This window comes from Ammospiza nelsoni, chromosome 6, assembly GCF_027579445.1.
Source record: "Ammospiza nelsoni isolate bAmmNel1 chromosome 6, bAmmNel1.pri, whole genome shotgun sequence".
In the NCBI taxonomy this organism is placed as follows: Eukaryota; Metazoa; Chordata; class Aves; order Passeriformes; family Passerellidae; genus Ammospiza; species Ammospiza nelsoni.
In genome coordinates, this window is record NC_080638.1 from 47,314,957 (window position 1) to 47,603,314 (window position 288,358).

At 42.2% G+C, this 288,358-nt stretch overlaps 1 protein-coding gene and 1 long non-coding RNA gene across 5 annotated transcripts; one reads left to right on the forward strand and one right to left on the reverse strand.

Annotated features, from left to right (window-relative positions):
* Positions 1-28,871: 28,871 nt before the first annotated feature.
* On the reverse strand, positions 28,872-233,406 carry FOXN3 (forkhead box N3). 4 transcript variants are annotated; one of them, XM_059475184.1, is made up of 9 exons: positions 233,307-233,406; positions 209,585-209,714; positions 195,503-195,627; positions 157,855-158,411; positions 129,626-129,759; positions 101,852-101,916; positions 55,150-55,215; positions 45,761-45,869; positions 28,872-36,274 (listed from the first exon to the last, which is right to left on the reverse strand). In XM_059475184.1, exons 4-9 carry the CDS (start codon positions 158,395-158,397, stop codon positions 35,725-35,727), a joined length of 1,467 nt encoding a protein of 488 aa, XP_059331167.1. In that variant the 5' UTR covers positions 158,398-158,411; positions 195,503-195,627; positions 209,585-209,714; positions 233,307-233,406; the 3' UTR covers positions 28,872-35,724. The 4 variants fall into 4 exon arrangements, with proteins under 4 accessions (XP_059331167.1, XP_059331168.1, XP_059331166.1 ...); XM_059475185.1 differs by lacking the exons at positions 195,503-195,627; positions 209,585-209,714; positions 233,307-233,406 and adding an exon at positions 161,019-161,218 and having other exon boundaries at positions 55,153-55,215; XM_059475183.1 differs by lacking the exons at positions 195,503-195,627; positions 209,585-209,714; positions 233,307-233,406 and adding an exon at positions 161,019-161,218.
* Positions 233,407-260,982: 27,576 nt separating this feature from the next.
* LOC132074134 (uncharacterized) lies at positions 260,983-265,000 on the forward strand. The gene is made up of 3 exons (XR_009418589.1): positions 260,983-261,063; positions 262,278-262,382; positions 264,779-265,000. It is a non-coding gene; the product is annotated as an uncharacterized LOC132074134 (long non-coding RNA).
* Positions 265,001-288,358: the final 23,358 nt, after the last annotated feature.

Sequence of the window (288,358 nt, forward strand, 5' to 3'; positions counted from 1 at the left end):
AGTTCACTCTGCAAATCTGTTTTCTTAGGAAAGAAGGAATTTCCTGACCAAGACTGCTTCCTGCAAAAAGGGACTGCAACAGTCTCTTAGCTTCTCATCACAATAAAAATAAGTATCTTTTGCATTACCCTACATTTAATTTTTTCTGTATTCACTTCCATTATTGGTTTATCTTTCCATCAGGGGGTATGCTAGGAGGAAGGCTGAACAGAGACTTCTGTTGTGTGTTTGAAATAATACTGTAGCAAATAAAAACACCAAAGCAAGCTTTTTTTTTTTTTTAATAGACAAGCTGATAGGAAATGAGTTTCCTATGGGACAGAGCTGGGAAGAGTGGAGTTCATATAAGATTTTCCACACCATTTCATAGCTATCCAGTTAAGAGCAGGCATCAAGCTACAGCAAGGGTCACCAGGTAATTTTCCTTGACACACAGTGCATGCTTCTCATTCCATTAAACCACGTCAAGGTAATGCAGTGAATATTACACTGACTTGCCAAACTGCATTAACCACAGTGCTTTCTCTCTAAGACTTTAAGGTGATGCCTCTTGGCATAGCTGCATGAGGCTTTTGGGAAATATGACCAAGTATTTGCATCTTTGCAAAAGTTTGAATCCTTCAGCCTTCTTGAAGCAGGAAATACGAACAATATTTATAGACACCCTAATATTAATATAAAATACCATATTAGATATTCAAAAGGGAAAAGAACAGGTTATTAATTGAAATTCAGCATCTTGCCAACAAAAAGTAGGATTGAGGTTTCCTAAAAATGAAAAAACCATCAAAGTTTTGAGTATGATCTCAGACAGTCCTGGGTGTATAATCAATGCAGAGATCTGTCTCATCTATACTTTAATTTTACACAGTAAGGAGTAGAAACAACTCACTCTGACATTCCTATGTAAACAACATTGGGCATTTTTGGAAGACCAGAAAAGTGTGACAGTCTCTTTCAGAGCCCCAAGAACAAAGGCCCACTTCAGTTTATGTGGAATTTCAATGTAGCCAGTATATTTTGTGGCAAGCCATGTCCTAGCTACAGATTCTTCAGTTATTTTCACTATTTGGAGCAGGGGAATTATCACATCTTCCATTCCTTTGTTTGATTTCAACTGAATCCCTGGAAAGCTGTGTGTCACACTTCTCTACCTACATTTTATGTTGACATCCTCCTGTGAAAAAAGACAGGTGTAATGGGTAGATTTTGCTGGCTTGAACAAGACTTCTTTTTATATGTAATAAAAGTTTTTCTTGATTCCTATCTGCACTGCTTTTATGTGGCTAATTTAGAGCCCTGGGCCTATTCTAGTCAAAATCTAGGAGCTCTATATCCCAGTAACAGACTCTGTACCAATACCACCATTTTGTCCTACTAAAACATCTCAGTTTCAGGTGGGAAAAGAATTCAAGTGTTCACTGGGGCCAGTCACTGAAACTTCAAGCAGTCTCCTGCTCCTGCTTGCTCACTGTCAATAGCAGCATCTATTGCATTTCCACAAGTATCAAAACTGAACTGTCTTCTACACCAACTCATTTCAGACAAGCTGTGACAGTGATCACCATCATCTCCAAGTCAAGCTGCATCTGAAACTCAGCCTGACTCTTAACATTTCTGCAGCCTGTGACCAGGAACCCCAGTCCTATATTCATGAGCCACTGGAACAATCAAGCAGGACCAAGCAGTAAAATCACAGCCCAACTTCAGTGAAATCTGCAGAAGGAACTATTTTTTTCTTTCTGTTCTTAGAAATGAAACACATGGTACCAGCACTTTGTTAATTACAGTGAAGAGCTTGTGAACTTCAGCAGTTTTCCAGCTGGAATTTTGTCCCACAAAAATCACAGTACTGAGTATCTGGTAATGATAGTAAAAAAGAAAGGCTCCAACAAGAAATTAATTTCTATGGAAAGATCTGGGCTTTTAGTTAAACAAAAAAGAAAGGCATCTGCAAGTAACTAGTCCAGATTCTAAAGCAGATAGATTTAATTTTCAAAATACGGGTGGAGAGTTGCTTCTAAAATTGACACCTGCACATGCCAGTACAATTTTATTTTTGTTCATGTAATTTTTAAAACTTGTTCTTATTATACCATTTTCCTGCTTTATATTACACTGGTACTACTGAACCTTGAAATATAATTCTTTGGGGACCCTTAGCAGTGATATGCTGAGTTTTTAAATATATCACATTATTACTGTTATTTATACAAATGACACAAAGATCTCTTCATTAATATCACGATTACTCCATTCTCTGGAAGAAAAGAATACCTGACAGAAGTCATCATCACAGCTCCTGGCAGTTTCTTGGTTGTGACTTATTAAGGACTATTCTGTCAAAAAGTCAAGTTTCTTTTCTTTGAAAGAAAGCCCAAAGAAATAATTTAAAATTACAGAATTAAAGTGGCTTGGAGGAGCTAACAAGCATAGTACAGTAAATAAAATCAGTCTGGTTTTAATATAGTAAATGCCACTGGCTGAAAGTCATATTTTGGAATACATTTATTATAGGAAACTACTTAGATAATGAAAGTAAATCTAAAAATCTAATATAATTTTCATCAGTTATGCAGTTTGTTTGCTTTTTACATTTCATTTTGCTTGGATAATGAAAACAGTCTGCTTTTTTTCCCTGGCAGTATCATGTTTCTGATTGTCAGACATTTGCCAAGGCTGCAGTGATTGGGTTTTGGACACCTCAGGGGAAATGGTGACATCCTGTTTTCAGCAAAGGGCTGAGCAGGGGAATTCTTGAGAACACAAGTGTGTAGTTTGGTCAGATCAGAGCCTGCCCACGAGTGACAGGCAGCAAACAGCACTTACCAGGCTGTGCTGCAGAGGTCTGGGTCACACAGCGAATCTTCAAAAGTCAGTGCAAGTCCCACCACAAAGTACTCCCATAAACCATTCCCCTTCCACACTCAACAGCCAGGAGCCAGCACTGGGGTTTGGTTTGGTTCCAGGAGCACCTGGGCTTTTCTCAGGTTCCAGACTCACCCTGGACACAGGGGGCTGAGCTGCCACTTTGGGTCCCAGTGAGGGATGTTCAGTTGGTTCATCTCAGGGACAGGGTCTGCCTTGTTTAACACCATAAGTGAAGTCACATCTGGAGAATGACAAAGGAATCCACAGCTGTAAGAAGTTTTTTCCAAAGTGTTTTAAGACCTAGCTCCAAACAGCAGGATGTGGGCCATTGTCAAAATTGAGAGGTCTGCATGCCTGTGATAATTTGGGCAGTAGTTCTTGGAGAACAGTTAAGTGCCTGCCTCTCATTTTCACAGTTTCTGTTAAACGGAGTAAAGTCCAATCCGAAGAAATCAGTGAAACAGAGCTACAGATATTATCTCACTAATGGGCTGATGCTGGATGCAACATCCCTGAGTCTCAGGAAGGTCTGGATTTGATTCTCTGGGTTCAGTACAGTCTCATTTTTGAACTGTAAGCCCCTGATATCTTCTAGTGAGATAAAAATCCAACTTAGTAGAACTCATTTTCAGGTCCTACAGTTGTTGAGGTCAGGGACATGAGAGATTGCACCTAAGATGATCTTTGAGTTTATGATTCTTTCCCTTGAAATTACTTAAGAGTGTAGCAGGGGGATTTTATTATGGCTTAATATTAAACATCCTCATTTAGCTAATGCTATTAGAAGAACCTGATTTCTTGCAAATTCTTATACACTAGGGGGTGCAAACATCCTTTTAATGAGTCCAGAAACAAACGGTCTCATCAATTCCAGCAAAGAAAGTGTCTGGTCCTGTACTAAAGCTTGTGTGGAAAATACCTAATGTTTTAAATCACATTTGGCTCATACAAATGAATAAATAAAAGCAGTGCTTTCAGCAACAGCTTTTTAATGTTTTCTGGGTTTATATATGGAACAGGGAAGATGCTAACGTAGGAGTTACATAAGAGGAGGATTCAGCTCCAGCCTGCTTTGCATGCCATTGCCGGCAGCTCGCTCATGTCCTGTGGTGACTCAGACACTGCCGTAAGCTTCACACAGGGACACTCTCAACTTTTTACCCCACATTTTCATATCATTATGTGACAAGTTAGTTTTCTGACTCAGGCACTGGCTGAAGTCTGTCTTTTAAAGCACTTATTCTTCTGTTGTTACACCAAGATCTGTCTCTTGCAAGTCATGGTGTGAGGCGCAGTGGGCTGAGCAAGGCAATGTTGTTTCACCTGCCTGGAACAAAGTCCTGATTTTCTCAGCTTGTGACAACAGAGCATTTAAGCTTCTACTTAACAGGAAACAGTGGTAGTTCTGATGAATGTGATAGGATTGCTGACAGGCATAAGTGTTAATCATATGTTTATATACCAGTAAAAGCAATGGAGCTGTGTGGAGTACCAGTACAGATTTCCAGCTCCAGCATCAGTCAGTCTTCAGTCCCTCTGCTTATGCATCATTACTTACTCATGCATCTTTACTTTCACACAGGGAACAGAGCATCTGAGGAGGTATCAGCCTCTCATAATAATGCATTCTCCTTTTAGGTCACAGAAATAATTCTGCAGCTACAAAGCAGTGCTTACGAATGCAGGAGCCTCTTGTGCAACATTTCTGCCTTTGTATTTATTCATTTGCCCATTCCTTATCTCAGTAAGGCATGATCAGAGCCCCCAAAGTCCCTTCTCCTAAATGATGTACAGAAATTACTAAAATCTGAACTCATAAATTAAACTTGGAAAAAAATCCCATGGTTTTATGCATATCTATTTTGCCTAGATTCTGTTTTTTCAAATGTATAGAGGGTTTGCAGATGTCTTTGCATCTCAGGTTCAAATGCCATCTTGTGATTGATGGAACCATATCTAAATACCTCAGATTCTGCCCTACCACTTGGTACCATTCACACCATCAGCTTTTATTTCTGCAGAGTGTTTCATATTACCTTATTTTTCCTGTGTTGCCTTCATCACTGCATCAAAACAAAACGAGAGGATTTAAGCGGGTCAATGCATTATGGTTAAATATTTTTTTCTGAGGGAGAGCAGACCATTCCAAACACCATTAAGACAGAATCCTGATTGAATGTGATGCAGCCAGATTAAATGCATGTTAATAGAGAAGTACAATTATTGTTGACTTCCTAATGCAAACAAGAACTTCAGACACTGATTTCTATCAGCCCATTAGAGCTGGCTGAATTTTACACACTGTTTTAACAGTTGCTTAGCAATGGCAAATAAGCTGTTCTGTCTCTTATCACTAGCGGTATAGTTAGAACAATACCTATTATTGAACTGAATAGGTATGAAATTAGTTTATACTGTTCCTCTTTTTGAGATGGCACTTGGCAGCAAAGTGAATTGTTTAGGCTGCAGGCAGAAGCAGCAATTTTTTTCCTGGAGCTGAAATGGAGATAAAATGAAACTGAGGCTTTGTGATGGCTGTTTATCTGAAGGCATCATCCAAAAAACTCTGCTTTTGTATGTTTGTGTGCACAGGAAGGTTTTCCTTCAGATATCTTTTTTGAGTGAATTTCCAAGGTTGTGACAACACTAATGAATAGAGCCTATTGAAAAAGCAAATATAGCAATACCACACTGCACTATCATTTCCTCCCTCATTCCTCCATGGGCGTCTCTGATGAAGTTCCTCAGCTCTGGTCTGGGGAAACATACTGGAGTTAAAGCTACCAAAGCCAAGATTCAGAATGATCAAGTGCTTTAGGCACTTGTCATTTACTGTTGCAACTTGTGTCTTTTAAGTGTGCACCTTCCACAGTGGAGTCCCTGCAGCTGCAGAATCCCAACATCTGCTGCAACATTCACACCTTGCATGCAGAGTTCATGGTCACCACAACAGGGAAGGCTTAGCACAGCAGTATGGTTCAGTTCTGGTGCTGCAAGGTCTTAATTATATCTTTCTAGTTAGGATTTATACTCCCAGCTCCTGCCTCCCACAGGAATACCCCAATAACATGGCTGCAGTCTACTTTGAGGTAGATGCTTTACAAGACAATCTCTTAGATAAGGGCTGTGCCTCCAAGCAAAAATTTCCAATTTTAGGCCAGCTTGTCATCCTCCAGGTCTGATGAAATGAAGTATGAATTATTTTAAGTGCTTTGGGTAATTTCAACAGGAAAATTGAAGAATGCTTCTACTTTGCAATAGACTAGTTTTGTAGGTGGTGCTTGGGGCAGCAAAAGGTTTGGGGTTGAATATCTCTATCTGAGGAAATAATTTAACTTTTGGATTCCTTGACAGAGAGAACCACTAAGCTACTGCAGAGATAACATGCCACTGCTTACTCTTTCTCCAGCTGCATTTCATAGAAAGCAGCAGCAGCTCGTGTTGAACCCACATAGCTGGTCCCTACAGAGGTTCTCAGGTCACTTACCAGGTTTAATCAGGACAGGCTAACAAAATAATCCCTGTTTCTAAAACCTGAGTGTAACACAGAGTAAACCTCGTGTTTGTGATCTTCTGTACCCAGGTTCTGAAGCTTCTCAGCACTGAAGCACTTCTGTGCACCAGCAGAGGTAGGAATTTGGTACCTTGGAGATGCTGTGCATAGGGTGGAGCAACACACGCAGGGCTGCTGGCACTCCACTGGCAGCACTGTAAGGGCATAAGAGGCAAGGTGATTGTTGGATGAAATGTACACAGGATGACAAGGCATGTACCAGCTGAATTTAAAGAGCGGCTGAATACAGGTTTTGAATCACAGAATGGTTGAAGTTTGGAGCAGCCTCTTGATATCATCTAGTCCAACCCCTCTGCTTAAGCAAGGTCACCTGGAACCAGTTGCCCAGGACCATGTCCAGCTGGGTTTCAAAGATCTCCATGGAGTCTCATGACCTCTCTGTGCAACCTTTACCACTGTTTGAACATCCTTACAATTAAAAAAAAAAAAAAAAAAAATCCTGTGTTCAGTTTGAATTTGATGTGGGTTAACTTGTGTCCATGGTCTCCTGTTCTGTCACTGAGCACTACTGAGAAGAGTCTGACTCCCTTGTCTTCATTCCTTCCCATCAGGTGTTTATATGCACTGGTAAGATCACAGAATCACAGAAAGGGATCACAGTGGGTCATCTGGTCCAGCCTCCCTGCTCAAGCAGGGTTACCCTAAAGCACATTGCACAGGATTTTTTCCAAATGGATTCCCCCTGAGCTTCTCTTTTAACAGTTCTAGCTGTCCCAGCCTTCCTTTATAGGGAAGGTGCTCCAATCCCTGAATCACCTTCATGGCCTTTGGCTGGGCTTATGGTAAGTCCATGGCTGCTGTGTACACAGGAGCCCAGAACTGGGCACAGTTCTGAACACATTGTGCAGGTAAATCTACTTCATCTCCAGATCTGAACTTTCACACTCACTTGCTTTTTCAGTCCTCAGTCCCTTGGTACAGCTTCCAGCAAGTGTGCAAAGTGCAGCTTTTGCACACCTTTCCATCAGAAGTAGGTGTGAAGCTAACAGGCTCATTATGCCAAAAAGCATTCACAATCTGATTCCTGCAATGTAAATCAATCTTGTGTTCTGCCAAAGGAGATTTGTTACCAGTCTCACTACCTTCTGAAAGGTGCCAAATGCTCCCTATTTTATTAATCCATGTAAATTTCCTGTGTAGTTCATGGGGAAAAACCCATATTAATTTCTTGCTGGAGCTACTGGGTTCTTATAATGCTTACAGTATTAATCAGTCATTTACATTGATTCAAATTAGCCCAGATAATATTTTTACAAATAATTTGATTACTATAAGCAGACACAGTGAGAGCAGGTTAGCCTGAGATTAAGGCTGGAGTCAGGGATGAAAGGTTTGATCACTCATTCTTATCTGAATTCCTGTCCTGCAGGAGTGAATCAAGGTCAGTGCCTGGACACATTCCAGAGTTAGTGGAACCTACAGAAGAGATACGTGTACCATTTTTACTATTTCATCTGCAAAGGCCCTGTAGAGATATAGTAGATATAGCATTTATTTAAAAGAAAGAAAAAAAGGGGGAATTGTGGGCACACAGTTTGTGGTGATTGGGATGGGGCTGGGCTGAGCCTCATCCCCAGTGGGCACAGCTGTGAGCAGCAGGGGAGCAGCACTGACAGCAATGAGCCATGGAGGGCCCAGGGGCACTGACCAACCACAAAGGGAACAGAGGCACACAGGTGCCGTGCATCAGCATGAGGGGATAAAAGGTTGGGCTGAAGCTCCAGAAGGGTGGATGCTTGCAGCCTTCTGAAGTGATGGGGTGTTACTCTGTATGGGCAGATGCTTGAAGCCTTCTGATGAGGTATGGTGTCACTCTGGATGGGTTGAAGCCTTCTGAAATTGTATGGTGATACTCTGTGTATTGTAGCTGTCTCAACTGTGACAGCAAAATTTCCTATTGAAGGTGTAAAGGACTCCTCAGGGAGAACCTTAGGCAGGCTGAAAAATGGCTTGGTCTGCCAAGTCACCAAGCAGCCAGAGACCAGAGGGAGCAGTCTAAGGGTGGAGTCATGTCCTCAGCTCTCCTGGTGTGGAGGGGAATTTGAAAGCAGGACTGCCTGTTTGGGGTGTGTGGGGGAGGCCCCAGGGACCTGGAATGCCAGTGAGGTTGCCAATCAGTGTGAAAGCTGAGCTGGCCAGAAATGAGCTGTGGACTTGGTGCAGGATGAGAAAGGAGGGAGCACCTGCCAGTCAGGCCTTCTTGAAACAAGGGCGTCACAAGCATTTCCACTCCAGCTTGATGCACAAACCCTCAGCTCACCCCTACACAGGTTCAGTGGTACTCACATGATTTCCCAACTTCCAGGGTGTAGGCTTGTACAACCTGGAGTTGGGAAAATGCTGAGAACAGAAATGATCTGTTCAGGAGAACAGTCACTGAAGTATTTTTTTTTAATGCTATAGAATTGTAGGCAAACAAGCTTGCTACTGATTTAAATGTGATTGTGACGAACTTTTTAAATGACTTGTTTGTTTGGGGTTTTTTTGCTGTGTTTCTCTGTTTTAAAGTAATGCCACTGCAGGAATCCCAGTGTACCACAGAATTTGCTATGGTGCATTGCAGAGACCAGTTGGGGCTTGACAAGGTTTGATCATGGTTATAAATATAATTTTAAAAAAAAGCCAGTGTAGTGCCAGCAGTCTGATATTCACAAGAAACTCTATCAGAGCAAATCACTGGAACAAGATAAAAAGACATTTCATATTTGGGTTCAGGTGTGCACAAGGCTGTAAATTATATTTCTCTGGTTCTAACATCATGACTGCAGCATAAAGAGACACTTGGGCAGACATTGTCCTTGCCACACAGTAGTTACAGGCTACACTTTGGAAATACTGACATACAGAACTGGTATGTGAAGCTGTTTGTGACTGCCTGAAAACAGCTCTCAGGCCAGGTAGAGTTTGGCTGGTGTGGAAGTGCTGCAGAGGGATCCCAGTTTTCTCTCATGAGGAAGCATGTGTATGCCATAAAATGAAGTGTGGACTTCACAGTAAAGAGTGATGGGGCAGATGTTATTTGTGATGGATTCAATAAAGACATGATATTTTGGGATGTTTGAGCATGACTGTAACTAAACACTGGGGCTCTGACCCATCACATAATCTTGCATGTGAATAGTACCAGGTCTCCCACCTAAGGCTACAAATAAATCTGTCCCTAAATGCCAACAGATGATTCAAGTCTACCTCTCTCCTTCTACTGTGAAAAATCTTCACCAGAACTGTAATCTCACTAATACTCACTCTTGAGGTTTGCAAACTAGATTATGGCTTTAAAGCACCAGGCTTCCTGCTATCTCTCTCAAATCCTACACCATCTCTGTTGTTGTTTCACATCCCTGAAGAGATTAACAGCATTTCCAAGGCTTCAAATATGGATATTTCTTTCCAGAACTGTCTAGCATGAACAATGCTGCTTTCATTTAAACAATTCTACCCACATCACTCTGTCTTTAAAGCCATGACCATTGTTGTCATACCACAACTATCTAATGGCAGGAGCTGGAGGTCTGGCCCTAATAGCTGCCACCCAACTGAAAATTTCAGTGAGGTCCCATTACTTACAGCAGCCAAGTTTCTGGCACACAGAAATTCTCAGATCCAGAGTAGAATCCTATTCATGTATGCTCAATATAGGAAATAGAATTTAAAACCAAACCAAAAAAACCCTGCATGCAATCCTTCCCAAGCTGAAGTCAATTTTGCACTCCATTTTCCTGGACTGGGGTTTCAGCCTGAGGATTACGCTGCCTATTCTCACCTCTAAAATTTTCTGCTAATGTTTCACATTTTATAATAGCTTTTTATTATTTTTTTAAATATTACCTTGTTTTTCATGAGCCTTAAACAAAAATTTCTGAAGGAGGAGGGGTTTGCATCACTCACCAGCACAGAGTGAACAGAAATCTCATGTAACTTTCAACAGAGAATGAACTGCAAGGGTTTGCAATATTTTTGCCATGGTGTAGCTGTAGCCTGCAATTTGGTTCCATCTCCTGTGTTATGGTACCATTGGCTGCTGGAATTTGAGGTTAAAAAAAAACCAAACACAAAAAAAAAAAAAACCAGGAGAAAAAGCTGTCTATATGCAAACTACTGTCATTCTGCTAACAAATCTTTTTCTCCTTTACTGTGTTACGTATACTTTGCTCAGCTGTTAATTAAAACAGCAGCAAGCATGAGCTTCCAGTAAGTTTTATGGGGGTTTTTTAAAAAGATGAGGTTGTCTCTTTGCATCTATTCTGCTGTTACTATGCACTGTTAGCAGGAGGGGTTTTTCTTACCTCATTGCAAGACAAATATTGCATACAACTTTGGAGCTTAAGTTCTTATCAGAAAGCAAAACTAAACATCAAAATTTCTTAACAACTAAGCATATGATTACAAGCTATAATACTGTTTCCCATACTCTGATATCCAAGCTTGGCCTTATCCAACTTCCCCATCAATCACTGCACACTACTCTTTGGTATCATGTCATCATATTTCCATAATCATTAATCATGTTACCCAATAAATCCCTGGGCAATTATTTAAGCTGCTCTCTTAACAGCTGTCCACTTCGCATATTGCCACCTCGGCTGCTCATTTACCAGCATGCCTTTGATCTGGGAACTGTTCAATCAGATCAATAACATGCAAGGAAAATGCAAATGGATTGACACAAGAGAAATTCTTTCATGTGGAATATTCACATTTGAAACAAACCTTTCTACTCTGCAGCTGAAGCCTTGCTTTATAGTGATAAAGTTCTTTATAACGATTTAACAAATTACAGCTAGGTAATGGCAAAGCATATTGCATTTAGCAGCAGAGCAAGTGGTAGGTGTGAGCAGTAGCTGGGAGCTCCCAGTCACACATGCACTGGCAAGCCCTCCTCCTTCCCAGTAACCCAGGAGATGAGATGCCAGACTATTCCCTGTGGGAGACAGATGAGGTGAGAGACAAAGGCCATTTGCACGTTCAGGTCTGTGGGAGACTGCCTTGTTTATCCCTGTGCCTTTCTGTGGTCTCAGACCTGCATTCCCCATCCCTGGTGGGTTCTGGTCCCCCCTGCACGCTCTTTCCCATCAAGCTCTACTGCTTTCTCTCCCACCCTTTCCAGCTCTCCTGTGCATTATTATGATGGGGCTACTGGCTGTGGGGGATCACCGTGTTGGTCAGGCTTTGACTGTAAGTTTTCTCATGTGCGAGAAGACCTCTTTGGCTTCAGGCAGATGTACAGCTCCCATCTGTTTGTCAAGAAGATTCATGAGGAACAGGCAAGATTACTGAGTACAGTTTACTATCTGCAATGACTAAATGCCAAATGCAGATATAAATTGTAGTGCACTTGGAAAGCTGATTAATTAAAAAACCCTAACACCACTGACAAATGCTCAAGTTTCAAATGTTTCTTTATCAGCATTATCTGACTCTTCCTAGACTGAGAGCAGATTATTATCAAGTAATTTTCAGTCTTCTCTAGTGAAGCTTTCTTAAGCATTTTATTATTTTGAAACAAATCTTTTTCTGCAGCCCTGTTTTCAAATGGTACCCACTCTTAGTCTCAACTTAGCATAGTGGTGTATAAATTTCCCCTCTAAAGAAGACAAAAAATAGAGGAAGAAGAAGTGATATACATCTTCAGGAATTATTATATTCCATGCTTTGTTTGTTGTAGTGGGGGCTGGTGATAAATGATGCCACGTGGCTGTGTCATTCATCATTTTACAACAAACCTGCACTGCTCCCACTTGTGCTGCAGTCCCACCTCCAGGCCCCCAGTGGGGCAGCCCTGTGTGCTGAATGCTGTACACATCTATTGAGTGACAGGCCATTCTTCAAAGACCTTATGAGCTAGAGACAAGAGATTCCTACTGACCAGAGGTCCCCCTTCTTCTAACAGAGGAGCAGCAGATTTTGTTTGCGTGACACTTGTAGCCACAGATAGGCTGGAGGAGCAGAAGGAGGACAATCTCAATAATGCCCGAGGCAGAGGATGAATAAAGAAGTGTTGATGTCTCTATGTTCATGAGACACAGGAAGGATACAGTGGAGACCACTGGAAGAATCTGGAAATAGGCAAAAGCAGTTTTCCTGTGGTACATGTGGAAAACAGATTTTGGTGGCATGGCAGTACAGCTTTGCTGGCCTTCATTCAGGAAAACTTTTTTGCCTCCTGTCTCTCTTTATCACTTTATCAATAATTTATTCTCCAAGTTCCTGCTGGTATATATGTGTAGAGAGATACAGGAGGGAATTTACAATGTATGAGCAGGTTGGAGTAGAACTCATTCTTTTAAAATAAATTGTTACTAGGTTATGCCAACAACTGTTACAAAAATATATATCTGCAAAACATTTGCATTGACCAGTTTGCATAAAGATGTAATATTGATTCTTAATTTCAACACTTTATTTGGAAAGGTGGGTCAAATCTGATGCAATTTGGTACTTTCCTCCTGACAAGGTACATCAGGACCTACTCTTGAAAGAATGGAAGAATTTGGAAGGCTGTCTAAAGTGTTTTGTTTAATTTATACATCCAGTGAAAATCCAGGCCACCTGCCATTCCCAGCAATGTGAACACTGTCATTCAGTTAAAAATGGGTACTACAATCTGCAAACAGAATCTTATGGAATGGTGACAGAGACAAATAGGTGAGCTGAAAATTGAGTCATGTAACTGGACAGTCCTTTGGGGGTTTTGTTTCAGATTTTTTGTTACTCACAACTTGAAGTACAGCTCTGTGCTGAGAAAACCATTCTTATTGCAAGCTTTTGCTCTTAAGACATGTACAAGAAATCTGTAGGCATAAGAAGGTGCACAGACTACAAAAGCAGGTCATGTTATGAGCCAGCATAATAAATGGAATAGTTCCTTTGGCAGCTTCCAGGAAGCTTCTATAACTTTGTGTGAGCAATGAGATTTTTCTACTGCTAAGACACTCTCCACTGCCTGTTTGTGACCAGTGCTGGGTACAGCCAAGTTATGAGATCCAATAACAAATGATGATGCAGAATGTTGGAGTAAGAAGCTGGCTGTCAACAACAACTGGGAAATCATTTAGGTATTTAAACATGTCTGGTGCCACTTTAGAATCCCTTAGGATTTCACAAGATAATGATCAATATGGCTCAGGTGATCTGTATCTTTTGGAAAGGATGCAAAGGAAGGAAGGAAAGGTCTCAGCTCATTTAAGTACAGCAGCACTCAATAGCTGCTACTATAAACCCAAACCCCGCTGCTGACCTCTCATACAAAAGAAAGAAGAGTGTTCCTGAGTGCTCAGAAGCAGCAAAAGCAAACAGGAGTGGTGGAAATTATATCTAGAAGAAATATTTAAGTTGAAAAAATGAAGACTGGGAGTAGGAGGAAATAAGAGAGCTGGCTTGGGGGAGGAAGGAGTAGCATGAGGCAGATGTTCCCTTTCTGGTATGTGAAAAAGTACCACTACAAAATCTGCTCCAGAGAGGAACACAGCCTGGCACTGACAGGGAGCTGCTTGTGCTGTTGCTGCTGATAGCAGAGGTTAGCAAATCAAGGGGGCTGAGGTGGGCACGGTATAAGGAAATGAAGCAGTGGTGGGGCATGAGATATGGCTGGAGAAAAGAGAAATAAGAGGTTTAAGTCCATCCCATTTTGTACAGATTGCAGTGGGAGCATGGTGTTTCCTGATGGTATAAGCCAGTACTGAACAACCTGGGCTGATGGACACGAGCCCACACACCTGAGGAAGAACCCCAGGCTGACCTTCCAGCTGTGTTTGTTCCTTACATAAAAGTCCTATTCCTTGTATCCATTCTCTTCATTACTTTCCAGGCAGGTGACAGCAAAATGAAGGTGGATGACACTTTTTGAAATAGTTTTTAAATGGAATCCTCTCCTTTAATTGTGATGGTTTTAAGGATTGGGATTTATGTTGAATTTAGACAGAGATGTTCCAATACCATACTATACGACCTCAGTGATTAGTGCAAGTGGCTTAAAGACTCACTAAGAAGGAAGGCAACCAAACATGCTAATAACAGCAAGCATCAAACACCACAAAATATTATCTGAACAAGAGTAAACACTGTTTGCATTCCCCTGGTTTTTTGAGACAGAAGAGTTTTTCCTCATGCCACCAACTCCTCCTATGGGAAACAAGGGCAAAATATTTCAGAAGCCCTGTCTAAATCCATGTAGTAAAGGATGTAGACAGTAATACTATAATCTATTGAGTCAAATGTGGGTCATAACAGGGAAGTTTAATCATCTTCCTCACAAATGATATACATAAATAGGCAAATAAAAGGGATATTGGAGAGGTCACACAAGCTAAGAACTGTGGTCACACTGCTAAGAACAGCAAAAACAAGCTGGTTTCTTTAGCTTAACTAGCCAAGCAAATATATGGGGCTCTACTTCTGTGCTTTTGCTTCATATTCTGCAACCAATTCTTATGCAATTAGAAACCCTCTTCTCCAAAGGACATCTCTTTTGGAAGAGTTTCCCTTCCTCCCCACTGCAGTTTCTGCCTACCCAGGGACCAGGCCTCCCCACATTTACCTGCTATGACCAGGCTTTGTCACACAGGAGTCTGCCAGCCTCGTCCCTTTGGACAGTCCCATCCCACCTTCCTGCAGTTCTGCAGGGAAAGAGCTAGGTATCCTGATGCTATCCCACCCCTTTATCCCCTAATAACCCAAACTGTCCTGCTTATTGACACTCTCTTCCGTGGAATAAAAGTAAATTCATTGAGGATTTTCTAAGAGGATTAGGGAAACTGGGAAATTAAAAATTCAAGAAAGTCTGGGGAAAGCACCTGAGCTGGAGCAGTGCAGAGAGGTGCTGGTGGCACAGGGACAGTGAGGACACCTGCCTTAGAGGATTCCCATCTTCAGCCAGAGTAGAGTGCAGTCTCCCCATGGTTAGAGAAAGAGACCAAGGATGCCTTTTGCACACACTGCAGTCAGAGCAGGAAATTAACAATTCTATGCTGTGTGGCAACTTTTTTTCTCTCTGCAGACCTGCACTCTTGGTGCTCTTGCTGCAGAAATCTGCTCTGTGCCAGAAGAAAAGGGACCTGTTCTTGTACAACCTCCTGGTTCTGTGGTGTTGTACAGGGGAGGAATCCTTTCCCTTCTAATTAATTTCTCAGATCCCAGTGAGGACTACACTCCAGCAGAAAAATCTGAAATCTCTCATTATGGAAAGAGAGGAAAGACTTTCTCCACACATGGGCTTATCATGCCATTTACTCACTTACTCCAACAACTTTAAAAAATCCCTTGTGCAAAATTAAGAAGAGGGAACCAGACAAGTAAAAAGACTTTTGGAATTTTATTTTCCCACTGTACAGTCAGAGAAATAAAAGGGCTCAAATAAAAGAGTTTCAGATTTTGTGAAAAGCCACCATGAGCCTGTAGTCTGATAAACAACAATAACCTTTTTCTTGACACTAATTCCTTTATTATATTTTTAGAAGAATTTAAAAGCCACTTATTTTTGAAAACTGTGATTTCAGGAAAAAGTATAATTTTCACATTTCCTCTGATGTGTTATATGCCCTGCTGTGTTATGACATTTCAAGTTTCATCAAGTCACATTCATTTACATTCTCACATGTTTTCTCAGTGGAACCTGCCCTTTGGGTCTCTTTTCATTTATTACTTGATCACTTTAATGTATTTGTTTTACTGAATACTTGGGCCATATTAACTGATCCTTCCATACCCCATGCTTGCAATTCATTAGCAATCATTTCTCTTCTCTGCACGAAGAAAGGAAAAAAGGAATGAGAGTGAGAGAAAATGAAAGACAAAAGACATGGAAAGAAAGCAAACAGCAGTTTAGTACACAGCCTGGGATGCAGCCTGATCTGTTGCTTGGGCTTTGGTTATGAGGAACCTTTATCTGGTGTGACCAACATAAATTAGCAACACAATAAAATAGATCCCATACAACAAATGTAGCTAATTGGTTGAAAGCTGCTCATTATTTCAACCTCTTCAACTTTGGTAAATGTGTTCACAGCACTAAATCTGTGTTACAGATTTGTTTTGGTACTAAGTAAAGTGGACTGTTGGATCCTCTCATGTAGAAAACCAGCTAATTGTTCGGCCTTGTGCAATGATGATGTGAGGGAGAGCTGGGCATCAACTCCCCATTTGTGGGCTTGTTTCTTGCAGAAATATTTTGGTTGCCTGTGCCTCAGCTTGAAATGGAGCCTAAATTCCTAAATTAGAGCCCTCTAGATTCAGTTCATTCAGAGTGGCCAGCATAACTGAAGTACAATATTACCACTCTTTGCCTCCTGGCATAGATAATTTGAGATAATTCTCAAATAATGAGACATTAAGTGAGAAAATCAGCCTATTTTGTCCACCCTTTCCCTGTATTTATTAATTTAATGACTGGATGAACCATGGTGTTTCTCCCCACTCGTGCTCCCCTCTGCTTGCAAGTGGCACACAAATACAAAATGAGAGATTATATTTGGAAAACTTTGCAACTTCTCAGTAAATTTCCATTCCCCCCTCAATATTGGGATACTTGATGGCACCATGAACATCAGGTAAAACGGTCCTGTGCAGGCAGCTGCTAGTCCCCCAGTCCAGAAACCAGCAGCAAGAGTTTCAATGGCTGTGCAAGGTGTGAGTCTTTCTCAGGCAAACTTGGTGAGAGCTGAAAGCCTCAGGTAGAAGGAAACACCCTGCACTTAAAAAAATCCTGTTGCCTGCAGCTCTCCACCAGTGAGGAGTCACATGCAGATCCAGTTTGATCACCATGGTAATCCATCCACTCTGCTGTTAACACACTCCCTTGACCTACCCCAGACTCAGATCTTTCTGCAGCTCCAACTTGGAGTTTGCAGCCACAGCATGATAGATACAGGCAAGTGGAACGTGCAGCAACTGAGCAGGTTGTAGCCTGTATTCCCCCACCTATATCCATGTGGATGCACACCTACCCCCAGCAGTGAAGACATTGCATAGAGCCTGGCTGTTGACTAATCTAAAGCCACCATAGCTCCATCTCCTGTCTTAAAAACAGCTCTGCTAGAAGAGAACAAGAGTGGGGGGAGGAATTGCCCAAGACAGACATTTCTGGAATTTTGGTTTCTTTGTAATTAAGCTGTTTGGAGCAATCAGGGCAGGCACTACTTTAATGACAGATGGGTTTCATTTTAAACTTCTTCTCCACCCTTTGGTAACTCTGGGGGAGCTGCCATGAAGGTCGAACACTGGAAAACTCTACGGACAGAGGAGAGACTCCCAAATGTGACCTAAGCCACAGAGAGCCCAGCTCATCCATTGTGATGTCCTCATGTCCCTGAATGAGTAGGGGGTTGATACCAAAGCTTGCTGTAGAGGGTTGAATGGAGCAGCTTCATGTGCCAAAGCTTTGGGAAGAGAGGGGCAAGGAAGACTTTCCCAGCCTGTATATCATGGATGGCAAATGACCTGGTGCCAGCAGGAGAATGATCAGCCCAGCCCAGGGAAAGCAGCACAGATGTGAGAGCCTGCCTGTCATGCACTGCACACTGGTGACAGAGTGGAATGTAATCTGTGTGTTTCTGTTCAGGGATTACAGACAACAACTGGCTCCAAGGGGACGTGCTGCCCTGAAATGCGGAACAGAGAAGGATGCTTATGTAAAATGGCCTGGCAGCAGTGCACAGGAGGGACAGGCACACTCATTTTCTACTGTGTGCAGCAATGAAAGGGATTACTGCTGACGGGGGAGGCAGGCAGGAACAGTGGGAGAGAAATTAGGAGTCCAGATGTCTACTCTGTATATAGAGTTCCCAAGGGTTTCAGAAATAAAATAGAAATAAGCCATACCATAAATTCAGATACGTGTGCAAGGAATCCACATTTACTCAAGCCTGGGGTTATGTGACCTTAAGCAAAACTAATCAGCTGGACTGAATCTCCTCTGTCTTCTCCAGCATGTGTGGACCTGAGAGAATGGATTTTGCAGAGCTAAAAGTCAGTCCCTCCCTTCCACTGGGATGCAGCTGTCTAAATGTCTCAGTGCCTCCTAAGAGATCTGAGAATATGGGTGGGAGAACTGTAAGGGAACAGGGGCTGATGTGATGCACTCATTCATGGCTTTGGCAGCTACATTTTGTATTAACCCTGCTCAGAAAACAGCGGCTATGGAGTAATTCAACCCATTCTGGAACCTAGGTGCAAAACCAAGCAAGCTTAGATTGGTCACAATATAGTCAATCAGAATTTAAATAGTATTGTAAATAGTATTCAGGCTTAATGAGGGCTGAGACAAGGAATGCCAAAATGCCAGAGGCTGCCTTACCTTTCCCCTCAGAGGACTGTGATTCCTGACACTAGCAGACTGAAAGAAATAAATAGTTTAGAAACCCTGATGCCTTCCAAACACCAGGTGCAGCATTATCAGTGCAGCACCATCTTACCTAGACTACAATTGACCTTTTAGCTTTTCTTTTTTTCTTTCTTTTCTCATAGGAGGCACCAGTCCTTGCTGTCATGATAAAAATAGAAAAGTGCCATCTGTGTGTGCCTAAAGGTTTATGAAATGAGAGAAGAAGAAACTAAACCAAGTGGCTCTCCTTGCTATCACTTCCCAGCTCCCCTGTTGAACAACTTTCTGCATCCTTAAAGATGCTGTCCAACTGATGCTGAGCAGCAAGGTGAGAGCCTGTCACAAGGAAATATGCACAGGAAGATTTGCTGAATTTTCCTGTTTTACTTACTGCCAGTTGACAGCTGGACAGAAAGTCATCCCTAGCCAGTCAGGAATGTTACTTTTTAAGTGATGTGCACTGCATGGTACGTGGAGACTGAGATCAATGGAGGACAGTAGACAGTTAAATTGACAGTACACTAATAATTGTTGACATTAACTAATCAGATAAGAATTTTAAAGTTCACACTGTGAACACTGATATTTTCTGTGTGAAGACAGTTTGAACTGATATTTTTTCTATTAATAAGTGTTTGAAAGGGTGGTAGAAGAAATTATTACTGTAGTAATCAGAGCTCTCTGTGTGAAATCGCTTCATAGTCTTTGAGATTCATAAAACAGGAGATAATCTTTATTCAAAATACTATGAGCCTTTACCTATCTAATGAAAACATAAAAGTTATCATTGCTTTAAATAATCTTTTAATTTATTCTCCAATATGCTGTTTTCATTATACTCTCTGGAAAACAGGCAGGGCCCAGTGCCCAGCCCCTAAGGAAATTTTGGGAGTTAGCTAGAGAGGGCTGCCTGCCCCCCTCCACTGATGGGCAATAACTCTGCCCTGTGGCTGAGCCTCCCTGCAGCAGGCAGAGCTGTGCCAGGGCAGAGCTACCCATAGACTGTGCCAGGGCAACAGGAGCACAGGATGCCAGCCCTGTTATTGCCAATAAAATGCCACTGGTTTGTATGCCTGCCCCCCAGAGGCACCCTGCAGCAGCACTGGAGTAGGTGCAGTTACATTTGTTTAAGCATGTTTCATTTCTCAACTAATGCCAATCAAACCCACTGTGATTTTATGGCATCTTTGGACTGCAGCACACACCAGATCAGACACTTCCCTGGGGGCTCAGTGCATCACTAGCATGCATGGAAGAGCCCTGCTGGTCCTTACAAATATGAACACGTTGATTGGTAAAGATGAGAATGTTCTTACCATCCCAGGATCATTTAGTTTGGAAAAGACCTTTAAGATCACTGGGGCAGCTGTTAACCTAACACTATCAGGCCTTCAGCACATATCCCTTGTGCCATCAGTGCCCATAATTCAGCCTCAGGTAGCTGCACTTCATGGTTTCTAGCTAATGCTTGGATTGGGAAGAACATTCTTCCCTCTTCCCATGGTATAGCTGAGACTAATAGTGTAACTTATGTTGATGTTCAACATGTGAAATCCAGCTAACCTTCCCTTTGGCTAAGAATTATATTTGTGATATAATACATCTACAATATTATGCAAGGAGTCTGGAAATGATCACTTGACACTCAATCCATATCAAAATGTATCTTCAGTCAAAAACCCCCAAGTGTTAACACCTTCTGAGGTTGTTAACTTCTCCTTCCCAGCAGCCTGCTTAGAGGGGTGCACACATTCACCCCTGCTTCAGACCAAATCCTTTGGTTTACTCCTTGTGTTCCCCACTCCCACTTACCTTATGATCAATAGAATTCAGGTTTAGGGACTATTATCAGAGCCATGATTGCAACCTATAGCATTATAATCTATAGGGCTGCTGAGAGCATTAAAACATCCAGGATAAATTAATTCAGTGTAAGTAAAAGCTTTGAAGCTAGGAGCATCACCAGGGTTTTGAAGCTTAAGGCCTATTTAGATTACTTGATTAAAGTAGGTCCAAAGCTTCACCAATCAATATATTTTGCTTAGGAGCAGTGTTCATACAGAAGCATATTTAATGGGATCTGCAATACCCCACCCAAAGATGCTTCATTAGAGCAAAATGAGAAAATGTGCATGGGTGGAGAGAGGCAAAATCCTTGCCCTATGTCTGTGAGTGCCTGTGAAGATTATTTGCAGCTGTGGTACAGAATAGCCTGTATAAAGAAAAGGGGAGAAGAGAATTGACAATAAAATTACAGGCTTGGAAAAGAAGTAACTGAACCTTCCATTAGTTTAAAATGTAGAGAATGATCAAATGTAAATAAACATACCTGCAGCCATGCATTATTAAAAGGACATCCCTGCTCTTTGGCCACTTTAAGTTGTCCTGCAATCTCCAGTGGCACCAGAACCATCAGTCTGGTTATCTGGATGGCATAATTTCTGACAAGATGACCAGCATTGTATCTGTGGGCCAATATTGACAAAATGACAATTATTTACACTAAAATTAGGAAAACTTAAGCCTGACCAGTAGGTCATAGTTGACAAAAGCCAAAAATGCAATCAGGTCTGGTTTTTTTTTTTTCTCACCTGAGAATATGAACATGCAACAGTTCTCTCCTCCTGCTTCACCTCCCAGGTTAGTTACACACCTCCACTGGGTGCCAAACCACAGCTTCCAGACCAGCCCCAGGGAGGGAGCGGGAACAGGCTGGTGCTCGTATCCCAATGGAAAACATAATCTATTTAGATTTCTAATTGGACTTGATTGGACATTTAAGCAACTTTTTTGCAGTAGAAATGTAAGTGAATTAGTTAAATTTTCCAGCCTACTGAACAGATCAGACAAGCAAATCATGTGCCACCTTCACAGCACAGCGTGCCCTATCTGCAATGCCCGAGTCCTGTAGCTCCCTAAGGAGCCCCAGCTCTGTTCCATGAAGCCAAGCTGCTTCCCAAGAGTCAGGGAGCTCTCCAGCCAGGGCCCAGCCCCACAGCAAGGTGAGTAAGGCAAACCTGCAGACAGTAGCCAGATTATACTCAGAATTCAGATTGTATCAGGCAACACCCTGTTTATAAGGCAGCTCCAAAATCTTGCTGGGAAGTCAGTCAGTAGATCAGAGCCAAGTTCAGTGAGGTAACCAGGGCTGGATACCCGGTGGTAAGGCAGCTCTGTGGTCAAGCTGGGAAGTCAGTCTGCTGCTCAGGGTCTGGATCAACAGGATCCTTGGCACAGGCACAGCTCTGCCTGAGCTAGAGCCAGATCCTTCTGTAGCATCACTCAGATGCAGACTGACAGCCCAGGGCTCTGCTGAAATGGGGCTCCTGAGTCCACAGGCAGGCGTAGGTGGAGACCCCAGATGAAGCTGGTCAGGCCCATGAAGGTGCCCTGACATTAATCTGATTGTGCAAGACAAACATTTGCATTTTTATTTCAGCAAGAACCTCAGTTTGGAGCTGGTGTTCATCCATGTCATGGAAATAAATATGTGCCAGAAAAGCTACAAAGAGAATGAAATGAGTGTGCCAGGAGACTTTTATGTTTAAAAAGGATTTTGCCCTGAAGTAGCCACCCCTGCACAGCTGGGATGTGCTGATGTGTCCCTGGGTAGCTCATTTGGCACCAACCACCTTGGGGACCTGCAGCAGGGGTCCCACCAAGCAGTCTCTTGCCCTCCCCACAGCCTGAGTGGCATTACCTCTGGCAGGCTGAAGGTTTTCCTCATCATCTACCCACACTCCCCTGCCCACGCTCCTCTGACGTGAAACTAACTTCTACATCCAGACTCCAGGTTACAGAGTTCCAGTGCAAGAGAAAACACAAGCCTTAATTGCAAGAGGTGACTAAAACTTGCCAGATGAGCTGTGTATTTTTTAAAGAAGTTATTTTTTTGCAATAAATCCACACAGTATTTGCTTTTGTGACAGCCAGAGAGCAAGACAAAAATTTGCACTTTGAAAGTTCAAATTGAAAGACAGAGGGGCAGTGAGATGTCTTGGATAATTTAGGGATTGGGAATGGGTCTTTTTCAAGAGTTCTTATATCAGCAGCAGACTGAGGAGATATAACACAGCAATCTGGTAAGATTCAGTGGCAAGGAGATGCAAAAAAACCACTCTGACCCAGATAAAAAAGTTGTCAGTGCAAGACCCTTTCAGCTTATTATCCTGTCCCTTGGCAGCTGCTTTGCATCCGTGCTCATGCTGCAGCTCCAGCTCTGTTTAACTCCCTGTGCAGGTGTGGACTGAGCTTTGCCCCAGAATTCTGGTGCTTGCTTGCAAGAAGAATTTCTGTCTTGGTGACAAACCCCTTCCCTTTGGCAGCCTGAGTTGTGCTGAGGCTTTTTCTCCCTCCTAGCCCCAAGCTCAACATTAGGAGTGGGCTAAGTCTTCTCTGGCAAACCCTGGCCGCGCCCCAGCGAGCAAAACTTCTGCAGGGCTAATCCTTCTGGCAACACATCCTTTCCTGTGGCAGCCACTTTCAGCAGCCACTTCTTATTTTGTCTCAAAATCTGTATATTAAAGTAACGTCTTCTGTCTAAAATGAAATATGTTTGTCTTTTTATTTTTATACACATCAGACAGTTCTCTTCATAGCGAGCTCTCGTGTATTTTAGTGGCATTCACAGTCTGCATGAATAAACAACTGGAGGCACTTGAAGGGATACAAGCTCTGTCTGCCTCTGTCTGCCAAATAGTCTTTTCTTGCGTCCCTGAACCCTGAACAAGAAATTATTATAATTCTACCTTGCAAACACAGCCAGGCACAAGTTATTACTTAGTTGTTTCAAGATGAAATGTTTTTTAAAAAAGAAATTTAAAAATCTCACAGCTTTTGAAACTATTAATCCTCTTTTTGTGGCCACTGGTACTTAGCCCTCACACAGGCCAGCCAAAGAGGCTGCAGCACCTGGCTGCCCATGCCCCCTGGCCGTGCCCAGCCCTGAGACTCAGCAGTGACCTGTCCCACAGAGCGGGGTCCCCACGCTCCCTGTGGCCATGGCAGCAGCCCTGTCAGGGGAGATGATATTGCCAGTGCAATGGAGTGACTGATTTGCTTCCAGTAAGACACATTGTCACAGACTATTAATTTTACTGCAGCCTCATTGGAAGGGAGTGGTAAAGCAGCAGGGCAAGCAAACAGCTCCTGTCAGTGTGGGAGCACTAAATGCCCAAACAATTAGGCTTCTAGTTCACCACATCTCAGTGGCCCCCTATCCTCACATTTGTTTACTCTCCAGTTTACTAAAGCAAAGGCAATGCCTGTGTAAGGTGAGAGCTGTTCCAGAGGTCAGATGCTGCTGGGTTAAGTCACAGAGTCTGTTTGCAAATAGCTGTTTTTAAAACAGAGATAATAAAAATGGTGAAAGGCCAGTAGTGCCCAGATTTTGTGTTGTGGGCAGCCAGTCTGCCAGCACCTAGGATTGCCCAAAACAAAGTAAAGCAGGATAGCGAGGAAGAAGAAAGGAGGATGGAGATATGACTTCTCAGCAGGAGAGGTGTATCCTAATATGGTACCTGGGAACTGCTTGATAGTTCCATTCAAGCCCTCCATCCATCCCACAGAGGTAAAGGCCTTTACACTTAGATTCAGCAAAGCCATCCAGGCAGTTTTTTAGTGTCATTTCAGCTTGGTACCTGGGTGCAGAAGTCACACAGGGCAGCTGGGCACACAGTGAGGAGCAGACACAGAGCTGGGACACCAGGAGCTGTGGCACAGAACAGACAGCCACAATGTTCTGGAGTGGGCAAAACACTTTAAAAGGTGCTGAGAGAGAAGTCCCTTGTAAAGGAAAAGGTGTTAACAGAGAGAAAGCCACATTGACTTCCTATATCAGGATACTGAGCCCTTGCTTCTTACAGGGATTCTCCCCAGCCCTTTCCCTATGTAGAACTTCTTTATGCCTCAGGTAGCACCAGAAGTCTCCCCTGCTGTCATCTCTTCCTTCTCAGCAGAGAGAAGCTTTCCTTTCCTTGCAGGCGCTTTGCTTTCCTTTGCCTTTATTCCCCTGTCCCCCTACCCTGCTTGCAAAGCCCCAAATGGCTGACTGAATGCTGTTTGCAGCCTTGCAGGCAATATTCCCCAAACCCATTTGTTCTGGCATGGTGGATCCCCCATTAGGTGTCAGTGCAGCGTGGCTCCTGACTGCTGTGCTAGGAGCAGACAGCAGCACTGGCCACAAGGAGCAGGAGCTGTGGCTCTCCTCCTGATGGATGATCTGCTTCTCACAGTGGTGTGACAGGCAAAGCCAGCTGCATTTGATTGCACCCCAGGTAGTGTGGCTTCTGTGACTGACATGGTGAATGAACCAGGTTGGAATAAGCAAGTGTATTAATTAGTATGCTGATAGCTGAATAAAGCTATTTTTAAAATCACTGAACAGCACTGCACTTTACTATGATTGCAGAGATTATGTAAAAAGATGATTAAAACAGGTCCCTGCATCACAGACTGATCCATGTTTTAGAGATGAAAAACCAAAGCTGCAAAGGAATGAGAGGAGACTGTACTATTTTAAAAGGTTCTCTGCCTGCCCTAATTAAGGGCAAAGGAGCCATGTTATCAATATTTTCATTGTCGTTCTAACTCATCCTACTTTTCCTATCATATTTTGCCAATAAGCCATTTATTTTTTAGGACTGAGTTTGTACGTATGGAAATGTCAGCTCAGGAGGGATCTGCTGCATCATCCCACAATACATGGCCATTTTGCAGGGTGTCCCTGATGCACAGCTTTTGCCTCCTGTGGTGCACCTACCAGGAGTGTTTTCCTCCTATTTGCTGATGTACTACCACTCATTAAAAAAGCAGGAAAAGTAAAATCTGGGCACTACCTTTGTGTATTGTCTAACAGGTGGAAAACAGACAGACAAGGAGAAGTTGTATCTCAGCAGCAGGAAGATGCTGGATTTCAGGAGCAAGCTACCAAAAAATATGTTGTTGTTTTCAATGACAGTTATTTGGGAAAAGCCTCTAGAAACTGATTGTCATTAAAGACCTGGAGAGAACATTGCTTATGATGATAAGCAGAGATTTAAAAATTTTGTTTACAGTCTCCTGCACTGTAATGCTCAGATTGCTGTATATACACAATCATTATTTTATTCCTTACACCACAATGAATAGCAGCTCTGCTGATCAATTATAAAGTGGCAACCAATCCTAATGCAAATAGAAATATAAACAAACCCTGTGGATTTATAGCCAATAAAAATTATGTCAAACAGTATATGATGAAAAGCAGAGTGTATGCTTATTATTGTCTGACAGATGTTTGCTGTAGAGTGTTTTCCACGAAGTTTCTCACCATTGTTAATCATCTGTACTTTATGATGAAGTTTAAAAACCCCTTTAATTATCTTACATGGATTGAATGTGTCCACTCAAAGTATTGCCCTGTGTTGAAGATTTATTCCTTTTTAATATTTCTTTAAGAAGCAGACATCACAGAATCAATTGTTACTTCATTCCCTGGCATAAAACAAGATCTGGAGCACCCAGAACAAAGCCTGTTGTTGTTATTTACATTCCCTTCTTTCTTTCTAGGCAGCTTCCCGAGCCGGGTGCACGATGCCAACAGAAGGGTCCAGTGCCACAGGACAGGCAGTCTGTAGTACTCGATGCTGTTGTGTGAGGACAGGAATTTAGCATGGAGGGCACACTGGCGTGGGCATTTTGTGTGTAACCATTTTGTGTGACACACCCATCGAGTACCTGCCCTGGCAGGCAAGGCGGCTGAGCCCGGGGGCGGTGTTTTCTTTCCTGAGCTCCGAGTTCCGTGCCCATTCGTGCCCGGGGCCCAGCGCTGCCTCGGCCGGGGGTGTCTGCCCGGGCCCGGCCTGACATCCACAGCCCCGCCGCCATGGGCCGGGCCCGGCCTGCGCTGCCCGGGCTCTTTGGACCTCTGCAGCCAAAAGGTGCAGTGTAAAAGTTCATATGGCTCACGTCTAAAACACAGCCCCTTCTGTTTCTGTGTGGTGAGGATGCCCTGCCATGCCATTCTGCCTAGGACTGCTTGAAGGGAGGGCATGTAAAGGGCTGGGAAGACAGAGGCGGCTGGGAGCCCATACCAAGGGTGGGCACCTTAGCCATGGCGGTTCTTCTGCCCACACAGCCCCGAGGGCTCTCCCAGAGCACTGCCATGGCACCTGCCCCTCTGCATTCCTCTGGGCCTGTTCAGCAGGCTGAACACCACAATGGCTCAGGTGCTGAGGGACCTGCAGTGGCCAGGGGAGATGAGCTTTCAGCATCAGCCATGGGGCAGCTGGCCAGGAGCGGTCACAGCTGGTTTTAGCCCAGCAAAAAGGGAAGACCAAGCCCCTGGGTGCCACTGCTGCAGGCAGTCAGAGGGGCGGGGAGTGCTCCTCCTCGGATGTATTCTACAAAGGAACCAGCACACACAGACTGCTGGACACCCACTTGGGGACAGAAGGGATCTGTGCGCTCCTGAGGAACCCACACCAGGGCAGGAATTCCCGGAGTGGCGGCAGGCAGTGCATGCTGGAGCAGGGACAGCCCTGGAGAAAGAGCAGCAGGAAGGCCTGCTACATAAATCACCTTGCCTGCCCATGCTGCCCAAGGGCTCGCCAGAGGCATTCTGACAAATCGAGCACAACACATGGTGCAAATAAGGGTGTTGAGTCTGGAGAGGAGGTAGGACAGGTGTTTATACAGTGTTTGATTGTTGAAATTGCAGCTGCACAGGAAGTTGTAGCACAGCTGGCATTCAGCACATCTCATAGCAGGCATGCTGAGCTAAATGGCTTAGGACCCTTTTGCAATGCTCTGTGCTGAACCAAGTCCACGACCAGGCTCTTGGCAAGCTTGCTGGCTTGTACATAAAGGCTAAAACGTGTTCTGTGGAGGCTGCAGGTCTCCTTGCTCCTCTACACACATCACTACGGATCCATCCACTGGCTGCTACGTGATCCCTGCCTCACTGGCTGCAGATGGGAGGGGGAATCCATTAGAGGAAATGGTTCAGAGCACAGCTAAGAGGTTTTGCCTTCTCATCAGTCAACTCTCATCTTGTCTCCCTCCTTGGCAAAGTTTTTTCTCTCCTTGTTCAGTTGCAACAGCAGTGGGCACCGAGGATTGGTTGCCACAAACTTTTCCAGGCAATGCATGGAAGTAGCAATTGCCTGGACAGATATTGAGCTTGGGCACTTTTATGCTCTTTTCAGTGTATCTCAGACATTTGCTTCTTCTGCTCCACTTTCTCCCAGGATGTCCACACCCATCTTGTCCCTCAGAAGCCTGGTGCAGTAGTCTCCCATACCAGCCACTCTGGATGGCATCAAGACAAGAGAGGGGGACACTCGTAGGTCAGCTGAGTTCCAGCCCCAGCAGCCATACATTCTCGTTACATGGCTGAGAAACCACCCTCTCTGCCTCAGCAGCGCTTCAAACCAGCTGTGAAAAAGTTTGATGGAAGAACTGAGGGGCTTTCTTTCCTCTCAGTCCTTTTCAAAGTTTAGAAATCGATATTTAGGACTGTTAACAGAAGACTTTCAAAAACACAGTGTCTGAGGAATGCTATGACTTATAAGATTGTACTATTCAGTTTAATTTTAATTGGAGAAAGCTATGAGACCATTACAATTTTTTAATACTCCTTATTATTAATTCTCTGAAGAGAATCCTTTTGCACTGTTTTCTTCAACTCTAGACTTAGGTGGAAGGATTAATGCACAGACTACAAAGGTATGTTTGTCAGAGGTTATATATATGCCATTAGACATTTTATTACTGGATCTCTTCTGATTGTTGCTAACTAAAGAAAAAAAAACCAAACAAAAAACCCACAAAACCAAAAACCAAAACAAAAATCAATTCCCAATGAAATCAGCTTTGTTTCTGGGCTGCAAAACTGATGAAAGAGGAGAACCAGATCCTAACTTAATTTCAGTTTAGTATGTCCAGCCATGTACAGGAAATTAACATGAGCTGATATCTACAGCAGTAAAGATCCAGGTAACATCCCACAAGGGCCAGAACTACTTAATAATGAAAGAATTAATTTGTTAAAAAAACCCCAAACAAAACAACCGCTGTTGTTCTGTGTTAATATGTGAGCATATTCTAAAACTAATATTCACACAAATGCAATTGTTCAATTGATGCAACTCAGTAATTTTTATTGCAACTGGAAGACAATACATCACAGAAACTTTATGGTAGGTTTTGGGAAAGTGTTATTTACAATAATAATTGATGAAATAGTTTGTCTTTGGCAATATGATTACACATCAAGAAAATGTAAAATGCAAGTATGCCTCTAAATCAACAATTTCATATTTCCTAAAGATCAGCTGATTGCACTTGCCTTCGGACTGCTCATTTAGGTAAACACAAATACAACTTAACATCACTGTTCATTCCCCGTCACAGTTTATATTTTAATATTGATGAAATTGGCAGTTTCAGACGCCAAGTACAGGAAAAAAAAAATTGGCTTATCACTGTACTAAATTAACTTATTGGCCAGTTAAGGTCCTGTGACCCTTAAGCATTGATACTAAATCTCTTGGTCTTTTGATTGCTTTATCACTTTTTCTGTAAAACAAAATACTTCAGAAATTACAGATCAGAGTATAAAAAAATGTACAAGTTCATAATGCTTTTCATACACACACAAATCATTCCCCCCAACATTTTACATCATGGCAGTTTTAAGTAGTGAGTGTGAATGATGCAGGCATGGAACTGGTTATCAGATAACAGGTATGACTTTCAATTGCTGTCCCACACACATACTCAGGAAATGTACAATGCTCTAGTAACTTAAAAATGTACTCAAGTTCAATGTCATCCAAACAAAAAAAGGTCTTGGGATTTCAGGCCAGAGTAAACAAATGAAAGAGATTCCCATTTTAGATTGTCAGCCATTCCAGAGTCCAGCATGTAGTTTTAGTATTCAGTGAAATCCCTTCTAGCACTAAAGGCCAGCACAAGTTGTCATTTATCCCTTAAACCCTCGGATGATGAGCTCCTGTAACTGCTGGCCTGATCCAAAGCCTCACGAAATCCACTGAAAATAAGAAAGTGAAACAAAAAACTCCCTCCCACTGATTGTGAAAGGATGTTGCATCAGGCTGATATTCCCCTCTTTGCAAAAGGAAATGTGATACAGTAGAAAAACCATTATATAGTTTCAGATAAATATATCTTGTTTTCAATGCTAAAACAAAACCCAAACTTCCCAAACCAGGAAAGGCTACTTATTAGAACAACTCAAAAGTGACCTTTAAATCATTTCTGGTTTAAATGTATACCAGCAAAATACAGCACCATAGACACATTAGGTTGAGACTGTTTTTTGGTCAGTGAAGCTAGTACTTGTTTGCTGAACTGTGGAAGAATTATAAGGTCATGTACATGATCAAAGATAAAGCAACCCAGCTGACAAGTCTCTGCCTAATTCAAGAATAACCAGTACTAAAAATAAAAATGCAAAAATAAAAATCCCTAATAAACCACCATCAATTAATACTTTCTAAAGAAAAGGGGATTAACAGATGAATTTACAAATGTATGCAGATTTATACAGAACACTGAATGTTGTGTGTAAATCCTTATAAACTTCATCTCAAAACAGAAACACACAAAATGTATAGTTTGACTTACACATCCCATTTCAAAGGAAAAGAGACATCATTACAACTTGGTAACTGTGCTAATTGCAATATAAATCAAACAGAAATTCAGAGTTTGGCAGGTAACTAAGAGGGTTATCACTTAGGTTATATAGCAAAGTGTTGATGTATATTACATAGAGTAGTATAAATAATAAAAAAGTATTATTTAAATTAGATCACAGTGCTGCATTATGTGCATAACAGTGTTTGATATATTACTGGAGGGCTGTGAAGAACACTACTAAAACTTAACTGGTCAGACGATCAACACTGATACTCTGTTACAATCAGGAGGATGTATGGTTCAAATGCTCTTTTGGTGGCAAAGTTAAGAAAATGTTTCAAAGTATTTCCTAAAAAATATGCCAATGAGCTATTCAGGCAGTAGCGATGTGCCTGAAGGAGCTGGGTTTGCATTCTCCAGGAAGTGAAGTAAATTGCATTGGAAATGCATTTTCTCAGTAGTTTTATTCTGATCCTGGAGCACAGGAGAGTAATATTTCAAAAAATGCCTAGGGCCGGATTAAAGCAAAAATTGTAGTAACAATAACAGTGAAATGGTAAAGGCTTCCAGGACCACTTGGGTGTCTACAGCTCCACTCACTGCAAAGGAGACCAGACACCTTTGAGTTCTAGAAGACCTCAGATTGTGCACTCTCAGACCCACAGTGTGATTCTTGGTGTGTCCTGTGCAGGGCCGAGAAGGAAGGATGGGTCCCTTCCAACTCAAAGATGTAGATTCTATGATCTACATCTTTAGATGGATTGGGATGGGAGCCAAAATCTCAGTGAAAATAAATTACCACTACTAAGAAACCAGGACAAAGTGTTGTTTTGGTAATTTTATCTGTGGTGCCATTTGGTGTACAATTTAGAATTTCATTGTCTGGTAAAGTATGTCGATGTATCTCTACCTCACTCCAGTGAAGAATGCAGCCTCCAGCTTTTTTCTGTATCTTTTCCACAAGTAGACAGTAATTCAGCTCAACACTGGGAGCCAATGCATCTCCTTTGGGATTCCCTTCTCCCATTAAGGTAGGAGAGGAACCATAAGATGAACCTCAATTGCTGGAGAGAAGAGTCTCAGGACAGTTCTCCAGTCCTACAGGGCTCACCTCACTCCCACATTTGGCTCTTCAGCTGTAAAGCCCTGTGATCTCTGTAGAACTACTGCCAATTTTGCCAGGAGAAGATCAGAAGCAGACTGCTTTCAGAAACAGCTATGGGGTGATACATTTAAGCTGTTCAAGACCTGTGCTTGCATTTTTAAATGCAAGCAGAATCTGCACCAAAATGCAGTAGGACATCCAACTGCTTGCAGAATGCAAGCACGATCAGCAGATTTCACCTCCCTGGAGATGCTGGTGAAATCTGCTTATGGCATTAGCTCTGGCCTGCAAGAGCTTCTTGCTGCAGAAGGCATATTCCAAAGGAACTCGCCATGAAGTCCAGCAACCCTTACAATTCATGCCCATGTGAAACTCACCACTGAGCACCTGCTGACCTCGCCCCCACCTGTCTTGGAGAAACGCTAATTTGGCAATACTCAGAGTGAGAAGAAGGGGAAGTTAGAGATTTGACAACTTCTCACCCCAAAATGGCTTAGAAGGAAAGCAAACAAGCAAAACCACACCACCTCCTATCTGGCAAGTGAGAGAGTTTGTAATACAGTGCAATTACCAGTCCGTTTTGACATCATTCAGTTGAAGTAAAGACAATTCGATTAAAAGCTGACATCGTATTTTTTGGAAAACAAATCAATTTCAGTTCTTACACAAAAAAAGAGAACTTCTCTGATGGAGTAGAACCAGTTCTGACAAAGTTGCCATTGTCAGCCAGGCACAAATATGGTTTAAAAGGTGACTCCTAAATACTTTATACAATCCAAATTATGTACTTCTCATCAACAGTCAGAATAAGCATCAATAAGGACAAGTTGTTTTTAAACACCAGAAATAATCCATTGATGGCAGCCCAAACATAACTGTGTAAAATCCTACCAAAGAATACCTTCCAGGCAGATCAGACTAGGAGAAACAAATTTTATATGAAAATAGATGCTTGCCAACATTTTAGGTTTACCAGGAAATATATAGAGATCTTGTTGAAGTCTTAGATAGGTGTTATACATATGTATCTATATATATCTGTATAAAGTTAACCTGCCTAATTAGATATTTATGCAAAATGACTGTTTTCTAAGATGAGTAATACTAGTGGTAATTATATATTTAGCCACCAAGAGTCCACATTAATGAATGGTACTTGTTTTTCAGCAGATACTGATCTCATTTGCACTGACACACTGCAATCAGAGAAGTTGCTCTGGAATTAGTGTTGTGGACAGAATCTGGCCACTGGCACACAAGCATGTAGCTTTCCCTGGAGGACAGAGATGGCTGAGCCATGGTTTGTATTTTCTGCCACTAGATTTTTCAGTGCTGTTTTTGGTAAATATTAAGCCACTCCCAAGCTGATACAACTATGCATCAATGAGCAAAGGTGGTGGCAAAGTGATACTGTAGTATCTCCTATTTCAAGTGACTCTCCCAAAAGTCTGTAAAAGATGAACACCAAGCTCTCTTGTACAGGGTTGTGTGCTTCACCACCTGCAGACTTTGGCTGTAGAGAGCATGGACCTGGGAAGAAGCAGATTATCCCAGTCTGATCAGACAAGGGAAATGTTATGGCTCATTCATCTCTGTGCTACCTGGACAAGGGACTGGTCGTTCCTGTTTTCCCCAACGTTATCTAAAGGGCTGCAGGCAGCCAACAGAAGTTAGTCTCTATGTACTCCTGACTTAACTAATGCTGGAATCAATGCTGCATGCATTGGCCCCTGCAAACTGAGAGGAACAAGGCTGTTTCTTGCACTATCCATGGCTCTCTCCTTCCTTATCTCCTAAGCTGGCAGTTGTGCTGGGCTCTGGCAGCTATCAAGCTGCACCTGGATCCCAGGACATGCTGGCTGAGATGGGAGGAGAGGCACACTTTTGCTGTGCTGCCCGGTTCTTTACAAAATGCTTGTGGGGTACAGAACCAGGTCCAGACCAGCCTGTCCTTCAGTCCTTCCACCTCCTAACTGAGCACACACCACAGGCATCTCCAAATACAACTTTTAGCTCACTGCACTGAATAGGAAGTCAAACCCTTCTCTAACTCACTCTTCATAAACTAGATTCATCTTGGTTAAACTGCTGCCTGAAACAGCTGTTAGTGATAAATCTAAACCTATACTCTTTAAGAAACCAACCATTTTGTTCTCTTAAGTGGTTGGTTTCTGGGATTTCCTTTTTGCCTCTAGGATATTCTAAGTGTAGAATTTTTCATGCCAAATGCAAGAATCCAGGTGAGAGAGACTGTTTAGTTTATTTCACAGCTTCTCTGTGCTGTAGTGATTTTCAGTCTCATAGCCATCCTTACCAGAGTAGCACTGTACCTGAATCACACTCTCTGTAACACTGGTTTTTATTCAGACACCTCCATAAGGCTCTTAACTAACTTCATTTTTTCATGGCAAATTAGCAAAGCTATTTTCTTGTCTACTTTTTCCTGAATCAAATCAGAGAGTTTTCCTCAATTAACCTCCCATTATTTTCTTGATTCTGTCATACACACTCACTACTAAATTTGCCCTCAGATTATTGCGTCATGTTACACATGTACAGACGAAGAAAAGACACACTTTTACTTTTTTCTTTTTTTTTTCTTTTTTTTAACAGAAGTAGGGAGAGGGGGCTGAATGTGCAGACAAGGCAGTATAATTCAACCATCCAAGCCCTACCAGAGCATGAAGATTTTATTTTTTAATATTGCAGAGTAAGTTCCCCAACAGTCAGTGTTTGTCCCTGAAGAAGGTTAAACCTTAAACACCTGCTTCAAAAAAACCCCAACGACAACAAAAAAGAACCAAAACAAAAACAAAACAAAACAAAAAAATAAAACCCCCAAAAAACAAACTCTAAGCCTAAGGGCTTAAAAATTAGAGGCATAGCCTTTTTCTCTATTTTCTATATTTATATGAAAATAATTCATGCTTCATGCTAAATACATTATTTACCTTACAAGAACTTTGTCATCTTTGAATAAAAAAAATTGTTTGCTTTTTGTTTTCCCCCTTTCCCTAAAGAATCCATGCAATGTGGATCAAATTTCTTCTGCTGGCTATGCTGGTTGAATCTGGAAATTTGTTGTCATTTTTGCACAGATGAATCCTGACTGATGGTCACTGCACACTCACTTCTGAGGGCAGTGTAGGAGCTCTTTTGTTGAATTTCTGAATTTTACTGTTCACCAATATGCTTTCCTTCTAGTTTTAAATACAGAATACTACTAATGGCAGGTTTTGTAGCTTTGTTTCCCCTGTTAGATCAAGGATGTGATCCACAGAAAAAGATTCTGATGTACATTGTAGCTACTGTAATTTCTTAGACTTGATTACTTTCCACTCAGGCAGTTTAGAAGACATAGTTTGTTTTTCCCTATTACTATTATTTTTTGCACGCAGTGCCAATCTTCAGGCTTATGGCTTTTTGAACATTCTTTCAATTTAATATAGAAGACAGAATTCAATGGTTAACGATGCTACTAACAGTCACACCCCTCCCATTTCATTATTTCACTGAAACCCATTGCATACATAATTTAAATTTCCTCTAACTTAGAGTTATCAGTCTTCACACTATGAGCCACACAGGATACGTGACACACTAGAAGTGCATTGCTGCTTGCACAGTTGCCACCAGTGGCTGTCCGAAGACTTGTGTGGCACTTCTCCAAGTGCCACTAAACAGTTCTTGCTTGAGAAGTACGTGCCTCCTCTTTCCCACAAATCTCTTTATTCACATTCACTTCTAACCCAATTGTAAGGCCATTAAAAAAATTCTTAAGGGCCAGGCCTGAATGAATACTAAATTATGCACAGCTCTTCTACTCTAAGAGGGATTTCCAAGTGCCCAATTTTACTCCCATCACATTAATGTTGATATCACTGCGTATTCAACCATGCATTTTTGACAAGCTGGAGAAAGCAAAAAATGGTGATTTTGGCTTTCTTTTTTTGTTAACTTTTTGTCTTCAGGTAATGAAAAGCTTTTGTAAATTAGCTGAGTGTCAGTATGAGTTCTATGGCTTCAATCTCCTTTAAAAATAAAAATCTTAAGGGTCAAAAAAAAAAAACCAAACAAAAAACCAAATAAACAAAACAAAAAGAAATAGAAGAAAAACAAAAAAGGAAAAAATTGCTGATATTGCCACAAATCATTAGAATTCACCTGACGTGCTGAAACAAAACTTTGTAAGTTCAAACAAATCATTGATTTGTTCTAATTTTTTGTGGTTTCCTTTTGCTCTTTCTGCCCCTTTGCCGTCCGATTGGTGATGTTGTTCAAACAGGATCGAATTCCTGCTAAATGCAGGAGTGATCCTGCTGCTTCTTTCATCTCCTCATCGTCACTCTCAGGGGGCTTTTCTGTACGTCTCTTTTTAAGAGGCAGTGTGTCACTTGGTACTTTTTTCGCCTTCATTAAATGTTGCCTTTTCTTGTGCTGGGATGCATATCCACTGTCAGCTAAAGAATCCTTGGTCTCCTTCCGACTTTGCTTTTTGTCCTCCTCTTCTGTTTCGCTATGGCTCTCGTGGCTCTGGAAGCTCACCTCACTTCCTTCACTGCTGTCTTGGCTACCTTTAGTTGCAAATTCATACTGGTCATCAGCAGAGGAAGAGGAAACGGAGTCACTGGCAGGTGACGTGCTCCTGTGGTTGGAAGATTTGGCACTGCTGTAGTTGTGATCCTCCTTTGGGTCACCGCTAACAACTGGAGAGCCGCAGGACTGTTCGCTTTCCGTCCGCATCCGGCAGTTTGTTATTCCATTCCTGTAAAAACAAATCCAAGCACTCTTAGAAGCCACAGAGATGTGATCCTGCTTCAAAGCAAAAGATGATAAAGCCGACTGACAGGTAAATTGAAATTACAATCTGAAATGATGACTATCAAAGTAATGTCCATGCAAGCTCGTTTCAAAGCCTTGTGGATTGGACTTAACATACAAAATAACCCAAAGATGCAAAATAGCACAAGAAGCAGGAACAAGTAGGGGATGGTTACAAATAAATGATGTGTAAACAGTATTGATTTAAATATCAATTAATAGTTTACATTTTCAAAAATTAAAAAGAAAACTCCCCAATATTATTTTATCTACTGGGTAAATAAACTGATAAATTGCATAAATAGCCCCTCATCTTTTGCATATAAAGTGATACTACCAAAAATGTGGGGAAGAGACACTAGCTTTCTGGGGCAATTCCTTGCCTGCTCTGAAAGACACTTTCCAGCTCTAATTCCAACTTGTATTCCATGGTTCACCTCGGAAGTAGCACAACTTCTATTTAGGACTCTTTGCAAGAGAATGAACAACTATGTCCAGTCACAGTTCTGATTCTGATCAGTTAATAAATAACCTTAAAAGCAATACAATCTTAAGCCAAGATTCCTAGCTGCCAAGGAAATATTAGAACGTGTTCAAAAACAAGCAGTATAAAAAATAAATCTGGATTTGCTCTAGAAGCTGTCATTTTCTCCTTTGGTTTTATGGCACCCTGTGCAGTGGGAACTACTGCAGCATGATATGTTTAAAAATGAACTGGTTTTTTTTTTCTGTAGTGAAAAGTATTAGAGCATTGCCACTGACTTTAAAAAACAGAATACAGTACTTACAATACTATTAAAGAAGGCACTGACTCTATGCCATGCTTAACTCCTGCTGAAAAGGAGGAGAGCAGGATGCTCCTCATTGAGTAAAGCCATCATCACTGCCACCTGCCAGTTTACCAGCCTTGAACCTCTCTGTCAGTTAAAAAAAATCCAGCCAAAAAGCAAGGCTGTTTAAACCCTCACATGATAAACTGATTTAAACTTGCCATCTTTGTGTTACCATTGGAGTGCTTTTGCACACTTGGGGCAGTGTTGGATTAAAACCCTTTCTTAAATGCACACACTGAACATAGATGTATCTTAAGAGGAATGGCACAGTGGCAAGTCCAGAGTATTACTGCTCTTCTACTTTTAAAAATGGGAAAGTACTTTAGGTTTCAGGCCATGGACCTCATGTATGGTTTCCTTACACAAGAAACAGCAGAGAATAACCCATTTCTGAAAGGTAAGGTTGAAAGGTGGGTAAAAGAAGAGTGGTATGTAATTCCACAGTTCCTGTTCATCTAAATGGCTTTGTCTGCAAGAGCTCACTGAGATAAGAAAGCCCCTTGCATTTATGAACCAGTGACAGGACAATGCTAGGAGGCAGCAAATTCATCAGTCATTCCAAATGGTATTTACAGTGCTTTCAAAGAAATGTATAGAATAGAAGGTACACTTATTAGCAAAGAAAGCCTCTTGCCAACTTCTTTTGCTCAACAAAATTACTTTTGCCTAGCTTTCTGAGTAGATGCATGATCCATAAATTCCATACAGAACCCAGAAGGAATACACAAAGCTCCTTCAATTATTAATAACTAAGTGCAATGTCATTCATGATTGTGCAGCAAGCCAGCTGCATTTACTCTGTGATGGCTTGCAACTGCAGGGGTTGTCATTAGAGGATGCCAAATGCTTAGAATAAGAAATCATCCATACTAAGCTAGTTATAAGGTGAATTTATAACCAACTCCTTAAGATCAGCCATTACAAGGAAGCATGTGATGCATTTTAAGTGACAGATTCTTCATTTTTAGGGTAAATTTACATTTAAAGATGTTAAAAATTATCATAAATTAGCATAAAATTAAACTTACTTGATTTTACAAGGCAGCTAAAAGTCAGAGCAATATGGCTTACTAAAAATCACACACTACTAATTTTCCATTAAAAAATAACAACCAATTCTTGCTCCAAGGAAACAAATACAGGACAGAATAGGTGGGAACTCAAATGAAATTCCTACTGACTGCAAGTGAACAAGGCTTCTAATGGATGTGATTTAAACCAAGACACCCATTTAGATCTACTCTTGTGGGTTTGTACCAAGAGATTGTCAATTAAAGGAAAGCCACTGCTCCATGGAGCAGCACAGCAACCACGTGCCAGAGACATCTCTGATTACCCTGCTCTGGAGTCTCTAGTGTTGCCTTTACATAAAGGGGCTGTAATTTGGATTCAAAAGCTATGCCCATGGGACTTACTCCAAATCCCAACTCCTCCAAATCAGCAGAAAAACAGAATGAAATGCCCGGGGAGTACAGAGGGATGTCCCAGGGGAGGGGGTACTGTGAGGCTGGCATCCCACAGGGAGCGCTGGTAAAGAAAAATACAAGTTTACAAGGAGGTGCAAAAAAAGAATTGCTTTAAAAAAAATGGGAGAAAAGAACAATAACACTTCAGAAGAAAGTGGAACTGGTCAAGAAATGAATAGCATTTGGATCTCAGAAAAATCTTTGGGTTTCACTTACATTTTGAAAGATTTCCAACCAGTTCTGCTTGAGGAAATACAAAAGGAAGAGAAAGCAGGTGAAGGAGAGGATTAGCAAAGGACATTTGCAGAAAAGTAAAAAGTTATACAGGAAGAGTGTTTAGGATATTCACAACAGCAAAAGTCATGTACCCTGAAAGTAAATCTCATCTGTATCTTAATATGCAATAGCTCAAACATTAGATAAATTACTTATAACTGATATTAGTAAGAGCTGAATGAACAGATATCTAAACAATTAATACACCAGATATGCTTCTGAGACATTCTTAAGCTCTACACTGCTCTTAGACAATCATATATTCACTATGAAATGAATTTGTGATTTATATAGTTCAATCTAGATCATCAGACAGAACTCCCTTGGGTTTCAGGACACAGATTTTGGCTAGCTCCATCTATTTTTGCTCACAGTTCGGGTTGTAACTCTCACTTTGTTTCCCCCCTTTTTTGTTCAGAACTTCATTTCAAAATTTCCAGAAACTGACATATTTTCATGTTTTAAAGTAGTGGCTTGCTCTTTCAGGAAAGTTGCTGGGACAGTCTCCAGAGCTTTTCATCCTACTCACATGGACTATCTTATTTGCTTGAGGGATCTCAGCTTAAAGCAATGTGCACACATTCTTTTTAGAACATTTCCATTTGTTTGTAGCACAATGACACAATCCTCAAGCAGTGCAGATGTAAGTCTGGACTTCTGAAAATCTGACTTCATTCCCATTGTTAATGGATATGAATTCTACTACCAATGTCACCAGAAGCCAGACAGGACTCATGGCAGCTGGGTCTCAAGTTAGAGGAAATTATGTCCTTTGCACAGTGCTAGTGCCTCTGCCTTTCAGAGAGGTCTTCCTCAGGAGGAGACAAAAGTGAGTCTGTCATTTCACCAAGTATAGGCATATCTTCCTTAAATTTCTCTGCTAGCTTGAAAGAAAGATAGCTAATCACATTCTGTTTGCAAAGTGGCAAAGGTTTTGCTGAAAAAAAACTTACTGCATTTCACACTGGAGACAGGTATATTCCTTTGATGAACAAAGAAAACCTATGTGGAGTTTAAATATCACCTTAATCTACCTCTGAGCCTTCTGGATGACAGATACTGTATACCCACAGATGACAGTTTTTGGATGTAACTGGAAGCACACAGTCAGAAGACACAATGAAAACAGTAAAGGTAAGCTGGGTTTGTAGATTTTCACACATTCCCGGTTCGCAAAAAAAAAAGAAAAAGGAAAATCACTTTTTTATTTCAAAGGGAAATTCAGAACAGTCAGATCTTTTGGCTACAGCTAGTTGAACTGCTTCTTAAAACCACTACAAACCAGCAGACAGAAGGATGAGCAAGTGTATGAAAAGTAAGTGGTGCTCACTTGCTCTACAATGAGAATTCTGTCAGGGGTTACTGAGTTAAAAGTCAACAGTGAGCTGCTCACAATAGTGACAGAAGCTCTTACAAAGGTACTTAGAGAAAAATTGTATGCAAAGGACCACAGTAAATACACTTCATGAACTGCCAGCAGTATCAGCAGCAGATCTGAAATTAAACCAAATGGAGCGCCGTGCATTTTGCAAAGAAAGAAGAATCACGTCAGTCAGCATTGCTGTCCTTTAGTTACTAAAGGATTCCTTTGGCTCCCAAGGATAACTCATCCTGCCTCTTACAGGTGGGGAGGGGAATGCAGTGCATCTGGGATGATCTGGGGTTTGTTAAGCTGATCGCACCAGTGGTAAGCACTAAGAAGATACAATTAAGAATTTATGAAAGGAAATATCTACCAATTCCTTTATCTAAGCAAAAATAGTAATTCACAGATAATGTAAGTGAATGATAATAATTCTATTTATGCTTTGGCATCTACTCTGCACATGCAATGTTTGTTTTATTTAATCACTGCTTGAATGGCTGCTTCAAGGGAGGAAAATAGAAGCAAAAATAAAGACAGCATGAGAAATAAAGTCACAATAATAAAAGCTATGCCCAAGGAATAATCTAGTAATTGCCCTATAATTTTGAAGTGCAAATAATCCTAAATAACCATTTTCCATCTTCAGATAAGGTTAAGCACAAAACTCGTTCTTGTCCTGCCCTAGTGATCAGGAGCTGCATAAGGAACTGTGGCATTAATAGCAGAAGAACAGGCATTTTAAAATCTACTCATGATGAAGTAGGTAAGGTTGCCAAAATTTTGGGGTGCCAAAACGCAACACTAGCAGACCTTACCTACTTTTTGTTGTCTTTCTGCTTGGTTTGGTTTTTTGGTTTTTGTTTTATTGTTGTTGTTTTTGTTTTCTTCTTTAAATTCCTCAAAATCAAGAAAGACCTGTAGCTCTGCCAGTGCAGGTGCACTTGTTTTGCCTATGAATAAGAAAAATTTTATCTTGGAAACTTGAATAGAAATATTTTTTTTACTGAAGGAAGTTCTTTGGGAAACCTGTTTGCAATTTCCAGGTAACTGTGAAATTCCTTGAGAATGTCTGTGTTTAATCCCAGCCAGCAACTGTGTCACATGCAGCTGCTTGCTCTTCCCTGTTCCAGGTGGGACTGGGAGAAGAACTGGAAAAAGGTAAACATGAGTTGAGACACAAACACTTTGAAATAAAGTAAATAACAACAAAACCAGTAACAGCAATGATGATGAAGGTGATAAAAAGAGAGAGATAACAAAAAGGGGAATAAAACACAAGAAAGATAAGGGATGCACAACACAATGGTTTCCAACTCAACCCATCCCTCAGGAGTGATCAGCTCCTCCCTGCCAACTCTCCCAGTTTATGCTCTATGGTATGGAATACCCCTTTGGCCAGTTCAGGTCACCTGCCCTGCCCCTGCTCCCTTCTTGTGCACCTGCTCACTGGCAGAGCATGGGAAACTGAAAAGTCCTTGACTTGGGACAAGTTCTGCTCAGTAACTAAACCATTAGCATATTATCAACATTGTTCTCCTGCTAAAGCCAACACACAGCTCTGCACTGCCTACTAGGAAGAAAATTAACTGCATGCAAGCCAAAACCAGGACAGAGAAGAATTTGGTGAAGAAGAATTGGATAAAATGGGGAAAACCCCATGTAATTTCCTATTAATTTTTATTTTTAACCTGCAGTAATTTAAAACCCAAGGTATTAAACTGGCCACTTTGACAGACACCATCCCTACCAAAGCAACACAGAAGTCCACCTAGAAAAACATTTAAAAGGTATTTTCCAATGGATGATGATAGGAAGAGCAAGAGCTCACTTTCCCAACCAACTCCTTGCTGTATGTAAGGAACTACTGGCTTTGCCTGCTTTCAGTGAATACCTCTGTCAGTCAGTGTCTTCTACATATCCAGACTGTCACTGCATTTGCTTTTAGATTCTCTGAGGGAACTATATAGGGATATGGTCTGCCAAAAATATCCGCAAAATACGATGGATCTCATGCTAGAGCCATGCTACACGCTGTGCAGCTCTGAAGCGTTATTTTCCCTGCTGTTTTTGGGTGGGTCTTACGCTTGTCAGCCACAACATGGAAAATATAGATGGTAAACAAGCTAAAAGTGGTGTGAATAAAGTAAATAAAAAGCTACTGTCAAAACACATCCAATTATGCTCTGCTGTGGAGATTTAACACCAGAGGATGATTTTCAAAGTAAAAATAGTGTGGGATGCCTTTCCATTTGTAGATGAGTTTGGAATGAAAGGCCTATTTGTGCAATTTAAGCCAAATGCACTACAAAATAATGATGATTGCAACTGTAATTCTTTATTTGTGGAAAGTCATCTTTGTTAAATAAACCTCAGGAGGGTTTTTTAACCCAAAGGACTTAATTCAATTGTACCTTATTTTATATATAAAATATAAAGTAATTATATGTAATTACAAGGGAAGAGCAACACGTTGATATCTTCTACAGGAACAAAATATGCCAATGCATTCAGTCACGCTGTCAAAGATGAACAGCACAGTAAACTTTTCTATTCATGGCAGTTAACACATCAGAAATCACAGACTTCAGCTTCTCAGTCCACGGCTATAGTTTTGGCTTCCTTTCTGAGCAACAGATTAGTCAAAACACCCACATAACTGCAGATTTAACCCAAGACCAAACGTTTTCTTACTCTGTTTTGGCACTAATGGCACTGCACAACAGGACAACATACAGCAAGCTATTTGTACCAGCTTGGGGGACAACTAAACCAAAGACCATTAAGATATTGAGGAAATAAAACACAAAATGAAATAAACAGCTCAGACAGCAAGGAAGTGCCAAGAGAAGACCAGCATCTTACAGAGGAACCTGTGATTCCTACATATGGTAACTAAAGAAAAACAGTTATGAGGTTTAATTTATTATGCAACTGTCTGCATAATAAAGAAAATGCTAATGGTCCCCCATGAGAATGATGAAAACTACCTTCTTCAGGTGGCTTCAGGCCTTTCATTTGTAGCACCAAAGGAACACTTCTCAAAAGAAGACATTTGATTTTAAAAATCTTAGAAAGAAGTTGTCTGACTTCTCAATACACAGGCAGAGGCACACAATTTCAGCAGAAAAATTAACAGGAGACTGCACCACCTACCAAGGCTGCCCAGACCTCCCTCCTGGTAAAAGCTAGTGGGGAAAATCAACCTTCCTGCACCTGAACATGTCTGAAAACATCCCCTGCCAGCCTGACTAGACCATTGTCCTCTGTGCAGGAATGACAGCTCAATCTGAGCAGTCCACCTACTCTTAAATTGCAAAAGAAGGCTGTATGGATGCTTTGGTAAATTTCCCCTGCTGCACATTCTAAGCAGAAGTTATTCTCAGGAGACACCATGAAAGCTGAACATGACAGCTCCTATTTAGTCTGATGTATCTGAGGAGAGGGGCTGGCACCAAGAAACAGTGTACTTTTCACAGAACTGCTAACAGAGGTGTCCAGTTTTGAGAGGACCAGATGATGTTCCAAGAGGCATTGTGAATCCAGATTGATGTTCTTCCCACAGAAATCCTGAACAGTATTATCCCTGAGGGAAACAAGACAAAACTGCCTGCTGAACTCGCTCTGTTGAAGAGTCCCCTAACTTCTCAAAGGCTTTCAAAGCCTCTTGTCTGTGTCTCCCTCTGCCTTCCAAGAATTAAAAGAGGGGATATTGCAGGAGATTTTAAATATGAGCAGACATTATGCACACCAGGAATATATTCATAGCAAGCTATTTCTAATACTGCCTAAGGCTGGAGAAGAGAACAAAAAGAATTAGAAATGTCTGCATTAACTAATGATAAATGCTTTTCTGTGACACAGAGCAAAAAGAACATAAGCAAGGGAAGGTAAAATCCCTAATTTCCCATCTCTACATTAACAGGTAGGTGGTAGAGATCCCATTCTCTACTGCTGGGAAAAAAACCATGAGAAACAGTCCTTTGAAAATGTATAAAATGTAACTAGATACAGCTTTACAGCACAGCAATTTGAGGATGCCTACAGAGAAGTTTTCAAGTGGCCTGGAAGTAAAACAGTTCTATCTCCTCCATGAGTCAATCCTGATTATGAAACAGAGTCTAAGCAGGAAATACAGATAAACTCCAGAGAGAATACTGAGACCACTATGTCCTCCATTTAGCTTGAAAACCTCATAAAAATTATATATAATTAATGATCCTGTAGTCCTATGGCTCTGCAATCCCCACTGGAGCAGAATACAAGTCCTGGGTGAAGCCAGTGGCAAAGCTGATGAAGAGAGCTGACCCCTGCTGCTAGCAAGGCCAAGCTGTGGTAAAGAGAGATGGAGAGGAACTCTGCAGAATTCTGGAGAACGACCCTTGAGGTTGCATCCCTTCAGTGCAGCAAATGGGAAAAACAGCTGAAGAACTGGCCCATCAAAAATTATGGATTTTATTCCAATTAGTGTCTTCTCCTCTATGCATTTTAAGCATCAAGACCACATGAACGTCATAGGCTCTCTCTCTGTCTTTCTCTCCATTTACTGGATGGAAATACTGCACCCAAGGGACTAGACCCTGATTCTGAAAAGGGATAAAAAATAAAAACCCCCATGTATATAGTGATAGAATTAGGCCTACCTAGATACTTTATTTCAATGCCTTGCAGCCCTTTCCTGAGAAAAGAGAGTGTAATTGCAACAGCACCGTGACGTGAGGTCAGCACTAATTATGAAACCCCACCCAGAATACCCTGAGCTGAAATAGCTTTTGCAGATACTGAGAGTTCTGGAAGAGGAGGGCACTGGCAGTGCACTTGACCAAATTAATCTCTGTTGTGACTGACTGAAAATGGAGCTACACCCGGGGCAAATTGTTCTTCCACCAATAAACCAGCACTGCTTTAAGCAAAACAAACCACTGAACCACAGTTCCTACTGCCATCACTAGATGTCTCTTACTGCCCTGCTTCCTGATAGTTGAGTATCTTAAACAACATTTTACCCTTGAATGTTTCAGTATAACCTTGAAATAAAACCATAGTGAAAGAAACTGCCTCACAAAGATCTAAGCTAGTAACAAAATGACAGCTATATGTTCAAATAGCTTTCAGGATTTGCTTTAATGTTATTGATACTCTTCTCTCTGGTATTTAATCCAGGAAAAAGTCTTTAAGAAAAGGGAGAGAGGGGAGGAGAAAACATTTGCACTTACTAAAACAGGCCACTACAGGAGGTTCTCACCACAAACTGCCTGCAATTTGCTAGTGAAAATACAAGTGTTTTTCACCAACCACCATGCAACAGACAGATATGCCATGACTATCCTGCTAAGGATGATATCCCAAGAATTTTAGGTGGCAGAATTTTATTTCATTTAGAACCTCAGAAGCATTGGCAAGCAGCAAAATACCCAGAGCTTACCTATACTTTTACACTTTTTAAAAATGCTGATTTATTTCATGCAGACCTCACAATGATGCACTCTTACCTCACTGTGACAGCCATGCTCCCTATAGGGTTGATTGGCAATGGCCTGGCTCCAGGAAATATTCCTCTACTCAGTACTCGAGCTCCATTTTGTATCACTCCCGAAGGAACTAAAAACAAAACAAAACATACAATGTTTTTTCTTCTAAAGGAAAAGTTAGAAAAGTACAGGAGCAAAATGTGGAACTCAGGCTTTTCAATGTACTGGAAAACCATTAGAGAGCTCGTGCAGTACACTGCTTACCTTGGACATCTCAGCCTCGAGTCTTCTGAGCCATTCTATTTCCAATGCTATTTTCATGGCAAACAATGATAACATGGCTTGCCAAAGCCACTGCCTGACCTAGTTGCTGCAGATCATTCCTTGTATAAATGAATCACTTTTCTTTTGCAATTGCTGTTCTACTGCGAATGAATGTGCTAAGAGTCAAAACCAGCTATGAGCACAGATGTAACTATTTTGTCTACAAAAAGAAACAATGACCCCTTACAGATAAATTGAACACAAGTATTTCACTGCAAGATCACAGTTGACAGCTTTTTATCATCCCAGTTTACTTTCTGAGCAGCAATATCTTGGGCCCCCATCCCTGCAAAACAAAATATAAACTACAAATATGTATTTAGCAGGAAGAGAAAGAGAAGAGGCTTAGAGGCCATTATGTCCATAGCAGTGATTAGGCCCTGCCCCTGGCCATGGGTGACCCTGCCATGCAGCCTGGCAGCAGTCCCGTGCCCCCTGCACATGGCCGGGGCACAGCCCGGCCTCCCTCACCCAACACGGGCTGGTGCCACTGACACAAACTCCCAGGAACTGACCACTACAGACAAGACATTTCACTGGGCTCTTCAACTTGGCTCTACATCAAAAACTGCAGCTCTGGCCAACACGATTTTAGGTTACACCCGAGTACTTGCTCTCTACCCAGACACGTTTCTTTACACTGCTCAGCCCAGGGCAGACAGCTGAACAAGGAGCAGAGAAGCACCAGTCGGGCACCACCACTGCAAGAATGTCCTTAGCAAGTTCCAGGGTTTTCCCCCTCCACTGCGAGATGCAAGACTCCCAAGCAGAGTTCTTACTCTAGGCCCTCACCAGGGCCCTACCTGCATGTACTGGCATTTGCTGGCACTGCTGTTACGTCCCTTCAGGCTGGGACAGTCACCTCACCTCAGCCCCCACCCGAACTCGCTTCTTTAACACCCACAGCTGACACACATTCTATTTACTAGAAGTCATCACTCACACCATAACTTCCCCCCATGGGGAATGTCCAAAAAGGGAATGATGATCATTACTCTTTTTATATTATTTTAAAATATATGGATATTATATAAATACTTGTAAGATAAATGTAAACTGTATTACTTTATATACACCCACAGAATTTATTTTTAAACAAATTACATGGAGACTAGAGAAATTATTCAGAATCAAGACATACACTTCACATGCCCAACTTCAAATACTCACACCCCAAAATACTAGTGTATTCTGAGGCACAGGAGCATATGCTCAGAAGTATGCTAGTTCTAAGCTGCTGAGGTACACTTCAACTTCCCATAAACATCAAGCCGGATCGACACCTCCCCTCCTGCTGTCCTGGTGCTCACCTTGTTTCACTCCAGACCACACAGATTAGTTCTGGGAAAATAATCTTCTTTCTCCTGCTTGTGAGAGCACACCACTCTCCCGATCAAATCCTGTCACTGTGTAACACCCACTCTTGCTTTTGAGCACCTTTGAAGAACAGGTCAGTTATATTTAGGTACTTAAGTACAACCTCAAATGGCTAAAATTACAGAACTTAGTTTATAACAACTTGGGTCAGCTTTCAATGACCAGAATAATTTTAAATAGCATTTTGCTATTTATACCTCCCTACTCTGTATACTTTTCCCTTCACTGCTAGTTTACGAGGAATCCATCTAACCTCTTTCACAGAGGGGACAATGTAAGGCTTTCTCTGCTCCAGTGTTCTGAGTTTTAGATACTGTAGAGCAATATTATCATGTTAAAACTCAAAAGGCTGAATTTCTTATTATATTTGTTCCAACAGCGTAACCTTGCGATGGTCAAAACACCACTATCATGAAAGAAAAGCAGTCTGCTCAAAGACATGGCCAGCCTAAAACATGAAGGTAACAGGTGAATTCAAAGCCACAGATAAATGTGCTGAACACTGAAAGATCAATAAAAAGACATAATTTCAAATGGACATAATTATTCCAACAAACTTTTAAGAAGGACAGATTTTATACTGCACCACATGGTATGGTTTCTCTATGTTTACAAAGTCCCATCAAAAGAAAGGAACCAGAAGTTTTGACTGAGAAAGATCGGGGAATTTTCTCTTCACTATGATATAAACCATAGTTTTATACTGAAATGAAACATTTATGCATATGCCCAGAATGTCAGTTAGCTATGGATACTGTCTAAATATACACTGTAAAACTTCAAAGTAAACATACTGAAAGAGCTACTACAAAAAGAGAGCAACGGGCTCCTTGATGCCCAAACTCTTCTTTGCCCAGATTACCTAATTATCCTGGTTGCTGGTAGAGTTAACTGATGCTTATTCTATGATTTTTCTTCTCCTCTATCCTTTATTGACATCTCCCATTGCTTCTTTAGAACATCCTGTTTGCTTCCTCACAATTTTCAAAAATTATCTTCCTGACTTCCCTTCTTTTATCTCCTCTGAGTTTCCTTTTCCCCCTGCACTCCTATGTATGTATCTATACCTATATCTATATCAAATATACTGCCAAGTCTCACAACTTTAGATTTTTATACCTTGACACTCTCACTGGAATCCATCTTTCATTTTCCTTGACCCTTTGCAGGTTTCCAAGTCATGGAGAGCGATCCAGGAGACAGTCTCTTCAAAAGCTTCATATTTAAAACATTCTCTCATCAACACACACACACACACAGACACACTCTCTTCTCTCTCTCTCCCCATATTCCCTTCAAGAAGTAACAAATGAACAAATGTTTGTAAAAAAAAACAAAACACAGAAGTTTGCTGTCTTATGAAAATATCTCCTAAGAGACAACTTGGTCTCTTGTCCTCCTATGAAATTCTCTTCAATCATGGCCAGTCTGTGCCTCATGCCACCACTCACTGAAAGGCTCCAATAAGACTGTTCAGTCCAGAAGACGTCTTAACCATGACTCTGTGATTCTAACTTTTCTCTGAAGTACATCACAGCTCTGGATAATGAAATCATCACTCACAATTCAATAACTATTTCAGCTTGCAACAGCAGTGTTATTGCTACTGATTTTTGGGTTTGTTTCTTCAGACTCTCTGAATTATGATTCAGCACAACCACTACATCACTCAGACAAACAGAAATGTTGTATGCAAGGGATCACTGGAGAAGGACACCGGACTATGTAGTGTATCCTTTCAGGAAATATATGGAACCATAAACAAAAAACCCCACAACATCTTAACTTTCTGGTTAATCAGCTTCTGTAGCACTCTAAACCTAAAATGAAAAGCAGGATTAAAATATTTAACTAGTAAAAGGTATTAATTTCTAGCTATCCACATGACCAATGTGCCACCATAAGACTGATCTTTCTTGCTCATTCATCTCTACTTACAACACTTAAAGCATCAAAACTGATCCTTGCAGAAAATAACATTAATTACTTAATTTTAAAAAGATTATGGATAAACTGCTATTACACTGTCTCTGGTACCCACAGAGTCTTCCAGCCTTCGTGCAGGCTGTATGACAGCTACTTATATTCAAGGAATTATTCCTACATCTTGGTGCTTTTGAAGGGTAGTGGATTATTTACTGAAATTATGTGGTACTTTTATTCCAAAGATACATTTACGTCTTACAAGCTTTAATTACGTTTCAAACACATACTTTGAGGTGAGATATTTATATTTTAGAGATTGAAGATTCAAGGTGTGGAGGTAAGATAATTTACTCCAAGCCATATCATCAATCAGTGTCAATCTGGATGAACACCTTACAGTCCTGACCCCTCTCTTGTAATGCTTCTTTAACCAACAGCACAGGCAGGTTCCAGGTTTCCAATTCCTAGGCAGAAGTGTGAAATGTAATTTACACCTTTTCTCAGCAAGTGCCCAAAGCCGTTTATGTCTGAGAAACTCAGCTCAAGAAAACAATGCAACAAGACCTGTGCATCTCTTTGATGAAGGTTTCCTTTTTCACAAAATGTTCCCAGTGAAACACAAAGAGTCTGAAATGACAAAATCATTATTCACCTTTCAACTTTCATCACTGCTATGTTTTCAAGGGTCTACTCACCTCTCAGGGAACTTAAACCCAGGAAACACTTTCACTGGAGTAGAGTCAAAGTGTGTACTGAGAATCTGCCCCTCATCTGCTGCATAAATGGGGAAATTATTTTGGATCTTATGCTGCTCTGCTGGAATTCTACAACCTGAGTAGACTCAGCCAGCTGAGTCTCCACTGGCTAACTCTGGAGTGAAGCAATGCATCCAATGTCAAAAATCAAGACTACACCTCTGAAATTCTCCAAGGGGAAAAAAAAATCTCCCTTTTGTAGAGAACTTTCATGCTACAGTTTAACAGACAATAAAGTGACTGACATGTGGGAGAACATACCATAATCTGAATCCATCAAGGCACTATGTTCACAGTGTTAAAGGGATCCAGCAGAAGCCCTTCAAAAATCCAGTGTTGTTTTGTAGCCTGTACTCAGGGTCTGTAGGTGGAAAGTAAGTAGAGGGCTACATGATCACTCCACAGCCAGTGCAGGACTACTTTAATCCAGAGCATGCTCTTGTGTGCACATTAGCCGAGTAGATTAGTCCAACTATGGACTTCTTTTATCACATCTCTCAACAGACTGCATCCCTGATCTCTAATTTGCAGGGGTGTGCAGGTGAAGCAAGCCCAGTTCTGGCTGAGATAACCACCTCATCTGAGATCTTCACAGCAGTGTCAGAAAAACCATGTCAGACTGAGTCCTTCCCTGAAGATCTGATTGTCAAACAAACAATGCAGCAATTTGGTTCAAATTGAAATGCAAAAGGAGGAGGAAGTAATGGATAGTCCCCAGACACACTGACACCCCAAAAGCTCACTAGAAAAGGAAACTAACTTCTTGGGTAAATGTTGGCACGTGGAAGTTAAATGACGCATAGGCAAGGACTGAGACTTGTCAATCAAGACAATGAACTGGTAAAAAAACCTGTTCTTTGTGTGATCTAGGAAACAAACATACACTTCATCAAACTGTCTAGCTCAAGGTAGCCAACACTTAGCAAGGAAGAATGAATAGTATTTACTGAGAAATGAATTTTAAAGAAGTGGAATGTGCGAGTGTATCCTGTAGGGACAGACTGGTTCTTTGCCTCTTCTGTCATCATACAGCACATGCATTGATCTCAGGGCACTCTGCCCTCACCCAGCTTCTGTAGCATAGAAGAAATCACTATAGACAAGAGGTACTGAGTTTTGGCTAATATCTGTCAGCTTCAGCTCTTTTCTGACAAGCTTTCTTTCAGTACAGTGTTTAGTAGAATTCTTTAGATCAGGCTACAAGAACTGAAAGTAGGAAATTGCTGATGATCTATAGTGGATGGGACATCAGAAGTTGCCAAAAGCAAATGTTTTCTGCCAGATGTGTAACTTTATTCAGCTATCTTATCCCAGGCACAAATTTGATGACATCTGCCCAACTTGTATTTTACAGCTCAAGGACCATTTCATAGCTTTTAAATTCCGTACTCTGTAGTCCTTACAAACTGTGAATCTAGGATGCATCCAACAAGACATTTATTCTAAACAAAAATTGAGATTTTTGTTTTGGGAGACAAATGTATCCTGATAATCCTATCACACTCGTACTTTTTCTAAAAATATTATGAGGAGTATGGAGGAAGAAGTAGAAAGTACTTGATAAAAGTAAGCTTTCTTTCCAAATTTATTTCATCCCTTTAATGGCTTAATAATAAACACCAAAGTAAAACAAACCAAAACAAAATCCCAACCAAAATCTAGCAACAGAAAGTTTGAACATTATGAAAATGTATTTTCCTAGTTTTTGCTTTAATACAAAATTGTCAGTAAAAATAGTTTTACGAAACATTTTACTCTCAATGATTTATCATTTTCTGGTACTCAAAGTTAGGCTGGAAGCTCTCTCAGTTATACTAAGTGACTTGTCCATAAGCAGTAGAAATAGAACATTACATCTATCAAGTTTCAAGTACAATAAAAATGTCCAAACAAAACAGCACATTCTATTTTATCCTATTTGGAGAATTTCTGACTGTCATTAAGGCAATTTTTTTGGTCTTCATTCCTGTATATGTATCTTGCTCATATACAATCCACTTGCATTACTTTAAAAAGCAAATTTCATTGGGGTACAATGTTAGAAGTGTAGAGGTGAAGTAGATCTCTTTAAGGAATTACTTGTCCCCCCACCAAACTTACAATATATGTATCTAGTCTGGGTTTTATGTTTTGAGAGGAAGATTAATAAAGACTTCCAAATCAGAGAGACACTGGTTTAAACCATAGAAAACCTATTTTTAAAATATCTTCACCACAGCACTTCAGTCTCCTATAAGGAACCACTCACAAAACCAGTGTTGCTAAGTTTTCTGAAGGCTACCAGTTTCTAGTCAACCCAACCGAGCAGTGATGAGAGTACTGAAACCAGAAGGTGGATGTCAGAGCTGGGAAGATTCTCAGTTTCCTGGTTTCCACCCAAATCCTTTCTGTGAGCACTGTTTAATAGCTGTTTGCAGCATTAAACTTTAGGTTTAGCAATGTACTTGCATTTGTGTGCAATTCACAAATTATATAGCAACAGGCAAAGGACTATGCATGAACTCGGAGCTATGTGTAACAGCACTGAGAAGCTTCTTGGATTAAATCACTATTTCCAATCCCTCTGACCACAGCACTGTTCACTAGCAGCTGCAGCCATACACTAACACTGCCCCTTTCTTTACTCATCCCTCCAGAAAAGCAAGTGGCTCAAAGTTCAAAATGACCTCACCAATTAAGAAGGTGTTGCTACCTACATGCTTCCAGTGACTTGAATCTCCAGAATTCCAACACACTGCAAAAGCACCAAAACCTATCTCCCCTTTACATCATGGCAAAACATCATGGTTTGGCAAGACTCAATGACATGCCCAGGATGCCACACTCTTAGAATCACAGCTAGCAATATTCACTTTCAAGATGTTGGCGTGCTGAAAATCTTTTGTACAAAAAAGCAACTGTACAAAACTAACTCAGGCACCTCACTGATTTAGTACCCATGAGTTCTAAAGTTCACTGGTTTAGTACCCATGAGTTCTAAATGGAGCTCTACCATTTGTTCACCATCCTGTTTTCTTCTGTCCTCTCTCCAAATTAGATTCACAAGAGGGAAACAGGCCCATAAATTTGATGCAACTTGCCCAAGATGGCCCAGACAATACTCAGTGCCTTGCAGGTCAAGATACAGTTTTCAGTGCAAGTCAAATATTTTGGAATTAATATTCATAAACTAATAAAAATCCCAAGTATTTGTAACTTGTGGTAGCTGCTTCTAAAGGAAGCAGGTGTTTTAATTGCTGTTTCTTTTCAAACACAAACCTACAAAACCTGATGAAACACGACTTCAATAAACTGAAGCAAAAAGTATTAAATCTATGTTCCTACATGCCCTCTCTTAGCATATCACAGTATCTTTCATGCTTTAACTCCTGGTGCCAGCTGGATTGCAGGTTTCAGTAGAAACTTGCACACAGTTGGCTACTTTGAACTTCTGCCTTTATTTGGTCTGTGAATATACTGCAAGCTGTTAATAATTGAGAAACTGATTTCTGACATTAACACTCTAACTATAATTGCATATCCTAACCTTTAGTAGCAATGTGAACAATCAGTTTTATAAGTCTATGCAGTAACACCTGCACAAACACAAAATAATCCTAATAACAGTATTTTACTCTTTTACTATGCCTTATGTTTTTCTAAATGAAAACTAAGGGATGGTGGAATTGGAGTAAATAGTAACCAATGTTTGTCAGATATCATTTCAAGATTTCATATAAAAGCAGATGCTGATTTTAGAATTCATTTGTGATTGTTAGCAGTGTTTCACACATAGGTGTGGAATTTTAAATGGTCATTTAAAACCATAAAGCTAATTAATCAGTTACAAAGTGTAACCTCCTCTTCCCAACAAAATCTTTCCTTTTTCCTTCCTACACACAGCAGGTATTGCTTGCCCTTTTACCATGCACAGTTCCTGAAAGCTGCTTAGGAGAGGAGGACAAGGACAACTCTTCTCTTTCCAGAGCAGTTTCTTGGTACACCCTGCTCTCCTGAGAGCAGGTTCTCAAGAAGCATTCCTCTGGCAGGGTCACAAAGCAGTCTGACAATAGCTTTCCTCAGCTGCATGGGAAATGCTTTGATGGTAATTGACTCTCTTCCCCGGGCAGAGTATCAAAGTGCAAATCAAGGCTTCCCCGGGAATCTGGAGTTGGTTGCCCAGGCTAGAACAATAGCAGTGATGCTAGACAGTCTTGGTAATGGTTTCTATTTTAACTTCTGCCTTTATTTTTTAGAGCTGCCTGTCACTTGGCATTACTACCATGCTTGCTGGCTAGTGATACGTTTGTTTTCTTGTATTCTCTGTTTTTGTGCAGCTGTATTTCACTATGGATTCCTGTAATACCTTCACTGCAAGCTCTGTGGGGCAGGATGGCTCCTGCAGCATTTGCACAGCCCAGTCCAGTGGGGGTCCAGGCTCTGTTAATGCACAGCATTAAAACCTCAGGTCTGGTCACAGAACAGGGAGGGGAGTATTGGCAGGAAGTGAGACCTCTCTTTGCTCCTTGTCACCTGCTTACTGCCTTGCATCAATCAGAGAAAAAAACCCAAAACAGGCAGGATGTGTGCAAGGAAGGAGCTGAAACAGTGCCCAAGTGAATGGAAAGTATCCAGATGGCTGTGGTAACTTACACGATAGGAGTCAAATCAAAACAAAATGAAAACAGAACCATATGCCATGTATCCTGCACTCTCTTGCTCTTTCTCTCTCTCCCTGCCTTTCTCCTGGCTGTTGCCCCAGGTCTTTCTATCACTATGGATAATAGTATGTTACTCATTTAAGTGTATGTCATGAATAACAATAACCTCTCTTTTACATAAGAGAGCACGTATTAATATTATTCATGTAACAAATGTAATATGAACCACAAAATTATACTCATGTAAGGGTCAAGGAAGTGCAATGGTCTACAAGGGAAGTTATATTTCTTTATTACATCCTTTTTATCTGGTATGCTGTATACTTATAAAAGAGAATATTAATTTTATACGTCTATGTTGCTATATGCTATAGAAATATCTACTCACAACCTGCTTGTATCTCAGGGGGAGTATTCAAAAGCATCATGGCAGTGGCAGCATCAATGTCAGGATCTGGAAAAATCAACCAATAAATACATTATTTACAACTGGGCTAATCTTCTTACCCCCATTGCTAAACTACAGGTTTGACCATGTCTCTGAGTGAAAAGGTAGGAGAGTTCAGCACTCAGAGGGCTCATTGGCTACACATTAAATTTATCCCCAAACTTGCATGTGATCCCCTTGTTACTATTAAACAGAGTGGTGATCTATGTCACTGAGCCATACTTATGCTTGTGTGTGCATGATATCTTTGCTGTTAGCCTCACCAATTCCCTGTTTAATTCTGTGAAGAGTATTTAGATTTCATTACAAAGGATCTGAGAAAGCAGGAGCAACATCACAATTTGGAAGCCACAGAGAGGGATGAGCTGACAGCTGAGTGGAAAAGCACAAGGAATACCTGAGCAAGTACAAAAGATGACACTTGGTCATTTCTATTTGTCAAGAAAGATTTCAGCAAAGTTTGAGAAAGTGTTGGAAGACAAACTGCTGCAATTAAGAAAAAAAAAAAGAAACTAGCATTTCATCGAAGCATCAATTTATTTGCATTCCTGTCCACTGTCACTTTAATATAAGCAAAAATAATCAGCTGGCTGCTGTTATTCTTAAATTGGTTTCTGAATCCATCATGAAAAGTCAGCTGACAGATGGTAAGTTATAGAGACAGAACAAAATATGATCCTTTTATAACTATATTCACTTGCTTCACACACAACAGCTCGGCTGCTATGGAAATGCAGGTATCTATGACAACAGTAAACAACCCCACAACGGCCACTGAATAAGCTGAAAAGAACATCTGCCCCAGCAAAGCGTCCCAGCTGCCCTGGGGCACAACTTGCTAATCGTGCAGTGATGCCGTGTGACAGAGAAAGCCGCCTATGCCATGTCCAAATAAATGAAGTGTGCAATTGAAGCAGACATAAAAACGCACACCCTAGCTGACTGCTGCCTCTGTGCTGCTAAACTGAATGACTAATGAGTATGCATTTGTTGGTTGGGGTTGGGGTTTTTTTCAGCTTGTCAGTATTTATACCAAATTACATAAAAAAAAAATAATTTACTACTAATAGCTTCATGGCACTTTCTTTCTGCTATTATGATAGAAAATTACTTACCACTGTTAAAAATATCTGTATTTTTGATCTTTATATATTTCAAATCTATTCCCAGTAATGTGATGTGGTATAAAGCCCTGTAATATATTAACAATACAAATGACGTAGACAGGATTTCAAAATCTGCTTAAGCCAAACAGAAATTCACTTGACTGCAGAATTTAAAAAAGGGACTTTTTATTTGTTTAAGTATGTACTACTTTTCTGTGAATAGCTGCAAGCACTCTTCTAAAGGTGACTGCTCTATTATTTAATTGCTAAAACACTAAACAAGGAAACAGTGTAGTGGGTGTCAAACTGAAGCTGAAGCAGCAGCAGCAGCAGGCTTAGATAAAAGGTGCCTGTGTCTTCTGGACAGGTCAACATTTTCCAAAGAAAAAGCAGCATTATCAACTTATGTTCAAGTCTGAAGACACCTCAAAAGCAGAATTCCTGCTGCAATTATCTATGCTGAAAGTGCCATTTCCCAACAGCATCATTCCCAAATATATGCCATGTTGCAAGACTGGATCCACACACCACACAGCAAGTGTGTGCTTTCCAATTAAAGAGGAATAATCCATCTAATGTTAAAAAGCAAGACAAAAGAAGCCTGAGAAAGACAAACCAAATTCACCAGAATTCTTCTCTCTTTTTCATACCATAAAATTAAGAGATTCTTAAAAGTTGAATTTAGCATATCATAATTCCTACAGCCAACTTCAGCATTTATTTATTGGCTGTTCCTAAATTTTGCTTTGTTTTAGTTCAGTGGATGACACTGTAACATAATGTGAATTTTGCTGCTCAAAGAATAAAAGGACACTACCAGGAAAAGCACATTTCCTGATGACTTTGGGTTTTGTTTGTGTAATAAACTCTGTGATCTGAGATAAAATTGATGCAACCAGTTTCTGTTGAAAGGTGCATTCTCAGCCTTTGGACCACTAACAGCACCACAGTGTTTCTGCAATGACGTGAGACATGAACATGAGCTGCTCACAACAGGGACTGCATCTGCAGCAGCTGTCTCCCACAGCACAGCCATGTCTCAAAGCCCATCCACACCTGCTATCAGCTGTCTCCCAAAGCTTAGCCACATCTCAAGCCCATCCACGCCTGCTATGTTTCTGTTTCTGCTGGTATACTCTTGAAGAAACTAGACAGAAGAAACTAATCCATAATGCCTTGGCAGAGGTAAGAGAGCTCAGAGGCATGCATGAATGGTGGTGTCAGTAGCATCCAGGAAAATGTGCTTTTGGTTTTCCTACTGCAAGGAAGAAAGAAAAAGGAGGGACTGGTGCACAAGTGAGACAAGGGCCAAGGGACAGCTGTCTGAGCCTGCAAAAAGAGGCAGATTGAAAAACTGGCACATTCTTTTGCAGCATTTTTGTCCACAATCTGGAGGCGTTCTCATGAGCAGTGTGTCAAGAAGAGCCAAGAAGTAGCCATGAGGAGCAGCATCAAAGGCATGGGATTGAAAGGCACCTTTGCTGAGACTGGCACTTCTGGCTTTGCTGCTGGTCCCCACCAGTGCCCCCATGCTGATGGCCCCTTCCCCATTGAAGTCTCTTCCACGTGGATGCTCCCATTTGTAGCTGTAAGGCCTGACCTTGCTTACTGCTGCATCCCCACCAGCTGGTGACTGGATCCTGTCCCTTCTACCTGGCCTGTGGTCGTGCAGCTGTGGATTTCAGAACTGAGATCTCTGCCCTGCCTGAAGTCTGTGATCAACACAAAGGCTCCTGAAGTTATTAACAGTGGGTGGTTAGTGAAACATGATTGCAGGAACATCTTTCCCTAGGAAACCAGGTTAAAAATAACTACATATAAAGTTTTGGAATATAAAAAATTAAGTATTTAAATTAATGTATTCTGGCTTCTTTTTTTGCTAATTCAAGTAAAAATGGTGAACTGACTGCATACATGAACTGTTAATTTTTGGTCAGTGGAAAGCAGATGTCCAGTCTTCCCTATGAAAGAGGGAAGTAAGGAGCAATGAAGAAAAGGAAGGATTGCGGGTGTTGTACAAAGAAGTAAGAGTGTGTCAAAGTCTCAAACAGGCAACACTGGAGAGTGTTAAGAAAATAATGACAAAAATTGCCAGCAGCCACAGTTCTCCCTAACAAACAACTGCAGTCCAGCTGTACATTTGGTACTTCATGCTGCAGTCTGAAGTTTCAGTGCTTGGTCCCTCACACACCAAGGATCCATCACAAGGTACCAGAAAGGACCTGGAAGAAGCCTTAAGCACTTAGAAGATCTTGTAAGGCATGAAAGGCATCAAGGAGCTGGATTTCTACTACAGCTGCAGTACCTCCCCTTGCACTGCTCTGGCCAGCATTGCTCTTAAACAACACTTGTTTTCACAAAGATGATACCGGGGGTGGTATGAACCTCATGGCAGTTCTGTTTGCTGCAGTTTAGATTCTTGTCAGCAGAGTCTTCAACAGTGAACACCAAATCTCTAAACAGCACCTAGTTCTTTCAGTGAAAAAATAACCTACAGTATCACTCTGGAATTACATCTTCTATGATATTGTCAAGATGTACTTGGAGCCAAACTTTGCTTTGCATTTTACCTGTATAAATCAGAATCTGTCTTGCACAGACATGTGAAGTGGCAAAATGGTAGGCATGAAATATTTAGCATGAGATTACATACAAGCAATGCAGAGGATAGCCCTCAGGTAGAAGACTCTTTATTCTAGAATTCACAAAAAATAATTAAAATCAGTCATGTAGCTGAGAAAGCCAGATGTGACAGCTGTTCTTTTTTATGTTGTGATCTCTGATCAGAGTTCATTTTATATAGAGAGAAAGTGATTTACAGTAATTCGTATCATTTTGATACTATTTTAAACTTTGATCAAACCCTTCAAATCCATCCCCTTCCAATTAAATAAAAATTAGGGTAACATAGTGCCTTTCTGGCTGTGCAAAGGGAAATTTATCTTTACAGCCATACCATAAGGTTTTAAAGAAAATAGCAGCTAAAGCAGTTCAAAGCAACCATGGCCTGAATTTTCCAGCACAGATGCCTAGAGAGAGGCACTTAAGATGCATATTTAGGTATTAAGAAAATGTTACAGCCAACTGACGTAAAAAATGTAGTTAGTAAATAAACTGCACCATCTGCACACTACAACCATTGCTGTGGTACCTCATCAGGAAGGAATTTATAAGATCTTCTTTTAATTTAAAGTTACTACATCTAAAATAGAACTATTTTTGTGAAGTACTTCACTTTACCATTCAGTATGCTAGTTTTTGGCCCATTCTACTTCTGCCTCAGCATCCTCCACTACTTTTTCCCATTTATATGTTCCCAGTGTAGATGGAATGCCTAACACCTAGTGTCAATGTATTCAAAAGGCAGAAGTTCAGATTATTCCTTGTCTACAAATCAGTCTTTTAACCCCTTTCCTGCCTCACTTTCTAGCACAGCCCATTCCTACACTTTTTTTTGTTATTTGATTCTTTGATATTTTCAATTTTCATCAGTAGTAAAATGGTGCAAAAGCAACACTGTCTTCCATCTTTACCTTCAGGCTTATTAAACTGCAAGGGAGCAAAGAGCAGCTTGCCCCTCTTTAACTTCTCTATTAACAGATGTGCCTTTTCCCTTTCCATACCATGATGGTTAACCTTGGTATAAGTCAGGTCAAAACCATACAGAATAATGAACAGAATGAAGGCTTTTTTCCCCCATTTGCTTTTTTTTCCTTTCTATTTTTAATTTATTTTGCCTAATGACGGAATAAGAATATAGCTGTTAAAATAAAGTTGCAATGTGCAAGACAGAAAGAAATACCTGAAGAGAATTGTAAGTACTGTAACTCTGTCAAACTCCTTCATGTGGGAAGCCACTGAGTCCACTTCTGAAATATTTAAATAAGGTTGAGAAGTTCTCTTAAAATAAACAGAATACTTGTGGAAGAGTACAGTAAACCAGTAGGATTCAGAACCAAGATCTTGGGAAGAAACAAGAAGTTATATTCGTATCTCAACAACAGTGCACGAAAGACCAAGCATGAGAATTCTGGAAGCTATACAATAGAGGTCAGGAGGAAGCAACTTCATTAGTAATGCCAAGTCACAGTGGAGCATCTCACACTCCTTAAATAGATCTAGTATGAGACACAGAAGAAGAAAGGCACAGGTCTAAATGAACTAATAATTTTTCCTATTTAGGTTCATTTCTGGCACTGCCAAGTAAGCTATGGCACAAGTATCATAAGAGGTCTAATTTTAAAAAATACAGAACATTTTTCCCAGAAACCTTCTTCCTGCTTTTATATTTTGTTACATTTGTATTGTCATGAAGCAACACATACAATTTCCATTCTCTAACAATACCATTTTATCAGCTGAAAACCTGTAAACTAAACATACAGTTGCAATGTATTCTTGTTAAGAATGCTAGCTTTAATAAAAAGAATGATAGAAGAAAGAGTTACAGTAGGTCCTATGCATGCACTAACTCAAAGAGGTTCATTTATCATTCAGAAAGCTGTGGGAAAACAAAGCATCCTAACTTTTCATCTCAGGAGTAAAGGCTGAGATCATTTAACTGTTAAAAGACAGACTCAGAATACTGATAGTCATTTTACCAGTGCAAAATAAAAAATATTTTAAGAGACACCTGACTAAAGAGAGATGAGACAACATCTTACACATAAAGATGATGCATTATAGCATATATAGCTTAAATGCAGGTTGGAGATTTTTGCTTTGGTTTTGTTCCTTAATTTTTTTTTCATTTTGATGCACATTACTGGCAAGGCTAACTTTCAGGGCAGAGGGACGTGGAGAAAAAAAATCTACCAATCACAAAGGCAACAGTAAAGTTTTTTGACTCCATCCAGCCTGTGTGGCTTGGAGTATTGAACAGAGAACATCAGCTAGAGAAAACACTGGCCAGTCAGCTAGCACAGAAGAGAGAAACAATTTGCTGTTCCATCATGTACTTACCTGATTTTTGATCAGGAATTTCAACCATCTTCTTGACTGATTGCTGCAGCCTCAGCTTCTACAGTGGAAGACGTGATTATGAGGGCTGTAACTCCTTGCAGCCTTACAGGTTGCAAACATTTTTTTTTGACTGAAGAATACACATACACATAAACACACGTGCTCTTTGTACCCAGTTATGCAGATGTGTGTTATCTCTGGGACATCGAGGTCACCATTGCTCAAGCTTTCATCATGTCCCTGCTGCTAACAATAGGCTTCTCTTTCAGCAAAGTGGGAGGATGGCCAGCAGAGGAAGTCCTCTATAAAACTGTGACCAGGAAGCAGTCCTCTATAAAACTCTGACCATTTAAGACCAAATAAACCATACCCTATATTGTCCCATACCAGTGTTTTTCTAAGCACTCATTTCCCTCTCACTGCTATTTCAAAATATATTTGTGTGCACCAGGCCTTGAGAACCAAGTAGCTCTTTCAGTCCAGCAAGCACAGGACGTGCCAGCTGGAAAAGACCCAATGCATTTCCCTTAGCCTGAGTGACCCTTGAGGAAATGTCTTCAGTTCCCCTGCCTCCCTCAACCACTACAGTTTCCTGAAGTTCTGCAGGAAAAGGTGGCTTCTGGGTACTTCCACCACAAAATGAGTCTTCGGGAGGGCTTCACTCAAATGCCCCAGCTCTTGGAATGACCACGCCATAATCCACACCAAGAACAAAGAGAGCAAAGGCCTGGGGAGGGGAACATAAATTCCCTACTGGTTTCAGGATCCAGACAGCAAAGGGGCAAATATCAGATAAACATGAAAACAAAACTGAGAGAGGTATTTCAAGGATTTGAAGAAAAAAAAGTTGCTGCTAATGATGAGAAAAAGGTCAGGCATGTGACACTGCCAATGAGAGTGGTGTATATAGCATAAGAGCCAAATGCAGTCTAAAACCAACATAAGAGCAGAAAGGATGAACAAAAAATCCAGCAGCTAAAATAGCTGTGTGCTAATAACACAGGCAGACTGCCATAATGGAAGAGGAACTCAAAGCACTAGTGCTATTACAGGAAAATTCACAAACAGGGTGGAACAGAATTATTAGTGAAACAGGTGTCAAAAGGTCTGTGCTTTTCAAAGAAAATACAGATTTTATATGGTAGGATACTGTTATGCAATAAAGAAAGAGCAGACTTCGGAAATAGAATAAAAAAGAAAATGTTTGGCAATGCTGTGGACAGATGGTCAAAGAAGATTTCTAAGAAAGAGACTCTGGGTCTGCTCTTGACTTCTTACACTAGATATAGATCTGGATAGAGCTCTGCATCATTAAAGAAATGGGAATTACGTCAACAAGGGAGACTAACTTCACAGTGCAGATTGGAGAACAAATGCTATTAATCATGGTAAGACCAGTTATTCCTGGATGTGACAGCTGACAAGTTTCTTTATCCATGTTGCTGAATGATCAAGAATAGATTCTATTCTGCTCTTTATGTTAAATAATGAGGATGACTTTGGAACAGGGGACCATGAAGCAATTCAGTTTAGATTAATTGGGAAGGATAACAGGAAGCCTAATTTTGTTTAAGATCTATTATTTTGAAAGAGCAAGTTCTGATGAACTAAATGCTTCCTGTGGAAAACAGAAAACAGACTGGACTGAGGAACTCTATACCTCAGCCTGGGGAAAGCAGCAGTTTCTGCAAGTCACTCCACCAAGACCTAGAGGAAACCTAGAAAAAAAGCAGGGAAGAGGCACTCTTTGAAAATGAAACCACAAAACCCTAAAAAAAACCAGCTAGACCACCAAACCAACATGGAAACTGACTTTATGACAAAAAGCAGAGAGCTTGGCTTGCTCAGCTAAGCAAAACGAAGGCAGAGGAACTAAGACTATCAATATGAGGTAATCAGGGGATGCAGGGGTAAAAAGCAAGGTAGAAGGACTACTAAGTTGAAAGATAATTTCAGTAAAGCAGCACTGGCTGAAGACAAGACTGGCAATCAGAACACTTCTAGTAAACTCTTCTAACAGGAGCTGAAACAAAGCAAGAAGTCTGCATGTGAAGTTTCAGAAGTATTTACAGTGTGCTGCTGCTCACAATGTGACCCAAGGGAAGGGACCCTTTGGAAGCTGCCTTCCAAACTGCCTCTCTAGGGCAGGTAAGCTCTCTGCAAAGCTATGACAGAGAGGGGAAGAGCACAAAACACAGTCATGAAGAAACTATGGCAGTGAAAGCCTATTTGCACAAAGGCTTAACTACATAAACCTGCAGAAGCACCAGGATGGTGTCTGACAAGTACATGGAGATGCTGAGGACTTCTCCAGCTCTGTGGATGATGACTGAGCACAGGGAGGATGCTCAGCATGGCTGGAACAAGGTGCTCTTCTGCTTCTCTGAAGGAAATCAATGGAGGAAGACAGTAACACTGCCATCATCTGAAAAAAACTCGTTCCACTCTTACTGCAATACTCCTCTTAAACCTCTTTCATTTTCAAATAAAGGAAATGACAGAAGAGCAGGAATCTACTATTTAGGGCCTTTTCACTTTTTTTGCCAGAGGGCTTCTCAAGCAGCCTGAGGAATGAGGCTCAAGCCAATGGTAAGGCAGTGCAAAAAATACCAATGCCATTTTTGAAGGATTGTTATCATTAAGTATGAAAACAAAAATAGGCTTTGAAGATCTTGGAAGTCTCACTGCAGATGTCTTCAAGATAACCCATGGAGTAGCAGAATTACTTTCAAATTACAACAGTCAATATTGTGAAACCACACTGGCCAGTTCTGGTGAAGACTTCTGGTTAAAGCAACATGGTGAACACAGGCTGAACACTGAAGAGACCTTACAGTGAAACTAGTCAGCCTTAGGCTGGGGCTTCAACTTAGCTTAAACAGCACACATAAGAACAGGAATTATTTAAAAGAACTGCAACACCATTTGTTTAGATTAAACACTGCTTCCTAATTATCAAAGTTTTTTTGTTTCTTACTTCCATACTTCACAAAAGAGATTTTGTGGAAGATATGCTGTAAACCTGAAAAAACTTCTCAAAACTTCCTTTGTTTTCATTTCCTTGAATTCAGTTGAATTCCACTAAGCATTTTGCTAATTTGGCACCATCTACACTATATACTAGCAAACATGTAAATTCAATATTGACATCATTGGCATTTTTGCTTACATATTTCAAAAGCAGAGGAAATATGAAATGTTATGAACTAAAATGTGGCAAGAGAGTAATTCATTTGAGAGTCTAAAGAGCAAGCACTAAGACAAGATTTTGCTGCTAAGTCACGTTTACAGGCCCCCTTTGATGCTTCTAACTTGCCCAACTGCTATCATGCAGCTCCTTTCTAGCTAAAATGGTTGAAACAACTTTTTACTATTATCTATTATATTTTGATTAATTTAATTAAAATTAATTTAATTAAAATGAAGGAGGATTCCACTTCTGCCAACCTCTGATTTGCTATGAATGATCCTGTTCGAACGCCCTGAATTCTGAATGGCCACTAGCTGACAGGTGAAGTTACCAAAAGAGTAAGAAATGGGCAGCACACAATCAGAACTCTTTTGCAGACTCTTTCAGCTCATCAGCTGAAAGGTGTAAAGTGTATTTACTCCACAAAACAGAGTGGGTAGGCTAAGAAGCTCTCATCCCCTTCTTTTTATGCTGAACAAGCACTGATCACACATACAGGGCATGCCTAAAATAAGCTGTGGGATGTGGAAGAGGTTTTATGGCAATTTCTGTGAGCCAGAGAGAGAAGTTTGACAAGAGGATCCATATCTACCCCTGAAAGAATTCTCTACCAATGTTGTTGACAGAGAAACCAGAAAAGAAAGAAGGATAAATAAGAGAAACCTGCAACTGCCTATTCCAATAAGCACTTTGTCTCTTGTGACCAATGAGCAAAGTGTAAACTTATGAGTTTTGTAAGAATGTATAAAAGTGTGCATGCTATAATAAAAATGGTTTTGAAGCCTGCTGAAAATGGAGTGTGTTGTTTTGTATTGTCTTGGTCTCAACTACGGCACTTGGGCACCAAAAAATTTAAAAAATAAATGAAATGAAGCTTTATCCAGAAAACAGTGAGAGCTGGCTCCGTAATCCAGGAAAACACTTATATGTACACATGTGAGAGGATGAGCAGCATCCATGGAAGAGGATCCGGGTGCCAGCATCCTGCAGGGCTCAGCCCCAGGCTAAAACAGCTGGGCAACTCAGCTGTAGTTCAGGACAGTTTCACAAAGGACTAGTGCTTTCATTAACAACAATCATAAGCATGTTCTGCACAATTCTCATGGGCATACAGTGAGGCTGCAGAAGAAAATCCCTTCCAAATGGTGCTAGATCTCATCTCTTTGCAGCCCACCAAAGGCAGCTCCTGACCCCAGGCAGCCGTGGTTCTGGTGGGAAGGAACATCCTTGCTCCCGCCAAGTGGGTGGCAAGACAAAAGCTGCCATGAAGAAACATGGACCTTTATTAAGTATTTAGTCATCTTGTCAACTTTGTGCTTACAACCAAACAGAGAAAAAGCCCCACATTTCCTTTTGTACTCCAAAATTTCAACAAACTCTAGAGAGAGCTGTTTTACTGATTTTAAGCAGCAGTTTCTGCAAACTTTTTCAGTGCAACACCTCTGGCCTTTCAGAGGTTCTACTTCATATACACATAGCACACAGTTTGTACTACCTCTGCTAGTGCAAAATCAATTTACTACCATGATCTGTGCATCAGATCTGAGTGTCTGTTGAGAGCAAAACACGGGCTGTCTGGGCAAATGCATCTTAATAATGTTGGTTAACTGGATCAATTACAACAAACCAACCCAGAGAGAACATGTTTGCCTTGCTCCTTTCCCATCTCTGCACACTCATCTTTAATGAGTGCCTGCCCTCTCCTGGGCATGCCAATGGATCCAGTACCCCACCACCCTCTGTACAGAGGCTCTCCCAATGCACACATCTCCTCCCTGGCATGGCCACAAGGTGAGCAGTTGTTAAGCTTCCCAGTGTGCCTGTTGAAGAGTTCCTTCCCTAGTCCTTATCTCCCTGCTTCTCTCCTTCCCGTCTCCAGCATAGTGCAGGGAAATCTTGAAGGGTAATGGTTGCAAACCTCCAAAAAAGCAAATGCAAAAAGAAAAAACCTTTGATTTATTTTTCATTTTAGTGCCATCCTTTATAGCAAACAGCTGCCCTGCACATAATGAGGAACAGAATTGAAAACATCATAGCGATTCTCTTCCCCTTAAAAATACCTGATGCCCTGATTTCAAGACAATTATTCATAACTCTGGAATAATAACTCATCCAGTATAACAAACATGGCATATTCTATAGAATTGTAAGGCTTTTGTTATAAAAGCCACAAATATAATTTCTTTGGGAATATATCACAGAAGATGTTTCTTTTTTATGCAAAATTGTCAGTGAAATATTAGCAGAGTTACAGATCTGATAGTTACAGGACTCCTTAGAGTAAAAAAACAAGTGGTACATTGTACAACTATAATACAGTTATGGAAAATAGTGAAAAGCCTTAAAATGGCTGGGGAGAAGTCATTAGTCACTTGTTTCAAAGAAGACTAAGAGTGGTAATTATGTCTGATTAAAAATCAATGTTGCTAGACCTGATACTGGTTCGAAAAGACCTGGAATTCACGAACCCACAAACTCCTTAGTGCTGTGTGCACTTAGCTACATCTTTCTTTACCAGAGATCCTTTTAGTTTCAAGACAAAGTATCTGGGAACACATTTGAGGTTGGTTTTCATGTCACTACTGGGTATTCTAACAGAAGTGTGAGGATGTATTTGAATGTAACAAAGAGCTTATTTATAAAGTTGGTTTTAGAAGTGGGAAAACTATTTTCTACTTATGTCAGCTAGCAACATCAAATATGATCTGGCCCTCAATCAGGATAATGCAGCACAGCTTGCTTAGGCTTTTTACTGATGGGACTGTTTGAGATTTCTAGAAAGGATGCTGATGAGTATTAACTATGATGTCTGTCATTTTGTATCTCTGGGTAATAATCCTACAGCTCTATCATTATGATAGCAGATTGTGTCTCAAGAATTTAAACACAGAAATTCTCTTTTTTCCCCCCCAACTTTTATATTAAGTAGTTTGACAAGGGTATATGTGTACATCAAAAAAAAAGAGAATGCATGCAAGTACAAGGTACTGGAGGAAAACCACAAAAGGCAGAAAAGTGAATTTTGCAAAATCTGTGATAACACTCTGGCTGAGCATGTCTACATTAACTCCTTCCTGGTCCTTAAAGCCAAGCCTACATGGCAAATACTGGAGGGACATAGCTTTTAAGGGGCACAACTGGAAGAAATCTCTCAGAAAGCTCTGACTATTTGGACAACTCTTTCAATTTTCCAGGATGGCAACTTAACAGATATATTCATAAGAGCCTCTATAAAGACAGCAGAAAATTTTCTTTTAAATCAGCTGGGGACGTCCTGTCAGAGCGACAAATCTGTTTTTCATTTTAAAGCCATGTAAATGTATATATTCCAGTCAGAGCAGCAGACACAGTCTAAATTCACTGTTACAGAGGGATGGAGCAGATACTTCTTGCTGTTGTAGCAACATGACACCCAGCAGCTCTGAAAAAAATGAAAAGCCCCCAGAGCAGAGGCAGAAGGAATGGCCCGACACAGAAAGGACATTTCTTAGCTCTGTCTCAACTTATCCACCACCACATCTTGACACCTGCTCACAGAAATCTGGATTTGCTATAATAGTCCAAAGCCCATGGCTGGAAAGAGCTGCAGGACTGCTTCCCATGATGGCTGATGCACAAATCTGACATCAGCACAGAGCCACCAGCTAACCAAATGCAGAGGGAGCTCCTCCCTGACTCCACAGAGATATTTGGTAGTCTCTCACCTTGCTCATTTCTATCTGTTCTTCTCAAGCCAACCCTTCCCTGTGCTTTCCCAATGTGGCTAGGGAAGGGCAGCTGATTACCATCACCTCTGAATTTCACAAGCTGGCAAAGCAGGGTTCCTTTAAGATACCCCAAGCACACCCACAGCTATTGCCACAAGTGGCTCGCCATTATTCTACCCCACAGAATGCAATCAAAAACACATTTCTGGTCAAAATCTTTCATAACATTTAAAAATCAGCCTCTCCAATTTTCTTTCTGTTTTCCTGTTCCTCTTGGGCACATATCAGTTCCTTCAGCAGGTTTTTTCCCTTTTCCCACAGGGATAAGATGTGGTGCCCCTCGCTATGGTACCAGAGCTCCTCACACCGGACACACACATCTACATGCCTTGTCCAAGACTTGCCATGGCTGGGGGCTGAGTTTCAGCAGGGCTGGAAACACAACCCTTCTGGGGCAGACAGCCATAGCTGAACACTGAAACACAATGCCTTAATAAGTAGGTCAGCCTGTTTCTATAAAAGCAATGGGTTTAACGCCAACCGTGCCTGCCAGTGCGAGTAGGAAGAGACTGCAGTTTCCCCCATGTCTCATATTCAGCCCCTCTGAAGCCATGGCACTTCTCTGCTGTTACCCTCCTGGCAGCAGGGCTGGGCTCTTGGGGTGCCTGCAGCCCCACTGTACCTTGGCCCACAGCAGCTCCACCTCTGCAGGGGTGCTCTCAGGACTGCTGGAACATTGCACCAGAAAACAAATTCCAAGAAAGCAAACACTATCACTAGGCAATTGAAATGCAGTTGGTAGCAACAAACAAACCCTCTGCAATGAGGATCTGGGGCTCTGTTCTTGCCAACAGGTTCAACAGGTTTTGCATATTAAGTCATCCTTAGATTTATTAGCGCCTAAAAGGGAAATGCCACAAAGATCTTGTCACCTGAGGTTTCACATCTTACCCCCCCCCCTTTCCTGCATCCCACCACCCTCCTCCCCTTTCTCTCCCCTTGGCTAGAATGTATTTTCACCCCCTTTTAATTAGTGAAGAACATATTCCCCTCCTGTCCAAGTGAAACTGTCAAGCTCCGGAACGCACCGTGTGGGAAGGGGAGGTGGGGGGCAGCAGCCTGCCACAGGGCAGTGGGAGCCCTTCTCCCTCTGCAGGAGTTTCAGCTGCACACTAAAGCAAATCCCAGAGTGATGGGGTGCCCTTGAGGAGCACACCTGGGCTGTCTGCACTCCACAGGCCACTGGCAATCCTCTGTGAGTGATCCCACCCCAAACACCTGGGGCTGAACCTCACCTGCATGGCTTGTTCACCTTACCACAGCCAACATGGGAAAGCTCTCCTGAACAGCAGGATCACTGCTTGCAAAGGACACCACTTCATTTCAATCAAGGCTATGATACACTCTTGTCACTTTCTTTAAATATAGCAGCAGTCAATGGCATTTACTGAAGACAGCACAAAAAAAGTTCATTCAAATGTTTCTTCTCTTGGTGAAGCTGCTCACTAGGATGCCTCTGCAAATGGAACCCTATGAATCAGCCCAACATGGCACTGAGTGGATTGCAAGACCACAACACAATGCCCAAATACCATCTGCTCCTCCCATGAGTTTTGTCTTGGAAAGTCTTTAGCTTTTGTAAACAACTGCTGGTCCATTTTATTTTGAGATGCTGCACAATGTAGCAGAACACACTTACAAGCTGACTATAATCAAAAGCTTTATAGTCTGCTAAACTAGTTTTAAATAATACATAAATACCAAAAAAGACACACTGTACTTTTCATCTATTTTCAAACTCATTTTTCTCTGCTAGTTGCATTTTCTGTTTATAGAAGAGTGGCTTTAAACCACAGAATAATTAGTATTATTTTCTGTTCCCATTTAGCTCTAATCCAGAAACATACACTATATTTAATTATTGTTTTGGTAGAGTCCACCTATGCAGACAGGCTGTGCTTACATGAATCAACTGCTATCTCTGGATTCAGAGCACTGAAGAGGTTAAAAATACATAAGGGCACTTATGTCAGCCCCTCCTTCCTCTCCCCTGCATGTCATCACACTGAAAGGGTTTAAAAGTAAAACATTCCTTCCACATCATATAATCCTGGCATCTGCTGTGTAGCAAATCAAGCTCACTCATTTTTGCTGTTATTCCCAAAAGTAACTATACAGATTCAGGTCTAGAACTCCATTTTCCACTTCCTGAAGTTTCCTTAGGCACATTAGAAAATGCAGTAAACACAGTTAGTAAATACAAAACAATCATCTCTGTCTAAGAGCAATTCTGATTGCATTACTTAAGAAATATAATTTCCTGAGGCTTTTTACTACCTTATTTTAAGATACACATGATATAGTATCAATCTACCAACTTCCTTCTGCTGCCCCTGTCTTCAGAAGCCCACAGCTCACCCATGACATTTTGTAGCTCAAAAATGAAGCCATTACAAAGATTAAAGCACAGAAGGAATCCAGTTTAGAGAGTGAGCAGGTCGCTGTGGTCATGTTTATTATTTAATAACAGTGGGAATAATTCATATCACAGCAACAATTCTCTACCACTCCATTTATCAATTTCAAAGTAAGACACATCAGACCTCCAAGCAGCAATGGGAAGGCTCAATCCATCTGGACACTCTGTTAAACCCTGTATCCCTACTGAAGGATGAACCCTATAGTAAGATATATGGGAACAATTATTCTTCACCAGTATCTAGGTCTATCAAAGACCAATGGGATTAGATGTAAACCTGTGCCAGAAAAAAACCTGGGAGCAGTACAGCTTCAAATTCACATCCTATTTCCAAGCAGACACTGTGGTTACAGGTAATGTGTTTCATCCTCTCTTCCCAATGGATGAAGCTTAATTCTTCTCCTTTGAACAGGCTGCCTGGCTGGTGTACTCACTCTGCAAGCTTTTTAAGGTAAAGACTGCTTCTTACTACATGTGCCTTGGCTGACAACAACTGCTATAGCTGGCCTGCAGTCTACAATTTCTCAGATGTTTTAAAATGTGATTTAATATGAAACCTTATGTCCCCACTTACATCTGCCTTGGATAGATCTTCTTTGCAACACAGGACAGTGCCTCGGTCATCAAGCTAACACAATCATTAATTTCCTTCTTTAACATGCTTTCCTTCACACCCTTGCTGTTTGTTAATGTGATTTTCAATACTTATTGAAGGTGCACTGAAACAGAAACAGAAAGGAAGAGATAACACTAGAATTGAAATTTTTATCACAAGTATTCTTACACATCTCCCTGCTGAGGCATTTTACTTTCAGCTTGCTTCTTCCTATGTGCCTTTATCCTGCAGCCCAAATCACTGATGAACTTTTTAACTGAGTTTCCAAATGCTTACCACTGGGCCAAGGTTTTTGTCTTTTTGTCTGGCTAATATTTTTACATCTATTATTTGCCTTGTGGCCACTACAAGTAAACAGCACATAAGTGATTTGGGTTCATTCAATAAACTCCAAACTATGAGCCTGACTATTTTGTTTGCTTTAAGGCAAGAGGAGGAAGGAAACAAGAGCTTTGTAAGTGAAGTTGCCCAATATTCTTCTCTCAATTATGGCTGTAAAAAGATATAGAAATGCAAAGTACTCTTCACAGACAGCATAACTTCATGCTGATGCCACTTGTCTCAAGTCACTTTAATTTGATTCTGCCTCTAGAATTTGTATAACTTTGATATCTACCATGGTTTTTCCATATTGACACAGATTGTTTTCAACTCAGCAGGACAATCCAACAAAAGGAAGTTCCATTTACTTTAGAGTATTTTCTTAAAAGGAGAGATGGAAGCTCTCAAGAACGAACCCTGAGGCTGTAAACAGCTCTGTGGGTACCCAATGCCATCTTCTCATTTGTATCATGTGATCAACTCCCAATGCTGACATTGATCAATACTTTGAGGACTTTTCCACTAAGGTGGAAAAGCTACTTTAAATGGTCTAATAAGCCCCCACAAAATAATTATTTAATAACTGCTTGCCAAGGATGTACTAATGCATAATAACTTTGCAGCATAGCTGCAGCAGGCAATCTGGCTTATGGTAGTTCAGCTCCAGTCTGAAATAGGTAATGCTTTCAAGCTAATTTTGCTGCTCCACGCCTTCATGACAGCAATTTGAAGACTTCGTACCCAGTGCAAAAAAACCAAACAAAACTAACACAAAAAATTCCCAACAAAACCAGAAAAACAAACCTGACCCAAACCAACCAACCAACCAACCAACACAATCCAAAAGAACCCACTGGAATGAACATGTTCTTTAATAAAATAAATGCATTTTGAAACTTTCAAAAGTCATTCAGCTTCCTTCCAGGCTGGCTCTGGCAACTAAATAAGTGCAACAGAAATGCACATTATGCCAAGAGGCCAAAGTAACATCACAGCTAGGAATTCCTTTTCTTTAGAAGTCCACCCAACTGCATGAATAAGATTTGTAATTCCTAAAATGGGCTTTAAACCCCAAACATTTCCTGCATCTTCACTCAAGGGGAACTGTCTCTTAGAAAATCCTGCAAGGAGCAGAGTCCAAGATCAAGGGATTATTGTTGTCGGGGTGAGAATGGAGGAACAAAAGAAACAGAGTGGAGACATGGAGGGTATGAGAAAAAACCAAAACAATGCTGTCTCAGAGGGCCAAGAAATTCTGAGCAACTGGTCAGTCAAATACAAAAATGTTCAACTGACACGAGATTCACAGACATCAAGGGAGGATAGAAATTTGCTTCTCTGTAAACTGAAGGTAGAGAGCCAACCAAAAACCCATGAACAGCCCTCCAAAGAGCTGACCCAACTCCAGTTTCTGGTGTTCACCACAGACCTGTAGAAACACCTCTCCCCCCGCACTTCCCACACGAAGGTTGTTGCGTTACACAAGCACCACAAATAACTAAAAATTACATGAAATTTTACAAAATTACATGGTATGCTTCTGCTTCTATTGCCAGCCCCAAAGTGTTTAGCACACTGTTAAGCTATCAAGTTTTGTACTCTGTGCCAGTCACTCCCCAAGGTGTTTATGTGAAGCACTCAGGCAAACTGAACAGAACATCTGTATTCTATTTGCTAATGAGCAATCATCATTTCTACAATTCTCCAGCCAGGGATTTTGCTGTTTGGAATACTAATGCCATTTGAAAAAAAAATAAAAAGAAAAAAATATGTTCTGCTCATTAGTACTAGAGTTACTAAAATATTTCTGCACTACTTAACAATGCAACCAGGCTTCTAGTTCCATTGCTTTCCCATATTTTTACAGAATTAGAACTTTTAGAAATAAAAACTTTGATGATATATACCTAATGTATTTTCTGAATTAGTGTCATTTACTATGTATCTCTTGCTTTAGTTACATTTTATCCACACAAAGATTTTTAGTAAACTATTATAAAGGCTTTTCAAATACACCTTATTGAAGATTCTGTTCATGGTTTGATTTATATATTGTGGTAACCCCCAGAGCAGATGAAATGAGGTAAAAAAGTTATAAAAATATGGGCCATGGTCTACAAACTTCATGGTATAACATTCCTAGGTGCACAGAGAGTAAGAGAAAGCAGACAGAAGGAGCTATCAGTTTCCCTTCTAACCAATGGATGTGTGAATCATGCGCCAACCAAGATTATCCTCTGATGGAAAGGCCATATCACAAAAACTGCAACATGCAAGGGAGTGCTCCTGGCTGCCACCCCTCACTGCAGAACTTGGGCATTCAGATGTGAACCTCCCTCACCAGGCTGTGCATCAGAAATGCTGCTGAAGTCACTGGTGCTGAAGAGCAGCAGATGAGTTCAGAAAGGAATATTGAAGTGGATAAGCTCAATTAAAGTGGCTTATGTAGAAATTGTCTTTATACTTGCTCATGGAGTACTGAAATGTAACTTACAAAGCATGAGAATGATAAATACAGGATTTGATTGATCCAGCTAAGAAAGTCCAGTGTGGTACTTGTGCTCTGACATGGGAACAGGTGAGGAGAAAGCAACCCTGATAAGCAGAAGAAACACACTACTCCAGGAATGTATGTTTTTCCACAAGAGAGCAGAGATGCATTTCAATATGCCATGATACCCTTTCAGGCTAAAAATAAACACCCTCATCCTATAATGCCCAATCCCGTCAGGTAGGGCCAGTACAGAGAGAAAGGCAAAGGCAGCCCAGCTCCCCAGCAGGGAAAGGCGATTCCCAGGGCAGGCACGGCCATGGAGCAATGGAGCAACGGAGCCGTGCCTGGCTGGGCAGGCCTCTCATTACCATGGCAACCAGCAGCCTCCCCAGCACAGAGGACAGCAGCCCTCACCCCGGCAGGACAGCAAGCACAGTGCCACACTTTAAAGTCACCTTCCTCAAAGACAAAACAAAATGACACAGAAGAGAGTGAGACACTCTGACTCTCGCAGACGCTGGATGAAATAATCTGCTCATCACAAACCTCTTCTCTACCCCGCACATTCAGCTTCAGACTGTGCTTTAAATCACTCCCAGGGACGTGTTCTATTTGACTGAAATACCCATCTGGCCCCGTTTTGCTCAGCCAGACAGGAGGCAGCCCTGTTTTTTTTCAGCATTTATCTCTCCTTTTAAGCAGTTGTGAACCAACTTGGAATTGCACATCCCTCCTCCTCACTGAATTTCCAGCTGGTAGCAAAGCAGACCCATCCTCTGTGGAGGACCTAGTCACCAAAGCAGGAAGGCAGTCCCAAAGCCCCCCACATCAAGGCAAGTATGAGGCAAAACAAAACCTAAGCTATAGATAATATGCAGGAGCAATCAATGTTTCCTGTGCCAGGCTAAGGTAACTTGCACCTGCTCCCTTATGCCCTCAAGTGCAGGCTGTTCTTCCCAAGAGGAGGAAAAATGTGCTTCCAGAACTATTTCAATTTGGTTAAACCATTCTACATCTGTTTAAGAAAGTAACACAAACATATTTTAATACACAGATTACCACAAACCATAATTCACTTTTGCATCCCCAGAACTAATTATATACATGTCACCAGAGTATCATACATATCCCTCTTTCCATCTAGAGAACACACTGCAGTCTAACACATGATACACTGAACAATACTCTCCATGCAACAGTTTAGGGAAAAAACCCCACCTGGTCCTTCAAGTGATGTGTGTTCTCTTATGAACGTAGGTAGAAGCAGCACTGAGCTCTAGCAGTTATTATTTAACAATACATCCAGTGTGGAAAAATAAACCACATACCTTACATAAATATTGATAAAAACCTTTCTTCTTACTGTGTTAGTTGTAGCCTACATCCACACCAACAGCAAACACAAAGGAACATGGTGTACTTGCAGAGAAACAGCCAGCAAGACTTTATTATGAAAGTAAAGCATGAACCATGTTTAAAAGCAAACAAAGTAAAGCCCAGACCCAGGTTAAACACAAAGTTACAGTTCACCTCAATGTACAGAATTTGTGATCTCACAGTTCCAGCAAAGCTGCAAAACTATCTATAAACAGAGAGAAGCTTCTTTTAATGGGAAATACCAGAGCAAGCTCAAAAAAGAACGTGCAAAACCTCACACACTATTGAAGGAAACTGTTAAACTGACCATACATAAATGCCTGAGCGAAAGAAAATAGGGAAACACCAGACTGAAAGACTATAAAAGGAAACAGTTCACACAAATAGAGTGCCCTTCATTCACACATCACAATTCCCCTTCTTCCTGTAAATAAAATCAGATGCCCAGAGGCAAAATCAGTTGTTTTCATCACGCAATGCCTATGCAATTTTCCTAGAATATACTAGCAAACAAATACGCCAATTCTGTTTCAAAATACGTTAGAATCACACATATTGATGTGTTTGCTCAACTTCAAGAATGGAAAAACAAAACTGGCATTGGAAATTGAATGGCTGATAAGAACAAAAGCCCCAACAAATATGAAAATGTACAGACGGGCCTGTACCTCCTCTTGAATTTCCAAACATCCTCTCCCCTCTCAGGCTGACAGCATGATGTATTGGGCCATGTACCAGAGGCATACTTCAAATAGAACAGGCTGCAATACTGAACCAACATCAAGAAAACATATCTTAAAATTAAATTTTAAATGAACCACTTTTCTGAAAAATTAAAAATGAAAGAACGCCAATAAAATCTGATGGAATTCAATAGAACACAAATAAGTTGGATAAAATTTTCAGTTTCTCTTTTATGTCAAAGAGACAGATCTAGAGGTTGTTCTCACAGTAAGTCAACTAAAGAAGAAGTGTTATGTTTTGAGCATAAAGAAGACAGTACATTCCAATTTTATGTATGGGAATACAGTCACCTGCCCTTGACATACTTGTGACCAGCAGTACAGTGAGTTTAATCTTTCTTTCTTTTCACACATTAATGAAGTAATGGCCACTCTTACAAGGACTAAACTAGGTTAAGCAATGCATTTTTTAATTAGGAAAGAAAATTCATATGTGCTCATCCCAAAAGGAGAGGTGTACAAAGCATCAAGCAGCAGGACTGCAGGAAACATCTGATTACCAAACGTGTGCAGATAACATAAAATGGAGACATTTGTTTATTGACAGTTGCAAAATAGGCTGAGCATTTTATTTACTGTTATCTCATTTTCAGTATTACACAGATCATTTGAAAGAGGGCAACAGGGATATAAGTCACCAAGCATGAAGCATGTCCATGTGCATATGTTTATGCTAACAGCCACGGGGAACTTCAGCTCTTTACCTTCTGCTTTTTCCCTGTGTGGGGCTACAACAGCAGAACAGCTTCAGTGCATGCCAAGCACACAGCTCAGTCTCTCCTCCCAACCTCTTCAGGCAGTTGCTGAACCAGGATAATTGCTCCTGGTCATGGCTGTTCTCGCTTTGGCAGCAGCACTGCCTGCTCTAGGCAGAGCTTCTGGCTCTCTGGCTTCTTCCCTCCCCGCCCCCCCAAGGTGAGGGTTCAGCCCTTCTACACAGTAAAACCTTGACTACTGCTAAGGGAACTGGCAGAAAACACGTCTGCCAGCACCACACAGAGCCATGCACTCCATGCTCTACAGTCAATCTTACTGCTTTGGGATGACACACAGGTAGGACACACATCTACTGTTATGGACAGAAAGGCTGGGAATAACAAGCTCCCAAAATGTCCAGCTCTCCTACACTGTTTGCATCCCTTTTAAGATGGAGCATTCAGCCAAGCTGCTCTGTTTAAATTCAAACTAGGGAAAGACCAACCAACCCAATTTTAAACTATCAGAAGTATGATAAGACACACTGATAAAATCAGAAGGCCAGGCCAAGCTGGGTGCTCTGCAAGTGGCAAGTGGCAGAGGTTGCCTCTTACCCCCTCCTGCACGACAGCACACCATGACTGCACAGACCCAAAGACAGACAGACACCCTCAGTCCTTCTAAGCCAGCCTATCGCCAAGCAGCTCTGCACTAGGTGAGTTAAGTGTACTGTGTTAGACAATATTGTTTCCAAAGAGCTGCTCACTGAAACCATTCTCACTACACAATTAGCAACCATAGGAGTATGAAAAATCAGATTCAGGTCTCTTGCCCAGTTCCAGACCTCCCGTACTAAGTCCAGGACAATCTCATAACATACCACAGTACTCCATACAGCTGTGTCTAAATGGCATAACACTGATTGCCTGTGACAGCAGGCATTTTCACCAAGAGATTTCTGAAAGCACTACAGTATTTCTTTGTGTGAAGTAGCTGAGAAATAATACTCTCAAGCCCCCATCCCAACCTTCTTTTCCTTTGTGTATTGACAAGCAAAATGGACCCAAAACCATGCACTCTTTATTCTTTTACTGATGGAAATTGCATTAGAGAGAAGCCCAGCACAAAGGAAGTTTTGGCAAGGAATGTGTCTTTTACGTTATGTTCCATAAAACACTTAAAGATCCCTGACTGGTATTTACAAAATGGGAAATCATCATGTACCCATACAGGGTAGCTGCTGCAATGTTAACTTGATCTGCACTTCAGACTGGAAATACAAAAAAAAACCCATTTAAAAACATATTAATAAACAAAGCCTTGAAAAAACTATCCAAGCCCTATCTCTTTACACCTGTATTTTAAACCAATTATGGCAAAGAAATGCCAACTTAAAATGTACTTCTCAACAATATAAGCAATGGATTGCAAACGTATATGGTGTTTTTGGTCCTAAATAATCCCCACCACAACTAAAGGCATAGGCAACCCTTGAAACCTCCTTTTCTGACACTTTAAGTCCAATTTATTCCCTGTGTTTCCTGTTACATTGCCACAAGCAGCATTGATTTTCTGCCCTCCTTGGTGACTGCTGGAACTTCAAGTTCAGAAAGGCTTCTGGATTCAAACTTGTGCTCCATTTTCAGCAACAGTAACAGTGGTCTGGAGCAACACAGCAAAGAGCCAACAAACCACACAAATAAAGCCAAGGTGTGCAGGACTGTGTTAGAGGAGTTTTGCCTTCTGCATATACATAGCACTTTGCTCTCAAATGCTGTAAATAGTGGCAGTTCTTCACCAAAAGGCAGTCTTACCTGCACAGTCAAGAAGCTGTTCAGCAGTAACAACATTAAAATATTTTCCAGTTTTAATAAGGATAAATAAGACATTAATATACTTGCCAATTCCAACTTCCTCAGTTATAGCTGGCATATTGCTGATGGGCTCCCAAGGTCACCAGAATCCTGCCCCACCGCCAGCCAGACATATCCATGTCACAGGGACACACCCATGTCACCTCTGGATGAAGCCAAAAGGCCAAGCCAGAACACAGCCAGGGCTGGGCATGATCCTGGCAGGCACAGTCTCACACTCCCAAGAAACCATATCACAGCAACTACCAAGGCTTGGTAAGGAACAGTGCAACAGTTACCACATGCCAATTCATATCTGATGATGTTTGCAAAGTAAGTTACTCTATTTAGTAAATGCAGCTGTGCCAGCAAAATGCTTTTTGGTATCTGCAAGGAGAATTTACCTGTAAAACCACATTAATAAAAACCAAGGCAAAATTTGCCCAAGCCTAGTGCTCAGGAGGTACAGCTACAGTTCTGCATTTCTTGCAGAATAAAACCCAGCAAAACCCATAAAGCAAAATAAAAAAGCTCTGAATTATTTCCAAATAAGTACTTTTAAATATAGTAATTGCAGCAATGCTTTTAAAAGTGACTCATATTTCAAAACACTGGTGCTTCACATACTAAATCATTTCAATTGCACTTGCAAGAATTAGAAGCCTTAAAATCTGGAAGGTCTTTAAAGAACTTAGTTTTCGATACAGTACAGAAACTTAGGTTTCTTTCTTTTGGCAAACTGAATCATAATTTACTCTCCCTATCTTCAGTAAATCATTCTTGTTCCTGAACACCATAAAGGATTAAAACCAGCCCAACATTTTGGAAGAGTTTTTAGGTTACAGACAAAATAAACATTTTAAAATATAGAAAGGATTTACTGAATTAACTGAAGTAGTGACTCATCACCCACTGCATCTCTCTAAATTTATTTCACAAGTTCTATTACGTCAAGCTCTGTCAGTTCTGGAGGGAAGGGAAATGCTTGATTTAAAGATCCAACTAAACAAAAACCACAGGGGGCTGTTCTGCTCCTGTACACGTGTTGCCCCCTGTAACTTGACTGGCAGTCAGACACACCTGCAACAGCGACAGAACTGCATACAAAGAAAATATTTCAGTTGATTAGTAATCCAAAGGTCCCTTAGATAACCTGACTGTATTGCTGCCACCTCTTCTGAGTTTCACACTATTTATTTTCAGCTGTAAATTGGACAACTGTCAGAGTGCTGCATACAGATCCATAGGTCTCTGGGGAGAAAAAGTTAGACCCATAAGAATCTCACTTCTTTAATGTCTTCCAAACTCACAGTAACACCTGAACTTTTTATAATTGATTATGTTATATTCAGTAAATTATGTTTATGTAATGAAACACTCATCCTTACTGTGGGCAGAGGAAAGCCACCAGGAAAAACCAAAGCTGCCAGCTGAAGCCCTGCATACACTGTGCTGCCCAAGATTTGTCTTGTGCAAAAGCCCAGCAGAAATTCAGGCAATGCATGAGTTGCTTGCCTATTGCATCTCTTGAACATGAAACTGTTACAGCAAGATAATTTCATTTTCAATTGCTTGCCTCCTCCCCCATTTATCACTCAGTACACCTCTCTGCGTTAATTGCTTTTTAAACATGGCTCACACTTAAAATTCAGACAGCCTATACCATTTACTTCCCAATATAACTTGATGTTCAGAGTAAAACACATAATTATTGTATTAAAAGTTGTACAAATACAATTAAATACTGGAAACTTTTCCCCTCCTGCAATTCATACCACAACATTCATGCCCTAATTAAGCTTAAAGCCCCCAGGTAATGCCAGTATTATGAAACAAGCTCGTTTTTGCCTGTTGAAACTACAGCTACATGAAGGACATGTGTCAGCACTACCACAGCAAACCCTCGGTCCTTATGAGAAAGTTTTCTTAATATTTCTTTCACTGAGAACACACACAGTCTTAAATGCCTTGGTGAAAGCTCCTGTAACTGCACAGACATCCAGGGGCAGAACAGCTAGATCCTCATGTGACACAGAGCACCATCACTGCTGGATTGCCATGGATCAGCCCACAGGTGCTCACTGCTCTGTGGGTACCAGACATGCAGGCTGGTATCGGACTCAGCCCACGGCTAACATACAAGAGGCTTCAGTACCAGATTCACACACTGTGTACATGAAGTGTTCATTCTGCTCTATCCGCTGATGTATCCATCCTGAAGGCCCATTACATAAGAAAGAAAACAATTAAAACTTGAATTTAGACAAGGCAACACCTGTGCACTGTTCTCTGTACCCAACAGACACAGTGCAGAACTTGTGCATGCAGTTTTTCTTTGTGTGAAATCAGGACTTCTCAAAAAAATAATAAGCAAACCAACACTATTCAAAGGGTTGCTGGGGGAGGAAATACAATGTTTTCCACCTAAAAAGAACTAATCAAAATTTCTCCCAAACTGCTTTTACCAACATCCAGCAACGTTTGCTGAGCACACTGCCTCACACCACTGGCTCAAGTAAGAGCAACATATTTGTTTTTGTTCCACTAATTGCCACAGGAGAAAAAACTGCAGGAATTACGATCAGACCTGGAGTATCATTATCTTGAAATTGTTTACTTTCTCAGGAAATTTTATACTTACCTCTGAATAACAAAAAACTCAGGTCTTCACTGCAAAGTTTGGGGTTAATTTTTCCTGGAAAAAACAGATTTTTCAGGAAGAAATGAGGTGGTAAGATGTTCTGGTTTTAGTTCAACAAGATGATACTGACTTTCTTTACTTTTTAATTGAATGTCCATGCAGTGCTTTGGATAACTGCTGACCTGACAGCAGGTAAGCTACTAACTCTTCCTTCTCTACCAACACTTGCAGCCATTGTCCTTTGAGGTCAGGGACATCCATGCCTTGGAAAGCATAACTAGAAAATGCCCATTCTTCTTCTGATTCAGACAGCAGTTGCTATGGAAATTGAGGCAATGCTGAAGTTCAAATATTTTGAGTGTGAGCTTACTTCTCACTTCAGAGCAACAAGTTCAAAGTTGAATGTGCTGTCACAGAACATGGAGGATTCAAATACACAGCTGACAGCTGGTCCCAAAATTAAGTAGCTGGCACCTTTTTGCAGAACTTGCTAGATACTGATGTATTCCTTCATGAGCCATAGCAGAGGTTCTGAGCAAATTTAATCATAATTTACCAAGAAACATATCTTTTTATAAGGCTGGTACAATGACTAGAGCCTTCCCCTACATGATTTAATTGGAAGTGCCAGAAGAGATAGGGAAAAAGGGGAAAGCATAGCTAGGAAATCATGACCAAAACAGCTGGAGTGGCTCAAGAATTTACTTGTGGTCTTTCTCCTGAGCAAACCAGTCAGTGTCACATGGTGTAGGCATACTTCACCCCTCCAAAATACAATCCAGGCATGCCAAAAAGTACTGCCAAAAATATACATACATCATCAATGCAGCAGGGAAGAGAAACCCAGGCATGCCACAGATGCTGCAATTAAAATGAAAAGAGTTGCAAAGCTACTCTTCATTTCACCCCAGAAGTAAATTGTTTAAGTGTAATTAATGATGAGTTTATAGTGTAATTAATGATGAGTTTATTAAATAGGCATCAGGCTTTTACATCATAATTCTCCTAAAATCCTTGGCTGTTACATAATACTTAAGAATGAGTTTACATGGGATACTTTGATCCTGAAACACCAATGTTGATTTATCCATCAGGGGCCCAGTAGGATAGCCTACCACTCTCTTTTAAAGTCAAAGTGATTTTACTTACTTTTCAAGATTAGCTCAGTGCATTTGCACTTTTGTGTGTTAGGCCAGTTTTAAAGACTCACTTTCCTGAGTTCCTGGAAAGCACTGCATTTATCACAGCAACAAAGCCACAGGAAAGGTCTTTTTTGTTTTTTTTTATGCTTGTCTATTTTCCTCCTCTTTGTAAAAGTACAGTACTTTCTGGCATTCTTTTCACAGCCACTTTTCACAGACCAACACTCCAACAAAGGCAATCCATTCCATCACATTTATTGAGTCCTTATTGTGAGGAGAGGCAACAGATTTGGCAGTGAAATGCTGAAGTTACTATTCTCTGTTAATAAAATGTGCTGCAATACAGTGCAATGCATATCGTTAATCCCAGCTCCTCTGCAGAACACAGCTAAAACAAGCAGTGGTTCTCAGTGGTGACAGTCATGCCTTCTAGTGTACTATCAACATCTATCAGACATCTCAGCTTCAGTACCAGCAGGGAACAACCTCCACCCACCTTGGATGCAGACCTGAAAATCCCAAACCCACAGTGGAGCACAGAATCACAGGTTTCATAGCCCTCTCCAGTAACTCCAGAGAACACATGCAAAATATCACCCTGTCAGCTTTGAGAGATCCATTATGCTCTGCTACCCATCAATGCAGAGAATGATGAAGTCTTGACTCCTGGTGCCAAAGACTTCAGATAAAGAAGCAAACCATTCATTTCCAGCCACGACTGCACTCAGCAAAGCAAGTGAGGGAACCAACAGTAAAGTATACTTGGCTGCTGAAGTTTATTGTGAATTGGTTGGAAGTTAGATTTCTTTCTACTATGATGCCAAAAAAATCCATTATGTGGAAGCACCAACAGATATTTATTTATCTGAGGTCAGCATGGCTTCATGAAGAAGCAAGAAATACTTAGTTTGGATGACAAATCATTCCACAAACATTATAAATCCTTTGAGCAGTAAATATTTCAGGTTTCAAGAGCCAATTAGAAAGGGCAGCATTTATCTTTTTGTCTGTTTCTAGCCTTAACAACTTTTGCTCTCTGCCCTGTAGATTAATCATTGAAGTGAAAGATATAGAGGTTTATAAGTAGGAAAAAACCTCTATGCATAATAAGAGAGGGCTCAGACTGGACAAAAATTATCTCTACCTGTTCTGGTTCTGATGACTATACCTACCTTAATCCAAAATCTAATTATTTGGATTAGATTAGGACAGTGGATCAGTGGATTTTCCTGAAATGCCCAGGCAAACCACACGCAATTTCATATTTGGGGCACAGGGTTGCATTTCATTTCCAAATCCCTTTTAATTCCACACAGGCATTTGTAACTTCTTCTTCCCATGACAGGAAATGTTGTCCTTTTGCAAAAGTTTAAGAACCTAAATCCTTGCCTCTAAACCTAGTGGAAGACTCTTCTTTGGCTCTTGCTGTTATTCACTTGCTGCACCTGAGGTCATTGCAATTACTACAAAGCTAAGAAATTCTACCATTTTTCAAGTGAGAAACATTTTACAGAGGGATTTGTTGCATTTGTTTGGTTGGTTTTTTGAGAGTTTTTTTGATGTGGCATGTGCCTATGTTCCATAACAAGGCAGAGCAACCAATAAAGTATCAGTAGTAGTTATTTCTTCCAGGGCAGGAGATCATTCCACCAAAGATGCAGAAAAAGGGATAATACACAGAAGCAAGAATGAATCCAAATCAGTCATGAATGTACAGTAAGACAGCAAAGAAAACAACTGACAAAATAACAAAAAACATGCCTGCCATGTAAATAATTTCTGATTACTAGATGGGAACCTTGTTTCTACACCTACAATAAACAGACTGTAATATTTAAGGTCAATTAATCCAAATTGGTGCATGAATCAGTTTGTTTAAGCAGTCTTCATGAGAAAAAATCATTAAGATATAAATAAAGAAATATATAAAATGTCTTAATTCCTACAGAAAATGTTCTTTTGAAACTGATGACTCCTTTCTGTATTCTTGAACCATATTCCTCAATATCACACTGTTTATCTCTATTGATTCATGAACATGGCTTTGCTCTTTCTCTGACATAATGATATCACAATGTATTATTATGAACAAAATAAAAGCAATTCTCCCAAAATAACAACACACATAAGATGCCATTGCTTAAAGAAGGCATATAATTTGGACTTTTTGCTTCAGTGCAGTTCTTACAGGCTGCACTGAGCAGGCATGTACTGCTCACAATTTACTTGCAAAACATCCCCTTAGGAAAAGATCCTCCAAAAGACTTCCTAAATGCTACTTTGTACACTATGTGTTTTAATTAACGTACAGAATAGAAATTACCATTTAGATAAGATAATGCTCCCCAGCCACCCCACCTTTGCATTCTGAAACTCTGCCAGGTTTCTCAGCCCCTCATCCACTCATTATTTATTTCTAGCAATCCTCAGGCCTGGTTAGCATTAATTCAGCTGCAGTTGGAGAGTTTCTCCAAGGCAGTCTCTTCAATTCCAAAGTGCATGAACTACTTAATTTGAGTGCTCTGTGATTCAAGTACTTTAAATAGAGAAAAGACTGCAGGAAATTACAGACCTCATACTTGCTTACGTGACTGCTCCAGCAGCTGTACAGACAGGGATCTGCACACGTATGGGCAGCCCCAGCTGCCAGTACAGACACCCGAGGGACGACACCTGAGATATTCCTCGTGTCCTGGCAGAAATTTCAGAGTTCACATGCCAAAGTTTGGGAACCCACAGCAGAAGGTGTCACTGGGGTTTGAAATATGAAATAGCCCAGCTCTTACACAGTAGCCATGGCTGCAGTAAACACTCATACAGATTATTGGAGATAAAAAGATACACTCTCTACCCATGGAAGTGCTAATGAGATTTACAACCACTTCTCACAGATAACCTGTGATTCCCCTGTTATTCTCCTTGGCCATGATAGGCATCTTCTCATTTGGACAAGTGCAGAAGGTCCCTCAGCCCCTCTAACACCTGCCTATTTCTGGCCTTTTGTAAAGCAATCCTGCAGTAAGTGTCCAGCAGAGAAAACCTATGGCAAGTTTCCTATCCATCTGAGAGACCATGCAATTCTTCATTCATTGAAGACTCCATGTCCAAATTGTACAAGCAGATAATTAGCAATTAACAATTTTGGGGCATATTTCTAGACTATGATGGGAATCTTTCTCAAGGTGAATTTTAAAAAGGTATGCAGGAACCAAGGAGGGCTCTGCAATCCTGTGGCTCCTGCCACACCTGACAGGCATAAAAGCTCACCCTGAAGAAGTTGCTCAAACTCTCCATTTAAGCCAGGGGTACTGGTGCTCACCCAAACCCACCAGAAGGGAAGCTTTGTGATTTAATTAGACATTAGACACTGCTTGAAAGTATTTTGAGAGTGAGAGGTGCTGTATGTGGCTCTGAGTTATTATCACAATCCAAGTAATTTATCATTCTTGAAAACATTTCAGAGTTTTTGAAAATTAGAGAAAATAATCAAATATAATCAAAAGTAATAATCAAAAATAATCAAATTTACACTGGGTATCATAGGGCTAAAGTTGTTCATTCTGGCTGTCATGTGCCATATCAATTGCAGAAAAGCCCTGCCTGAATAAACTTAGATATGTATTTCTATTATAGTAACAAGCTTATGAAGTCCTAAAAAATGGAAATGGTTTTCTTTGATAACTGACCCAGAGCTTCAATTTTAGTGAATGAAATACTGAGTAGTAACACTTGCACGGGCAAGGGCAAAGGCAAAGGAAACAACACCCAACTAAACAACTAAGAATTCTTTTTTGTTAAATGAATACCTCAGTACAATTTGAGTAGCTTTAAACTTTCAGAATGGGCGCTCAAGAGCTCAATTTTTATTATTTTTGAGCCCCTCAGATAATCCAATATATCATTCCATCTCATACAGAACTGACAAGCAGGATGCAGAAGTGCAATAGAATTGGGTCCAGAATTCCATCCATATACAAGTAACAAACCTAAATGGAAGCCATGAGGGTGGCAGAACCAAAAAACCCCAGGTCAACTCCACCCATCAAAAGGCGATACACTTAAAAGCTAGAAAATGCTGCATTTCAGCAGATTGAAGTAGTCCTCCAAATCACCATTTCCACAGTTAATGCACTGAAAAAGCAGGAGACTAATGGAAAAAAACCCCCACAGGTTAAGCAATTATATAATAAGAGGATCTGTATCCTAAAGTACACATAACAGGAGAGCTGAATTAAAATTGTATGGAAAGATTTAAGCTTATTTTTTTCCAGCCTATATTTGACTCGTAGGAGACAAATCACTACCAATAGCCAATTAACGCAGCTGACAGTCAGCTTTGTCAGGAGAATGCATTATGGCAGAACAGCAGCCTGGCAGGGTTCAGCAAGTAGAGAAGAATTATGACTTGTGAAACCACCATCACAAAGCAGTTGCAGTGAAAGCTGGGATGAATCTTTGTGTTGGTATAACAAGAACAGCATGTCAAAATCTTCACAAACTTCAGCATTTGCACTGGATTCGTGAGCATTAACTAAATCTTGAGTCATTTAAGAAACTCAGCACTTGCTGTAAAACTGTTCCCAGCCAGTCAGTTCAGGGAATCCAAGCACAGAAGAAAAAGTACATCCATATGCTCAGAAAGGTGTCTCAGATGCATTTGTAAAGACATCCATGGTTTACTCCAACTAGCAATCAGCCTACTTTCTCCTTTCACAGGTCTCCAATGCTGCTTTTTAAATTGCCTCTTTTCAAAACAGTAGCTGCTGACAGCAACTGTGGGATCACACTGACAGACAGTTTCATTTTAGAGAGGCCACCTTGCTCTGCCTCTCAAAGGGGCCTCCTGGCACTGGCCAGCTGAGGATCACCACTTCCCCAAGGACTGACTTCCCTAGGCAGACAGTCTCTGGCCAAAGGCAACTGCTGCCTTCCAGCCAGCAACGGCAGCAGGAAACTCATGTTTGTTATTTTGCATGTGGTCTGCATACCTGAGGGTACTTATGATACAGGCTTTATATTGGCTTCTGAATGACCATATGTCATGCCTGCAGGGAAGAACTACAGGCTTCAGCTTGCAGGCTTCCTATGTAAAGTCAACAGCATTTCCCTTCCTGATTTCTTGTTAATAAATACTGAAGAAAGAATCTAAATGAAGAATCCATATGAGCTGAGGTTGAAAGAGATGCAGATACCTGTAATACAACAATGCCTCAGGTCTGTAGGGCGCTGCACTTGAGCACATCAGGTAGCCCCTAAAAGCAGTGTAGATGGCTGTTTAACCAGCACACACACAGAAGTGGAGGCTCACAATGCCAACTATAGCAGCCACAGCGAGTGATTCAAGCCCTTCACAGCCTTCATTAACAATAGTCCAGCCTTCATCAAGTTACTTGTAAAGCAATAAATGTATAATAAATACATGTGGAAAGCATGGTGGAGGAATTACACATGTACAGACATAGGTGCTCACATGAGTTCAGAGTACAAAATGAAACCAGAGCTAGTTGCTTCACACAAGAGTTTTCCAAGGCAGCAGGCAGGCAGCACTGCTGAAGCTCCACTCTCCTCTCAGGACCCTTGACCATGGGCTGCAATGCTTGGGTGTGGCCTGAACTGCAAGACATGGGCTGCTCAAAAAAAGCAGTTTTAAGATTCTTTGTGTATTGTCTTGTGTCTATAAAGCTGTCTCTCCTCCTGTCAGGCTTACAGAGTACACTCCCATAGGATATAATGTGGAAAAGAATTTCAGCTTATAAACAGGGTTACCAGCTGAATAAAACATCTAGAGGAACGGTAAACTCTTTTTATGTAACTGTGAAGATCTGTTTCTAAGTTATACCTTTTTTCTTGTAATTATTTTTACCTAATTTTCAGTGGTTAAGATTATTATTCCAAAGTACTGCCTACATATTTTTTTTATTTAGATAAACTACAAAAAAACCAACCCCCCAAAACCCCCAGAAAACAAAAGCCTGAGAAAAAAAAATGACAGATGCCTTTAGTAGACTAGTAGTTCACTAGCATCATCTTAAGCTATTTTACTCAATCTGTAGATTGCTGAACAGCTGTTCAGTGGTTCTGTGTACTAGCAAGTCTCTTTCTGGACCTCTATATTTCATTTTCCTCCTCTGCTAAATAAAATGATTTCTTGGTCCAGTTAATCACAGGAAAGTAAAATATCAGCGAAAAAATCAGGAATGTTTGTTTTATAATCTTTCCTGGTCATCCTCTAAGAGTGAAAACTAAGAGCTACCTGGAGGAGTTTAGTATGTGTCACTCTTCAAGAAAAACATCTCCATGTAGACAGAGGGGCATCTCTAAAGATAGCAGTCAAATCATGGAATGTTTACAAAATAAATCATGATGCCATGGACCTATATGCACTTGCAAGTCTGGCAAAAGAGTAACTGCTGATCCTAGGAACAAAATTTCAGAAGGATTAATTTCAGAAATCTTCCAGTAAATTTGGATCCTATCCTTCAGAAGTAATTGGAGCCCTGCTAGCCCCATCGTGACTGACCCGAAAAGCCAGGGAGTCGTGACCTTGCAGTACTGTGTGTTCACTCAGCTCTGCCCCATCCAGTTCTGCCCTGTCTCATTTCTGCCTCCAAGCATTAAGCTGCTCAACAGATGGTATGGGGAAATTAAAGGGTTTGCTGGGTATTTTGAGAATCAATTTGAGTAGAAGTGTGTTTCTGTATGAAACTGTCGGCTGAGCACTCGTGTTGTACACAGGTTGCCTTGTCAGTGATTCATACTGTCCAAAGTACTAAAGTGTCAGTGCTGTATTCTGCACCAGTTGTATCAAAGCCTTTACTCAGACAACAACTCACATGTTTAAAGCCTCATCTTTTTACAAATAATACAGCAGCTTCACTTGCACAGGAAGAGTAGAAAGAGCTGTATTTGTGCAAGACATTGTAAACCATTTAAAGCGGCAGCTAAATTACAGACACAGTAAAAAGAACTATCTTGGAAGGCCAAAAAGCAAACCCAAATAGCCAGAACACTTCACAGACTGACCACAACCCAATAAAACCAATAAATATATTAAATTCTTCAGTTTCTTAGTCAATCATGCATCTTGGCCAGCATTTGCTAATTTCTGTTTTTAAGCCACTAACTCATTTCTACAAGAAGTGTGAAAATGCACATCTATCTTGTGGTTTTCAGTGACTAAGGCAAGTTGTGCCATTATTAAAAAAAAACCCAAAACAAAATAACTCTTAACAAATTTGCAAGACTCAAATCCAGAAGTATATCTTGACTTCCCTATAGAGACTGAATGTAGCAAATAAGGTGTCTGCTACCTGAGACACAGATAGAAACCTGTCTTTGGTAATGAAACCAGTTTTTATGGGCAGAATGTAAACACAAGTTCATGGTCATGGGTCATGTAAGATTAAACAATTTTCTTCAAAAACAAACGATTTTATAATAAACCTTGTTTATTTAATTCCAAACTGTCTCAAGCATTAGCAATGCCAACTGCAGTAATCAAAAGCTTAACTGTTTGAAGGGGAGGGGGAAGAAAAATCATGAGGGGAACAACTTTGTTTTTGCTCCACAGGACTGAAAGGAAGAACTGACAGAAACACAAATAACAAGGAGAATAAAATGTTTATAGAGCTCACAAACCTTAAGCTTGAGATACTTGAAGCACCCTTATGGCTGATGAGGCCTAGGCTGAAAGTCACTCCCCACTGACATGTCAGTGCTCCCCAAAGTGCAATCCTTGCCTGCTAGGAAACTCAAAGGGATTTGATGTATTTGAGAGGAATCTTTGATAGGCACCTTTACACACACAGAAATAGGTGCACCAATCATTTTACCTCTGTGTGTGTGAATTGATTATGGTATGAATAATACCAACCCAAACCTACAGTTAAGTCATTGTTATAATTGTAGTGAACCCTACTGAATAACTTTGTTCATGCTGAAGTACTCAGTCAATCATTAAATGGTGCCAAACCCCTTTGCATCTTTATCTTTGCATCTGTATCTTTTGCACCCTTACCCCCTTTTGCATTCCTGGCTTCCATGTAAATCATTCTAAGTTGCTTCTAATTTGAGCCTCCTTTGTTTGCTTTAACCTGTGTAGAAGGTAATGGAGTGAATGTTCCCATCCAGCTCTGTAAAGCTGTATTTTCACAAATTCATGTTAAACACTACTTTTCCCAATACCTTTGGTGATGTTTCTTTAAGCAGCCAAACCACTCATTTACGACAATCAGAACGGGGCAGATGCACCAAATCTTTAGCACAAAAAGGGAATATTTTCTACATAACTGTGTATTTCTTTGTACATGTTCAATACATTAGATAACTACCTATACTGACGTTCAAATGCATTTAAATATACACAGAGGCACAGAAGTATTTGTACAAACCAAGCTGATCAAGTGGGTCTGGCCTTAGCTACTTTTTCATCTCCAAGAAAAATCATGCATTGTTCTTGTTTCAAGAAACAAGAGAAACAAGTTACTTAATGTATTAATATCAGAAACTGAGTGTTGAAACTCAATTTCTGGTACCCAAAGCAGACTTCCTATTTTATTGTAATGAAAAACAATGCATGAATTCATACAAAATAAATAAACTGTGTTTGAAAGATGCAAAGCATGGATGTTGAAATATTAAAATAAGAGATTTGCAGGAACTGTTGTTAGTATCTTGATTCAAAACATGAGTGTATGTAAAAATCAGGACCGGAATTACCCATCACTATATGTGCAATTTTAATTTCAATTTCACCTTATCCTTCTTGTGCACTAGAGAGCAAAATGACGGGCTAGACACAGAAATAAATATTATCAGAAACAAACAGAATTTATTATTTTTATTCTATCCAATCCCAAGCACTATGACATTCTGACCTGAAAAAAAAGGAAACTAAGAGAAATAACCTGTAGATGAAGCCAAATATCCTATAATCTTATATCCAGGTTGACAAAAATTGTCCTAAAACAATTTAAAGAAAAGTTACATTTTGTATGCTAACTTGTGGTCAGTATTAAATGTATTCAATAGAGGATAAAATCTTTTACAGTCTAGAAGTCTTACAGACTCTTACACTTTTAAGAAAACGAGTTTATCCCATTCTGCTGATTGGAGACGACTGTTTTGTAAAAGTTTGTCTGTCAAGATCCAGGTGCAACTTTGTTTTTTTTTATAAAGGATGCGAGGAGGAAGTGCTGTATACAGTGGGTTCAGGTTCACAGGCTACTATCTTGGCAGGTGTACTTCTAATATTCGAAACCTGTAATGTAAAGCACTACTTACCCCAAAAGATGCCCTGGCTTTGGTTTTCTGAACACTCTGTAATTCTCCTGAAAAAGAAAAAAAATCCTGCCTCCTTTCTTCTTGCAGCCCCAATTCATTCACTAGTCTGTTATCAATTTCAGGAAAATCAAATTATGAATTCACAGTTGTAAGAACAAACTGTGCCATCCCAGAGCTCTTCATACTCTCAAGTGTGCAGCTCAAGCATTTCTAGCAGCAAGATTTATTCCAATATCTGAAACCAATGGATTTTTTCACATTTAGCTTAACTAAGGCATAGCAGTGAAATATGCAAGCCACTGACCAGCCAATCAATTTAAGATAGCTTCTACTTTTCTCAACATTTCAAACAAAATTAAGCTCTCCTAGTAATATTCCATTTCTGTTAATTTGCCATTTTTTGGATGTTTAAGAAATGCCTTCTATATAATCAAGAACTTATCAGCAGAAAAGAGATCTGCTCTGACAAGAAGAAATTTCTAGCATGTTAGAGGGGAAAAATTATTGCCAATGTTAACCATGAGCATCATTAACACAGAATACAAGGAAACTCACAAGACACAAACTTTTCTAAGACTTGATCACCATCACTGCCTGTCCCATAATTTTCCTCTTTTTACTAGTTAGTAAGCTTTGGCTTCCCCAGAGATCCAAAAAAGGGGACCGCCCACCACACAAGCAGGTCATAGCAAGAGAGCATCTTAAAAATTCCTAGTCTTTCTTTTATAATCTTCTTACAGGTCTGGCTCAAAAAATCTGGAATAGTCAAGGAACAGCCTGACTTGACAACAGCATTCCCTTGCTCATTGCAATGTGCACATCACCAAAACTGCTCATAGCAACACAACTGCAATAACATTCTTATTTTAGTAATCTCCATGTAAAGCACAGGCATATGCCTCTCTTCTAGCTGTGCTCTCAGACTCTAGAATTATGAAAGCCAAGATTGCTTCTAATATCAGCCACCTTCACATTTTAGGAATGCCAAACATTCACAAGCTCTCAGCATGCAGCATATGCTCCAGCTCATCAGCCCAGAGATTTTGATGGCAATAGTCACAATAATTTCACAGTTACAGAAAATAAATCTTTCCATAACTCTACCATTTTCCAAGATACGATACAAATTTCACCACTAATTTTTAACTGTGACTTTTTCAGAGAACACCTCCTGTAATCTGGGATCTAACTGGTAGTGTGCTGTACTCCTGTTGCAGGCCACTGAAATTTACTGCTCTATCCTAGGCAGAAGTAGCCTAGCCCCAAACTTCACCCAGAGGAAAGGTTTGACACCAAATGCTGCCAGACTTGTCTCCATATCTGCAGTGATCACAGCCAGTCCACTTCCCAGCCACACCACAGCACCTTAGGAGATGCTCTCACTGTGCCAGCAGGTACCAGTAATCCTGGATGCAAGCAATCACAACAGGCAAGCAGCCCTCACTCTTTGAGCAGACTGCAACTCCTGGCATGGAAAGGGGGGAAAACATTGGAGATGTTTGCCAGTCCTAGAAAAGGAAAAAGCAACTGAACAGGAACTTGTAGTTTCTTTTGCTCTATCTGATCTCCATCTTCCTTTACCCAACTGAAATCCAAGAGCACCAGGGTCAGTTTTCAGATTTTCAGATTTTTAAGTCAGTCCTGTATGTGTGTCTGTGGGAGGAACATTAGAACATGCCTCTAGACAAAACCACCTGTGCTGATGCCAAAAGAAGGGTCAGCCACAGAAAATACCTTTCCTAAAAAAGCTGAGATCAGCTACTCCCAGTTTAAAGGAAGTAGATTCCAGTGTTCAGAAAGTCATAATCACATCACCTGCAGGACCAACCTGAAAATTAACTAAGAACAGACATGAAGCCATTTAACAGCATCCTTGGAAAAACAGTACCTGTAGGTTACCTCATCACTGACCTGCCAGGGCAAGGACCATTCAGCTCCTTACCTCCTTCATGCTCAGAGGGTAACTCCTGTATCTTTTCCTTCCTACACTACAGCAGTTACTGAGGCAGCCAGGCCAAGCAGTTATTTCTCTCTCTGGTGTGTTCTGCAAAGTGCTGTTTTACTGCCACCACTCACACAGCAGCTGACTGAAGGCAGAACAGGTGAGCAGACCTGTGGCCACAACCTCCGCCCAAGCCTAATACTGTGGTAGAACTTGCCTTGCAGCACTCATCTACACTCCCCAGTTGTCAAGGGAAGTAAACAGAGTCAGTAAACTTCATCTTGAGTCGCTCATTTGTAATAATTTCAAAAGTCACTACACAGGTCTGTTACAAAACAAGCAAAGTTATCTGTAAAGATAGTAAAGACACCCATGCAGATACGAAACATAAGTCACTGAGTTTAAAAACATCAGGAGTTCAACTTATCTTTGTATACTCTGCAAGGTGATCTACCATTACAAAGACCTGGCTGATGGAGTTCAGTTTTCTTCCTTCTCAGCTTCAGAGGCCAAAGGTAGCTCACACCTTTTGGTCACAGGGAATATGAACAGCCAGAGGTCCCATTTCCATACTAATGGCTCTAAAACCAATGTTAGCAGGACCACACTTCAGGCACTTAATAAATAACAGCTTTTGCCATATTTTACACACTCAACTAGAAAAATAGGAATAAAAAGATTACACAAACTGCACAGCTACATACACACCCTACACACAGAATGCAGAGCTCAAAACATCACCCCAAAGTCACCATTTCTGTAGGAATCACTGCAAAATTCAGTCACTCATTGGGATTTTTTTAATTGACTGTACAGTGCTAAGGCCATTGCAAAATCCTCTCACAAACAGGAGCCCTTACCAGCACCCTCAGGACCCTAGAAGCCCCTCTAGGAGTTTACCCACTTTCCCAAACAAAGGAGAGCTCTGCTGTTCAAATTACTCCCTTAGGGACACACTGCACAACCCCTCTGACTTAATTTTACTTCTTCAATAATACCACTGCAAACACACTGAATGCTAATAATAAATAAATTATTCAAATATTCAGTCTCTACGGAAGCACCATGTGAATCATCTTCCTGAAAAGAAACTCCTGAAGAGATTGTCAGCTATCCTTCATGTGTGTGGGGGAAAAAGAAAAAAAAAAAACCAAAATGGGAAAAAAAAAGAGGAAAAAGCAAGAAAAAGAAAGCTGATTCAAATAATTATGCTATGTGAATGAAAAGTGACTTATTTTAACAAGGACAGATAGCAGCTTTGCTGTTAATTCAGTATGTTGACCTAAACCAACTCACCAGCAAAGCATGACTGTCACCATTTTTTTAAAGACAGTGGAATGGCAGCTCAGAGGAGCAAAAGCTGAAGAGAAAGCATGATGAAGTCAAAAGGTTTAAAGCTCTGCTGATGAAAGTAACTACATTGGAACTAGACTCTGAACCCCCCTCAGGTCTCTCAGAAAACAGTAATTTTCCAAGTATATCTCTCAGAGTACAGAGTTCAACTGGGGGGAAAGAAAAATAAACCAAAATTCACTTCCCTGCAAAAGCTAATGGACAGCTCTGTTGATTTTTACAGTTATGTTCCTCCTGTTTAAAGTTCTTCCATTTGTGAAGCATCAGAATATGATGCAGATCCAATATTTTGCAGACTGACAGGTCTGGGCAGTGAAAAGCACCATTATTATACTCATCTCACAGAGCACAAAATCAAGAAATTATAAGCCCAAAGCAAGAAAATGTATTTAGATTCTTGGGAACAGGAGATGCCTAAATATCCATTAAGAAATAAAGGTTTAGTTGGATTTGGGCCTTAGAGTTTTGCACAACAGCGTGTTATAGATCACAGCACCTAAATCTACCAATTCTAAGGCTGGATTATTTTGTATTGCTTTTGGCCTTTTTCTTATGGTCACCATGACATTTAAGTATTATATAATATTATCTGTAATATATACAGTACCTTTCCACGTTCTTTTTGTTTGCACCTCTAGGTAGTAGAAGAAATGAGAGCATTTCTCTCCAAGGTTAGTTCTCTTTTGAGGTGTGACACGCAGCTCTGAAGGTTAAAAGCACATCAGACTTGCTGAAGTTTCTTGTCTTTCAGCTCTCCCCTGTTCCTCCTTCTCCTCAGCCCCATTAGCACAGAAGGTACAGGCACCCTGTGCTCCAGGATGGGCAGTACCTCTCCCCTGCATGCCCAGGATTGCACCTGCTCTGCTTGCCCAGTGGAAAGAGCAGATGAACCGAATTTCCACCAGGAGAAAGAAGCCCACTGTGCTGGCAGGAGGTCCTGGGTATTTGTTGGTGGTGTTGACAAAACATTCAAATTTCCCCCATTATTAGACAGAAAATACATGTGGCTGCATGCACACAGGCATCTTCTCTTGGTGATTTTGTTGTCAAGCTCCCTTTTGAAAGGCTTTACTCTTGAAAGTAAAAAACCACCTCCTTCCAGCTTTTCTAGAGTAGGCTGAGTAGTTGGTGTGGGCAGTACTTGTCCAAAGGAACCAGGCCCTGGTATTGTTACATTCTTGTCCTAATGCCACTATTAACATAAAAACATAGGCTGGATGTCTTCATTTATAACAGTGAAAGTTTCTAATTTAGTGTTTTCAAGGGAAATAAGCAACAAATGCTTCCTTTTTGCCTCCTCCCTGCTGGTTTATTTCCACCTCAGCAACTGCTTCTACTAATAGCTAATGCTTGGAAAGGTGAAGTCCCAAATCTCCTCTCATATTTCTTAAAAATACTTAATGGGAAAGAGATTAAATGGCTTATTTGGATATTTCAAGGATTCTCAAGCTTATTAGAGAAGAAAAAGATCTCTGTACAATTGTATGCACATGTTTAAAACAAACTGGTTCCTCATCTTTTTATGAAGGACATGTCATTTCTGGTCTGTTCATATAAAATAAACTTTCTTATTAGGAATGCAATTTTCTGGTTTGAATAACTCACCATTCTCAACTAAGAATAAAGCAATCCATGGGCTTTGGTACCTTCCTTAAAGTCTCACATTATGGCCAGGTGTCAGGTGTCAGCACAATAAAACATAGAAGCCACCAAGCTGGACTGAGGGCAGTAAGGGTCAATGGAGTAGCAGTGCCCAGAGTTTCCATTTCTACTCTGCAACAAACTATGGAGTCTCCATCTCACACTGGTTTTGGTGACACCTGACCCTGTGAAGACAGTGTCTTCCAATTCTTTCCCATCAAAGCTTCTCACAGGTAGTGCCAGCCACAGCCATGGCAGCAGGACCAAGGCAGATAGGAGAAGAGGGCAAGTCATCCCCAGGTAAACATCTTATCCCTTGCTCTGCTCTGGAGCACGAGGATGCCTGTTCTCTGCAGCTGCTGGTACAGAAAGAACGAGCAGACCATGAGATCTGGGGAGATCTGAGCCTCCTTTCTCGGGCTCCCTCAGCCAAGATGGACTAGAGGCCACATGCAGCTCCTCACTGCTCCCCTTCTGCATTCTCAAGGGGATGGATTTTTCCAATCTTTCTTTCCATCCTTATTAAAAGAGAATTATGGCTTCCAAGGAAAGCCATGCTGTCTGAATTCAGTTCACTGACTACTGCAATCCGGTTTGCAGGTGTGAATCCAGGTCAGCAGGATCTTTGAGGAAAAGTTCATATCTGTGATGTAACATCCACAGGCAGCAGATTTAAATTGTGCTGACTGTTAGAAGTGGAAGTGAGGACCTTGCTCCACCAGAACACAGACAACTTGGCAAGGATTGTGGCTCTACTTACAGTAGGTCAGGCACAACTGGAAGGTGGACCATCAAGTCTTAGTGAGGAGGCCCATCTCCATTTTTTTTTCAACAGCAATAGGGACTGGATGACCCAGGTTTACTTTCCCTCCCCAGACAATAAAGACAAATCAACACAGAACAGATTTGATACAAAAAGGCACTGCAATATGCTGCATTTAATTTATTAAAGTGTGAGGGCAAGTAAGATTAAAAAAGAGTAGTAACTTTGTTGTTTCGGGTTTCTCTCCCTTGAAAGATAAGTTACATCTTTAAGAAAATAAACCAAACCCCTCCACAGTCCAGTTACATCTTACAGGTGGCACACAGCCACTGGAATTTATATGACTGCTGCTAAAAGGTAATTTGAAGATGTATTTTTAGTTCATTCAAGAAGAATATCAGATATATTAACAGCAAAAAAGTTTTATTATTACCACTGATCTATGAACAACTGCATGCTGAAGTCTGTAACGCAAGCTTAACACCCAAGATCAGAGCAGAAGCAACAAAACTGCCCTTTTCAGGACACCATATATTAGTTTTAAAGTCTTGAAGTTAATGTGACTATGGCCCCACATATCTTCCACAGTATAAGTTCCTTAAGAGTTTAGAATATGTCTAGGTATTTCCCACCACAAGGACTCTTTCCTCACATATATTTTATTACATAAAAATGAATGTGTTATGACAGATCAGAACAAAAAAAGACAGTGGGAACAAAGGCTCTCCATACAGCAGATTAAAAAAAAAAATCTGTGATTTGAAACAAACACACTATATGTACAGTAACAAGTTACAAACAAAACAACACAATAAAAAAATCAGCAAGAGCAAAGACCTGTTTTATATGGGAATCCCAAAAGCTAGAATACAGCAATTGCCATGGACACACAGGTAAGTTTTGAGAGAAGGCATTAGAGTCTGGGAGGACTGAAGGTCCTACCTAAATTAAGCTCTGCATGGGACCTTTCTCAAGAAGACCAAGTAGCACAAGGATTTGGGAGCACCCATCACCCACCAGAAGGAGTTCAAGACTACAAAAAAGTACCTAGGCAGGTGACTGACTCAATACAGAGTAACTGGTTAGAGTTAATGCCAAGAACAACAGAACCATGATCCTCACAAAAAAAAAAAAAAAAAAAAAAAAAAAAATCCCAAAACCAACCAACAAAAAAAACCCCCAAAAACAAACAAACAAACAAACAAACCCGCCCCAAAAACCTAAGGCAGCCATCTCGTATCTAATAAAAACACACGTAAAAAGAGAACAGCGTAAATATATTTCAAAATTCTTAAAAAAATACAAAGCCAGAAAGTAACAGATAATTACTCCTGCTCATGTCAAAAATACTAAGGACAGAGAATAGCTAAAATGAATTTTAGCTTCCCTTTCTCTTCCTTTGCTATTTTGAGGTACACAGGTAACTGTTTTCTCAGCTACTTTCTCAGAAGAAATATGTTAAACTCTTTACAATGGTTAAGATTATTTTGCCAAATAGTTCAGACATAAAATGAATGGAAACCAGGAGCATCTACAAGTCTTCTTGGCTAAAGAAAGCACTACTTACATTGTGGAATATTTTCTCTTCATTCCTCAGACCAGAAAAAGAACATTTTTCTTAAGAATTCAGAAGAAATGAGGTGTGACAAGTGCACATGAATATCACATTTACTATAATTACAGAAGTATTCTGTATTATTGTCTATAACACAGTGAACATTCTTTTCAAACACAGTAGAACAATTATCAAGTAAAAATAGTTTAAAATCCCTTTGTTACCTCAATTTTTGCCAATCCAAAGGCAGGACTATAACTTGAAACCAATACTGAGTCAATTTTTCACTCTCCTTACTGCATTAAGCTGAATATAAGCACTGGAAAAATACTTCAGATGGTCATGTAACATAGGTACTGACTGATGCCTAAAGTTTCAGCTTTCGTATTTTCCAGATTTTGTATTGCATTTGTATATAACTCTGAATTTCATATAAAGTGTTAGCAAGTTCTCACAGTTCAGTTAGACAAAACAATCCTTTTCCAGCCCAAGAACCAAGGATACCATTGCAGGTCCAAAAAGTATAAACAATGGTAAATTGAGGAGAGCAGTCTGGGAAGATGGGACTTCATAACCTGAAGCTGTAGTTAGACAATTAACCCCAATATTAAAGGGACCAAAACTTATCAAACTGTGAAAACTTGAGATGCATCATCCATCTTGGCCAGGCTCTTGTACTGCCCAAGGTGTATCCTTTGAAGGCCTTTCAACAAATGTCTACTTTATTCCTTTAACATGGTCTAGCCTCTGTTCCAGAGAGCCTCTCAAGGCATCATGACAAATACCTACACTCATTTCACATCTCCCTGCAGTGCCACCTTTTCTTGCATGGATCTTCTGGAAAAAGGTGCTCAGAGAAGCAGCAAAGAGGTGGATGCACTATTTCTGTGCAACCTGCTAAAGCCCACATAGTGAAGAGCCTATTGCAGGGAAAAATCCAAAAACAGAAAAAAGACAGAAAGGAAGGCTTCATTGATTTATCTTCTTGCTTTAAAATTATAACCAGGAAGTGTTAAAAGATTACTTTAATGAAGTTTTCCTTCACACTCTCTCATCCTTCCAACCTCAGTTGTATCATGCATATTATAGTGCAACTTGGCTGGATTTTCCACTTGAAATGGCAGCACAGAAAGCCAACTTAGTTAAAGGTCTGTTAGGCTTTGCCAGTTGCTTGAAAAGACAGTCATCTCTTTTCTCTATTTCTTTAGAAGTTTTGGGCTTTTAGATTTTCCACCTCAATATGGAAGGCAGAAGAGGGCAGAGGAGAAAAGGATAGAGAACAGTGTATTCTTTGTTGTGAGAAGGCTTTAAGCAACAACTGAGATGGGGAGGACTACAAAAACAGCTGTTATTAATTCCTGGCATCTTGCATCTTAAGAAAAAGTATAACATTTCTGCCGTACAGACTCGACAGAGCAAGTTTACATTTTATCAACTCAGATTACGAAGACTACGTATATGCAGATACCCATTTAAAAATGGAATTGTTGAAAAAGTGAAACAAATCAAGCTATTTCACAATAGTTCTTTTTCCTTACAAAAAAAAAAAAAAAATCTAGTTCTTCTCATTAGGAAGGACTGTAAAGGTAGCAGAGCCATCTGATCTGATTTTGACTAAAGCCAAAAGCAGCTAAACTCTACAATTTATACCATCTCCTAGTGGTAAGAAATAATCTGAATGTTTTAATGTATTTAAAATTCACTTGAACAAATCTCAGCACAGATAGTAAATAGAGTTATGAAAATTCTTAGATGTGTGCAAGGAATTAACTTGAAAAATATTCTCAGGTAAACCTCAGATGCTGGATTCCTTTGGTCTGTAAAAGGTTATACTGCCTGACAATGAATTATTTGCTTGTGTGTCTCATTGTGAGTAAAGCTCCATCATAGGTGATTTGGATAAATGCTCCTGAGAACATTATATAGCATTTTCTGTCAGAAGAAAGACCAGAAAAGTCTTGGCACCAGGAGAATGAAAAGGAAACTGAGACAACTCATGGACAAATCCTTGCAAAGACCATAAAATCATCTTCAGTGGTGTAAGTTACTTTGCACCATAGACAAACACTCGAAGTCTGGAGATACAGCCTTCTGTGTTCCTAAGACAACTCTTTTAAGAGTGATGTACTCAATCACAGAAATATAAGCAGACACAGCAGTGAAAAACTATTTTAAGAAGTCTGGTAAAGTAGATTGAAAATTTTCAGCTATCAAAACTGCAGTCATATAGCTTCTGTATATATTGTCCATACAATGGAAATTGTATTTAACACTGCTCTGTGAATATAAGCACTGTTAACCATAGTAGCTTTCTTGAGACAAACACTCTGACACTGTTTTCCCCATCACATCATGGCTACCTACCTTCTGGTACCTTTTGCTATCAGCACAATTAAGGAGTAAAAAAAAGGATCTCTCTCAAAGAACAACCTTGTTTCATCCACAGAGCTAAAGTGATGTTCCTGGAACATTTCCTTCTGGGCACTCTTTATCCACACAAAGGGAAAAAACAAAAAAGCCACCCTTCACCATATATTACAGCAAGCAATTTAATGATCTGAGGAAAGAAAAAAAGCAGCAACTTTCACAGACTACACTCACTGTACGTGGTAAACCGTCATTTTCAAGGCACCAGATGCGCAATAAAGGAGAAAGGGTAAAGGAAACAAAAAAACATTTGGTTATTTCTTGCCAGGTAAGTATCAAAAAAGCTGTGCAATTTGCAGAAGTTATTTCTCAGGTAGAACAGTTACTCCAAGATGCCGTATCTATCACCTACCTTGTAGAAGGGCTCCGTTTCTCTTGAAAAAGGTGCTTCCTGGCCAAATGGGTGGACCTGATGTGCTAAAGGGAATAAGAAACAAGTGTAAAGAAAATCACATTTGCATTAGAAGTTGCAATTATAAGTTACTATTTGCATGAATTCTGTTTTGCTCTTAAAGCTAACTTAACATCATGACACTTTTGCCTTCAAGAGAGGATCTAATATTTAATGTTAAAAATAGGTTAATTTGATTCAAGATCGACATTTTCTTTGTGAGGAAAAATCTCCTCAGCAGAGCACACACCCACAACCTCTTGGAGGAAAAGACAAAAAAGCAATTTTGAATAAATAATAGAAAACCTCAAATCAATGTCAAAATTATTTACTGAATTCTCGGTACAGAAAAATACATGCCCTTCTCCAGAGATACCTGCTAACAATTCAAATGTTTCACTCAGCTGTGGCACTCTGCTGCCCCGGCTGTTTGTCTGCGCAGGACGGAGCCCAGGCAGGCACAGCCCCTCACAGCAGCAGGAACAGCTGGACACATTGTCCCCAGCACCAGTGACACATCTCAGCCCTTGCCCTGTGCTGGGTGACCACGGTGGCTCCTGTGAGACCCTGCCAGGGCAGTGGCCACAGAGGCCACCGGGTGCCTGGCAGTGTCACTGCCTGCCTGAACCAAGGCCCTGCCCTGAACTCACACAGGGCCAGCCCCTCTTCTGCTTCTGAGACAACTCATGGACAAATCCTTGCAGAGACCATAAAATCATCCTCAGTGGTCTAAGTTACTTTGCACCATAGACAAACACTCACAGTCTGGGGATACAGCCTTCTGTGCTCCTAAGACAACTCTTTTAAGAGTGATGTACTCAATGGCTGACATATAAGCAGACAAAGCAGTGAAAAATTCCTTTAAGAAGTCTGGTAAAGTAGACTGAAAAATTTCAGCTATCACAACTGCAGTCATATAGCTTCTGTATATATTGTCCATACAATGGAAATTGTATTTAACACTGCTCTGTGAATATAAGTACAACTATTCTGCAGAGTCTTGTGCTAAAATATAAAAAATTCACTGTGTTAAAATAAGGGCTGTTTATATATCCAAACCAATTATACATGAGTAATAAAAACCTTCAATACTCCTTAACAAAAGGGGGAATGGAGAGAGAGAAAGAAAAGAAAATGACCAAAAAGAAGTTAAGTAGGTCTACATTTTAAGTGCTGGAGAGCACGGGGCACACACTTGTCTGAACACACGCTCACTTCATAGTGCTTAAGCAACCAATTGTTTGCATTCCTTGTAGTAAGTGCCCGCTCTTCAGGGTAGCTCCTCAACTCATAGGAAGGTCAAGAGCTGTTGAGGGCATTCACACTCCTGCAGGATTCACTCCCATCACATATGTTACGGTGTATCAGACTCCTGCATAATCTCTGGAACAGGACCCATCAGGCTACAAAATAGAAAGCCATAGCATTGTCTTGATACTGTAAAGATTTACCAATCAGAAATCACAGTATGGCAACTATATGCCTTTCAAAAGTCCAAGAGAAAAAAAAAAAACGAGTGAAATTCTGAAATGACACTGCAAAAGAAATTCACTTCCAGGCTGTTGTAAGTGGGTTGGACGAGGGTTAGAGAAAGGAGTGGGAAAAGTGTATGTATTTGAATAGACAAAATGTCTCCACTAGAGAAACAAAGCCATAGTGATTTTTTTTTTATCCAATTTGAAAAAAGGCCCAGGGTTCTCATAAAAATCTCCATCTGATTGAGCACAAACCCACATGAGCTAAGAAAATTAACTGAGTCTTCCCAGGGAAGGAAGCTAAAGAGTTAAAGCACGTACATAATGTACTGCAGCAACTGTCAAGCCTTTTGAAACAACAAACTTTTGTGTTTGCATGGCTTTGTAGAAGTTTACCTATGTCTGAACTGCATTGGGTAAATTTTTTTTTTTATTCCCAAACTTTTGTATGTGAAGTCTCAGAGGGTATTAATAATTAAAACATATTTCAAGTTGACAAATGATAGAGCTGAACTATCACTTTAAAGTGTTCAAAAGCTGCTTCCTCTCCGTTCCATATTAAGAAACCATTTGAAGAAGTTCACTCTTCTAAAGACTCAATCAATAAAAACCCAAATAACTTGGTCCATCTCAGGCTTTTTTTCAAACAAGTTGTTTCTTCATTGTAGCCTGTAAGCTACAAGAGAAGAATGGCCATTTCTCCTATAGAAGTAACAGCATATTCTGCATTTAGGCAAAATAAAAATGCAAAATCTGGGTCTCTGATTTTCTTTCTTAATCAATACCTGATATAAAATTTATATTTATTCCATTAGCACTATTGGTGGAAGGGGTTTTCCCTTCCACCACTAAACACACTGACAAAAGTAATATCTCTTGGAAGAAAAGCAGTAAGTAGTCTGAAGTCTTATCTCACTATGAAGAAACTTGGGGTCTAATACATTTTTGTTTTGGACATGTTTGGACTGGCCTAACTCTGAGAAGCAGATGAGCATAGGGCACTTTCAGAAGTGGGTGGAAGATGGACCTTGATTAACTATAGTAAGCTGAGATTTCAAGCAAACATCTTGAAAGAACAATTCAGACAACATGTGAAACATGAACAGTTACCTGCCAAGGACCACAGGTTTGATTTTCAGAAAATATTATTGTTTGAAGCCAACAGGATATCCAGGCTGCAACAGTATTTGCAGTAAATGCATAAAACAGGATCCAGGGGCACAAGTCCAGAGGCATCCAGTGCACAATCCACCTCCCTCCACAGCACCCTCACTGGCACTGTGGCATCTGTGCACCACCACAGGGAGCAAATGAAGTATTCACTTCAGTATTCAGCCTGCTGAACCTGTATCTGAGAGAACTGATGGAGGATGGTGTTCAACCCCTGAAGAATTGGGAGCCACCTCTGATCAAAGTCCCCATTCCCATGGATGTGCCAGCAATTTTTAATGGCAAATGGGGCTTGATTTCCACTCAAGGCAAGCAAAGAACTGTTCTTTCTCTGAAGACACAATCAGCAGGAAACTTTGTTGTGCCACTGGGCCCCAGGCACGGGAAGCTTCTTGACTTCAGGGAATTTTTCTGAGGAAAGGCTTTCCATAGGAAAATGTTGCTTTGCTGAAATCTAAAACATCCTACAGGAATGTGTTGATTTGAATACTGTTTCTGCTGGAAACCAGGCCAATATGAAGACTGTCCAGCCAGTAAGGGTTCATGGCAGGTGGCCAGCCCAACCCAGAGCTCCCAGGGCATACAGAAGCAATAATGTGTGTGAGCACCCAGATTAGTTATTTCTATCAAAATGTATGGTGGACTTTGATTAAAATCTTCAAAAGGTGTATAGGCTTCAAGAAACTTTAAAAAAGGAAACATAAATCCATTGTCTTATGGAATTCACATTAGAGCAAGGAGACTACAGTCTAAAAGCCAAGCACTAAAAAAAGCAAGAGTAAGAATTCTCTTGCACAGTTGCAGTATTTCCCAACTATGCCAAAAGCTCTCACAGGCCTCTTTGTCTGAGAGGCTTGATTAATAGATTTAAAGAACCCAAACAACTAAAAATTCAAACCAAATTCAATTGTGTGGCACGACACACCACAATTAAGGGATTATGAAAACACAGAAACCAGGCAATAAATACAGGCCAATGACTGTGTTACCAAATACATCTACTGAGTGATGGTAAAGCAGGAAGACACAGAAAGAGGGGAAAGCAAACATACAGGCCAACACCAGCCCCTGAACACACATTCCAAAGGCCTTTGAAGCTGATATTTATTAGCCCAATGAAGGACAGCTCATTGGAGACAAAGGGAGAGTGCTCCACACACACACCTTAGCCCACCATGGCCAAGGGGAGGTGGAATTAGCTAATTCCTAGCTTTCAGGAAAGCCTGGACTACAGGGCAGGACAGCTCAGTAGAGGACAGAAATATAAACAGTGTCAGCTGTAAGCTAACAAGCTGTGGCACACAAAATACCCAACACAGCTGCAGTAAGCAAACAGCTGCTAGACCACGAACAGGCAGCAAGGAAACAGAGGAGGTCCTCTCCAGCCCTCACCAGTTGCAAAAATGATGGGAACAAGAAAAGATGATTGAATTGCCTCTACAGCTCAACCCAATACAGTGCAACTACCCCTCTTTGCCCTGAGGGCAATACCAGCTCTGAGGACAGCTATATAATTGAAAAGTTCTGGGAACAGAAACTGCCACTATCAGCTGAAGGGAAAGAAGGCACTGCTGTACCCATGCTGTAAGTATTCCATTACCAACCATCCACAGTGCAAAATGCTTCTCTTCCAAGTCTGACCAACACCTCTGACGAAGAGTGAACTGAAGGAAATGTCAAGAACACCAAACCTAGAAGCAATAAATCATTTTGTCAAAGAGCAGCCAATGAAGCATCTTGCAGGCTTAGAAACTCACCTCCAAAAGTTTCTGAGAAGCAACTAAATCAGTTAGTCAGTGTCTTATGTTCAAGTTGCTGATAACAATAGTTGTAGATGCCTTATCTGGATGGAGCCCATTAAACCCTGTATCAGGAGGCAGCAGGGAATGATGCTCTTGACAAGCCCAACCAGCTCCCAATGCCAGCAGGGTGCAGACTGTGACACTTAGGTATATAAATGGTTGCCCAACTAAGCTGGAATGGCTTTTACCATTACTTGAGAATTAATTTAGGATGCTGCTGTGACTGAGGAAAAAAGGTTAAGTATGTTTTTGTGGGAATACAGCATTCCTTGATGCTGGAAGATGAACAGTATTTCCTTATGGCAATCACCCTGTGTAAGGCATGGGAAATGTTCCCAGCTACAGTGGTGAGCAGCCTCCTTGGCTCCTGTGCTGAACAAACATGGTCTGCAGAGCGGTGTTGAATGGCACAGGAGGAGGTCACTTGGTCCAAACCACACTGCCATGAGCTTGTAGAGTGAACACAAGACAGACACCAGCTCCTTCTGATTGATGACTCTTCTAACACCTGCCAGCTCTTCACTGCTTGCACTGGAGACCTCACATCCTTTCACTGTTGTACCAGCTTCCTTTTCTACAGTCAACTTTAATGCCATTGCTGCATGGGGGCAAACAACACTACTGCACTGTCCATCCAGGTACATAACCATAGTTGTTTCAGTGAATTGATCACTGCCATTTTACCTGTTGAGCAATACAGAAGTGTTCCTATACTGCTGGACCTGTAATACTTGTGTTTTGCTAATGAGGAAAAGAAAAAGTCTAATCCTTGCCAGCAGTTTGCTGGCAATTAATACCACAACTAGCCATCACCCAGCAACAAAACAAGCTTCCTCTCCAAGCAAAGCAAAAAACCCTCTACTAACCTGGGCCAATACATAAAAAAACCCTCAAAGGCTGGTGATAAGGCATTTCCTCACTTCAATGAAAACTGATTAATGCTTTAGAGATTTTAAATATATAAACCCATTACTCCATCTTCTCAAATTTTCCATAACTGACAAAACATTACTGTTAAAAAGATTTATGAATTCACAATACAGATTTTTAATTTATGACTGCTAATCTAATATTCTGGCAATGTTTCTCTTTTCTCTGCAATTCCCTCTTTTACTGTCTCTCAGTATCTCTCACTTACTGCAACATGTGAGATCGAGACTTTAAGCTCCTAGCTGGAGTCTTTCCTGGTTTCTCTAGGGTGTCTAACACATTTTCAAGTGAACAATAACATTTTGATCCCTTGTGAACTCTAAATGAGTTTTCTATATGACACAACTGCCAGAGGGATTTTCTAAATCTAAATTTCATTAAAAACTAAAGAAAAGTTGCTCATGAAAGCTACTCATGAACAAAATGCCTGAAAATAAAATTTAATGCTTTTTGAAGGATGAAGGGAAAAGTGGGTCAAATTCTTTATGTTCTCCAAATAGCCAAAGCCATTGTCCTGCCATGGTCTTCATGTCTTCATTTAAGTAATTAAGCAAGAACAAGGCAGGGGAAGTAGGGGGTGGGGCAGATTAAAAAAAAGTTAAAAGAAAACTCAAATTTCCAGAATCAGGGATAAAAATGGTAATTCCTAATTTCAAGAAAAACATGGTCATGTGTCCTTTGAAGCCCACCAACAACTCTGCTAAGGTGCTCAAAAGGCCCCTGTCACTGCTGGTGTGATACATGACGCCTTCTCCCCTCTGTGAGACTTTCTAGCCTTTGGCCAGAATGTTGGTCTCTGCTGAGAGACAAATAATATATATTTATGGACAACAACACAGGATTTGTTTAAATAAATGAAACTATCATAATTTCTACAGAGTACTTGTTTCAAGAGAGATGGCTATTTGAGGTACACCAGCCTCAGAGTGCAAAACGAAAATATTTCATTAATCTGTGTTTAAATATTTTAAGACGCACTTGTGAACACGAGATAATTCTAGGCTGAATACTAAAACAGGAGAAAGTCCAGATATATTTGAAAATTCATGGTGAGGCAACTGTCCCATGTTACTTTTAATTAAAAAAGATTTGTCTCCATTGGGAATTGGGAGAGGCTGCCTATGAGCCTCCAGTTCTAATTCTGCCTCTACCACTGAAATCACACAGTGACTCCAGGCAAGTAATTTCATCCTTTCTGACTGAGTTTTATTTTTCTTCTTTTGTACTAAAAACAGGCTTACTGACACAAGACTATATATCTCTGGAAGGAATAAAGAATTGTTAACAACACAATAGGTGAGGGAATAGTCTTCTGAAGTGCATGTAGTTAAGGAAGGACCAACACAGCTCACTTCTAGAGCACAGCTGTTATTTGTTCCCACTTATTTCCCTTATTTCGAAGTAAGAAAAAATACAAGGTTACTTCACTTGCTGAAGTGCTGTTTTTCTCACAACTGCTATTAAATGGTTCCTAGACTACCACTGGATGAATAACTGGTAGTTGTCATGCAGGGCAAACTTTGGAGTTACCTAAACTCTCTCCTGAGCTACAGAGCATGTCTGTGCCAGCTCAAGCAGGAAGCACAAGTCAGTGCCCTGAAGCCCAGATGAATAGAATATTCCTTTTTCAGACAGCCACTGGCCTCTGAGACTACAGAGGACTGTGGCCTCTTCTGGGCTACACCAGCATCAAACACTGACCTGGCCAACAGGGAGAAGAGTTTGATTCTCCTCTATTCTACAAAATCAGAAATAGAGCACTTCAGTTTTCTGCTTCCATTTGCTGCAAAACAAGTGGGAAAGAAGAGCTTCATTTCTGCTTTGGTTTCACTTCCTTAAAATTGCACTGAAAAAAATTCCTGAATCTCAGGTTCTGGAAAACAAATGAGTCCTAGACACTGTCTATACCTAAGGCCTACCTTCACTTTAAACTTAATGTATAAGAGTCTGGTTGGACAGTTAATGCTATAGTACAGGCTCTAGACTCCACACTGACCACCTGAACAACTGAACTGCAGTGAAACTGCAAAGCTACTAAGCAGGCACAATACTGTGATGTTCTCCTAAAAGAAGGACTCTCCCAAATCAAAACTGATAATTTTTTTTACAGCCCAGGGTCACACAATTGACTTCTGTTACTCCAGTCCTGAATTTTCCATTTATTATCTTGCAGAATTTCCAACAGCTTTGCTGATAGACCTGCCTGGATTTCAGAAATATTTCCTACATGAGGCTCCCAGTCACATCCCTAACCATGGCTTAACCATGGCCTGTCAGTTAACTGGACTGGAGAGTGACAAGAGGCACACCTCTGCTGGATGGCGTGTCACCCACTCCCGAGAACTTGTCCACTTTAATGACACCAACGTACCTTGAACATGCATGAAGTTATAAACGTGCAGAAGGGCAAATCTGCTGTCCAATGAAACAGAAATAGATGGGAAACAGGAGGTGAGGCTTTAAAGTGGTGTGTGGGGTGTGTGAGGGTGTGTGTGTGCTCTGCCAACTGCTTCATGTTGCTTGCTGAAATTCTTATCTGGAATGGTGATTCCCCATTTCACCAATTGAAGAACTAAGGGGAACCTAAAACTAAGCACGACCCACAGGCTGCTGCCAGTATGAACTCCCCCTCCACCACTTGCTCAAAGCCAAGGCGCTTACCAGCTGAAATTTTCCACACTTGGTCTTTCTCATTAATCTTCAATGAATGTGGTTCAGATGATTCAGAACTAATCTGGCTTCTGGAATTAGAGCAGCAGAGAACAAGCGAATGTTTAACCTCTCCCCTGGAACATTTAACCTCTCCCAGATGCTAAGGGTACTTTTCCTTGGGAAGCTTAATGTGCTTATAGGATCTGCAACACTGCTGCAGAGGAGGTTGCACAGATTTGTACTCACTGGGCCATACACAAAAGTGTTTGATGCACATGTCAGAAATTTATGTAAAAGAAAATACAATGATGATGATGATGATAAAACAAGAGCATCAAAACAGAAGTACTCCCATATTTGAAAAGCCCCAATTACATATTTCATCATCTCAATTCTAACTCTTCATGCATATCTACTACATGAGTCTAGCATTCATGGTAACCCCCAGAAGACCTGAGCTGAGGACCATACTGCACAGTATGCAAGGTGCTCCAAAGACAAATGACAGATAGTTTGTGGATGCTATCATCAACACAAAAGTTTAATGCATAAATAATGTGTTATCCTTAGAGATATATTTTTAGAAATAAACTGCTATGGCATAAAAAATTTAGTATCCAAGTATGTCAGTTTTCACTCATTCACACTCCCAAGATTATTCCTTTTGAAGAACTGAGAGCTGTATTTTAGGGATGGGGAGAGACATCCCAAAACATACACAAAAAATCCTACAGCATCCAACAACGGACTGTTTCACCTCAGGGTCTGGGTCTACAGACTCAACAAAATATAGCATTTTTTGTACTCAGCAGCATTGTAGAGACACCACCTGTATCAATTCTCCCACCCACAGAGCTATAGAGAAATAATTTCCATTCAGAGAAAGGAAAACATACACACAGAGATAAAAAGGTACCTCCAAAAACACCCAGTAAACAGTGGGAGAGCAGGACCAGCCCCCAGACATTCCCCTCAGGTCTGGGCCCCTCCTGACACCCCTCAACTCACACTGCTGTTGCCAGGGCTCCAAATCACTGACTGACATCAGCTGCACCGAACAGCAGCTCAGCTTTTCTCCTAAAGCTATCCCAAATGTTTCCAGCTGGCTGCAGAGGAAATTAAAAGCCAAAGTCTAATATGCCCTCCACTTTACAATAAATTTAAAGCAAATGGCACAAGCTTGACCAAATTCTATCCTATCAGCTCAGTCCAGTCAGGAGAAGGTGAAATTTTCCCACTTATTCTTGATAACTCTTCAACTCAACAAGGCCTCAAATTCAAGGGGCAGAACAGATGAGATCTCACGGATATCTACACTACAGAAGTCCCTTCCCTCTCTATAGCCTCTGCCAAAATGAAGAACCCCACTGAACTATGGCTGGGGAGTGTGTGTGATTTGGACTTCCCTGGTCTCTGAAACAAGAGCACTCCTAGCTAATTTTACAGGAGCAATAACCACAGTGCCCAACTTCCAGTATCTTCGACTTAAAATTTTCAAAGCAGAGGCATGAAATAAAGCATTTCATACATTCTGCACACCTAACTGGAGACAAATACTCAGAGGACTTAATTTTGACTCATTTTAGCCACTTTCATTTAACAGAAAAATAAACCTCCCACTGGTAATGGGAAATAAAATTCAATGTGCATCTTTATCCCTAATCCTTACCTCTACCAACAGCTATTCAGCCTGCTGAGAATACCAACACTGTACTTAATAATATTCTAATAATTCTCTCCAGTTACAATATTATCTACATGAATGAAGGAACTCAGTGAGGAAAAGAAAAGCTGACCTGCACAGCATTTATAGTGAGATGTCTCCCTTCTACCTTTAGGCCAGTGATTTCTCATATGACTGATGAAGCTGTATTGCTAAAAAGGAGACTACTTTTCCCAAAATTGTCTTAAAACACTGTCATTTCAACAAATCTCAGCTTCCCCAGTGGAATCCATGATGTGGTCTGTTTCTCTCTCCTGCTTTTTCTCAGCTGTTTGTACAGAAGTTGAATGGACTCGGTAAGACAAGCTTTAACGTGGCTCTTCACTTAGGGATTTGCAGTAGAAACAGAGGTGTAGGAATAAAGGATATGTGAAGAAGGTGAAGTTTTACAATTGCTTGTGCAATGAGATACTTGTTTCTACATTTCTGTTTTATCTGCTGCGACTCCATGTGGTGAAGGTTGAAAAAAAATCATTACAAATGTGAAAAAAAGTCACCGAAAGTCACAAATATCAGAGTTTCTTTTTTCTGCATAGTGTATCTTTACGGCAGTTTGTTAGCAACTTTGTGCCAAAACACAAAATCACAGAGGGAGAGTCTAGACCATACACTCTTTCCTGACAAAGCCCAGGAAAGTTACAGAAAAAATACATACCCAAATATTTCAATTCAGCAATCCTCAGTGCCCTCCCTGAACAGCTCTGGTTTAGCAGCCAGTGGAGGAGACCATGAGTCCTCAACAAACCAAGAGGTTCTGGGAGGTCCATCAGCTGGTGGGCAACCCCAAAACCAGAAGTATTTCACTAATGAAGAGCACAATCTTTGGAGGCACCAAAAGGAGCTGCTAAGATGGGCTTGGTTACCTATCAGACACTGTGCAATTCTCCTTTCAGTTGAACTGGTAACTGCCATGCAGTTGCAAAATACCCTTATTAACTAGAAAAAATATGTTCAAGAATGTATATGCACTCTCTCTCTGTGTAATTAATCTCTGGAGTAAAGCTGTCCCTTGGATTATTTCAAGTATAGAAAATCGGTGAGCTAGATTACAGGAAACAATTACTTATGGTACACTGGTGTTAAGAAAGAGACAGTGACACCCTGACATCCCCAGACAGCATTTGAGCCCTCTAAAGCTGCAGATCACAGAAAGTATCAAACTATGCTTTTCAAACATCAGATGATGCAAGCTTGCTCATTCTAGTGAAATGATGCTGATCACTCATAAAATGAATGGGACATAATCTTTTAAACATTCAAGAGGCAATAATTTATAAAGTATCTGTTTACTACAACCAATTAAGCGGAAATATTTTCTTCATGTGTCAATTGTAAATTCTGACAAATCAGGGAAGGAGAAACGGAACAAATTAGTTTGCCAAACCACTCCTGTTAATTCTCATGTTGGTGGTTTCATTGATAGTTAAGTCTTTTTTATAATGTCACGCACAGAACATCACTCAATTTTCCAGCCAACACACAAAGGGTTGATAGTAAATACTCATGACCTGGAAAGCAGCAAGCTCAGCCATCTGCAGGGCTGAACCACCCAGAGAGCTGCCTGTGCTGGAAGTGGCCAACACACCTGCAATTCTCAGGTCAACTGGAACATGCTCAAGCAACAGCTCCTGTTTAGAAATCCCTGCACCTAAATTTCAGGTCACAGACAAACATGACTTGAAGCAAAGCAGCCTTGGATACCTTAAGCAGAAATTGCTGTCATCTCATTCCATTCTTAACTCTTTTGAAACCATTTTTCTGTCCTATTCCTAAGAGGACCTGCCACTCTGTTGTCATTATCAATCCCTGTTCATAAACCATTTCTTCCTCCACATTAGCTCCTCTGCTGAATCTTTTTTTGGGTTTTATTATTGTCTTCATTCTATTTCAGAAATTTTACAGCTCATTTGTACAGCTCTTAGCATCTCAGCATGGGATAACGTCACAACTAAATCTTATTAAAGCTTTCACACAATTCCTATGGACAGGACAAGGACCTGTGTTTCTTCATTAACTTGTGTGGAAACTCAGCTGATAGATTTGTCTCTCAAGTCTCCCCCTTTTTTCTTGGAGGGACTCTAGCTAGACTTTTGAAGACTAGAAAGCAGCAAGTGAGATTCACTAGGTTATGTGAGAGAAGTAAAATGGAATAAGAATGAAATGGACAGAAAATTTAGCATTTAACAAGGGCTCTTGATGGGAACTAAGATAATGGGTTATAAACAAGTCCAAAGACGACAAGTCAGCTCAAAGAAAGATATGCAGAATGCACTATTTTAATGGCTTTGTCTAGAGATAAAGGGCCCCTTCTTTTGAAGGAAAAGTTATTCTCTATGTGTTCCCTATTATTCAGGCTACAGTAGCCTGAGTGGGAAGATGATGCTTGCTAACCTCTCAGTGCCACACTGGAAAACAGCTTTAAGCACTGAACTTAGAGGTCTTTTCAAACCTTAATGATTCTATTACTTGCCTATGAAAGTAGTTTTAACAAAGGTTTATGTGAAATACAGAAGGGCAATCAAGAACATGGCAGAACTCACTACACCTTCATGATGAGAAATTTCCCTGTACTTGCAGGCACAGTGAACTGAAAGCAAAGGTCTCAAACCTGCCTGCATAGGTATTTCACACTAAGTTCCACTCAAAAAGTAAAGAAAGAAAAAAGCTAGTAATGCATAACAGCCAAGTGATGCCTACACAACTGTTGACTCTAAGCTACCCCAAGACAAAAGCTTCTTGGGAATGGCAGAAGTGTCATTATTTCACACAGTCTTGCATGAACAGACTGCATCAAAACATTTCCTCTTCAGTTCACAACATCTGAAATTCTTTTTGGTAATTCCCCCTTTTGTAATTCTCCTTCTGAGGGAGAGGAGGAGGGAAGACCTCTCTTTCTGCTGTCTCCAAGCAAGCTCCAGTCTTCAGTCCCAGACCATTCTGGTGTTATACATGAGTGTGTGTTGTGGTGTTGTGGTCTCTTCATCAGGGCAGCAAGGCTTAGTGCCTGCTTCCCTCTCCAAGGAAGAGAACGATGTTCACCACTATGACACTGACCGGAGACGGTGCTTCTAATTGAAGTAGGAACTGCCTGATCTGCATCTTTGAGTAGCCAACAAACAAAAACTGGCACTGAAATTCATCTGTAGGATGGGTTGTGAAAGGGTGACTTTAGTGCCAGTTTCATAGTAACCACCAGGGAAAAAAGTTTCCCCAAAGGAAAAGAGGGAGTTCAATCTGCCTCCTTTTCTTGGCTTCCTTTTTAAAGAATACAAATAAGCTTCCTGAAAAACAACAGGCCTTTTGATGAGGTAATAGTTTTCCTCCATGTTTTTGTTTGTTTGTTGAGAACACTTGGATTTCACAGGAAGAAGTAACAAACACAACCGGGGATCAACTTCGTTAAAGAACTTTAAAAATCAACAGGACACACATCTCTTGCCTCAGCCACTAAACTGGATTGTCTCACTGGCTCGAGCAAAACTGCTGAATTATTTCCCTAACAAAAGAAAGGCGCTTTTAGGTCCTATAATCTCATTTCAAATCCTTTTACCGACTCCCTTCTCTTTCTGGCCTTGAAATTGCAATCCTCTTTCAGGACTAATCTCGGGACTAATTGGTGCCAGCACTCCAGTTTCTCTTGCCATTTTGTCCCCTCCCTACCGCATTGTTCAGGTGCCCAAAAGGACAGCAGGCCAGGGTTCAGCGCCCTTGTAATGAGTCTGTTCCTACAGACTAACTGTTAATAATTAGCAGGAAGCGTTTTGTCTTTAAATTGCACAGCATGAGCAGCACAATTTCAGTGAGCCAGAGAATTGCTTCATTGCTTCACTGTGGCTGATGAAGCTCCCCAAGTTTGTGGGTGATGTGCAGGCTGGAGGGCAGCGTGCAGGAGGCCAAGCCTCCCAGCTGGGCACACAGGGTGGCACAGGCAGCGCCAGCCCCTTCAGAGCTACCCGTGGCAGGAAGGAGGGAAACGAGGAGCAAACTGCACACATCACCCAAAGCAGCTGCCAAGGATAGCATCAGCGTGATGGGACTGAGTTGGTGTGGTGAAAGGACAGTCTGAGTTTAAGAAATATTCCAGAACACAATTCCCTGAAGAACAACAAGTAAAGAGGAGATTTAAGAAAGTCTGCTACTCTTCAGCTCATGACTGTATTTGCAGGTAGTGCCAAAAAGGAACAATTACTTCTCTTACCAAGGGAATAGCAGTGTTGACTGTTTTCCATTTTCTGAAATTTTCTCAGACTTGCAGCAGACTTGGAAGCAAAATTAGTTTTTCTGTATTTGGAAACTTCAATCTAGAAAGTGCATTAAAACAAAACCATAAAAAAGCTGTTTCCAATGGACATTCATTTCCAGCAAACCTAAGGCTAACCCTGAGTTTTGATTCAGGCAAAATTTCTTTGCTTTTTACATCACCAAAAGTACACATTAAGTTTTGACATTTTGATATTGTATAGTGCATTCTACTGTCCTGAAGCTGAAGGTCAACACAAGAAACTCCACCTGAGATACACACTGTTTCCATTGTGCCCCCAGCAGTGCTCTGCAGTTTAACCACCACTGGGACTAAATCCACACTCCTGTTCACTGCTGTCTTCAGACATCTATGAGGACGTATGTCATGAAGAACAGATTAGCATCAAAACAGGATAATGATACAACCTGCTTCACTCTCCTGAAAGATGAACACTTCTTGTGGAGCATCAGTGAGAGACAAGCTGTCAGATGCTGAGACTCCTGCAGAAGTCAACACACAAGACACTCGAGTCTCACTAGATTTAGGGAATCTACCATTACTGCAAAGTGACAGCAACAAATACACGTGTATAAAGGAGTGCTCGGCCAGCATCTCACTACCACTGGAGAAGAACGCAGTCTGTCACTGCAAGAACCTTCTGGAATGGTGTGGGTATGTAACTTTTACACAGTAAGAACACAGCATTTATCTCTGGTCATAGAAATTGATAGCAAGTACGGACACAGACCTAAACTTAGTGATGATTTTTCTTCATTTGCACCATAGCTTGAGATCAGGTGGTGTCTCAGCGGCTCAGTTAAGATGGGTAATAAGTAAATTCTGCACATATTGCCATCCTTGGAATGCTAGATTATCCCACCACACTAAAGCCATCCACAATGCAAGACTTTGCTGGGGAATTCATATTATAGATCAGCTGGAATAAAGGCATTTAAATTTTCCATGTCTTAAAAATGCAGTTTGCAAATGTGCTTGGGATCCATCACTGATTTCTGTTTGCCTTCGTGTGACCAATTTCAGACTAAGAGCTCTCCTCCGGTCATCCAATTCAGCTTCCTGCCAGCAGAAAACTCTTTCCTACAGGCAATTTTCTAGAATTTTATTGAGTCTGCTTTTCAGCACTCTATGAGATGGATTTCAGACACTCTCCCTTAAGGAACTAATTCAGTCTAGTAAGTTCATTATTTGCACCTGGTCAATGACCAAGGGAAGATAATCCAGGGTCTGTGTACTTGGCTCCTTCTCATATGCTATTAAAATGGGAAGTTTTCCATCCTACTGTCAAAATCTGTTCACAGCAGCAATACAACAGCAGCAGAGAGACATCCCCCTGAAAATCAAGTAATTGTGTCTACAGAGAGATATTATTAACTTGTTTATGGCATCAAAGCAACCTCCCTTTCCTACACTGCAGTTTGAAACCTGGTAATCAGAAGACAGCAAGTGAAGACCAGTTCTTATTGCCAGTCCCCTCCCCTCAGGTCAGAGTCATACCTGGGTAGTGTTTGCCTGTCTCAAAGCACTCCCAATGCCTGTGCCAGCCCAGGCTGCTGCACTGCAGCTGCATTAGAACACCAGGCTGAAAGATGCAGCAGAATGACAAGCTGTGCCTTGCAAATGACCCTTTTTCTCCCAGCTTGTGAACTCCAAGGAATCAGGAAGCTGAGGTAAAGCACTTTTTCCCCCCTTTTTCCTGGCACTGGAAGACTTTACAATAGCACTGAAGTGACTCGAAAAATCAGGTTTGCAAGCCAAGAAACCTTTAGGCAAGTTTGTAGCACACACCCACCAGACTGTAACAGTCAATACTAAACACAATGATGCCTCCATGCTCTTCTGGAAAGAATGTCCTCTGGGACCCAAGCACACCATAAATTTACTAGCACAGCGCTGTGCCATCTCAGTAAGATTATGGCTCAGTGATGGGTTCTCACTGGTAAAAATATTTTAAGAAAGCCCTCGTCCTTGACAAGCCCCAATACCTCAAAAAAATCCCACAACAAATCACCAGGATCACACTTAAAGCACAACTACACAAGTGTCTTCCCCAGCACAACTAAGAGGACAGTTTGCTATTCTACAAGGGCAGCAAAAGCATCTTAAAATTACTTTGCCAAGAAGAAACAAGAAAACACACCAAAAATCCCCCAACAAACCTCCAAAAGCCCAAAAGCAACACTCTGCTGAACAACCAGGTGATTCTGCTCCAAGGGTCTTCAAAGCTTCACACAAACCAAAATCCTAAAGCTCTTGTTCCATGTAACTACAAAATAGAGGGCTCATCAATACAAACTGCCCTATTTTCAAAGTAGAGCTTTGATAGTGATATCCCCAGGGTGACAGAAAAGGACCAGCTCTAACACTTCCAGGAGGAATTTCCAGTTTCATTTTCCCCCCAAATCTGACCAAGTCTACTTCTACACATGAAGTCAAAAGCAGCAAAATGTACTTAATAATCAAAATATCTACACTGCTTTAGCAATATAGCTGACTGTGGCTCTTAAACTATCATGGAATAAATGTGTTTGTATAAAGCCTTCCTTTTACATTTTATTATACTTGCAAGTTGCAAAATAAAAGCTGGCTACTCCAGAAGCTTTGTTTGTTATTAATTCCCTTAAGTTTAGAAAATTATTTCATTCTAATTAATTGTTTTATTTATTTTTTTAATCTCATGAGAAAAATGGTCTTCTTCATCTTTCATATGCAAAACAGCTAAAGAGAGAACAATTTTTTATACAGAGAAGGAACTCCAATTAATAGAGATCTTAAATATGTGGGGAGCTGTTATGAATTTTGCCATTGATCAGACAGCTGCCTGAAAAAAAAGTGCCTTTTCAGGAAAGTGACATAATTAGAAGTAACCCAATTCCTTTTTGTTTGTGTTTTTTTCTCCATCTGCTTATCTAGATTAAACATAAAAATTAATGAAACCCAAATGATGTCAAATTTGCTAAATTTACATTTCTCTTTCATATACTTTTAGTGGACCTGCATCCTGCGCTTCCCTCAGTTATGAATTTCCAATGCTCCATGGACATTTGAAAGCACTGTTACATTTTTAATAACCCAACCTTCAGTATCTGCATTACTATGCAATTCATTTTCCCAAATTCCATATATTCCCTCTTAAAAAACATCACCCTCACCACCATCACAATAGAATAAACCACAGGATTCAACACACTTCCAAACTAAGTGGAAGTGCCAAAAAGAGAGTCTGTTCTAAGCATCTTTAGCTTTTCAAACTAACCTTAGGAAAGTCTCCACCAAGCCTGTAAACACTGTTTCAACAGAATTTCTTTTGGAAGCATATATAATGGAATTGTGATAAAAATAGTTACAGAAAAAAAAGCAGTGAGAGGCGTAGAGCTCTGCAATATTTATACCACCCAGGCAGACAACACAGAGAACCCATCAGCGAGGTTAAAAACTGCAGCACACAGAACAACTGACAACAGCAGTCAGGTATAAGGGGCCATAAGAAACAAATGCAAAACCCCTCCAGCTGCATAAAATTGGACACTGACTACTACCTTTAAAAGTGAGCAGAATAATAAATTACAGTTTTACTTTTACAGTTTTACTTTTACAAATAAAGTCCATGTAGTCCTGATTCTTATACCAAAAATATGTCATACAAGCTAATGAAAGAAAAATTGAACAAGTGCACGCATGCTGCAGCCAGCCAGGAAAGAAATACATTTACAATTGTATTAGCAAGATCCACTGGCTGTGCTATCTTGGATGCTTTAAGGGCAGAGCAATAAAAAATTACCATACATAACTGCACTGTTCATATGAGCTGCCAGAGTGAGTACTGGCAATTAACAGGAGGGGACTGTCAACAAAGCAGGAATGAGTCAGGATGTAAAGAAAGGAAAGATCTTTTGTAAAGCACTGATCCACATTCTCATCTGAGCTGGCCAACCTCTTCACCAATTTGCCTTTCACAATGGAATAAAGGATCTGAATGCATGGAGGTGGAAACCACGTTTCCCTGTAAACAGATACACAGGTGTATGTGACAATCCAGACAACTTCACCCCAGGGAGAGCTGGGCAGCAGCCTCACCCACGCTCCTCTTCTGGTATCCTCAAGTTACTCATCAACAACACGAGTTTGCCAGTCACACCGCTGGCACAAACCCTCTGCAGACCAGTTGTCTCAAACAATTCTCCCACCACTGCTCTCTGAGTATTTGCTCTTTTGTAATGAAAATAGGTCACCTGCCCTAAAACAGTACATTTTTGTTTTAAGTGCAAGAGAGAACAGCTTCCCTGGCAGCCAGGCTGTCTTTTGACATAAAAAGTACACTGCAGTATATACACATATCTGTGCACTGAAAACCCAGAGATCTGCACATTTATTACTAAAACCATAGGCAGTCATAGGGAAAAATGCCTCAGACAAAAGGGGGAATCTTATCAAAAGTAGAACAACACAAAACCCACCAAACTGGATGAAACCCACAGTCTGTTTAGTCCATTTATATGATCTAATGCCAAACATGAATTTTTCACAGAAAGTGGAAGAGCAATATAACATAGCACAGTTAATTCGTGCTCACTTCTACAGCCCTTGTAGACTTGAAGTACTGGAGAGATTGATTTAAATGCAAAAATCCCAAAAGAACTAGAATATTCTCCCAAATGCATTTGCATTAGCTGTGGACATAGTAATTAAACAAAATTCCAACTTTTGTGGGATTATCACTTAATCATTAGCCTCAACATTCTCCTGTGGTAGCCACTAAGGTTCCACTAAGTAATTTACAGCCTGCCCCTAAGCCTCCCATCCCCACTCTTTCAACCAGTAGCAAAACAAACACACACACAAACAAACAAACAACAACAAGAAAATCTCCTCAAGAACCAAGGAGGAAAATGCTGCATTTTATAAACAGGTTCACAATTCAGAAATATCACAAATGCCACCAATGAGTACCATACACCTACAGACTCATCTCAGGGATACCTGGAATGGAAAGAAAGCCAACAAAAAAACCCCGCTGAATTCAATTTCTTCAAATCTATCTAAAACATGGCCCCTGAATTCTCACTTGTTTATTGCTGTAACAAAACTGCCTGACAGAACTATGGGGTTTCCATAATAAAGTCAAAACATCTGTGAAAAAACACACTACAGAAAATCAAATATAACCTCCAGAGTTTCAACAGAGCTTTACTGAAAAAGAATAAGAAGTGCAAGTGCTGAGTACTTCTGTTTAGCAAGGAGGAACAACCATTTTATCAAGTCACTTGCAGTGGACATATAAAGAGACATACCTCTCACCCTCCATTCTTTTACTCCAGGACAATGAGGTGGTAAGGAAAACAATCTCAGTTCCCAGGCACAGAGAACTTTGAGGAGAATAGAAATTCCTCTGCTAAGGACCCTCCAACACCTCCAAAACCCAGTTTTTATATAAGTACCTTATTCTGATAAAACAAGCAGCTTGATTTTTCCAAGTCAAAATTCAAAACCCAAGTGTAAAGAAGTTTTTGCATTAAGAAAGACTCTATGCTTTTTATTCCAAAAGTTCAGAAAAAAGGTGTTTTAATACCATTTAAGCCCTTTCTGGTTTTACTCATCTGAATCCTGGAGGCTCCTGAGAAACAAAACTCTAGCAAAACTTGCAAGTTTTATTCCTACAAAAGCCAGTTCGATCAAAATAGCAGGAGTATCATTTTTACTTATGATCACACAGAGGGCAGATTCACACACACTGAAAACTGGATACACAACAGGAACCCAGGTGATAGAGTTATAAAACCCAGAAAAAACATGGTCAGTAATCACAATCTGCATGAGACAACTCCAGTCTTGAGCTGAGGCTTTCTGACATCAGAAGTTAAGTCATACCTGACAATGACAAAAATTATGATTCAATCATTCAAATACTATAATAATACTATAACAAAAGAAATTATGACAAAATGTACTTTCTTTAAACAAATTAATAAACCTGCCTTCTGCAGAAAGGGTATCAAATGATACAGAGATACGACACCACCACTGTACAGCACCCTGTATATACTCATATGCATACAACACACATCCCAGAAAAAGTGAATTGGTTAATAAAAGTTCAAAAGAACTAACCCACTAAAACATCTTTTGAGCTTTTTATCTAAAAAACATATAGAAACAGAAGAAATAGGAGATCTGTGCTTTTTAAGAAATAATTCACAGATAGACTGATTGATACTTTGAGAAATACTGGGTTTAATACACACAGGTACGAAATGCAACTGCACCTTCTTTTAACTGTACGCATAAGATAACTGGAAGCACTATTGGAGCAGATGGGTGACCCTTATAAATGGGAGATGAGGGAATCAGAGGATTTCGTTCAGAACAAGGACCAGCTGTTCTGCAAGGTCCAATGGCCCAGGGCCCAAGCTGATGGTGCACCATGCAGCTCAGCTGTGTACCTCTGCTGGCTAACACAAGGCCTGATAGGCCACCTTGATCACCTGGACACCACCTTGTTAACATTCTCCACAGTCATACTGTGAGCAGCAATGAAATGTGTCCCTCTTATGCTCTGCTTCCCACTAACAGCATGCAGAGAAAAGAGGAAATTATTCTCACTGGCCATGCTCCCCTCCTGGGACATTCCTCTACGGACAACCAGGATTTTCAGTACATCTGTCACCTTTTCTTATGACCTGGGGAGAAGATGGTCACCTGCAATCAGTTCCTACAGCTCTTGGACTCAAGTGTCCTACTCCAAGTCTGCCATGGCCTTTGAACCTGTGTGCAAAACTGATATTATCAAAGAAAGATTGCATATGGAACAAATTGGTTACACAAATATTCACAATTTTGCATAAACTACAACAGCTGCCTCACATTTTAAACATGTTCTCTATTCCCTAAAATATATTAAAATGCTAGGTGAAATGATGAAAGGTCCACACAGGCTTTTGTTTAAGACAGAGCTGCAATTCTTGGAAATAGTCAATGCCCCTTAACTTTGAGTTTAAACAATTATTAAATATACAATAAAGAGTTAAATTGCTGCATGCCTTAAAATCATAACCATTACACATAAAGCCATCCCTTACCCATTGTTTGAAAGATTCAAGTTATCTTAATATTTTTTACTAGTAGTTCATCACTATTAGCATAACATTAAGAATTGTTCTATGAACATCACTTTTACAACAGAACTACAAACAATGTGACTTTTCCTGTCAATTTTTTTATACAAGCATCAAAGGAAAGCCCAATAGCTAATTGAGAAGTAAAGAAAATCTAAAAGAAAATACAAGAGCATGATTAAAACTAAATGAAAAAAATTAACTTGAATTATTGAAATACAAAAAAACCTTTTCATAATCCAAGAGCAGCAAGATGTGACACACTGTGATACTATTTGTGGCTTCCCAAGCTTCACGAGTCTGTTTTCAAATTCAGAAAATTTACATGGCTGTAATATTATATGATTAACAAAGGTGATGCTCATGGTGACCATTGTTCATTGCACTTTCATAATGCTCCTTCCTGAGTCTGCATTTTTAACTCCTAAAACTTCAGTGAACTGTTCCTGAACACTGCACAGGCTTCCCCATCCACACAACTGCTGCAGTGTCACAGTGACGCAAGGGCTGTTAATGGCATGAAGGGTGACAGATCCTGCACTTCCCAGGGACCAGAGGTGAGATGTCCCTCACACCCTGTGCTTTTTGCTCCACCCCACAGCTCCTGCACTGTGGAACCCTGCCCCACCTGCACCAGCACACACTCCAGGGGCAGCAAGGAAGAGGGATGAGGAGCTGCAGAGAAACACAAGCGCAGCACCCACACGCTTCAAGTTCCTGCAGCCAGCAACTCACAGCTCTGTCAATGAGGCCACTCTAAAAACTTTCATAAGGAAACACCCAGGCCCACAGAGGGTTTTACAAACAAAGTAACAAAAATTTCAAAACACATCCCTACACTTTCTTTTTCCCATGAACTTAGTGGAAATATCTACGGTACCATTCCAAGTTATCTTTGGAATAAGGCTATATTTATCTACAGAAGGCACAGAGGAGGGGAAAAGAGCCTAAGAAGCCAAGTAACTGGAAAGGCTGTTCACAAATGGAACCATGAAAAATAACAAAGCAATGAGCTGGTGTTTGCCTGACATCTAGAGAAAGATGACAGACTAAGGACTCTGCTTTACAGTACTTTACCAAAAGTCTGAATACATGCAAACAAAACAAAGACTCAACCAAATCTTCATGTATTTGACATGTAAATGGAAAAAATGATATTTCTTCTTTCTGGAGGTATGAATGAGAAAGAATTGAAAACATTTCAGTTGAGAAGGCTCAGAAGCATGTGACTAATTTTGAGAGGAATGAAGATGTGATTAGAAGGTCATTTGTATTTCTACCAGCCATTCCTGCATGAAACTATGTTAGAGAGATCAGATTCAGACTTTCTCCTCCTCTTTTTCTGTCCAGGATCTATGGTCACCTTTCTGACTTTATCTTTCCTCCCTACACATCCTTCAGGCTGTAAGGTGTAAAAAAGAAAAGGAAAAAAAAAAAAAGAAAAAAAAAAGAAAAAGAAAAAAGCCTTTTTAAAAGTAAGAAGAGTTGATCTGTTTTGTTTCCTGAAACTATATTCAGTGGGATCACAGAAGTCTAATGGTTAGAGAACTGATAAGAATATGATAGAAACCAAGCCCTGGATTGAGAGATCCTCAAATATTTATGCACTTCTCAGTGCATTCACTCCACCAGAAGTTCACTTTGCTGTTCATACCTGACACCAAACTAAACCAATATTATTTAACTTGCCAGAAAACAGAAATAAAGCAACATAATCCCAAAGTATAGATGGTCTTCAAATTAAGGCATGTGATAGGGGCAGAGGGCACACTTCAGAAGAATCACAGAATCACAGAAGTTCAAGACTGGAAGAGACCTATAAGATCATCAAGTCCAGCCGATGTTGGAACTTGCATCCTCTATGATCTCACAAACTACAAACTATGAAAACAAAAATTCCCTGAAGACTCCACCTTAACACCACATCAAGAGAAGAAAACTCATTGTGACTCTGTATAGGAAGTAAAATAGTTAGATCATTCTTGATAAAGTGGTTGTAACATGCACAGAAATTAGTATCAGACTTGCCTATGATCAGCTTCATTTCCTATCAAAAGCACGAACAGTAACACAGAATTAAATCCACACTTTCAGACTGCAAAGGACAACCAAATCATGTCTTTTCTACAAGAGACACCCTGGAAGTCTTTTAGTGAATAGGAAAAGGTTGTTTCACCAGCTTCCCCAAATGGTCACAGATCACATCTGATCTCAATGCAGTGTACAGACAGGAGGGTGCCTATAATTTGTCTAATGTGATAACCTACAACTTCGATGTAGCTTCAATAAACAACTGCAAAAGGTGGAAGCTGTGATGGTAAAGTCAAAACATGTAAATATTTGAAGGTGCTCCTCCAGCAGGGCTGCACTGCCAGGGAGCTCCCATTGCAGGGCTGCACTGGGCTCCGACTGGTGAGGTGGGAGCAGGAGGGCAGGACTCAGTGATAAGACTGTGTGCTTTCAGCCTTAAAATAGACAAATGCAAATGAAAGCATGCCCAGGTCACCTCCCCTGCCATTTACCACAGAGCCCACAGTGATGGCCATCACTTTCTCACAGTGATTTGTAAAACTTGGATTTTCAGGAACAAAGCTTTAGCCACCAGGTTTCACAAATCTTTCTCTGTGTCTCTGCAAATAAATTTCAGAAGTTAGATAAGGGTTCATAACCACAAAGGCCCTTTTTCTAATCTCAACCTTGGGATAAAGAATATTTTTATCAGAAGGAGGTATCAAAAGACAAGACAATGGAGAAGTGATGAATGTTTAAGGAGCTCATGGCTTGTACTTTCACTTAACCAAGTGCATATCTATAAATATATTTCAAAGTTGCTATTGCCAAAATAATTGTAAAATTTAAGAAGAAACACATTAGTCTAACACAGCTATTTTTTGCAACCAAGGAGAGCTCTTCCTTTGTAATGATGTGTATCAGTGTTAGCCTGCTCTTGAAATTCATCATAAATGAATGCTTTATGACACATGCTTGAATTAGAAGAACCAGATAAAAACCCAAGGAGTTTTATTTCTTGTATTGTTTTTTAAGAACACACATCCAAGCCAATTAAAATTAAATAATTCACCTTGTGATATTTCTCTTCTAACAGCTTACAGGTAATCTTTGCCCTGAATTGAAGCAGCAAATTCAGACAACTGCGGTCTGAAGTTCATTCTTATGTACAAACACAGCAAGGTTGTCTTTTCCCCCAGAATGTCTCCTATACATGGAACCCAGTGTAGTCCAAATGTCATGGCTTGAGCCATTTTTATCTCAAATGATACTGGTATAACACTCACTCAGCCATCCAAATTAATGGGTTCACATCATGAAACTCCTTCATAAAAGGTCCACTCCTGTCACATTTATGCAGGATGCTCTACTAAAGTCATGAAACTGAATTATCTGATGCAATTAATTTAACTCTGTTCAGGAAAAGGGGAATTTGTGTATTCAGTAATCACTGTGCTTGGGATATTTTTACAATGCATTCCTCCATTCTGTGCTCAATTCTACCCTAAGCTGCTTATGCAGATATTAAACAGAACATGTGATTCACTTGTGCATCTTTATTCTTTTAAAACATCTGATAAAGACAAGGAATAGGTCAATTTGCCCCTGTGGAATTTCACCAACTGACCCTTATTCCTAGAGCCACGAATAATATTGGCAAATTATCTGGTTACAGATATATTTTATTAAGTGACATAGTTTCTCTTAGTTGTGGACTTCCATTACATAAGATGGCCAGACAGCAAAACCTCTGCCACCCAAGGATTTTTTTCTAGATGTACTGTCTTCACCATAAGAAAAATTCCCCCTTGAATTTGTTACTATGACAATGTATTGCTCTGGAGATCTGACTATGGTGGAATGGATTTACATTTTCTACCCCTGAAGTAGTAGTCTTTGTACACATGAGAAAGCAATCACTTACACATGGGATTACTGGTTTCTTCCAAATGCACAGGGAATATTCAACTCGTTGAGAATATATTGGAAATTTATTCAGAAAATTACCATGTAAGTGCCAATCCAGAATTAATTCCAAAGTCACTGATAGGCTAGACCAGCTTCATGTTGACGTTTCACCAGTCATTAGCAGCAGAATGAATAAATATTTTAGAATACTATGGGGATATTAAGTTTTATTTAACAGTGGAAATGCTGAAAGATAGCCAAGTAGAAGTAACAGTGAGACCACAATTTCTTCATATAAAACCTGGCCTTTGCTGTATTTGCAAGGCATTTGCTCCTTCAACCACACAAGCTCTTTGTTTTATGATGCAGTCATTACATGGAAGACTCCAAAGCACTTGGCAGCACAAGCAGTGCACCAGCAGCTCAGAGATCCCATGGGCTCCAAGGAGAAAAACCTTCCCTTTCAGTTTTGGGACTCACTTGTCAGTGTTTCAGTAGACTCCTCCTTCTCCCTTGCCCAGCTACACTGGGCAGTGCTGAAAGCAGGTAGTGACTGAAACCTGCTTCTTAAATCCCATACTGTCTGGCACCTGCCAGTAGTCCTCTCTTCTCCCACGCATGAAAACAAGCTGTAAGGTTCTGGACACACACCCCCATTGGAAGAGGGCAGCACAACCTCTGCCCAAGGTCTGGGACTCTGCAGGCATCCTTTGCCACACACAGCAAGCAAGGAGCAGCAGCGGGCACAGGGCTGTGCAGGATGAAGACAGGGGAGCAGCGGGCACAGGGCTGTGCAGGATGAGGACAGGGGAGCAGCGGGCACAGGGCTGTGCAGGATGAGGACAGGGGAGCAGCGGGCACAGGGCTGTGCAGGATGAAGACAGGGGAGCAGCGGGCACAGGGCTGTGCAGGATGAAGACAGGGGAGCAGCGGGCACAGGGCTGTGCAGGATGAAGACAGGGGAGCAGTGGGCACAGAACTGTGCAGGACACAGTGTAGCTTTGCCCCTGTGCGCTCTCTGACACCCTGACAGGGTGTCTCTAAGGGTTCATGCCTGCAAGGACTGCCCACAGCAGTGCTGCTGCATTGCTTCCTTCAGCCTAGCCTAGAAGAGCTGCCCATGTCATTGCTCCTGCTGCCAACATCTGCCACCAAATCACACAGTGGTTCTGGCAAACCCAGCCCATTGAGTCAACAGTCACTTCACCCATAAAAAAATGGGAGTCCTCTGGCTTTCAACTGCATGTGTATGCTAGATTTTTTTGTTTGTGGGGATTAGAAGGGATCAAAATCTCTCCATTTCTATGTCCGATGTGCATTATACTTCTACTCAATATGAGAATTTATCAATAAATCTGGATAAGCGTAATTAAAATACCCTTTAAAAGGCAGCAGTAACAATAAAGCAAGGGCCAGAAAACATGCTTTGTTCAAATGCACAAATTACAGTTTTAATCCATTACCTAAATTATTTATCTGTCCTTCTGCCAAGTACAGTAGTAAGGGGTACTTCCACAGGTGGTGCTAGGGGCAGTGTTTGCCCAGCACGCCCCGGAGCACCAGGACAGCCGAGCTGCACCGCCTCGGCACCCCGCACCCCTGGTCACGCTCTGATTTCCAGAATAAAATCGAGGGGCCAGGGGCATCCCCGGCCACCGGGGCGATCCCCCGACACCACAGCGGGCGCAGGGTCTCCATTGCCAGCGCCGTGCCGGGATCGCCGTTACCGCGGCAACGGCGCGGCCGAGCCCGCGGCCCCGTGAGGCGGCAGCGCCGGCCCGGCCCGGCCCGCGCGTTGCCGGGAGACGCGCCGTCACCACGGCGACCATCACGCTGCCCTCCCGGCGCTGCCCTCCCTCCCGCCAGCCCCAACACCAGCGCGGAAAAATAACAAGAAGCACCCGAGCCGCCAAGGGAGCCGTCAGCGCCACCGCGCAGTCCCGGCGCTGCTGCGGGCCCAGCACACCTTCCCCGTCCTGAGGGGGAAGCACGGGCCATGAACCGCAATCCCGGCCCTTCCCGGCATCGAGGAAAACGCAGTTTGCCAGCCTCAGCATCTGCTTTCCTGCTTTGCGGATGGCAGCCATAGATCATGTCTCTTTGCTAACACTGGTCGTAAATGAATGCCAGATCAAAAAAAACCGCAAAATGAACAGAAAAACACCACCCCATGTCTGTTTCACTGAAGCAAAGGAGAAAATCCAGGCTAATCCTAAAGGCCACCACAAGCGCCCATCCACCACCAAGCGCTGGTCAAGGCACCTGGGCACCAACTCAACCTGGTGGACATCCTGGGGCTGCACAGGCAACATCAGCCTCGGCTCTCCCAGGAGAAGAATGAGCCCATCTCCTCTGAGAGAGGGAGGGAATCGGGCTTTCACCAAAGGGGATAAGTGGGCACTTCAGAGCTCTCCATTTGCTCATCTGCATTTTTATTTCAGGCGCTCCTCTGCCAAAGGGCTGTTGCAGGCAGCCCGCAGGCTCTGCTCAGGAACGCCGATGCCAGCAGGGCCATGAGCCGGTAAAAGGTGCCCTGGACACGCTGAAGAGGCCAGGCCGGACCGGCGCTCCCGGGCATCCCGCACTCGCACATTCCAAACTGTATCCCTTGATTACATTAGTGTCTTACCCAAGAATCATATTCAACATCGCAGAAAAACATTTAGAATTGTAAAATGCATCTAGTTCTTACCTTTGATATGCCTGAGATGTGGGAGGTGTATTGAACACATGCGAATATGGGTGATAGGGTGTCTTTTTCAAAGCCTGAATAAGATTTTGTCTATATTCTGGGTCTATACACCACAAGGACCCCTTTCCAATACTCTGCAAAGAGAAAAGAATTAAAAAAAAAATCAAATATTTGATCTAATGGCACAGCCATATTTATTTAGCAGTTTTTGCAGGAAAAGCAGTGACTTTGGGTTTTTTGTCTGACAGAAGTGAATATAACTTGCTTGCCAGAGATTATTGCTCCATTAATAATGTATTATGACTGTATGATTTAAATCACAATTCTGAGGGAAAAAAAGAATGAATGTTTGGTCGCTCTCTCTTGTTACTAGTTAATAGGATTTAATAATATCTGGCAATTTTCCAATCACCTCATATTGGAAAAATAAGAAGCTACAGTTAACCGTTAAACAGAAACTTTGAAAAGAAGTATCTTGGTTTTTGAAGTAGTTTTCTTTTCCTTTTGCTGTTATACAAACAGAAACAAGGCTAAAAAGGAGAGGGTTAAACACCCTAGCAACTGTTTTAAAAATATAAGGACTTAATCCTCCAACCCACATGACATCAATACCATTATACTACAAGAGGAAATTAATCATCTTTTCTCCCCAGAGGGGAAAAAAAATACCAAAAAAACCCAAAACAAACCAACGAACCAAAACTAAAAAAAAAAACCAAAAAAAAAAAACCAAAAAAAAGAAAAACCCACAGTATAATCAGAGTATAACCATTTAAGTGTGTTGTGAAATTGTGATCAGCTAAAACAACAGTTACTGTAATTACCCTTTCTGGACCCAAGGAACAACACCAGCAGTTAATCTGTAAAGTAAAGATTACACTAAAATTCAGTGTTTATTCTGCAGTTACAAGCAGTGCAATTTCATTTCTTGTCTCAATCCCATCAGAGGTCAAGCTGAGGATTTTGGATTGTTTTGTGTGAGTTCCTAAACAAACATGAAAACTGCCTCAGCTTCACTATGAAAGCATATGGAATGATGGTTCAGGAGCAGTTTTGCTCTGCTTGATCATACATAAACACAAACACAAATCCTAACTGTTGACTGAATTCAACTGACAGGCATTAAAGGCATTACGCTATGATTTTTTGGTAAATGTTAATGCTTTCTGGACCAGGTGAGGGAGGCTGTGTTACTGCCTCTAGCTGCTTTTCAACTCAGGACCATCCTTTTCCTCTACTTCAACTTCTGTCAGTGAAACAAAGCTCTCCGTTAACATGTTACAGAACAAGCACACACAGACACACACAGAATCACATCAGAAGAAGGACATTCTTTTCTTAAACCATATAGAAGACCAAAACCAGACATCTGTTTCCTTTTGAAAACTTGTATCTTTGCCCTACGACTTCCTAAGTGCTCCTCTGCCCCACGGACAGCTTTAGGATACACAGTGCAAGGTGCAAAGTGCTTACAGAGAGCAAATGTGCACTAAATTCTCCTCCCCAAAAATAAATGAAAAATAAATGAAAAACAAAAGTCTTCCCCAATGTCCCTGGATGGCTTTGTGTGCACCTAGAAAGTTTCCAGCACCATGTGAAACTTGGCTTGAAAGAAAAGGAGAACAGCCAGCAGGAGCTGTGACAATCTTCTGTCAGAAAGAAGCAGGGCTGCATGCTGCTCTGGTGGAACAGGAGCATGGGGTCAAGACTCTTCAGGATGGCTTGCAGGGCTCAAGCATATCCATCATTTTGCTGCCCACAGGTGACCTACTAGCAGGCCACAGAGGCCACACCAGGAGCTGGAAGATGTCTAAGGGGAGACATCTTCTAGCACTTGAAATGAAGCAAGGTTCTAATATGGCCACAAAAGGCCAAGACTAAAGGGCTAGAGAGAAGCAAGCAAGGCTCTGTGGCTCTGATCTCAGCAAAGCACTACAGTCAACAGCTGAGAGATCCAGTGCTGCTGTCAGCTGAGGAAGCTGTGCACCACAGTCCTCACAGCACTCTGCAAGGAGGAGGTTGTTATGCTTAGCCCTTCTAAAATATGGGACAATGAGCCAGACACATGACAAGGCCAGTAAATGATTCTTAGGCAAAGGACAGAGTCAAAAATAGAATTCAAACATCCCAAATTCCACTTCCATGCTCTATCCAAGACCCAGACTAAGAACATAAAATTTCCTTTTAAGCAAGCAATGAGCAAAACTAGGAAAATTTTTCAAGAGAAAACCTTTGCTGGATTCCTTACTTCTTACAGCATGGGATAAGCTTATTAAAAAAGCTACACTTAAATACCAACTACCTTATTTGTACTTACTGGAACACAACATATTGTTTCCATACTTCTCTGTTTTTTCATTTACTTCCAAGACAGCCTTGTCATCTACCTGGAAGATATTACTCCCCAAAACCCATCAGTCAGTTTAAGCTGAGGGCCTTACAATATGAAGTCACTACTGAAGAGTGACTTCAAAACTTTTCATTACTGTTAAGATAAGTTTGTGTGGTTTGCCCATATTCTTGCAAAAGCCAAAAATAATCTCACTGAAAAACAGGAACTCTGACAAAAAATATTGAGAAGTACACTCCTCGTTAAAAAACCCACTGGGAAGGCAGATTTGCTATATTTTCACTGCAACTGAACTGACTTATAATTTACCAGCAAAAACAAATGTAATTTAAGGCAAAGGTTGCCAACTTTGCAATGTTCTCTTTTAAGACAGTTACTTTTGTTTTTCCACAATCACACAACAGAGCATGAATAAAAAGGAAAACTGAAGTGACATCTGGTTAAGAAACCTTCTTGACTGTTGGGAGGTGTGAAGAGCTTTGTTAACTGTCTGTTCAGATGTGTCATTAGTCTTCCCATGTACAGAGCAATCACGGGAAAGGAAATCACTGGAGCTCAGCCCCGTCGGTAGTGATTAATTTCCATCTTATGACACTTGGCGTGCTGCTTCACTACCTCCTCCAAGCCAAAAGTCAATAGTGACTCCAATCAAAAACCAGCAAGGAAGGGTCAAAAAAAACCCAACTCTGGATTACATTTGTCTCCCAGGCAACAAGTGACTGAGGAGTGGATAACAGCCCCCTGATATCCTCAGCACTTGGAGTGCTTTCAGACCTCCCCACATGCCACCTCCTCCCAGGGCCAGGCACAGCCACCTCCTTCCTGCCAAACACAGGTTACAGCTTCTGCACTGATTCCTGGTTAACGTGATCAAAAACTGGGGAATGTTATTACAATTCCTCTTCATGTCCAAGAGTAAACTTGAGGGTAAACTACTTCAGAGGTGCTAATAGGGAGAGAGAGAAACATACAGAGTTACCCAATGAAATATCCTGACTGAATATTTTTAAAAAATCCTGATTATCTTTTATATGGAGAAATTGCTACTCCTTTTTACATCACTTAACATATATATGTAGATTGTGCACAATACTGTGTACTAACTCGCAACTTATTAACAAATTTGCTCTCTCATACCTCAAATATCCCATTCTGATTCCCTCCCAGCAACTAAAGTCAGTGTATTGCCATGAAAAGGTACACGATACACTCAATGTTCGCTTGTTTTTTCTTCCAATGGACTGCACATAGAAGTTTTTAAATACTACTTTACACAACCTATTATTGTTATTATGTTTGGTCATTTTTTAGTAGCATTGAAAAAAGATTGAAATTTTAAAATAATTAAAATGCTGCTTGTCAGCTCTTTCAGTCGCTATAGTTGGGAATTAATAGCATTATGCACTAGTAAAACTCCTCATTGTAAAGATTTTGCCAGCATATACCTCACAACTACCTGTCCTCACACATCAGCTACTGCCTGCCCAAAGCTCAACTAAAAGACTTGTGTGTTGAGCTCTTTCTGAGACCAGTGGCTGGGAAAAAGTACATAACCCATTGTATTGGTTTTGCTTGGTCAGATTTTGGTACTGCAGGGGCTACATCCATCTATATAAAAATTCCAGATAGTGTTCATTTGAAGAATTTTGTTCCCTGGTTATTTTAGCACAGAGTTGAAATGTGTTAGAAACACAACCTTTACCACAGAGCTGTTCTTTTCACTGCCATAAAAACAAGTCTGGCCAAAACAAAGTTTTGGGAAGAGAGCAGATACAGAAACCACAAAATACGGGCTCAGGGAGATGTTGGCATTTCCAAATTTTCCCTTCTGAAGCTCTGGTAACATCTTCACTTTGAATTTGCCTGGAGGAGCAGCTCCAGGTACCCATGTCTCTTGCATCACCACCAAGATGGTCCCCAAGGGAACAGAACCTTAAGGGAAACCTGCCAAAAGGGAGATTTTTTTTTTCCTCTGTGATGCCTTGCATGTGCCTGGGCCTTCTTCCATAAGCCCATTTCAGTCATTTTCCTCAAAAAATCCTCTTTTTCTCACACAATTTGATGTAAGTTACATTCATTAAGCTGGCTCACATGAAGGGTGTGACAAGCATCCAGAGAGCTGTGGCAAAGCAGAGGAGGGATGTGGGGACACAGGGAGGGGAATGGGAACTGCTCCCTTCTGCAGCAGGAGCCCTGGTGACATCCTGATGCACCTTGTGAAACAGCACACTGAAAAAGGAAAACCAGGACTCTGGCTGGACAGAAAGCAGCTTGTAAGACAAATGGCAAAAGCAGTATGACACAGAGCAGGGGTGCAGGGGCTGGGGTGAGCTGGGCAGCAAGGCTGGCAGACAGCCCTGAGGGAAAAGGCTGTGCATGGGAAAGCAGGGACACCGAGAGCCTGGGCACCAACACAGGTGCCTGGAGGCTGGGAGGAGAGGAACCAAAACAAGACACCCACAAGTGACTCCAGAGCTCTGCTCACACACCTAAACTATGCCAGCAGGCTGAGAATTTTAACACAGCTCTGAGTTAAGGACCTTGCTACTCCCAAACAACAGCTGCCCACTGAGCAGATCTGTACTTTACTTCTCCACTATCAGATCAGGAGGGGATGAGTGGCCATGGCTAGGCTTTCTTAAACCAAAATGATCAGCACTATGAACCAGGCAGCTACACAGGCTGAAGGGGTGCAGATATACACTACCTGAAAAGTATGTCACATTGGCTTCAGTAACCATAAAAGCAAAGAGAAAAAGCAGAAATTTCCTCTTTCTCAAAAAAGGGCATTACCAACAAACATCTGCAGCCCCAAGCTATCAAATTCTGAAGTCACATCACTGGGACACCTGTCCCTGCCTAACCCAGTGGAGGTTGCCACAGTTGTTAACACAGGACCTGTGAATATCATTAATATCACCTTCTTCAGTGATTAGGAAACTTTTGTTGTCGTTGTTACAACAGGTGATCTCTTCGCAAGTAAGAGTGGAGAGATTACTGGGTATTAAAGGTTCTTACTTTAAAGAAATATTTATCCTGAGCTCATTGTGTCCAGATATGCTGCAACACCAGGCTTGAAGCAAACCTTTCACACAGATTTGCCACCATGTTTATCCATGGGAATGCTCAACAGCTTCTACAGGTCCAACTGTTCAGTATGATCACAGAAGGGTTTCTACAGAAGCAAAAAGAATGGTAGGATAGAACTATACATCTCACCACAGAATTAAAAAAAAAAACCGTTTGAGTAACTACATCCAAAACCAGAATCTGAAAAAGATAATTGTTTTAGATCAGAATTGCAGAAGCATATTTCTCATCTTCTATGACTGCACCACATCTAATGTAGCAGCACAAAGCCATCAGCCACCTTGCTGACACTGTTGTCACTGCTGACTGCTCACACCTGTGCAGGAAGCCTCTGGGGGTGGTGAGAGCACAGCCAAGGCTGTCAGGAAGCAAGGACCTGCAAAAGCACCTAAGAGAACAAGGCATGATGGAAGAGCCTATCCATAAAAAGAGCAGGGTACTTCACTCGCCACCTGACACTGCAGTCACACAGAGCAATTCTGGAAACCCTGACTAAAACAAGTTTCTGGCTGGTTCCCAGGAACAGCAAACTATCATCAGGAATTCCTCCTAAATACAAATTCCCCTCTTCTCGTCCTATGAAAAAATATATTTAACAAGAAAAGTGAGGTATTTTCATGAGGAAATTGAGAAGCAATTGAGAAGATAGAAGGCAAGTAAAATACTTTCCAAGCTGCACCTTATGACACCCTGCCTTCAGCTCTGAAGCGCACTGAGAGGAACACAATAATCACTCCAAAATCCACCTCAGGAGAGAATGACTTGCTTAAATAACTTTCTTGTACTAAGCAAAGAAACCTGCCAAGTGACTTCAAAGCCATCCCACAATACAACACAGACTATACATACTTCATTAAATATAACTCTACCCTTGAAGGTTTGCAAACGTTGTGCTGGCACTATGGGAAAGAAGTGGTTCATGACTGCAAAATTCACCAAGACTAAACAATGCCAGCCTGTTGTGACCCCTGATGCTGTGTTGAATCAGCACTATGATGGCAAGAGACGGCTTTCAATATCCAAGGAGAGAGAAGCTGTGCAACCAGGAACACTGCTCAAAGCCAGCTCTATGCCAGTCACTTGCACACAGTGCTGACGAGAACACACCTTACTTTTTTAGTTCAGCTACTCATCCCTCATGTTAGTATCATGCTCCTCCAAATGAAGGCTATCACTACTAAAACAAAACCAACTCAGAACTAGTTCCTTCATTTACATGAGGCAGAATTAGCATACTAGTATCAAAACTTGGAAAATATATTACATAACAAATTTTAAACTATTTGCCTGGCAAGCACTCAGGAAGATTTAAGATCAGATGCCAAAGTTGGTCTGCTGGTCTGTTTAAAACTCTATTGCTTATCTTTACTCATTGGTATTTCAAGTTATCAAGAAAGTCATAATGCTGCTTGCTCTGCTCTCCTACACAGATTCTCCCATTTTAAGTGGTTTTTCATGGGTGGTCACAGACAATACTAAAATTTTATCATCTCTAGCTTGCCTACACCTTGCATATGAGTCTGGGGGTTCTCTAGTTACTCCTTTTTATGAACAATTGAACTTATTTGCGGAAACACACAAACAAAGCATTCACTCATTTGAGGTCAGCTAGGTTTTTTCTGGGATTTTTTTTGGGTTTTGTTTGGTTTTTTGTTTGGTTTGGTTTTTGTTTGGTTTTTTGTTTGTTTGGGTTTTGTTTTTTTGTTTGTTTTTTTTTTTAATTAAGAAGTACAACAGTGAAAGAATTCTGAAAGAAAGAAAAACAAAGCCACTGGCAGTGATTCCTATTATTACAAAATGCATTCCTCAGATTCACTGCAATCTTACATAAAAATTACAAATAACTATTCATGCAGTTTAAGGGCAGATTTTCTTCCTTCTCTTTTAACATTTCTAGCACAGACCAGTGAAATCATCTACGTCCAGCTTTAAAGAATTGCACTATAGACCTTGACTGCATTTTAATGACAGTGACAACTGCTTACTAAGCTTTTAATTTTCATAAAAATCCCCTGACCTACAAACTTAAGAGAAGTAGAAATTTCCCCTGCTCTTCCAAGGAAAGTTTGGCAATGTTAGGTGAGAGCTTAACACCAAGCTGAAGTAAATCTGAAGTAGTATCTGCATGCAGTGTAACAAAACCCTCACAAACACTTCTGCACGTTTTCAACCCTTCCCCAGCAAAGCAGCAGTCACAGCTCAGCTCAAGCACAAAGGTGAAGAAGCGTGACGGGAAGAGACTAGCTAAAACACAATTACATGATCATAAACATATGCTCATCTAATGCATGAAATTAAAGTTTTGATTTGAAAGCTTGCTGGAGTAGAGTGTTCAACCCAAGTAAGCTAGTTGCATCAAAAAATCATCAGCATTTCTTAAGAAAACAAAAGGTTGGGGCTTTTAAAATCTTATTTTGCTCCAAGTAAAAACATCCATTACTCCAAATCATGCATGTCCAAGTCTTCGTCTTCACACTCAACTCTTGGTATTGTAGCTCACTAGCTCAGTGAGCTACCCCAGACACCAACCCAGCCATCAGCCTTTTATTCTGATTTGACTTTATGAAAGTGGTCTGGTTCTTCCCCAAGTGATGCAGCCACATGAACCACCTCCACATCTCTGCTGTTCTTCCAGTCACAAAATGGGCACTGTCTTTCTGACTGGAGAGGCTGGGTGGGTATATTCCTTCCCTAACAATGGAAGTATGGTTAGAGAGGAAAAGGACTATTTTGTCTCAAAATGAAATAAAACAAAAAGGAATCCAAGCATATAAATAAACAATGATAAAGGAATAAAGAGGCCAGATCAGCACCGAGAAGTAACAGCTGAGAAAAGAAAGGCTGTGGTATTCCATAGTCAAAAATACTCATATTTGAGAGGCAGGACGCAGCACAACATCCTGCAACACAAGAAAGTGTCTACCAAAACACACACTGTTCAGTGGTCTTCCAATATTAAAGGAGCTCAAGTCTCACCAGCACAAGACAAATCAGAAGTTTTCTCTGTACCTCTGGGCTTGTATGTGTTATCAGAGTGAAAGGCCCTGCCCTCTGCAGCAGTGCCTTCTGAGGCTGCCCACTCCCCCAAACCTGCAGGGAGCCCCATTAGTAGCATCACAGGCACAGAGCCTGTGGCCTTGTCTATCTGCCACAGGCAGAGCAAAGAAACAGCAGCACGGGACTGACTGCTTTTGGATTTTACACAATTGAAGGCATTCATGGGCTTTCAAGCTGTTTTCTTTTTTCCTCAGCACTTTCCCTCCTGTGAACAGAGAAGTTAGGAATGTCTTCTAGTGCATCACCTAGACACCCAGCAAGTCTGCAGCCAAGACTGCCAACCCAAAGCATGTCCCCAGAGTCCAGGTTCCTGATCCTGCAAGGGGCACTTCAACACCAGGTCCGGAATGATTCTCTACCATTATTCCAGTCACAATAACCCACTGCCCGTGGGCACAGCTGGTGCACTGCTCCTCCAGCACACCAGCATGGGTCCATTAGTACAGGTAAGCTCACACAAAATGCCTGCTAACAGCCAGCAGTGGATCCCACTGCTCTCATCATAAAACAATTCCTCCAACAGGTTCAGGAGGTGTTGCACTATGTCACCCACCTCCAAGAGTCGTATTCAGCCTGTTAGATATCTCCTTGCTGAGTCTATATGTGAATCACCCTATAAAGCTATTAGGCTGCCACACAGTAACCCTGCAAGGAGTTGAAGCAAGCAGTGTCATTAGCTGCCCCTTAACAATGCCAGCTTCCTACACAGAGTTGATCTCGTTTCATGCCAGTACCTAGCAACCCCAGATGTTGCCCAAAGTCTCCCCAGGCTAGGCAAAGCCCAGGAGCTGAAGAAGACAGGCTGAGACACTGCAAGGGAGGAATGAAGTGCAAGATCAAACAGAAGCAGGGAAATTGGGCTGGGAAAGCAGGAGAGCCCAGAAGACAAGCCTGTCATCATGACTGGCCATCACAGGCATACTTGAGGGAGATTGAGCAGCAAGTAGCATTAATAATGCTGTTTCAGCCTATAGAATTTCTGTGTATACATGGAAAGTGTAATTAACCCTACACTATTGAAAAGAAAATTGAGAAGACGCAGAAACAAAAGAATACAAAAAGAAGTCCTCAAGGTCACCTATAAAAAACATGGTAAGAAAGGAAAAAACTCCCCAGACTCCAGACCAATAATCCATTTAGTGGGGTGTGCTAATTTTGTATCAGAGGTACACTCATTTAAATACCCACTGGTTATCCATGCCCTTCATATTATCTACAACTGGAAACTGTCTTTTCTCACAAATGTATAGTTACATCATACATGAAAACCTAGGGACAATTTTAAAACACAACCCTTCACAGAACAGATATCAAAAAAATTATTCAACACTTATATCTGCGCTAAAGGTTTACAGGTCACTTTTTGCCTACTGCTGTTTTAATGACGAAATAAGCCAGTGAGTGAATTTCCAGGGGAAGGGGTTAACAGCTAGCAGAAATGTGTGAGAGGGAGTAGGTTGTACTAAATCCATTATCCATGACAAATAAAAATAGAAATAAGGAAGACCTGACAAAAGCTAATGGATTTGTACCATTTCCCTCATAACTGTTTATTTAATATACGATTTTTCCTTGCTTACTGTTTAATATTGGTTTGCACAATGTATTGAGGAGAAAAACCAGGCATTTTGATAAATCATCTGAGAGGTTCCCTGGATGTGGGGTTTCCAAGTGTTCCTGGGTTATTTACAGAAACAAAGCTGTGCTCCATCCCAAGCCCCACTCAGATGCCTCAACAGATCCCTGTCACCTCCAGCAGGTTATTCCTCCACATGCTGAGGAATAACCATCCTTCTGCAACAGAGACCTCAGTGCTACCCACATCCATCAACACACACATTACTTGGGCTACTTAAATACACATTCCACTCTGCTTGTGTCCCATTTCTATGCTAGATGCAGAGATACCTATTTTTTACTATCTTCCTCTTTCCTCCTACTCTCTCTCATGGCTGAATGAAACCCCAGAAAGCAAAACAAAACAACTCCCCATGCTGCAAACATCCTCCAAAATGAAGCAACTCATGACTGCAGTGAAGTTTTCATCTCGTTCTCACAGCCCAAATCAGCATTAACTAAACAGGGCAGGGCCTGGCTTCAGGAGCCTCAACAGCCCAAATGTTATAACCCGAAACCTCATGGACTCAAAAAAACCTGGGACTTCACACGACTTGGCATTTTTGCAAGCAGCCTACACAAATCCCCCTTCCACCCAAACACCAGGTACCACCACAAGCCTCTGGAGAAACACCTCCTAAATTAAACAGCAAGATCCATGGCTCTGCAATGAAGACAAACCAGGGAAAGACCAGTTTAGCTCTAGGAGCCTCCTGTGGGGAGGTCAAAACCCAGCAGCTACAGTACACACACTCCCTCTTAGACACTGGGCACCCTGGTGGGACTAGAACTGCAGTGCCTGTGGGAAAGTGCTTTCCTCACCTACTGGGATTTGGCATCTCATTTCTACTGTAACGCAAACTGAGCAAGAAATCTCACCTGAGAGGCACACCACTGAAACCTACACACTGCCAGAGAGCAGCAAGCCCTGACTGGGACCATCTGCAGAGTCAGAGCACTACCACCTATGGCAGTAACCTCTTCCTGCATCTTCTGGAGTGCTGGCCATAAAAGTCTTCCAGGGAGAGTCAAAACACACTTCAAGTGCACGGGAGCCTTCCAACATAGGGAGGCTCCAATCTCAAGATGGCAAGGAAATTACACATGCAAGCAGAGACAGGGAGCAGGCTGCTAAGCCACCACCCTGTCACCACTGACTGCCATGTCACAGGTCACTACAGGCACCCTCTCCCAGTCCTAGCTGTACTTTTGGTCTCCTCTGGCAGCAGAGTGTGAGTGCACAAAGCTTCTTCCCACAGCAGCTCCAGCCTGTGGATGGCTGGAGATAGCCAGGGCCATGGCATCCCCACAAGCACAAACAGGAGACCTCTGTGGCATGTGGGTTAAACAGCATTTCCACCCTGGCAGCAAGCACAGTCCCCTCACCCTCCCTGGAAGTGCAGGGCACCAGCCCCCACTGTGCCACAGCTGGGGAACCTGCACCCAGCCCCAGGAGATGAGCAGCCTACCACCAAGCCAGGCAGGAACAGGTAAGAAAGAAAGCTACATTGTCAGGTCTCATCCAAATCATCCTCAAGGTGAAGTAAGCTAAAAAGAACAATGCAGGAACTTTTCATTGTGGAAGCCATTTAGATATATTTTCTCCCACTTTAAGTCTGCTGCAGAGGTAAAGGCTTGTAAAAAGAACAAGATGGATTTGCTTAGTCTTCAAAGTTTAATTCACAGTAAGCTTCATTAAAACTGTAAGAACACTCCCTATAATATTTATCTCCACACAGCAATCTCAAAAATAGACAGCTATAGGATTTTTTTGTCTTGGGTTTTTTAGGTGACCGCATTTTTGCAAGCATGGCTACACAGAGGTTGCAACTGGTAAAATACTACAAGTAGCAGACACAACAAGGCTTGTCATGAAAAACTTGTGTAGCATGAACCACTGAATCAAGTATATTTTAGAGTGGATAATCGGCTTCCCTGAGCAACTCCATCAGTAAAACAGATTTGAAATTGCGCAGATAGTTTATTATTAAACACAGTGAAGTGATTACATTAGTGAAATAATATCTGAACTCATTGGTGTGGAAAAAAAAGGAGTATTTAAATCTACAATTTTTCCAAGGAAGTTAGCAAGTCCCTAATCAAAACCTACATCTTGGCAAGAACAGAATTTGCAGGTTTATTCATGTTATTTCCTGGGCATACTAGTTCTACATTAGCAGAGCATTAATCAAAGTCTAAATACTTAACCAAATCCTGGCTCAATATAAATTATTCCTCTGTTTAAAAGTCTACCTCATTTTTCCAGATGCCATTCCAAATCCCACAATAATTTTGCTATTTCATAGAAACAGTAAAGAGAAAGTGAGTTTCCTCAAATTCTCAGGAGAGAATCAAAAGGCCTATGACAGAGGCAGCAGCAGAGAGCCAGCCCACAAACTCACTGAAACAGACCCAGCAGAAATAGAAATGTCCCTCTTCAGGGCGTTCTGAGCTGGTAGCAAACAGGATGTGAGCATCAGTCACTGTGTGCAGATAAGAGGTTATTCAGAATAGCAAGTTCAGGCACAGACTGGGTCTTTTACCCAGTAAGGAAAGAGTGGGAGGAAGCAGGGGGTAAAAAACAGCTTTCAACCTACACACCACAGCCCTGCCTATTTGGGTTTTCCCTGGCTTCTTTTTAACTGAATTACCTCCCAAGCCGTCATTTTTCATTTTCAGGTGCAATGTTCACAGGACGCCCCCATGAAACAGGAAGCCTGTGAGTGTTTGTAGTGCACTGGAGAAGAAATGACAGGCTCCTCAGAAAAATGAGACACTGGACAACCTCAGCAGCACCAGCAGCCCTGAGAAGAGCACTGGGACACCTGCTGAAAGACACAACATCTACAGAAAGAAGGACTGATGCCTGGCTTGAACAGAACAAGGAAAGAAACAGAGTCTGGAGTAGGGGAGGGGAAAAGAAATTGGATGGAGTCTAGAAGCTTCTAGAAAAAAGTTGTGTGACTTCTACATGGGGCAAAATCACCATCTTCAAGCTCCAACTCCTTGGTGTTTACTAGGAAGCTATTACTCATTCTGATCATTGCATACAAAAAGGCTGCTGATCAATATTGCACAAGAGTGGTAAGTGATCAGTGATTAAACATCAGTGTATGAATTTATTTGACTTAACATGCCTGGAGTGGAAGGAAACAGGGAGAAACAATTTCTGAGCAGACTTCAGTGATGAAAATCAACAACTTGCCCAATATCAGATGATGATGTGAGGAGTTCAGAAGTAACAAGAAAGACATACGATATTCTCAGAAGGTTAAAAAGCTCTTTTCCTCCAAATTATTCATGATCAAATATGCCTTTGAGCAGATCTACCATCTAAGGGAAAAGAAGATCTCATTTAGGGATGCCAAGGTAAGGCTATTTTGATGACACAGGTGTCATGCAACCAGGCCCGCTGTGACCTGAGTCACTGCTCCAGGTCTCCTGTGATCTTTTTCTTGATCAGTTTCACACAGGAAGCCTTCATATCTGACACACCAAAAATAGCATACGGTGTACAAATGAAAATCCTGCTTCAAAAAAGGGCTGCAACTTTTTTTTCTTTTTCAAAATGCAAATGTGCTTTCAGTACAGTGCAATGACACTGAAAGCACTTGTCCCTGCATTCCTCAGACAGACATTTATGACCAGTTACATTTAGAGATGATACAGGTAGGAGAAAAAGAGAACTAAGGTGTGTGTGTGTCAGGGGGGAAACCACAAAAACAGCAAGTGGAATTGAATAGCTGAAGGTGAAAAGCAACCAAAAATAACATACACATACCCCTACAGATAAAAACGCATGGCTAGAAAATGAAGCCCAAACTGCTGAAGGCCCCACCTAAAGGCAGAACAAAAAGGAATGGATGCCTTATATTGACTCCATTCATCCTACCAATACTGAAACACCTAAACAGCTGTCATCTTACCTCCAGAGCTGTATCATGTACCAAACCCTGCTGAAAACCAGTGACCAGCCTTTGAGGATGCTGGTGCTGTGAAATCTCACCACTGCTTGCCCCTGCAAGAGGAAGCCAGTTACCAGCTCCAAAGCACCAGCCCATAAAAAGGGCTGGCTGCCCCAAAGGGTCCTTCTCTCTTATAGCTGCACCCAATGACCACCAGTGCTGACATCTGCACTGTATAGTGAAGGACTTCTGTAATTACTGTGTTTTTCTTGCAAAAGACTTTCTCAGGCAATACTAAACATACCACTAACAGAAGAGTTTGAAGGAAACTTGACAGATTATAGCTTTATTGCAACCTCCAGAATCTGGCTTTAATGTTGCTGATTCATAGCATTTCAGCATGTTGGTATTCTAGATGTTTCCATTAGAAAGTCATGAGATCCTGCAAAATAATGGAGGCAGGAGGGGGGCAAATGAAAAAACCTTTCCAGCTCCCTTTGCTTTTATAAGAGCTTATAAAAGTTCTTAAAGGCTCTAAAATAAAGCACACAGCTCCTCCCTTCATTGTTTTAAATGACAATGTGATTTTTAAACCAATTTCATAATTTTTAAGATACAAATCTCTGTATAAATAGCCTCCCACACCACTCTTATCATATCTATTCATATTATTACACAAACACACCCTTAGATGATAACATTACTTGGTCTAACTAAAAAACCAGGCAACACAAACAGAAAATTTATTTGAGCAATTGCAAAATTCCCTTCCTTTCCAAACAAAAGCATGTCTTGGTACACACTGCACGAAGTCCGAAGATACACGTGGCATTGACTGAAAAGCTGTTTAAACCACTCTAAAACTGTTTCAATTTTTCACCTGATTCAAGAAGAATCAACATATAGTCAAAACAAAAAAAAAGCCAAGTTCACCAAAGAGGCAAATTCTTCTCCTTTTAAATGTGTGTCTAAATTAAAAATTCAAAGTGCCAATCCAACAGCTTTGCAAACCTTGTTTTATAAATAGCAAAGGGAATAAATATGAGATGATGTGGCACACAAGTGGATAACTCTACCATAATTAAGGCATGGACTCTTGTCCCAGCCAAATGCATTTTCAGCACACTAGATACTGCTGGAGGGTGAGTGCAACTTGAGTGCTGGTGAAAGAGCAGAAGGTAATTAAAATAGTGCTTAGATCATAAGCATATTTACTTTGAAACTAAAATAATGCAAGTATTTTAACTGACGGGAGGAAGACATTTTCCTAGTCACAGAAGAAAAGGATGAAAAAGCAAAACCTTTCCTACAAATTCATTGCTACAAATTAAAATCAAAGCTTTCTAAATGAAAACTTTTTTTTTTTAAACAAGAATGACTGACCCTCTTAATGGAAAGGGTCATAATTACATTTCTGCTTTCCCAAATTCAAAATTAGTCAGCTCTAAAATCTAACAACAAATGATGCATCAAAGCACACTTGCAAAGCCAAGAACAAGGAACTTTACTCCTCCAAACAAATGCAGCACTGCCCAAGAGGCAGTGAAATATTACAGGTGTTTTAGCAAAACATGAAACAACAAAAAATCTGACAAAGTGGAGATGTTTTACTGAATTTTAAATGCTGATTTGCTTTGGAAAAAACAAGAGAGATGGTTCGGGTTAGTTAAGACTCTTAATTTAGAGTCATCTGCTTAGACTAACTGTAAGCAGTTGTGGCAACACACTTTTCCCAAGGAAACATTGCAGGGATTAGCTCAGGTGGTTAGAACATGGTACCACTAATAATGCCAGGCTGCAGGTTTGATCCCTGTCTGGGCCATCCACCTAAGAGCTGGGCTTGAAGGTACTTGTGTGTTCCTTCCAACACAGAATATTCTATGATTTAAGATGTACCACTATGACAGCATCTTGTTTTCCTGGCACAGAGACACAAGCAGAGAGAAAGCTCTATCTGACAACCCATTTTTTGCTCCCATTTTACCTTAAAAGTGTTTGGATGATCTAAAAAAAAGTATGATTCTGTAATGCTTTTTATGTATAAATAGTATTTATGCACACATATACAGATAGATTTAAAAAATAATTTAAGCAGAAAAGGAAGGCATAAACAATAAAATTGTGTTTGCCTCAAGAGCTGGGAGCTAGCACCAGACTAAATCTTCTGTGCAATTTGTCTCTGTGATAGCGTCTTTCCTCTCTCTCTGCCATGCAGCCACAAGTCTAGAAGATATTACATATCAATATAAAATTGTAAACCAAACCTACACTCTTTTGTAAAAGTAAGGTCTGTATATTTAACCCTGAGCATTGAAGGGGAAAACCTTCATCTGCATAGAAGAAGGGTACGAGAGAGAAAACACAAATAAATTAGTGTAATGAGCAATTACATAAAAATAAATGCATTACATTAATTGCCAAAACAGGAAAAAACACTCTGGACAAGTTCATCCTACTCCTTCAAAGCAAACCATGCAACAGTACAAATGCCAGCATTTGTCTAATTCTCAGCCATCTCTGCCACATCCTGACTCTCCAACTTCCCATCCCTCCCCACTGAAGACTGAAAACCTGCACTTTCCATGCACACCAAGCATTCCTTCTTACTTCAGCTATGCAGGAAAGCCAGCAAACTACTCACATCATTATGGCAGAAAAAGATTTTTCACCCAGAGGATGGCTGGGCACTGAACAGGCTCCCCAGGGCAGCGGTCACAGCACCAACCTGAAGAGTTCAAGAAGTGTCTGGACAATACTCTCAGGCACATGGTGTGACTCTTGGGGTGTCCTGTGCAGGGCCAGGAGCTGGGCTCAATGATCCCTTCTAACTCAGGATGTTCCATGATTCTATTAATGTGCAGCCCCTTAGTCCTCAAGTACTTCAGGAAGGGTGAAATTATGTAAGAATCATACCATTATTTCCAGTTAAATTTATTTATAAGTATTTAAATATGTTTGAAAGGAATTCCTGCAGAACTTAGTATCTTTTGACCCACACTATTCTCCCAAAGCCTAGGTATAATTGTAGCTCCATATATACCAGCAACAGGCAGTTCTTAAACCTGTCAAACATTCTCTCCAAAAGCCTTCCAAGTGCTCCCAGGAGCAGTGATGATCTCTGGAAGTACAGTGATTCTGTGTTTTTCTGGGTCTTGAGAAGGCTGCAACCAGGTACTACAAAGCAATGGTACACAGGAGAATCTTTCAAATACAGCTTTTCCTGCATGGCAAGGACTCTAGTCCTAAAGATGAAGATTTTGTCCTTGCAAGGTCTATTTAGTTCTTCTCAACTGTTTCAACAATTAATTGCAGAAGTGCTACATTTATTACATTCTGAACCACGAAACCTTAACAGTGATGTTTAACATCCCTCCTGCTAATGTAAAACCAAAACATTTCATGAATGATTTCCCTATTTTTACTGAAGCATGCAGAACCTTTGAGACTGTGTGTTCCCACTCTCCACACTAAGGGGTGAGGAAAAGAGATAAAAATATGTAAATGAAAGCTTGAGATAAGGTATGCCAGCAATTAACCCTAGAGTCTTGCATTAACCCCCACAGCCCCTGCAGGTTGCACTGCAGACACTTTTTTCCAACTGTAAACTCAGAAATATATTCATAGTAGTTGCTTCATCTCAGTGAGTACCTTCCCACAAGCAGGCAGCTGTGGGATCCTTTAAACACAGCTCTGGAACACAGGCTAATTTTCTGCTCAAAGCTTGAATTGGTGTGAATGCACCATTCAACTCGATTCTCTTATGCAAAATTCCATCAGTAAGTTTCTGCTCCACGTGCTGCCACAGACAATTCTCCATGCCATTGAGACTTCCCCGTACAGAAGCCTGTTCATTCCTCTGCTTACCAACAGTCATCTTTCAGCAAGTTACACCAGTGCTCCAAGATCCTGAGAGCTCTCAGCTAGTGGTAAATTGCTACTCTTCAGTGCTGCAATGAAATATAGCAATTCAGCATGCCCTAGATAGTGTTTTGGTATCTTAAGTCACTGGCTAAGGGCAGCAATTTGGCTTCTTTTCTACTGCAACAAGGAAAAACCCACCACATTTAAGCTCCTTAGAATGAGTCCTCCCACAAATTCCTACACTAGTTCCCAAATTTTCCGTAAGAGTCTGAATGGAATGTGAACAGCTAAACGGAAATAAAGTAGTTTAACTAAATTAATTAAAACATACTGTCTCCAAAATTATTATTATGGATAACTAAGCAGGGTCCAGAGGCATCATTTATGGCCACAACAGCTACTTTCCACAGCTCTCAGTCCCAATTCTGTTGTCGATACTCAAAAGAGTAAATCAAAAGCAACTTTTCTGAATTCAGGAGTCCAAATTGGTGGGAGAACAGGAAAAAAAAGCAAGTAACGTTTCAGGCTAAGAAGGGCCAACAATGACCCAAAAAAAAAAGTCCAGGAGGAAAAAAAGCTGTATGCCAAAGCAGGAAGGTCACTCCCTTTCTTTCCCTCCCCTGTTGCTTATCTTACATGACCTCTATCAGTGATGAGTTTGACACCACTTACAGCCACAAGAAATTCAGGAGTCTTTAAAAGCCAGTTTTGCTGCCAGCATGTAGATAAACTTTGTCAGCATCAAGACTCTTATAGATGTGCTTATTCTCCAGAAATGATAACCAGTGTTTTATTGCCATTGCAATAAATGGCCAGACACAGCAGTGATGATGAGCATGTGTGGGTGCACTACCCCAGCTACCAAAGAACTCAGCAGCTCCAGCCACCTGATCACTGAGATCCAAAGGCTGCAGCCTAGGAGGAATCATGGATACACAACTGCATGGCAGAGCCAAAGTGTTCTATGCTCTCTTGTGTAATTAAAGGTAAGAACTGCTGTGAGCTTCAGTCCTGGACACTGATTTTGCCCCAGGTGAAAACATCTCAGGAGGCTCTTGCTAAAAGCAGCACACCTGAGAAAGGTGCTCCTTGCCCCCATCTATGAGGCCACTTAGTCCCAGGGCAGCCAGACTGCTGAAACCATCCACAGGGCCACTCTCCAACAGCAACATGCCCGGTCCTCCAGAACATTTGCCTTTGCCCACACCATCAAAGGAAGCATATGGTGTTACTTCTGTGCATGAATTCTTCCAAGCCAGAGAAAAGACACAGAGGAATTAAGAAAAAAAAACCTAAGCTACAAGACTGAAAAAGTCATCCAAGCACATATTTGGGATCCACTTTAAGGATGTCAGAGCTCAGGTGTCAAGGACAGGGACTCATAATTGCACCTGAACCAACAACCCATGTTCCTCTGCTGCTTGTCAATGAAGCACTGCCAGACAATCAATTTTGGCAATTCCTCTCTTCCCCAGTCCACCCATAATAATTTCTCATCTCTGGAGCTGAGAGGGTATCCTGCTTTAAGCCAGCTCTGAGATACTGGAGGTGAGGAATGGTTGGGGAAGGGACTTTAACTGGGAGTTAGACTGAATGACAGATGTTAGGAAGCTAAATAGCTTTTTCTTTGAAATAAAAATTTAACTACTGAATCATAACATGCCAGTTGTTGCCACTAAAGAAAGCAAAATCTCATTGTTTCTAAACTACTTAAATACTGACAAACTCAAAGTACCACAAAACCAGAAAGATTGTTATATATCTCACAAAAATGAACTTTCCTAGTATCTTCCTTTACCTAGAAGACCTCTACCAGACTTGTACTGATTAAAAACATCAGACTACGTATCAAAAGATAAAAGCAAATTACTTAGAGATAAAAAGCTTTATTAGCTTAAAAATACATATAAGCATGGGCCACATCTTTCCCTAGATGCTTGCTAAGCAAAACTTAACCAGAGGCAGCCACATGGGGCTTTTGCTTAAACAAATCTGTGTTCACAAGAGTAACTGAATTGAATCATAGAAGAGTTAGGTTTGGAAGAGACCTCAGAGACCATCTAGTTCCAACTCAGCCACCATGTGCAGCAATGCCATCCACCAGACCAGGCTGCCTCCAGCTGCATCCAGCCTGGCCTTGAACACTTCCAGGGATGTTGGTACCCCTCAGCTTCTCTGGGCAACCTGCACCAGTGCCTCTCCATCCTCACAGCAAAGAATTTCTTCCAAACATCTCATCTAAATCTCTTCTCTTCCTTTAAAACTACTCCCCCTTGTCTTGTCACTCTCTGCCTGTATAAAAATCCCTCTCCCTCTTTTTTTTTTAAGTCCCCTTGAAGTAACGGAAGGCTGCAGTGAGATCTTCCTGTAGCCTTCTCTTCTCCAGGCTGAACAACCCCAGCTCTCTCAGCCAGTCTTCATGGGACATGCTTCTGCCCTCTGATCATCTCTGGCCCTCCTCAACAGGTGCATGTCCTTCCTATGCTGGGGGCCCCAGAGCTGGATGCAGCACTGAAGGTGGGGTCCCACAAGAGCAAAGGAGAGGGGCAGAATTCCCTCCTTGCCCTGCTGCCCTCGCTGCTTTGGATGCAGCCCAGCAGAGAGTTGGCTGTCTGGCCTGCAAACACTCACTGCTGCTGCATGTCCAGCTCTTCAGCCATGAGAACCTCCACGTCCTTCTCCACAGGGCTGCTCCCCCAATGACCTCATCTCCCAGTCTGTGCTCATAACTGGGATTGCCCCTACCCAGATGGAGCACCTTGCACTTGGACTTTTTGAGCTTCATGAGCTTTGTTATAGCTCCATGCAGTGCTTGCACCGTGACCTCATCTAGCAGGTCAGCCCAGTCTTGCAATGACACAAGTCAACTAACTTTTATATTAACCCACCACTGCTCAACATACAAATGACAAGCAGCTAAATTAAAAACACTCACACACAGCCCGTTCTTCATAAGGTTTTTGACTTTTGTTATTCTATACCTTTCATTTGTATTAACTAGACTTTTGAAGATACAGCAATTAGCTGAAAATAACACAGAAGGAGCAGGTATAAGCAACTGTCAGACTGCTGCCCAGACCCTGCCAGGCCAGTTGTGTGAATGACTCTAGCAGAAATATCATCATGCTGCAGGACTGAATTAAGGTTCAGTGGGGACATGGTAGCTGCCTGAATCCAGAGCAAAGAAAGGTGGCTTCTCCAGCAACCCAAAGGCTGCTTCAGGCTGCCTGAACAGCATCCTCAGCTCCTCAATTATTTTCAACTGCTTCAACTGTTATGACTAAGACTTTCAAATGTTTTTTCTCAAAGTCTTCACCAAGGAAAAGGAGCCACAGAGCACAATTTGCTGGACACTTTCAGACAATGTAAAACACTTCACTTCTCTTTTAGAAAAGGAAGGGGGAAGTCCAAGGGACACTTATTTAGTAATTAAGAAGGATCCTTTGATGTTTTGCTGAAGAACTGAAGTGTAAGACAGAAGTGCAAACACTCAGCCACACCAGCAAGGCCAGTTCATCTCCGATGTTCAGTACAGCTGGAGTTAGTGCAGCCACCATCGTGGGCGTGGTGCTCGGGGGCATGCCTTGCCACTAATGAACACGTCAAAGTGCTCCTGTGTGCCCACGCCCTTCAGCCCATCATCAGCGAGGCCTCCTGTGCTCAAACCCGAGTAAAGCTCCAAGATCTGTGCTTCCTTTGCTGGCAGTGACAAGGGCACTTCATTATCTCTCTGACAATTGGAAAGAAACACAGGAGGTGATGAGAACATAATGACAGCAGCATGGGAAAAGCCTGACAATTGATTTTATAGACATCCTTTCCTCTTCCATAACAGCTTTTCAGAGGATGCACAGCACAGGTCCACACAGAGCCACCTCTACTGCCAAAATGAAGAACCTTGGGCAACAGAAACAGATCTTGAAAAAACACACACATGCACACATCCTGGTGCAGTTTTGTTTGACCGTTTCACCCGTGTCTTACGTTCCCAATCCAGCACCAAGCACGTATCCGACTGAACATACAAGCAGCCCCAGAGGTTTAAGTGCAGCCTGTGCTCTCAAAGGGGAGAGCATCCTTCACCCCTTCCCTTCCCCATCTTCTCCTGCTGTCACCAGGTCAGCTCTGAGCTGGCTGGAAGCCACAGGCACAGCTTCATGCCAGATTAAACAGAGCTGAGCCTACAGCCTGTGCTGACACTGGTGCTCCTCTGACCACAGTAACCATGAACTAAACAGGGAGCTGGAAATGAATCCAGATAAACTAGCCCAATGAAAAATAACCTAAACAAAAATCATGCAAAGAGTCTTCAGCCTGCTCATTACATAGTGATAGATGTGCCAAGTCTGAGCCGAAGGGAGGCTTGCAATACAGCCCCAGATCACCTTCACCTCCCAGGAAAGGGAACAGGCAGTCAGGTTCAGCAGGGTTCCTGCATGAGAACAGCAGCCCAGACTCTGATCACTTCAAATCTGCTGTAAAACACCAAGAAGAGTCACTAACCCAGGCCACTTGAACAGCAAACAGCACAGTCCTGCTCTTGAGAGGAAACCAAAACAAACACTTCCAGCAGAAGCGTCCGATTGCATTTAAACTTCTGTGCATGTTTTACCTTTACCTTGGGGCAGGGACTACATCCATTACCCCACCAAGCAGCATGCAGCTGCCAGCCCTTCTGTAAGGAATGGTTTGTCTCAGCAATCCCAGCTGGCAATGCCCAGCCTCCTCTATTCCCTTTGTCATGTCAGCACAACTGTCACCTGGACTGCATTGTAACCTGAATTGGGGACTTAAGGTGAAAAGCAACACAAGAATTAAAAGAAGAGTGAAACACAAATCCAGCCAGATCAGCTGTGTGTCAGAGAAACACAAAAGTTCACGTGCCAGGAAGGTGACGGAGCAAACAGTCAAAGTTGGGAAATGGCCTCACCAACCTCACCACAGCCCAAGCCCAATGGGTAAAGAGCAGCTCACTCCTGATTTTCTACACTCTTTCAGTGCTGCTTAACACACTCTGCATCATCTTGGCTGTGGGTGAGGGGCACAGAAGGGGCCCCTTACTCCAGTTTATTTAACCTGAGTGGCCAATCCCTCTGGTGGGTCAATGGCCTGTCACTGTGCAGCCAACACCTCAGTTACACAGCAGGGCACCTGCCCGCAGGCTCTCCTAACTGAGAGCAAGATAACACAAACACCTCAGGTATAAGGTTCAGAGGATTCCCTGGGTATTGCCAGCTCTCCTGTCATTACTTGACAATACCTGCTTGTGCTTTGTACAGCTCTAAAACAGTTAATTCAGACAGATTCCTGCAGAAAGAGCTCTGATGTTAAGTCAAGCAGCTGGAAGCCAGTGAAATGAAGAGTGTTACTTCCATGCACAGCTTTAGGAAATCTATTATTTAAATATTCTGTATAATTCTCGGGTTTGCAATTCAAAAATAAAACCAAAAGGGTTCAAGAAAAGTTCTCCATAAATTGTCTAATATCTAATGCAACTCCATTTACATTATGGTTTTAGGGATTTTTATGATTTTTCCAGAAAGAGATGACCCTTGTTTCTCTGCACATAAATTTGAGGAGAAAATTTCTGATATTTGAGAGCTTTTTCATAGGACAGACAACAGTATAAGAAAATGCATTTTAAGTTAAACTAGTTTAAAACCACAAAACACCCTTTTAGTAATTAAATGAACAGTTGCACCAGTTTATTTAGGAAATTAATTTTTTGATGGAGTCTGTGTCACATAAAGCCTTTAACATGAATCTAAGGGGTCATTTTGTTGGGTTTGATTTTTGGTATTTTTTCCCTTTAGCTTCCCCAGATGTTATAAATGCAGTGAAATTCTGACAAATCTGTTATTTGGATCAGTCTAGGTGATAACATTAAAAACAGAGGACATTATTTCCCATCCCCAGTGTGAAACTGAACTTTCTCAGGAAACCTCGGCAACATTAAAAAAGGGAGGACAGGGTCCTGTCTCCCTCACCTTTGTGCATATGCAGATTGGATCAGGAGATTCTAACAAAGAACAAGCAGGATCCTTTTCCTCTCTCACTCCAGCTAGCACTGATCTTTGCACAGGATTTTAACTGTCAAAAGCCCAGACATCATCACATCAGAGGAAAGACATTTGCAGGAGGCACTCCTGAAAAGTCTCCCATGCCCAAAGGGTTTCCCACGGCCCCTCTCAAGATGCCCTGGCAGAGCACTTATGAGAGACAGTGCACTAGACAGGGACAGGTTGGACATCAGCTCTTGCAAAGCTCAAGGACCACTCAGGAGTCCTCAGATCCCAGAGCCTGCTCCAGACGGAGGAGGAGCCTGGCTGGATCTCCGTGACCCAGTTATGGACCACATACTTCTAAGAATAACTTCCACATCAAGCCAGGAGAATTTTCTTCTCCCATCCCCATAAACATATCCTTTACCCTCATTACATTTTTATTAAGACATCCCTCAGCATAAGTGCCAAATAAACCTTTCAGATACTTGAATTTCTTCAGCATGCACACAGCATGTGTGTGCTTCCCTATCAGACAATGCAGAGCAGACACAAAGAGGATAGGATTGGTGCCCAAAGAAGCAGAGACCAGGGAAAAACCAGCAGAATAGCAGAGAGAAACATGGGGACAAACGCTCCAACCTTTATAACCGTGGGCTGTTCACTGAGACAAAAATACTGCAGCGAAACCAACGAGGTCAAACATCATTTCCCCTTATCAGATAACGATGACTGAGAAAGTTTGAATTCATAAAAGGCACACACACATCACACACCCTGGAAAGACAATCCTACCAGCCTTTGCTCAAAGCAGGAATCCCTGTACAAATAAATCAGATTTTCAAGGGAGGCAGAAATAGGGCTTGTAACAAAATTTTTCAGCCTCCCCTTAGCTCGAGCAGCACTAGTGGGCATAGCTATAATCACAGCAAACCTACATAATGGGGCTGAACTAGCTTAGCCCTTTCCCTGCAAGCAGAGAAGCTGCCACATCAGTAACTCCGTTGCTAGGGCAACTGCTTACTTTCCATATCAACTGCAAACTCGTTGCCATGGAGACACATATACAAGAAAAATTCCTCTCTATAGCCAAGGACCAGATGGTAGGGAAGTCATGGACTAACGGGCTCTACTAAGTGGGACACGGACTACAGGACATTTAGATCTGTACGTTCACAACAGGATTAATCTGAACAAGCGAATTCACAGGTCTGGCAGTATAAACAAAGCCAGGGAACTCCACATCAACTCCCCATCATGTGCTAACTTCATACTCTGGCCAACTATTATTAAACTGCTGAGCTCAATGCAAAGGGGTTTGTACAATCAAGGGCTCAGCATTTTCCCTTCTTCAGCCCAGCTCTCTGCCTCAATCCAGATCAGCCTCATTGCAGTCCCATGAACAGGCAGGCTTTTGGTTTGCCAGGTAAGCCTGATGGCACTGCAGCTGATGTGGAATAGCAGCAATGTAAAAACAAATCCTCTCTTCCACATTCCACACCTGACCTAAAAGCACCAGGACAGGGCAAGTCAAAAAAAAGTGATTAATCCTGTCCTTTCTTTTTCCCCTCTCCATTACAATGATCTCACATCAGGAAATTCAAGCATTCACATGCAGGCAGAAAAAGCTGCAGACTACTAGATTCATATTTAGCCCCATGAATATAAACTAGTGAAACTCAAGACTGAGAAAACTACTATGCAAAGGGAGTTCAAAAAAGAATTAACTGTTCAGCAGAACTTTTTTTAGAAAAATGATTACTGAAAGGCTACATAAACAAACACTGGAAAGCACAACTATGAGAGGAAAAGCTTCTAGCTTTTCACAATGTGTCAACGCACATCAATCAGCAAATGCCTGCAATTCCCAGCACTAATTCCTTTTCCCCATACTGTATATGTTTCAGAGCACATCTTGTTAGCATTTCATAACATGTCACTTCCCAAATATTGTTTTTTTCCATGTAAAACCAGTAAAACAGGCAGACCCCAACCATGCAATTTGCAAAAGCTGTCTGCAAGAAGTAGCATAAAATGATTCCTTACAGATGAAAGTCCCCCTTTCCCCTGCCCCACACCAAAACCAGAGAACCCCCTAGATGGACACCTTTCTTCTGAACAGCAGAGATATTTGCTGCAGGGTACCAAACCAAGCCCAAGTGTGTGTGCACACACACGAAGGAATTTTCAAAGCCATCAGCTGACATTTACTGCTTTCCAAGTCCGCAATTAGCTGTCAAGCACCTGATTCAGACTCTGACCCAGGGCCAATTCTGCACTCAGGACTCTGTCTGCCACATCCCTTGGCCAGGACACCAAGGAAAACTCAGCAGGAGACTTGAATGATCTGCTGTGGTGCATTTTACGTTTGAGATTCCCTTTTCATTCACCTCAAAGCTGGCTACCTGCAGTTATTAGCATCTTCAGGAAGTAGAAGAAATTCTTTCTCAAAATCTGTGACTTTCCTGGAATCAATAAAACTCCACCTTGTGATTCATACAGGCAAGGCCTCCCACCCCACCTTGCTGTCTGGCACTGTAAGCATGGCTGTAATGAGGAATTTGAGAGGCAGGTGACCAGTCATGCATTGTGCTGCAGCATGTCCCCACGGGGCAGCAGTGCAGCGTGGTATTGCTCAGATGAGCTCAGTGAATGGCCGGATATTTGACAGATACACATGAAGACAAGTTCCGCATAGGAAGGAAGCTGAAATCTAAATAGTCAACTTGTAAACAGAGGAAGAGGGTCAGAACAAAACACAAATGGCCGAGTTAAACACATGCCTTGCTAGTTACCTTATTTTGGTGGTTTTTTAAATGCATTGTATGAAGATTTCATACAGTCTGCAACAGGGCTGTAAAAGTCTGTTGTGGCATTGTTATTACAGTCTCACGTCCCAACCAGAATTTAAGACTTTGGCTTACACAAAAAAAGGTCCAGTTCAGGAACAGATTTTATTTTATCTCACACACGAGCTTTCACAGCAGTTAATTGATAAAGAATACAAATATACAGTGTGTGATCAGTAATATGGGGACAGTGGATTCTAGGTAACAATACTTTCTAAAAAGAAAGAAAAAAAGATAGACATGTCAATCCTTTAAAAATGAAAGCTCTGTAGAAAAGAAAGTTAACTCATCTAAAATGAAAAGTTGCTAGTTTGGCATAGTGCATGACTCTTCCTCTAGAGTTACTTGAGCTTCTATTCCAGATCTTTTCAAGTTAAATTGCACACAAAATAGGGAGAACAGCACCACCAAGAGAAGTCGAGTTTCAGGGTAACAAGTTACATGACAATCACAGCATTTAACTCACTGAAATACAAAAGCTGAGTGCATCTATTGTTTCTGCCAGGGTGAAGCGTTCACTTTCTGATCTTCAGCCAATTTTAGAGACAGACCATGAGTTATGTGATTTTACCTGCTATTTATTTCCCTAACCTGTGAGAAGGCCTCTGAAATTAATCTGCAAGCCGGTATTTTTATCAGGATACTCATACTTTGCCAAAGATTCATCCAGTCCACTGCTTCTTGAGAAGGTCCCCTTTGGAAACTGATTCCTGCTCCCAGGCAGACTGACAGAGTAGAAGGCTATGCAAGGGACTGCCCACGCTGCTCTGCTCACTTTCCCACTCCCTTGCACACAGCCTCTTCCTGCAGATGCTGATGGGGAATCAGCAGCGAAGCCGGGAGACAACAACCGAGATCCAAAGGCAAAGATGTGCTCCAGGGCTTCTGCTCTGCACCAGCTGCAGAAGTTACATGAGCCCAAAGAACACCAAGGGATTTTGGTGAATGGCAACCTTCACCTCTGATGCCAGACCTGCCTCTGCTCTTTGAAGAGTTTCTCTAAAACTCTCCTGAAATGGAACAAAGCCTCATCACCATTACCCTCCTCGTATAAAAGAAACAAATGTTTTTTTGGATTACAACACAGACCAGGGCAATAGCAATAGACTCTTACATAAGGCATACCCTTTCACTATACATTTGTATAAGCCAAGAACAGCAAGCAGCCTATTTATAACATTATTACATTCATCTAGTATAGCTGGAAACCATTACCACAGCATGATAACTAAAAACAATATTTAACCACTATGCATGAAGACACCAGCTGGGGGGAAAAACACACACACACACTGAACACTTCCTTACAGATGTCTAGACAATGAATTTAATAAAATCAGAATGAGCAATGCAAAAGAAATGCTGGCCCTCTGAACTTAATCAACTACATTACCAGGCACAGAGTATCACATTCTATACTCCGTTGTTAAGGACATATTGGGGGATTAGCAGGTGAATATTTTCAGAGCCAGAGAGATTCCCATAGTTCCAAACTCACCTGACTTCGGTCTTTGTCCACTTTCTTAAAACACTTATTCAAGGACAGATTATGTCGCACAGAATTTTTCCATCCAGTGGGTGCATTTGCAAAATATGGAAAGTGTTCCAAAATCCAGTTGTATATATCCTTTACAGGCAGTCTTTTGGTTGGCGAATCCTCAATGGCCATAAATATGAGGCAGCTAAAGGAATAGGGAGGTTTGCAGTTGGGGTTCTGCTTGGCATCGTAGGGCATGTCAGAGTGGGCAGGAGACGGTGGCGTGTCATCACCGATGTCCTGCACAGGGCTAACACTCCTTAACACCGAGTCCCCAAAGCTTTTCAGCAAGTTCTTGCTCTCATGTAACCAGTTCAAATTAGTTAGTTCTTCATCTTCCATGGCCCCTTTATCTAATCTGATGGCAGGCAAAGAGAAATCTAGGTCCTCGTCATCATGAAGTGCCTTTGATAAATCACTATCTTGATAACGCTGGCTCAATCCACTGGGAACACTAATTCCTGAGCCCTCTGGCTTCTTACTGGGAGGCATGACTGGACCCATTTAGACAGCAGCTCCTGGGAGAGCGAATCCAAAGAAAAGAGAGAAAGAGAGAAAAGTTAGCTCATAAAAAGTTCCTGTGTAACAATTTGACAGCTTTTCCCTAACTGGTCACTTGGCCTTTTGCCATCTGTATTAAACGTGACAGTTTCCCATAACACTCATCCACAACTGTTGAATAAAATTATCGAAAGTCAGTACAGGGAAGAATTTTCAGTTGATGTTATGAGATGATAATCCAGATACACCTCAGTTCTGCATGCACATGAAGCCCCACAGAGGAAATTCCAAACCATGTCTCTTTAAAGAGGAAGGAGCGTTTTCAAACCATTGAATACCCCAACTGTATCACTTTAATAAGGATGTGAATTAAAAAATAATAAGAGTGACTTATGGCCAGTTGCTTCAGATTAATTTCAGCTGTTTCACATTTGAGGACAATACAACAGCACCATGATTAAAATCATGCTGGCTAAAAGCATAGGCAGACAAACATCCATACTGATTTGGCTGCACCAAAACTCAGAAATGAGAGTGTAACTTAAAAACCAGCAAGGTCGGGAGAAAGTAGGAGGGAAAGCAACACCCGGTATTTTTGGGCCCAGGGCCAAAAAATGGGGAAGCAAGTGCCAGAGCAATAGAGCACTTTAAAAATGTATGTAAACAGAGAAGATTTTAACGTAAGCTGAACCTATTTCAAACACAATAGAAAAAAACAAGAGTCAGAAAGACCCCCGTGATGGTCAGCAGTGGCCTGTGAGAGGCGGGGTGGGCTGCTGAGGGTGCTGCACCAGCAGGCCCTGGGGGGACACCTGTGACACCAATACTTGGAATGTCCCGAGCACTTCCCATGCAAAGCGAAGCTGGGCCCTTGCCCAATTCCGGAGAAGCAGACAAGCCCAACAATTCTACTGCAGAAGCAGGAGACAGGCTCCCTTAGCTTCTACAAACAGTCAAACTGCCAGGAATTAGCTCTTGGACATGTGAACAGAAGTGGAACAAAAACTGGACAGAGTTAAAAACAGAATTTAAATGGACAAAACGTTCTGCACAAACACTGAACAAGAACAAAATGATTCCCTGTACCTAAAACATAACCCCAGCAGTTACCTGAAGCCATGCAGTCACGGAGTCAATATCGTAAATGAAAGCTAAAAAAAGCTACAGGTAACAACAGAATGAACTGGCTGTCTGCAGGGACAAACAGAGCGATGCAGCCATTATGGGAAAGAGAAATAATGGACTTTAATTTAGCTGTCATAAATGGGCAAAACCGAAAACTTTGAAGTTCTTTTTGTCTTTCTATCATGAAGTTACACCAAAGCAGATAATTATTAAAAATGAAACACACAGAACTTTTCTGCAGGGAAGCACATCAATACACTCAACATCTTCAGTGAAAATGTGCAGTTTTACTTGAGTAAGTATGTGGAAAAGGAAAAAATACCGATGCAGATGTAAACACCAGGAGGCCGAACTTGCGTCGGCCCCACTTCCCAGTTTTCAAATCTGCATCCAGCGCAACCAGAGGTAAACAAGGGAATCGCCAGCGTCCAGGGGCACGGGCATTGCCTACCTAAGCCGCACGCTTAACTTTGACTCCAAATGGAAGTTCCGTCCCATGAGCTTCTAAACAGGAAAATTATATGATGGCTGACAGTAAAGTAATTTAATTGTACTGTTGCTATGACAACACGCTGCTCTCTTTCTGTTTAATTTCCTTATTTGCCAGTATCCTCCCAAAGGGCCGTATCACTTCATGATTTTTTTTCCCGTCTCTCTCTCTCTCTCCCCGCTTCAGGCAGCGGGGGTGACCGGGCGGCCGCGGCCCCGCGGAGTCCCCTCGGGCCGGCACGGAGAGCCGGCAGGGAAGTCCGGCGGCGTCCGGCCCAAGAGCGGCTCGCAGCGGGGCCGTAGCGGGCGGGCGGGCGGGGTGCCCGGGGCAGCCCCCGCGGCGGCGGGGCCCGACTGGGGCCACAACGGGGGGGGTTGGGGGGGCCTGCCAGCGAGGCCCGTGGCAGCTGCAGCGGCGCCCCACCGGCAGACAAAAGAGCGGCGGTCACGGCGAGCCCCCGTTTCAGGCGGACGAACGCGTTTAACCCGCGGCGGCTCCGGCGGACGCGCCCCGCACGCGCGCGCGCCGCGGCCGGAGGGGGGCGCACCGGGGCGGGTCCCCCGCCCGCGCTCCCACCGCGCCCGCCGCGAGGGGGGGCGGCCGCCCATTGGCCGCGGCCGCAGCCAATCAATGGCGTTGCCAGGCGACCGGGGCTGCTCGGGCCGGGCGGCGCGCGCCGCGCACCCCGCCAATGCCGGCCAGGTGTCACCGGCCCGCGCGGCCCCGCGCGCCCCGCCGCACGTGCGCGCGCGTGCCCCGAGGTCCCGGCCCGGGCGCCGCCGAGACCCGGCGGGACGAGCTCGGGCCGGGCGCGGCCCCGCGGCGCGGGCACGGCCGGGCTCGGCGGGGTCACGGCGGCGCGCACGCCGGGCCGCGCACCAACTCCCGACCAAGTTGTGGCGCGGGGCCGGGCCGAGCCGGGCGGGACTGCACCGCGCCGCTGTCCGCGGCCGGCCCGCGCCGCCCCGCGCAACCCCCGCCAACAACAACAACAGCAGCGGCAACTTACCTGGCGGGGGGCGGCGGTTTCACCGCGGTCCCTTCATGGCAGTGGCACAAAGTTTCATCTGACGGAGCCGGGCATGGCGCGCCCCCGCCTCAGCCCGAGCCCCGGGGGTGCCGCGGGGGTCCCGGCGCACGGGGCTCCGCCGCCTGCATGGGGCCCGACTGCCCCGCGCCCGCCCCGCGCTCCCGACGGGCAGCGGTCCGCCTCGGTGCGAGCCCGAGAGCGAGAAATTGTTTCCACTGCAAACAAAAAAGGCGACACATGACCACGGAGGGAGGGGAGAGAGGGAAAACGTGGGCTGGGCCAGCCGCGACGGGAGAAGCCGCGGAAGGGAGGGCCGCCGGCGGTGGGGGAGGGCGGCGGTTGCTGCCGGCCGGCGGCGGCGAGGACGCGGCCGTGCCCCCCGCAGGCCGCTCGCCCACCCCGGCCCCCGCCCGGCGTCCGGGTCGTGCCGGGCCGGCGGCGCTGGCCGGCGGCGGGCGGGTGTCCGAGGTCGGGCGGGAGGCGCTCGGGAGTCCCGGTGCGCCGAGAACCGGCAGCCGCGGCGCTCCCACTTGTGCGAGTCTCCTTTCCCCCCGCCCGGCCAGGCCGACCCCGACTGAAACGCGGTGTACACCGGAGGCACCGACGAGCCCCAGGAGCTCACGGCTTAGCACAGCGGAGCCGTGCTTCTGCGTCTCCCGCAAGAGGAACCGGGGAGGCATCTCTGAACACCCTCCCGGTGGGCAGGCAATTCCTGCCGAACGGGCGAAGCTGCGGCCCGGCGGCGCACACGAGCCCGGCCGGAGCCAGGCACCTGCCCCGCTGTGCCAGCCGGAGCCGGGCCCTGCGGGGTGCGCGGGCAGCGACCGGCGCGGATCCCGCCCGGCCGCTCTGCTGCTGGCTCCGGCCACTGCCGTGCTGTGCGGTGCACCGTACAGAACCGTGCTGCAGGAATCTGCAGTTACTGCCGACGGAAGGGGGGGGATATTTCCTGAAGGAAATCTGCTTTAAAAGAAGGCTTGACTCGATTAGGAAATATGGTGAATTTTCTCCTTTGCTATCATACCCTGACATAACTAGTATTAACTTGAGTAAAAAACTCCTTGCCATCAGTTGGATTAATTGAAGGGAACTAACTTGATTTAAAAATAAAGAAGTTGTCCAGTCTAGACAGCACTAGCTGAACGTACAGTCTACTATACATTATATGCCAGATCTCAAGTAGCTTCAGTGATTTGCAGCACAAAATTAAAGTATGGCTGTCTACCAGCAAAACAAGTACATGGAACTGTTTCATAGCCGGTCCAAAATCAAATATTTTCCAATCTGGGTAAACAACGCTTGAAGATTTAGCATACTATAGAATAAATTCTCCTTTCACTATAGAAAATGCCTGCTGCAGAAATGTATACACAACATAAACTTAAGTCAGAAATACAGGTATCCTTCCCAGTGCAGTCCCCCCTGGACACAGAAATTGTCACTAAGCTAGGAAGGAAAACATTTTAGCTGTTTTATTTAGAAAAGTTGGAACAGCTGCCTCAAGACCTTTAGGGAATTCTGCATTGTTTCCCAATGGATGGGTTACCTCCTTTAATCTATTTAATACTCACGAAATTCCCAGTTTTAGATAAGAGTGGCAAGCACCTCATTCTCAAAGTGCAGGGATAAGAAGCATTTCATTGATTCTCTGGAACTAGAAATTCCTATCATAACTAGCTAAGACTTCTTTTGCTGATAGCTTTCCCTCCCCTACCCAGTGAACTGCTATTTCACATTCTTGCATATTTCCAAGAAGACACACCAGCAGCTGAATTGCAGAATGGGAAGAATACCTATCAGGCAGCAGAGTATCATCATTACCCACTGGCAATCCTGCCCTGTGACTCCAACAGCCCTAACACTCCAGGAGCCAGCAAGACCATTAGTTTACACCGTTCTTATCTCATGGCCGTTTGGTTTCAAACCCAAACTAAATTATCAAGTCATAACTCCACCCACCTGAACTTACTCCAAATGCTTCAGACATTTTTCTGAGTGAATCAACATGCCTCTTTATTGGCAAGCAAGGAGATTTATTGCATTTATTATCACTTGCAAAATTCAAGTGTCTTGAAAGACTACCAAGAAGAATTCAGCTAATGAGAAGTATTTCTGAAGTGAGAAGGGGGAAGCCTCATGAGATGCAGGGTAGTATGGAAAGAAAATTATACCCTGAATACATTATGTATGCATCCTATTCAGCTCAGTTCTGTTCAGAATTAGTGGCCAAATTCCCCATGAATATTGGTGGAATATGATCAGTTTCAGTTTTCTGGTTTTTCCACGGTAGGTAGGAATTTCCCCAGAGTGCACCCTAGAGATTGCACTGAAGGGCCCTGCGAGACATTTGCTGTGTGGACAGCAAAGGCGGCATGATCCAGCACAGGGGCCAGCAGCAGGTGGCAGAGGAGGCTGGGAGAGCAGGGGCAGGCTGGGTGGGAGGGCTGCCAGACGCTGCTCCCGCCGAGGTGCCCGTCAGAGGCAGCAGCGTGGGGCAGCCTCTCGCTGCTCCCACTCACCCCTGAGCTCCACTGCAAGTGCAGCTGTGACTTGCACAGCGCAAGAATACCAGCAACAATGTAAACACTACTATCTTGCCTCTTAGGATGACTGCTCCTCAGTTTCTGACTCTTTGCTGGAATACCTAAAGCGACTAACTTAAGAAAGGAGCACACAGTCTCATGCGGCTTCAATGAAAGAACATTAACTGCTGGTTTAGAGACCAGAGCAGCAGCAGAACTACTAATGTATGGCCATCAAGTAACTAAATACTCACTGTAATCTCAGGCAACCCCCCACATTTATTAGGGTGTTGATTTCCCCATTTCTGAGACAGCAATAGTACTAATTCATTTAGCATAAGATTTGCAACACTGACAGATGAAACTGTTTGTACATCAAGACCAAAGTACTTGCCGTACTGAAGGCTGATTAGAAGTTACAACAGTGCAGAGCTGCACTTTAGCCTTGTGGGCTAATACACAACAGTCTAATCTTTCCACTCAGATTTCAGAATACCAACTGCAGATGTTGCAGTATCTTATTTAATGAGGATTTCCAGCCATCTCTCTATACTTCTTTATCTCTTATCCTCCTCTAGATTGGAATCCCTGAAAATTTCCCACAAGCCATCGAGCACACAGGCACAGCAAGGGTCATGGGCTCACAGGCTCATCTTCCCCCCTCAATCTCCTTCTGCTGGGAACATCTCTCTTTGCTAGTATTATGACCATGTGTCATGGTTTAACCCCAGACAGAAACTAAATACCACACAGTCGCTTGCTCCCCCTGCCACACACACAGTGAGGAGAGGATTCAGAATTTAAAAAAACCAAAAAAACCCCACAAACCCTTAACTCAGGGGTTAAGACATGAATAGTTTCATAATTTTTTCATATTTTTTCAAAAAAAATATAAGATTATGATAGTAATAGTAAGAGACAGAAAGAGGAATAACATCCAAGAGGAACAAATAATGCACAATACAATTGCTCACCACCTGCTGACAGATGCCTGTTCATCCCTAAGAAGTAATTGGCCCCTCCTGATCAATTTCCCCACAGAGTATATACTGGGCATGATGCTCTGTGGTATGGAAAATTCCTTTGGCCAGTTCAGGTCCCCTGTCCTGGCCATGCTCCCTCCTGGCTTCTTGTGCACTGCTCACTGTCAGAGCACAGGAAACTGAAAAGTCCTTGACTTAGGGCAAGCACTGCACAGCAACAACTGAAACAACAGTGTGATATCAACTTAATTCTCATACTGAATCCAAAAATACAGCACCACTGTCTCGGCCAAAAGCAGGACACCATGTCACATAACCTTATTAAATACTTCTACTTTCTGCCTTCTGGCCTCACCTGCCACACTTCAACAGTCCTGCACTATTTATCCTCACCTTTAAGCCCCTCTTCCTAACTTGGCCTCCAATTACCATGTCTTTATTGACTGGTGTCCTTGTCAATGTTTATTCTCTCTACAGAGTCAGATTTCTTCCCTGAAGTCTGCTGCAAGTTTGCCAACAAAGCTTGCTTATTGGGATTTAGAATTACACAGCTGTAAAAAAACTCCTTCTAATTCTTAAGGGTCATAATGTACTTTTCAAAGAGCGATGTGGACAGGGCTGCTGACTCTTGTGATCAGACCCTCAGTGTGGGACACAGCTCAGGCCCCGGCACCTGTACACTGACCATCTCATTTTGTGTCAGTTCTTCCTCCATGCAGAATGACTGATGGGGCTTGTGTCCCCATCAGTCTTGATATTTCTAATCTTCTGTTTTCTCTGAGGCACTGGATTTAATCTTGTACAGAGCACAAGCACACTGGACACCTTCAGGAACTTAGAAAAATGAAATCATGAATACAGTGTTTATTCATTTCCGCTTTCACAACTCCTGTTCTCAGCATTCTTCTCCTGCAGTATCAACACTTCTTTATTTTTAACCACAGCAGACCAGCCTGGTTTTGTTTTCTGCACTATGCCTGCTTTTGGGGCAGAGACACAGCAGTGTCTGAATTCCTGGCACAGCTCCAGAACAGCCAGAGTCTCTGCCCTGTGCAGAGGTAACACACCTAATGGGCTGACAAACAGTGCCCTGCTGCCCTGAAAGAGAGCAACTCTGGCTTCACAGCTGCTCTGAGTGCAGTTGTACCCTGCCTGCCCGTCCCATGGCTTTTGCAAGCATGCCTTCCCATTTCTTCACCCAGCAAGCACTAAGCTATAAGCTGCACATGCAGGGAAGGCCCAGCTTACCAATAGATCTATCTTTTGCTCATTCAATCGAGAACATGGAATCAGATTTACAAAGCATTTTCCCAACCTTACATTTAATTAGTCTTTAAGTTCTCATTTTCCCCAGCAGGCAAAACCCAACAGAAACAGAACTGAATCTGTGAGAAAAGGAGCACCAATACAAAGCTTTGTCAGAAGTCTGAGCAAACAAAACTATCTATGGTATATCTGTTTCACAGGCTAAAATAAAATTAATTTCTTCCAATAAAATCCACAGTTTTTATTAAGTAGCTCCTTTATAAATTAATGTATGCACATTTGTGATGTTATTGTAGTAACACTTGCTTGCAGTTTCTAGGAAAATGAGTATACTTAGTGCTAAAATTATATGCAGCTGAGAAGCTACCAGCAATTGTGTTTCTGTGCATGAGTGTGGTGGGAGGACAGCATCATGCATGCTCATTTTTCTACATATATTTGTTCAAATGGGTCCATATGAGAGATGCTTTCACAGCGTAATTACCCAACATACAAGGACCCAAGCACAAACCTAGCTTATACTGGGAAAGGGAAGCTCCTGCAAGTGCAGCTTATTTTCCAGCCTAGTCAGTGGAAAGCAAAATGTTGCTGGGATAAACATATCTTTACTGGAGTCTCCTGCTATAAAGGTCTGAACTCACCTAAGTAACTCAGTTGGTTAATTAACTGTAATGCAAGCCAGTATTTTTAGTACAGGTGCAGTGTTTAAAGAGGCTGAAAAATGAAGGAACTGTGTTCTGGAGTTTGGTGCTTAAACTCTGCTATCTGTTGTAAAAGTGTAATGCCACAAGATGTGGCCTGGCGTTATCTCAACATCAGTATTCACACTTGGCAGCTGAAGTCAAACTTACAAGTAATCAGCAGAACCAGAAATCAACTGTATTTTTGTTCTCAAAAGCAGTGTGGAGGAAAAGCAGCAGCCAACACTGCAGACAAGTAAAGATCAGAAGTTTTGGGGAAAACTACAGTTGAAAATCATGTAATTTGTATAAAACTCCCAAACTGCATTGCCAAGTGGAATTTCTAAAACTAAGACAAAAGTATTTTAAGTTAACTTCTCAAATTCTGCCTCAGCTTTCCTGAATACAAACTGTTCACTTCATCAAAGGGCATAATTTCCCCTTTTTTTGTGTATCTATGCATGCAAAATTAAGTTTGCAACAAGACTTCACAGGTAGTGAAGTTCGTGTTCACATCTCATCAACTGAAGTTCTCAGCAACTGACACTAAACACAGTCTACCATCACTACTGCTGTAAGAAGGCAATTATTCTCCTCTGACCATTTGCTTGTGCCAGGTGCATTTCCTAGCCACAACTAGACTTGTGTGAGTCCCAGCTTGATTTCCAGCATTTTGTAGCACAGGATATTCCAGGGTTCTTTCCTCTACTCACTACTTGGCTCTACTCTTCCTGTATGGTTCTTGACCACTGTTCCCAGAGGAAATCCTGTGATATGCAGATTCCCATATTGCAACAACACAGAGACAACTATGAGAGCCTGCATGAGGTGGTGCAGGGATGAAGCACAAGCAGGGCTGTGCTCACCTACAGCTGTGTCTGCAAAGAGATGCTGAGAGGGTGCAGGTTGTGAGAAACACACAAAGTGCCATAAAATGAACAAGCAGACTTCTGTCCTTGGTGTGTTTTTAGTGCTACAGAGCAGCTCACCGAAAGTGCCAGGGAGCAAGGAATGGAAAGCAATGAGAAACTGCAGTGGAAGGACTAAAAAGAGTCAGTACCATCTGCAGAAAGGTTCTGTTTTGTCCTGTGCTCCCCTCCACAGCCACAAGTGAGGCAGACTCCAAGGCTGAACCAGAGAGCAGCCATCAGGCAGAGCAGATTTTGGGAGGAAAGGAGGAAGGAGGAAACATGGCATAGCAAAAAAAGCACAGCTCAAGTACCACATCCCAGCAACAACTTCTGTGGCCAGAAAACCACCCCCCTGGCTGCTACATGAGGTGGGTTTCCCTGCAAGCAGCTTTTGGCTTCTCTGTGGTGACAAGAGTGTATTACTATAATGGACTGACTTATTCCCTGGGACATGAATTTCTGCCAGGCCTTTTGGCACTGCCCCAGTCTTTCTGACAACAGGTAACTTCAGTGAGCAGCTGCAGTGATCTGGGAGGTATGGTGCATCTGGCACCTCACAGACTTTTTGCAGGCAAATTTCACATTCCACAGGTTTCTCACAGGGATGTCACAAGGATGGGGTAGGTCTCAGCTGCTGAAGCACTATGAAATAATCTTGGGAATATTTTTCTCTGTATATCTGCAGTCTTGTAAACATTGATAGTTAATCCCTTTTCTTAGGTTCAGCCAGTTCCAGCACAGTTTAGCACTTCCATAAGCAGTTCAAGGACAAAAAAATGTTATGGCTATGTTGTGGTTTAATCTCAGCCACCAACTAAGTACTATGCATGCACTTACTCCTCCCACCCCTGGTGGGATGGGAAGGAGAATCACAAAAAGGTAAAAACTGTGAGTTAAGGACAGCTTAATAAATAATGTGCAATATTACATTAATAGTAGTAGTGAAAAGGAAGATATGAGAGGGGGAGAGAGAGAGAAATAAATCCCCAGATGGACACAAAAATGATACACAATACAATTGCTCACCACCTGCTGAGTGATGCCCAGCCCATACCCCTGCAGTGATCAGCCCTTCCCAGCCAACTCCCCCAGTTAATCTACTGGGCATGATGCTCTTTGATATGGAATATCCCTTTGGCCAGTTTGCAGTCAGCTGTCCTGGCCGTGCTCTCTCCCAGCTCCTTGTGCACCTGCTGGCTGGCAGAGCATGGGAAACTGAAAAGCCCTTGACTCAGGCTGAGCACAGCACAGCACCAAGTAAACCAGCAGCATGTTATCAATGTCATTCTCATAATAAATCCAAACCACAGCATTGTATCAGGTACCAGGAAGAAAATTAGCTCCATCACAGCCAAAATCAAGACACACTGTAACAAAATTTGTAAGAACATCTGAGGAGAAAAGTCACTTTTATTGCTTGTATACAAGTAGAGCTTGTTACTTATTCCATATCACCTGTCACATAATCTTCAATATTCTTTTTCACAATAAAAAAACACCCCCAACATGAAAACAACACAATAACAAACCAAATACCACATGTAGGAATAAAAAAAAGCCCTGCAGGTTATTGGAGCACTGCTGGCAGCAGGGCTGTGTGTCAGCAGCACACAGGCCAGTCGGGGCTGTGCCAGGCAGCCCTGAGCCGTCCTTTGTTGTGCCTGCGAACAGAAGGCCCATGTAATGACAACCACAAACCTCACTTAAGCTCTGAAAAGGTGACTAATGAGCTCATTCATACTGCCTATAAATTATTCACTACAACACTGAACCCACTGAAGACAAATGGCAAAGTAAACTTTAAATACAGAGAGAAGGAGCCTCCTGTGTTGTCAACTTCTGCCTGTAAAACTTTTTGCAATGCAACAGACACTTCACTGGCTTCTGCCTCCTTGTTAAAATCACTCAAATGTTTAGACCTTCTATTTTACTACCTCTAGCAGAGTTAAGGTAGCTACAGCTCCTACATATTTATTTTGCCACTGCCAAGTCTTTTTCTTTAGTAGTTCCAGGTAATCACAAAGCACTAGACATAACTTTAAATTATATTCTTCAGAAATTAAAGTCTGACTTTAAAATGAAGGCTAGGTCTAAAGAAGTAAGAAGACAATAGCACATGCATGTTTAATGAGAAGCAGACCATCTCCAGAGCCTGCACTTACTGATACTTCTGTGAACATCTGTAATTTGTACCAAAATAAAAACTGATGTTTTAAAAACACACAGTTTAATTTCTTAGATACTGGTCCAAAAAAGCTTCTGATATGTTTAGAAACAGTCCATTTGTAAGAATGCTTTTGTTATTCTTTTTAGTGTGAAATAAGAGGCAGATAATGGTTGGATGTTAGCAGTACAAGTGATGGAGTTTGCTGCTGTGGTGGTTGGAACAGGCATTTATTCTCTTCAAACAGTACTTTTCTTCATAAGATAAATTACACACACCATTTATAAGTTAATTTTAGTAACTCATTGCAGGTTGAACTAGCAGACTGACATTAAAAACAATGTCTTGTGTGACATGTCTGATCTTCAGTGGGAAAACATTACTTGCTCCTCTGGTTACACAATCAACTCCAAAGGTCGGGAACAACGAGATAAAAGGGAAAGACAGGAATTACACAGCTAAAGTCCAGTAGGGTATAAAGTAAGGTAGGGTATGCGAGACATAAGGCGACATCAAGGTGATATTTAACACAAGAAAAGAAAAATGGCTAGCAAAAGAAGTTTGAAAATGAAATAATTTTTCCAGATTTCACTAATCACTGTCTTTCTTCCAAACTGTCAATGTAACTAAGCAGACTAAGAAATTCTGCACTACTTGAAGACAAAGACTTTCCCACCTAGCAACAACTATGTGATTAGTCTTCATTTATCTAAATCCATGATTCTGAAATTACCAGAGATGAACAGAAACCATGTTGCCCCGTTAGTACTGCTCTTTAAAACACTGACTAGAAAAAAGCAAACACAAGACAGCAATGGAGCAGCCTACATCATATGGCATGCAACTTCTCAAAAGCTGCCGTGTTTTAACCCCAGCCAGCAGATCCCAAACAGCCCACACAAGTCCCACACAGCCACTTGCTCACCAACCCCAGCCCTAGTTGGAATGGGAAGGAAAACTGAAAAAGGTAAAGCTCAAGAGTTAAATACAACTTAATGACTGAAATAAAGGTAATAATAATAGTAATCACAATATCAATATCAAAAACAATAATAACAATAGATGACCAAGTGATGCACAATACAATTGCTCACACCTGCTGACTGATGCCCAGCCCATAGCCCTGCAGTGATCAGCCCCTGGCAGTCTTCTCCTGATGTTCAAGGGCATGGAATATCCCTTTGGCCAGTTTGGGTCACCTGTCCTGGCTGTGCCCCCTTCCAGTTGATTTCTGGACCTGCTCACTGTCAGAGCACAAGAAACTGAAAAGTCCTTGACTTAGGGTAAGCACTGCCCTGCAACACCTAAAACATCAGTGTGTTATCAATATTACTCTCATATTAAATCTATACACAGACCTCTACCAGCTGCCAGGAAGAAATTAACTCCATCCCAGCTGAAACCAGGACAAAAGCTCTCCATCTAGCAAGACTTCTACCCCTCCTGTAGCTTGAAGGGCGTTGGCAAAGGGCTACACTGAAACCACAGACCCCACTAACCTGCCTGGCGAGGGGCGTTCACTCCCAGCTCAGTGGTGGGAAACAGTGGCACTTCCTGCAGCCAGCTCCCCACACCCTGCTCCTCATTTCCCTAATGAGGCCCAGCAGTGATGTCAGTTTTGCCCGAGGCACGATTTGGTCTAAATAATAACAAACATCAGTTGGCTACATGATCAGAGGAATGCCAGATCTGGGGGAGTATCAGCAAACAAACTGGCAGGACAGCTTTTAACTGTGAGCAACAAAGTCTAAACTTGGCTACAAATGCCAGTAAATCTCTTGACTGGTCAATGCCAGTCAATTACTGAGAATGCCCTGGATGGCTTTGACCTAAGAGGTCACCTGGGAGGGTTCATGAGATACTGGTCTCTGCAAACTCCTGCAAGACTGCCATGCCATGGGTAGGGAGCACAGCCAGCACTGACACTTTGGGGCCAGCTGGATTATGCTGGGCACCAGGGCAAATGCAGCTCAATCCAAAGGCACTCTGTGGCAGTCACCTCTACTGGAAAACCGGTCCTGCTAGTCCTCCTTCCTTTTGTCTCTCCAAACAACATAATCTCACAGCTCTCAGGATCCCAGTGGATGTCAATCAGTGGGGAATACTGGGCTACTCTATACTTTGATCATATCATCACAACAAACTGTAGGTCTTTCTTACCTGCATGTAGAAAATTCAGATGTTCACAAAGCAAAAAACCCATAGATTCAACAAATAGGAAAAACTGTGACCCCTTTAAATTGCATAATACCTCCCTATGAAAGAAACTGCCTCTCTGCTCATCCCTAACCATGCACAGGTCCCAGTCAAAAATAAAGCCAAGATTTATATGCTCCAGTGATTACAGAGCAGTCACTTTGCCGAGTGAGAAATCTGTAAGTGCTGACCAGATGAGGCCAGAGAGTACACACATCTCCCTTACTTTTATGTATTTCTGTCCATTGTCACAACCTCTACAAAAATGGAGAAGGCAAAACAAATGGGAGGAAACAAGCACTGCCATCAGTAACTTTCCACCCATTTTTCTGCTACAGCTCTGGTCTTGCACACTTCTTGTACAGAGCCAGGGTTGCCTCAGAATTCCCATACACACACATCATATTTAGGGAGCCAGAGACATGCTGCACTCACGTGTGAAGTGTGGGTCTGCAGCTGGGCCCTTGGTGATACATGCATTTGTGTGTGCGAATACACACCAGGGCAAGTGAGTGCTCAACTCTGTTCAAGAGTAGGATTTTAGTCATCAAGTACCCAAAGGGGGTCCTTACTGAAGTTAATAGGTTCTCCTTGAGCCATTTCTTCTCTCATAGACTGGGCAGATGGAATAAGATCTTGAAATTGGCCAGGTGGAAATTTATGCCAGTGCTTGCCTTACTGAGCAGGAAGTGTGATGCCGGCGCGGCAGAGTCCTTAGGGAGCGGGGCTGAAGCTGTCCTCAGGTACCCCAGTGCTCTGTGGCTCTGGGAGCTATTTGATTGCATCCTCGGGTTTATGCCAGTGCTAATCAGCATCCAACCCTCTACCTTTATTTCTTCTTTACCTCCCTGTCACACAGCTCCATTTAATGTTTACGGTAAGAGTTGAAGAAGCCAGTCAGAGCAAAGCTTCTCTTGCCCACGTCCTCATTCCAGCCAAGTCCTAAGGAAGAACAGGACAAATGCACAGTGATACTGCAGCATTCTCCTGTACTTCCAGAGACCTGCTGCTTAAAAGCTGACGCTAAAGATGCAATCAGATGTTGTGGTGTGCTGTAAACCCAAAGATATTTTTTTCCTATCAACTTTCAAAAAGGTTACTGTAAGCTTCAGCTTACAACAACAGCCTGTAGCAAGAAGTTCCACGCTTTAACTATTGACCGTGTGAAAAAAATTCTTCCTTTGCTTTAAATGTGTCACCTCATAGTTTTGCTTGAAAACCCTATTTTTTGTCTATTATGGTAATTATTGTATATCTAGGACACATGACTCAGGTCTATGCAGACTGTTCTTGATTTTATAGTACCTTCCTACTGCTCCAACAGTGCTACTAATAACCTGCATTTCACCCTCTGAAATAACTACAGGTATACATAAACATCAGAAAATAATATATAAACATACCTATCCATGACCATCTAATCATACAGTCATAATTATGAGTATTGCACCTACCCAGATAAAAGAAAAGGGAGTTACTTTTTGATAAAACAGTCCTAACAACATGTTCTCCCTTGTAGTCTTAGCCTGTAGCTTTTCCCTTTACAGACTCATTGAATTACCTGGAGCTTTTCCAAGCACTTAATATGTCTATACAAAATATGGAAGCAGATCATTCCAGCTGATGATATCTTTATCCATGAAGAGAACAGCAGCTGGAAGATGCTGCCTCACAAGAATAATAACTGTAACAGATCAGGCCCTGTGCAGGTTCAGTCTTTTGAAAAAGCTGCAGCTTCAGAGCTACCAAACTTCTCAGGGCTGCTCCACTAGAAGTCTGTGCCTCTGGCTTTCACCTTGCATCTGCCTAAGACAGCAGGAGCATGGCCAGGGTGGAAATGGTCTGGGAGACGAGGAAGCGCCATGGAGCATGGTGGGAAGGGTTACAGGGAAGCAACAGAGAGAGAGAGAGAGTGCTTTTAAAGGGTGATGTGGAACTAGGTCAAGTCGGGGTGGTCACATGGGAAGCAATGGCCTTGCGTCATCTTCTGCTCAAGTTTCAGCTCTGGCCCCACGTGAACAGGGCAACAACTCCCCCTCCAACAACCCACAGCCATCACTATACATGATCCTTGAGCTTGGATCAATGGAATAGTAAGTGATAAGTGTGAATGCATGAACTTAATTTCCACCAAGCATCCTCAATTCTTCACCTGTGCTTCCAGCTCCTGGGAGCAGTTCCCAGCCACCAGACCTGCCCATTTGAGGCAAAGACCAGCAGTGTGTCAAGGCTCAGCTGGCAGGATGTTTGTGAAAGCAGCTCAGTTCAGTCAACAATCTTCCCCTAGAGTCCAAGTACATCACCTCAAAAATATGTCTCAGCTCTTCTGGAATAGAGCCTGGGAACCCAAATTTGTTTCTGATCCAGGTCCTCTAGCTGGCAGTGTAACAAATTGCTGTCCTGCCACCAGGATGAATAAAGTCATTTTTCACTCATTATGTTATTCAAAAATAGAGCAGGAGCTTTATTTAAAACAAGAAAGCAATACACTGGAAATCAACAGAGAAAAAAAGCTCATTTGCTTTATAAACCACAAGGATAAAAGACCGAGTTAGAACAACGCAAGTTAATATCCCAAGGAGCTTGAACCAGAAAAGAAGATACGTGGGATACAAATTCTACTGCTTCTGCAGCTGAGCCTAATGCTACATCCATGTCAGGGAGTCTGGCTTTTCCTGTAGATCACTAATATTTTTGCCTGCAGTCTACAGCATGGCTTCAGGCAAAATGGTACAGGTCCATACGAGCTGTTGAACTGGATAACCTATGGTTGTTCTCCCTCTGAAGTGTGCTGTGCTGAGTGACACCTCTGCTGCTCTGACTGCACCTCCCTGGGCTGGGAGGCATCCCTCTCCTCCCCAGGGCACAATCCTGCAGCTGCTCCTACCGGGGCAGGCAGCCCTGAGAGGGGAAGCAGGACCCTGAGAATGAACCCTATTTACCCAACACACTGTGAGGGCTGCTGGACTCCAGTCAGTGCCTTTAAATCCCGAGGCGCTGCTTAACAGCGAGTTAAAGAAAGGCAGACAGATAAACCTTGTGTCACCATGATTACAGCTGATTCCTGCATCAGGACACACTGCTCTCTCCTCAGCAGGTCTCCTTGCACTCTCCCTTGTTCCAGTGAGGAAAAGATGGACTGGCCACACAAGCTGCCCATGCTGACTTGCTGGCCTTTTGCCTGCTGGATCTCTCCATCCTGGCCTGCCACCCACCTGAACTGGGCTGATCTACCATCAGCTTTTATTACTGACTGGGTTATTTTTCCTATTAACCTAAATCAATACAATCATACAGTAAACATCCCAAAATTCAAGTCAATATAGAGAATTCATAAGGTATTACAGATTTATAGATATTTACAGCTTTGATTAGAGATCCTCAGCTGGATGGTGCAATGGAGGCACAGCTGATAGATTAGATTTTCAAATACTGATGGTAACTTGTAAGAAAAGCACTAGAAAGATTTAAAAGCCCAAATCTCACTGACTTTTAAATGACTTTCAGTGAAGTTAGTATTGCTTCAGGTACTTTCCAAAGTGCTATTTTATAGCCCTGCCTGAAGGTTTGCTTCTCTCCCTGCTGACACAATGCTTGTGAGAAGGGAGGGCAGTTACAGCAGAATGTTCATCTTACAAGATGTTTGTCTTGCCTAGGGGCACCATCCTGCCCAGAAATGAACATGGCCCTGGGTGTACCTGGCCCTCAGCCATCACACTAACCAGAATGGCCAAACCGGCTGTGGCTGCTCTTAGTGCTGTGCCCATCCTGCTCTGCTGCCAGCAGGAGATGGCAACACAGGCAACCAAACTGGTGTCTCCCTCTCCTCTGACAGCTCTGCTTTTTATTTCCAATCACATGAACAAGATAGTAACACACCCTGTTATACACTTCTTTCTGTGAATTATTTCAGGACTGTGCATTGCAAGTACTGGGTTAGGTGAATAGGTCCTATTCTGTGAGGTACTGATCCCCAAAGGGAACATGCCCAGCTCTGTGCAGGCAGAGCACACAGTGCCACAGAGGCCTGGGCCAGCCCAGAGGGATGAAACCACTGTCAAATCATGTCTCTGCAGAATCCACTGCCCATGGGCTTACGCTGTCTCTTGCCTCACTCTTGGGAGTTCATTTGAGCAACCGTCTTGACTTGGAAGCAAGTTGAAACACAAGGGAACCACAACATCCTCTCATGTTAATCTCTAAGGACATATCTGCTACCCCCTGCACAGCACAGTGTAGGGACAGCCAAACCATGACACGTCCTGTAAACAACATCCAAACATAAACTCACTGTCCAGGAGGCTGAACTTCTTCAAGAGACCTCCTCTGGAGTTCACTGGGATACCTTTGGCACAGGACTATGCAGGCATTCCCTGGGAGACATCAGATTGTTTTGGGTTTTGTTCTTTAAAGAGTCTTTTTTAACAAGCAAAAGTCACATCTAAATATTTAAACCTCATTTATTCTTTATTTATTTATTTATTTAAATGAATGAAAATGTATCAGTAAATGAAAACTTGTCTTTTTGTCCTGGACTTCTACTCTGCAGAACAGGGACTCTCTGCCAAGAAATGTCTGTAAGACTGTTATACATTATTCTTCTATTTAAGTAGGTCACCTGACAAGGGAAAATATCTATGCAAAATTTCAGTGAAGCCAACAGATTTCTGATTAAGACTGGCACCTGGCAATGGCTATAGATTTCCACACATTTATCCCTCCCAGCACAGAAGTCATACATCTCATACTAACTTACATGCTTATGGAAAAAACCTCGCATACATTAATACAAAATGTAGCAACTTCCTCCAATGCTTTTAGATCATCCTCTAGAAAAACAAAACAGCACGTATCTCTAACAGAGTTCTGAAAGTGGATCAAAAATCCTATATTAGGAGAGACTTCTGAATTTAGCTCCAATTAACTTGACTTCAGTACAGTTATGCTTGAGCCAAAAATAAACCCTAGACTGTTTGACTCCCATTTTCTGTTCTAGCCACTACACCACACTTTGACAATAGGTACTTTACATAAATGCTGGTTTCTCTCAGTACTACATATTTTCAATTGCTTTTTCAAATCTACTCCACTCCAAGTGGCTGCCACAGAAATGCATTCTTTGAACCAGGGTCCAATTTGACACTTTGCAGAGCTGCCACCTTACATGATACAACCCTTGTGATGAATCTAATTCTTAGGGTCTAAATATATGGGGTTTATCTAGAGATGGATTTTATCTAGATGTATTTTGGAATGCATCTATCAGAGTTTATTACCCTACTGACTGCTGCCAGCAAAGTGCAGTATCAGGCACAGGCACAGCATCCACAAACACCTGCTTCAAAGCACAGAAATAGGAACGGACCTCAGCAAGAGGTAAGGTCAGGGAAAACACCAGTAAGAGAAACATCCCAGTACGGCTGCCAGCAATTCCATGGAGGCCAGGTCTCACCATTAAGTGTGTCAATTTAAGGACTTTGAAAAAAAACCCAAAACTTTACTTGGATATCAGTGTGAGAACCCAGAAAGGGCAGGTCTTTCCAAATTGGCACCAAACCCTGCACTCTTTATTCTTGGAAAAATTTTGTTTACATTATTGCAATTCTGGGTAGGGATTGCAAGATGTAACTCTGAGATCAGACCTCTAATCCTGCCTCTCTGTTTACTGCATTGATTGTACTCTTTTAGACTCTGATCTCGCCATTCCTGCTTAGCGCAGACTTCCCTCTATTGGGGATGGTGAATCAAAATGGGATTCAACTGAAAAGCTGAGGCAGAGCAGGGAATGATGAAAACACATCATCTGCCATGAGCAGCCATCACCATGGCTAAATTTAGAATGTAGGCTCCTCAGGCAGAGAGATGATCCGCCATCCCTGTGGGGCACCACTCACACAGTGCTACATAAATATTAAAATAATAATTGATGATTAATTAATAATGGCTTCCTTTTCCTCATGACCATCTCTCAGCTGCCATACGAAATAATAATTTCCTTTCTTCTAGATGCAGATGCAAACAATCATTCAAAAACATATCTCCTCAGAGAAAATTCACTTTCCCATTCCTTTTCAGGAAAATTATATTTTCTGCAGCCTCGGACATGAGATTCTGAACCATTTACAGCCACTCTGTTTAAGAAAGAAATACTAATTAAAAATGCCTCAGAAGCCACAATAACCAAAATAAACATCAAGAAGGCAAAGCTGAGGTACAGAAAAAAAGAGCAAATCAATTTGTTCCCTCTTGCTCTATTATCACTCTCTAAAGACAAAAGTCTTTCAATAAAACGCCATAGAGATGCTGTGGAGAAGTATCTTAAGAATACCTAAATTCCTTCAGTGACCATAGATACAGACATCTGACTGATCCTACAGCTGCCTTTTATCACTGTATTGTTCTTGCTTCTGATATGCACCAAATGCTTTTGATATTCACTTTACTTTCTGTAGTTAAAAACCTCCAGAAATTCAGCAAACAACCCACTCCTTTTGCTCATCACCTTGCTCTGACCATCTCTTCCTAATCCAGGGCAGCCTTGCTGCACCTTCACCTCCCCCTAGCAAGCCCTCTTGACCCATCACACTGTCCAGCAGATCTTGTAGCTACTAGCCCTCCTTGTAACCTCCTAGTTAAATAAATTTGAAAAATAAATAAATAAAACAAAAATCATTCTTGCAACCTCCGAGTTAAATAAATTTGATAAACAAACAAACAAACAAATAAATAAATAAAACACCTGCCATATTCTATTAGCATTTAGCCCTCAAGCTCCAAAGTTGGTGTCTGCAGCCTGAGTTCATTCCTCTCCAACTTAGCCTGCTTTCTAAATGTCAGATTCTGCCAAACCCTTCCTTACTCTTCCTCCACAGCCTTTTTTCTGTTGGTTTGTGTTCAGGCCTTCTCCCCACACAACCAGCCCTACCTTTCCCAGCTGCTCAGCACTGCAGGTGTCAACCACCTAGACAACCCTGACCAAGCCTCAAAATCCCATTTAGTTTTCAAGATAATTATTAAGATAATTATGCTTTTCAGATAAAATTGTTTCCTTGCGGAAGAGAATCTACATCATCCAGAACGTCAACATTTGTCTATGAAATTTCTTCATGGTATTTTTACTGATAATGAATGCCATCTCTTAATAATCCCCCAGGCCCTCTTTAGAGACAATTATTATAAAAACAGATCTTCCTAATGAAGTTGGAGTTACTAAGTCCAGAAGTTTCAAATCACTAATCAGGACAGCTGTGAGACTCTGTGCAGCAATTAGTTTTAAACCAGTTCTAAGATGAAGCTGGCTGGCTTTCTGAAAGGGAGGGAGGGATGCTGCAAGCCCAGGGGTGAGTGACCCCTGTGGGGCTCAGTGTCTGCTGACTGGGGCCTGCTGGCTCTCACACAGGACAAAGAGCACGTGAGAACATCACAGGATGTTATGTTATCAATATCAGAGGAGGAAATGTAGATTATATAAAACAACAGAGCCCCCCATGCAGGAAGCAGCACAGGGAGCACCTAGGGGAGCCCTGGGGGCAGCCCAGCCCCAGGCAGGCATGGGGGGCAGTGCCCACTGCAGAACCCTAAACATGAACAGACATGGTTGCAAACATGACAGACATTGGGATTCACCAGGATGTCCTGCACATCCTGAAGAGCAGCCTGGATGTAAGAAACCACATCTCTAAAGATTTCACCCCAGGAAGTATTTCCTCCACACTTTTAAAGCCCATAGCAGAAGGATGGCACCTGTCTCCAAGAATATCATCTCATGCACTGGATGATGTTCACCACCATGCTAATTTTAGAAATTCCTGGGCAAACAAATGAGGGTCCAGTCCTTCAGCCCAGATCCTGCAGCTCCCAAGCCCTTCATTCAGGCAGAAGTCTCCTGCCTCCTTACCTAAGGACAGCATCAACAAATGAGTGCAATTAAAACATAGATAATGCATCTGAACATGTGCATTCCTCATTTATTTAACAAGCACAGTTTAGCTTTAATTATTTATGATAACACTTTAAAAGAAACTAGTAAACACAGTGCTGTAGACTCTATAAAAGTAAAAAAGCCCTTGCTGCAGGAGACTACTTCATGTTCTCCTGCTTGGGAACCTCTGCTGGGACAGGGACTCAAACCTCACCTAGCAGAGGAATTACAGGGTGCAAGAAATGGGGCAAATGAGAATACTGAGATTGTATTTGACTAAAAACTTTCCATCAGCATGAATGGTCTTATTCAGAGTTGTCTGTGTTGAAATCCTCTCACCTCCCATGCACCTGCAGGATGGGTAGATCCAAGTAGCTCAAGGAATCTTTAGACCTACTCACTCCTCCTCCCTGTCCCACCAGCAAAATCAGAACTTGTTGCAAATCAGTGCATTTACTGTACAAGTAGCTGAGGAGAAAGGGACACCTTGGTCCATTTGAGCCAGGCAATGTGGGATCAGACCCTGCCCCCAAAAAGCCCACAGCCCATGCTGACATGCTGCACATGGCAGTTTAGGGCCATCACTCCCAAGCAAAGCTGGGGAGGAGCTCTGGGAAGGACAGGAGGAGGGAAGGGGCCATAAAAGGAAAGGGCAGGGGAGGTCTGGACATGAGAAGAGAGAAAGAGAAGGAGCTATGAGAAGAGGGGTAGGAGCACACAGCCAGCCACCCCAGGAGTGCCTGTTGAGCATACCTCTGGGCCAAGGCAGTGTGACAGTGTGACACATCTCTGGCCTCTCCCTTCCACAGCAGCAACACCAGTGTTTGCTCCAGCTGCCCTGATCCCACTGCAGGCAAAGGGATCTCCTGCAGCACACCTCTGGTAGCCCTTTGTGGACTTCTGCCATCCTTGCTAATTCACCTATCTGAGGAGGACCCAGAACTTTTCCATCTCCATCCTTGTTAGCAAAACCTCTGTCCTGTGGACAGTGCTCACTGTCACTGCTCTCAGAGACCACTGCAAATTTTAGTGGAGGGCAATGCAGTAGGAGGGCCCATTCTCAGTTGCACTGCTGCCTGTCAGCTGCCACAGAACATGCTGCTCTCTCTTGGCCAAGATTAGTGCACCCAAAGACGCAAAACAATGGTTTGAAACTGCAAGTACTCCAAACTCACAGTCCCTGCCTTCTTGAGACAACTGCAGTGTGTGAAGATGCTGTGCTGTCTACTGAAATCCAAGCGTACCAGCTAATAAAGATTGTCACACTGAGCACTGCCAGGCAACCTCAGCACCCTTGAACTTGAATGAAGAAGAATGTTCAGCTGGTTTACATGGATCATTGGTGAGTAGATGAATAGTGTCTTTGCAGGCTCTGATATCCAACTCGAACCCACTCTGATGCCCAGGTGTACAGAAAGACAATGCAGCCCCTTCCATGCACAAACGCAGAGATATTCAAGTGTCAGTGTCAGGCCAACTTGGGATTGTTATTCACCAGGGAAACCTGAGACTAACTTCAGCACTTATCTGGAATCAATTCTTTTCCCCTTACTCCATAAAAGTCAGGCCTCTTCCTTAATGAAAAAGGTGCTATGCACACTAGCTTTGCCTTTTCTATATTTCAACTTAAAGTATCGCTGGCTGTATTTAATAGTTTCACTCCTGCAGAGCAACCTTCTGAAAAGGTCAAAACAGAACACTGGGAGCCAAACTCATAGCTGGTACTACTTCATTGACTTCAGCAGCATTACACCTGGGATAGATCCAGCCCTAACTGCCTCCATTACTGTAAGTGGAAAAGAAGCGTGCTTGCTGTCTTAACTTTACTTTTCAATTGATCTGTTCTCTTCTACCCTGTGTGTTTCATTGCAATCAATAGGAATATATCTACTAGAGAAAGTTACGGCACAGAACATCTGAATAGCTTTTAAAAAACTTGTCTTCTTGGTTTATAATGAACATCAGGGAGATGAGAAGGTAGCAGGCATTCAGCCTGCACTCAAGTGCTTTATCTCTTAGAAGAGGATACATGTAAGCAGCTACCCTAAATAGTTTTATGTATAAGCTACACCATAACCAAAAGAGATCTTTCCTAAAGATCTCCTCTTGACTGCAGGCTTGAGCTGCCAGTCCTGAACAACAATGTCAACCAGAGGTCAGGTATTACAGGGATGGGCACTATAAATGTTTATAAACAGTTAGATTAGGGGGGAATAAACTTAACTTCTCAAAGACTATGTTCACATTCATCATGTTTTCCTCTGCACCACATGAGCCACGCTGACAGACTCCTTCTAGGCTGAGGTAAGACTACAGAAATCTTATGTGTATTTCAAGTGATTGTTTTCCTTTCCAACCTTTCAAAGCTTCTTCCTTCAATTCTTCTTTACATGCCATGATGGCACTTTAACATTGTACTGGTACCCATTGCTCTGGTTGAAACACCACCCAAAGCACCACTAGCTGAGCCATTTTTAATAGCTGATCCTGGAAAAAAACCTCCAATCAGTCTTCTAGATGAGTTTTGGTCATCTTTGAGGATGTTATGAGCCAAGATGACATCATCACACTAGACAGCTCTTAGCATTAAATTTTAGTCATGTGGCTCTTTTAACTTGTCATTTAGCATTTCACTTAAATATTTGAACAAATATCAGAAATATCTATTAATACCTGCCATTATTCTAGGTTTTGATTTTTATTGCATTTCAGTGTCAGGCATCATTACACTAGAAGCTTCTGAAAGACACTATGGACTGTGCCTGGCAGTATGCAGGACCCCCCAAACTGGGACGTGGGATGGGTGATGGGTTTGGCCAAGACATGGAACAAGCAAAACTAAACTGCAGATGCATCACTCCAGCACGCATATGCTATACAACATTTTTAGATGGGAGATTTGGATTTTGAGACATTTTACCAACAGAGAGGCTAATCTGGGCTGGAATATTACTGTGCTCAACTACAGCCACACATCTCCTCTTAAGGTGGTCTCTGAAGTACCTGGCACTAGAGAACATCCATGTGCTACCTCTTCCACAAGATAAAGACCCTTTATCCCAAACTGGCAGCTTATGCACTCTCTCACTAACTCCCAGTCTCAAGGCTTTGTTGTGAAATTCAGTACCAGTTCTATCACACAAACCCTTCACCATTTATCTCATGAAGCTCAGTCAGTACCAGTGACCAGGCTTCATGTGCTAATGGCTGTCATTTAAAGGTTGCTTTTAATGTAGAATCAGTCAAGGAAAAAGCAATTATTTTAAGGAATACTATTGTATTGATTTAGTTTGCATTGCTGGGATGTCTTTGCATAATGGATAAGGCATTCATGACCAGCCCTGTGAAAACAATCTTAAGATATAAATAATGAGGCAAGAAGGATTTGTGAAAGGGGCTTTTTCTGCTCTTTGTATTTGCTAGTTCTTCTTCTAAACTGTGTATCACTCACTTTAATGTACATATTCTGAATAGCTGTGCAACTGAGAGTAATTCAATTTTCCCACCACAATCAACAAAATGTTCTTCCCTTGATCACTCCACTTCGTACATTACTTTGTGGCCACTTCAGTGTCAAATTCAGCCTTCCCTGCAATACCCAAATGCTTCTAACACAATTTACAGCCTACTTAGAGACTACCTTCTTGGAAATAATGTTAATCAGGATAATTTCTCCTCTTACTTTAAGGAGCTCTTGATTGGGTGCTTTCAATCAGCTGTTAGCCAGAGTTACCTCAGAATTTCTCAACTTCTTATGGGGAAATGGGACAACGCCATTTAGCAGTCAGAGAGCATGTTTAATGGATCACGCTAATCTCAGGGAGGGCCTATGAAACTCTAATTTGTTCAGGTTTCATTACATTCAATAATGACTCTAATTTTCCTGAAGTGTTCTGCTCACTAGTAAATTATGTACCATAGTTTTGCACCCCATTTTCTCTAACTCTGTATTTGGAAAAATTGAAGGCATCTCTTTCTCCACGGCCACTGCCCAGAAGGGGCCTGAAAAAGAGGGGTTAAGAGTTCACTGTCAGATGTATTTATCTCAGAAGCAGGTATAATTCTTTGCAAACAGCTAAGTGTCAGTGCAAAACCAAGCTGATTCAGGGTAATAAAAGCACTTCTGCAAAGCTTTTAGGTGACACTATATCCCTCACAAGCTTTCTCCAGCCTTGCGTCCATTTTATCATCTGATACCATCATTACCTTGACCAATCTGCACATTACTTCCTTTCCAAATGGATCGATTTTAAACCAGCTCATCTGCTAATGCTCAGCACAGGTTTGGGTGATTCTTCTATTGTTTCAATTATTTCTTTGAGGAAAATTCAATCCTGTTAAGCAAACACTGCTTTTATCTCAGCTGAAGATGCGAGAGCTGTGGTCGCCACTGACAGATCAAGAGCTTCTTATGAAACCCTCCTTTCAGCTGTAGCACCCTCAAGTGACAGAGGTGTCCCAGTTTAGCTCATTACAAGCAATAGACAGTGTTAACTATAACCTGGCACATTAAATAGTTGAGCTATTAAAATTAACCACATATTTCTGGAGGAAGATGTGCCACCTCAGCAAATGATCTGGTGATCTCCCTGATTTTCATCTGCTGCAGCAAAGGAATGGCTTCCCATAGAGCCAAACAAAAGGCAGATATGCCTTCACCCCAGTTTCCAGGGGCTAATTCTGGTTTGGAGGGAAATGAAGCATTGATTGAGATTCGAAACTGAACCTGTCAGGTTTTCTCAGATGTCTTTGGAGATTTGGCTTAGCAGTCCATAAGTAATGCAGAGTGTGCAGATGAGAAAGCCCCAGGGAGAAGAAAGTGATCACAAAGGAATAAATAGAGCAAAATAGATGATCTTCCATTTGCTGCTTTTGGGGCAAGTCCATTGTACTTCCATACCTCTTCAGTGCAGCATAACTGTGCCTATGTGCTTTCTGAACAGAGACTGAAGTGGTTCTGTCCACAGCCATTCAAAGTCCTCTTTATAAGGTACTATATCCTGAATGGGGGAAAAGTAATTTAATTATAAATGTCTGCAGTCACATTTCAAACTCCACAATCATCTTCCATGATAACTATATGTATAATTTTGTCAGCTATGCTATGGAACAGTGTTTATCAAAATCTGCCATTCACAGAGTCCAATGGAGCATTGCTGAAAATAAACACCAGCCTAGTTTGAGATTCCTAATTTGCAGGCATCTTATGCCAGCACTTGTAAGATTTTCCCAGCCTTGCTCAGATATGCATGGAGGGTCCAAAAGCACAGCCTTACTGTAAGCATGAGACCAAAGAGAGACACTTTCTGTTCATTACTGCCTTTAATACATGAGCCTCATGCTGGAAAGACCATTCAGTTGCCACCAGTGAAGTCCTAAACACAAGACATACCTTTCCTACATGTGACTCTTAGAACTTGTCCAGAATAAACCAGGAGGAACTTAACTACAGAAAAATGTCACCAGAACCCCAGTCAGATGACAAGCATCATTTTACTTGAATCTTTCTAGCCCCCGAGAGAGTAAGCCTTGCTGGGGACTAGGAAACTAGCCCTGTCCAAATCAAGGGATTCAAATGCCTCCTAAACTTGTAAATGGCTGAAGCCAAATGCAGACTTTGTGGGTCTGCCCAGCACCAGGCATATAGAGATGCCCTGGTATGCCAAAGCAAATACAGTAAATAACCCTACTATTTCTACATGGCACTATCATTCCTGATTCCAAAAAAGCTTTTCAAGTGTAATGTGCTTTGCAATACCTGAATGCAGAAACAGCTTTCTGTTCTGCAGTGTTTTGCTAAAAATGTTTCAAAGAGCCCCTAGTTTCTGTGCCTGGGGCTGATACACACTCACTTCCACCAGCAGCCCCTAGGCTCGAGCCCTGATTGAGGAAAAAGCCAATTTGCTGTTCACTGCTTTAACATCAACACAGCAAGAATCAGAGCACTTCTGAAACAACCCCCATGATAGTGTTTGTGACTTGGGCACTTGGGAAATTCACGCCACTTTGAATGATGATGTTTTATTGGGAGAACATCAGAAGTAGCAAGACATCTTATATTGACATATTGGTTCCACTTTGCTAGACATACAGGATCAAAGTCATCCCTGGCAGAACTCCATAACCTTCAACAGATGGGATAAATTTGGCCCCATATGCCCATAGCAGCTGGGGACTACAATTGTTTTCCTATTTTCAGCCATATTTTGAGGATACAGAGCCTGATTTTCTGCATGCAAAGCAACTTGAGATTTTGGCATATGTGCAATATGAGGCAAACAATTTGTATTATCATACATGGGCCTGGTATGATTGTTAGGGTCATCTGCAGCACATACCTAAATTTTAAATTAAACATGTGCTATAAATAGCCTGGGAAGAATCAAGCTAGAGATTATTTTATCAGACACTCAGCAATCTGTTTGACTGCCTGTCCTGCTCACTAGACACAGCATCAGAGTCCCTTTTAAATGTAAAATTATGTTTTCTTTACGTAGCTTCCCTTATCATCTATTGTATTCATATAGAGAGAAGCAGTTCGTAAATATCATTTCACATTCCAAACTATTTACTATAGGCAACTACATCATTGCTTTGTTCAAATAAATTTACATAAATCCTGATTAGATTGTTTTATCTTAGGAACTTTATTTTGCTCTCAGAGCACGAATAAAATGCATGCATAAACCAGAATATTTTAGAGGGAGTTATTCCTGAATTGTTTATGAGACAGTAGACATTTCCACCTAATTTTTCATTCATAATGTAATTTCTTTAGTTTTCTCTGTATAGTTAAAAACTGCACATCTAATTTGCTGGAGTTTCCCTGGAAGTGCGCAATAGAATAGATGGCTGTGCTGCAATCTGTTCATCCATCAGCCAGTGCTTCCTTTGACTCACTCCACATTCTGCTCAAAACACTTGGTGGGAAAGGCCAGGAACAACAGTAAGTCCCACTTGCTGCTTGACGTGATCGTATTAGGAGTAAACTGTTGTTGTTAACCAAAACTTGCAAATGAAGTCACTGGAAAATAAATCTATTTCTAGTAAACATTTCTGTGTTTGGATTAATTGAACAGAGCTCTCAGAGTCCTTGCTAGCTCAGATTTACAGCACAGCACCCACCCATGCATCTTGTACCGAAAGGCACCGTTCTCGTTAGCTTTACCCAATTACAAACACACACACCATAATTGTGCTGGACTCACGGACCACAAGGATGGCTGGAACAGAAAACCAGTGGCCACAGTCACCCAGTAAGTGCCCCTCAAGCCCAGCACTTCACCTTGCCCAGTCTGAAGGTGCAGCAGACCAGTGCAGCACAGGCTGTCTGTGCCCTGTGCCCCAGGCTCACGTCCACTCACCAGTGCCACAGTGGGAGCTGAACAGCAACCAGCAGCTCTGTAAGAATCCTGTCCTGCTCATCTCCACCCTGTGCCCCAGAGTCAGCCTGCAGGAGCAGCCCCCTGCACAAGCACTGGTTTTGAGAGATCTGGAAGGCCCATGCAGGTCAGCCTAGAGATACTGGGTCTCCACACCAGGCTGCAAGCTCCTGTTAAAAGCCCAGCTGCAGCTTTTCCAGCAATGCTGCCACCACTCCCACAACTCCCTGGTGTGCCACAGGATCTGACACCTCTGCACCACAGCTGTTTTGTGCCACAGACAGGCAGTACACCACAGGTCTGCTGTCACATTTACTCCACCTGCATGTCCTGTCGTAGGCATTGCTGGTATGTCTCAGCTGCCAGCCCATCAGCTACACATCAGTTTAAACAGACATGAAAAATGCAGCAGAAGCAGAGACAGAGCTGAGAAGTCTGTATTAGCATTCAATGCAAATACCACCTGCCCTCGTGGTGTTTCACTCTTGATCTCAGAGATAAGAAGGAGTTGTGCAAGTTGTTGTAGAACTACATCTGGGTCAAGCTGGGAGTGTGGGAGAGGTTTAGGCCAGAGAATGCTCTCCTTCAGAGAGCATAACTTGGTGTTAGCATAGATAAATGACTCTGCTATTTGGGATAAAGGGTGGAGAGTGACCACAGAGGTTTTTTTAATGGAAAAACCTCTTTCAGGTCCTTGCCTTTCTCCTTCCTGAGCATTCCTGTACTCAGAAACCAGCAGAATTTCATGCAGAGCAGAAGAACCAAATCAAATCTCTTTGCTTTTACTTAATCTAAGTGTACAGCATATCCTTATGGGTCTGACCAGATCAGTTCTCAAACTAGCATATCACAGAAAATTGCATCAAATACAGAGGCTTCCCATCCCACAGCCACGGTAATACCGTGTGAATAGCAAGTAACTGAGTACCGGGAACCCAGTGAAGCTTCAGTAATACAGCCATGGAAGATGGCAATAATTTATCATCTCTGCTGTAGTCTAATCCCAGATGCACCATTTGCTAATTTATTTCCATATGTACCTGGCAGACAGATTAATCAGCCATCTCTCTCTGAAACCTAGATTGCACTTTATCCCTTTAGTAAGCAAGAGAAAATGAATGTACACAGCAAAATAAGAGTCCCTTACAGAGGAGCTTTGTCAACCTTTACAGCTTGTGGTTTCCTTTTTCAGCTTAACAATGGCTTTTCAAAAATCTAACACCCAAATCTACTTCCACATCAGTGCACTCCTCCATCTAGAGAAGCCTCTTTGCTAACGCTGGTGAAAATGAAGGCCGAGACAGAGAAGGCACATCCCTTAGATCTCTAGACTCAGCTGGAGACAGCAATATTGCCCAAGGAGAGGGCAGCAGCCCTGCACTAGAGCCAGGGCCATCCCACAGACAGCAGTAACTCCTCTGAGCCAAGGAGGCTGTTTCTCTGCCACGGTTTGCAGAGTAGCAAAATCAAGATAATAATATTTTACAAAACATTTTGAGCTCTACTGAACTAATTACTATTATCAGCAGTAATGTGCTTCTGATACACTTAGCTCTTCTTCTGGAAAACTCCACAAAGGGGCCGCACTTGCTGGAGCCGAGCAGCTGTTAGCACTTCAGCGATGTTATTGGTAATAAATACAGCGTCAATTCTACGCCTGGTGCCCTTTAAGGATCTGTTTGCAATCCACTCTTTATTTTGATTATAAGACATTATCTGCATTAAACATAATTAGTCATATTATATCATTTGCCAATCTAAGTGCAGTCACTTGATGAGGCAAGATGGAGCTGAATGAAGGCACAGCACAGCCTGAAGCCCAAGGAAATGAAGGGAGTGGGAACTGGCACAGACCCAGGCAGGACATGGGCTCAGGCATCCCCTGGCCACAGGGTTTTTGTGAGAAGGCTGTCACTTGCATAGCCCTGCTGTGATTCTTCCTTGTGTCGGAGTCTGAGCAGGCACATGTAAAATGTCATTAGCAAACCATGGAAGAGTAATAAAATGATTGCTGAAAATGAAATTATTTATGAGCTTCAGTACCCTCGTAACAGTTATAATAATCAAAATACATAAATATTTGGATATGCTAGTGACAGATGGCGTATACTGGAATAATCATACAGAATATGTCAGCTTTCAGAATCAGCTTATTCCAGAGCTGGCATGTTTCAGGGCTTTCTGCTACTAAAATAAGCACCTGGTATTTGATCCTCCAAAAATGTATTTTCACAAACACATGGGTGTCTTTTGATAGAAAAGCTATTGAGCCTGTCACCATCCACACACAGTACCCAAGTAACAGTGTGCTGCCATCAGCTTCCTCTGCTCTGCCTGCCTGTCGGCTGCAGAGGCAGTGGAGGCCTGGTCTCCTCAGAGCTGGGCTTGTCAGGACAGAGTGACAGTGCCTTGCCAAAGTGTGTCCATGCTCTGGGCTTGATCCACACACTGCCAGCGAGACAAACTGCTCCACTGGCAGCCCAGGAAGAACAACCCGACTTCTCTTGCCTACACTCCCGTGTCGGCAAGTTTGAAAAAATCCGGGCTTTTGGAGAGCTCTGGTTGGAAATTAATGTTCATTAATAATGATTAAAACAATTAGTGTGGACAAATATGTTTATTGTGTTGGGCATCAATGAAGCAGTAGCGTGTGCCCTGGACTAAAAAACCCACAGGGAGGTAAGAGCCGCAGGTGAAGGGACACAGAAGAGCAAAGGCCATGTCCACGTGCTGCTCCTCCTGCCCCACAGCCAGGACAGTGTGGAACAGGCTGCCAGGCACAAGGGAATGGGGACACTGTGCCTGCACCCCCTCAGGGCTATTATCAAATGGCAGCCTCCTTCCTCCCTGCAGGAAACCCTTCCTCACCCAGTGTCTGAGCCACCACTGGCCCAGGACTTCTGCAGGCCACAGCCTCCCCTCAGTGACCCTGAACCACAATGACCCTGAACCACTTTGGCCATGGGCCCCCCAGGCAGTGACTCCTCTCCAGGAATAACAGTATTTCCAGAAAGCTGCTCACAGCTCCACACAACAGGGTGCTTCAGCAGACAGTAAACAGACAAATTTTAAAGATTAATAGGCATTCATTTATTATGTTACACTCTCCAGTTTTCCCAGACAATCAAATTGGTAAATTAGAGCCATAATTTTCCACCAATTAATACCAGATGTGACACATTTTGACATTAAAAGAGTAAATATAAGAGAACTGTCAAATACTTCACATTCCTAATGTAATACTCTCTGAATAGAAAACCTAAAATCCTCATGCCTCAGACTTATTCTGAAATACAGACACAAAGGATGCTGATGTTTCCACTACTGCACATTCACAGGCTGCGCACTGTCCCCTTGACAGCTGCTAACACCTTTCCCAAATGCATACTGACTAAAAAGCCCAACCCCAAAGCAGTATTTATACCTGTAATCCAGCACAGGACATACTGTCACAACATCAGAGGAGATACCAATAAAAAGCAAGAGAAAATGCCAAAGACAAATGGGAATTATTGCATGTTTTCAGTGCAGTACAGACAAGGGTAGTAAGCAAAGCTTTTAGAAAAGAAAATGAAATATAAAAATCTTGTTTTAGTGCTTCTCTTTTCCAACAGTTTCTACACAAGGACATTCCAGCATCAGTTCCAGGCCAGCCTGCAGAATGCCACAGTCCCAGAATCACACAGGCTCTCTGTTAATACAGCTGACCAGAGCAACCAGGTCAAGGGGACTTGCTTGGCATACCTGGACTGGGGTACAAACATGTTCTCTGTGGCCCTTTTGGTTCCCTCAGGCTGGCTGTACCCTACTCCTCAGGACCTAGAAGTGCTGCCAGCACTGTTCTGGTACCCAGAGAGGAGAGACATGAAGCTCTGGGAGAAATTAAAGCTCATCTCCTTTAAACTCGGATCAGCTACAGTTTTGGGGAGGTGGGAACATACCATAGAACAGATCCCCTTTGCTTCAATTATCTCCATACTCTCTTTTTCCATATAGTCCCAGTTAGCAAAGATTTTTGATAGGCTGAAGGTGACTATGCAAAGAAGGAAACATCCCCTTCACACACCACATTGCCCCTGCTAGGCCCTCAAGCAAACCTCCCTATGAATTTTCCCCCTTCACACCACAGAGATGAACAGGGATCATACAGTCTATCATCAGTGTCACAGAGCCCACACTCTCTCAGCTGTCTGCCACAAATTCCAGCCGACTCTTCCCAAATGCACCCAGCAACAATTTCTGCAGACTGCAGGTTTCACTACACCTTAAAATAAAAAGGGATTGAAAACAGGAGGATGCCTAGAAACAAGAGGTCTTTTCCATTGGTGGTTGCTTTCCAACCTGAGGAAGCAGGCAAAGATCCACCATAATTATATCCCGTTGGCAAAGGCATTGCAGGGAAAGGGAGCCGGGTGAAAATCACTCTCCCTCTGGTAGCGCCCCGTGCTCCCAAGGAACTGGCTTCCCACGCACAACCATATGGCACAGTTTGCCAGCACAGCCAGGGAGCTGACAGCTTTCCTAGTGGCCAGAACATAACCAGCCAAAGCTGCTACTCAAATCAAAAGTTTTTTCCTTGATTAGATGACATGGGCTTTGATGCATTTTGACCCAGATTAACTGGCTTCATCAGATTCCAGAAACAAAGCTGGACTGGAAAGGGGCTCAGTTAAAATTGCAGCAACACTAGCAGGAATCTGCAGAAGGGTCCCAGAAGGGTTTTGGATCCAAAGCAGACAGTGCAAAGCTGCAGTCAGCTGGCACAGGGAAGGACCAGTCCAACTGGCCCTACAACATTCATGATGGGATGAAATACAACCCAAGGCTCCAGAGTGATTACACAGCCTGCCCCAGCCTCTGTAGACACTTTCCTGGAAAGATATGAGACTAGGGCTTGAAGCAGAATTGGACCTCAGGCAGGAATATCCCCCTTCCAGTCTTTTCCCATAAATAGGCAGTGGGGGGCAAAGGGGAATGGACTTCAAATAGTTTTGCAAGAGGAAGCCAGATGAAAGCAAATCAGCTACAACTGAGAAAATCCAATCTACTTAACTGTCCTGCACAGAACTAATTTTGCCTGGTGCAGCTGTGACCTTGACAAACATCAGGTCAGCAGTAGCCTCACTATCTCCAAATGAAGGTAGAAGACAGTTGTCCCTGAGGAGGCCTCCCCAATGTCAGAGAGAAAAGAGCTCTTTTATAAGGCACAGTCTCTGGATCAAGAGGCATGTTACAGAAAGATTACACTGCAAATCTAATTCCCTATCCCTTATGCTCAACAATCTGATACATGAACCTGCCTTTCATCAAAGAGCTGGTGATTGCAGTATTGGGCAATCTGAGCAATGGCTAGGGGATGGGGTTGCCAGCTGTGTTGGCCAGCTCAGGCACAGGTGGCTGGCCACACCAGCTCCTGCTGGTAAGGAGTCCTTACACACACGTTCATCCAGCTACACGTTGCAGCACATCTGGTCAGTGAGTTTTATAAAGGATCCTAACATTTTCATAGTGCTGGGACAAACCATCTCCTGGTCATCTTGTCTCCAGTTTTTTGCAGAATGCCCATCAGATCTGACCACTCTCAGTCTTTAATGTTCAAACTGACTTTTGACAGCCTCATTCACTCCTCCCATATAAGGCAACACAGCAGAGGCCAGAAAGAGTCATCTTTGTTAACGCTTTCCACCCAAAAGGCAGGCACATACAAAAGGTAGCTGTGCAAGTCCCACCTGCACAAGGCAGAGGTCCTGGCCAAGGGAGCCAAGTGACTTGTACCAGAATATGCTGGCCAGTCAGTGCTGCCCCACGGAGGATGTGTTATTAACACATGCTACTGGCATCACCCCTCACCTTCCAACAGGCACCATGTAGGGCTAGGTGGTGAGGCTGTAAGGCTTGCACTTCTAAGCTCAAGAGCCAGAAGAAAAAATTCTTTCATAATTTTAAATCAGGAATAAGCTCAAAACAACGCAATATAGAAACATTGCTTTGAAATCAGAATCAGGCACATTAGCTACAAGAAGTTCCTTTAAAGCCATCAAAGCACATGGCCTAAAAAATGTTTAATGGCCATATTTTCCCTGTGGGAGTGATCTCGGAGTGCACAGAAACTACCTGTGTCAAAGACCAATGGTTTTCAACCAGTGAAAATACTATTATATACTGTGAACCCCATTTAAGTATCCACAAATAGTAATGGAAGGAGTAAACCTCTTGTCAGGAGGTGTAAGTTTGCTATACGAGGAACCCTCATCACCAGTAAAAATTATTAAGTGGTCTGCAGAGGAAAGAGGTGAAAAACCACTGCTGGAGATGTCTCTAATTGGCTATGGGACAGAGACTGACACAATATCTGCAGCTGAAAAATTATTTGGGATGTTGATAAAATAATTTGGCCAAAGGGAGAAACATGCCAAAAAAGTTTAATCTTATTTTATTCCTTCAGTTCCCGTCACTTGAATAGAAATAAAAAGAGTTGATCACACGCTCCACACCTGCACAGCACATGTAAGCACAGTGCTCACCACCAGCAGTGCTAGGGACAGCCATGACCTTTTTTGTTATCACAATTCATTCTTATTGCACCATTTGTTACCATATGCTCTTTTTGCAGGAGCTTGCACTCATGCTCTCTGAACATGAACCCCAGACTGCCATCCTGAGTGAGCAGGGCACCTCCAAATCATGGATGTCCTGGATTTGCCAAGAGATGCCTGCTAATGGATGGCTGGAGGTGAAAGCTGAATGGATTAAAACTAGCACTAATTCAGCAATGGAACAAACTACTACAGGAAGCAGTGATCTACACCTTGTCACCTCTGACATGTCAGGATCCAAATGCAGACAGCATTTAATAAAAGACTAGTTACTGGGTGTACTTCTCATCTGTATTATATAGGGTGTGATGCTCCCTAGCATTTTGAGAGCTTCTCCACTTCAGATCTGGGACTCTGTGACTCCTTGTCCACACACCCAGCAGACTGACTGCAGTGCTTGTTTTATGATATATGAGAGATGTGAACCATTTTGGACTTTTTCCAAAGCAGCGAGCTTTTTTTTCCTCTAGCAATCTCCAGTCTGGAATTCCTCTGCTTCTGTCGGAGGAGCTCTTGGTGACTCACATGTGGATTGGGAGCTTTCTCAGCCCACAGCTGAAGGCAAGGGTGTTAAATATTTAATAAAGAGACAGCTTTTCTCCCAAATGTTTTGGATAAATAGCTGCTAAAAGAAACCAAAATACAAAAGGGTTTTAGCTGCTGGAATAAAAATATCATTTTCCCTTTCCAGCAATCACCAAGCTGCCCTCACTTGGGTTCTCTCCCTGGTGGCCACAGCTGTCCCCAGCTCCCACCACCGGCCCATGCCTGCACTCGGGAGGGAACCACACTTCAGCCTTACCCATCCTGCAGCTAGGCTCAGCTTCAGTCACTCAAACTGCGAGGAGGAGGAACAGTAACAGTAGCAGAAGCTTTAGCTGCAGTCTGAAAGCTGCTCTGGCCTTAGAAGTGTGGTGCTCCTGGCTGGGCACACTAACAGCTGCTAAGCACCAGATATGGTAGCAGTGGCACGGTGTTCACGTAGTTTTACCCTGTAACTGTTGCCACATAGCAAGGCACGGGAGACATGCATCCTCACATGTCTGACTGGTTTTTAATAACAGGAAAGAAGTGAACATTCAAGAATTTCTACTTGTTAATGTCCAATTAAGTATCAGTATTAAGGAAGAAACTGGAGCTTCCTAGGTCCACAGTTTGCAACATCTAATTATCTGCTAACTTTATTCCATGTGAGTATTATGTGACTATGTTCTTTCTTTCCTTTCCATAATTACTACCTAGTAAAAGTACCCCAAGTTGGACTGCAAAAAAAAAAAAAAAAAAAAAAAAGAAAGAAAGGATCAAATTCTTGGATAATGAATTATAAACTCTGTTTGGTATCTGCCTACAGACATGGCAGGATGAAATCCTTATTTAAGCATCAAACAGCATTTATTTAGACATTCTGTTATCTCTGTTGAAGTATCAAAACAGCACATACCATTGTGCTGCTAAACCCTATCAGAGTTCCTGCCATATAGGGGTGATAAGAGGTATAGACACTAGGTCACTGCTCAGCTGAAGGAGAGAAATGTGCTTTCTCTTGGCTGTCCTCTAGTTAAATCCTCTGCTTTCAGCTTGAGGGTACACACAACCATCCTCAGTGTTATGTGCAGCAGCTGATGATGTCCAAGACCCTGGACTTTTTACTAAAAGTCCTGAAGGTGGTTTGCACCAAGCATCCACAGCACCAACTTCTACCTCCCTGGTTCATTTGTTGGGAATGTGAAAACGGATGAATTTCAACTTGTGCAGCCTAGCCTTGTGAGCAAGGAGCTGTCAGCAGGGAACCCTGGGCTTTGGGCTGGACTGTCACTGAAAAGTGCAGCTATAAAGGTTTACCTCTGGCATTTATCATCCGCAGGGTGAGAGGCAGGACTCGTCTGCTTTGGTGAACCTTCTTCCAAGGCAGTGGCACTGCACAGATGCAATCAGCGTGTCCTGCATTGCTCCAAAGCTGTCAACATCTGTCAGGAATAGTAAATTTTATTTTATCTTGTTTGAGTGGAATGGGTTTCCATAAAAAATATGTAAATAATGCTAAGAATAATAAAGAAAATTAGTTTAAACAGCATGGCAGCAATTAGCCACAGTTCTTGCAGGGACTGGACAAGCAGATGCACTCATCTAAACCAAACCCAGCACCACACTGCTACCAGCTGCAGCCCCAGCTCTGCCATCCATGGAAGGAGGGTGAATTGGAGAAGGCTGGCTGTACTGAGTAAACTGAAGGCATGGCTGTACTGAGTAAACAGCAGGACAGGACCCATAAATACAGTAACACTTCCTACTAGAACTCACATTCTATGACTGAGACTGCATACCAACTCAAGCCAAAAAAAAAAAGGCAAAATATGAAGAAACCAACTTGAAAGCTTGTTACTGATACAAACCAAACAGAGGAATAATGACTAACTCAGAAACATCAAGCAGAGGTCAATGTCTGCCTTCCACTGTGCCTCACATAAATACACAGTCCCTTCTACTCGCTTCGATGGCCGCTTCAAACAACTCAAGCTCTTTGAGACACTTCACTAGGCTAAAATCACAAATTCTGATTTTGCTTATGTGCTGCTTCTGCTGCCTAGAGTTTCCATCTTCTTTAAATACAGCATGGAACTACAAGCAGAATGGCAACAGCCTTTCTTGCCCCATGGTGAGCACCAGCACTGAGTGGGTCAGCAAAGATGGTCAGCAGCTCCTAAAAACAGAGATGGGCTCTTGCCCATCAGTAAACAGCCAACAAGAGCTAAATACCTGCAGTTACAGCCTTGGGGACAGCTAACATGACACATACACCTGCAACTCCTTGTATCTGAGGATCTGTATGTATGAATGGTTCACCTTTCTGTAACCTCTCCAAGGACCAAAATAACAAAATTCCCCCTCCCTTCCCCGCCTCCCCACATCTCTAATTTTTGCCCACTTGACTCAGAGAAGGAGACTTTGCTTGCACTATCTTCAAATATTAATAGTGAACTGCCAAGGCACATTTCTTACTGTGATGTACTTGTATAGCTCTGGGTAATTCCCACTGGCATTAATGAGAATGGCTTATATAAATCTCTTTGCCTCATCCCATAATCATGATCATGGCCTTAAAGAGGGCAATATGCAATTCCTGGGTCTCCCCACTACAGGACAGGGTAGTTACCATTTTCAAGTTCTCTGAATTTCACAGGTTAGTCAAGCTACTCCAGTCAAACACCAAGTTAGGGCATTACCCCACACCTGTACCTCTCATGAAGCTAATCTGCAATCACTTTCCTAAGGAAAGTAAAGTATTTTCCTTGCCTGGATGTACAACATTGTCTGAGCCGTTCTGAACAGGTTGTTCTGCTTTGGGAATTTAAATTTCTTCTGGAAGGAAAAGCACAAAAATGCTAGTTTTTGTTTACAGTAACATCTCATAATAGCAGCTACTATTATCATAATTTCATGGCCCCTATTCCCTGCCAGGAGAGCTTAGAGGCCTTTTCTGGTGAGGGGAAATCTTCCATCTCACAGTGACTAGCTTAACTCCAAGTGTTCATCTGAGGGCATTTGGTACCAGCAGGTGAATTCCCAGGTCCTGGGGCCTTGTGGGAGCAGTTGGCTCCTTCCCCACACAGAGAACTTCCTCAAGCCATCCTAGGAAGCCTCTTCGGGGACAAAGTCTCCCCAGTACTACTGGGATGCAGCAGCTCTGCACTGCTAAGCAGATATGTCTGTCTAATTCTGAAACAACTCTATTCTTGCACTGCAACAATGCCAGCTCATCCAAGTCCAATTAAACCCCCCAAGAATGATTCACAGCAAACTGAACCATATTTACTTTCAGTTCATTATCACACTCACAACTGGTAATTTTGGAAATGTTATATTCTGAGTTCAGCAGCAGGCTACAGGCTGCACACCTCTTGCTATGGTATGTGCCTGAGAGAGATGTATTTCTCTTTTCTTCACCCCCCTCCCTGTTCTGCCTCCTTAGAAGGGAATTAAGGCAGCAGAGAACTGTAAAAAGCCCTGATGCTATCCACACCACAATATCCTAAGTAACACACAAACCAGAGGAAAAGCCATCTTTAACCTGCTAGACCAGTCCCAGGATAAATGTTTGCTCTAGGCAAGGACAAGACAAGTAGGTTCTTTAGTATTTTTTGTTTAATATCCTTTTAACGTGAGCCTGGACTGGTGCATAAATGAGCACAACTGCTCAAATGAGTCATACTTCTTTTTTAGGGCCTTGTTCTGGCAAAACTCCCACTGAGCTCAGCAGGGGTTTGGCAGAGTGGGAAATGAGGAGCAGCCCAGGACCCAGATCTGTGGGATGGGTACATGAGCACGGGGCAGCATTTCATTAAATTCATCCAAATTCCAAAACCTGTGAATATTTGTAATCTTCACAAATGGCAGAACAATACAATTTAAACCAAAATGCTCAAGACAAAACTGGTGCTGAGATGCCAGATTGCACCATTATCAGTTCTTAAAGCTCACGGTACCTTAAGTGCATTTAAAGGACCATAACTATTACAGCCCAATTACCACTGGAGCCCCAGAGCAGGTGCACTCATCTAAACCAAAGCCTCAGAGAAAGCAATTCAAACTGAAATTGCTACAGGATTTTTGAAGTGTGAAAGGGACTTGTTGGGAGTAATGAAAGGCTCCAGGATGCAAAATAAAAAGGACATATCCTATCCAGACACAGGGGAAAGAAAGCACCATCTCCAGATGCTGGTGGCAGGAGGTGAGCTCCCCAGCAGCTGAGGGGGCACCCACAGAGGGCCAGGGCAGCCAGGCCAGTGGGGTAAGCAGGGGAATCTGTCTGCAGGACCCTGCTTGATACCATGCAGTTATCACAGAGCAATTAATGTGACAATTACTGGCTAATGTGCATGCTATCTCCAGGTAAACCTGGTCTCCATCATAGGATGGCATGGCCAAGGGAAGATCTCAGCAGGCAAAGGAGGGTGGTGGCTGGCAAGGAGATCACAGCCACAGATTTAGGGTAAGACACTTTGGTGAAAGCACCAGGAGGTTTTGGGGAATGCTGTAGCCACCAGCAGAACAAAATACACAGCAATGCTGAGTCACACACTAAACTGGAGTCAAACAGAACCCAAACAACACCCCCCCAGCACAGACAGAAAATAGAATATAACAAAGGAAGGCAATAGAAAGGAACAGGGTTCCCAGGATGTGCTGCAGGTTCAGGGATGCAAACAACCCTAAGCCCACCCTGAGAGATGCTCCTGGTGGCAGATAAAGACGAGAAATGCAGGATTGCTAATTAGATTGTGATACATCTAATCTTTCTTCTATTAAAGAAATACTGTTGTGGGATGGTCTCAGGCTCTCGCTACCTCTGAAGGAAAAAAAGCCATGCAAGTCAGAAGTCTTGCAGTTCCAAGGCTGTACCGAGGAGACTGTGCTTGAATTCCAGGGTCCAGCCAGCAGGGAAGGGCTCCCAGGAGCAGAGGAGCAGCAAGGTGGTATCCATCAGGATTCTGGGGCATTGCACACCAAATGTTCTCTGCTTTGGGTCACACCACAGGAACTAGGGCCTTGGTCCCCTCCCCTGCCCCAGGAGCCCCAGCTAGGAAAGCAAGCCAAAGAAAACACAGCTAAAACCAACATTTCACATATTTCTCCCCTTTTCAAGAGCCTGTGACATGCTATCTTGGGATTTTCACAGTCCACGATGATGTCTGGGCACTCCAGCTTAATCCCAAAGGTCAAAAAGAAACTTAAACATTGGAATAAATAAATAGCAATGCTACCCTGCAGAGAGTATTAAAGCATTAATTTCAACTGACAGATGGCATGGAGGGAGAAGGGCTGGAAGAGTGGAACCAGAAGCCTGATGCGAATTCTTGACCCTGGCATTCCTATACAGTAAAGTATTTCCCCCCTCATTAAAAATGAAGAATAAATAAATAAATAAATAAATAACTAGTAAAATTTTAAAACCAACACAAAAACGCCAAGAAAACAAACAAATGAAAAAAAAAAAAAACAACCCAAACCCTACAACCCACCAAAACACCCCGAAAACATAAAAACCCAAACAAACAAACAAACCCACAAAGAAGCCCAAAACCCACCATGCAGCTTCCATTTTGCAGCAGTAACAAGGCCAGAAAAGTGGTAGCACTGACGAGCAGGAGCCCAAGGTTTGCCACAGCTGATAAAGGAGATCTCTCAGAAGAGGCGCTGCCACGGTACTTTGTTTCCTACTGCCCAAACCCACCCAAAAGGCCCCGCTGTGTTCTGCCAGCCCTGCACCCCTGGCAGTGCCAGGCTCCAGGGAGGAATGCCAGGGCCCAAGGCACTGAGCAGGGCACCTCACCCAGCATCATCTCTTTCTCCCAGGGATCAGCTGAGTTCATGTGCCAACTAACCAGACAATACACAGCAGCAAGGAATAATTATGGGCACATGCCTAGGTCTCTGACTGCCATAAATTTGTAATTTTTATTGCAGTAATATATCATAAAAGTGATCTGCCTGCAGCTATTCCATATTGTGGCACAATCCCATCAGATCTCAAAACACAAAGGAGACAGCACAGGGCACAAGCAGGAGGTGTGTCCTGCCTCCAGCACTCCCCCCCATGCCAGCCTCAATCCTGCCCCCAAACCCAGGTCAGGGGGATGGCATGCATGAAGATGCACGGCCCAGGGAGGGCCTCTGCCCAAGGCGGCTGCCTCAGCCCCTGCAGGCCCTGCTACTCCCATGGCACTGCTTTCCCCTGGTGTCCCACGTCTCCTCCTCCCCCTGCAGCCCCCGGGCCCCGAGAAGACGGGGCAGTGCTCGTGCCAGCCTGGGAGCAGTGGGGAGCCAAAAACTACTTTTGCCAGCACTGCTGAAATAACTGGATTCATCTCTCGGCATATGGTGGTATCTTCAGGGAGAGAGGAAGCCACTGCTGGACTTCCTGCCAAATTCCTCGTATTTTTGGAGTATTTACACATTGTGCATCTCAGGTTTCTGTTCTCCCCCTGGCTGCTTGCTGTGCTAGGATGACGCAGCCTGGCCGGAGATACCCAGCCCAGAGCCCTTGCCATGCTCACTACAGACAGCCAGTTTTAGCCATCTCAGCCTACAACAGTTTGCTCCCACATGTATGCAGAACAGCCAACAAAAAATTAACCTTTTTTAATGCATCCATAAAACACCACAGCCTCCCCCTTGAGACCACAACAGAGTTCATGGAGAGTTTAGGAGAGAAAGAGCCCACCACAGAGATGGGTGTCTCATCCCTGTTCAGACATGGCTCTGAAGAACTGTGAAGGACAAAAGCACGAAAGCACAGATAATATTTTCAGCACAGGAAAGATGCTTTCCAAGAGGTGCCAGCTTCACTTTTTAAGTGAGCAGGGAAAATCTACAAGCCAAATGACCTCTGGTGCTGGATTGTCCCCACTTCCACTAAAAAAATGTACCACCTTTAATCTCAGAAAGGAAGCAGAAAAAACCCTACAAAACTGAGCGGACAAACTCACTGATTGCTTGCACCCACAGGCTGGGGAACCAGAAGAGATTTCTTACAGATCCTAACTTCAACTGGGGCTTCACCAGAAGAAGGACTCGCCAAGCCCTGGTGGTAGCTCATGCCCCAGCAGGAAGAGGCTGTGCACAGCCAGAAGGCAGCCTAAAGGAGCTGCAGCTGACACCAACCAGGAGGAAGGCTCAGCTTCAGCAACACAACCTTTAACTTCCTCTGAGGTGATGTTCACACACAGAGATTGGTTATACTGTGAAATTACTCTTCCCTCCCAACTTGCAGCCCTGTGTTGAAACACAAATATTGAAAATAACACTCTGAAATGCTCAAAACCTCAAGCAAGGCACCAGCAGCCTTCAGCATCATCAGATGAAGAACCATGACCACAGGTTGCTCCACTGGAAGACAAGAAGAAGCCAGCAAGCACCTGGCACCCAGAGGCACCTCCTCGACCCAAAGCTCCTGCGTGAGCTGCCCTCAGCCACGGACTCCATCTGCCCATCCTCAGGAGCCAGATCTGTTCCAGAGCCACAGTTTCAGACATGAAGACATCACAGCTTAGCACCTTCCAGACAAAATGAACACTGCCATGTTGATGTAACCATTGGCAAGCACAACTACACTTACTCTGAACTGAAAAAAATCACTTGCATTCCCAAACTGAAGCCAAGAGCAATTTTGCCAATATATCCAGAACAGGGATAGTCTTATGTCTCCCAAATATTTCCACAAGATATTATGGAGGGGTTGAATCTCTATTAATGTGCGACAACAGCATAAAAATATGATAAAAAACCCATATGTATCTTCTCAATAGTACATTTTTGAAAAGAAGCCAGCTGGCATAGAAATAGGTGATGTATTGAACAGGTTACAAACAAATACATGTTCTAACAAAAATGTTTGCAACTTTTTCCATTGAGCAGTTAAAATATATTGACAGCAATAATTACAATGTTCTTTGAATACTCAACAAAGAGATGGCGGCATTTCAAATAACCCACTTTCCAAAGACTTCATAGAATTCTGTGTGCCAGTAAGATATGTTGGAGCAACAACTACATATTTTTCCATATACATACACTTACAATAAGTATGTATTAATTTATATTCATAAATACATATACTTTATAAATGTATTTTATATACACATAAAATACACAGATATAGAAACAAGTCTTATTTAAAATTAAGAAGCAGAATTCTATAATGTCATAAATAAAACAAACTGCAGATGAAGTTTAAAAGTCATTAATCTGCCTGATGTAAGAATGGGAAATACTTCTGCTCCAGGCCTTTCTTTTGCATTAAAATCTGCACATGGTCTGTGGTATCAGTTTGGTTTAAATTTTCACTAATTGTTTTCATAAATAGCATTTCACTCTTGCTATCACAATCTGAAGATCAAGCTGGCTGACAAAGGTGATGAGAAGTTATAGAAGAGCTGTCCCAAGCTTCTTTCAGCAGGGTGGTGGTGGAGACTGCAAAGCTCCATGAAGCCTCAACATTCACAGGGCAGCTGGTATAGTTCAGTTGATAGATTACCCTTCTTTATGTATTTCCTTTCATTTCAGTTACAGCCCAGAATAAAGTGTCTTTTCCAACACAAAATCTTCTAAATCACCAGAGGGAATTCCAGCAAAACAACCTTTTTTTTTTTTTTTTTTTCCTAGACATGCTTTTCCTCATCCACACTTCACAGTAATCCTCAGCTTCCCAAAGAGAATCAAATGTTATTCTTAGGAGTCTTCACGTTCTGATCCCTCTTTCCATCACAGACCCACTCTGTCCCAGTTCTCCCTGTTCCCTCTCTCCTCCGGAGGCTGAGTGAGGAATGAAAGGGACAGGGCAGCTTCAGCCTCCAGCCAGTCTCAGCATCTAGATCCCCATCCATGCAGATCTAACACTCTCCCATCTACATCGGGACACAGCTCCTTGCATCCACCCCCGGCAGGATGGTGGAGATTTCAGACATGCACTGACTAGCAAAGAGGGATGGCTACCAGGAAACACACAGATGAAATGCAAAACTTCCCCCTACCCGGGTTTAATTCCAACCTCTGCAACATCCTACAGCCAAGAGAAATAACCCAGAAACTGCTCAATTCTAGCATGGGTACTACAGACTTCTCTGAGGCAGGGGAAATGAATTAGGCAGTGCCTCTTTCTCTGCCTTGCCACAGCTCTCTATGGATGCTCATGAGAATCTGCAAATGATTCAGACAGCAGCATTCACCAACAAGATCAGCTCAGCCAATTATTCCCATACTTATCTACTAAATTTAAGAAACCCCTGAGAAGCTGAGCCTTTCACAGACTGGAAGATGACATTAATTCACCAAGTAAGAAAAGCTTTTAGGAAAATCTTGCCACAGAGTTCTTGCTTGAACCCTCACTGGAGACAGACTGGGCTCCACCAGCAAGAGCAGAATCCTAGCAGACCTGTGTATTTTCCACTGTGAGCATGGCACAATTAGCAGCATTAATGGACAGACTGTTCATTTAATTCAGTTTTTTGTTCCACAAATAAAGTCCTCTGTCTGTTTTTTATTTGGTTTTATAAATTAACCTCTTTCTTTTCTCATTAAGTAAACAATGAATGAAGGATTACTCTGTGGGAAAGATGCAAGTGCAAAGGGCAGCGGTTTTATACTGCTGCAGCTATTTCCTTTCATGCTTCCAAATAACTCTGCTCTAGAAGGCAGAAAATCATTGAGGTCTAATCATTTATTTAGTAAGATACACTGTTTTCTTTAGCTTAGGCAAACTTGTGGCTGGAAAGCTATGCTGAAAGTTGGTCTGTTAGTGAATGGCCCCGGTCCTGCACGCAGTGATGGAGAAGCTGTGTGCGTGCCCTGGACATCAAGCAGCACGGGGAAGGACACACCACGGCCTGGTGCAATTTGCTGTCTGGGCCTGAAGTTGCTGTCAGTCTCATCACAGGGTTTTCCATCTTCCCTGCACCTCTGGTACCAGGCAGTCACACAGCTGAGGATCCCACAGGGTGGCTGAGCAACAGCTAGCTCCGAGGTGGACGTTTCCAGCAGACACTTCACTGCTGGTTTGGTTGCCTCAAGGGCACCTTCTCCTGGTCTGACTGGCCCCCCACTTTCCCTGTATGGGTGGTAAAACAGTCACATGTTGGGATCTTGCTGAGAAAAGCTAAGCTTTGCAGCAATAAAACCAATTTTTTCCCTTCATTTCTCTCCTTTCAAAGCATGACAGCAGGCTGACAGAAATGGCCATTCGCCTCTGCTCAGTGCTGGTGGAACAATCTCAGAGCACTGGGAGCAGAGACAGTGAAGTACTGGAGCCAGACCTGTGGTGGGTTGCTATGGTCAGGGAGCTGCAGGACAGGACAGGTATGGAGAAGCTGAGAGAGCAGGGCTTCTTCAGCCAAAATAAGACAAGGCTCCAGGGAGAGCTGTTTACAACCACAGGGGTATGGGAGGGGGTAAGAGACTGAGTAGATTTCCTTTGGAGGACCACAGGAACAGGGCAAGAGACAATAGACACAGGCTGAGCATAAAAAGTTCCAGTTGGTTGATGAACAAAACAAAAATCCACACAAACTACAATGAGAGTAGCGAAGTGTTTGAACAGATGAGCCAGAGAGGCTGTGAAATCTCCATCTGGGAGCAGCTGGCTTTTGTTGGCCTTTAGCAGGCCCTTGGACCAGACAACTACCAGCAGTCCTTTCCAGCGTAAATTATTACACTGTGATGCTGTGGTCAGGTTTTGACACTGCATGCACAAGCAGATCTGGCTGAGTCAAAGCTAAAAACAGTAGCCAAAGAGTAGTTACCTCCTCTGCCTTTTCAAAGTCTCTCTCTTCAAAATACAACAAGCATGAAGATGTTTACAGAGTATTTTCCTGTGAACTTACACCTGGCCACTGCTGAAGGCTCTTGGCACTGGTAAGGCCTTCCCAATGGGGTACCTTATGCCCTTGGGCTTGCCAATGACTGCATGACACCTGGGTACACAACTTCTCATCTTGCCAGCAGGAAAAGCCTTGGCATGACACAGATTGCACCAATATGCACCTATGGTGAGCAAGCAATGTGAGTACAAGGAGCTTGTACAGTCAAGAAGAGCCTCTAAAGTGATGTGGCCATAATATGAGTATGCAACACCTCTATGTTCTCATTTCAGTGCTGTATGCCCTTTGCTGCTGCAGCCTACTTTATGTCTGGAGGTGCTAACAGAGAATTGCAAGCCAGTCTCACTAGTATGGACCCTGCTCTATATTCAGGCTAAACTCCACTGCCAAGTCTGGTTCCTGTGATACAAATGCAGGGCACCTTCAAAAACTCCCAATCGACAAAGGTTAATGAGAAAACATACTGGAGATCTCACAGATACACAACCAAAACCAGAAATGCAACCAGTGTCCAATCCACATTTCTCTTAGGCCTTCCACAGCACCGAGGATGAAGAGTCATTTCCTGCCAGCAGCCTCCTCAGAGAGGTTCCTCTAACAGCAGCTCTGCCAAGCCATGGACCATGGGATCCTGCAGGCAAACTCTTCCCTAGGAAAGCCCCATTTCTCCAGAGGTCAGCACAAGGAAACATTTCCCATAAACCTTCTGCTCTCCAGGCTGGGCAACAGCTCTGGGCTACATTCCTCTCTGGATGCACAAAAACTTCCTTATTTAATTAGATTGAAAGGAATTTTGGAATTTTGTTTCAGCTGGGACAAATAACCAAGAGCACTGTATCCTACTGCCCTCATTCCCACTTCATCAATCTTTGTGTCACCCAGAAATTTTATCAGAAATAATTTTATATTTACTTCCGTATCACTGCCAAAAATGATGAATAGCATGAGGGTTTTGACTGATCCCTGCAGAATTACATTAAAAAAATGTTCACATTCAGTAAAGATTCCCTATTGACAACTACTTTTTGAGCTCTGTCAGTTACCTTGTTCTTAATACATTTAAGATATGCTTTAGTAAAAGTATATAGTACTAATATTTTAGTAATAATGTCATGTGGAATAAAATCAAACGCCTTACAGAAGTTAAAGTATATTATATCTACAGTTATCTTATCCCCCAAACTTGCAATCTTATCAGATAAATCAGGTTTGTTTGACAAGACATATTCTCCAAAAAAGAATGTTGAATGGCATTAATTATATTCCCTACCTTTAATTCTCTAAATCCTCTCTCAGTTCTATTCTTTTGCCTGGGATTGATGTCAGGCTAAGCTGCTGGCAGTTACCCGGGATCTTCCTCTTGCACACGTTTGCTCTTTTGTGAATTTCCAAGAGGCTTAAGAAGTTAACAGAAACAGACCACAGATCTTCTGTACCAACTTCTTTTAGGATTTTTGACCATATCTATAGTCACTCACCAGAAAATGTTCAAGCACTACCTCACCTCATTGTTTTGCACAGACTGAACTACAGGTGCTGTGACACAACACGTAGCTCTCCCTGGACTTCTCCATGCACAGCAGGGGCAGACCATGGACAGAGACTGAGCAGAGCCCAAGATCAGTTGGTAGAACATGGACAGTGCTCCAAGGAGTCTGCTCACACTGAGGATTTTAAGGAATTTTAAGGGATGCTCTGTCTTGCTCCCAACCCTTCCCTGTCCATCAACCCAGTCTGCAGCCAGGCATACATTTCACATCAACACTAAACTATCCCACAGAAATCCTTCTGAATTCTTTCTGAGAAAGAAAATATTGCCACCAACTTTGGGCAGGAATCTCCACCCTGTTCTAACAGATGGTGATCTTACTGAAACTTTTTGTGTTTTATCACTTCTCATTTAGCAAGAGCCATGCAATGTACCAGGCATGAAGCCTTCAGTGCTATGGAGATTGCCACAAAATGCCCTGGTGCACAAAATGCCCTGGTGCACAGCTTCAGCAACATGAGACACAGCTCTCCTATAAGCTTTGTACCACCCAACTGCATGAAATCCAGACCTCTGTCTTCAAGTCACCAAGTCCACACACAACAGGTCCAAGCTGTCGACAACATCTCCAGCAGTGTCCACCTGAGGACTGGGATCAGCATTTGAGTCTTCAAGCACAGCAGAGCTTTCTATTGAGTTGGGAAGCAGTGCAGGAAACAGCACTTCCCTGAGAGCTGCACTGAGTCTGGGGCTGATCTCCAGGAATTAAGGGAATCTTATCTAATGGTACATAAAATAATACACAAAACTCACCTATCACAGGAGATCCTACTATTGCATCTTGAAAAAGGACCTGACAGATCAATGCATTTTGCTGAAAAGCCCTCCTCTGCTAAAGGATAATTCATCTGACATAAGGATGTGGTGCTCCAGACAGCTGGGACACACACCTGAGAGGGAGCTTTAAAATACCATCCAAGGCAATACAGAGCCAGTGTGTTTGCTCCAGTCAGTGTTGTTACAATGGGAGAAAATTACAGATTTAAATAAAACTGTTCTAGCAGGAGGTACAGCAGCACATCAGTGAGAAGCACTAACCACGCTTATTCCACTTCACCCATTAACTATTTTTAATTTTTAAGCAAGTTATTAGAGCTACTATAATATTATAAATATTGTATTACTCATTCGAAAAGATTAAATGGTCTCAAAAAAGAGAAGATATTCTTGTTGCTGCTTTAGTGGCTCTTTGTGATTGGCTACCTTGCTTCTCTGCCCTTCCTTACACTTCTCAACCCTTCCCTTACACTTCTCTAGGACATAATGGATTGTACTGGGTACTCTCAACTTCTTTCCATCCTAAGGGACAGTAGAAATACCCAGCATAGAGCAGAACTGAGCTCTGAACACATCCAAGCTAAGTAAAATGACACTGTGAGCCTGCTGTGGTGTGACACTTGTGATCTGCATCACATAATCCAAGAAGCTGCAAAGTGCTGACCTCTGCCTATCACTGCACTGGTCACCTGGGCTCCAGGGGAGAGGCAGAGCAGCATTCCTAGAGACAATCATCTCCCCAGCAGCACTCCTTTGGCTGAGCCAGTCTGAGCCCTGAGTGCTCATTTCTTTCTGGGGACTGTGAAGGGGTGCTGCCTCCCTGCCTGCCTGGGTGTGTGCACCCACAGCCACCAGCCAGGTGAGTCCCACTGCACAGGACAGACAGCCTGGCTGGAACACTTCCAACATCTGTAACAAAGGCTCTAAGCTAACAGTTTATCTTGCACCTACTACAAGGTAATTTCTTATAATATAAATCTATTTAAGACTGGAAACAGTCCTTTCTGGTTTGTGTTTATAGAACATGGAGTAAAGGTGATAATCAGGTTCACCAGGAGTCTCCAGAGTACAGATTAATGATGTGCTCCTTAGGACCAGCACTGGCAAGGGTGAGCATACTTCCCTGCCCAGACCCCAGCTGCCGTTCTTGTCAGTAGGCAGCTTACAGCACATTCCCATTTGACTCCTCAGTGAAGGCAGAAAAAGAAAGTTGATTTAACCATGAGAAGGAAAGTCTTTCCTTGACCTGTCCTGAAATGGGAACCCATAAGCAGCAAACTGTTATCTCTGTCAGAAGGAGTGGGACCCACACCTGCTGAATTTGGCTAAAGAGATGACAAGACACAAATTAGGAATGAATATGACAAGAGTTGTGTTCAGACTGGGACATGAACCACTTGTTCCTCGATCACACTTTCAACTGCAAGAAATGTTTCTCCCCAACAACCCACCAATCACTCCATTAAATCTTAATATATAGCATTTTACTGTTATACAGGCTCCTGTCTGGTAAACACAATATTTGTTTTTCTTACTCCCTATTCATTTCCCAAGAAATTAATACACCAGCATTTGGAAAACATTCGTTCTTTTGAACTTCAGCCATCCAGTGTCCCACTTCCAGGTACTTTCCTCTGCCATCCTGTACACATCCATTTTAAATACAGCACAGAGAAAACCAACAGCTGTCACTGAACAAAGCTCCACCATCCAGAAGATGGAAGCTATCAATCTAGAGTTGAAGGACTTTAACAAAATGAATAAGAAAGAATCCTTGCAAGGTGGAAGAACAAAGAGACAGAACAGCAGCTTTTCAATCAAGAGCCACACACTATATGCTTTAGGAAATAACAAGTTCAATTGCCAGTTGATAAATAGCTTGCCACCAGAAAGTGCATTTGAACTGACACATAACTGCCACACACACAAGCCAGAGTAAGCAAGAGCCACGCTGCCCTCCCACATGCAGCTCAGTGCTGCTGAGTTTTCCCTGCCTGCCCACACAAACACCATTTCCAGGGCACTCCCTGCTCCCCTAAGGTCACAAACACACGGACCCTGTCACCCCAGCACACAGGTGCAAGAAACAGCTTCACAGCAGCTGCATGCCCACAAACAGAACAATGTTTCTTGGGTTGGGGCAGATTTTTCTCAGTTTAGGGGGCTGTAAAATGTTTCTATACCCTAATTTGCAGTGGTCAAAGAGCCTGACACAACAGGACTTACACCAGCACAGCCCTTTTGCCTTCCTCAGGCTCCCAGGTCCTGCTTCCTCAACATCACTCACACATGTCCAGATGCAGCAGAGCACACGTTCAGGCTTCAACTGCCGAGAAGTTCATTACTTTCAATAGGCCTATAAAAAGATTTAAAGTCAAGTACATTCGTAACTGCTTTCCTGAATCAAACCCTAAGTAAAAAGCTTGTCAACATAAATAAAGGCACCAGAGGCAGACCATGAAAGATATCTGCGATTACACAGGTAGGATTTTGTGCGAAGTTTTCAGCAGGATTTAGTCCAACCGTTGTAAATGTGCAAGGATTTTAAATTCATCCTTGAGAACAAGATCGACACATCTTCTAAAGGAAACCAAATAGTGAACAAATGCATCCTATAATAACTAAATATTCCATAAAATTAAGGAGACATCATCAAGTCGATTTTGGCATTAAAATGTTGGCTTTGCACAACACTCTTCAACAACAAGAGCCCTCTGATTCCTCCAATGGCTTCGTAGCCTGCAACCCAACAGCACCTGGTGCACTGGGTGTGTGCCCAAGTGTCCTAATGCTGGTCAACCACAGGACAGGGAAGCACAGCCAATGGGGAGGTCATAGCTGGCCATGCCAGCTGAGACCAATTCAGGAACAAAAGAAATTACCAAAGAGAGAGAGGTCAGTGACACATAGAGCACTTGCTGAGCTCCTACAGCCCATGGTTTTATTTGTTACTACTGATGAGGACCTTTCTGGAAAGGAGGGAGAGATTCTGCTGGCAATATGGCTTTAAGACCCTGATGGAGGGGAAGAGCAATGCCATCAACGTGAACGATCTCACAGCACCTGCTCCCAAACCAACGTGATGTAGCCAACCAAATGAATCGTTTTAAGGAGGATGGCACGAAATGCATTTTCTGCAGCCCCAGCACGAGAGCCAGATCCCCCAGCACTGAGCCGGTGCCATCCCCTCTGTGTGCAGCACGGTGAATAGGTGAATACACTGTAGCTGTAAAAGGGAGCAGTGGCAGGACATCCATCTTCCTCCGGGAAGGTTGCTGGGCAACCGGCAAGCTTTTGGCTGGGCGCTGACGTCTGCGCGCACACGCACCTCCTCCAGCTCCTGCAACTAACTTGATTTTGATGGATTAACATAAGATGAAAATCTACTGAGCTTCTCTCTCTCTCCCCGACACACAGGGTTCATTAAGATACAAAGGAAAATACAATAAAGCATCGACTTACAATGCATGCAAAAGACAACACAGACACTAATGATACCAATGTTCTGAAGTGGTCCCTTATTTTATGGTAGAGAAAAATGTATTTATTTAGTAAAAATCTCATTAAAATAATAATAATAATAATAATAAAGCATAACACACACCCAAACTGTGATTCTCTTGCATTGTTTTCTCTTTTACATCCTTCAGAAATGCTGTTTATTTTTCCACTGCTCCTTGTCATATGATATTTTAAGATTATTTCCCTTCACCTGCTGGAGAGACACCACTGGGACACAGAAGTTCCCTCTAATCCCATCCAGCCAAGCATTTATACCACTCTTATTAGCTTGGTATCCCAGTACCCTACTGAGCTGCATTATCATTAATTGTTTCTCAAGTGTTAGCCACAGGCTCAGCTTTACACAGTACAAAGCAAAGATGTGATCCCTGCCCCGAGGAGTTTTACATGCTAAACAGATGGTTAATGACAGCAGCGTAATGACAGCCTTTGGACTGGTAGGGGATAACATTTATGGAACGAGGAATAAATTAGCTGGGATTCATGACAAACTGCATTTGCTTTTCCCGGAGAAAATTTGGGGGAGACTGCTTTCCATGAAAACCTGGAAATGTGTACTGGGCTTGAGATCCAACAAATCATAACCTCAGTATTTTTTGCAAATGAGAAGCTTTATTATAAGAGAATATTTTTATTGTAAAACTGATCAACTTTCTTTCACCAAACACATACAGGGTGTTGGGTCAGAAAGAGGAGAATTTTAACTAAACAAAAATTATTAATATTAAAAAGACAGAACATTAAATGTTTTAGTAAGCCATGAGTTTTAAAATGTTCTTTTAAAAATATGAAAAGGCAAAATTGAAAACAGCTGATGAGCTGAATGGGAATCAGAGGTTAAGGTGTCAGGCCATGCCATTGGGTGAATGCAGTGCTGAGGACACCATGACATATAAGGTTTTGGGCAGGTACAAATAAAGAGCTGGGCACAACACAGTAGCTTTAAGACCTGCAAGGCCAGTGAAGGAAGCTGATGAAGATACCCTTGCACACATGCATTATTTATTCCTCCAAGATCAGCATCCCCTGCAGTGCAGGCTCCCCCCAGGCAGCAGCAGGGGCAGCACTGCAGTGACTGTGCTGGGGGGACACCAGTGGGACAGGGATGGAGGCTGCTGGGTGGCATCTCCCACTGCCGGCCTGCCAGCACGGTGCTGAGCTCAACTAACCAATTCCAATTAACTGGGATGTTTCTTGTGCTCCTAACACCTGGCTGAGACAGGGCTCAAACCAGCATTTCTGTCCTCCTCACCAGCCCACGCTATTGGTTGCACTATACATGTGAGAAGATGGATAGCTCAGAGACCACAAACCCACAGAGCCCAACTTCTGGAGTGCCCCATGCTCAGTGATGCATCTGGGTGGGACAAGCAAGGTCAGGGGCAGCTTGAAATCTTCTCATGAAACAGAATTCAGCCTGTTGTGTTTCACTGCTACTGGCATTGGTGTTAGTATGTGCAGTGCTGGAAAGCTGTTCATAATTTGGGCAGCACACTGTATGAAGTACAGGGTACTTCTGTATGATTTCTACAAGCCTATTCTCAATTTTACAGTAAAAGCACATAAAATATTTTTTCTACTCTGTTTTGTAGTGTAATGAATGGTTGTGGTTTCTTTCCTCTCAGCCTCACTGTGACCTTCTGGCATTGGGCAGGCTGCCCCAAAGAGACTTCCCCACACACCAGTCCTTTCCTGCATTCTAGAAATGCATTTCCAGTTTTTTACTTGACAATAACTCACTCTCAATTCCCCTGTGAACTTCACAGATCTTTAGATAAGACACTAAAATAGGAGCTGTTACTACAGAAAAGGCTTCTCCTGGATGGTGGAAGATGTAGGTCCAGTTACCTTTCAGTTTAATTTGCCATTGATAGTCCTCCAAGTAATATTTGAGAAGGTTACTAAAAGGCAAGGTTTATTTTTCCTTTCCAACTCAAGTATTTAAGATCTTGCAGCTCATTGAAAGCCACAAAAACTTAAACAGTTGTGCCATTTCTAAACAGGCTTGTATTATTTCTATGTCAGCAGATAAAATACCTCCAAAAACAATGTCACAAAAATAAATCCTCAGCAATTACATGAAGACCAAGAAAGGTATAATCACTAGGCATTTAAAATAAGGAGACAATAGAATCTTCACCCAATAGGATAAATACCTTTAAAAGTCCCAGTAACTTCAATGCAAATTTAACTTAAAACAGCTGTGAGACAATCTAAAAATGAATTTGTGAACAGAATAATTGATAAGACTCTTGGGTCCTTATTTCTGTGTGCTCACATAATGGCAATTAAAGCTAAGCACCTTTGAATGGCCTCTAAACAAGCACATGAAAATCTAGGAGAACCTTTGAGTGGGGATTATGCATTAACCTAATGTTCATAATCATGCTCAGAAAGTTTCTCTTTGAAAGCTTGAAACAGAAATGTTAATAATCTCAGGCAAATAAAAAACCTTAAGCTATTGCAAAAGGTAACTTTTGAATCAAGTATATAATAGGTAATAAAACTTCAAAGGATTCATCACTCGCTGCAATTAAAATGTCCAACACAGATTTTTAAATAGTCTTCTCATGTCTAAGGAAACTTTTTTCCTCCAAGTAAATAACTGAACTCAGGTGAACATCAGATTATTTTTTTTTAGGAATAAACATTGCTTTCATCTGTGGTGCAGTGAAAAGAGCACAGCATCATAGACCAAATTGGCAATCAAAGCCATTTCCACTTTGCCTATTTTGTTCTCTGAGGGTTCAAAGTATCAATCCTCCTCTTAAAAATCTTCAAGCATGAACAGTGAACATAAAACAATTAACAACTTATGTGAGAGACTAACAAGACTCTAGGAAAAAATACTGCCCCCTCCCCAGTTCCCACAAAACTAACTGGAAATCTTCCATACTTTAGTAGAAGATGTCTGTCTCCAGCATGATGACAGATATGAGCCACAGACAGGAGCACACTCTAACAAGTTCTGCCTAGGTTGCCTGGAAGAGGCAAAAGAATTTAAAAAAGAAAGGAAAAGGAAGATCCTCCTGTAGCTGTGGTTTTCCAATGAATTGCCAAACAAGAAGCAAGCAGGCAATTCCCTGTCAGATTAGGCAGAACTCTCAGCCTCATCACCACAAGTGCCAGTTACTGCAGCCAAGTGTGCATTGACTCTTATGGAGCCAGGCAGGCAAAATCACCTTGTCTGAGTGCAGTCTCCAGGCTGGAGGAGCAGAGGATGCATCCATGGCATGGATGGGAATACTCTGTGACTGCCTTATCCTGTGACTGGGAACAACTGCGGCATGAGGGCAGGTCTTGAGGAGCAAGTTGGTAACGCAGCCCACAAAAACTCTGTGATGGATACTGCTTCCACAATACACAAATAAATCATAGCAGAGCAGATGAATGAGTGGAAATTTTGTAATGAAATCAAACTACATAAAATAGAAACTTCATGTTATTTATGGCAGGAAGTCACCTACATCAGCCTAAAGAACTTATTAGGAGTGGTCCTACTAACAGCTGAACTAGCTTGAAGTCTTGCACCCAAACAACACAGTTTAGGCATTACTTATTTCCACTAAACAGTCTCAAAAACCTGCTCTTCTGTAGCACAAATTTGAAGAATTGAAGGGGAAAAAAGTCCCAAGCACCACATCCAAAATCACTTCAGCTTATTTGATGCCTTTAAATTTTACAGGAAAAAAACCAAGCTTATTTCCAAATCACTTTGCACTTGGTAAACTTTAAGTATAATAGTATTCTTTATCTTCAGACAAGGTCAACTTTATCCCTTGTAACCTGAACAAAAATAAAATAGAATCAAACTGATGCTCTTGTTTTTTAAAGACTGAAATCTGAGAATGATAATTTCCTTTCTTTCATTAGCAAAAGAATGCATGAGTGGACATAGGATGAAAACATTAAAATGCTTAGATTTAGGGAGAAAACAAGAAACAAAAACAAGAGCAATCAAGAGAACAAAAATTAGAGAACTGCATTCCTGTGGCCTGACAGAGCCTTTTACAGACTATCTAACAGAGCTGATGAGGTCCTAGTCACTGATGATTACTATCTTCTTTACAGATGTCCTGATCAGAGGTTAAAGTTGTTACCCTATCTCCTAAAATGCTACTTCAGCTAGAAAAAAATCCACAGACAAATAAAACCTGAAAGCAAAACCTCCCATGGCCAGGCACAGCAGCCCCAACAGTTTCACAAATTTCCATTTCTTCTGAGTAGAGCGATGGTCTGGAGTGATCACAGCCACTTACCTGGACACACATGGATTTTCCATGGGTTTGTGCTCCAGCTTTACTCATGGACTTCTGGAAATCCCTGCTCTGACCCAGACCTGAAGCAGCACTAGCTGAAAAAACAGAGCATGTTATGTGCCCCACCAGCATGGACCTGCGTCCAGCTGCAAACAGCTTCCTGAGAGAAGGACAAGTCTTGCACTGACAACTCTTCACTAACAAGCAGCACATCTGGATTTTGCCCCAGGTGTGTCACAGCCTGTTCAACCTGGAGCATTATGACTCCCCCTCTGCTGCAAAAGGGCAATTGCTTTGTGAGACCCAAAACAATCCTATAGATGTCAAGATAAAAAGCAACTTCTCGGTCTTTTTCCTTTACTATTGAAATTAATGTGAATGTTCTTCTCACAAAAACAAAAAAACCCAAAGCCCTCAGCTACAGCTTTGTTAAAGGACCGTGTTTAAAACCTGAGGACTCTGCTAAGTTGGAAGATGCATGGCAAACACATCAGGTGGTGTAAATGCAGACCACGCTTTATGTCAGTATATACACTATGTCAACAGATACACACCAGCTGAGGAACTGATATAAGCATATGTTTAAATCTCTGCAGAGAGAGACCTAGACCAAAACAGAGCTGCAGGAGAAGCTGTTCCCTCTCTGAAATGGCACTGTGTAGGAAGCAAATGCTTTTAGCTATGTTAAAACATCTCCACATTCTTCCTTCTTGTTTTTCTTATACTTTCAAAACAAGACTTCTATACAGAAGGGTGCAGGCAGAACCTAATACATTAAAACATAAACAGTTTTCACCTCAGTAGCAGCGCAGATCAGTATGTGTATGGTGGCACTGAACTTGCACAACTTGTTCACACAAACTCCCGACTACGCACCAGCAGTTTGCCAGAGAAAGGCTATTGAATCCTTTTAGAGCCATTCAAGCAACAAAAGGACACCCCTCCACACACAATCATCACAGCCTGCCTTATCAAAGCACTTCACAAGTCTTGCTGCTCAGCATCCTTATTTTTCAGCAATTATTGTTCTGACAAGTAACCCTTGGGCAGTGTCCAAGAATAAGGGGAATTTCTGCTGTGGGATGCCTGGAGTGCTCCTCCTCTGCTAAGTGAAGCAATAAAATCAGTGTGTGAATGTGTACAGAAACAACACAACCCACCTGTCTTCCAGGTGGGCCTAAAGAGGTCACAGGGTGAAAAAGCAGCCCATCTGGGAGCTGCCTCTTGGCTGTTTTGGACTAAGTGATGCACATGTAGAAGTAAAAGCAGGCAGCCCCTGGCCACAGGCACCTGCGCATCAGCCAGCTTTCCCTGAGCCAGCCCTCCAAGCACAGGAAAAGGAGCTGGGTCTGAAGGCACCCTGAGCCAGCCCTCCAAGCACAGGAAAAGGAGCTGGGTCTGAAGGCACATTCAGTAGAAGAACCAATGCTGAGCTTTAGCTTTGGTGCAGCCACTGGTGAAATTTGAGGGCACCCGTATAAAGGGTTGCAAAAGCTGCTAGCTAGATACTAACTCAGCACCAACCAGGAGATAAAATATCTTATCATGGTCCATGCCAACAACTAAACCACTGTTTGGCCCAGATTAATGAATATAATACTTGACAAGAGCAATTGGAGATTAATGGCCTGTAACTGCCTGGCTACCTTGCACTCTGTAGGGTCAAGTACATTAATGTCAGCAGAGAAACAGCTTGTCTCAACTCAGTGCTAGCACTACAAAGACCCATGAACTTGGAGATACGAGAGCCAAGCTCCCAGAGCCACTTTCTGTCACTAAGGTCTGTTGGTGGCCGATTCTCATGAGGAAGAGTCCTCATGCAGGGGGTTTAACTCCCCCAGAGCACACTGTGGATGGATACCCTGGCATGAGCCACTCTGCAGGGCTGTGACTGAGGCAGGAACCAAGGGGCAGCAAAGGCAGCAGACATGAGAGCAGGTCACTGCTGCCACCAGGGCTGGGATGGAGGCAGCCCAAGACCCAGACAACCCCAGGCAGTCCCCTGACCCCATCTGTTCTTTGCTTGGCATATTTTCATACAGGACAGAAATACAGCCAAAATCTCCCGCTGTCCTTGGTCACTGCATTTAACTGCAAAAAAATCACTGCTCTAACATTTGCAGAAATATGCCCATTGCTCTGCTTTCCAAATCCAAGGTATTTCCAGGGGGCTGAGGAGCTGAGCCCTGAGCAGAGGCCAGGCTCACTGGAGCACCTCTGCCCACCTCCAAATAACTGATGTGCTGAGGCCATACAGCTGCAACACTGCAACTAAAAGTGGTAGTTCTCAAATCTGGACACACGTATGCCCATACAGAGACCCCAGCTGTGCCTTAGTTACAGTTAGATTATTTAGCCCCTTTATCTAGGAGTAAAAAGTAAACCACAGATAATCTGGAGATTAAACTACAATCACTCTTCCTGAGAAATTGTTTTCTGGAATGCATAGTGAAGAAAAACAAAAACTGTAACTTATACAGCTCCCAAGGGAAAAATGAATATGCCAGCTGATCTTTGAAAAGTCCAGTAGAAGTGCTGAGCAAAATTTTAAAGCACAATATGCTGTGCCTTCTTCAAACTCCTTCAGAGGAACCTTTGCCCTACCTCCTGGAGGTAGCAGAAATTATGTTTGTGAGATCATTGCTCATATGCATATTCTGGGTGCAGGCAAGAGTATAATAATACAGGAAGAAGGTGCATTACCCTGTGCTAAATCTCTGAACAACAGAACAGTTTGAAATAACTTGTGAATCCTCTCTCTTACCCCATATTCCTCAGTTTCTCAAATATAAGTATGCAGAGAAAGGGGGAAGGCAGGGAGAGGGCAGGATGACCCTGTGGTGTCTCACAGGGCTGGCACCTTAGGCACACACCAAAGAGTTGCTGTGATACAATGGGAGCAGGAGCCACAAGAGCCAGAACATCCTCCACACTCAGCACATGCCTGGGAAGTGTGTTTTGGCCACAGAGGTCATAAAGCTTTCAGAGGTGCTCCTGGCACTTGGAGAGGGGATGTGCAGCATCCCACCCACTCCTCCAAGCTCCAGGGCTTTCCACAGAGCCAGCAGCCACAATTCTGCTACAGTGACAAAGCTCCCCAGCAACTCTGCTCACTCCCCTCCTTGCTATCTCCATCAACATTCCTTAAAGAGGACCTGGAAGGAGCTCCAGACATGTGCTGTTGGTATCAGCCCCTAAAACATCTCTACAGAGTACATGGGAGCAAATATATAATAGACAGCATCAAAGGAAGAAACAGGAGGTAAAAAGTGGCAGCCTATAAATGTACCTTTGGACAATTTTTCTTTTCAGTTTCCTCAGCTAGAGGTGCTTTAAAAAGTGTGTTTTGACAAAAAGGCCTTCAGCTCACCTCTAAGAGCAGTGGACCTTTGGCCATGATGTGGCCATGAAGTAAAGGGGGGTTTCTGTACCCAATATCACTCTTTCTCCCCTCTGAATCCTCACCTGATTTCACATGCCACTCCCCCATGGCAGCAAGCTCCTTGGGGCAGAAACCCTTCTCTCTGTGCCTGCAGGATGCACACTGCAACCTCACAGTGCTTCAACACCATCACTGCAACAGCAAGGTACACCATGGCTGCTGGACTCTCAAGTGCAAAATCAACTCTGTCTAGCCAGAGAAGAGGAAAAAGAGACCCAAACAAAACCCTGAGCACATTAGTCACTGTTAACTGCTCTTTCCAGAAACATAACATTGAAGCCTATTTACTGGCAGGGAGATTTTGTGGTGGCTCATAGATAAGATCAGCAAGAAATCCTTTGAAATACACATATATACACATTAAAACTTGAGTGTTTTACCTTTCCCCTCAAAAGCAATTGCTGCTGTCAAGTACACCCCTCTCTTACAGCCACATGTTCTGTTTAAGAATACCTAATCAGAAAAACATTCAGAGGTATTTAATCAGGTTTTTCTTTTCTCTTTAATGACCTAATGTTTTGGTTTGCATCTGCTGCCAACTCACGCTGGGTAGAAATTTAGTACTGTCAGCATTTAATTATTATTTTAACGCAGATTTCTCTACCTTCCTACAGTGAAGAAATAGCTGGAAAAAAATGCCACTATGAGCAGTTTTTTAAGCCATTAGACACCATCCTTGTTATTTAGCCACACTGGAAATTACCATTCAAGGACATCCAGATGCTCGCTCTGCCATCCCCTGCTAGGGCAGATGCTCCCCAGTCTGCAGCTCCATAGCCAACCTGAGGGACAGTGACCAAGGGACATCCTGGAGGGACTGCAAATACCCTACCCCAGAAACTCAATAATCTGGGATAAGGCTCACCAAAAGATGTGCCAAAGAGCTGGAACACAGAGCACCTGGTTGGTGTTGTATCTTGAACCATAAATAACAAATCACACTGTTTCTTTTTGTCAGCTTAAAACTCATTTTCCTAATTTTTCCTCTCCCTGACTGAAATTAATAAATTAAATTCTGTAGCCCACAACAGGCTACAGGAGAAACACATGTGTTGGACTGATGCAGACTTCAAGATGGGTTTGTTTCATTCATACAGCGTGGGGAAAAATGACCCAAAAAACCTGGTTCTATGAAATTCAAAAGAAATCAAGAGCTGAGCTCATGGTAAGCTCCCAGCATCATGTAAGTGTTGCACTGCACGGTGTTTTGCAGACAGGACAAGTGCATGGAGAGTTCCCTTCCCACTCCCAGCCAGTCTGGTGAATGCCTGCTCCCTTGCTCTCCTCCTGAAAAGTGGGATTGAGGCTTTGGCCCTCACAAAAACTATTGGAGAAATGAGTCTGCAGCAAAGCAGAGCTTGTGACAGCAATGTTAAATGGTGCAAAGGAGGAAGGGCTGTGAGGACACACATGGATAATTCCATTTTCCAGAGCGGATGGAATAGTCAGACACACACTAATTAAAACAAGCCTTAGTCTGTGATAGCAATGTAAGATAACACTAAGAGGTTTGTCACCCAAGGTAAAAAAAAAAAAACAGAGGCCAAAACTGGATGTTACTGCTGGACCTGTGTCTATAGAAACCACATTTAACTTTAGCAGAGGATCCAGCTACACAGGTGACTCTTTATTTGAGAAACACAAACACCCTGTTTGGTGTATGCTGACCTTTGCATACAGTCACACTCCCATTTAAAAGAGAAACATGAATATGGAAAAAGACAAGAGAGGCTGGCAGCAACAAGGAGGTAAAAAATTTCATTTCTCTGATGGCAAAGCAGGGGTCTTCTTACACAGCTGGCAGGAATGAAGCACTGCTCTTCCATACCTGAAAAGGCAAAGTTGTGGATATGGGATTTTAAATCCAGATGGTCACCATCAATGGAACTTAACTGTGATGAATAAAGAGGCAGCTATTTCATCTGCTTAACATTAACTCTTCCCAGAGTGCATTTTATAAGTCACATGCAGAGAGCAAAGGGCATATGCTTAAGAAGCCTAATACAAACCAAGTTTTGCAGGGCAGAAAAAAGGGAAATAAGCCTTGGTTACTGAGAGTATTTGAATGTCACTCTGTTAGACTGTGCATTGCATTTGACAGAGCTAGCAAAGGAAATGAGAAATGATAACTGATAGTGCCCTGATTAGATCAGCCACCTTGGGAAAGGTGCTGAAGCAGAGATATTTCACTAAAATAAGGAGAATCCTGGGAATAGATTTCTGGCAAGTGATCGCAAAGGAGATATGGCCAGAATTAGAAATGGATTTTGCAGGCAGATAAAATGTAATAGATAGAAGGTGGCTCAAAATGATATATCGTGAGGGCCTACAAAGCAACTATAAAGTTTGTTCACAGATATTTAACATATAGAGATCCTAGAAAGACTTAACTCCAAAATACACTGGCTGTGTTATTAACTTTAATGTGCAGAAATAAAACAATGTTGTATTAAAGCTCTCTAGCAAAAAAGGAAGCTGCCTTCTCCCCAGCTATCCACCTCTGACTTCAATGGAGTTGCATTATTTTATACCACAAGATAGAAGTAGAACAGGAATATCTTCTTGTGCTTCTGACTGACAAAGATACATGAAAATGCACATTTCTTACCTTGAAGTAAATCACTTTATTAATGATGGATAACTAAAGGCAGTGGTAATTAACATATTGTAATAAACTCTGTAGATGCATTTCTATAGCCTAACCATGTTTCCTTCTTCTGAAGCTCACAGACAAAGCAGTTCTTTAGACTGATACTTAGGCATTTTTAGGCTAGCTAGCTAGGCTTAGCTAGCTTTACTAGCTGTTAAAAAAAAGTCTTCAGTGATCCTGCTGTCCACATCTGTCTGTTTCCTCCTTAAGAAGTTCAGCCAAGCAAATATAAAGACAACTCTGTTCTTGCAGTTCTGTACAGCATGGTGGCCAAGACAGAAACTCGATGACAGTAACTTGGGGAAAGGCTGCTACCTGGGTTCAGTCATGGCACATCAGAGCTCCCCACCACAAAACAAGTGTGTTGACAGCCCATCTTTACTTGCTCCTGTAGTGTCACAGGACTCTGAGATCAGTCCATGGGCTGAAGAGACTGCAAGTCAATAAAGACAAATACAATGCTCTCAGGGGCCCGAGTCTGGCCCTGTGCTCCTCCCTTCATCGGCCAGTAAAATGCTGAATTTTGTGCAAACAAGCAATGGTTTCTTTGTTGTTCAGAACAAAATAAAGATATCACAGTTACAACAACAAAAATCTGGGTTGCAGCACACCTGTGTATTACAAGATCTTCTCACACACTGGCTCCAAAGAGCCATATGTGCATCACTCACACTGCCAAAATGGGAACAGTCACATAAATCACCTTTGGTATTAATGGAAGATGCACTTGACAGTGCAAAAATTTCTGAGGATAGCCAAATTCTAACACTTTACCTACCACTGGGATACAAGTTAGTGATAATCATTATCACCATCACTATATCAGTGACAGCAATGGAGCACCAAATTCTGCATCCATAACACCACTGCCACTGTATCCCTAGGGAGCTCCCCCTGAATATGCAAAGGTGGAATTGAAATATAAACTATTTACATGATCAAATGCCAAGCTATTTGCTGAGGCAAAATCTTCACTGAAATCAGCTAGGACTACCACAAACAATAGATTTTGGCATGAGAAGGGACAAGCTTCAATTCTTGCCAGTGTTCATGCCCATACTGGCACCAGAATGGAAGCTTTTCCAAAGTGCCATGCTGCTTACTTCCTCACCCACAGATGTCCCACCTAGGCTGAACCTCTTGCCCCTTGCATTTGGAAACAATCAATCCATGTCAGATTCTGCACCTGGGGTGGGGCTACCCTGGATGCATGGACAGACTGGGGAATGAGAGGCTGGAGAGCAGTGCTGTGACAAGGGACCTGGGGGTCTCTTGAGGGTCAGGCTGAGCCTGAGTTTGCAGTGTCCTGGAGCAAGGAGAGCCAAGCGTGTCCTGGGGGACACCAGACACAGCACTGCCAGCCAGGCAAGGGAGGGGATTGTCCCCCTCTGCTCTGCACTGGGGCAGCCTCACCTCAAGTTCTGTGTGACAATGTAAAAAAGCCATCAAGCTGTTAGAGAGCCTTCAAAGGAGGGGCACAAAATGGTGAAGAGCCTTGAGGGGAAGCCATACAAGGACTAGTAGAGGTCACTTGGTCTGTTCAGCCTGGAGAAGAGGAGACTGAGGGGAGACCTCACTGCAGTTACAACTTCCTTGTGGGCAAGAGGAGGGGCTGGCACTGACCTCTGCTCTGTCATGACAGTGACAGGACTGAGGGAATGGCCCAAAGTTGTGTCAGGGGAGGTTTAGGTTGGATATAAAAAAGGTTCTTCACCCAGAGGTGACTGAGAACTGGAACAGGCTCCCCAGGGCAGTGGTCACAACCCCAAGCCTGACAGAGTACAAGAAGTGTTTGGACAACACACTCAAGCACATGGTGTAACTCTTGGGACTAATTCTGTGCAGTGTCAGGGGCTGGACTCCAAAGATCCTTGTGGCTCACTTCTGAGTCAGACTGTTCTATGATTCCCAGCACTAGCACTCCAGAGACCCCATCAAAGGAGAGCTCTATTTCTGAAATAAACCCATCTCTTTCCAATAGCCCAAGAGCTGAATTCTGCTGCCTTCATCATTGTTGTTTTGAATGAGTGAAAGGTGGGAGGGAAGTTTCTGTCAATATTAATCAATGCTTAGGTGGTTCCCTGCCCATTCATTCATGTGCTAAAAGTGTTTTTGACAGTAGGAAATCCACTGAATATAAGCAGGCCAGTAGCAGCTGCTTGAGAAATGCCAATAGTACTGTGCATACCTTCCAAATTTCCCCAATGTCCCTAAGTTATTAGCGGGTGACAGGAGCTTAAATAAAGCATGTGAAACATGAAAGCAGGACAAATAATTATATTGGTAGAGAGACTTCTGTACTGGAGAGATTTTTTGCTCCAAATACCTCACATCGACTGTAAGTTTTTGGGGTCAGAAAGAAAATTGTTTTTCCATACTGTGTCTTTGAGGGATGCCTGGAATCCCTGCTGCTCTGTGGTCCCACCTGCTATCCCCACAGAACTAGCAGTAGCTAACAGCAGCAAGCAAGATTGAACACAAACTCAGAATAAAAATTACTACCAAAAAATTCTGCTCCAGATTTCAAAGCACTTCCTGAACTGTGCACATCACACCATGATCGAGCATCCTCATTTGAAAGAGAGCACAAAAGGCAAGGTGGGAGGAAGCCTGGATCAAATAAACCAAGTGCAGACCATATGGGGAGTGGGTAGAGTCCACCAGAGCTTGGAACACAACCCTCAAAGGGAGAAAGGGCAAGTGGGCAACACTAATACTATTCCCAACATCAGCATAGCAAAGGCTGTTTCCTTCAGCTCTTTGAGGAAAGATAACACTGTTTTCCTGGTTAAAAAAAAAAGTCTTTGCCACTAGCATTGTAAAATTATACCCTTAAAAAGGGGCTCGAGGGCGACATATTCATGTCCAGCCCTCTCATCTGCTCCATTCCTTCAATGGAACAGGCACAAAGCACCAGACAAGCTGATCCTACAGCCACAGTCTCTAATCAGCCTGGGTAACAGCTGAAGGCACATGGCCTCCTTGTCAGCCCTCTAGGAATGGGAGCAAGGCTGCTGCAGGAGCACACACCAGTCCTCTGCCTCCTGCAAACTGCACTGCAACAGGAGCAGGCCCTCGGATTCCCAGCCCCAGCACTGCAACAGGGGAACTGCTGCTTTCTGGGGAGAACCCAGAGTGACCCACAGTGAAAGGCTTCACATCTGTTACTGTGCCTCCAAGCTCACCACATCTTTCCTTGCCTTCCCCAGGAAACACTCTCAACCATTTTGGCTTCAAGATGCTCAGCCTATTTTCTCAAACTGCTGCAATGGCAGCTTTCCATACAACTAGGAAACAAACCAGTCCACTTGGAAAGCCAAAATGCTTTCTGTTTCTAAAGACACTGACTTCTGTTTCTGAAGACACTGACTGTTCCACCCAGGCTGGCTGCTTCTGAGGTGCTGGTCTGGGAGATCACCCGAGTCACCAAGAGAAAATGGGGATTTCCTCACCTGTCAGAAATGGTATCCTGGCTTAGCAAAACCAAAGGATTTTTAAAACACTTAACTTTTCACAATTCATGCTGGATTGTTTTGGGTCTTTTTTTCTTGTTTTGGTACAATTAAGTCAGTCCCATTTCCAGTCAGGCTGGTTGCAGTTGTTGCACTGGGCCCCAGGACCATGAATGGCTTACAGTTGCTGCAGTAATGAGATGGGCTCATGAACAAGGGTGACCATACTAATACATATGCCTAATTTCTACATTTTTCCTATATTTTAATCTCATTTTCCCCACATTTTACCTCATTTCTTCCAGTCTGTGTTTTCTTCCTCCTTGCATAAAGCTACTACATCCCGAGTGAGATGTCCTGTTCAGCCACAACACAAACTGAAGCTGCAATGTTTCTCTCAAACCTTCCTCATCACAACCCAGCCCTGCTCTTGCCAGACACAGCAACCCAGCAGGAACCCATCTGCTGCCTCCCCTCCACCCAACAGGTGGTTCAGCACTGCACCACTCCCCGACCTGGGGTCCAATATCTGGGGTGCAGCAACTGCAGCTACAATGCTGGTGCATTTAATCAGGACACTGTGACTTCCCAGCACCTCTCTGAGTTTCCTGAGCAAGGTGTCTGCAGCCTGCCTGGGATGGCAGGGGCAGCAGGCACAGTGCCCAGCTGGGGGTGCCCAGGGTGAGTGGCTGACAGGGCCACGTCACCCCAGGAGAGCTCAGCAGAGCTCGGCACAGCGCAGCTGCGGCAGCGCCGTTAGGGACGCTGCTGTGACCACCCCCAGGACATGCAGGTCTGCTGCACCATTACAGGAGACTACTTGGCAGGAACAGAAGTGAGGAGGGGAAAATTAGACATACCAGTGAAGATGTAGCTTGTTTATGGTTCAGCTTTTCTAAGTTTACTAACTAGTACAGATTACTCATGGCTCATGTCTTTAGAGAAGTCAGTGTCATTCCCTTTCTATTCTTAACCCTAAGTAATATTTTATGGTTCTGCTACTCCTCCTTTCAGACACAAAGACATTTGTCCAATCTTGGCTTTGTGAGATGTTGTCCTCTGGCCCTCTTCATCCTTGTCTGGCAATGGTTCTGCACCTCCAGATCCTCTCCCCCAGCTCCTGCTGTGGCCTCAGTCTTGGTCCATTCTGAATGCCCTCCACACCCTGGGCATGATCTTATTCACTGTGACACCAGTTCCTACTGTGCCAATGTGAAATGTACTTTCTGTCACTGACTCTCCTCTCCAGCCAAGCCCATGTCCCAGCCTGCCTTATGACATCTCTTGCTGGGCATCTCATCATCAAATCAAACCCAATACAGCTGTAATGAACCTTGTGAACTTCCTTTGCTTGCCCAGCCTCTCTATCCCTTCTGAACAAACTTCCACGCTCCCTGTTGCCCAGGCCTATAACCTCTTCCAGTTCCACCATTCTTCACAGCCTCACTCTTCTTGTAATACCACCTGACACACCTTCAGGTGGTGTAAGTCAGTGTCATTACACTAACTCAAATGGCATTACACCAATTTACAAGAGATGAGTTTCTGTCCTGGTGCCTCTAAAAGCAAATATATTCTATTTGACAAGTAAAAACCTTCAGCCAGTTCCCTCAACATCTCCCGTATTTATTACTGTGATCTCTTGCCCTCTGGACTCCCAACAGCCACATTCTTTTCAAAACATGACTCCTGAAATTCTTACATTTGCCTTAGCTCTCCACTGTTCCCAACTCAGTATGTTCCCTTCCACTCTCCAGCCTTGTGTATCCATCCACTGAACACTCCTAAGCCAGTGCTTGGCTCCTTAAGCCTTCTGAATATACCTGAAATAATCTGGTATGCTAACAATATTTAACTGACAGTAACAAATCATTCACTAATTCGCAGATTTATGTTACAATAAAATAGAGAAAAAAAAGAATTTAAAAAAGGAAGGAGAGCCACCATGAAAGCTGAACACCAATTTCAAATTCAGGCACAATTAAAAAGCACATGTTTAACACAAGGAGGGCACATCTGCAAATGTATGTACTGAATCACCAAGATTACATGAAGCATTACTTGCTATTTGTGCCCCCTAACACCAAGCACTGTGCTATCCCAGGTGAGCTGAAAGTTTCATAACCATTTTAACACCAGTGTAAATCTCTGCTTAAGCTAAACATGCTTATACACTAAACAGTATAAAATGATGCAATGGATACCACAATAACACCCTGCATCTTCACACTCTCTGGACCACACAGTGAAGTTTTGTAATGGCTGGAGACTTGGCACTTAGTGGATATGACCTAGCCACTGCAGCTATCTTTGTATAAATGTTAAATGTTTCCAGTTTATTTTAAAAAAATCAAAATAGAGAAAAAAAAAAAACACCAAAAAAACACTTTATATGCTTTTTTTTCAGATTAATATCTATTTAAAAAAAAAGAAAAGCACTTTTCAAAAAACTAGAATAACATAACATCTGCATTTAGGGTTTTCCACACCTGGAGGGCTGCAAGAACGTGGAGGCAAGATCAGGTCTTTAACGAGAGTACTAAGGACTTCATCATATGCACCATGCCAAAATGATAAAATGTTAATGAAGTGAAAGTATATTAGTGAATTATTAAAATTTCACTCCTCTCTGCAAAGCACAGAGTAAGAAAAACACAGTGAAGATAATGATAGAAATAGGATCAAAACATTTGGATCCTTTCACCACCTCCAACATAAAAGCTTTACAAAATCTGGTGTTAAAATTAACATATTAATTGAGTAGCTTCTACAAATGATCTACTGTAAAACCCAGTTCAAAACAAGTTGGAGTTGAGGATAAAATGAGACATAAATCAGTTAAATCTAGATGGGTCAGACCTACAGCTTCCTCCCATCTCTAATAACCTCTCATAACCCCTCCTAATGCCTCTGCTCCTCTCCACAGCAAGCCCAGCCAGCAATTAAATTGTCCACAGGAAGATCTCACTGAGGGAAGTAAGAGTGAGCAGGCTCTCTATGGATGGGCTGGGGAGTTCATGTCTGTGTGCTGTGCCAGAAGTTGTGTCCAGGGAAAAGATCAGCCTCACTACAAAGCCCAAGAGCTAAACCAGAAAGCAGCTCTGCAGGGGTGCCAGGGCTGGACAGGGGAGGTTTGATGAGCCTGGGAGCAGAGCAGAGCCACAGCAGACTCGAGGCCACTGCTTTCAGTGGGGCAGGCAAAGGTCTGGCAGAGAACTGCACTGAAAAGAACAAGGGCTTTGCCATGTAGTATTAAAAAGCAATTTCCAACAAAGCTGCCATTCTGTAAAATGCTTTCCAGGGTCTAGCTTGGATTGCCTTGTACATAAAGTCCCGTCTGTTAGGACATCTGGAGTGCTCTCCTTGCAACACAAGTAAATGTGCCCAGACACGGTGAGCAGGCTCTATCAGCAAGCTGGTGGCAGGTAAGCACTTTGCCATTAGCATCCCACCAGGGAATCTCACACTTTGCCTGAGCAAACAGCTCAGTGCAGGGTCCCAGCACAACTCAGAACATGGGAGGCAGGCAAAGGAAGAAACTGGTGTAGGCCAAATGCATCCCACTGCTGGAATACTTGTCTTTATTTGGCTTTAATCTATTTCCAGTAAAATGTAAAACATTCAGCACTGGAAATTTCATTGTATCAGCTAACATTGATACAAATTCCTGCTAATGTTGCAAAAAAAATCCCAGTGTTAACCATCTAGGGAGATCTTTCCATTCAGGGGCACCTACCAAGCTTGATCAGAGGTCACAGCCTTGCCATCTGTCTGTCCTGCAGTCAGTGTGGACACCGAGAAAACCATCTCCAGCAGAGACTCTTAGACTACAGACAAAAGAAATAAAAGAGCAACAAAATACTGTCCAACATAATAAGTAGAAGCTTTGCCTCCAGTAGACTTAGCCTGTCCAATTTTCCCAGACATTATGGAATAGATGCATTTTATGGAGACTTTTGTAAGAGCATAATGTGTCCCCTATGTACCTCCCTGAGAGTAGTGGGGAGACACTGATCCCCAGCCAGCAAGGGGCCACCAGAGCCTGGGCTAAGGTGCAGGTGGCCCTACAGAGCCCACCTGGAAGCTGTGTGTCCAGCTGTGGTGAGTTCCAGCCACTGCCCAGGCCCCCTCACCAGACACCTCCAGAGCAGGGCTATCCCCTGCCCTGCACCCATCCCCAAGGGGAACAAATGGAACACAGGGAGCCTCACTCCTTCCTGGGCCACACTGACACCCAAGGTACAAACTCCTGGCTAGACAGCCAGCTTCAGCTCAGAACAGCTGTAAGTCCCACAGATGTCAAAGGCATCTAAAGTCTGACAGTGAGTTTAGGGAGGGCTTGAGTTGCTCTTACGCTTCACAGCTCAACTTGAGGCATTTTAAATGGGGAAGAATTTCCCAAACTCTAGGACAGAATCACTTCCCAAAAAATGCCCTGCCTTGCAGAACTTCAGGCTGGTTTCCCAGAATCAGCTGATCACTTCTGAAAATACACAGCTGTAATTTTATACTTAACTGAAACACTGGACTACTTTTGGACTACTTTTTTTTTTTTTTTTCATTGTTTTGTTACAATTTTACTTTGGCTTGGTCATGACTGAAGGTAACAAGGCAAATGCAGTTTCATTACAAATATGTCAAAATTGTGGCCAAAGTCACACTGCATTGTGTTACATCTAAAGTCATGAACTGGTAAATTCCAGCATCAACCACAACAGTCCCATTCCACTCCAGTCTAGGCTTCCAGACAGCCCTGGCAGCTTCTCCTGCCAGAAACAGCTCCTCACACCAAGACATCTCCTACAACAAAAACCCACCACTTGAATCTACTCAGCATGCCAGGCAGCTTCTCACAAATTTATATAACTTTTCCAATGTTTCCCCCTCAAAACCCTCTGCAAAGCTTAACACCATAAAAACCCCGTTGTGAGCTGACATCAGAGAAATGTTTATTTCCCTGAGCCTCCCTGCTTATGAGAACACACAGAGCTAAACTGCAGCCCTCACCTTTGCTCTGGACCTTCATCCAAAGCTGTGTCTAACCTTACAAGCCTCCAACCTGGCATCCCAGCCATGCTGGGCAGAGACCAGAAAACAACTGGCATTTTCTGGAACCACTACTTATTCTCACCCCCAGCCCCACGCCCCAAACACACACACACCACACTGGTCCATTAGCATGAGTACACTTGAGAAACGTGAACATATTTTCTAAGTTTTAATCCATTAGCAATTGCTAATTAAGGGGCAATTAATTTGACTCCCAGCTCTGCTCCTAATTTGCCTTGCAACTTTGTGCAGTCCATGTGAAATGCTAAGTTTCAGCTTCCTATGCTCCCACAACTTCTGTGGATATTAGAACATTAATTTCTGTAAAGTGATTTATGATCCATGATGAAAGGCAGTTCAGAACTGTAAGAACTGCTCCTATTAGTAAAATAACTGGTGCATTTTTTGATCTTTCATTTTAATGGGGGAAGAAAAAGAAAAGCCCAGCTGATTATCAGCAATGAGGCAAAAAAGGTAAAAATTGCAAATTGGACACATCTGAAAACATAGCCCAGAGAGGCTGGTGGGGTGGTTTCTTATAACAGCAAAAAAATGACAGGACAACACAAGCATTTAACTTCTTGCATTTCCCTTGGGAATGCCTGACATCATAAAACTTTCACAAGCTAAAATCATTAGAGATAAATAAAGTAGCACAGACATGGAGGGTGATGAAGGGTCAACCTTGGAGATACCTAATCCAGCTCATTTCCTTCAATGTGTAAAAACAAGTAACCGACACGTTTCCTGCCCCTGAACCTTCCTGCCGATAAGGCTGCTCCCAACAACAGGAAATTCGCCTCTAGAAGCAACAGCACACTTTTGCTACCAAGCCAAACTTTCTCCATCTGAACTCCACAGCAATTAAAAGCAGCATTTGTCTAACCAGAAATGAGCTGGATTAAACAACTGCCTGGCTCCCTAAGCCTCTGCCCACCACCTCTTGCACCCTGGTGCCAGCCCAGCTGCCAACAGGGACTCCTCAACCAGAAGCAGGCATTGCTCCCTCTGCCCCTACCATCCCTTCAGCCTGCTCTGCCTGCAACCAAGTTTTAAAGTCAGGCCTTGCTTGGGTTTTTTGGACAGCAAGATCCAAGGGTGTGGGTAAAGAGGTTACTGATCATCTTCACCTCAGTCCCCTGCAAGATTTCCTCCTGATCTGCAAGGCTGGATTATCAGCCTCTGGTTCTCTTAAGAAATAATAATACAAAAAGTGTAATATGCAAGCAAACCAGTCATTTAAGGTTTCAAAATGATGATGATTTATACAGCGGGTGAAGCACTAAAGTGCTATTTCTCAGCTTGGTCACTACAAAATGAAGATTAAAGAGAAGAACAAAAGGAAATGTTTTAGACAAAATGCGGTGAATACTCAAAGGCATCTCTCTCTATCACAAACATCTGAAATCAACGGGTGCTGCCCAAGAAAATAAGCAAAAACATTAACACCTTTCTTGTGAGTTTGCTGTGAAATAGCTCTCTGCTGCTTCAAAAGCAAAATAGCCTCTCCTTTCACACACAATAAACTTTCAATAGTCCAGCAAAGTAAAACTTCAATTTACGACAATAATAGTCTGATTTTCTCATGCTGCATTCAGCAGCAATGAAGTATATTTTATTCTCATATCTCTGCTTTTCTCCTCATAGCATGCTGTAACAGAAATGTGTTTTCTTCTTTTCTTAAAAGCATTGCAAAGGGCTTCCAAAAGTCATTCACTGCTTTTTTTTTAATAGGTGATGCAGATCTGTGAAACAGACTTAATAGACAACTCCAAATCATTATATCTTAACATAGCTTCATAATACAAAGGAACAGAGGGAAATCAATCCCAACTTTATTTCCCAGGTCCATAGATGCCCATGGAAAGAAACATGGCCTGATCATCCAATTGTAAAAAACTCAACCCTTGTTACTTTTGCCTTTTAAGCCCCATGATCCCTCTGCTTTGAGCCTTTTCTCAGCAGCAGGCCAGGCTGGGGCAGGACACCAGTGGGCATGGGACAGGTGGCTGCACCTCCTCAACTCCTCCTTGGATGGAAAGTGTGGGACAAGGTCCAGGGAGGAGAGAGGGAGGCGGCGGTGCAGGGTTTTATTGTAAAATGACCTTGATTTGACAGGCATGTTCTCAGGTTTCAACAGATGCTGTGGGAAAGGCAACAGCAGCCAAGGCGGTCTGCAGGCATTTCTGATGATATGCAGACTTTTTTCTTCTGCATTTTTTTTTTTTTAAATACACGGGGGGGGGGGGGGGGGGGGGGAGTCTTCTCAGTTTCCATGACAACAGTGTCTCCTCTTGTCTGTTATTAGATACCATCCACTTCCTGTGTCTAAATTTTTAAACCAATCAGAAAAGTGTTTATAGATTTTGTAGCTCCTGGGACAGTCCCTCTCCTCCAAGAGAGCCACTTTAATGACACGTAACGCTCCGGCAGCCAGGGCTGCAAGGCCTTATATTTTCGGCTGCAAAGTGATCACAGTTTACGCTGTTTACCGGCTGATCCATGGGCTGTGCCAGAGAAAACTGGGGGTTTGCTGCCCCATTTACTGTACCCTTAACAGACGTTACCACGTCAAATTGTTTTAGAAACCACACAAACTCATTGTCATTGTTGGCTGATTTCTGTTTCTGATTCATCCCATGAAACAGCAGGATCTGTCCCTGCGTGACACGCGATCGCCTCGGCGAGGCCGTTATCCCACCGGAGTACCGGCCCGCCCTGACGGAAATGGATTCCCGGCACAACATCGCCTGCTGCAATTAAAGTTTCGGCAAACTGGGCTCTAAGAGCAGCCGCACTGTAACCGTGCGAGCAGATTTACACAGGCATATTTCTGATGATGTGAATAATACCTGGCCGCATCACAGTCGGCAAGTCAATAAGGAAATCCTTCTCCAGGGCGCAGGGACACTCGCATACATTGTGAAGGAATTAACACACGGTAAGTCCAGTTAAGTGAAGAGCCGGCGCTGAAGACCGACAAGCAACGGGGAGCTGTTGTGAGAAGGGGAAAATCCCTTTCCCGGCGGCTCTGACAGGCCAACACTACCGGAGGAGGATGCCCTTCAGGCGGGTGTGCAGGCACAGACGGAGCCCGGGAAGTACCGAGCGGCTTCTTCCCGGGCGGGGATCCAAGCGCCGGCGGCACGCAGGAACAAAAGGGAGCGGTGGGGGGGCTGCCCGCCGCCGGCTGCGCCGCTGCCCCAGCAGCGCCCGCCGAGCCGGGGCCGGAGCCCTCGGGCCGCCCTGTCGGGGGCACAGCCCGCCCGGGTTGAGACCCAGCAGCCGCCCCGCACGCCTCACCGGCTCGTCCCAGGGCGCCCTTTCCTTTCCTTCCCCGCCGCCCGTGGCCGGCGGGGCTCCTCGGCGGCGGGACGGCGGCAGCCGCGCGGGGCAGCCCTCACAAACGCCCCGGGGCGGCGCCGCTGCCCGCCCGCGGCAGCCGCCGGCCCAGAGGCCCCAAAAGTTTGGCCGCGGCTCCCTGGTCCGGGAGGGACGGGGCGCGGCGACAGCGGCGAGCCCGGGCGGGCGGGCACCCGCTCCCGATGACACCGCGAAACGCCCCCGCCGTTACCTCAGTCCGCGTCCTGGCTCCCGCGCCGCCGCGGGGTGGTGGGCGCTCCCCGCGGCCGCCCCGCTCCGCGCCCCGCGGCGGGAGCAGCCGGAGGCAGCCGCAGCCCGCGCCGCCGCTGCCGCCCCCAGCCCGCCCCCGGCGGCGGCGCCGCGCCCCGCCGGGCCCTAGCGCCGCCCGCCCGCCCCGCCCCGCCGAGCCGGCCCCCGGAGCCGGCGGCTGGTGCCCGCGCCGGGCTGCCCCGAAGGAAAAACTTCGGGAGCGGGAAGCTGGCGGGGGCGGGTTGAGAGGCGCTGCTCCCTCGGGGGTGTTTTCCTGCCGCTGTGCGGGGATGCAGCAGGCTCGAGCGGAGGATGCAGGTCCCACGTGTTCTGTCCCTTTGCCTTCAGGGGACTCCTCTCGGGCGCGCTGTCCCCCCGGGGCCGGGCCTGCCCGTCACGGCACAACCCCCGGCGGGTGCCCACACGGCTCGGCCGCCTTCCTTGGCCGTCGCGTTGCGACTGGGAACGGCCTTCGTGCCGCCGGAGCGTCTTTTACACGTTGGAAAACGACACATGCAGAACTGAAACTGTTATTTTTTACCGTCTTACCCGCCGGGAGCCTCACTGAGGCCTGACACCTCCTTGCATCGTATTTAGGGCTGAAACAGAGAAACCTCCCCATGCCAGAAGAGGCTGCAATGCCAAGGGTGCACCTGCCTCCTCCTGCCCGCTCCTCGGGCCCTTTGCAGCCTCCTCCAGCCTCCTCCAGCCTCCTCCTCCTGTCCTGCCTTGCTGCCATGAAGGCGGGTGAGGGGGAGCTTTGGGCTGAACGGAGGCCTGGCTGCAAGTGCAAAGGCTGGCAGGATCTCAGAGGGAGCTGGTGCCATCAGCACTGCCACACACCTGGAGACTGTCAAGCCTGTAATGGACATTTAATTATTAATTTTAAGTGAACTTTCTTTAACCAGCCCTGTAGAAGGACAACTGGAGGTGTATGTGATTGCTGTAGCGATTTCAGGAAAAGCCTAGCTTATCCTTTTAGATTTATCATAATGTGGGAATGGCTGGTTCAAGATGGGATGAGATTTTTTCTTTTCCCCTAAGGGATACATTCTTTCTTGGACACAAGCTTGGACATGGAAAAAATGACAGCTGTTATCCCCTCCCAATTCTTTTTCCTGCCTACCCAAACTCTGCTACTCTACAGGATTGCCAACCTTAGATCAACATGCTTTGCTGTGTGCATGATACAAGGAGACTCAGATTTTGCACCACCACATTGCACAACAATGCACAAAAAGTATCAACTCTGAATTTTAATGCCAAGATTTGAAAAAAGAGAAGGAATAGGGTTTTCTATCTGTATCAAATACAGCTCTACTAGGAAATAGAAAATTGTTCCTCTGCCCTTTTTTCTTGCTGTCTCCAAGTTGATTTTAAAAGCTGCTATAGGTTGTAGAAGCAGCGTAGCCTTTCCATTTGTAAAACTTTCTGGGATAAAACTTCTCCCTGCCCCCATCTTGGTCCTGGTTATGTCCCTGAGCATTGCTCGCCTGTGCAGATGGCAAAACCTCCTGTTGATTCCCCGATGCTCACCTCTTCAATGGATGGATGGGCTCAATTTATTTAGAAGTGAATATAAAACCTTGGGGTTTCCTGAGAAGAATTACAGTTTTCATTTTGTAGGTGGTTTTGGTGACACAGACAATCCCATCCCACAGGATTCCTGTGTAAGACACACAGGTTCCTTGTTCAGTTCAGTTGAAAGTTTTCTACTGACTGCTCTGCAAAAGCTCTGCAAAATTTTCAAAGACTGTGTTGGGATAGATCAGCCTGGCTTGTTGAATGCCCTTACAGCAAAGCACTGACAAAAACTGGAAGATGTGGAATGAACCCAATCCCAGGCTCCTCTTCCAGGCTTGTTTCCTGGTTCAGATGGATAACCATTGGAGTGATGGTCACTGGAGAGGCTCTCAAAGTAGAAGTGCCTGATTTTCTTTTAGTGGCAACACTCCAAGAGTAGCTGAACATTTGGGCTCAACTATTGATGCAGCTAGAGCTGTGGACACCAGGCACCATGTTGCTAACAAGATTTATATTACTTGTTTTTAAAAATATAGATACCTGTTTGCAACACCATCCCATAAGGCAATCTCACAATGTCAACAGAGACTCCATGAAGGGTAAAATCCTGGCCCCACTGAAGCAATGCCCAAGCCTTGTAATGAACCTGGACACTACAGGTCCTGATAATCCTCTCAGGACTACTTCATATCAACAATACAAACAACTGCTTCTCCTGTGCTTACCCATTAACTCTAAGGCAGGTATTTTTCCTAATGAAATCAGTTTTAACATTTCTTTGTTCTTTGATCAGATCATCTGAATTACTCTGTGCCTGCATCTATGCTAACCTCAGCCTAAGTTCCTTCAAAACTGAGCCGCAAGTGCCGTGCATTTCCCTTCTTCTGTTGTTTGCTCTCAGTGATGCAAGCTTCATTATTCTTTAATTTCTTCCTCTTTCCTCCCACTCATGTATTTGAGGCTTTCTTACATGCTTTGTAGCTCTACTTCCCACCTCCTCCTCATTTAGATCCTTCCAAAAGAAAAGAGTGTTTTAGAAGACCCACATTTGCAAGGGAAAAATATTAATAGTGGAAATTTTCTCAGAGATGCATTTTTCCTATGCCTGCAAGTGCATCTTGTCTCTCTGTATCAATCCAAGCCATGTTAACTCTCCCATGTAGAGGCTGCTTTGTTATCTCTATCTGCCAGATTAAATTAATGGAGGTGAAATTCTTACCTCTCTCCAAACTGGGGAGAATTTATGATTTATGCTGTAGAAGTTTTCTGATGTCCACATCAGTCCATTTTATCTCATTGTCCTTGGAGATTTTCATTAAGCCTTGTTCTCCTGGAGAGTCTGTAAATCCAAACTCTCCAGCTAACAACTCCTGGGTTATTTCTGTCTCTTGGCCGAGTTTGCAGCCCCCAGAGCAGCCCCAGGGCACAGGTGACTCTTCTCCTACCTCAGGAAAAAAATCTCTCTGCTGCTGCCAGCACAATGTGGTGCTTGCTCCATGGTCAAACAGATGAGAGGCCCTTTGCCACAGGGATCCCTCCTGGGAAAGGCTCCAGTCTCACAGGGGAGGCAGCTCAAAAGGAGCCTGACTGCATCTACTGAGTAGTTCTAAAAACCCCCTGAGCCTCTTCAAGGTCTTGCTGTAGCAAGATGTGAATATTTATCAAGGAGTGGAGCTAGGTGTTGCCTGAGATGTGAACAGTGCTCCTGTATGTGCCCTGCCCCACAACTCCATTGTGTTATGTTGAGACCCATTCCCTTTTTATATTTCCAAATTTTTTTACCAAGACTGGGATGTATGGGGAGCTCCTGGGACAGGTGGTGTAGCTAATGGGGGCCACATGAAATTGAGCATAAATGTTGTAGGAGATTGGTCACTATACAACTGCTCACTTGTCACTTCCAAAATGTCATTTTATAGCTGTGCTCTTTACCCTGTTTGTTTCTTGAACTTGTTTGGTCTCTTCATTTGAACACAAAGATTGAAGTGCCAGTGTTTTAAGATAGATCGTGTTTTCAAGGGCAGGACTCAGTGACTTTTTTCCACTTACCCATTTACCGTTCATATCTGACATTGCAAAACCAGAAGACAAATAAATAAAAAATTAACCTAACTTTTCAGGTATATCTAATCTACCCAGGTTGTTTATGTGTCTGATTTGAGGTATGATTTCCATAGGATAAATACCTGTGCAGCTCCAGGACAGTTTGCTGTTGTGTCTCAGATGCACAGGGCACACAGCCCAGACTCTGCACTGGAACACAGTTGCCACTGCTGTACAGCCCATCACTCTACCACATAAGGCTGGGCCCCAGCAAAGTAAAGAAATACAGGGGGATTACAGTAATGCCATTCCTTCTTTCATGCTGCTGAACCAAATCCCACTCACCTTCCCCTTGAACAGCCAGTGAGACCTTTTATGGTCACAGAGGGGTACTTAATTATGCACATATATGTGTTTTTGCACTACTTTAGTAACAGTGTAAGGGTTGAGCCATAGATTTAATTTTATGATCCAAAAGGAAAAAACTCAGGTTCTCTAGTGGACAATGAAACTGGAGTTTTCCACTCTTCCTTATTTTATTTTTGTTAATACCATCTTTAAACTTTGAATTATTCTGCAAGTATTAAGGCTCATTAGCTTTGTTTCAGCTTGTACTTTGTGTTAATAGGACAGCTTTTCTGTAACAAATATCAGTCTCTTGAATGTTAAGGCTTAAATGTTTAATAAAAGCCATTAGTAGAACTATATGTAAGGACTTGTATGAAAGGTGATGATCTTCTTATGGTTACTGCTATATCCCCAGCTGGCAGTGATCTTTCTGGCTTGCCTTCTGCTTATAGCAGGCCTTGAGCTTTTACCTTTCCATGCCTGGGATAATCTGATTCCCCTGTACCATACCAAACACAAGCTCCAGCCTATGTACCCCATGCATTTTCCAAGCTCACACACATACATGAGGAGAGAGACTTTCAGCCTTCCTGCATGACTGAAACATTTTTAAAACAGAAGAGCACTTTAACCCATGAAATAAAGTATGTTGGTTAAAAAACATTTCACATGCACTTTTTCTTGTAGTCTTGCCAATGTCTACTAAATTAAACATCTACAGATCTGAGCACTTTCAACCCCTTTTGGAATCTTGCTTACAAAAATGTCTGTTTAAATGGTCCTCTGTAAATTCTCCAGGGTCTTTCATGTCTTCCTTTGCAGGCACCCACATTTCTCCCAGGGAAATCTCTCCAGTGAGCCTAACAGGGGCCCAGCCAAAACATCACAGTGAAGAGCACTTGCTTTGTTTCCCAAGAGTTTCCTCAAAAATGTATGCCTGGATCCATCTTCTCTCTCCTGGGTACACATCTTGACAATCCAGCTATTGAAGTAGCTCAATGTATGCACACAATAAACATGTCAACACATCACATTCATAAATTATTACAGGCAATGCCAAATATGCCACAAAGATTTTTTCAGCTTGAAGCTGTAGAAGAGGATCTTCAATGGCAGAAATGCTAAAAAACTGACTGTGAAAAATAAGGTTATCTGTTTATCTCATGTAACCAGGATACAAGATAGCATATGCTTTATGGTTAGTGGGGGAAAAAAAAACCTGATAAGTATTGAGAATCAGAATTTAGAATAACATAAAACCACCAGAAAACATTTATGAAGTTGTTCTGCTACTTCCAAAGTTGATCCTAGCTGTCTTTCTGAAGGAATCAATAAGAAGCATGGTAGGCTCCAGCGTTTGTAAAATTACTTTTTCTTTTCAATTCTTTGATCAGTCATCCTGGAATTCACTCAACAGTTACAGGTTATTACTTTTGTTGCAACCACAAAAATTCAGTCAGTGTTTCTGGCTGTTCTAGATCTAGCCAGAATGAGGAGGTATAATGAGACATAGGGATGCTCATTGTACCTCTTCATTGACATCAGCATCTGCTTCCCAGGCCTTTTCCCTTCTCTGTGGTTCTCCCACTCCTCCTGTGGTTCTGCCACCCTTCTCAGTGTGCCACCCTCCGTGCTGCCCTCTCCCCGTGCTGCTGAGCACAGGCAGCTGCACTTTCCTGCCTCTGACTTGGGCAGTGTTCAGGATTTTGCTCCCTGGTGTAGCTCTGCCTCTGAGGCCACGCTGCTGAATCCCCACCATGGCCTGTGTGACAGCACCAGTCTCCTTCAGCAGAAGGTAACCCTGCTCAGCACAGACTGCTTCCTCAGGTGGTTCAAGCAAATATCTAACACAGAGATGGATTAAAAACACAGAGCATCCCAGTTTGCTGTGGCTGAGGAACAGACAGAAAATGCTATGATGCTGCTCCAAGTGGCTTCTGCAACTGTCCTGACAGATCTCCCAGAGCTCAGCAAATTCAGCCACTCCATCCCCAAATCTGCTTCAGAGGCTATGGGTCGCCACAGTGCCTCAGCCCTGGGTAGAACAGCACATGCATTAAAGTCAAAAGAGTGAAAATCTGACCATCAGCATCTTAATCTCTATTACTTTGGGATTTGTCAAAACCTGGGGCTTTACCTGCCATGATGGCTGTTCCTGACAGCTTCCCAAGACATGGCTTGGGCAAATGATGTAAATTTTAGCTCTGCTGGTGCCCAGGGCTGTGGAGGAGGAGCTTCAAGTCTGCTCTGGTGTTGTGCTGATTTGCTGTGTGCTATTGAAGCTAAGCATTCACCCTGCAAGCCTGTGATTTGAAATTCCCACGTAACTTCATCTGGCTTTCAGTTTCCCCAGGTATGCAGGCTCCTTCCAGCAATGTTTTTAGCATGGCCCCATACACTGGCCTTCACTGCAGCTCTCACCAATCAGCCATTTTAATTATGACAGATATTTTTTCACAGCATCTAGGTTATTTTGCTGGCTTTCAAGTTCTGAGATGAGTGGCATCTAATTATCTGGGTCTTTTTTTTTGCCTCTGCTTCTGATACTGTCTTGTCTTTCATGTATGTAAAGGGTAAATGAACAGGAGAGAGATTTTCACCACTATTCTAATAGTTCAGTATGCCAGCCACACATTCAATACTTTTCAGGTATTGATACCTGTATCAAAATGAAGGAACTGCAAGTAAACATGGTGGCAACAAACAATAAAATACTGTGGACTTGTGGGTTCATAATCTTTGTCTCGAGGTTTGGTTCAGGTTAAATCCTTCCTCTCTCTCATTGCCTGCAATAATTCCTGTCCTACTCACATCCCAATGGCTCTGGCTATGCAATAGCTGTTGCATTTTGTGTCTTCACCTTGTTTTTTCTCAAGAGGGAAAGCTGACATTTATTAGCCTCCGTACCTGTTACAAGCAGTAGGGCTGGAATATTGTACAGCAAAAACAAAACCTCCACATTTTATTGGGATTAATCAAAGACAGTGATCAAGCAATCTTGTAAACGAGCTTTATATGCATCTCATTAAAAAATATAAGTGATAATAACACAGTTATTCAGGAAACAGAACAACTTCTGCCAATTTTTTGCTTTTCTTGCTTGAATGTTTATGCTGCAAGGCTAGCCCATCTGGTTTAAATTGTAGGATGGAAATCACAAGATCTATCCACCATTCCCTGACTTGTAATCCTGGAAAAGACTGGAAGTAGTTTGGCAACATAATGTTTCCCTGCCTCCTGTAGAAACAAATCTCCAGCTTTAGAGTAGATTGCAGCAGACAATAGAGTAATTTCAAGACGTAGACCCAAGGCACAAAATGGGCAGCTGATTCAGGTTCCTAATAAGTCAGGGGTTGGCATTCACACTGAGGTTCAGGCTATTATAAATTAAGTAGGAATTAGCTGTGCAATCTATATTCAAGCTCAAACTTGGACACCAAACCCCGTGAAGTTCAGCAGATACCTGGATGTCTGGATGTGATCTCCAAGCATTTTGCCTTAGACTAGAGGTTTTAATAGTCCAGTTCCTTCCATAGGCTGTTAAATACAAATGCAGGTGAATGCTGGATGTGTGGCTATTGCAGAATTATTTGTTGCATGGTGTTGCATGGTGATGGTCTCAGTAGCATTAATGTACTATCTCTCAAAATTCATTCAATCAGGGAAACATTATTGTCTCCATTTTACAGGTGAGGCAGGAATATGCAAAAAGATTCAGTCACACAGAGAGTCTTAATTCATCTGGGAGTTGAGTCCTCCATGAGTGCTGCAACAGCAGAGCCAGCCATTCCCTTGCTGAATTCAATGTGACAGGCTGCTACTGATATCTGATAACTAAATAGCACTCTCCTTGCAGAGTTCCCAAATCCCTTCACAAAAATGGCTGAATAGCCTTCTCCCCAATTTGCAGGTGGAAAATGGAAAACACAAACAAATTCCTATGAAGACATCTTACCCACTGCAATGAATTCCTGAGTCAAGAGAGGGACCAGGTTTGGAAATGCTTTGAGATAGCTGGGTAGGACATTTACCAAATTTTAAGGCATGACTAAATACAATTGCTGTTTGTTCATAAACTGTCTCAGGATGCTGTGTCTCATCACAGTGGGAACTTAAAAAATACCTATGTGTCCTTGGCTGGTCAGCAGCAGGATTGCTTGGACATGCCAGGATGGCAGAGCACTGTGTGCTGGCCTGTTTCAAGCACTCTGGACAGACCCAGTCATTGGAACCAAGAAGGGCTTTGAATCTATCTGCCTCACTTGCATAGGGTGTGGAGCAAATTGTCATTTAGCCCCTTTCAGATAACTGATTTGACCACTGCTTTTCATTACTAAGTAACCAGCAAGATAAATAGAGATTTACTGTTTTTAAGGCAATGAGGCAAGTGATGCACACTTCACTTGCCAAAGCAGACATCAATAGTATTTCCAGTAACACCTGAGGTTTTTATTAGTGAATAAGACTGAAACAGAGTTGGAGATTTGAACTCCTGCCTGCTTTAAGCATATCCAGAGGCAGGAACATCACAGCTCAGATCTTTTTCTATGGTGGGTCATCTCAGAATGTGGGACACAGTTTTTTCTGTCTTCTGCCATTAATATATATCTGGACTGATGCCACTGACACCACACACGTCCTTGTCACTCGAGAGATATGAGTGTCCCTGTGCTTGGGAAAGGAGCACAGCCTTGGAACAGGTGGGGAGGGACTGGGGGGCTGCTGGTGGCTCTTGCACTGTGCAACTGCAGAGGGGAAGCTGGGGTATCAAAGGAATGGTAGGGTCCTGACTGTGGAGCATCCACCTCTCTGTGTCTGTGTCCAAACACTGGGGATAATAACAAATTTCAACATTTTCCCTCTCAGATTACAACTCTCAAGAGCAAGTGGGACCGTTGTTTAGACTAGACAAGATAACGCTACAATAAAATATTTAAAATAACAGAGCAGAATATGAATTCTGCTGGAGACAGGAGGCCACATCCTGTGGACTCCAGCCAGCAGGTCCTGGCACTTATTAACTTGTGAAATTTTGGTTCTGTATCTTTTCTGTCACTACTGGAAAATGAGGTTATGACCCTCAGACTTGGGAGGCACAGACTCTGCTGCAGACTCTCTGAGACCCTGGGGTGGATGTACGGCTCCTGCTGGTTCAGTCTTCTCCTGTGAAATGGCATAACAGCTCTTCCTTACTTCACAGAGCCTCTGCAGAGATAAATGTTAACAAGTGTGAAGGCCTCAGCTACCAAAATGAAGTCCACTTAAAGGCAGTAAATAGAGCAGAAGACACCATGTTGTGTGAGGATGCTGGTGAGCCTGCATTGCTGTGGAGTTCAGCAGACACCTGCTGCTCACTGGCTCTGACACACAGTGTGGTTGCCACCTTCCCCAATACCAGGATTATTATCTCCTCAAGTCACCAGAAACTTCACCACTACCCCAGAACATCTGGTGCCTGGCATCAGCTGTCAAAAGGTTTTACCCCCAAGCCCCTCTTTCAGCTGTGCTCAGGTTGAGCAGGGGCAGGTGTGGGGGTTGCAGACAGCATCTCCAAGCCTGCTGTACCACTGGATCCCTCATGCATCTACTGAGAAACACTTGTGCAACTAACTGCTTGTTTTTCAGTCCTTGTTCAGAATATCTGTTATGGTTGTTGTGGGAACTATAACTGAATTTCCTGACTTCAGTGCAGACACTGCAGAGAGTAACATGGTCTGGGTGAGAGTGGGGCAGGGCTGTGGAGTTGGTGCTAGCACTGGGCATGGACAGGAGGTTGGTGCTGTGTGCCTGCTGGAGCTAGAATTGGACTTAGATGATTTTTCAAAAAAAAGATGCACATGATATTTTGCCCAGCAAGTATGCCTTCCAGCCATGCAATCCTCTGTTCTCAAGTGTTGCTTCCTGCCTCACTTCTCCTGCAGGAACACTGTTGTCTCAGAGGCTCAGCCTCACCAGGAAGGTGGATTACAGCAAGATCTTTTGCTTTTGACAGTAATCAAAGATGGAAGAACCACCGCTGGGCAAAAACATCCAGCTACATTTTCCTGGAAATGTCTGTTCCTGGAAAATGCAATGTGTTGAATAACAGGGCAGCTCTATACTGAAATATGAAGGACTTGGCCTAAAGATCTATCTGAAAAATGCCTGTTAGCTAGCACAGGCTGAGTTGCTTCAGGTAAAAATCAGAAACACAGCAAAATTCTTACTCTTGAGAAAGATGTTTTCTGAGCCCCAGGGCTAGAACATTTCTGACTGGGGTATCTCAGGAGTCAGGGGCTCAGGGAAGTCAGGCTCAGGGAAAGCAGCCTGCCTGCACAGCCCTGGAGGTGCTGCTCGTGCCATGGTGAGTGATGGCTCTTGACCATCCTCATGCTGTGGTGAGTGATGGCTCTTGACCATCCACATGCTGCACTTCCTGTGCTAATGAAGGCAGGACATCCCTGGGGCAAGCACTGCTCCTGCACTGTTATACTCATGTGCAAGGTACATCTGCTGCTGCTGTGGTTTAAATTCACTTACTGTGCATTACAATGTCTGGGGATGGCTACACTGGGGGATATACTGGCATTGTGCTTGCCAGAGGGAGAAACAGAACAGTTCACTCAAGGATGCACAGAGATAGGAAACAGCAGAGATTTAGGTTCTGTACTTCTCACTGAACTTCCTTCTCTGGACACTGTTACAGCTGCACAAACAAACCTCCTCAGGCTTCCCCATCCAAGAAGTGCCCTCTACGTGACTTGCTTGCATCAGAATTAGCAGTTTAAAATATTCAGATATGCCTCCCACTTTTTTTTTTCTATTTTCCGCTGATCCTAGAAATACAGATAAGGTCCCTCTGCAGGCAGGCTTATCAGGCAGGAGTGTTTGGGTGAGCTGTGAAAAGCAGCACATTCAGTAGTTGTTAGAAAAATCCCCTAATGCTTGCATAGCATTGTTCCGAGGTGTGTAAAGACACACACATATGTTATGGCTCATTATGGGAAACGCACCAAAAAGAGCAGTTCCACACAGACACTGCATTTAAAGCCGTTTGCTGCAGGATTTTCGAGGAAAAATTGAAAGGGAAATTTACTCACGGAGAGCAGGCTTTGCTTTGAAAACAGGCTTGCTGAGCTCAGCCTAAGCAATTTGGGATCAAGGTCTCAATTCTCTGCAGGAGGGACCTCAGGCTCTTGTCCTGTAAGAGATGCAGGATTACAGAGTGGCAGCACAGCAGAGGAAGGTGATACTCTGACATGACCTGCTGCCATTTCAGCCAGGGGGTCTGCCCAGCCCATCCCTGCCCTGGCATGGGGCTCTGAGTGGGTGCTTTGGGCCCATCCCCAGGCCAGTCCCTGCCCAAGGCTCTGCCAGGAGAAACACTCAGCTTGACAGCTCAGGCTGTCAAAGCCACTTGACCCTGGCAGCAAAGGTCACCTGCCTGCTCTTCCATGCCTCCAAGACCTGGAAAGGGGACATGACATCAGGAAAAATGGTGCCACAGGCAAGGGAGCAGGAAAACAGCTGTGACCTGAGGACAAGATTGTCATTTCAATTTCTTCCCTGCTCCATGTCCTGCCCAAGTAATGAAATGAAGGGGACATAGGGACATCAAAGAAATCTGAATTTTGTCACCACCACATCCCAAAGATACTAAAGCAATCTGGAAGAAACCTCCTGGGAGATTAAATCAGCAAGCCATTACTAGAATTATAATGGGAGAAAACTTTCCTCAGGAAGCAGAAAACACAGGGTCCTCAGATGGACGAAAAAATCAAAACCACACACTTGTCTTTTTTTCTTCAACTCAAGAATGAACCAGTGCATATGAAATATTTTTTAAAAATGAAATCTTCACATTACTCAATGTGCTGTACTAGTACAAGGTGGGGAAAAAAAGGATCTTAACCAACCAGATACTTTAATGAGAAATGAGGCTGTGTCTCTTCACCCCTTTTCCCAACAGAAGAGATCTGTGAGGTCAGATCTGGATTTATCCCCACAACTGTACATTGGCATTTGAACTCAGCACTGCAGCAGTGGTTTTCATGTCTCCTCCTTGCTTGTTCTGTTTAAAACAAATTCCTGGAAGCTGAAGGTTGGTCCAGGTTGCAGCTATATGAAGATGTGGCCTCATTGCTTCAAACAGAAATAATAACAAAGATTAATTTATCCCTTCTTTGACAAATCTTAAAATGATAAGTGGTGAATCTGGTGTTGTTTCTGTCCATGTTTTGTCCTGAGACTTAAAAATGTAGTCTGAAGGTCATCAGGCTGGTTAGTGTCCTTCCCAGAAAGCACATTCAGGGCCTTTTGCTCAGCCAGTGAGTCAAGGTTGTCTCAATTTTCCCAGACTTGCCAAACAAATGGGTGGTTTTCCCACTGAGGCTGTTCTGCCTTCTGTTCTGAAAGAATGGGACATGTGGGTAGGAGAAGCAAGAGGCTGCTGGAGTCAGACTGGGAGCTTCATGTACTGCAGATACACACAAATATCCAAGAAGCAACATCCTCATACTTCAAAATTTCAACATAGGAAGGTTGAAATTTTAAAGGAAAACAAAGTATTTTTAATTTCTAATAGTGCCTTCTGCGATCACAACCTATATTGAAGGGTCTGTGGTATTTTGTAGTGCAGGATGGCTGCATATTTGCAAATCAATGGGCAAAAGATCTACATTTGCAATGATATGAGAGAACACATGAGATGTGATGGAATCACTCTGACCAGTATCTGTTCTGTCACTCATCTTCTAGCAATAATAGATGATGGGTCTAATTCAGCAACATTCACATCGAGGTTTTATCTATATAGGAGTCTCAAAAAGTAATCTTCCATTGCCCTGCAATGAAACTGGCTGTATTTTTTGATGAACTGTGCTCTAAAAATGTGTCTGTACTTGTTATCACCATGCCTTGGTTATGAAAGCCTAATGCCAAAAAAATGAACTTGCTTACTACATTATCAGGACATGCTGGGATTTTTTTCTGCTTTCACCATCTGCTTGCTTTCATATGCTTTCCATTACTGAGACAGCATATTACACTGCTAGCAGAATTAGGAAGAATAATTTAGCTCCCAAAACAAACATGATAGTAAATTCAATGGGTAGCATTCTGCTCTCTCTTCAGTCTGTGCAATCCACTGAAGTCTGTTCTGTAACACCTAACTGGGTCAAATTATTTTCTTAATCATTAAGGTGCAGCTCCAATTGACTTCCATGATGAAATCTGTGTGTAGATGAAGAAGAAAGCTGCTTGCATTATGCCTCACATATAATTTAAAGGGAAAAAGGCTTTTCTTTTCTGTGGTATGCTACAGTTTGAGGTACTTACTGAAGTAGGTGCAGTCTATTTAAGGCTTTTCTAACATACACCATTGCATGGAAATTGCAGGGAAAGGTCTCATTAGGCTGCTGTGCCTGCTGGGTGAGAGAAGCAGCAAGCAAGAGCCCTTTGAAAAAACAGTTGTGAAGGGCTGGCTGAGGAGGGGCTGTGCCCTGCACATGGGCTGGAGGGAAGAGAAGCATCCCAGCACAACAGTCTTCACCTATTGGGGATGGCATCTTCTTCACCCTCTTGTGCAGAAGGCCTGAGCACAACAGGATCTATTGACTGGCCTGCCTTGGGAACTGTCTGGTACAGACTCTGACCTTGAGGCTGCCTTGTGAAGGAGGACAGGGGCTAGACTGAAGCCTCTTTGCATTGTGTGAGCACAGAATTTTTGTGCTGGTCCAGCAAGGAGGTGACTCTGTGGAGCAGCCTGAGGAAAGGGAGAGCCAGCCACACCTGGGCTCACATCACAGAGGGAGGCTCTCCTGCAGCATTGCCACACCTCTCCATCATGAATGCTAGGGAAGCAGCAGCTGTGCTGCCTGGGGAGTGCAACCCAGCTGCAAAGGCAGCACAGGCAGCTGGTGCAGGGGGCAGCAGCATCCCCCACTCACGCTCAGCTCTCTTCAAGGAGGGTACTGGCCTTTAAGGTTATACTTTCAGGGAGGGAAAAGCTGGTGCCAGAAAAGAGACTTGTTGGGGCTACCACTCCACCAATGGTGCTGTTGCTCATATCATGAATTTATGTGAGTGCTTTTGAGAGACAATCTCACAAACCACATATTTCTCAGGGATCACAAGCAAGAGTAGTGCAGGCTTTGTATTTACAAAACAGAAAACTAAAGAATATGTTTATATGCTATAATTTGGAAGATGTCAGCAATCTGTAATGCCTTGGATATTCCTGTTTTTCTTACACTCAAAGAAAAATATGATTCTGCTGTGTATTCTCTCATTCTGCTGGGGAGTCATGCACTCAGCTTCCATGAATGCTCTTCAGTGACAAGAGGCTGCTACACTCCTTAGTCTCAATCACTTCCACTAGTATCTCCATATTAGTCTGAATAAAAAGAAAGTAGCAAATTGAGGAGGTTCACTCCATTGCATAGGAAGAACAATGCAGGAGAAGGACTTCAAGGTGAACATCTTCTCTTTATTGCACTACTAGAGAGAACAGAGAAGCACCACTTGTCACTGGCTTATGCACTCTCCATTCTGCCATGTTTCCTTGGTTTCAGGTTCTAATAAAGAACCAAGTTTTTCTCTGAAATTAATTGAGCACATGACTGCCATTTCACCCATATAGCATCATTTTCAATGTTCTAAATTAAGTCATAGAATCACAGAATCCTTAAGGTTGGAAAAGGCCTCTAAGATTTTCAAGGACGATCATTAACCGAACGCCACTATGTTCACCACAAAAACTCCAAGTGCCACATTTACACATTTTTTGGAACACTTCCAGGGGTGGTGACTCCACACTTCCTTGGACAGTGTATTCCAATGCTTCACCACCCTTTCTGTGAAGAAATGCTTCCTAATGTCCAATCTAAACGTCCCCTGGCACAATTTGAGGCCATTTTCTCTTGTCCTATCACTTGTTACATGGGAAAAGAGACCAAGGTTGTTGGCTACAACCTCTTTCCAGGTAGTTGTAGAGAATTATAAGGTCTCCCCTGAGTCTCCTTTCCTCCAGGCTAAATAACCCCAGTTGCCTCAGCCACTCCTCATGTTCTGGAGAACCTTCACTAGCTCTGTTGCCCTTCTCTGGACTCACTCCAGCAACTCAATGTCTTTCTTATACTTTTGCCCCTTTGAGACAGGTGTACTCCCTCAGTTGCCAGCAGACTTGGTGTCATGTAAACTGACCTGTTATCAAAACCCCAAAATTCTGCTTAACAAATTAACCTATAGTAGGTAAACATTCATTAATATTCATAGTAAGTAAACTTCCTCCCAGATTTACTTGTGGTGAATAGATTTTGGCCCTAGTCCTTGAAAACCAACACTGAAAGATCAGAGGTGAAGCTGTTGTAAATTTTTGTTTGTGGGGGCAGTGTCAGTCTAGAAGTCTATCAATGTGAATTATTGTAAATCAGGAAGGAACTTACACAAAATGTGGTGCTGCAATAAACAACAGGCTTCCACAACTGAAAAGCACAATTGACATCAAGTTCTTGATTCAATAAAACTTTCTTCATGACACTTGAGCTTTGTTTTCACAAAATGGCCCTGCACTGTTTTGTGTTAGGGTGCTAGAAATGTTACTTTCTTGAGCCATTCAACCCAGTCTCCCCCCAGCTGGAGGAGCTACAGGCAAAGAGAATTTATTAGGAAATTTAGAATATTGACAAATACTGCTATTGCTTTAGCAGGTTTATTTTGACTTCACAACAGAAGAAAACCAATTTATTTAGAATATATATGGCTAACAGTTCCAGGGAACTTGGTTATCTAATGTAGCATCTCACTTTCTTGCAGAAACTGTAATGGATTCTTCTCTATGACATGGTAAATCACAAAGATTACATAAATAAGTAGATCAGAAAATGACTAACACTGTTGAGGATCTACCTGACAACAGACACCCATCACAAATTAAGTAACTGTTTCAATTGCCAACATGATATAAATATTTTCTTCTTGAGTTGCTTGATTGTGGTTACTTGGAAATGAATTTGTTTATTAGAAAAGAAAAGATAATAACCAGGAAATATTTAAGCTCAACAAGTTGTGTATACTTCCCTGTTGACTTGAAAATATGTCTAAACACATACAAATAAAAACAAGTAAGTGGCGTCAATGCCTTCACTATTTAATCCACTTCAGTTCATCTTATGAACTGAAGATTAGTTCTTCCCACGTTTGTCACGATTAGGTTAGGTTTATGAGTGACTCACAGTAGATGGATAGTAGAGTAGATAATAAAGGACAAAGAAAAACCAAGGAGGTTGGTGTCTCTGGCACGCCTCAGGGAGGGATGATATGTGGAAAAGGTGCTAAGAGCATTCCTTTCCTCCAAAGGGGTGGTGATCATTAGCATCGTACTTGTACAGCTCAGATATTCCCAATAAAGACCCAGAAATACCTGTTCCTCACACAAGGGAAACAGGTTTCCAAGAGAGGACTTTACTGATTTTTTTTTTAATCTGTAAAACAAGTTTAAAGAGGGGCGGGGGTGGGGGGAATGATTAATGTTGTTTTTGTTGAGATCTCCCAGTAAACTTCAGTGCAAGAAGAAAAAGAAAGGGTGTAACTGAAACACTGCGTGATTCACAGATGAAAGTATGTGCCTCTATTCTCTGACAGCCTAAGGCAGAAGATAAGGCTAAGAAAAGTTAGTGAAAGGGCTACTTAGTCTTTACTAGTGCAGATTAAAGGACTTGAAAAGCCTAAGGAAAAGCTATCCTAAAAACGACTTGATTTAATCACTTAAATTTCACAAGTCCTTGGAAGGTACATGCTGTTCAGGAAACACAGAAATAAAGATTATCACGGCAGATTAACGTGATGTGGTAGTTCATAAAGGAAAGAGAATAGGCAGATGGATGAGAGGAAATCTGCTGGGGCTAAAGTAAATCTGAGGAATGACAGTAAAGATTGGTTCTACTGAATCCCTGACAGCCCCCAGGAACAGCATCAGGAAAGGTTCTAATACCCAATAAAGCTCTCACAGAAATGTCCCATCCCATGCCTCAACTGCAGAACAAACATCACCATCATTTTTACAGCCCAAGTACTTGTGGATCAGGAGACCCAGATTTCTTCAAAGAGACACTGAGTCAATGCAGTGGTGAGCAGGGGAATGCATCACACAAGAGCTAACCATAGACAAAATTTTGCAGTGAGTGGGCATGGGCTGGCTCAGTTAAATTAAATCAAATAATGGACAAAAATAGACCCGTTACTATTTCTTGAACTAACTACCAGGAGACAACTGTGGAAAATAAGCTGACTAAAAAACTCAGGGATTTGACTTTGGAGAGAGTTTGAAATTTAGTAAGTTGGGAAAAAAAAACAACTTCTAATGAAATGCTTCAGATCTAACAGGATGAATAATAACTTCAAACTGGCTGTCTCTCATAGGGAGATCAGACATCCCAGATTACCACAGCCATCCTGAAATATAGAGATCATCCTATGGGTATCCTGCCAAAAAATCCCTGGAGCTCTGGACTTTCCCCACTCCAGGCAGCAAGAGAGACAACAGCACTGCAGCAGAAAGACTGGGACAGCTTCAGCCCCTGGCCAGCTCACACATCCCAAGGCATGTGCCTACCCGGGGCCCCCAGTACACACAAGGCAAGGGACATGTCTCTTGCCACAAGACCCCATGTCCCTTTTAAAATAAAGCAAAGTTAATCACCTGAAGTTTAAGTAATCAAAGCACTTCGATGAAATGGAAAAAGAGATCAGCAAAGAAAACAGAAGGTCAGAGTTTAGAAATGCAGTTGCAAAGAAAATTAAAATAACAGATAGATCTTCAGCTATATAAATAAAAAGAAAACAATGAAAAAGCAGAACTGCTCTGAAACGGGAATGATGTGAAGATTAAAGGTAATTCAAGGATGGTTCCAAACCTAAAGGTGTGTTCAGTGCAAAGGGAGGGAACACAAGGAGGTGATGTCCCTCCCCAGTTCTGAGTAACCATGACACCAAATGACACTGTCAAGAGGCACTGTCTCCCTGGTTAACAGCACTGCTAGCACCTCTAGGAAGAAAATGAAAAGTAATCTGAACAATTTTATGTAATTTTTTTCTGAGATCAGTACTGTGCAATTTGTTAGGACAATTTCTAAATAAAACAAAAGTTGAGAACATGAAAGTAAATGAGATAAATTATAACCTGAGCTTACTGAATAACACATTCTTGTAAAGAAGGAGAGACTGTGCTGAAAGAGGTTTCTGCTGAGGCAAGTGCTGAGAGTAATGCTCATGGACTGTTCTTGTACAATAACTTCATCACAGCAATTTATGAAAAAGAAAGTTATATCAATATATATTTTTAAAATATATATGTACATCAATAAATGTTTTGATGTCACAAATTTAGGAAGTAGGCTAGCACAGCAAAGGATTGGAATGTCATGCAGGAAGACCTAGATTACTTTGAAAAACAGAAAGAGGCTCAATTTATCTGGAAAAGCAAAGGCTGGTAACAAAACTGTTGCAGTTAGATGGAGAGCTGAAAATTAATTAAAGAAGATAAAATCACAGGGTACTCAGCTGCAGGGTGAGTACTTCTAAAAGCTGATCATACACACTCCTAGACTGTGGTAAATGAATTCAGAAATTATTTTTCTCATCCTCGAGGAAACATCCATACCATCACAGGCACTGAGAAGGGCCCCTGTGGAGCTCTGCACCGCGCAGGTAGCGGGTGTCACACCAGAGGAATTCAAAGCTGAACAGATGGGAAGGGATTTCTGCCAGGCCCCAAGGACTGCCTGTCCTGCACGGGGAGTCCAGGGAGAAGGAATGGCTTTGCTCAGAGAAAGGCGAGGCTGGGAGGAATGAACACAGTGAGGAAATATGAAGGCACTAAAAGAACTCATTATACTTAAGTAAATCAGTCCTGCATGGGTGAAAGCTGGAGGTAATGACACCCAGAGCCAGCAGGGCTGCATGAAGGAGGCAGGAAAAGCCCTTCAGGATGGGGCTCACTGCTCCCGGTCCCGCTGAGCCCTGCCAGACTTCATGTCCCCCAGGGAGGGTGCACAGGACAATGGCAGCCCCCAGACAGGGTGTGCACACACACCTGTGCACAGGTGCCACCTGGCACAGAGGCTGTGGTGCCTGAGCCAGAGCTGCAAGCCCTGCAGAGCCCACCAGGGATTCCTGCAGAGAGACAGAAATGCTTCTGCAATACCTGCCCTGCTGCGGACCCTGGTGGGACCATGATACCGGCCAAAATCTCTCCTTCCCCTCTCTGCCACCCCAGATAATGAAGTTCAGTGCATTTGTGATTTATTTTGCTTGTTGTGCATACTTACAGGAATACACTGTCCCGCTGCTTGAATAATGTACTGGCAGCTGAATAAGGGACTTCATTTCTGTTGACTGAGGGTTACATCCTCAAGTACCCTAAACCAGCAAAGCTACATTAGCTTGGCCTGGCTAGAGATCTGGAAAAAAATATCTAACAGAGGAAAGAAAATACATGAAAAACACACAGCTATTAACCAGAGCTTTGTGTAGCAGCTAGGAGGTGGCCTGAAGGCTCTGGTTCACTGAGGGGTCCTGGCATGGGAAGGGGTAGCACTTGCCAAAGGAAATGCTTTTTGCAGAATTAGCTTCCTTCCTGCTTCATGGTGCTTCACGGCTCAAATCTCCAAATTTTCACAAGTGTCCTGAGAAATGGCTGTGTGAAGTATGCATGAGTCCCTCTAGTACTGCCAAATACATCCAAATAAATGAGAGTTGAAACCAGCTATGTGGGTGGAACAATCCTGGCTTCTGTTTCTGTGCTCTGTCTGCAGGACCTGAAATACTTACATTTTAAGGAGAGTCTATAAATCTAGCTAGTACACACACACACACACACACACACACACACACACACACATACACACACATTTTCATTTAACTCTATGAGTAGATATATAAAACTCCAGGAAAATAATATGATGGATTCCTACCCCCTCTTTAGCTAGGTTGTAACAACTAGCACATGGATTTATGTTTTGGACCTAACACAGTAATTGTAGCTTTATTAGTGTATTTTCCTTTTCCTCCTCATGAACCTTAGTGTGTCATCCTAAAACCAACTATATGGGTACACAGAGATGGATGCTTTTTCCTACAGCCACATGATATTTGATCTTTAAGAAAGGCTTAGTGTAGGATGGATAGCATAACTCTAATAAAGTGATTATAAAATGTCTTTTCTTTCAAGGGCTGCAATTTATAAAGTTTTGCCAGTGTATCCTTAACACAAGAAGCCTGGAAGTCTAGAGAAAAGACAAAATAGCCTGACTCACAGGAGGGGAAGAGAAGAGAGGGACACCTCTTCCCCTGCCTGCCTGGGGTGAGGTATCTCAGCAGTGGAGGGGAAAACTGTGGCCCTGAGAAAGCCCCAGGATACTCTGGCTCTTGGGCAGTGTGGGCTGCTGTGGGGGCAAATCTTCTGCACCAGGGAATGAAGAAATTATTTCAGAAGGTCTTCAGTGATAACACAGAATTGTGGTTTCTCCTATAGCTCTCTTTAGTAAAAGCTTTCTCTGTTGCCAGCCTACATTTTGGCCCTCACTTTATCTAAATAAAATAAACATGTGCCCTTCTTATCCAACCTTATGCAGGAGCTAACAGTGGCAGCTATGGCAGCAATAATCTCCTTCCTCACTGGAATGAGAGGTGTGTTTGGGCTGCATCAGCCTGCTCTCTCCATCTGGCAGCTTCTGCTGAGTTAGGAGCTTCTGGGAGTCTGGAAGAATACTTCTCAAGTTACAAGGTCCTGGCTGCAGACTGTCATCTCTGTGGACATTTGTGACATATTAAGATTACCCTATGAATGGAAATTCCTGTGTGTCAGAGCACTATAAGAAATGAGAGTGAGGTATAAAAGAATAACCCATGCTGATTATCAAGGATATGAATGGCAAAAATTGAGCTGTAGATGCTGGGGAGTGCATTCCCATAAAGACCAGCTGTCTATTCTGCAATACAGCCCATTGGAAATGGCTCACCAGCACAAATCTTGCACTTTGGTAACAGCAAGATGGGAGCAAGGATGTACATCAGCTTTTTTGCCACTGTCCTCCTTTGTCTCAACAGGAAATAGGATTATAATCTTAGAACAGAAACAAATACAAAGGGAAGTAACCCTGCTTTACATCCTTGGAGCAAGGACTGAGCAAGATTTGGGGTCAATCTATTACACTACAGTAATTTCTCAGTTCCTAGAGAGTATGAAAGGATTAGCCAAAGAAAAGAAAAAGCTGAGACATGGTAAGGGGTCAAGGCTCAGCATCTCTTGTGTCTGCCTCCCTAAGCACTGACAGCACAAGGTTCTTGAGTGAGTGTGAACACACATGAGAAATGTGTGTGTGTGTGTATACATGAACAATCTGCAAGAATGAACTTGAAGAACTGGAAATAGAATTGTATAAAATAAATCACCTTTCCTTTTCAAAGGGTCCTGCACCAAATTTTGTTATATTCTTTTCCTGCAACACACAGTGACAAATGTAGGGAGGAGCCTCTGTTCATGAGCCTCTTTGCCAAGACTGGGGAAGTGGAAGAAGTAGCTGAAGCATGAAGGTCATTCACCTACAGTTAAGACACCCCCTTTACTGTTTCCAAAGTAGAAAATTTTCTGATCACCAAAACACCAATTCACTTTTGATGAAACACAATCCACTCTCTCTTACAGTGATGTTTATTTTTCTTTTTACATTTTCCAGTCAAAATGTGCTTCCATTTCCCGTGGGAATCAACATTGGTCAAGTTGCAGCCACTTGACTGTGCAACACCCCTAGGCCACATTCAGTATTTTGGTAAAAGTTATGTGTTTCTGTGTACTTCCAGTTGGCTTCTTTAGTATTTCTTCACAAGAATAGTTGTATTTCACTTTCAGTTGGGATTACATGACTTAGTTTCTGAAGGAGCAAAACTTAAGATATTAACAACTTAATAATTCTCAAACTGACCTTTGTGTTTTTCTCATGTGACCTTTGGTATGTCTGCTAAATATTCTGAAATTTTTTTCTACAGTTTATCATGACTCACTCATTACAATTAGTTTGCTTCACTTGGTCGAGTCTTGGGTATAATTTTGGTATGAATTTTCTAGTACAGCTGTGATATCACTAGTGCTGCTGCATTTTAGCAGTCCTAAATGAGGAAGTTACAAGAGAAGAAATTTTTTAACAGAGATAAGTTTCCTTCACTACTACTCTTGGTACAATGAAATAGGGAAGAAGAGAAAATTGGAAGGTAAATATATCATGTAGCTGTTTTCTAGACCACTGGGAAATGCTGTTCCCCTGTGACACCTGGGTCTGTGCCTACCCTGGGCCCCCAGTACACACTGACACACCCAAAAAGCAGAGCTCTCTCACTGGGTAACGTTGAAAACAAGTGAAGTAATTCTTGCTTGTTGGTTCAGCACTGGTGAGGTCACATCCCCAGTATGTCCTGTGGAAGACCTGGAACAACCAGGGACATACCAGATGGAAGGATGAAAATAGATCAGCTCTCTAGAAACCACAGTCTGCAAGTATAGGCTGAATGACCCAGGGTTGTTTAAATCAAAGAAAAGTCCCAGCTGGGACACAACAGCATCCTTTAAGTACAACCAAGCTGTCACACAAAGTAAGTAAATCATTTCCATGTCCACAATGGACTGGACAGGAAGTAATTGTGGAGAAGTAACAGATGGGAATGTAATTGCAACAGTGACAACTTGAAAGATTTAGGTTAAATATTAGGAAAACATAAAGAGGATATAGACTTTCTAGAAGAGATTCACTGAGATGGCAGTGGAATTGCCATTAAAGTGGGCCTTTAACAACAGGCCAAAAGCAAACATCCTTCAGGGTGCGTGGTCTGACTTTCAGTCAAGCAGAAAACTGCTGCCTTGCAGCCACATCTATCTCTGTTCTGTAAGGCATATCTACCACAGCAGTTTTTATGCAGGTCCCCACAACCCCAGTGGTCTTTTTTAGTAACTACAGAGTAAACAGCTTTTCACATGTAACACCCTCGAAAGGTAGGCAGTGTGGGATTTATTGAGTGATGGATCTCAAACATGCTGGTACATAGTGCAGAGACCTGTGATGTCCAACATCAGCTGGCTCCTACCAGCATGGATTCTGTCCCATGGGCTCTCCCTGGGCCACATCATTTACATTAATTGCACTCTACTTCAATTTATGCAAGTGGGGAGAACTACATAACAAGTAAGCAAGTTCAAAGGGAGCACTGCCATGAGCTTGAACAGCATAAGATGTCAAAGAAAGTGCAGTCTTTAGTACCCTGGAAGGCTCCTAAATATTATCTCACCTCAGCTGTGCACAGATGGCCTTATCCAGGCTAAGGAGGAACAGGTGTTTTTTATCCAAGCAGCAAGATGCTTCAAGACAGTTGCTTCACCCCTGGTATCATTAGAAGAAGCAGCAAGAGAAGCAGGACAATGTACATATACATGTATATATATACACACACATCCATCTATACAGCTAGAGACAGCTTGTGCAGAGTTACAGTGCTGCTCACTTTCCCTGTGCATGGATGCAGAGATGGATCTCCTTCATTTCCCTGAGGTGTGAAGATGAACATTCAGGGCTATAGCATAGCTCCAGCAGAGCAAGAGCTGGCACTGGCTGGCTGGGATTTTGACTGAGGACACCCCTGGATGCCCACTGCCCAGGCTGCACCCCACAGCCTGCTTGGTTAAAGCATTCATAGCTGAATTGAATGGCTGCATTACATTGTGGTAGATAGAAGTAGTCTAGCTTCATTTTGAATCACAACTTCTAAATCACTGTTGACAGTTTCATTAAACTGCCACTTGCTGGGGGTGGGAAGGGGGAATGCTTTTTAGTAAGATCATCTTAATTCCTGCCCTGGATGCTGCCAGCAGTAGCCACAGCTTGAGACACGGTGATAACTGTGAAGTCCTTTGTTGGTCCATGGCTTGTAACAATACATATGTAACTCCTTCAGGCTTTATGAGGATTAATTAGCTAATGTTAGTGAAGCTTTGAAGATAAAATATACTCTGTAAGTGTTAAAGAACTGTTGTCCTGATGTGTCATCAGGAAATCAAGGATATCCTGCTCTGCAAGGCACTGTCATTCAGGTGATCCCACACAAGCTATTTTTTCCCCACTTGTTCTAAACCTGAAACGTGTTTGGGGAATTATTTCAGTGAAAGATGCAAGAGTCTTCTTTCTCACCCCAGGCTCCCCTCACTTACAAGGGCCATTTCCCCACTGCCCCAAGCCTGTGTCAAGAGCCATGCTCCTAGAAGATTTATTTAAGCTTTCCAACACCCTTTACTGCAGGAGAAATCACACTGCTGGGTTGTCAAGAAAAGTAGACACAGGACATCTAGCCCTGCCTTCCTTTCTCATAGCAAGCACATGTTGTATTAGTCCAAATAGACACCTCTGTGAAGCAGCTTGAAACATATGGAAACATATGAAACATATGGATTCTTTTTTTCTAAAATGCCCTCTGCTCTAGTTGGATGAACCAGTATTTTCTAAAGAAGAAGCTGGTTCCTTAGGGTGTAACAATCCTTCCAGTTGGGCATGGTTGGAGAACCTTAGAAAAGCTCTGGAAATAAGGATGTGATTTTGTGAAATTCAGGATAATTATTCTTTCTTAGTCTCCCTGGGTGTAAGGTTTAACATATGAATTAGGCAAATGCATTTAACCCTTCAAACAGAAGTCCACAGAAATCTAGACAAAGATATGAGATTATGTTACCAATATTGTAATTCACAAAACATGTAACTTGGACAAAAAACAAAAGCTGAATTTGTGGAAATTTTCCTGGTTTGTGTCTTTATCCCACCAAATCAGCTGTTTCATGAAAAGTGACCAATGCCAGTCTCAATGGAGTGGGGACCCAAAGGCAGAGGTGGCAGCACCACCCCCAGTGGTGCCTACACCATGTGCACACAGTCATGGCAGAGGACTCGAGAGGCTTGTAAAGCACAGCTGCTTAAGAATTAGATGAAACTAATTTTCTGATTTTTCAGCCTTTTTTTTTCTTAGCCTAGAAAAAGCTTTTTACAGGGATCTCTTCAGAGCAGTTGCTGAATTAGGACTTCAGGCAAAAAAATTCTCCAGTCTTCTCTCGAGAGGAGGCTAATACATAATCATAAGGTTTCATAATTTTATCTAGATAAAAGTCTTTTGACCTTCTGGTTCTGGACAAACAAGCCATGTTGCAGTGATGCAAATTGAAAACTAGAGGCTCCAGCATTTTTTATAAAACTTGCAAAAATGGAAAGCTTCTTGCTATTAATAATCATCTGTACAAACAAATTCACACAAGAGAAGGGAATAGCAGTAGCTACAGAAAGAGAATTAGACAGATGACCACTTGCTCTGGCTAATTGTTTATTTCACAAAGGGACTACCATGTGTTCTCTCAGCCAAAATGACCCAGATAAGGCAAATCTGCATTTTGTAACTCTAACTGACTGAGACACAAAGCTAAAAATCCCAGCAGGGCTGTTTCAGCTACAGCAGCATTCCTCTTGCAGTTTCTGGTTTTTATTCCTATGCCATTCAAATCTCTTCAGCTCTAAAATGCTCCCTATTTTTAGTACACAATTTGAATTAAAAATTAAACAAAATGGGAAAGAGCATACTGGAAATCACTGTCCCAAAGCTCTGTATGATAATTGCAGACACACTACATGCCTTGGCCCCTTCTCTTTCCACTGAGTTTAATGCAAGTTTAATAGATCTTCCCTCCTTGATCCTGTACTTGCCTGTTGTCCTTGTTTTGCTCAGCATACTTGGTTCTTTCCTTTGCTTTCATCTTTTCTTAGGAAATAATGGGAAACTTACTAATGTGCTTGCACCAATTGAAGCTCCTATTGACTAAAATGCTGAGGAGCAGCCAGAGGCAGGAGAGGACAGGGAAGGACTGAAGAGGGAAAATAACTTTATATAGATGAAAAATTTAAGTGGCACAAATAAAGGGAGAATCTGAAGCATAAAGCTTTTGCCCATCCCAATCTGCTCAAAACTTAATAGAAAGAGGGCATGAGGATACAATCACTGTCTGTTACTCACTGTTATTTATAAAGCACAGTAGCACTGGCTGGTGGTGCACAGGTGAATAAAAGCAGAAGAGTTAAAATGATGGAAATGCAGAGTAACTTCCTGGAGCAAGCAGTTATTCCATCAGTATAAATGCCTTCAAAATTGGGCTCATATTCTAAGAGATTACTAGCATTAGAGTCTGCTCCAGAGATGTCTGAAATCAGCAGAGATCTTTCAGGCTATTTTATCTGGCTTCTGATTAGTCTCTTAGCTTAGACTAAAAACATGACAAGGGATAATAGAGCTGATAAACAAGGAACAGAGAAGGAAAGGTTTGTCGGAATATTACAGATAATTCTCATTGATTCACAAGAATTATGACGTCAAGTCCAAAATGGCCAGCAAATGTTTTAGCTAATATGTTCTTTGTAATCCTACTTTATTTTTAAAATGGAATCTTTACACAAGTGTCACCTGGAAGGCCTTCACTGCTTAAATTTGCTACATTAGCCTTAAAATTACTGTATTATTAGAATCCAAGGTCATCAAGGTTAATCAGCAAATAGCTCTGCCTAGAAACACCACAGGTTACATCTCTTCTGGCTATAAAAGTTCAGACTCAGGATCACAGGGCCCAAGCCCATGGCAGCCACACTCCCTGGCAGCTGGTGCATTCAGCATTCTGACAGGCTGCTCCCACCTCCCATACCTGTTGTCTCTGCATGCAGGAGCCTTTGAAGTCATGCAGCCAGCATGTGGAATGCCCTGAATCTCCAGCATAGCCTCTGACAAGCATCCTGCTCGTATTGGGCTCTCATTACACAGATGGCCCTTTCCATACAAACAGGCACCTGTTACACACAGGTGCCCAACTGAGAGGTCAGCTCAGAGCAATTCTCCTGAACAAGGTTCAGCATACAAGCCATTCCTGGGTCTCCTCTAGACAGGACTCTATTGCCCTAGACAACACAGCTACCCTCCACCTGGCAATACCCAGCATGGAGAGAAGAACCCCATCACAATTGCAAAAGATGCTTTTGCAAGTCTGGGACACACCATTCCATCCAGGGTAGGCAATAGCCAGACACAAAGTGTTCACACTGATTACAGCTTTGCAAACTCCATTAGCAGCAGCATGCACTTATCAGTGGCCTGTTATATTCTGCCCAGAGGAATCCAGTGCTATGTTATCATGGATTAGGAACTGTATTCTCCCATTTATTGTTCCCATCAAAACGCCAATCCATGTGCCACTCCATTCACTCCCTCCTTCCCCTCTCCCTCCCCTGTTGGGGCTGGAGAGGAGAATTGGAATCACAAAAGGCAAAGATCACAGGATGAGATAAGAACAATTTACCTAAAACAGCAATGAAATAAGAAAATGAACAGCAAGAGCATTAATAATTAAAGTGTACAAGGTGCTCACAGTCACCTTAACTGGAGCTCAATCCTGAGTGCCCTGCTAAAGAGGCAGCACATTAGCAAGAACACTCAACACCTCACAAACAGGGCAGGTGTTTCTAGGTGCCTCTGAAGACACATTTGGAAGGTGTGGATAGCTGGATGAAGCCAGCTTGGTGCTTCTGGGTATCACAAGGCAGCTGCTTCAGTCTGTTCAGCCCTAAAAGTTTCTGCAGGGCATCCAGGTCATGCCTCACGTGCTCAGCATCACTGCCATCAGTGTTAGGTGTGTCTTGGGATACCTCTTTCCTGCACCTTTCCCTACAGTGGACATCTACAAGTCAGATTAGAAAGAGGAGCTCATGGTAAGGACAAAGACCTCTCCTGGGTTCTGGGGTGCTAGGGGAGCTTCTCTGGGGCTCCCAGGCCATGCAGCATGTCCTGCAATTCAGTCTCTACATGGCTTTGCTTTGCTTCCTCCCCACCCTGAGCAGGGACCCCCAGCTGCTTCTGGCCAAGGGATGAAATGTGCTCAATGCACCAAATCTCAGTCTTGTTCTAAGGCAAAGACATGCATGAGAACAAGAAAAAGCAAAAGCACGGGGTAAGAAGACCTTAATTAGTGCTGCTTCTCCATGGAACCTTCTGGGGAGGTGGTTGAACCTTACTGCTGAGCTTTCAAAGATGTCAAGCTACCAAATCCACTTCTGGGTATTTAGGTTAAACTGTTGTGGTCTGATTTTTGTAAGTGGAAAGTATCTGGGACTCCCACTTCAGCTCAACACATGGAACCACTTCAAATAAAAAGATTAATTCTGGGTTTTTGTGCTTTAAAGATATTGACTCACTCCTCACATTTTGTTTTATGCTTGAGATGTCATTTGAACAATAAGAGAAAATATCAGCTCTTTTTCTATTCTTTAATGTGTTTTGAATAGTATTCTTTCCTATTCCTATAAAAGCAATGCTAAAGAGACAAATCTAGCAAATAATTGAGATAAAAGATGCTTCACATAATCAGAGATGAACAGGCATGTTTTTAGGGGCTTTCTTTTATAATTCCTTCCTCTGAAATGTGTTTAAACACAAGTATGCCCTGATAGCATTTTCTAATTGAACATGAAAACATTATTTTATTGAAATGTCAAAGCCTAGAAGTAACGTTGACAAGGAACAGATACAACAGAGGTGCAATATTACTAAATGCAAAAATGTAAAAACTCAAAAAAAAAAAAGATTAAGTAAAAGACCCAATCTCAGTTTTCTAAGGTGCAGTGTCACATGAAAAAGAGAATAGGAACTTTAAAATATGTTGTCTGATATGATTATTTCTCATAGCCCAGAAATACAGAGAAATATCTATTTTAGAATTCATTAAGTTAAAATTCAGTACCCCATCCCTCTGCTTAACAGTAGCAACAACTTTTTTTTATCCTTTTTTTCATACATACTCTTATTTTTTCTTTAGTAACTTTTTTTATTTAGTTCTTATTTTCATTGCATAAACCTCAAGGAATTGTTCCTTTTAATGTGTTTTATGCCAAAATGTTTTGGGTTTTTTTATTTTTTAAAAACCCAGGTTTTGAGTACTTCTGAAGAATATACACATACGTGAGCAATGGCCACATGGCAGAAATGTGCACTCTCATTAGTCTGACAGAGGCCATGGTCACAAATCACTCAGGTGAGTTCATTGTCCATTCTCAGCTTACTCACAGTTATTGTTTGGGATGCTTCAGCCAAGAAATGTAAAGGCCTTCCTGACAATGTCAGAAAAATAACCAAAAGAAACAGTGCAACAGATGTAAGTAGTTTGCCTGCACTGAGTAAATCTGCATGTCTGCAGGTGAAATTACCCACATGGCTCTTCAGGAGGGTGGAGGGAGGGAATCACATCTGCTCACTAGCTGGCAGTCAATTCAGAAATAAGAAGTGTGCCTGCTGGGCTCTCCTAACACACCTTAACAGAGCTATAATAAAGTGTTATGTGAGCAGACGTTGAATACTGACTGACCTGCAGCACAAGTGCGAGCAGTTTTAAGGAAGCTGAGCTTCTATGTGCTGGAAGGAACATTTGAAATTCTCACCTGCTTTTTCCCAGTTGTGCCTAAATCTTATCATTTGCCTCTGGAACTGAATCAAACCATGGAGAGCAATTTGGGCTCATTGTGGTAATGTACAAATTGATGTTGCTTGAGGACAGCAAATGCTCCAACTGCCCAGAAATTTAAGAAGCATCTCACACTTGTTGTGAGAAGCTGAAGTGTGGATTTTTAAGCTGTAGAGCTTGGCAAACTTCAAAAAGGCTTGAAAATTGAATTGATTGAGCTTCACACACAAGACCATTATTCTTATAAAATTCATTCATTGTTTTCAAAAAATAGATTGTTGTGAGAACAGAAAAGTAAAGTGCTTTGACAAGAAGAAGGAGCAGCAAGAAGTAGACATTGGATGACTTCTGTAAATCTGAAAAGAATTAATCTTTTGAAAATAGGAGTCAGATTCTTAGCTGTGGGATAAAAAAGGCTCAATTCCACTGGCTTCAACATAACTGTGTCATAGTCACAAGACACTCTTGTACTATTATAATAGATTCCTCATTTTTCTAGTATGGGCAAGGAGACTGAAGGGCCAGATATGGTGGGGAGATAAGTACAAAACAGAGAGAGGGAGAAGGAAAAAAAGGAATACTGTGGAAGAGTCCAAGCATCTGCAATGCTAGCCACTGCCTAGATGTGATTGGTTTGACTACCCATGGTTATCATGGGTTTTAGAGGAGCCACACTGCATACTTGAAAGGTGTACCCTCAGACCAGCATTCTTCAGGGCATTGGGAGTGGGAAGCCTGTCTTCTCAGAAATTCATCTAACACCCTGGTGTCAGAGTACACAGAAGCAATTCCGATAAGCAGAAGCCATGTTGTCAGTCTGGAGGGGACTAGAGATTGCAAGGAAGAGAAAGATGGATGCAGCCTTGCTGTTTCATGGGGGCCAGCAGGGAAACTGGTCTCAGTTCATACAACAAGTGGGATTGCAGGAATGAATAAAAGAAGAAGAGCTTGGCCTAGCAGGGTTCAAGGACTATCTACAGGAAGGGACAAAGCAGGGGTGCAGCACAAGGAGGGAGGGTAAGAAAGGGCCCAGCTGGAGCCTGCAGGACACCAACAGGCTTGTGTGGCCTTGGGGCAGCAGCAGAGGGCACCAGGAGCAGATACAGCCAGGGCAGCAGAGCCTACCCTGGGCTCAGATGTGCCAGGCTCTAAATGGCCTTGATGCCCTTCTGTCCAGCTGTTCTTCCTGTCCTCAGCTGCCCATACTCAAGGCCTCACCAGTGCCAACATTGCCCTCATCCTGCTAATTCTCCAGGAGCCCTGTGTTTCTCTATGTTGCCCTTATCCCATGGCTTTTCCTTTCTAGCCACCCTCACCCAGCAAGGTGTTAACAGGGAGATCTGGTGGGCTGGAAGCACCAACAGTGCCTGGGGCACCCACACTGGCCACATCATGTGCTGTACTGCCAATTTGGGCTTCTCAGGGCCAGGCTCTATCATCAGCCAGAGGCCCAGGAATGAGCCTAATGACCATGTTCTGTACAGAGCACCAGTGCCTGAACCTGAGTGCTGGGTACAAAGGGTAGAGGCTTTCTCATGGCTCTGTGTGTGGGAGAAGGAAGAAAATAAGTAGGCCACAAGGCTTGTCACAGACATAAAATGGGCATCAAAGAGAACTATTTTACAGAGGGACTACAGTGTGCCAGTTGTCAAGCCAAGGAAACCAGGGGAGCTGCAGTTCAGAGCAAACAAGTGCTCTCATGGCTCTGAGTATCCATTAGATGACCCAGTGTGGTTGTTCAGCCAAGTAGGACCAGAGACTGCAGCTTGTTGTCCATCTGTGCCTGCCAGGTTCCAGCCAAAACAACTCCCCACAGGAACCTGCACTGATGTTCACTCTCATTTTGCCAGACAAGGAGGGGGAGATGATGGAGAAGTGGTACAAAGCTCTGTCTTAATGCAGATAATTAGTGTAAATGAACTTGTTTTCTTGTAAGAGCTGTGACTGATTGCATCAAACTTCTCTTGCAGACACAATCTGAAGAGTACAATATAAAAAATGCATGTTATGCAGAGCCATACCTGTCTTATTGCTCTCCTACCTGCAGCACATCCTGTGTGCCAGTGACTTCATTCAGCCTTTATTTGATTGAGAACACCCACTGTCCAACTGAGAGGTATCAATTTATATGGATACCTACATTCAAGTGTCAAATATTGAACTCCTTGTCTACTGAATTCAATGCCTGAGTAAAGGCAAATTTGGATCTGAATAAAAGCCTCTTGCATATTTATCTGAGTCTAACAATTCTTCATGAAATATTAATGTGCCTGCCTAACTATCTACTTGCACATTAAAACTTCCCAGTAGTTTTTCTAACACATATGGCTGGACTTTGGGAGCAGCAACTTGTGAGTAGCTCTCAATGCAGCAAGGCAACAAGCACCTGTGAGCATTTCAGCTCTTAGAGTGTAACCACTCTACACTTCTCCCAGCCCACATACCACTAATTCCTTCTCTCTGCCTTAAACATATGAAAAAAGGAAAGGTGGAGAAAGGGGACTGGGTGAAGGGTATCCACCATCCATCTGGCTCAGCTGTGAAATCCTGTGTGTGCTGGGAGTTGTATTTTTGACAAGCCTTTAGATACAGGGAATTTTTCCCAGCACATCCCCATCCTGTGAGGAACATAGTCTGATCACAGGCACTTCACTTTCTTTATTTGGGAAAACCCTCTAGCAACTTCAATGGGAATTTGAGGCAATGCCTCAGGCTTCCCCAGCTGCAGGCTCCAGTGCCTTAGTGACATGAAGTTTCTTGTATTGTATTTGCCATGTCTGAGTAAGACCAGATGATGTATTCAGAAGATCATTTTGAATTTGTCGGTAATTTAAGAATAAAATTGCATTGAATGAAGCATTAGCTTCATCAAAAAGCCAAATTATGCTGAAGTTATGAAACATCACTCAGCTATGAACAAAATTCTGCTATTCCTTCTCTGTGCTCATTTTCTCTTTTTATGTCCCCTGCATTTATTTCCCTTGGCTTTCCTACCCCTAAGTGCTGTCTGATGAGAGGAGTTTTGCATTTGGCCCCTGCTACATGATCCTCCAACAGCCTGTTGACAACAGACATAATCAGCCCAAATGGGAGGCAAAAGATAATCCTGGGAAATGACAGCTGCAAACATCTCATTTGATAGTCTTCAGCATGTGCTAATAATTGTTTTCAACACATGCCACAGAAACACACTGCAAATGTGGCTGTAGAGTGGGCATGCACGAGAGTTGAAGAAACTATTGCAAAATCTTCTAGCAAATTATAAATGGGCAAAGAATCATTATAGATAATTCCTGGCTGACATACACGAGCAGAGGGATCCTGGTCCATTTCTGCCCTCAATTACGTGGTGCAGTGGCCAGGCAGTTTAAGGGGGATGCCACCTGCATCCTCCATATATTATAATTACAGGGTAAGTTTTGAAACATGCCTAAGCACAGCTTACATTTAGTTCTGTGAATGAAGGATATTAAAAATGGTGTTTTAAAAAATAGTTATGTATCTAATAAAATCAATCTAATAATTATTATTATTAATTTAGCAAATACAAATATGTAGCATTTGTCACAGAAATGTGTATGTTTTTTTGAGTTTCACGTTCCTTGGAGCACTTACATCAGTCTAGTGAGTGGTCTTGCATTTCCTTAGCCTTTTAGAGGATGTATCAGATTAGAAGAAGCTGTAACCTACCTTTACTGTAAAACCATTGAATTGACTTGGTTTATTTGGAGATCAGTTCATCTACATCTTTCATTAAGAAAGGGAACAGAGTTCTGGAACTACAAATGTCCTATTTCTTGGAATACACTTATGCATAGATATTTAAAAATGCATTTCTTCATTATCATGTGGGACAATGTAAGTAACTGTTAAGGTAAACTCTATTGATAATATTTTCTGCTTACTAACACTAATAATAAAATGTCAACCTAATTTTAAAAGTCAAAAAATTATGTACTGGACTTAATGTGAACAACAACCAAAGATAACATCAGACTATTCTGGGGGACAGCTCCAGTCAGAGGTCTTGTTATGTGATGAGGAAAAGGGAATTTGTTACTTGGCATGACAATGCTTTTACATTTCCTATGAATATTGAAAAACAAGATTTATTGTGAGGCTTGTAAAGTCAGTATTAATTTATTTGGTTCAAGATTTGTTTTGTAAATGTTGTGATAGATAATTTTCTGTAATTGTTTCACAAATGTAACATTATAAAGATGTCTATGTTGTACATTTTCTGGTTCTTTGGACATATCTTTTAGATTTTACTTTTCTGATAGCTTGAAAAAATTTTGAAATTAATGGCGTTATCATGATCATCACATAATTAAAGTAGAGCAAAGGCAACTGTGGCTGGAACTGGATATTGATGTCGCATTGAAATTATACCTGGAAAGCATTAGAGAGCAGAAGCGCCCTGTGTGCACAGGATGGGAGCTATTGATGCACCCACAGAGCTGTGGGGCACTGCAGCTGCTGGGTAGCACCCTGGGAGCCAGCAGCACCCCAGCCAGGCTCTCTGCTCATGGGCAGCACAGGCAGGAAGGACACACGGACTGTGCAGCACATGCTCTGCTTTGCCCTCAGCTCTGCTATGGGCATGTGCTCCCAGCTCTCAGATAAAGGTAATTCCCTTGCCATTGTACTGTTTCTCACTCGGATTACTGTGGGGTAATACTATGTGATTTAATATCAAAAGTCTGTCTATTGGCACGTCTAAAGCACTTATCTCCATGGTGTGACACTTCAGCATTAGACATGGAGTAAGATAATTACAGTAAGACTGCCTCTGGGCAGCTTGTAATGATGGTAAATATTTTAATTTATACTATTATTTTATAGGTACTTTTGAAATAAATAATGTCTACTTACTCAGCTTCCCATAGAAAGATTTGTTAAATTTTTACCAATTTCATTTTTCTAAAAAGAAAGCTCTCTCCTGAGTTTTATTCCTTTTTTGCTTCCTGCATTTGAATTTCCTCTTTTACTTCTTTCACATTGTCCCTAAAAGATATGAGAATAAAAAGGTCAGAATCTTGTAAAAGAATATTTCCAAAAGGTTTTCAAATGAAAATTATTGTGCTGGCTAAAAGAATGGAAATTGCATTTTCTGTTGCTTAACCTAAAGAGAAAACTTATCTATTGTTTGAGTTATATTATCAAAGGTTTAGCTAATAATCAAATCTGGTTTTGCTATGTTACTAGTTCTGGTGACAAGATCTAATAAATACCTAAATAAAATCAGGGTTTTTAAAAACTATAATTAGAAGATAGTCATCATTATAACTAAACTCTATATAAACCTGAGAAAATGATGAGATTTTATCTTAATACAAATGAGACACAAGACCCCCTGTCTGAGGGACAGCACTCAGATCAGCAAAGGGACTCAGACACAGTTTTGAAAAAGAGATAATTAACTGCAATTATCAAAGTCTAATTAGAAAAAAAAAAGCTTAAATTATTTAAATGGTTTACAATGATTTCCTGTTCTCATTTTGCATACTTTCACTAGACCTTACCTGGAATCCACTTGCCATTTAGAATCAGGTATGGATCCATCCTTTTACCGTATGATTTAATAACCCCCAAAAATCTGCTGGGGTTCTTAAAAGGCCTTTACTAGCTTTCAGCAAATTAACACATATCATGTAATGAACAGTTTACATCATGATTAACAACCAAAACATCGTTATTAACAACCAAAACTGCCAGCCAACTTCCTTCTCCAAGAAAAAAATCCTCAATGAGATCAACAGGTAAAACACAAAACTTGAAGTTTAACCATAACTCAACAGGATCAAACCAGGACTCTTAACAAATCATTGCTGTCCTTATCCAAGTTGCTGGGAGGCTCCTTTGCTTGGGACCACTGGATGGGGCCATGGGGAAGGCCTTGGGGTATGCAGGGAGGCTGGCAGGAGGGAGCAGATCTGGGGACCCAGGGAGCAGCAGATTTCTTCAAGGAATGGCAAGATTTCATGGATCTAGTCAGCCCACTGAAAACCACAGAGTGGAAAAGCCAGGCTTAAGGGAAGGAGGTACCCTGCAGGGAGATGGGACCAGGAAAGAGGCAGGTTGCCAAACCCTGTGCTTCATTTGGTGTCAGAAAGCTATGTCTATCTATGGCAAATGTTATCCTGGCTTATTTTAATATTATAATATAGAAATAAGACAGAGATCTAAGGACTGAATGGTGCCAACGTCTTTTCTCACACTCACTTGGAAGAAGGAGAGAGACATGCCTGGCTCAGGGCTGCATCATGGGTAAGTGCTTGTTCCCAAAGTGCTGCTCTGCACAGAGAGGGAAGACTCAGGCTTCTGGTGGAGTAAGAACAGAGATACAAAGCAGAGACAACTGGATGAAATTGGCTTTTCTTATTTGTTCTTTATCCTTCACGTTGTTATATTAGTGCATGGCAGCACTCAGAAACAATTCCATTTTCAACAGAGGGAAATTTCAGATCCTTAGCCATTGAGATACACTGAGGACAGGTCTCTGGCTTTGAGCAAATGTTATCCTTTATGTAAGTATGACAGATGCTAAAGGATTTCCAGGGATCCAGAGATCAGCTCTGTCAAAATTCTGCCCTACCAATGAGTAAATGCACCACATGCCACTTCCCAGAGCCAAAGAGCTTGACATGCTTGTGGCTGCCAGCATGTTGGCAAATTCTGCTTAACGTCTTAAGCAAAAAGGGGTAGAAGAAAGTTTCTGACTAGTATGTGCCTGAAAGTTTCTGAACAGCAAGCTCTGCTTTCAGAAAGCCAGGGGCACAGAGGAGAGCAGTCCTAGGTTTCCATCCAGCTCAGCAGTGCAACAAACAAGGGAAGCATCACCCCCCTCATTTCCAGCTGGTTCCAAGGAGCATTTGAGCTGGATCAAGGCAGACAGACACCTCTCTCCTCCACAAAGCACCTCACTTAAAGCTGCCAAATTTTCAAAATGTTGAACAGCCACAGCTCCCACTGAGATCGCTGAGGGTTGTAGCAAAACTTAGAATGTGTGAAAGACTGGGGGATTTTAGTTTTCACATTTAAATATCAACTTGGTGTCTGACCTCAGGTGTCCACTTAGAGTGGGAACTAAAGCAAATAAACATGTCTGCTCCTGACTAATATTGTTTGGAAAGTGTGGCACGTCAGAAAATAATCCTGAGAATGAAGGCTTCTTGCAGTAAAATTGTTTTCACATAAAGTTTATATGAAAAAAGCAATATATGTTATTTCCAGTTTAAATACTTCTTCACATATTTACTCATACAAATAACAGTCATTTCTAATATGGAACCGTATGTGCAGAGCAAATAATAGCATGTACTGGAGTTTTCTCCAGCATGTCTTTTTAAATCCTCACTTCTTCTGATTAGGTTGGAAGCACAGTACTGGGATGGAGTAATGAATATCTACTCAGTAATTTATGTGACAGGAAATTGAACAACCATCTCCTCAGCCATTATTTCTGTGAATTTCCCAAGCTGTAAATGCATCAAACAGTTAGAGAAAAGCATAAATTCTGTTAAGCAGATGGTCTCATTTTTCTAAAGAAAAATGTCTCTAGATGTCTAAAATGTTTCTGTCTACAGGCTTGACCTGTTGACCAAAAACCTGTAAAAATGTTTGCTCATTTCATAACAAATTACCAAGGTGGTCTAAATTGTCTGAAAATGTTTTTGATGTTTTTAACAACTTTTGATGCCCTGTAATATGGGATAGTAAAATCTAAAAAGTTATGTTGTTTTTGAAAAAAAATGAAAACACACATCTGCCACCTAAACCTCAAACCTGTCACCTGTTTTAAATTGGGCGTTAAAACTGCTGGACTCAAAACATTCTTATCCAAATGTAAGTTGGTGCACTTAGAAATAGACAAAGGGGAGGTAGTTGGTGAGGAACATTGCTCTGACAAGTCTACCACTAAATGCTAAAGTACCATTGCTTACCCAATATTAATGCCACTAAAAATTTACAAAATTAGTTTTGAAAACCTGGAGAGAATGCCAAATTTTTTGAACCTGCCAGCCATAAATTTATCTGATAAAAACCATTTGAACAAGGAATACTCTGTGGTTCCTTAGTGACACAAATTTCACTGAAGTGTCATGCTTAGGTGTGTCTAAATTGTCTAAAATATACTGCATCAAAACCCTCAGAAGCAGCAGCAAAGAGCAAGGTGCCCGTGTCCATTGAGTAGTACAAGTATAGAATTCAATTCTATTTTTTCACTCTGACTGCCAATTTTATGGCACTTCATTTAAGCCTGAATCTCCAAAGAATCAATTCAAATTAGCTTTCTAATTTTCCCCAAAGAATCTACTTTAAAATAAATTGAACAGTAACATAAGGCTTAGTAAATGAGCGTAAAACTCAAGTGAACTTCTCTGAAGAAAAACCTCTTTTAATCTGAAGACCAATAAAGCTCAGGTGCAATAATATATGACAATTCTAAAAATAGTTTGTCCTTGCTGGTGGTTTAACATTGGACAAGCTATACTTTGTGTAGTTGCAATGTCTAGGGTTTCATGCCATGATACTGGGAATAGGAATTGTTATTCAAGATTGTGTTTGAAGACATACATAAAAATCCTTTTTGGTTTTTTTTAAGAACTGTCATTTCATCAAATCTTAGTGATGTTGTGGGAGAGCACTGGTGTCTTTTAACTTGTTTTCTACATTTGTGGTTCAGAGTGAGATTTCTGCAGTTTTCCATCACTGACAGGGGCAATATTTCTTACAATATTACATGTTTTCCAGCACAGGTGTTAAAGTTTCCTCCCTAAGCAGATGATAGGAAGCTGAGGGACTACATACCTGTGACCAGGTCACTTGACCACTGGCAGTGAGCACAGGCTACAAGGGACAGAGCACAGAGGTGACACAGTTGCAGAAGTCATCTGCCAATTCCACTCAGCCTTCTTCCCAAGGAGTTGGAAAGAGCATGACTGGCCCTGGGCTGGAAATGAAGGCACAAAAGCATAGCTAGCAGCCAGCAGAGTTGTCAGGGAAAGCTTGGGACATTCACCTAAGGTGATATTAACAGATTTTAACCAATTACTGGTGTGCAGCAGAGCACTGAGCCCAGATGTCCAGAGCCCTTCTGAGTTCTATCCCCATCATTAATTTCCACTATCTCTCCTTGACAATTCATTTAGCTTTCCTTTACAGTTCAGAATCGTAAGTGTGGAGAAAATGCTAACTTTAATTATCATATCACATATACAAAAAAAATCACTTTGCATTCTATTTACACACAGCTACATTCAAGGTAGAAAGCTGAAGCTGAGATAATAATAATTCCACAGAATCCAGCTGCCTCAGTGTCAGGCTTCCCCAGCAATTTGTCTAAAGGATGGTCAGGAGATGGTGGTGTTCCCCTGTGGGATTCTGTGGCTCTTGGCCCATTGTTATATTCAGAAAGTTCACTAGAAATTTGGCTGAGGGAAGTGTCTTCTGTTGCCTCAGCAGAAATTCAGGACTCAGCTTGCTCAGCACTAATCACAGGAATGTTAATAAAATATTCAAGGGGAAAAATGTAAATATACCTTCATTTTGCCTGATACCACACATTTACAGAGGTATCAAGTAGTCATTCATGTTGTCACCTTTTTTTTTTCTGTAAAAGCAAACAAAATCAACAAACCAGATTACTTCTGATTTATATTATAAAAATGTAATGAACAGAAAAAAGAAGCAATTATTCAGCAATGGCTGAAGCAGGTCTGTGACTGAAGCCAGCAGCTCCTACCCTTTGCTCTGTCCTCAGCTGCTGCATGGACCATGAGAAGAGTTGTCCTTTGTGCTACTGATGTACCAGTGATTTGAACATTTCCATCCACTGTAAAATTGTTATGTATGGCAAATACCATCTGCATCCAACAAGTGAATCCAACTCATGAATCACAGCATCATTAAGGCTGGAAAAGACCTCTAAGATCCCTGAGTTTGACCTCATGTGACCATCTTCACCACTAAAGCACATGCACACACCCTTTGAACACTTCCAGGGATGGTGACTCCACTGCTTCCCTGGCCAGCCTGTTTCAATGCCTGACCACCCTCTCCATAAAGAAAGCTTTCCTAATATCCAATCTAACCTCCCCTGGCACAAGTTGAGGCCGTTTCCTCTTGTCCTGTTGTTTGTTACCTGGGAGAAGAGACCAACACCCAACTGGATAAACTCCTTTCAGATAGGTGTAGAGAGGAGTAAGGTCTCCTCTGAGCCTTCTTTTCTCCAGGCTGAACAATGCCAGATCCCTCTGCTGCTCCTCACAAGACTGTGGTCTCTTAGTTCCATCGAGTATTACATCCAAGTTCAACAAACTGCCAAGCCTTGGAGTTTTGGGAGGAGCTGATGAGAGAATGGAGCATTCTCTCAGGAGTCCTGAAAACACAAAGATGGAGACTTGCCTCTTTCAACCCCAGAAGAGGCCTGCTGGTGTCTCAGGTGGCCAGGCAGGACAGGGGGACCCAGTGGGTGAGGCCATCTTCATCCAGGAGGTGAACAAAATGCCAGGTCTGTCCCTGCAGCAAGAACAGTAAAATATCCCAACAATTCACAGATTTTTTTTTTTTTTTTTTAATCAGGACAGACTATACAACACCTCTAATGTAGCTTGTCTGCATTTTGTCTGAGCTTAAACCCCCTCAGAAGCTGTGGGGCATCAGGCCCTGGTGGCTCCCTATGGGCCATGGGAGCTCATGGCAGCAGGGCAGGCTGGGGACACTGGGGACAGCCCCAGGATGGCAGGGCAGGCTGGGGACACTGGGGACAGCCCCAGGATGGCAGGGCAGGCTGGGGACACTGGGGACAGCCCCAGGATGGCAGGGCAGGCTGGGGACACTGGGACAGCCCCAGGATGGCAGGGCAGGCTGGGGACACTGGGGACAGCCCCAGGATGGCAGGGCAGGCTGGGGACACTGGGACAGCCCCAGGATGGCAGGGCAGGCTGGGGACACTGGGGACAGCCCCAGGATGGCAGGGCAGGCTGGGGACACTGGGGACAGCCCCAGGATGGCAGGGCAGGCTGGGGACACCAGGGGCTGCACTAGCCCTGGGCATGGGACACATCCCGGGGGATAAGGCTGGGCTCAGGCTGGGCACCAGCTGGAACATGAGTCCAGAGGTGTGCCAGGCTTGTCAGGGCCCATGGCTGGGCAGGGCTGTGAGCAGCTGGAGACCAGCCCTGCTGTGGCATTGCTGGGATCAGCCCCTGAGCCATAAGCAGGGTAGGGGTGGCCCTGGGGGAAGCCAGGCAGGGGCAGTCATGCCTGTCAGTGTCCTTGGGGCCATGACACAAATTCTCCTATTCTTATGTCTGCCCCTTCCATACAGACAGATAGAGCTCTGAAGAGCAAAAGCATCTCTGCATATCTGGCAACCTTTGTTAATATTATTTCTGGGTTCTGCTTGAAAAAATTGCATTGTGAATATCCATATGGGCAATGTGCTGCCCAAGATGCCCAACAGAGAACAAATGACAGGAGTACAAACATTCCACAGATACCATCAGAGAAGTCTTCATTTGGGACACTTCATTATTCACTTAATTATTCATTTTGTTTATTTACAGTAGAGATATTAGACATAATATGGTGTAAGTCCCTAGCATCCTCAAACACCAGCTGCTGGCTTTTCTCTCCAATCCCAAAAGGAAAAACCAAAGCATCGCTGTGAGAATTAACAAAAGTCCAATTAAAATTCTTGCCAGAATGTTAATTTCCCAAAAATAAAGGCAGCAAATTAATAATAAGTTGCTAGTCACCTCCCTTATTACTTTTGTGTACATTTGAAATGGCAATAATCTGTGTTTAAAATGAATACTATCAGATAGACAAGAAAATTTTAAAAACCCAAATACATAATGCTTCACCTTTTTCTCATCTCAAACACCAGTCAAAGGGAAGAACTGTTAAGGGCATTGCTCCTTGAAATGACAAGTTATGCACAAATGTTGCTACAAAGGCTGAGAGATGAGCAGTCTCCATGCAGAACAGAGAGGACCACAGCAGGGGTTGGAAGGATCTCAGAGGTCACTCTTTCATCTCCCTGCCCCATGGCAGAATGGGTTAAGCTTATCTTGGCAGGAATGTGCTCACCCTCTTCTAGAGCTCCCTGTCAATGGGCACTTGACAACTGCTCCAGGCAAGAGATCCCTGCCACTCACTGCCTGCTCATTAAAGAGTTTCCCTTGCTTTAAAGTAAATCTCACTTGCCACAATTTAATCCCATTACTTTTTGCACTATCAATGGACATGAAAAAAAGGATTATTATGGGGCTTTTCTCATATCTGCAAGTCTTTCATGCATTTGAATAATATTTTTGCTCAGTTGTCACTTCCTGAGTTTGTTTTCCAATTGCTCTGACATCACCCCACGTTTTCAGCAGACAAGGGCACTGGCGTACACACAGGTGTCAAAGAGAGTTTTGCCACTTACTGCAGTGCACTCTGGCCTGAGCCCCAACCACCTTTTCATCTCACTCTTTCCTTTCCTCTGTGCTAGGGAAGCCCTATAGTGTGATTAAATGGGCTGAGAGCTTCATGCTGCCACTCCACACTCATAGCAACAATTAAACTTTTCAATTCCAAAACAACCAGGTCTCTTTCAGCCATATTTTCCCGTCTATTTAGAAAAACTATTATTAAATACACATTTCTTAAAAGGTTTTGACAAGGCATTGCTCTTTTTTTTAATCAGGGTCCTACAAAATCATGCATACTTGTGTTAAACAGACTTCCATTTTATGTGTGGGGACCAAATCAGTGCTTTCATTATCAATGAGCAACACATCTTAAGTTGCAAGCAGATGGCACTTGAGCAATTATGCACATATATTATCTGCTGCAGGGAGGAGAAACATCAAACAGAGATTGCCAGCCTACTGTTGCCCATGTGATTTTTATGATAATAACAGAGACTATTTCACAGAGGTGAAATATTCAGGTTTGCTGTTGATTGATTCAGGAAGGGGTGTTAACAGGTTTTGCAAAACATGCAAAAATGTGGCATTTGCATAGCTGGAGATAAGTAAAATCAGTCATAAAACAGTGGAGTAAATGTTTTATCTCACCAGCAGGAAAGATGAACCTGTGTACCCTATTCTGAGAGGCAGAGACCTCTTAGGCATGGTTGCAGAGTACTTTGCCTACGAGGATCCTGTGCAAGGATAGATGCTGATGTCGTAAATATTCCTGAAATAGTGATCAACTGTATTTAAAGGAAAGAAAACAGATTTTTTTTTACTGGATTGCATGCAGTTTACAGCATGACAGCTTTAAAAGGCATAAAAATGCCAAGTTTCAGATAACCCTAGCTCTATATTGCAGGTAACTGAAGATCACATGTATTTTCTAATATAAATAAGAGTGTAACTGTAGAGTTAGATTAACTGCTATGCTCTGAAAAGTGACTACAAAATGGCATCACGGTATTTCTTGTTTATTGTACAGAAATGGTTTTTGAATGAAATATAAATTGTAAGTAAAAAGATGTTTTGTGTAGTTGCAAATCTTCCAACAAAACTTCCAACAGTTGACATGTAACTAGATTATTGTTTTCATACATATCATCAGCATTCAAGATTATACTGACAAAAGAAAAACATCCCTGACACCTCTGATTCCAGTGCCTATGGATGAGATATTGAAAATTTTGCAGGGGTATTTGTCTGCTGTGGATCACAACACAGAGACATTCACAGTTAGCAAGAGATTAATCAGCTCAGATATTTGAAAGCATCTTAGGTTCAGCTACTTTTCACTGATATAAATTAGTTCATGTGAATCTTTTTGTCCCAATCAAGCCCTCAGGTCTTCAGAAATGTGTTATATGAAACTTCAGTGAGACATGGCTCTAAGTTTCATACTTTTAAGAATTCCACATTTACCTTCACTGGTGCGTATTTAATCCTGTCAGTGTTGGATTTACATTGGGTGAAATGGAATGCAAATCAGCAGACACAAATCATATTACTGTTACAATCGTGTCTATACCCAAAATAGTTTTATGTTACTATAACTTCTTTTGTGTGAAACCTACAAATTAAGTTGTTTGTATAGCTGTCTCAATACTTGAAATACATTTCTAGTGTCATATTCCAAGGTCTCTCAATTGTCCTGAGATGCTCTGGTCAGCCTGATGTGACACTGACAGGCTTGGTCTACTTTTATTTCTGGGTCCTTTTCAGGTCTATTCTTCAAAGCAGAAGAATAGCAAGTCTCTATCAGCATTTCTGCTATACAATCAGCAGGACTGTTAAAGACAGTAATAGATTTAAACCTCCTGTTTTTATATAACTTTACCAACAGATGTCTAAATCTTGTTTAAAATAATGTAACTAAATTCATGCTATTGGAAAGTAAATAGAAAAGAAAGTAGCAATTAATTTGAAGTCATTCATGTAAGAGTATGAAGACTCAGGCTACCCCTGGAAAACACTGAAATGCAATCTGTTGAACATTTGTCTTGGCTTCAGATTCTCCCTCAGAAGAATTTTTAGCTAGACTTCCCAGCAATGTAGGCTCAAAGGGTCCTTGTATTAATTGAGATTTTATCTCCTGGAAATCTCTACTTTTTCATGTAATAACTGGATGTCACATCCATAACGATTGTGTAACAGAGGGAGTGAAGAAAGCCTCTAAAGTGAGAGATGGAAGATAGGTACTTCAATTATTGCCATTCACTTGGGAAGATGTAATATTTCCTGGAATCTGAGATACTCTGTACAATCTCACTGAGAAGCCCACAACTTTAAGCACATACAAAGTTACATAAAATAACCTTGCTTATGTTCTTCAATTTTTCATTTTATACCACTTTAGGAATATAGATGGAGTATAAAGCACAATAACACTCATTCTAACATCCCCTCACAGTGCGAGAATGACATAAAAAGGACCAAATATAAATAAGAAATGCAGATAATGTATGAGAGAATACTATACCCAGTCAGAAATCACAGGATGGTATACTATCCTTATGTCAATCAACACATTTTTAAAAATCAGACCTTGTTAAACTTGGAATTTTGAGTCTGCTGTATTAATAATAGAATCATGGGAGCATTTACTTTGGAAAAGACTTTTAAGATCACCAAGTACAACTATGAATTTTGGTCTGATATGACAGCCTCTGTGAGGGATTTGATCCCACACTAAGTGGCATCAGATTTTGAAATTACAATATAAAAGCAATGCAGTATACCTTCCTTTAGAAATTTATAAGGAATCTTTTCCAGGTTTATAAAAGATGTATATATTTTTAAAAATTTATTATTATGTTACTTTTTAGTTATTATATTTGTTTGCAGATTATTTGCTGAAGACCTGCAAATAATTAAGTGGACAGCTCACTATTTATACCACATTTGAACACATTTGATGCAGTACACAAACAGCATTGAGAACATCTTTGTGAAATACAATGGTATGTCAGTGAGAGAAATAACTTTCTCATTTTTAGCCCAAACAGATAGAAGTTTTGAAGTAAAATATAACTGAAGGATTTCTGTGTGCAAGTCCATCTTTGAATCTTTATATCTTTGATACCAAGGCCCCTGTTAAGAGCTATTGTCTTGCTGAAAGCATGACAAAAGTAATTTCAAAGAAAGTAGGTGCAAGAGAGAGCAAAGCTGACACTGAAGAATCTCCTCTGTTGTCAGAAAGCTGTGGAACACTATTAATTAGCAGCTAAAATATAATCTCATTTATGTGCTTCCTAGGAGAAAGAGCATGCTGTAAAAGAATACTGAACAATATATCTATATAAAAGATCATAAATATACTTTGAAAGTCTCTGACTGTTTACATTTTGTTATGACAGAGTCCAGCTTTTGCTTTTTCAACTATGATTGGAAGGGTCCCAGCCATTTCAAGTTTAGCTTAGCCTGTGCTTAGCAGTTCTGGCAAAAGTAAATGTTTGGGGGTTTTGCCTCACAAGTCTTTAGGACTAGCAGAGTGCCCTCCATCTTTCTTAGCCTGGTGTCTGTGGATGCTGAAGGAGTAGGAGGGGGCTGAACTGCAGGCATCACTGTGGCTTCTGTGCCCTTTCCAAATAGTGCTTCCCCTGGGCACTGTTGGAGGCAGGCTATTGAACTTAATGGACCACAGACCTGACCCATAGGGCATTTCTGAAGTTCATATTATTTCGGGAGGACAAAGGTGCCTCAATTTCTTTATGTCCCTTGCCCTGTGTACACCATTTCTAAATGTTTTTTGTTCCATATTATAGGTAGAGAACTGCCATAGAGAACAAAGAACTGCAATGATGAATCACTGCAGTGGAGAAGTGGTACAAATCAGAGAGTTACAAATATATTTTTTCTTGTGATTCTACTGTTCTTTTTGCCATGATGGGCTCCCAGGTAGAGAGCCAACATGATTTCTCACCCCTGACTTACAGCTTTCCATTCTGTATGTCCAAAAACTGGTCTTTTCCTGATCTAAATTTAAACACATCATCCCAACTTGTAGATCATGACAGTTTTCAAAATTAGGAGCAAACATTACAATTATAGCAACAATGTTAACATAGCTTCTGACCAGTCTTTGTCAAAGCACCTAATAAGTTTCAATATTAAATGATTTTTCTGTATGACTCACTTTTCTTAAGGCCCAGTAACTGTAGGTGATTTGCTAAGTTTAGAAATCTGCAGCTGTTCTCATGGATCTCTGTGAAGAGAGCAAATCTCTCTATGATCAGAATCTGTCTGATCACAACACACACAGGTTGTGGCACAGCACAGACATCTGAACACCCCTTACCTGACAGGGCAGGTGCAGCACAGGACAGCAGTGCAGAGGTTCTCAGCAGATGCTGGGAGGACTCCTCCCACTCAGAGCAGCACAGCTGTGTCACCAAGCAGAGCACAGACCTCAACCCTTGTTTCTAGGCAGCATTCTGCATGATATTGCTCTACAGTCTATAAATCCACCAGTGGTTATATACCAGTCTGAAGATCTGCCTCATGTTCTCAGGAATCTGTGACTGAGGCTTTCTATGATAGGTCTCACTTTCAAAATTCTTCCTTTTCCTATTTATTCATATAAGGTGTCTAATTTTTAAAATAGCCCTAAAACTGCAGGCTGATTCTTGCAGGGTTTTCAAAGTGATGTACAATTAGATTTCAGTACAAGCTAGCACTAAGCTGCCTCAGTCATTTTGCAGATTAGAAGAGCTCCCTTCATATTTGCTTAGGTGCTTAAATATTATAAATAGTCTGACTTCTAATTTTTATTTCTTATTTATGATACCTATCATATATATATGTATTTTTTATGGTAGTAAAATTATATATCATCTAGGAATGAAGATCATGGCAAACATAAAGAGAAATCTAACTGCTTCCTAACATTTCTGAATAAACTCTACATCCATTTCAATAAAGAATCTTAAATTCTTAATATGAAAGCTATAGAACATAAAATGAGAAACAATATTATGCTGCTCTATAAAGCCACAGTTATTTCCACAACCTCAGTAGTGAGCATAGTTCTGATCATCTCAAAAAGACTGAAAAAAAAGCAGGACTGAAAAAAGCCACATAGAGAGGAGCAAGTGTGATTGAGAGCAGAATCACATCCATAGTACAGTCCATGATGGAGGGGAGATGTGAACCTCTGGCTGCTGGACACATTTTAGGGCATTTTAGGGAGGCATCATTCTCCTACAGCCCTATTGCTACATCACCACTGCTACCAACTGCCAGCAGACTGCATTTAGAAAGAGGTGGATCCTAGATCTGTCTCATAGTACAATTACAATTTTCTTGCATTTATCTTAAATTTCAGGACTCTGCTTTTGATCTTTCATGTGGTGAAATTTTGTCTCTGTCCAGAAAGGTTTTTTTGGCACCATTATTTGTACAGTTCTGTCATTTTCCTTGCAGGTCTGACTTCAGGGTATTATTACAATATCCAATAAAAAGTGTTCATTTCACAAAGCTAACTATGAAAAAACCAAATAACACCTTCCCTCCCAAAACATTTTAAATGTATTGATTCAGACCAAGACCAACTCTTGGTCTGAAAAATAAAAAGAAATCTTAAAACATGTTCCTAATATATATGCCAGTTTATCAGGTCAGGCTTACCTGTCCCCCAAATGAGGACTTGAAAAATCTAGGACACTTGTGGTCCTACCTCAGGGCTGCTTGCTTTTGGCACAAGATGTCAGCACTGGAATTGGGCTTTCCTCTTCCACGATAGTACTGTCAAAAGTCAGAATGTCATGTAATTCAACTTCTGAAGCCTTTTGAGATAGATACATATGTCTGTATGCTGCCTTCCCAACAGAGTGGGTGAGCAGAACTTCAAATGACTTGTTATTTGTACTCTTTTATCACTAGATTTCATATTACTAACTCTCAAGATTGCCCTTAGCCAGGATAGGAATGCTAACAAATATATGACACTTACAAAATTAGTACAATGTTTGACTATAACATGATTCCATAGCATCTGCTACATTTCAATATGCCACTGAATATTTCACAATTATTTAACATCTATCACAGCTTTCTTCTCCAAGAAGGATTAAGTATTTAAAAGTTTTCTCATTTCTAGCATGAATATTCTGCAGCTAGTAGGGTTTTCTCAGGAGACATATCTCAGATCTTTTAACACAGCAACTCATTCTAAGATGTACCATTGTAGGTGTCTTAATTTTCATAGCTAGTTTGTAGCCATCTTTGTCCACATTATTCAACTTCTTGCTGCATATAGTAAAGCCAATGGTAAATTAAAATTATGTAGTTTAAAATGACCCTTTAAAAGAATTTTATAAACAAGTGCAAACTTGACTGGAGCACACAAAGAAATCTCCTCCCTGGTGTCAGTCAGACACATCATTTGACTAAGGCCAAGATGTTCTCTGCAGCATGGGTATCAAAGCAAGTTTAAACATCAGACTCCCTGACTAACTCTACATTAGCAAATACTTCAGTGCAAAACTAGTAATTTAGTAGGAGAGGCTGAGGGAATTAGGTTTGTTCAGTCTGGAAAAGGAAAAGCTTTGTGAGCCCTAATTGCTGCCTTCCAGAACCTGAGGGGATCCTACAAGAAAGCTGGAGAGGGACTTTTTATGAGAGAATGTTGTGACAAGACAAGGGGAAATGATCTCAAATTGAAAGAAAGTAGGTTTAGATTAGATATTAGGAGGAAAGTCTTTACTGAGAGAGTGGTGGGACACTGGAACAGATTGGCAAACTCTGCCCCCACTCTGACTTTGCTCAATATCCAAAGGTTCCATTGAAAGGACTAAGAAAGGCCTTGAGCCATGGAAACAAATCCACTGAGGGCAGTGACACTGGCTTTTCTCTCAGTTGAAAAACCAGACATGGAGAATGGGATACCTTGTTGCTGATGGTCAGCTGGACTGCTTGACATATGCAGGAAGGCTTGGAGAATTCCCTGGTGGTGCAAAGTAGTCATTATTCAGACTCACGTCTCCATTGGGCATTTCTGCATGTTTCATGTCAGCCCAGAATGGTCTTCCAGTTAATTATTCTCCAGAATGAATCTTGATTTGCAGGACCAGAATAATTCTGCAAACCAACACACAGAAAGTGGGAAAGATCAGGAGATTCCATTCAGACCTGCACTGCTTTGAGATAAAATGTTAATGCATGTGCAACCTCTGCGCTCTTTTAAAAGTCATCACTAATTTACCTCTTGCAAATAAGAAGCTCAAATATGGATACTTAAATAACTATGATTAAAACCCCCAATTGTTACTACTATTTCTTTTAGACAATACTATAATGTATCAACTCAGATTGTTACTGGGAATCTCTATGCAAAATGTTAAACAAACAAGCCTGACTCTTTTTATACGTTTGGGCAGCCTTCCCAAAGAATAGTGTTAAGGAATCAAAGTAGGAATGCAGAGTGCAGTTGTAATTCATCCTGATTTTAAGATGGCATTTCATTGCCAGAGAAGTGTAAAGCTGATATATTATAGTAAATGAGAGTCATGCCAAAGCTTTTCTTTGAACTGTGACATTTGGTGTGTCAGCTAGTTACTCTGACTAGTCAGCCACCACCCACACAGCTGATTAAAGATAGAAGACACAGTAACACTGCCACAAACTTAATGTACTATCTTTACACAAAGTTTATTTTGGAAACCTTATAGGGAAATACTGCCTATTCTATGACATACTGCACATATTAATTTATTTTTATTCTTCTGATTAATGAATAAATGGATGAAGTATTATTTAACAGGGGGAAAAAGTAAAAATAAAAATTAAGCGTGGCCAATCTTGATATTTGACTTAATTGCCTGAACTATTTTTCAGTGAAAACTCCCCCAGATTTCAGTATATTACAGTGGCCAGGCCATCAGGAATGTCATGTTGCCCGAAGACCCTAGTTTTACAATTGTCCATTCAATAAATAAAATAATAGAAACATAGAATGGGATTGGTTGGGAAGAATATTTAAAGGTCATCCCCCTGCCATAAGCTGGGACATCTTTCACAAGATCAGGTCACTCAAAGTTCCATCCAGCCTGACCATGAATGCTTCCAGGCATTGATGGAGCGTTCACAGCTTCTCTGAACACTTTGTCCAAACTAAACCTACCCTCTTTCAGTTTAAAACTAAGGGACTCCCTTTTTGCTGTCTGTACAGACCATGGTAAAAAGTCTAAACATCCAAATCCTTTGAAAGGAAATTACAGATTAGTAGCTTTCAACAACTACAGGGAATTGCAGAAGCCCCAGGGGAAGAAAACAAATATACTTTGATAACATTTTATGGTTATATGATCTATTTGCTATAAAATGATGACAATTGGCTAAGCATATAAAGGATACATTTGAAAATAATTTAAACAGATGATCACAGATGATTACTTGGAAAGTAAATGTTTTTTAAATGGATACTTTCAACAAGGAAATTCTGTTTGTTAAGTAAATGAAGTGTCAGAAAACAGGAAAAAGTTTATGTAGTAAGAAAGCAAATGTACCCAACTTTGAAAAGACAGTATAATATTCTTGTAAGTAAATCCTGAACATCCCCTGTTCCATAATGTACATGAATAACTATTTGTTAGAGAGCAATGGCTCTGTAGCTACTGCAACTCATTTTTTTTCTAGTTCTGGAGGCTCAGACAATTATGGCTCCCAGGGGCAAAGATGGCAGCAATCAAACAAAAAAAAATTATTATCTCAGACCATATCACTTTCATCACTGATGTCCTGACACTGTTGGAAATGTTGCAGATAAGAATGTAACCTGCTAATGAGTGAAAAGTCTTGTTTTATATCACTCTTGTTAAACTGAGTTGTCAGAGTTGCAGCTTGTAGGTTAAAGTTGATCACAGCTCTTAGCTCTGCCAATTCTTCCATGTTGACATTTGATGCTGAGTTCTCAACTAGCAGCAGAAAACAAAAATTGAGGAGCATGTAGCCTCTTTCACCCAACAGCTGGGTAGCTATTGCTTTTGTTTCTTTCCCAAACCATTAGGAAGAATAGGCCATCACCTAATAAATGTCATTCCTAATTTTATCTGCTTTTAACTAAGGCTGAAGTGTTTCTGCAGTGTGCTAGCCAAAACCCAGACAAGCAGTAGCTAGTAATTAATTTCCATTTTTGGTTTCAAAAGGAAGAGTGTCACCATGGCCTACTCAGTTCCACTTCACCGTGGTCATCAGCAGTTCCTTTCTGTCAGTCCCCATAGGAAGAGAAATGAGAGTACTTATCCTTTCATAAAGATCTGCTCTTTTCTAAAAGAAATTCAACATGGTAAAAAAATGTCATTGGCCTCTCCTGGAGTTTATGTTGACTCAGCAACACAAGTCCATAGCAACTTTTCAAGTCCTTGGGAAAATGAGGATTGAGAACATATGGAAATAAAGGAGATAAGAGCACTTTCCTCTCTATAGTTCCTTCCCATATATACAAGATATACATTTCTCACTATTAAAGGCATACAAAGATCTTTCTGTTTGGTAAAATATTTAACAGAACATTATGCAATTACAATATACCATATACTTTGTCAGCTATTTAGACAACAAATCATATGTATAGTAGAAATATAAACAGGAGGCCATAGCATTTTTAACTGCTCCTTATGAACTAAATAATTATTTTTTAATAAGTGAAATAATAAATAATTATAAAATAATATATCAAAATAAAATAATACTGCATGGATTCAGTGTTTAGGAAGGGTACAGGGTCTGGGCACCAAAAGACTTAGGCCTACTGAACAAAAAAATACAGTCTAAGTAATAACACAGCAAACTGTCATACATTTTCTCATGACTGTGCATAGACCTGTAGCAACTATCCCTGTGGGATCATAATTCAATCTCCTGCATCTCAGAAGAGCATGTGATGATATTGCTAATTAACATCTATGGTGATGATTCTCTTATGGAAACATTCATCTATTGGGAAATGGCATTTCTGAGGCAAAGCTCCAATCTATTAGCACGTCTTACCATCATCACCTTTCAAAGGCAACACCAGTTTGCTCCCACTGATTAGCACATAAAGCATGTTTGAGTTACAGCTCATTTCATCTAGCAGGTACCTGGTTTTTATATACAGAATCAGGTATATCTGCTGATATACTCAGTGTTTCCAACTTCCTCTCATTATTTACATATTACCTGCCTTGGAATTATAAAAGAGAAAGATTCCAGTTTCATTGTACCTAGAGAGAAACATACATGTAACAGGAACAGAAAACATAGATATAATTGTATAAATGCTTCACCTGTAAATTGTACTCTGGAATGCCTCACTGAAATTTGAAAAAAATTGGAGACTCTCTTGACTTAAGGGTAAAATTGGTACTCTCTTCTTCTAACTGATCATTATTATTATTATTTTGCTGTTTATTTTCAGCAGTATTAAGTATATGCTACAGACTCTGGGCTCTCTTGAGGAGAGGATTGCTTCTGGGCAGTTTAAAAAAAACATCTCTACCATAAGGAACTTAATAACTGTCAGGTAAACAGAAATGAAGCCATGGCATAGTGCATATCATCAGAGACAGTGCCCATAATGAAATCTCTATTTTCTGTTACTATTAATATGAACACGAGACAATAGCAGGAAGTGATCACAGATAAAGTAAATAGAATAAAAAAGATTTCTCTCATTATAGCACAGATTGGATGGATGTATATAAAGGTACAGCAGGTAAGAACATCTCCCAGTTACTGGGCAGAAGAGACTGAGACAGACAGAGAGAGAGAGAGAGAGAGGGAGAGAGAGAGAGGGAGGCAAAGAAAACTTCATAACCAATCAAAGCTTCTACCTTACACTGTCCCTCAACTACTGGGAATTGCTAGTGACAGAATTTCCCAATCATCTGTAGATCTCCAAATTCTTCCCTAAAAGTCAGATGGAGGTTTGAATACACAGAATTTTCAGCCTGCAAGACTGAGGTCCATGCTTAAAAAAATTATTTTTAAATCTATTAAAAAACAACAACAACAAAAAAGCTAATATTTATGCTTGCTTCCTAACATGCACAGTTCTTGGTAATTTTTCAGAACTAAATAATGTAGCTAATTAACTAATAAATGTTAAATTAAAAACAATGTGTAATATATAAACAAGAACAATATATATGTACATAAAACAGTAAAGGGGGAACAAATATACTACTGATTAAAAAACCCAAAACCAACAAGCATTTTCTACCATAAATTCAGTCTACATGTTTCTATACATGTGAGATATTTTGGTCTAAAGAGTGAACAAGTAAATTTCACAGTAACTGGATATATAATTGCTCCTTTTTTGTCTGTTAAGTCAAAAAGAAAAAGTACAGAGTTCCAGTTCCTAAGTAGTGTGATTGTGAATAAATTGAGATTTCAAAAATTTTAAGCATTCTACACACATATACACATGTAAATTAATACACCCAACTTGTCAACAGTAAATCTTCAAAGGCTGCTCTTCAGAGCTACACTTACAGTCAAAGTTCTTAAAATGCTGGCTGAAACAAATGAAGTTTCATTGATTTTTAAATATCTTGAGATCTGAAGTTTTCACTTTGTCTTTTCACCAGAAAATATTCCTTAGGCAAAGTACACTGGTGATACTTCATCTTGTCCATACTTCATTGCAGAGTCAAACTCTTTGAAGCTGATGCAGCCATCAGAATCCCAATCGACTTCTCTGTAAGGGAAGAGATTTGGTGTTTAAAACCCAAAAGACTATGCAAAACAGACATACTTAACTGCAGATATCCAACACCAATATTGTTTTTGAAGAGCTCAAGAGTCCTAAAATTTGAATTCTGTACAAAGAAATAATGAAGTAAAAGAAGTTTTTTTGTGTAGCGCATCTATATGAGGAGTCAGTTTTTTAAAAAGAAGTATCATGACATATATTCAACGGGAGATAAAAGTTAATTACAGTATGACCTGTGCAAATTTAACACTTCTAGCACTAATTTAGATCCTACACCTCATGCCTAATTCCCCAAATTCAATCACCTGTGGCAGAGACCCAGAGAGTTTCATAGTACAGCATGCAAACCAAGACCTCTAGGCCTTAAGATAGGTCAAGCTGACATTTAAAATTTCCCCAAGTGCCCCATGACCTTCCACATGCTGCAAGCTTATGTTGAAACAAAGATTATGTTAACAGAAGACCTACTCCTTGTGGCTGTAAGAAAAATAAGCTAATTTGTATGTTATTATATCCTAAAGTGAATATTCCAATAGTCAAAAAGGTCTCTGAAGATTAAAAGCTGTTAATATTTATTTCTGAGGCAGAAGCTGGTAGAAGACAGCAATTCAATTAATGACATTAGCACACAGGGCTAAGTTTTATTAAATACACCTGGCATTATTGTTTGATGCAGTGATAAATTAGGCTGACAAAATGGTATTAATGGTATTCTGTAAAGTATTTGTCTTAGTTCTCCATAGCTTTTCTACTAGAAATACATTTATAGAAAAGTTAAATAAATTTAAAAACTGATTAATTGTTGGATCTCAACATTCATTCATCATTTACAAAAAAATTTCATTGGTTTATACCAATGTCCAGACCATAGCTTTATTCATAATCTAATTTGTAATAATTCAATTAATTTAATTAATAATTAGATTTTATTAATAACTTAATTCAAAATTTATTATTATTACTGTCAACTATTACAGATGATACAAACATTGCTAGAATTACAGTGCTGCAAACTTTGCCATCACCATTTGCATTGAATCATAGCATTCCTGCCATCTTGAGCATGCAAAATGGGATGTAACTTCTACATAGACAAAACTGAAAATTCCAGAATGATCCATGCTCTTTGGCAGAGGCACATTCTATTATCCTTTGGATGCTCTGGAAATTTCAAAGAAATTCAAACTGCTGATGAAGTAGTTTGGTAATTCAGTTTTCAACAAAGCCTTACACAAAGGGATAGGATGTCCTGTTTAACCCAAAAACACCCTTGAGAAAAATCTATTAACATTTAAAGAAAATAACCTATACACAACAGCCCAAAATGCAGAAATTCAGTTTCCACTATGTCCTTCCCTTTTCCCTGATGAAGTCCTACTTAGTTTAAA

Bases quoted from the DNA above. Each gene is read 5' to 3' on its own strand.
- FOXN3 (XM_059475184.1), bottom strand. From the start codon at position 158,397: ATGGGTCCAGTCATGCCTCCCAGTAAGAAGCCAGAGGGCTCAGGAATT. The intron at 129,760-157,854 runs GTGAGTTTGGAA...TTCTCTTTGCAG, and splicing joins TGGACAAAGACCGAAGTCAG to AGTATTGGAAAGGGGTCCTT. The intron at 36,275-45,760 runs GTAAGAGTGCAT...TTGTTTTTACAG, and splicing joins AGCATGGCTGTCACAGTGAG to GAATGGAATAACAAACTGCC.